This window comes from Numenius arquata, chromosome 6 (assembly GCF_964106895.1).
Source record: "Numenius arquata chromosome 6, bNumArq3.hap1.1, whole genome shotgun sequence".
NCBI classification, from domain to species: domain Eukaryota; kingdom Metazoa; phylum Chordata; class Aves; order Charadriiformes; family Scolopacidae; genus Numenius; species Numenius arquata.
In genome coordinates this window covers 24,232,866-24,521,223 of record NC_133581.1, presented here as the reverse complement: position 1 = coordinate 24,521,223, position 288,358 = coordinate 24,232,866, and the positions used below count along the sequence as shown (strand labels likewise).

General features: G+C 37.1%; 1 protein-coding gene across 1 annotated transcript; it reads left to right on the top strand.

Annotated features, from left to right (window-relative positions):
• The first annotated feature begins 72,568 nt into the window (after positions 1–72,568).
• Positions 72,569–260,683, top strand: SPON1 (spondin 1). The gene is made up of 16 exons (XM_074149656.1): positions 72,569–72,791; positions 79,881–79,987; positions 108,467–108,600; positions 130,492–130,565; positions 131,852–131,974; positions 136,666–136,814; positions 231,509–231,573; positions 253,819–254,020; positions 255,114–255,254; positions 255,594–255,669; positions 256,095–256,277; positions 256,617–256,787; positions 256,900–257,067; positions 257,937–258,101; positions 259,397–259,660; positions 260,520–260,683. Exons 1-16 carry the CDS (start codon positions 72,569–72,571, stop codon positions 260,681–260,683), a joined length of 2,409 nt encoding a protein of 802 aa, XP_074005757.1.
• Positions 260,684–288,358: the final 27,675 nt, after the last annotated feature.

The following is a 288,358-nucleotide window of genomic DNA, read 5'->3' as shown; positions in this document are numbered from 1 at the left end:
TGAGTTAAAGCTGATATCTCAGAGCTTAGAAATATGAAATAGCTTACAGAAAGCTTTTCTGAGTTGCTTGATTTTCAGAATAGTAATCTAACCACTAAGCCCTTTTATATTTTTTTTTTTTATTTTATTTTTTTTTTACTCAAGGTTTCTTTGTTCAGAAATGTGTTCCAGAGGCCAATTTTAATATGTTCAGGTAAGAGAACCAATGCATTATCTCTCTCTGCAAAGTGGTGATTACAAAAAAATCCAACCAACCAACCCACCAAAATCCGTGCTGTAATCACATTCCCCAAATCAAAAATATCTAATAGTAATCACATTAATCCAGAATTTGGAAAGATTTTAAGGGAGAAAATAATTGCCTCAAGAACTGCTTATGCTTAGTAGAAAATGAAGAAATATTTATCTAGTCTTTAGGTTTGCTTGCGTGTTACTTTTAATAGACCATTGTGTAAAACCTCTCAGCTTTTTATAAGTCAGTTCCGTTATTCTGGGAACAACTTGGGGAAGAAGTCACATGAGTGTTCCTTTTGCAGCTTTACAAATATATGCCTATCAATAACAACTGCAACACCTCTGGCTCTGGGATCCAGATGTGTATGTGTGTGTGTAAATTAGCTATGAATGACACACAAGTACTCCAGATGAGTAATACATATATGCATTTGGGATGGCAGTAAGCAATGCCAGTTGCAATTCTCCACGTTTGGATGACTGGAGAAGCATGCTTTGTCTTTCGTAAACAGCAGAGTGGGATTACATGGTTTGCTGCTGCTGCTTATCACCTAATGTTAAAGATTGCATGTAAACTCTTACAGCCTGCCTTAGAGTAAGAAGATTCCTGTAGAAGGAAAGTATGATAATATCTTCTGGAAGTGCAAATTTTACTAAGGAGTTTTCTTCAGCTATGAGTAGCCCTGACTGAGAAATTGCTTTTATTTAACCTACATGAACCTAGAATGCCAGGAAGTAACATTTCTTTAAAGTTATTTGGTTAAAGAGATTTTGCCTCTAGGGTACAAACTGAAACAGGAAAGTGCTGTTTGTTTACCATGGTAAGACTTGGAATTAAAATCTTGGTTTAATTTGTGTTATTTCACAGTTGATTGAAAGAATACATTAAGGTAGATTCAAATCAGGAATTGGAGTGCTGTGCTACTTCTACGTTAGCAGAAGTCTAGGTGACTGTATAGGGCAGCATATAAAACTCTTGCCAAACTTAACATGTAACAATTTGAAAACAATTATCAGAGTTGTTCAGCTCATGGTGGTTGTGTATGGATACGCAATCAACGGCTTTGCACCAAAACCAGCTTTGATTGAGGCAATAATTGAATAGAGGTTCCCAGTGTTTTGCTATGAGTAATTTTCCAGTGTAATATGTATTGGTCTATGAACCTCTAAAATGCTATAAACCAAGGAACAGAGTAGTTTGAAATGACAAGTTAGAAGATGTATTCTTCTGCAAGGGATAGCCATTATAAATCAGCTAATATTGTAAAAGCATATAAATGTTGTCTGAACTCTGCTCTATTAAAATTAATGGAAATTCTGTGATCAAATTCAATGAGGAACATGAGTAAGCACTCCTGAAAGCCCAGTCCCTTTAGGCCAGTTCCTTATCTATTTGGTATTGTTTAAATCTGTAGATGCAGTTATGAACTGCCTCAGTAGCTGGGTCTTCCATTTTAATCTAATACACAATTAGACTGAGGCTTTCAAAGCAGTTCATTGATTAAAATTGATGGGAAAAGAGTAGCTAAATTCTCTACATGTTTTGAAAATTTCAGCCTTTAGGTGTTAACTTGCAGTCTTTAATCAGTCCTTAATCAAGTAGAACTCTCACTGGAACTTTTGCTTGAATAAAAGCTACACAGTTTGATCTTTTGGCAAGGAGGTTTTACAGGAAACAGGTTTCTGCAAACAGAAGAAAATTTATGCAAGAAAGGTTCTAAAGTACATGAGAACAAGCTTCTCTTCCCAATTATAAATAGCTAAGGGCTTTTTATTGTTTGAGATGGTAGGTTTTTGGTGAGCAAGTATATACTAACAGGTAATCTGAAATGGAAATAAAATGGAAATAGCTGCTTCAGTTGACATAATGCTTCCACATATTTCTAGTTGACTTTTTTGTATCACAAAAAACTTTTTCTTGTATGTGTCACTATAGTTTTACTTTAATTTTTAGTGACTGTTTCTTATAGAGGAGAGACATTGCTTACAGGGTGAAGAACGTAACTAGTACTGCTCCGGAATTTCAGAGAGATGGATACCCTAATCTGCTGTCTAAGCACCATCACTTACGGTGTATTCTTCAAAATCTAAACTCCAAAATTGTAGATATGTTTCTTATATATATATATTTATGCAAATAAATTTGTGACTTACACTAAAATGCAACTGTACTGTTAAGAAAATCCAGCTTGAAATCAAGTAATATTTTGGCATTTTCTTTTTGGTAGTTGAGATGACCACTTATATATTTTGAGGTGAGGCATAGCTACTATCCAGATTTTTGTTCTTCAGAGCAATGAGCAAATTATATTTTAAAAAAAGCAAGGTGGTCTGCTGAGATTTGAATTCTGCAAGACAAGAATTTCCAAGTTTATTCTTTTTTTCAGAGAAGTAGTGGTGACAAAAGGCAAAATCCCTCTTTTGAAATATGGACAAAGTGTATAGGAACATTGTCTTACATAATACAGTGCTGTACTTAAAATAGGTCTAAAAGTTTTGGCATCTAAAGCACAGGGAAATTGCAATCTATAAATTCCAACATGACAAATTCCAGAGGTGCACTGATTTCCTTACAGCTCTGGTGCACCAGTATTTTGCACTGATATTTCTGTGGTCGGGCTGTATTTCTGCTAATGCTTTGAACTATTGTCAACCTCACTTTTGTTTAGAAAAGTTAGTTCTGAGAAGTAAATTACTTAACACTTTCAAAATGTCCACTGCATTGTAAGAAATGGTAAGAAATTCTTAGGTAAATAGCGTCAATCTAAGTGTGACAGCGTGTTGGCAAACCAACAGATAGTCTGTTCCCACAGGCACAGTAATCGTACGTACAGGCTTGCTGCTTTACTCTTACTGTCCACAGTAACCCAAATCAGGACACTTGAGGTACAAGGTGCATTAGAGTTGGGCTAGATGGGATCTTTTGGTAGCTGGTAATACAAAGCATTATTGTGGAAAAGACATTTTCTAGTAATGCAACAAAAGCTGGTGTGTATTTGGCATGCAGCAGAACAGTAGTGGAGGAGGCATCTCAGTCTCAAAGTGAGCTCATAACAAATGCCTCCCTCTCAGGGACCATATGCTGTTGTGCATTCGGTAACTGGAGAATTTTGGTGTTCTCATATGACAAGCACCACACAATATAAAGTATTACAATCGAACTGGTGTCTTATAATGGATATCTGTCTCTGGATCTACTGAAATGGTGACACCTCTGAAACAAGTGTTCTGGAGGGGCTGTTCAAGCTATCAAAATTTAGATTTTGAAAAGTCCCTTATGTTGCAATACTGGTAGAAAGATAATTTCTGATTTTGTTGTTAGTTTTCTACACAATACATCCTAATAGTTCAACGTGTTGTCTCCAAGTTTCTGTGGTCTCTTCTTTAACCTTAGCCTAAGTTCTAGAAAAATGGGGATCTGTCCAATCTTGGAAAACTGTAAGAGAAGCTGTTCAGCTGATCATACTTGTTTGCCTTTCTTTGCTGTTTTTATCTGCTGTCCTACAGTTATCTCTAAGGCATACTAATTTACCACTCCTTTTTACTAAACCAATAAAGAGATTTTGTGCTATGACTTTGGTTTATTATCTGATGCTCTGAAACACTGGGTCATATAGAACAGTGCTGTATCAACTGGAAATTGAATTGCAGCAGCATTTTTGTGGGGGTGTTGTGGTTTGTTTTTTGTTTTCTGATTTGAGATTTGTCTGATAAATTGAGTGATTGCTCTTTGTGAACTTGTCACATGGCAAAGTGTGTCTGTGGCAGATAGGAGAGAAATTCCACCTTCCTGTGGTTCACTGTATGCCACAGATTTTTGTTTTCTTGTTGTTTTTATTTTTTAACAAAAGAGGTGGTTGTCTGTCATTAAAAAGTCTTAAGATCAAAAATTCATAATGAAAGAAAAAGCTGGTTAAAATGCAGTTGCAAGTACATTTGAATAAGTAGATTGTTAGACTTTGATTAATGTGAGTTACACAGATGGTCCTCTCTAGTGAGAGTTTAAGACTTTAATGAATTTTATTTATGGAATAAATAAGCAGCTAAGGTTTTGTTTCCTTTATCGACCATGTTCCCAAAGTGCATGACTGCTGTTTATATAGTGGTATTCAGGTGTGCCCAGAATATTTCTCAGCCGTGTTTCAAACCTGTGATAGAAAGATTTCTGATCTTAAATCAGTCATTCTGGTTCAGAGTAAAATTCTGAGTAAAAACCTGAAAGACTTTCTGGGACCAGAGAACAGTTGACACCTGATAGCATATAGCTGAGTCCGGTGAATGCTGAATCCCTTTTGATTAAGACCTCAGGCTGCAAAAAGCAGACAGTCCAGCAGAAGTCTTGTTTTTTTTTTTCCTGGCAAAGGACCTCTGAGAAAATAGTGGGAAGGTTTTTAGAAAATACGCTAACAGGAACTAAATCCTGTAATAAGGTAATTAATAAGGTAATAAGGGGCTAAATTCTTGACGTACCTGGTGTTCTATAGGAAAAATTTTTCTGGTTTCTAACAAAGAAGCGTAGAAGTTGTCAGAAATATGAAATAATTCATGAACCATATCACAGAGCAGAGAAAGGGTGTAAAATACTTTCCTGGACACTGTCAAAGGCTACATAAGACATTTATAAGTTGTCTTAGAAATGTCCAAGAAAAGACTATGAGAAGAACTTAAGACTATGAGACTATGTTAGGCAAGCAAACACAAAATCGTGCCTGAAGATCTGTTCTGAGACCACTGGCATTATTGGACTCTCTTTTGTGACATGGTATGGGGGTGTGATTTTCCTGACTTTTCTGTGACATCTGTTTATAGCATTTTGTAATTTTCTGTAGTTTTTCTCATCTGATACAAGGTCTAACTAAATGGAGGGCTGTGAAAAGATAGGTCACTGTAACGGAGTAGTAGTTAACATATGGAGAGCCTACTGATCTACAGAAGGGTGGTAGCATGGGCACTGGAGAGTAGTGGATCCCAAGGGTCTAGAAGCCAACCCTGAGCAGGAAAGACAACTTGTTTCGTTTAAAAAAAAAAACAACAACAAAAAACCCACCTTGTTGTACATGTCACTTGGTTCTTCAAGGAAGAAAAAAAAGAAAGAAAGTGCTTGACAACTGTAAATCCTTATATGTTACACCTATTTCCTATTAAGAAATCATGTTTCAAGTAACCTGCTACTTTTTGCTAGAGTACCTTGTAAAAGCAGAATTATTTCCTGCAGCTGCATTATGGATGTTGAAAAATGTGTGGTTCTGTGACTGCCTGTCCCATTAGAGGTTCTGTAGTGATCAATAATTGGTATGACATACTATGTTTTCATGCTGGAAAACAGATGCTTCATAGGCAATTAAAAAATAAAAAAGCTTTTTAGAAATCAGGAAATATTTATAACAAAAAAAATAATTTTTTTTTTTACATTTTAAGTAAATAATTCAGTTAACTCTGCTACAAACTGAGTTGTAAACTCTTATCTGTGCTCTTTAGTCAATATTCTTGTTTTGCTCTTTCTACCTTTCATGTTGGATTGAAGGACTTCTCTGAACAGTGTCCTGACAGCAAGGCTTTGTATCAGACTTCTATTTCTCTATTAAGGTAATCATTACATGGGACTGATCAAAATGAATTTCAGGAGTCAGTGGACTTCCTTTATGTTATTTTCTGCTTTGAATAAAATAGCGCCTACCAGTATGAAGGGGTTAGATATGGTTCCAGAGAGTTTCAGCCATTCGTTTCAGGAGTTAGGGTGGGATTCCAGTTCTTGCTCCAATGTCTCTCTTGCATTTTATTAAATTCTGGTGTGATACAAACTGCCCACAGTCACTGGAACAAGGAATATAGCTGGGCCTGTCCATTCTCATGTGAGTGGTTTGCTTAGTCCTGTTAAGCCCTTACACTAGAGCCCAGTAAATATTTAGTGATTACATGTATGTCAGAGCTATTTTCAAGGAGATTAGGAGCACCTCTGTGCTTTGAGGGGGGGAAATGTAGGTCTGAATCTTCCACAGAGTTGCCCAAAGAGGCTGTAAGACCTCATTCCTTGAGACACTCAAAATTTAATGGGGCAACACCCTAAGGAAGCTGACTTATCTTTGATATTAGCCCTGCTCTGAGGAGGAGGAGGTTGGGCTAAGCAAAAGCATAAATTATGCTATGATTTTGTAATTTCATAATAATTTGATAAATCTCATAAACACCTATGAGGTGTTTGTTTGCTGCTTTTTGGAAAACTCCTCCATAGGAACTAAAATCCTCACAGCCTTCATGTTTGCAGACTATAAATCTAATTCAAGTCTGGATGCAATTCTGCTATTCCTGGGACCAAGTACCAAAGTTCTTTTGTGCATCCCAAATGCTTGAACATGTGACTTTTAGATGAGAAAACAACACTGATGTCCTTTCCCACTATTTTAGGGGAAAGGCTTGTATGATTAAAAGGATATCCTGTAGCACATGTGCATATTTTCAAAATTAAACAGATTTACAAAAAAAAAGAAGAGTTAGGACATCCAGAAAAAATAAAGCCCTGGGGCAAAGTAATCCATTATGAAATCCTTCAGTAAAAGTATTCCTTTGAAGTTAATTTTTATGGAAAAGTTGGTTAAAGTTGCATGTTCTTCTGTAGAGGTAGGATATGATTTTATGTTAGTTACTAAACAGGTCATTAATATTCAGTGCCAAAGTCATTATTTTTGCAGAAAGTAACATAATTACATGCTGTCCAGAGAGGAAAAGTGAGTATGTAGTGCACATGACGAGAAATAGCATCATAGAAATGTGCGTTTATCAAGATGTCAGGTGTTCCTCAGTGCTGAGAATCTGTCATCCTGAGAATTTTCTTTTCTAGTGCATTTTAATGAGCACTGCTGAAGCTGTGAATGGTCTGTCAGCACTTTTATTAGGCATCTTATTATTAGGGAGTTTATAGCTTGGCTGTAAAACCTTGCTGTAGGCTAAAACTAGTTAAATAATACTTTCAGAGCAATGTTTTGTGCCAAATTTACTTCGGATGGCTTTAGGCATTTTTTCATGTTCGTATCAGAAGGCAATATTCAAGTTCTGATTGAAATCTTTTGAAGTAGGGCAAGGCAAAATACAAATCGCCTAGACCTGCAGCTTCACTCTTAGTAGACAGTAAGGTGGTATAGTACTGTAGAATGTATGTTTCATGTATTAACAATATACAGTAGCTGTAGCGGTGGGACTCAGTGTTTCTGTGTGGAAGATAAAGTCCTTATCGAAACAGAATCCTGTTTTGCCTGAGTAGGCTCTTCAGAACTGGAGTTACCCTGAGGCTGGCTGTGAAAACTGTAAATAACTAACTTTGACAGAACAGATGACATTCTTTAAAATGAAAAGTATTAATTTAAAATGCAGCTGAAAAATCATGTTACTGTTTATGTGTTGTACCCAGTGAATAGCTCAGCTGAGCAGTGAACTTGCAGGGCTCCCTGTTTTACCTTTGTTCATTGAACAAATACTCTTGTTTTGTACCTCAGCAATCACAGTTTGCTACAGCCATTCTACAAAGTCATACTCTTCAGGAGGAGCTGACAAAAAACAGAACCTCTTTATTGTCACTTCGAGACCTTGGACATGGAAGTGTATTACTCTTTAACTTTATGAAGATTGTTGACAGGGAAGTTGCATAAACCTGTAGCTAAAGAATCTAAGCTTTAAAAAAATAATTTAAAAAAAAAAAAGGAATGAAGTATAATAAGTTCTGTGAAAACCTACTGAGTGCCTGGTTTATTTCAGTGCATCATGAAGGGGGCAAATTGCCACAATGGAGTACAGGTTGCTTCAGTAATTCTTACGAAGTCTTTCATCAGCTGCCAGTCACAGGCAAATTCCTGAGGGTAAAAAATTTTGCTGTGTTCTTGTCAGTAGTGCATTGTCTGGAGAAACTTTTCTGAGCTGATTAACAACACCAACCTTAAAAAGCATGCTGAGGAAATCTCTGTTTGTTTGGATAAAAAAGCTTTCTCATGTAGCACCTTCACTCTGACCACAAGTTCCAGACTGTGTAGTCCGTTGGATGTTAACGGACACAGCTGTGTAGCAAGTCGAAGATAAATGTGGACAGATTTTTATGAAGTCAGTGTTTTTTGTTTTCATAAGATTTGGTCCCTTAATGCATGGAATTCAAGGAAGAATGTCAGAGCCAATGGAGTTCCTCCTTTGTAGCTCTCTTTCATTTGCCTTTCTCCTTCATTGCCACAGCTGTGTACCAGCTAAGGCAGCTGATAGGTACCAATTCTAATGCAAACCAGATACATGAGTCACCTTGCAAATAGTTTCAGGCAGCTTCTGTGGGAGTCCAACTTCTGTGGAACACAAATTATATAAAAATCCAACTAATGCAATTTTCTACCAAAAGCTAATTCTTAAGTTTTTACAGGTTTGATAATTGTTTTTTAAATCAGCGGTGAGTGAATATTTATGGTGGAACCCAATCACCTCTGAACTCAGTGAAGAATTTAACTCTGAAAATGTGGATGTGATTAACTGCATCAAGCTATTAATCTTTTAAGTGTTACAGCTGTGCTAAATGTTGGACAATGTAAGAGTATCTTCAATTCTTCCACTCCGTTATAGTGGAGAATACTCCTTGTGGTGGCATTCAGTTTGAGCCACAGGTTATTGCTGTTGTTGAGTTTTCAGCAGACTAGGGGGTAAAGTGGAATAGATAAAGGGTTTTGAAAGATTTAGTCCTCTTTCTTCTCTGCAAAAATCAGAAAGATGATGGCTAGACCTTGAGAATTCCTGGGAAGTAAAACACCTGTCACTTACATTTCAAAATATACCTTTCCCCCTGTCCTGTGAAAGAAACTTGTTTATCAAACATCCAAGGCACCTGCACTTGCCTTCATGTCTGTGCTTCAGGGTACTCATGCACTGAAAATCTAATATGTGGTAGCTGAATTGCATGACTTGCAGGAGTTTCATCTACAAGATGAAGAGTTTTTACACTACATTGGTATGTGGAAACAGGATTTTTTTTTTTTTTGTCCTGCAGATTTTATTTTTTTTTCAGTACATTTTTCATGCAGGGCTATTTCTAAAGAGGAAGCAGTGCTGAAATTTGTTTTGTTGGCTATCTTTGCAGAATTGCCATGCATAAAGTGAGCTGCTTCTTTTTTTCTGTACATATTTATGGTTTCAATTAAATATCTAACAAAACAAATATGAAGATAGTGGAGACAAAGATAGACTCCACAGACTTCAGGGACAGGCAACTAGAGATAAAAGACACTTGTGTCTCAGGATGCAATTTACTCTGCAGTGTTAACCGAGGCTTTTATAAAGTTTAAACCTTGAATAAGCACTGCATTTCTCAATAACTGCTGAAGTTCTAAAATGTTTTGGCCTGGTTTTCTTACTGAAGTGATCTCTGTAGTGTTTATAAGACAAGATTTTGCCTGAGCTGTTCTGCTAAGTGATGCTGATCTAATAAGAGTATCTTTCTAAACTAGAACACTGGGTACCTCTAATTCTTCTAAGAAACCTGCACGCGTGGCAGTGTGTGCTGCAGCTTTGTGGAAGCTGATTGTCTCCCCAGCTACTGATTAAACAGAGTATATAAAGTCAAGGTTTCTCTCAGAAGAGCCACTAATTTATCTCTTTTTCTCTACTTGGAAAACAGTTTTTCAAACTTGAAGAAATACTGTAGGGTTTTTTGTTAACACTTTTCTGTCTTTGAAGGAAACTGGTCAACAGTTTTGAAAGCATAGGGGCTGGAAGAGGGAGGCTGCCATAGGGGGTCATCATATTATCTTTGCTTCCTTAGGCAATCAGCCTAAAAACGGGCAGGCAGATCTATACTAATGCTGAGTTTGATTATATATTTCAAAACCCAACTTTATGTGGAAGTGCTTGATGAATTTTTAAACAGTCTCAAGGAAATTCAGGAAAAGCATGTGTACCATCAGTTTCTTTAAAAAAGTAGTTCTTAATTACTGCCTGGTACTTTTTCTTCAATTAATTGTTTTACTGGTTGTACTGTAAATCAAAATGCTAACTTTTCATACTTACATACTTCCTTGTTTCAGATATGGTGACCAAATATAAGAAAATTAAAGTAGATGTTTAAAGAATATTTATATTCACAGAATAGGTATATATCCATATACATATTCTTAAAAGCTTTAGTCTTGATGTTAAAGTAACTGAGATAAAATAAATTTTGCTGTTGTTTTAAATTAATGAGGCATAGGCTGAATAGCTTATTTATGTCATTGCAGATCCTTACCATGTCTCTCACTTTTATGAATGTGCAGGAACAAATTCTGTGCCTGAGAGAAATTCTTATGGTGGGTTGATATAAGGAGAAAGGTAAAAATTACATTCAGTTCAGTATATACCCCAGTGGCTGCTAGGGACAGTTAGTCAAAGGAAATCTGAAAGAAAATTGATGAGAATACTGAGACAAAAACAAGGTGCCAAAGAGATGTTTTAAGTAAGTGCTGGTTAGACTGTGAGGGTAAAGAAGAGACAGTGGTCGATGACCAAAACACAAGTTTTCCTACTTTCAGATTATGACAGTTCTGCTAGTATCTGTGTTGCCTATTTGAAAGGGTATAGGATTCGTTTGTAGTTCCAAACTTGTGGTATTCTTTATTGTTAGCTTATGTTTAACCTTTAATACTTGTAGTTATACAGGTATACACTTTGATAGTGTTCTGAAATATGTCTGGTTTGCCAAAGTATTGTTAAATAAGCCCTCTAAACAGTGATGATTAGGCTATTCCTCTTTTTATAGTTCAAAAGCAGTTACAGATGCAGATTTCAGTAATCAAGTACATTAAGCCAATTAATCTGGGAGATTGTACAACACACTGAATAGCAGGGATTAAGAGGCATTTACTGTCAGGTATCTACAACAGCCAAAAAAATGGAGCAAGATATGCCTAGGTGATATCAATTGCCTTTTGAAGTATATTTCTGTTACATTCCAGTTTCCCCTTAATCTAGGCTCTTTAATAAAGATGGTACCTAACAGCTGGAACTGTTCTTATATTTTCATTATGAATAAGGATGTCCTGAAAGAATAATTGAATTCTCCAAAGTGAAGAATAGTGATGATTCTTTGAGTCTTTTTACTGGTCTTATGGCTTGGAATCTCTGCTTGTCCCTTCAATCTTTTAATCAAGAATTTTTGAATTTATTTTAAGTAGTTCTGTACCACTTTCTTGTAAATCCCTTCTTCCTTAGGTCTTTAACACAATTGCAACTGGCATTTTATCCTTGGTCTAGTCTTTTACTTGTGTTTACTTTGAGTGAGATGGCGTTATAGTACTTAGCTGCATTCTCTTTGTTTCAAATTCCTCCTATTCTTTCAGTTTCCCGGACAGTGTTCAAAGAATATCCTGTGGTTGGTAAAGGGTTTTCTAAGCTTAGCTGTGAGGTATTGCTCTTAGAGGAAAAAAGAAAACTTTCCAAAAAGTGCTAAATGCTAAAAATGAATGCAAAATATATCTTAAACTTTTCCTAAATGGTTAAGTGGACTCTTGTAGGTGATGCAATAAAACAATGCAGTACTGTGAAGGGAGAGTGCAGTACGTGACCATCCAGTGTAATCACAAGGCAGAAGATCATCAATAGAAAAGAAATTTGGCCTCAAGCTGCAGGTTTACATTCAGGTGTACACTTGACTGAGATTTGGTGACAATAAGGCAGTCCTTGGTTCAATTTTGCTTTTAAGACACAAAATTTCATAAGTTTTTCTTTCTAATGGTCAAATAGAAATAACCACATGCTGATATTTGTTGTTCCTGAGTGGAAGGATTATCTTTGTTTCAGCAGAGGCAAGCATGTTGAGAAAAAACAGCAAACGTCAAATAATTGGATTTATGATAGAGTTAACTTGTCCATTTCTGCTGCTTTGTGAATGCCCATACCTTGAGATGGTCTAATTCACTGGTTACATCAACCTCGCATCTCCCTGAGCTACTCTTTGTTTTAGAGAGAAAGGGGAATGGTGCGATAATACAATCCATCTCTGTGGCATCACAGGCTTCATATTTCAGGAACTATCTATGTAATACAAACAGCGCTAACCTTAATAAATAGGTATTGAGCCATTTCACTGCACAACAACAGACCTTTATTTTGACTTCTTTTTTTTACTGGTTCACAAATAGGATGTTCTCAGGTTCGTACATACTGGATGAAATTTGGGAATGTAAAAGTCTCTTAAACTACATTAGATACATGACTTTAAATAATTTTAATTTTTAAAGACTTTAATTTTAACAGCTGACAAATAGCTTTACAATTTACAAGAAGAAAACATCACACTATGAGGAAACATTAAAGGGTTTAATTTTTATGTTAAAATAAGTCAAATTATCATTCTTTTAAATTGCAGCGAGCACTTTACAGAAAACTAATTTGTCAAAATAGTGAAAAATATGCACGTCAAGGGATGTATTTTAAATATCAGTATAGCAAGTATGTGTGTATACCATCACTGCATCTATTCTCTTTAGCCGTATGTTTTTATGTCCCCATTCTGTCAGTCTGCAGTTTTAAACAAACAGTTCCAAATGTCACTGATATTTTTGCTTAAAAGACAGAATCTGTAACCCTTCAGAGATTATATTAATAGCTGCAGCAGTTTGCTGTACACAGTATTTCAGTGTCTTCCTTATACAGATATTGTAGGAGCACTAAATCTGTTAATCCTTAGCCTTTCCTTCCTTACTAAAAGACATTGTTAAATTAAATGATGCATTATTAATAAGCATTGTTTAAAATGGAATCTAGCAAAGAAAAAGCTATATATAATCAATTGCAAAAACCCCCCCTACGCTTAATTTCTCTGTCAACCTGCTCTAGTACTACAGTTCTTCCCTGTTTATTGTTCACATGATTGATTATTCTAGCTTGATTTTTCACTATCTGTTTGGTTATTCCTTTGTCTCTGTATGCTTATGCAAACACACATCCTGCACTGTTGCAGTAGAAAGGCAGTATAAGGCTTTTAGTTTTATTTCGCATTACTATTCTAAATACCTGACTAGCTAGGTTTCTTAGTTTTCCCCTGGCTTGGGACAAAAAGAAGGGAGCTTTTGCTTTTGCTTCTCTGTTGAAGCACCAACTCATGAAGTATCCAAGGTTGTGTATCAATACCATCCCAGACCAGCATTATGCCTGAGGTCACATTTAACCCAAGGTACATCCACTGTGTCTTATAGCCATTAACATACCCATTTCTTCCCTCTGATTTCAGTAGAGAGGGATTTCAACATATGCATAGAGCAAATTCTTCTACCTCCATGTGAAAATGCTCTGATTCTTACTGATTTTATTAATGTTCCTGAGTGGAGACGGTGGCTATAATGACTGGATGTGTTCCTTAGCTATATTTTTAAGTTAGGCTGTCCCAATTTCTGAGATGAAAAACTTCAACTGTAAGCTAAATGCAGTTTTAAAGCATCAAAGACCAAACAAAAGAGGTCACCATTAACTATTAAAATAAGTAAACACACTGATAACTTTGTGGAGATACAGAGGAAAGGCATTTTAAAAATAATCTTAAAAAGAAAAAAATTAAAACATTGTTTCTAAGGCTTTTGTTCTTTTTTGGAAAGAACACAACATGTGCTCGGACAGCTTTCAGATAGCTGTCCATGTGTGCGGATGCTTTGAAAAGATACCAAAGAAAACGTCACATAGCTAAAATAAGATAAAAAGGATTTTCTTTTTAATATTGAAATTTTCAGTGGAAATCTAAGATGTATTGCTATACTCCTTGGCTCTTTAGTATATAGTTCTGAATCCACTTTATACAGATTATCTTTCAGAAACATTCATAAGTAGATCAGCACTTAGTGATAAAATTGATGATGCAGTGATTCAGCCTTATCTTTAGAGCTGGAGCTAATTGATAATATGAGTGTGTGTGTACAGCGGTGGGCCAACAATGCCAGCATTTAAAGTACAAGATGTAGAGCTGCAGAGGGTCTGTCACTCTGCATTTGCCCTCATGTGCAGTGCTCCACTGCTGGTGCTCCAGGGATGGGTGGGTGCGCGCCTTGTCTGCTGTGCTCCAGTCTGAAAAACGGGAGTAGATTTGCTGGTGAGAGCAGCTCAATATTGTGGGATATTTGAAGGCACTCTGAATCAACTGTTACATCCTGGGCACTGGCTTAGTTGATTGTCTGGTGATGAGTCTTGTTTGAAGTCATTACATTTCAAAATAGGTAACTAAACTCCATTTTGGGGGGGAAGCTGTAAGGAATCTGTCTCTATACTAATGCTTATATTTTAAATTAGCTAACTTACTAGTGTTCAGGATAATACATTTCTGCCTCCTGATTTCTAAAGGAGTCTTCATATGCTTGTGTAATGTCTGGCAATAGTTGCAGATATTACTCATAGGTAAACACAGAGGAGCAGATTACTGTGTTTGTATTAGGCTCTAGTTTGGAAATTTTTCTTCTTTCCATCACATCACAGACTCTGGAGCTGAACAGGAATTTTCTGTTTTGATGGGACAATGTTGATTCATTTCAAAGAACAACAACAAAAAAGTTTGGCATAACTGCAGCCATTCATTCCTGTAAGGCAGAATTTTAGATCAAAATAAGAGAAGGTATCATACTATATTCCCTTTCCCCACAAAACTTACAGTAGGCTAGGGGCTAATATGGTTCACTAAGATTTGGATATTCCAGTACAAGAGCCTACTGCTTCCTATTCTAAGCATGATTTTAAGCTTTTAAACCTCAGTTTTCTGAGTACTCTAAACAAAATTATTTCAGCTTTGAGAATGTGGGTGGTCATTCTCTTAAAAGCTTTTGGCTAAAAACCTTAAAAATATCAACTTGGCTTTAATGTAACATCTCAGATGTTTGCATAAGGCAAGAAAACTATTTCCTTTTCTGTCTCATCCTGAGTGTTTCTGTATTATATCTAGCAGCATTTTGCTTTTATTGTCCAGCTGTGTGAATTTGTTGTTTAAAAGAAGAAACCTTGTATCCAGTAATTTGACATTGAACTTTTAAAAAGTAAACATGATCATTGTAGCTCAAATCTCTTCTATCACTGTCAATCAGTTCCTTTGATTAAATGACAAATTATTTTCTTTTGTACTAAGTAATATCTAGTACTTCTGGTTTTTACTTCCATATTTTCTTTTGGAATCTCTTGATGCAATGATTAAAGACTTATTTTTTCTTGTTGCCTTCTTTGAGTTTTATTCCTGTACTGATTTTTGATCAGGAGTATGCTTTTGAATTTCCGTGTTATCTCCATTTTACTGAGCTTTGGTTCACAATATGAAGCAATCTCAGAGTGCTTGACCTGGATTGCGTTTGGGTGAAACTGACTGGAAAATAGATTCTAGGAGCAATTCTAATGCACTCCAACCAGCTGCTGGGTGTTCAGCTCCTAGGACCAGACGTCAGCTTGTCCAAAGTACAAGTCTCAAAATATGTGTAAAGTGGACATTGGTTCCTCTTTGCTCTACAGTTCTGCTCCAGTTTTATTTTACGATTTACCAGTTAAGCTATAGCTGTAGACAGACACTGGGTATGTTGCATCCTCTTATGTTTTCTTACTTTCTGGAAGCTAATCTGTCCTTTAATGACCTTTTTTGCCTTTTCAGTAGCTGTGCTATGCAGGCAGTAGGTCATTTACAGTACAATCTGTCAATGATTAACACTGGCTAGAATAATAGTGGATTTTATATGCATTTTTCTGTACATAGTATAAAATGCATAAGCAATTAAAAGACATCTTGAGGAGCAACTCAATTTAAAATTCCATAAAACAACCTAGAAAACCACAGATTCCAGCACCGCTTTTTTACTTTAAGATGATGCTGAGACATCAGGTTCATGAGAATGTTCTCCACTTCATTAATTTTCTTGATACTTTCAGTAAATTGTTTCTCTCTCCTAAATTCTGATTTAGGTTTATATTATTTAATTCTTAAAATTCATTATTCCTGATTCATCCCCTCAGGGAAATGTATTATAAACATGCTCTAAAGAATAATGAGTGCCACACACCCAAGCATCATCCAAAGCCCACTGAAGCCAGAGCGGGAATTTACTTTCAAGTTTAAGGAGTATTGGACCATATTGCATTTATTTACCACATTTTAAATTTATTGTTCACAGATATTGCTTGTTACAATCCTCAAGTATCCATGCTTACCACCCAGAAGCCTATGACATATTACATTGCTTTTATTCCATAGAAATGCATTTTATAGTGAGGTGGCTCAGAATTCCCATTTTCAGTCTAAAAACACTGAAATAATTTGTGAAAATGATTTTGCCTTAAATATTCTGTACTCGGATGAGTACTGTTTATTATCTACATCAGCGACATAGACAGTGGGATCAAGTGTACCCTCGGCAAGTTTGCAGATGACACCAAGCTGAGTGGTGCAGCTGACATGCCTGAGGGATGGGATGCCATCCAGAGGGACCTGGACAACCTTGGGTAGTGGGCCCATGTAAACCTCATGAGGTTCAACAAGGTCAAGTGCAGGGTCCTGCATCTGGGTCAGGGCAACCCCCAGTATCAATACAGTCTGGGGGATGAAGGGATTGAGAGCAGTCTTGCTGAGAAGGACTTGGGAGTACTGGAGGATGAAAAACTGGACATGAGCCAGCAGTGCACTTGCAGACCAGAAGGCCAACCATATCCTGGAATGCATCAAACAAAGTGTGGCCAGTAGGTCACAGGAAGTGATTCTGACCCTCTGCTCCGGTGAGATCCCACCAGGAGTACTGCATCCATCTCTGGGGCCCTCAGTACAAGAAAGACATGGACCTTGTGTTTGTTTCATTAATGGAAGCACAGTATTTGTAACAATCAATACAAAAAAGGAAATTCTTAATACATTAAAGCACAAAGTTTTTGTTAGTGGAAAGAAGTAATTTCGAAAGTAATGGAACCAGTCTACTTACAACTAATCCAAGACATCATCATTCATAAAGTTCTGCCCATATGTATGCTTACAAATCTCATGTTCTCATGGCAATGAGCTACATGGCAATATGTCTTCGATGTTTACAGTGCTGCTTCTTAAGCCTTTGTTATGTTTATGGGTGTTTCATATTAAAATCTATTATAAAAATCTATATAAGAAATTACATAGGTTTTGGTTAAATTTCTGGTTCTTTTTCTATGTGAAACTGTCAAATCTTTGAGAATTGAAGGTTTAATATATGAGCAAAAAAAGCCAATGTAACTTAAGTGTTAGTGACCTTTGTTTTCAGGTCAGCCACTGTTTCCTTCTGCCTTTGAATTCAGTGGAACAGAAGTGAGAAACAACCTCAGACTATATTAATTTCTGGCTTCATAGTTCAATCCTAATCCTCTTTGGCCATTCCAGGTAACTGCCACCTTCTGCCATTTTACTTTCAGAAATGGTTCTAGAATGTCTGTAAGAAGCTGCTTAGTTTTTCTTTTTTTAGGATTTAACTGGGACCCTTTCTAAGTTGAATGCACATGCTTGAAAACATAAGATATTTGCTTACTGCTATGCAAATGTTGTGGATGACACTGACAGAAGTTGGCTTATTTATTAGTGTATCAAAACCACTGACCTTTGAACACATAAAATACTGTCCTAGTTCTTTTAACTGTCAGTTTTCAAATTTCAAAAGCCCTATTCAAGTTGGTGTCTGCTTTCACTCTCATTGATTTCACGGAATCATGGAATTGTCAGAGTTGGAAGGGACCTCTAGAGATCATCTAGTCGAACTCCCCTGCTAAAGCAGGATTGCCTAGAGCACATTACTCAGGACTGCATCAAGGCGGGTATTGAAAATCTCCAGAGAAGGGGACTCCACAACCTCCCTGGGCAGCCTGTTCCAGTTAGAATCACTTGTAAACCTAACATTTCTTAAACATTTGTTTTTATCAATAGTTTATCTGCATCTGAGAAGACTCTTTACTGGATCTCCTTCATGTCCATTTGGTTTTATAAGAAATCCTCTCAAGATCTCATAAAATCTCCTGTGATATTTTCTTATTCATTTCCATGTGTCTGTTTTACAGCTAATTCCCTCAAGCTTCCTCATTTCAAAAAAAAAAAAAAAAATCATATGGGTGAGTATACGAAGTACACAGGTGATGCATCAAATCAAAACCCCTAAATTACTTTTATTCTAAGATACAAAAGAAATGGTGATGCTAAAATGTATTTTTTTGATGGGAAAGAAGGACATGTTTTCCTCTGTAGATGACTGAAAAGGCTAGAAGGTTAAGTGGACTTGCTGAAGGAGAATAAAACCCTGTCCATGGGGTGGGTGCTGACTTTTCAACAAGATTTCAGAAACGTTTTTCTGAAAATACAAAACCCTTCTGTTCTCCTTCCTGAAACATTATTTTCAAGTGACATGTTTTCACTTTAGTGTACAGAAAATTATGTACGAAAAGAGAAGAAATGGCTTCTTGCTTACTATGCATTGTATTCAGGTTTGAAGTGTCAGGAAAGCTGTAAAGCTCACTTTTGTCATTATTTTTCTTTTGCTCTAGGGGTAAAGTTCAAGGAGTGTAGCAACTTGACAGCTAAGGCCGTAATACCCAAACCAGTAGAGAGATGAGTTGAGAGAGGATTCTTCAGGAGGAAGAATAATTTTACTGTTTGAAATCCTTGAACTCAGCTCCTAATTGGTTTCAACACATACCATTTTTCAGAAGGATTATATTTGCTCAAGATCTAGTATCCCATTTCTTCATTTAGTATGTAACAACGCACATTTGATAACTCCTAATAAGAGGTGGAACTGAAGCAAAGAAACGATAAAAATCATATGTAAGGACATTGCCTGTACAATGGTACATGGAAACAATCCATGCCTTTCCAGTCTTGTGTTGTTCAGAAGTTGACTAATGTTTTATTTGGACTTGAGCTCAAACTGTGGAATGCTTTGATAAGTGTGTGCTTTTGACATTGATTTCTAGTGACTTTCTAGTGTTTTTCTGCAGTTGAATGTGAATTAGAATAGCAACAGGAAGGAAATTGCCTCTATTTTCCAGTCTTCTCTCAAGTCTTTGTTTGTAATGATTGCTGTAGATTTCAAGAATACGTGGTCAGAACTTTTATTAATCAGCAGTCTTTAAAGGACTTATAGTCAGAGATCAATTACTCAGAAGTAAAGTACAAAAACAATGCAGTGCCCTAATGACTTTTCCTGACTCATGAATAATCTAATTAAATCTTCTATATTGGCTCTTAATGTTACATAAAAAGACCTCATTCAAATGGGTTTTTTGGGGTTTTGGTTGGTTTTTTGTTTCTTAATTTAAAGGAAAACTATACAGCCACATGGCACTCCAACATTTTTTCAAATTACATCCTCTGATATATAGAAGTTGTGGAATAAACAATTAAATCTTAGCAAAAAGTTCTGTAGGATTACAATTGACTAAGGTACATATAGAAAATTTAGAAATGTAGAAATACAGATTTGCTATTGTCTGATATTTCTAGCAGCTTGTCTGGAAATGAGATCTAGCTTTATTGTTTTCAAAAGGTCTGTCAAAATTTCAATTTTATGTAGAAATTTTGTGCTTTTTTCTGGTGTTTTTTGGGAAAAAATTCTTACTGCAAAAGTGTAATTTATTTTAAAATATTCTTTATCATCAAAGCCTTTTTTTGCTGGATACTAAAATGTACCAGGGAAAGCACACATGCATTTTTAGGGAGTAATTAGTCATACAAACAATAACAGGACCTGTCTCACCTTTGTTCTCTTACTCCCTCCCTTCAATAGATATCTGCTCCCTCATCTCCATTTTGGCTGACTGAAAAGCTGTCCTGTTCAACCCTGCCATCAATGAGCTCTCTCTCACTAGACATTATCCTCATATCTTTCATTTTAAACATTTTTCTCTCTTTTTTTTTTTTTTTTTTTCTTTCTTATGTTTCTTCTTGTCTTTTCCTTGGACATTGCTTTTATGAATAAGTGACTTTACTTTTTTACATTTTTTCTTGGTGACTGTTGGAAATTGTTGTCTATCATCAGGTAACATCAGACCTTAAATATTTAAAACACAGAAAACACTTTGGGTGTAATTATTGTGAAATATTAATTAAAAGTAGATCTACAGATTGCCCATATTACCACTCTGTAAAGAATTAAAAAGTTGCTCTTTCCTTATGTGAGGAACAGCAAGACAAACTCAGTATATTACCCACTTCAAAGGCAAATGATAGAAAATAATAATTATTCAGCTCTGCTTAAAATATACCAAAAAATACTGCGAAGCTGTGTACCAGGTTAATCTGTGTCAAGGGATGTCAACTGAAAGACATCATCTTACAGGAGGTCTTGCAGCTCTTCTGTTTGAAATTTATAGATCCTGTGGAGGTATTTTGGAGGTTGGAATGAGGGAAGAAGCAGACATAAAAATAAAACATTTTTAGCAGTTCCCAGTATATTGCTCTAGTCACTATTTGCTTTATTTATGAGCCTATCAGACCCAAATGCATACTCACTCTTACCTGTGACAAACTGGCAAGTGGGACATAAAAATGAAAGATTTTTTCCCTTAGCTGGTGGCTAAGGAATCATTGATCTTCTCTAAACTAACATTAATCTTTGAAAGGCAGTGAGAGGCTTGTAGGTCATTCATGCAGGTTGAAGGCAGTAAATTGGAAAACAAAAAAAGATCCTTTTGTCCATATTCCCTATTGTTGGGAATATTTTAGAATACTGTGGTTGCCCATTGATTATAACTTCTGTTTCATTAAAATTTCATACTTGGAGCGTAACTATACACTCTAAAATAATTAGCTTAGGCAATATTCTGCAACATAATTGATTAGAAAACTAGACTTCTTTTGCTGCCTGTATCATTAATAGAAACACTCTGGTGATGAACTTTTAGAAAATCCTCTGAAATATTCAATACAAAATTCTCTAGTGAGAAATTCCAAAGTAGTGACAGACACTATCTTATTTTCTTAGCAGATCAGGTAATTTAAAAGAGAACAAAAGTGCATGAAGGCAATTCTTTTTTAACTTTCTGGAATCAAATTAGTAGGGGTTGGGAGCATGATATGCAGATATTTTGGGGAGTAGGTTGGATGTTTTGGTTGCCATGTCATCTAAATTCCTTCTTCTGTATTTCCCAGTCCTTAGTTCTGCATGAAAATTTTACATAAACTGAGATGGCTGTTTTGTTGTTGTGAAGAAGGATGAGGATTGGTAAAACTGGATTTGGATTCCAGTTAGGACATAGTCTTTGTACCTGGGCCCTTTGTCTAAAAGAGATATTCAGAAGATGTTAATGTTTTAAAGTTTATAAAATGATTCTGGGCATGGTTGATAATTTCATATAACAGTAAATGCAGAGACCTTGATTTTAACACAAACAAAAAAAAAAAAGTAGAACTTGGCAGTGGCAAATGCAAAATTTTTATAAGCTCTTGCTTCTACAGTAAAAACTAAGCCCCCCCCAGATCCATGTCATGGGCACACACTTGTCAGTGTTGCAGATTACTTTGTCTCTGATTAGTAAGAATTTTAGTGAGAAGTCTCTTGTTCCGGTGTAACTTGAGAACAATCTCTAAACTCTCCTGGTTTTCTCTGATGTAGACCAATGTAACATCTTACTGCTATTTATCTGTCGTTATCTGTCCTCTAATACTTGGGATAGCTCATGCCAGTGCATGTAATAAGTGGCTATATACCATATAGCTGTGCTCTTTCATCATTCTGGAAGAACTCATCAGCCATCTCACAGGCTATCGTCACTGTTACAAAAGGTAGAGTGCTCCTGAGTAAACTCTGGACATGCTAGCTGTGTGTCAAAAAGAGTGGAAAATGGCTAAGAGTGAATAAAATGCCTTTTATTGTTCATCTTTGGTCCTGCTTTTCAGCGATATGTCCATTTGATTGTAAATTTACCTACATTACTAAAGTCTTGCTGATCTTATATAAATGCATACTTCTTTTAGTTTTTGAAGTGTTTGAAACTGTCATTGCTGTGAAATGAAAACTGTCATCAACTGTGAAGACTTGGATATCTTTGTATTTTTGAGTATCGCTTAAGAGTGGGATTTGGTTTCCTTTGTATGGTAGGTCATATGTACAAAATGTACATATTAATAGTTTCCATTGTTTGTACATGAACTAAATATTTTGATGCCAGAGGAATTAAATTCTTTCGTCGTCCTAAGTTGAGGGCAATTTTTGAGAGTTGATAGTATTTTCTTTCAATTATGGGGTGTATATAAAGTTCCAAATTTGAACTGTGATTTCTGTAGAGAAAGGAAAATGTGGAGACCACCCTATATGGCTGAAAATACGCTTGGTATTAAAATTTAATGCATCAAGACATTTATAAAAATGTATTTTCACATCTTCTGTTCATGTACTGTTTTACCAAATTAATCCCATCAGACTGCTATTTTCATTTCCCACATATTTACATACACTTTTTCTAAAATAATGTAAAACTGGGTGGAAAAAAATTGCTAAATTATTTTTGAGAGAAACTGAAAGAGAAAGAAAAGGGTGATAAAAGTTATTTTCTTGTGTAAAGTATCAAATTACAATCAAGGAAACTTAAAGTGTTCCCCTCAGATGGAATCTGTAGTTTACACAGCTGCGTGGTTCAAGACTGTATCAGCGGAGAAAGCCATAGTGGGTCTCCATAGAGAAGAAAAATGTCTAGGTGCGATGCAAACTTACTGCTTATTCCTTTTAAATATATCCACATGGCTTACAGATTAAACATCTATCTTTTCTCTAAACATTGGACAAGCCTCCATTCTGATATTTTTCAACAGTCTTTCAGTTTTGATTGGAAATGTCTTGACAACTCACTTTAACTTCTGTTCTGTACTCTGGGAAATGTCTCTGTGCTCTCTGTGTTCAGCGTATGCATCCTCCCAGTGAAACCAAGGGCCTGATAGATTAAACTCGGTGATTGGTATTTTGTCTTCCCTGGTATTACTGTAAACTATATATTACTTTTTTTTTACTTGGCTGTTCACTTAGACATCATCTGGAGTCCTCTATTTTAGTCATTTACCTTCCACAGACTTTATTTTAGGTGATGGAGGTTATAAACAGCTCTTAGAAACACATTTCCATTTGCAAGTGTTTATCTTTTATCATAGGTGTTTTGATGGCAGCTTATCTTTCTGCCACAACTTAGTATATCACCTTCATGAAAATCCCATATTAGCTTTTTCTACAGTGTGTGAGCTACAGCAGTGCTGGAATCTGTGAAAGTGACTGTTTCCTATTCCTTTCTTCAAAACGGAGCAGTGTCCTGACTCGGACTGGCTGTTGTAATGAGTACTGTTCAGGATGGGTTTTTTGTCTTCATCTTTGGCTCTAAATTCTCCATGTCTTTTTATTTCAAGTCACTTTTCTTATAGCATCTTTGATTCTCGGTTGCATTAAAAATGGAACCTCACTCCATATACCTCATTATAGACACATAGATCCCTGTTTCTCCTATATATTTGAATATTTTGCACTCCTAGGACTATCCATTAATTAATAGGCTGTACAACAAGAGCAAAACAGCACCTCATGAAAATACAGAGGTCAGAGAAAAATAATCAATTACATAGACTGTGATGTGAAAGGCTATTCGTGGCATTCTTTTGAAAGGCTAGAGAGACAAAGTTAATTTACTTGAATAATATGTTGCAAGTGTGAAAGAACAGAACCAATCATTAAAATGGATTGTGTTCGTATAGTCATTTTCAGTGTCTGAGATACAGTGGCAGGCAAAGCTTTACAAACTTATTTGTCACTGTGCAGAGACACAAACATATACGACAAAGAGCAAGCAATATCAGTGAGTGATCTTCGCCTTGAGGCAAAGAAGAGCACCTGCACCTCCATCACTGTGCACTGTTGACTTCTGGTGGGGTAACACAATGCCAGGTGCTCAGAAAGAGCCCTGGGAATGGTTTTCTTCTCAGAAATAAAATGCTCCGTTCAGTTTCATAGCCTGCAGTGAATATCCTAAAAGCACTGCCTGAAGAAGAGGAAGGTGTGCAACTCTGAGATGCTAATTAAGTGTTGGGTCAGGGTTAGTTTGAGGTATATAAATAACTGGTGAAAGAATTAATACATAGGTATTGGAGAGGAACTTCAGCATATTAAATGATAATGCAGTTTAGCAAATTTCTGTACTCAAAAGCAAGTGTGATCTGTGGGAGGGTTTTTTTTACCACCATTTTTATACCCTGGCGAAGGGGGCAGAGATGGGGGGAAATCAATGCTTGTATTAAAATAGATCTACAATCTCCTAATAAAATCCTGGTCCCTTTGGGTCAGTGTTGTGGTTTCGGCCGAATTTACCAAAACCGGACCGACAGATGGCCCTTCCTCCCCCCCAAAAAGAGGAGAGAGGAGGAGAAAGAGATAAGGAGATTCAGAAGTTTAGAATGAACTAAACTACTTTAATGAAGAATTAATATTAAAATAAAAACAAAGAAGAAAATAATGAAATAGATACAATATATACAAAACCGTATCAAGCTCCCAGGATGACAGTCACATCACCGGCGGGCACTGGGGAAGTCCCAGACTGGACTCAGTGACAAATGGGAACTGGATTCCAGCTCTGGAGTCAGGAACACACGGATCGGGATCAAAGGCAGATGAACAGACAGAGTCCTCTCTGGACGTCGGCCATCGCAGGAAGGGGGTTGACCCTTTGATCCCTCAGCCTTTATACTGAGCATGGGGCAGATGGGATGGAATACCCCAGTTGGTCAGGTTTGGGTCACCTGTCCTGTCCACTCCTCCCCACTGATGCGACCCCTCTACGTTTTTTCCGTTTCCGACCCTCTAAGGGGGCAAATAACAAAATTGGCTGACCTTGGTTGTTATGGCAATAAGTATAAGCAAGGGCCTCCCTGCATACCATTCCTTGGTATGGGGCACAAACATTGGTCTTATCATTCTGAGAACGAGCAGTTTTCTCCACAATATGCCGTTAATTTCAGAGAGTTAGAGGAGGCCTAGCTAGGATGTAAAGTTACAGAACAGAAAATTGGTTCGGTTTTACTTCAAACCGGGACAGTCAGATATTCTCTGCACATAATTGACAGCATTTTAATGCCTAAACAGACAGAAAGAGTCTGGAGAAGAGGGGGAACAAATGTCAAATGACCTTAGGTTATGCATTAGGTAGTGACAAAACCAAGAATAATCCCAACATTTCTTAACTACCAACTGAGTGCTCTTGATGTATAGACGTGTGGAAAAAGCTCAGGATGTGTATATCAAACAAACCTGTGTCAGAGGTACTTACCAATGACAGTTGTGAATTGAACATATATAATATGATGATCCTCTCATAAAGTTAGCTTTTGGTTTGAGTACTTCTTGTGCACTGCCTTCTACCTTTTGATGAATAAATAAAAGGTAGAAAATGTTATACTAGAATTAGAGAATGCTTAGTGTTTGGCAGTGTAAATACTCTGATATTGTTCTGTTAGATATATAATTGTGTAAACCACATAACATAATTAGAGTGAATTTTCATGTCACGTCATTTTAATTCTGTCTTTCTGGACTGTAGCTGGAATTCTAGTTAAGTATAGCTGGTTATTTTGAAACATTAATTATTTTGCCTATTATGGAATACTGAAAATCAAGATTTTCAAGAGGGGAAAAAAAAACATATTAATTGATGAGTTGTAAAACTTTTCCAGATCCACTTGTGTGTCTTGGATGTTTCTGAAACAAAGTTGTAACAATGAGAGAAATATTTGAGATTATATATGTTGGAATTTATTGGTTGCATAGCAATGAGATTCAGAGAAGACAGAGCAGACCCCTAAGGTGACTTAGGGTGAGTCTGGAAGATGAAACGGTTTCAGCTGCCTTGCTGTGCAATAGCTCTGTTTTTGTCATAGATGAGTTGCTAAAGCAACCTTCAGCTTATTGATGATTTTTAAAAGGTCCAGGTCATTAGAGCTCAGCCGGTAGTCCCACTGTGTTTTGCATCAGGGGCATTTGGTTGCTTTTTAAAAAGAAAGTGTTTCTAAGGTAGATTTTAAGGTAGCATGTTTTTTAAAATGGTAATTTTCCATGCATGTTAGTCACAAATTGATACAAACATAGATCAGGTTTCAGCCTAAACAAAACATGAAAGATTCTTTTACTAAGACTTTAAAAGAAACATACTCTTTAAAAATCACAGAAAGACATTCCTTTATAGATTGTAGTCATTTAAAAGAAAACGGGAGCTTGTTATTAACTATTTCTTTGTAGCATTCTATGGTACTTCTAATTGCAAAATCTTGTGTCAAATAGTTCCAAGAAATTCATGTAATGAACTTACCCTAGTTTGTCTTGGCTTTCTGCAATATTTGTGTAGGAGATTTAGTCAGTAATCAAATCCAGCTCTTCTCAGTTTCAGAGAAAATAAAGATTTCTCTTCCAAACAAAGCTAATGGTTTTGAGATATTCTTTTGATAGCTGTAATGACATCTAATCATGGGCCAGGCATTGTGTTATGTGCTGTACAGAGAGAACAGTCTTTATTCCTAAAGACAGAGAAACTGAGAACAGGTGGAAGAGAAATCCCAGTAAGTAGGACTAATACCACTGGGTAAGTAGAAGAGGAGAGCATATGAGACATTTTTCTGCATGCTATATAGTGGAAGAAAAAATGTGGGAGAAGGAAGGGGACATAAGCTGAGTGTAAGTGAGGGGAACAATTAATACATTGAGTTAGTTCATGTCTGGAAGAAACATGCAAGATCCTTTGTAGGGTGATAAGTGGGGGGTGCATTTGTAGAGGCAGTTTTGAAAGAGAGCTTGTGGCTGTGGGAGTCAGTTTAAATTCAGAGAAGTATAGCTGCTCAGCCAGAAATACAACAGAAAGAAAGAAAAGAGCAAATGTGTAAAGGGTGAAGCCAGCTGGACAGAAGGAATTGGGTCAAAGATGCTTTGCAATGTAACAGCAAAAGCATCTGTCCTGATTTGAGGTCCAAACCATGACAGCATCGGATATGGGGGAGAGGGACATTCAGTGGCTGACAGTTAAGAGAGTGGGAGCAAAAGGGAAAAAAAAAAGGGGGGGGGCTTGGGGGGATGCACATGAACTATGGAATGACACGTAAACTCATCAGGGGAGCGGAGCAGGTGAAAGGTGGTTAAGAGACACAGTGAACCACTTCTGATGAGCAAAAGTCACGATAGTGACTTTGAGATGTGTGACAGTGAGAGGGGCGGAACTGATAGGTCATGCTGAAATAGCTTAGGAGCTGGTCACAGTAGAAGCTGAAGTCATTCAACGTGAATTCAGAAGAGCGATACAGTAAGAATGTGAGCCTCACGCTCTGGTGGCATGACCATGTTTTGCAGAGCTGGAGATGCCAAACCCTGACGAGTACCGGGGGATGAAAAGCTGGGTTCAGGACTGCTCTGCCCAGGCTCTTTCTGGCTTCCTGCTAGCTTGAAGTACGAGTTTTATGAGCCACCACAGTCTGCACACCCCATTGAAACTCCCATAGAGAGTAAGGATGATAGAGAGAGCTGAGTATGTGGTAGCTGACAGCACTATACAGGAAGACAAAAGAATGAGAGCTATAGAACTTAAAAAAAAACTTAAAAGGGAGAAAAAGAAGTAAATATGAAACTAGCTTGTATGGACAACTACAGGCTGACTCCCAGGCATCTAGCAAGAGAAAATGACAACAAATGATGAATTAAATGATATAATAATGTGTATCAATTAACCTCATAATGGGGTCTGATTTATTTTAGAAATTGTTTTTAAAGGAGGTGATCTGATCTGACATGTAAAGCTTTGTTTAATCAGTTATTTTGAACTGCTATCATCTAGGAAGTACAGGTGTGAATTCCTTTTCTAGCTTTTTTTTTTTCTTTTTAGTTATAAAGCTGATTGCAAAGGCTTTTGAAAACTTGGCTTCCTCAACAAAGTATTTCAAGTTCTCTGTAATCATTCTGAATACAAGATTAATTCTTTTCCTGCAGTAAGACATTATATTGAATATAATTTAATTCTGATCGCTTACTGCATGGCTTACTTGTGAATGTTTACGTGTAAGCAATTTCTCCTTCTAAAAGTTCATACATAATAAAGTAGTTCTGATTTATTTGGGCTTCTAAAGGTGGAAGTCAGCCTGATTGCAGGAATTGGGACACAGATACTTTGCAGCCTAACAGCAAAAGCAGCAGTTACTGTGGGCAAAAGACATACAGTGGCTGAATGGTAGAATTCAGTTGGGCAAAAGAGTATGTATTGCATGGGGTATTTAGGAGAATATTGTTAGAGTATTAACTTCTATCTTGCCATATGCCACCTTCCTAGTTCTATTTGTATATCACATGAACTATGCTGTTAGTAATCTATTCAGTAGGAAAATCAAGCTACTCTTGTAAAGTCTGAGAAATCTGATAGTTTTCACCATCAGAAGGATTTTCTGGAAGCAGCGCTGAGTGCTTCCAAGTGTTGAAACAAATTCCAAACAAGAAAATCAAATCCAAGTGTTTTTAATTAATTCTCCTAAAACATTTAATGCTATATAATATATGCACATGTGTAAGGAGAGATTTTAGTTTCAATTTGAAATTATTAAAAAATCTGAAAGAGGAGACTAGTGCGTAAATCAGTAAATCACTGAAACATGTGCTTAATATAAGTATGCATATTGTCCTTAAGGAGGTGGCATTTGGGAATGCAAATACTTGTTAAAGCTTGCTCCTGTATCTTTCTTTTTATTTTCTCTCTCTCTCTTTTTGTGGTTTTTTTTTTTGGTTTTTTTTTTTTAATCTGGTTCTTATCATCCCAGCCAAGGTTAGGACTCCACTATACATAATTATATCCCTATTTCTCAGATGAGGAGGTGACTGAAAGGGAAATGAAATTACTTTCCCATGTTAACACAGGATGCATATGGACTGTGGTGTGAATTGAACACAGGCTGGATGAAAGCATCTCCCCAGGAAGGTGGCAGTGAAAATAACCACCAAATTCTCTCTTTTTTGTGTTTTGTTTTTCATTCAGTTACATATAAATAAAATCGGGTATAATCTTGGGGTATTCCGCAGAACTGTAACAAAATGTTGTTCAAGTCTCAAATGTCCCAGATGGTTTCATTCAAAATAAAAATTAAAACAGTTGTTAGCCCAGAATTTTCAACTTAGAAAGCTCATCTAAAAAGGAAAGTGAGAAGTGAAAACATGGGAACTCAAGTTCAATTTCTTTCTAGATTTAGCCCAGAAGACTCATTCAGTTTAAGAATAGCTTAGTGACAGCTCCAAATTTATGTCTTAATAGAATACATGCAGATATGAAAAGGACAAAGAAAGGGATTCTTTTTCTTACTGACATGTTGTTTTTATTTTCTAATGGGAACAGGAATAAAGATATATGCATTGTATCTCCAGACAATTTTGTTATCCTTGCACTTACTTGATGCAAATAATGATACTGTAATGGTTAAAGCAGTTTCTAAAATTATCTTAGAAGCTGTCATCTTTAAACAGGATTCTTTTGATTGGCAGTCTAGTTCTGGAATAAATTCTAAGTTTAGATTTATTTTTTTGTGGGGGCGGGGGGAGGAGTGTGTTTATTCAGATGCTTGCCAGGGTTGTTTGGAATATGTCTAAGTTATGGTACTTGCTTTTAGTTTAGCTCCTTGAATGATACTTTAAGTACAAATTAATTTGAAAACATATTTATTACTGCTGAATATATTTTTAGTGTTAGAATGTTGTGGCCATAGTGGTTTAAGGATATCAGGTAAGGTTTGGTGCACAGAGGCAATGTCTTTTGGTAGACCACCATTGGAAGAAGTGGGTAAACTTCCCCACCCAGCAACACAAACTGGCTTACTCGGTTTGTGTTCTGACTTCCTACAGATTTGGTTTATGAAAATATTAATTTGATGTTCCCTACAAGAATTATCTAGATACAAGTGGTTCATTTTGTGATACAACATCATAATCTTCATCTTTCCTCCCTTTGGTCTGGCTTTGTCACAGGTGTGAGTACCCCGGTGGCACTCTGTGAGTTTCAGAGTGACACCAACAGTGGTGTGCTGTGGGGCAGCTCCAGATCAGGCATGCGTAAAAACACGGGAAGGGGGAGGTTGAGGCTAGCTTGGTTCCTTTTGCATTATGTTGCACTGTCTGCCAAAGATATATGCTGTTTACTGTTTTCTTCTGTGGCTTGTGTTGAATGAAGTATTGAGGACTCCTTGCTTCTGAAATTTCATCAGAGATTTAGGTCCTATGATTTCCATGACCATTATATGGCTTATGGATGTGAAGCATACACTGAATTTGACTTGCATTCACAATTAATTCAAAATGAATGGCTGCCACATCTTTAACCTGAAGCATAATGAGGAATTTTTTCAGAATAAATTTTAGAATTCATCGTATTTTGTACAAAGTGTTAAATACTTGATTGCAAGTTGTGTTCAAATGTCTGCAATAGAAATTTTCTCTTTCAGGTGTTGCTCTGTAGAATAAAACCACCTAATGAATTCCGTTTATTTACTAGGGAGTCATCATTCACGTCAAAGAAACCAAACTTGAAATCTGCACTCGATACCATAGATTCTAGAGAGGAGATGAACTGTGTCATCAGGCTCTGAATAACTTTAAGCTTAACAGCTGTGAAATTGCATGAAAACACATTTATTTGCATATTAAAAAATAAAAATCTTTGAATACGAATGAGATACTTCTGTTACCAAAAGAAATTCCTACAAAAAGCATTAAAAAAAAAAAAGACACACTCCAGAGATGTTTATGAAGGCATTGAAAGTGTTATCATACTCATTGGGCTGGATTGTCTCACTTACTGGTTACTTGATTTACCTGGTAAGGATAATTGCTGGATTTTATGTAGGAAAACCATTGAGTTCAATAACAGAGTGTCATTCCACTGGCTTTCAAAACAACATTATGTAAATACACAGTAATGAGTTCACACCAGGAGAGAGAATTCAATGAGGTTTTTTTCCTTGATCTTATGCATTGTCTAAATTTGAACTCCAGATTTGTCGTTGGCTTGACCTGTTTTTGATAAACAAGTATTGGGACTTGATAAGCAAGTATGAAGAGTGTAAATATCACAGGAGAAACAACATAAGAATATCAACATGATTCTAATGGACAGTGAAGTCTTTGCAGCATAAATTTAATGTGTTACACAAAGAATCTCTGTAGGTAGAATGATAATGCTCTTTGATGGCCTAACAGTTTCTCCTCCTCAGGGATACCCACTAAAGGAATCTTTGAAATGTTTTGTATCAACCTTTTTTCATATCCCTTGTCAGTTTTAGATGGTTCTTTTCTGTTTAGTTAAATGAATTTCACTTTTGATATATACTCTAAAGTGTAGTTCTACTCCATAAAAATTACACTATTGGGTCCTATATTTACTTTACTTCAGCAACTAAATGTCAAGTATATTTACTGTTGAAAGCATTACTTGATAAATCCCATATCTGAAAACTCAGACTAAATTGTAAGAACTGCATGGATTTGGTTGTTTTTTTTTTTCCATTTTCACTGATACAGAAAAAGTTCTGCAAGAGAAATTATGCTGCTGGGCTTGGAGAAGTATAGCTGACCAGAACTCATTGAACATCTGTTTTCATGATGCCCAAGAAGGAAAATAAATCCATTTTCTTTCCCTTATCTGGGACAACTATATATGGGGGTTTGTTATTTAATCTGAGATATGGCTGATTGTCTGCAGGGATTGAATCTGTTCTGTAGTTTGTCATAGTCTGTGGTAGAAACCTTGTGGATGTGTGTTCCTTCAGCTGCAGAACTGTGTCCAGCCTTTGGATATTACTTACTACTGAGGCCAATTCACTGTAGAGAGAAATCAACTATATCTCAGACTATGTGCTTGAGGTATCATACTGAGGTGTATGTCTTCTAACTAGTCTTCCTTCCTGGAAGAAACTCTGGACCATCTAGATCATCACTATGTTGCGGATCCTGAAATCCAGGGCACACAGACTTTACAAAACATTTTATAAAGCAGTCACATTTTAATTGTTGTCAAAGCACAAAAGATGCACAGAAAAGAAAGTGAAGAATGATCAACAGGTACATGCTAAACCACCCCTTTATTATTTATGTCATTTGGAGAAGCCTTTGGGTTTTGGCCATTCCATTTGTGGGACTATTCCCTTCTCTCCTTCTTTACCTCCCCAGTCTTGTCTTCAGGCTTTAATCTCTCTAAAAACACCAGCCTGTCAAAAAACGGGAAGGCCCAGTTAGACATGTTAGGTGGCCTTATTGCTTGGCTTCAGATCCACTATGTATGATTTGCTGCTTGCATTGCCAGCCTGCAGTCCAAATTGGGAACATTTGTTCCCAATGGTCCTGGACTGAAGTGAACACGCTGTCTCAGTGGTGATTCTATTTGGATAGATGGCTGCCGGGATTAGTGATTCTGGATCATTGCCATTTCTTTATCAGCCCAGAATATCCCAGTCTAATAGGGAGATCAAAAGGCAGAAGTGACAGTAAAAATTAAAACAAATATTCAGACAGCAAAATGTGGATGTATTTTTAGTCCACTATAAAGGAAGCTTTTAAAGGGAGGTTAAAGCAGCTCAGACTTCTTTTCAGGCTGAATTCTGTGAATTTTGCATATCATTGTACCACACGTGCTGAAGCTGTGTGGCCACAAATTTGCTGCTGTTGGTGCTTGTGCTGCCTTGGTTAAAGAATGAAACTAATCACAATAATTAATTATTCACCTTTGTAGAAATTATATATTCAAAGAAATATTTCTAAGCGTGCAACATCTGCTAATAATTAAAAAAAAAATAGAACGTTTTCCTTAACAGTTATTGTAATGTGTTATAGTAAAAGCAGATGTTTTTTAATGAACATACTGTGTTTTAATGTGTTTGAAAAACAAAGCTGTGCAACATCTATTTGTACTTGCATGTTTTTTTAAAAGGCTATGTACATTGAGATTTTATAGCATACTTCCTACTTGGGTGAGATGTACAGTTTGGGCTTTCCCAAATTTTACTTTATTTCTCAGTAACAAAGCCTGGTTTTTTAAAAATCTGCAGTGAAAACATTCTTGGTCTTTTTTCTTCCTATGTTTTTTTAAAGTGTGTGTCAATATACAGCAACTGCTGCCATGCCAATGTCACTCTGAATAGTACATAACTGCAAATAAAATTAAAAGCACCAGTCATCAAGAAATTAACTTTAGATTGTAACCCATTACAAAGGGTGTGGCATTTGAATGCCTTGGTCTTCATCAGACAGATTCATTTGGTGATTTATAAGACTAAATATTCCTTCAAATTTATTCACTTTATCTGGTAGAGATATCTATCTGTAAAAGTATTGGAAAAAAAAATGGTTCTGACCTAAAATTTAGATTAAAAAGATCAGGTTGCCAGAGGAAAAGGTCACTGTTTTGAGTAAGCATTCCTGAAATGTAACATGAAAAGAACATTTGTGTTTTTATTACCTAGGAGTAGCAAATTTAAAAACAAAAAACAGCAACAAAAACAAAAGAGCCAGACTTGAGTGTTCCAGCATATCCGAAACCTGGAAAGGTTTGTCTGAAAGTATATCTGAAAGCAGGAAAACAAAGCTGCATGATGAAGTTTTAAATTAACATCTTAATCTAAAATGATTCATGCTACTTCTCTGCAAAAACTGTGTTCTGAGGCCACTGACTGTCCCCTGCGACCCCTACTGAGGGGGCTCTGCTCTCCCATTGCTGTGTGCCTCCTGGGGATCATTAGGTTCAGCTGGGACCCTTCTCATCCAGCCTGCCCAGCCTCTGGGGTCTCTTCAGGGTCTCCTCCTCAGGAACCTCATAGACAGCCTGACCTCCCCCCTGTCCCCACCTCTGCCATATCCTATTTCCAGTTTGATGCCTCTATGTTTGCTAGAATACGCCCGGCAACACCTCCTCTTGAGCAAGCCTGGGATTGTGAAACATGGGATGACACACCTGGCTGGGAGGGGAGGCCAGGTGGCACTAATAAGCCTTAATAGCCCTGATGAGCCTCACTGGGTCCTCCCCTGTGGACCTAGGAGCCTGTTTCAGCTCAGCTGTGAGGGGGCTCACAGCCCTTGTCCTTGCTACGCTGAGCTGAGCTGAGCTGAGCTGAGCTGAGCTGAGCTGAGCTGAGCTGGCTCTTGCTGCTCCCTGAGAAAATGGGTTTTAGTGCATGGCTAATAAACACACAGAAGTGGTAAGTGCTGGTTTTATTTTATGTGATAAACTTCGTGATTTCAGTGCTCCTCAAATTAGGCTGGCTGCAGTGGAACTGATCCCGGTGTCTCTAAAGTCCAGAAGTTGGTGGATGTTTTTCTACAGACTCCTGGAAGGTATGCTGGAAGATAGGTTAAGTTTATTGGAAGCTGAACCTTAGAGAGCAAAGTCAGGCTGTTAAGGTGAAAATCCATTTTGACCAAATATCAAGAACTATGGGAAGGTATCTGAGCTTTTTAATTTGCATTGGTTATTTAAGTAAAAAATGACAAATATGCACTGGTCTCTGTGAGATCTCTTGTATAATTGGTTATTCAATATTTTCTATATTTACCCGTGCTTTGGGTGGGGGGAAGGAGTGGAAAGCTTCTTCAACAATTTGTGAAGATCAATATATTGTTTGATCCAATATCCCCTTACCAAATACACTGTGAGAACAATTTGTTGTCTGGCCAAGTAACAAGCTAGTTACAGATTGGTAATATTGCCAGGGGCATATATAATTTATATCTTCATGTTCAGAAAGGCAACAAAACTTGTGTTTTATAGTAAAGAATTTCACTTCTGTTCACCAAAAAACTAGCAAGCAATTCTCTCCTACTATCTATACAGTTCCTCCTTTTTTGCTTGGGTTTTTCTTTTTCCAATGTGAAATTCCTTGCATACTTGTCAAAATTGTATTAAAAACATTGTGTGCTAAATTTGATTACCAATATACTCAGAGAATAATCTCCAGTAAAGCTGGCATGTAATATTCTTGTAGCCTTACTGCTTTGTGAAAGAGGCTGTTTCACCTGGCCTAAGAATTGGCACAGTCTTGTCAGCGGATAAAATGATTGTTTAATATTTTAAACACGGGCGCAATCTGTGGAATTAGGTGGAGGTCTTACATTATTTCCCCCAAACACTTAGGCCTACTGTAGGGCAGCAACTTTGAATATGATCATCTTTGGGTAGATTTTAGCTTCTCAGTGAAGAGTTCACGTATAAATGGTTCTGGATCATTGTGTGTATCTCTTTAAGAATATCTAGAGTGATGTAATACTAGATGCTGTAAAGGAAGACACCTACAGTATTTGGCAGTATATTCTCTAATTTCTGACTCTATGCTCGTTGAAAGGAATCCAAAAATCAGCAGGCTTTTTTGGTGCAGCATGTGGAAAATGACAGGGGCCTTGAAGGGAAGAAGGGGAAAGAAACGCTGCTCAGTGATAGAGGAAATACCTAGAGAGAGCCAGAGAGACACTAAATACTTTATTTCTGTCTTGGAAATGATTTGATTGTTACATACTGTTTATGCAAGCTACAGAAAACAAAGCTTTTTTGTGTTGAAAATTGATACTGTTTGCCACAGAACTGGAGGGATCATCAAGGTCATTGAATGGATGGGAGAGGGCTTTTCAGAACAGACCATTAACTTCAAGATTGAGAGTTCAATCACTTGTCTTCAGCACAACTGCTACCCCATTTTTTTCTGCCAAACAGTCTTGACTGATTGATGTCAGTTGAGCTGAGGAAGATGCTGAAAACATTCAGAAGGAGGCAGCAAAGTTGGACATGGTATCTCATGCACAAAGATGCTGAGCTCTTTCAGCATGGAGATCTGTCCTGAAAAGCCAGCATCTTCCATAATTTATGACCCTGGTCTTGACTTTTCTAGGTACTGTTTTCTCTTCTAGTTTCTGCTGTTAGTTATGAATTAAGAATGATTACACTGCTAAAGGCATGTAATAAAATGTTCAAAAATGCTCTGCAATGTGTCCAGTCAATGTTTTTGCAGAATCTTCTGTGAGATCCTTTGAGATCTTGCAGCTTTACTTCTCAGTCTTCATTAATGTTTTTGCACTTAATTAAAGCAAGAAGAGGTGTAAAAATGGAAATGTAGAGCAAGCTTTGGATTACTGTGATTGCTACCCCCTGCCTTTATCTGTGGATTTATTTCTCCCAGATTCAGTGTTGCTCACAGTAAAAAAGTGGTTTCTCTCCTATGTGAGTTGTAGATTTCCTTCTTCAAAAAAAAAATCTTCTTAAAGATCCTATATGAATAACATCACTTCCTTTAACACTTTAGCATCATTACCTGCTCCCTTATTTGCAAAGTTTTGACTATATTTTGAGTTTGAACTTGACTCTGTAACGTTCAAGTATTCTGATGTATATAGAGGCTTCCCACAATAGTAAAGTTTCCCCTGCATTCGGTACTTGTAAATCTTACAGATTTTTCCTTTAAAACTGAGCTTCCCACATAGATTGTGAATATGACTACAGGAAACTATTCTCTACTTGCTATGGAGTTGTTGCTATACATATCTTGTTGGCTGGAGCCGTTCATAAAGCAGACTCCATGCAACCACCTTAAATGTTAAATGATCACCATGTGCATAGTAAAAATTTGAGTTTCAGATTCTGTGGTTCCTTTTGGATGGTCCATTCGCACAAACCCTTTTCTCAATCTGGTCTATGTAAGCAATCTGTTTTGTCTCTGAATTATTTGGAATATTTTAAAGTATCCCTGGAAAACTTGTTTTTCCCTCATAGTCAATACATATAAACATTAAGGCTTTCTCTATGATTTATGACTGAGGGGATACATGGACACATGGCTTTGTTCCAAAATGAATGTATGTTTCCTTAAATCTAAAAAGGATCAGATTTAGAAGCAAGAGATAGGAAGAATAAGGTTGCTCTATAATTGAAGGATGTGAAAGTAATAAAACTTTCATTATCTTTTTTTCTTTCATGGCATTCTCTACACCTAATTTACTGTCAAGGTTGCTGAAATGCAAATATTATACTATATATCCTATGTAGGAGACCATCTGGCTCTTATAAACTTTTCCAGAAATAATTTTAGCTAAATGTTGGTGTAATGTTTATGTGAAGGTTCCTTTGAAAACTGGAAGTGGCAGCAAACCTCTTTCGCTCTCTAACTCTGGTTCTTAAAACTAAATCAGCAGTAAGAAGAAACCTAACTTTTTTTTTTTTTCAAACAATTTAACTGTGATTTATAGCTAAATTGTAGCTTTTCCAAAGCAACAATATTCATTCATCACTTGGATTGCAGAAGGGTAAAATTTTTGCCAATCAAGGCAATCTCCTCTGAGTGCATATTTCCAGGCATGTTTCTGTAGAGACAAGGCAGGCAAGACACCTTTCTCCCCATTCTCTCTTCTACACTTCTTAAAAGTATGGTTTTTTACATGATTCATTACTGTAAGTAGTAGGAATTGTTAAATTTTAACCTTGGTTATTAGGGTGTCCAGTGCTGCTTCCTAAATGTGCTTCAATTACATGGAATTGTCCTGTTCAGTCCCCATAGTTTGTTCACCCTCAGGTGGCACAAGGAAGTGCAAACGCTTCATGTTTCTTTGTTGTCTATCAAGAATAATAGCATTTGCCACCTTACAGGAGAGAAACATGAGACACGTGCACTAGTCATAAACACATTACAAGATATTTCCACACTGATCACAGGAAGACTGTGCCTCTAGTTGCAATGTTACTTTTTGTACTCTTATAGAATTGCTTATTCAATGTTAAGAAGGCAAATTTTGCTATAATTTTGTAGGTTCTCATGTGAAAATAATTACCATCAGTGTAAAATTTTAATTCCTTCATATTGCAGCTTCTTCCCAGGAAATTTTATATGTGAATTTTGTTATAGTATGGTGTTAAGCTACAGTTTACATGCAGTAAGTGATGCAAAGAACAGGCATTATATCACCCACAGTTTTAATGCCATGTAATGAATGACACATTTCTCATGGGGGTGGGGAGGGGAGAAGCCAGTTGTTTTAAGGCACCAAATCCTCATCTCATTAAAATCACCGAGAGTGATTTTAGCCATAGACTTTGTTCATTCCAAGATCTGGATTGTGAACATTGGTGACTATTCAACTATAGAACAATAGCAAAATCATTTTCAGAATTCAAAACAAAACAAAAAAACCCCCAAAACCCCAAACCAAAAAACTCCAACAAAAGAAATCACCCAGCAAACCACCAAAAAAAAAAAAACAACACCCAAAAGCAAGCAAGCAAACAAATCACTCAAAACCCCCTTTGGTAATATCCTCCCATGTTTATTTCCGTTTCTTAACAACATAAACATTTATCACTCACCCACCCAGAGTCAGAGCTGAAAATATGTTTTCAAAGGCTCTCTTAAAAGATCGATGATCTTATGATTAAAGTTGAGTAGAAAACAGGATTACCTGTCTCATCCTGCAACCAAGGTGTAGATATCTTTATTTATATAGGTAAAATTCTGGTTTATTTCCTAAGTTAAGGAAAAAGTGGTTCTTGTGGTTTAGGCCGGGTTGACCAATGATAAGACAACAGATGCTCTCCCCCATGTCTAGCTCCAAGGAGAGGAGAAGGAGAGATAAAGAGATGTAGGAGTTTAGAAAGAACTAAACTACTGTAATGAAATATTAATAATAGCATAAAAAGAAAATAATGAAATAGATACAATATATACAAAACTGTATCATGCTCCCAGGGTGATGTCACCAGTAGGCACTGGGGAAGTCCCAAACTGGACTCAGCAACGGATGGGAACTGAATCCCAGATCTGGAGTCAGGAACACACGGGTCGGGATCGAAGGCAGATGAACAGGCAGGGTCCTCTTCGGACGTCAGCCATTGAAGAAAGAGGGTTGACCCTTTGAATCTTCAGCTTTTGTGCTGAGCATGGGGCAGATGGGATGGAATAACCTGTTGGTCAGTTTTGGCTCACCTGCCCTGTCCGCTTCTCCCTGCAGGAGGAGGAACCCTATACGCTTTTCTGTTTCTGACCCTCCAATGGGGTAAATAGCAAAATCAGCTGACCTTGGTTGTTACAGCAACAAGTATAAGCAAGAGCCTTGCTGCAAACCAATTCTTGGCATTAACTATAAATACAGGCTTTATCACTCCAAGAAAGAACAGTTTTCTGCACAATATGCTGTTAATTTCAGGGAGTTAGGAGAGGCCTAGCTAAGAAGTAAAATTATTGAGCAGAAAGTTGGTTCTGTTTTACTTCAAAACAGGACGGTGGTATAAAAATTCTCTATGGCCTGTACAGGTGAAGATCAAATACCCTACCTAACAATAGGACTTGAACTTCAAAAAAACCCATGAATTTAAAAAAATGAGCAGTTCCAAATATAAAAAAATCATGAAATACATGCTTATGGTAACAATCATGTTTGCATACATGTTGTAGGGAATTTCTCTTCCCAACTCAAATGCCTCTTGCAAAAATCACTTAATATCTCACTTCTCCCTCTGATTTCATGCCTTTATTATTATTTTTCTCTTACCAATTTGCAGTAGATCTAGCTGAGCTCTGCTACTTTGGCGGTAAAGGTGGATTGGCATCAGTTGAAAGAGCTTCAAAAGCAGTACTGAATTAATCAGATTCTGTATGTCCCCTATACAATCTGGAGAAAACAATTATATTAAAGTATGTAAGAAAGAAAAGAAAACAAAATCCATGAAAGACTTGAAGGTTACTAGAATATTTCTGTTCTTCACTGTGATGAATGATGAAAAACATAGTTCTTTACTTTTTTTTTTTTTAAGGTAGAAATGCCCTGATAGTGACTATAAAATGTTCTTCTAATTCAAGATTGATGTGCAGATATGCAGGATTTAGCATTAGGTTGTGGTATGAGTTTAGCAAACACAAAATATTTTATGTGAGTCAAAATGTTTCATGAAACTCTTTCCCCCCCCCCCCCCGCTATTGTAAAACTGTTAAGCTGAGACACCTCTTTTGACCTTTTCTATGGTTTCCAAGGTTTCCAAAACTCCTCTAGTTCCTTAGGAAATTTAAGTATCGGAGACTTCTAAACTTGAGCTTTCAGATTTTTTTGTCTTTTTAAATTTTCAAAATAATGTGGTTGGTTACTTCAAAGTAAGCTTTCCTTCTGGATTTTTTTTTTTCCCCCGTGTAACTTTCTGCTTTGTTATAACTTTTTTTTCCTCCAGAATTTTAATCTTCTGGAGGACAGAAATGATGACTTCCCAAGCAGCAAAGATACAGTGCCTCTGGTGTAATGTTATGTGTTCTCTAACAATTATAGGGAATTGTAAAAAGTTTTGGAATTTTTATTTTGTTGGGGTTTTTTTTGTTTGTTTGTTTTTTAGATTTTTGCTAAGATTATCAAACTTATTACTTACAGTTACAATATTTTGTGTAGTGTCGTCAGGTGAAGAAGATAGTGACTGTTATTGCCGTATTATTACAAAGGCTTTCTCTGTTAAAACTGAAGATTTCATGAACAGACATACTGGTTTGTGTGTAGTAAAAACTAGATGGACTCATTTGATGAAAAGTAAATTCCAGCCCATTAAAAGAATGAGATTCTATTTATGCAGTTCACAGAGCTTGATGATGAAATTGTTAGAGGAAAAAAACATTAATGTTGAAGCCTGTAGTAATTCATCTGGAATAATTCAGCATAATAAAAGGTATGTTTGCTGTAGAACATGCAGGTGGAATTTTGCTGTAGAATACATGTTAAAATATGACTTGATTAGAGAGGATTTGATTTTCAGAAAGTTTTGGTAAAGTTTATTTTCTAGTATCAAATTATCTTTGCAGTTGGCAGGATGAAAACTGTTTATAGCTTTGTTTACAGGCACAAGTATGCAGTTATTCCACATATGTGGAATACATGTGGAAACACATGATATTTATCCCTTTTAAACAGTATAGTGCTTTTGTTTTACCATAAAATTCAGAAATGCTAATGAGTACTACAATGACTATTTATGTCCTGTAGGATTAGGTAGGATTTAATTTGGGGGTGGTTTCTTTATCATTCTTTTGTTTGGGCCCCTCACTACAGGGGGGATACTGATGTTCTGGAGTGTGTGCAGAGAAGGGCAGCAAAGCTGGTCAGGGTCTAGAGCACAAGTCTTATGAGGACTGGCTGAGGGAACTGGGGTTGTTTGGTCTGGAGAAAAAGAAGCAGAGACTTATATTTATCACTCTCTTAACTACCTGAAAGGAGGTTGTAGCGAGGTGAGGGTTGGACTCTTCTCCCAAGTAACAGATGATAGGACAAGAGGAAATAGCCTCAAGTTGCACCAGGGGAAGTTTAGACTGGATATTAGGGAAAAATTCTTCATTGAAAGGGTTATCAAGCATTGGAACAGGCTGCCCAGGGAAGTGGTTAAGTCACCATCCCTGGAGGTATTTAAAAGATATTTAGACGTAGTGCTGAGGGACATGGTTCACTGGTAACTTGGCAGTGCTAGGTTCATGGTTGGACTAGATGATCTTAAGGTCCCTTCCAACCAAAACAATTCTATGATTCTGTGATTTATTTTTTTAAAATACTTGCTGATTATTCTTTTTGTACAAAGATTAGCTAAATTGGAAACTCCAAATTAAGAGAAATTCAAGAATTTGGGGCATCATATACCTACTGATTTTTAATTATGTGGTTTTTATTTATTAAATAAATTATTTTGGCTAACTAATATAAGTTTTGCTTCATATGAACAGTTGAATAACTGGATCGTTTGATCTCAAATGCTTCAGAAAATTAATGTAAAAGCTAATTGTGATTCAGAAAAATGAAAGTTGTATTTGAATAGGTTTTTTGTGCATATTGGTTTGTTTTCATTCTGGAACAGTCTAACAGTGCATCTAGCTCATCTACTCATCCCTTCTGTAATATGTGTTCCTCGCTTTCTGTTGATTTTTTTGCTTTACTGTTTAACTGCCATCAATTTCCGATTGCCAGCTTCCCTTGTGCAAATTTTCTAAGTATGATTCAGAGGCTCAATTTGTATTTACATTTGGACTAATTTTCCTGTCATAGGTTTTATGCATGAATTTCCGCAAATTGTTCTTTCATAGTTTATTTCCTACAACTTCTTTTCATACTATTAAAAGGATTTTATGTGTTCTTTTATGTATGTTACAATCACTTACTCCATGGTCAGTTCTGTGGCTCTTGTTACAGTTTCTTCATTTAACTAGTTCTTCTACAACATTCGAGACCATGTCAGAACAGCCTTTCCTTTTGTGTACATTTAACCTAGTTGAGCATCACATCATTTAAAATGCAAATAATTTTTGTTTTTAGACACAATGCCTGGATATTGTGCGTTTCCAGTTTATGTCATCACAGTAACCACCACAATATTGAAATAGCCTGTCTGCCTTCACTACTCAAAGTGCAATGGCTTTCTCCTGTTCAGGTCATCAGTAATACCCTGGTTTCTACATTTTCATTCTTATAGCTTTGAGATTTGTAGTTTATGATTTAGAATAGCTTTCTTCCCATTAGCAAGCCATAACAGTAGATGCATATTTAAGAACTGCAATTGTTTCATTTTTTTTTTCCTCAGACTCTGAATTATTTGCATTGCTGAACTACATAATGACAATCAGAACATTAATGTATTTTCTGTATGTGAACACTGCTCTTCATTAAGCTTTATGGAAATTTAATGCACTTATGGACTTTCACATCCAAATTTTCATGTTGACATTTTTCACTTTTGTTTTGCATACTGTACTTCAAGTATCCAGAAAATATAAAAGGCTAGAGATGGATTTAAAAAGAAAACAGAAAAGGCTGGTGTATCTAGAAATGTTCATGTGCCACCAGGAACTCCTTTACAGTCAGCAATATTTATTCCTATTTAGAAAGGTGACATCACTAATTTAGTTGGAGACATGTTTTGGCAATGAGAAAACCAAGCTGTTTAGAAATGTAACAGAATAATAATTTGAAAAGATAGAAAAATACCTACATGTGCATCTCTTGTTGATAGTTGGGGTTTTTTTTTACTACAATGTTTTAACAGTAGTGCATAACATATGTTCATAGCTTTTGTAAAGCCCTCTGAAATCTACAATTGCAGATAGTTTGTCTCCAAGGCTCTCTATTATTTCATCATTATTGCCTGTTATTTTCTCTATTCAAGGTGTAAACCTCTGCTGGATGTTCAGAACTTTCTTTAGCAAAGTCTAATACAATTTGCTACTATTTCTTCACATTTCACATTAATTAAAAAACCCAACCAAACAAAAAAGCTATTAATTTGGTTCCACAGATCTTGCCATACTTCCTTGTACAGTATTAAAATGTGCAAGCTCATGTAGAACAAGACTGTGGTGATTGCTAATTTTTACAGAGCTCAAGATGAGGAAAAACTGAAAGAAAAATCTGAACCAGAACTTGTTTGGAGAATGTAATGCTGGAGTAGTACCAATATATCCATTCCTTCGTGTTCTGCTCTCTGAGGTACCCACTGTTAAATAATGGGATAGGTGGGTCTCTGGCCTCACCCAGTATGACTTTCCCATGTTATATTACTGATTCATCCAACAGCCTTTTCATGTTCATGCTTCTAGAGAGGTAGTGGTAGACCTTCAGCGCTGCCTTGCTACTTCCACTTACTGGTTCTCTGCAGAAATATATATTTTAATCACTTTCTCAAATACCAGTCATAGAATCATAGAATGGTTTGGATAGGAAGGGACCTTCAAAGATCATCTAGTCCACCCCCCCCCCGCCAAGGGCAGGCACATCTTTCACTAGGTCATGTTGCTCGAAGTGCTGTCTTTCAGTTCTGTTAATTATTTTAGGCTTCATTCTCTGTTGCAATCTTTTTTGTCTCACTGAGAAGATACAAGAGAAAATTTGAAAAGGAAAGAACTGTATTCTTTTTGCTCTGTAATATTCTTCTGCATCATCATATTTACCACTAATAGCAACCTCTCCAAAAAGGTAAATGAGACTCCCGTGTGTGGAGCCTATGATTATTCATAAGCAAATGTCAGCAGATCTTATGAACTCTATTAGTTGATCCGACTTCTGAACCATTTCCCAGCCTTTAGAGGCTTTTATCAAGCCACTGTCATGCTCAGCTGAAAATTAGGAAGTCTTTATGCAGGGCTGAGAAGAAGAAAAACTTTTAAGATTAATACAGTTGCACTGAGCTCTGTGCAGTTAAAGCCGAATTCATGGTGTACCTTTGGATGTTAACATATCAGTTCCTAAAAAGAGATTCATAACATAGTTCTCAATGTTATGATATCTTATTGCTTGCTGTATTATTTTGGGCCAGCGTGGGACATACCCTTTGAACACACCTGCAGTGTGAACAGGCAGATAAATAAAATGGTGTGGGACACAGAAAAAGTAATTCAAATCTTTAAACGCAAATTAGTAAGTATGGATTCAGATTTTTTTAGCTGGTGTGGGAAAAAGATGTAAAATCTGAGGGTTTATAGACTGTTTGTCTTCACAGGTATTTTTGATTTTTTGCCTATGAGTATTCAGACTTTGTTTCTTCTGGTGCTTCCTATAGATCGGTACTAATGTTTGAAGACAGCCATGAACTACTAGTGGAGCTGGTGCATACATAGTGATGAAAGGTGGGGGATTAGTCACATGTTAAGAACTGTGCTGTCTTGCTGGAGTATTATGGTAACAAGGATGTATGTGAGCATTTGTAGAACCACCTCAGATAGAAACTTTAAAGGCAAGAGCATTGAAATGCTATCAAAACTGTACAATTACCCTGTACAAACTCCTATCTTTTTCAGTTCTTAACAACTGGAATAGAGTAATAACCAGACACTTCCCCTCAGTTCCCCTCAGTTCAATAGGTGCAAAATACCTTTTTCTGCCCTTTTGTTAAAGAGCTTATTTCTGCATCTTCCACACAAGCAAATGCTGAGAAATGCATTTTTTCTCCTGGAAAACAACTTTTCAAATGGCTCAAGATCACTATTAGGTAAATGCTAACACTGTCCAGTTTTTGCTGGATATTTTTCTTCCAGGCACAGACATTACTTTGTGAAGAATATATTGGTTTATTTTGTTTTTCAGAAAGGAAAACTGTGTTTTTTCACTTATGCTGTTTGATAGGGTGTTCTCAGAATAAAATTCTGTAATTCTATAATCTTTCCTTTGCAACTTGATTTTCTAGGCTGCATAACTTTTTGACCCTTTGTGTTTATACACCAGCCTATTATGTAGAAACTTTCATAAGAGTTGTTTACCCTACTGTCTAGAATTAATGCTTCCTTCTTATGGAATATGTGAAATAAAACAAGTGAGGGGCACTAGCATAATTTGTATGATTACCTTTTAGTGCAAACTAAAGTTATAAGCTTATACTGTTCAACTGCATTTTTTTTTTAATGACCAAATGACTATAATTGGGGTTGGTTTTTTTATTATCTTCATCAATGTAATAAGACTGAGTAAAATTTTGCTCCTTTAAAGTTGATTTTAAAAAAAAAATGTCTGCTGTGTCACAGAGACCATGTATTGCTCAGTAAATTATCTGGATGAACACATGGACAAAATGAGGATCAAATCACTAATTTTCTAACTAATTTTAGAGCTGCTAGACCATTTAGAATTTTTTTCGTTCCTTTTAATTTTTGGTACACTTCTACTTTCAGACTTCAGTTATAACTGTCAGGATCAAACAAAGTCAGAGGCTTACTTTAAGATTTTTCTTTCCCTCTTTCAATCAGAAAGACCAAGAAATCTCCTATTCTTGTTAAGGTGCAAGGCCTTTTGTATAGAAAATTTGAAGTAAGGATCCAAAGTGTTGTATGCTGTTTGTATGACTAGAACACGTGGACTAAATTCACCAATGAATCAAAAAGTCATAAGGAACTTGAAACTGTCTGGTATACCTTGTTTTTCTTCCTGTGTGGCTTGATGCCAGCAGACCGGTCCTATAACACTTAATGGTAAAACTTGCAAGACTTTTCACACCAGATCATTCTTGTGATCTGTTATGTCTGCAGATCAGAAATGTAGTAATATATCAAAAGAAATAAGAGTACGCCAAGATTTTTCAAGGTAATTCATACTACTTCTTTAGCAATGAAACTCTGCTGACAATAAACAAGCTAAGCAAGTAGCATGGACACAGACAGTACATGAGGACATACTCTGATTTGCTAGAATTCATAAAAATCATATAAATGGACTGAGTAACTGACTACTGCTGATATGGGCTTAATTGTGGTACATCCTTATACACATGTTTATATACTTGAACGTTTTTGTTAATCTTGCTTGCACTACCTAAAATTCTCTCTGAAGTCAAAATGTCTTTTGAGGTGAAAACCAGCAATCTCTTAGGAATATATAGCAATGGAAGTAGTGTTGAGGGTAGAAAATGAAAGGCTATATTTGAAAATGGGGTGGAATAGGAGGAGTAGGTAGAAAGCTGCTGACTTGCATTGGATTGGGCCGGTGTTAGCAGCACCTTAGGGCCCCTGGTTTTAACAGTCATGCAAAAGGTAGGGCTTTTAGCATGTTCTTACCCACTGATGGTGCAGTGACTGATTTGGTTCAGGGAGAAAGTAATTTTCTGCAGCATTTTCTCATTCATCTCTATCTGAATGCTAAGTTGATGAAATCCAAGGACTAGCAACAGGAGATTTTGAAGGCTGCAAACCACACCTGTAAAGGGAGGAGTAGCTTTTCTGTCTTTCCCATTAGTGAATTAATTTTTTTCTACGTGTAAAATAGCTTGGGGATTGGAAACACCATGGCGTCAATTAGGTATTTAAATCTTATGTTTCCAGAGGCAGAAAATCAGAGTTCGAGTGTCTCTCCCACTCTCTCTTTTATTCCCTAATAAATAGGCTTTTAAAATAGGTATATACTAGCTGTGCTGATCTAGATAGACAACATGTCTTTTTGTTCCTTGTTTGACGAAGTGGGAAGACACAAGAAATACAGACACTGCCTTTCCCCACATGTATGAAAATGTAAGACTATATACCTACTCATATACTTCTATATTGATGGAAAGGGCTAGAAAGAAGCAGCACCATCTACTGACTAAAACACATCATTACCAATCCACAACAGACCTAGAAATTACAATGCAATCTGTGTGTTCTAACCATGTGAATGTAATTACCAGACCTCCGTGGTTTATTACCTATCTAAATAACAATAATAATAGCTTTGGTTATGGGTTCTTATTACTTAATATATTTTCCTTTTTCTTTTTTTTTTTAGTTACCATCTTTTGGTTTGATACGTATTTAAAAACTGATCTTCTCAGCTCACTGCCAATTCAGTTGATGGTGAGGACTTTTAAATAGCTACTTGTTAATGTTATGTGTAGCTTCTGCCTTAGTGACATTGCTTGAGGGATGTGAAGCTTCTGTAGTATTTTACATAAATAGGTAAGGTGTTACGTGGGGTGACAGGTAGAAACCTGAAGTTTCAGATCCTCAGCAGTATCTATGCATCTAATGCATATATTGGAAATAGGAGTTAGATACCAGATAGGGTACTGGCCTTGCACAGGGGAAGTTGTCTTTGGCTTTAACGGAGGGCTTCATCAATAAGGAGGACAGATTTGGCTAAGTGCTATCCTTCCTAAGCCTATCGTGGTAATAAAGATGAATTGTGCAACGTGTGAGAATAGGTTGTCTCCTGTGGAAAGCTTTACTCTTTTGTGTGTGAACAAACACAAGTTGACTCTTGTTGAAAACTGTCTTAAAGATGTTTCTCTTTAAACTGTTTTACAGTTGCAGAATTTGGTTCTACAGTCTATTGCTATAAGATGTTTACCACAGGACAAAGTCCTGTTGTGATAATTTGGAATTTTCCAGTAGTATGGTCCTAGCTGATTAACCTGGTGACTCTCCAGAGAGGTAGTATTTATCTTTTTTTTTGGCCCATTCTAAATTTGAAAAAAGAAGAATACTAAAAATGAAGTCTGAAATCAGATGAAGATCAGATTAAATGGAGTCAGTTAGGTCAAATAATGGCAGATATAGCTATGAGGATGAGGAAAAAAGTGCTAATAAGTTCATATCTGTGATATGTCTAAATATCTTTGTATTCTGATTGAAATAGGAATATGCAAATATTCTGTTAGAAGCGTGTGCATGCGTGACTTGCTGGTACTTGCTTAAATGTTGTTGTTTTCATATTTCAAAAAGATTTTTCTATCCCAGTTCCTCAATTTGAAATGGCAGTTTTTCAAAGTCAATCTCAAGGAAGCATTACATTTATTCCTGTCCTGAATGTCTGAATCTGAATTGGTGGATTTTCAGTACTCTCAGGAGAAGCTTTAATTATCCCTGAAGAAACCTTAATGATGAAGATCATCTCCCCATCCCAGGGCAGGGGAAAAGAGCTGTTTTGGTGCTTCTTAAATCTCTTAGAAACCATGGGCATTAGCACTAATTGTTCATAAAATACTTCTGTATTCTTTACCTAAAAACACAGATGAAGACTACCTGCTACATCCTACTGCACAGATTATTAGCTAAGATCAAATAACATTAGGCCTCCATATTTTTTGAGGTCTAGTTGCTGAAACTTTCATTTAGTTTGAGTAATTTTTTCATTAAAAGTTGTTTTGGGGGGATTCTAGGGATTTTTTTGTTGTTTTTAAATGCAGTTAGAATTAACATATATCTCTAAAGCTGTAGAATCCTCAGGGAATTAAATTTTCAAGCAATTAGAAATTCTTTGACTGTATGAGATTTTCTGGAAGTTTAAATTGGAGCTTGGCTTTTAATCTCAGAAGTCTAAACAAACTCCAGCATTTGAATGCTTTAGGATCATTTGTGGTCTAGAGCTGTACTAGAATAAGTTATTTGCAAACCCAAATACTGGAAGTTGAAATCCAAACATTTTCCTTGGTTTCTTTCCTCCTTATGCTTGCATTTTAAAGTGCTAAATAGATTCAGACATTTCTCAAGCTGCAGCCTAGGCTTTCCTGAAAGCATTGGGAGATTTAACAAACTTTTCAACAGACCAGCCTCCAGCTTTTAGTATGTAAATAAGCTGCTGCTTAGTTCTTGGGTTTTACCACTTTGATATAACAATTGAGGAAAAGTTACTTAATCACCTCCAAAATAAATGTCCTTGCTTAGGATTTGGGAAAGTCAGAGAAGTTATGTCCTATATCAGTAGGCAATTTATGATAAACTCTGAATCATAAAATCACTGTAGGTGTTTAGGGTCTTCCTTTTTCACTAATTGAAAGAGGAATAGTTAGAAGTTAAATGTAATTAAAGTAGTATTTGTCCCTTGTTACTTCACATATACTTTGACAGTCAAAACCTGATACGATTGATGACATGAAGAAATCTTTAACTCTTTGAGTAACAACTCCCCCAAAAAATTTTCTCTGATAATTTTCTCAAGAAGTGGCATAACACTGAAGTAGTCAATCCAGTGAACTGGAGTTGTTATAACTTTTTTAAATACCTGGCACCTGTATAATTCATTGAAATGTGCGTGGGGAATACTGCAGATCCAGGAGTTGACTACTTTTGTTTAGATGGAACTAAATCACTAGTTCTACTGATTGATGTAACTAGTAGACCGTAGAACACAAATTCCCAATAACTGGAAGTGATTATCAAGTAGAAGCTTTACTACACATAAGAAATTAAATTATTAATATAATAGCATTAATCATTCCCAGATATTACAACAATACTTTAGTGAGTAAAAACTTGTAGAGATGGGTGAATCTTCCAATAGCAGAGTTTCTCATTCTAAAGTGAAACGTGATGTGTTGTTGAAAAAATATATTTTCATTTTAAAATCCCACTAAGTTTATACCTTTATTCCTTTCCTGACAGTTGGTCAAGTTCTATGGTTCAGTCTGGCAAGAGATTTATCTGAACAAAACCTACAGAATTTAGTCTTTTCCCAGTACCAGTGCAGAATCTCATTTCTCCAGCTTAAGCTATGTGGTCTTGGCTTTATGAAGTGAGCTCTGCTTAGGATCTACTTTGCTTAGGATTAATGAAAGTATCCTGTTCTACTATGTCATAAATTGTGGACAACTCTTGGAATGGAGTCAAACTGCATTTATATCTAAGTATTTCAGACAAATGCATGACAAGCAATAAAAGAATTAAAGCAGATAAATGGTGTTTTGAGAGAATATATCTTAGTGAGACAAAGAAATCTGATAAAATGTTGCTTTAGTGTATTTTATAGAATGAAATGACTCAGTTGATCTTTACAGCATAGGTGAATATATATAAAGTTGTTAGCTTTATTTCAAATACACAAGATACTTCAGTTAATCTGTCTTCCACTTTTAAAAGTGGGTTGTGTTTTTTGTGATGCTTAGTTGATATTTTGAGTCCTTGGGTCCATGATCCCAGTTTCTATTTAATGTACCTATGTATAAAGTAGAGACAGTATGTACTGTGAGCAAAAATGGGAAATCAATACAGCCTAGCGTTACTCAACATTATAGCTTGTATTAATCTATTGGTCTGAGCTTTTACTTGAGCTCAGATAGCTGCTTATACCATTATCCATCAGATTTTTAGCAGTGTTTTGTCTCTGGTTTGCAGGAACAGTTTCTTTTAAACATTAATCTCATTTCTAAAAATTGTTGTGAAATATTAGATTTGCATAACTGACACAGAATAGACATTGCCATAACTTTCCTTGTCAATCAAAGCACATAAAAATTTGGAATGAACGCTGTAGAACCGCGCACAATTCCTCGTGCCACTCAGTGTCTCTTTTGCAGTAAGGCAACTTTAGATGGAGAATAAGCAATGACAAAGGTTAAAAAAATTACTAATTTCATTTGTGTCTGTGGAATAACTTTCATTGACTCCAGTAAGAATAAGTCAGCTTTGAAGCTGGAGTGAGCTTGTCTAAAGACTCTGAATAACTGTTGCTTTTTCCTGATTATTTCTGAATTGCTTACCTGCGATTGAAAATACAAATGCTAAAATAGTCTTCTGTAAAAGGAGTTAATCTTGTAGGTATTATGGTCCTGAACAAAAACTAGTATTATTTAAAACCATATTCACAGCAATGGTATGGTTAATTTTACAGACTGCAGGGTCAGATGAGCTAGAGAAGTGTTCTTTATTGCATTTCACTCTCTCCCTTGGCATCCTTCCATAATCTTATCTATCTACTTAATACTTTTTATATTTATATTCATAATGTGAATGAGCCAAGTAATGCTCCTGAAACACCATGTTGCTGCTACCATTTCATTGAACAGATTTCTGTGCTGCATGAATCAATGCAAAGGGATTCCTAGTTCTCCCTTTCATGATAATCAGAATCATACCAAAGTAAAAGTACTATGATGATAGTTTGGCAATTGAGTATTTTTGCCTTTGATTTAAATGTTCATACGTATAGTTAATACTCATTGTTGAAGTGGGTTATGATTGTCAAAGTCCATTTGTAATCAGGAAAAAAAAATTGTTGTTCTCCTAACATCATAAGACTACAAATCCTGACATAGAAAGTAAATGCAATTAAAATTAATAATGAAAAAGGAAAAAAGAATTATTACCACTATAAGGCCTCATTTATTTAAAATTATGCCCACAATCTTCTATAGAAATACTTTCTTTTGTGGCAAATATATAATAAAATTGTCATAATGTATTTCTAAACTACTGTACGTCACTTAGCAACTTAATATGCCATCTTATGTTTGAAACAACTAGAACACAGAAGTCTAAGTGACTTGTCCACGCTTAAAATGATATCCCAGAAAAGATTAATACAGGGTTCTGGGTAGGGGCTTAAAATGTCTTTATATAGTCTAAGCAAGTACACTGGCATTATGGCAGTCACCTGGCAAAATTAATAATTCATGTAATACTGAACAACTTCATGTTTTCGGATTGAAAATTAGATCAAAAGTTAATTCTGGTGCCTTGAACTTCAAGTACTGCCTCAAATAAATCTTTTATTTCTCACACTAAGCACGACCTCTAACGGTGTGAGAGACAATCCCATCAAGATAGCCAATAACCTGACTTACCCAAGGACTCTAAGTTGCAGAACTAAAATTTGATTCTCTGCCCAAAAAGAGAGCATGGACTTAAGCCTGCTGTATCTTATTAGGATACTCTCTGAAATGAGGTGAATTCTGGAGCTGAAACGCAATTTTTAAATGATGGTTTATGAAACCTGTTTTTTCTTGGAGGGTGGGAATGGGGAATGGATTTGATGGTTACTTTTTCTGAAGTGACTAATTGACTGAGGCACTTGGGGGTCCAAAACTCAATGAAGGCCGGGGGAGTTTGCATCAAGATTCTATTACTGCTCTAAACAATGTTGTAGCAGCATTTCTGAAAAGTGAAAGGAGCACAAAGGAAAATGCACAGATTTTTACATAAGTGTTTTTATATGGAGCACATCCTTATAGTAAATACACAAGTATGAATACTTTCTTCCATTTTAAAAACAATTTGTATTATCAGCAAAGCATCTTGGTGGAGACTATTTTTAACCACGTTCATGCTCTTCTGTAAAACCAATGTGTAATAAAGATTCATAGGAGTACAAAAATAACATATTGTGCTGTATTAGTCAACTGATGATGCCTGTGATCCCCCCTCCCCAGACTGCACTGCTTTAACTATGGTAAGTTCCTATATATGCACCATCCAGTTAGGAGGCTGTTGCCATATGTGCTTAACAACATTAAACAGAAATATATTTTGATGAAACTGAGATATTCCTAGTATCTAATAATTTTACAAACCCTGGGGCATACATGTTTCATGTTGCTTGAAAGGGAGACAAATGCCAGCCTTTTTGATTCGGAGCTTTCCTGCATTATTTCCTTCTGGAATTGCATTGTTTTAAGAATCTGTTGCGATATTAAGGTTGTTTGTTATTCTGTGTTGTTTCTCATAACAAGACATCTTTAATAATGGAAACTTAAACATCTGATGGGTGGGTGGCATTGACTGAGGACTTGAAGATTCTGTGTATTTTTGGCACCAAAGTTACCTTGTGGATTTAGCACTGGTTTGTATAGGAGTCTAAAGTGACAGAGCCCATAAATAATGTATAAAGTTGTGCATTACAACAGAAGGATAAAAAGTTATGCCTCCAGGTATGCAACATTCTTCTGTTTATCAGATAAGACAATGAGCCATCTAAAAATGTGCAATCATGAAATTAGAGATTGTCTCAAAAATGCATATGCATTATTTCTACTTGGCTATCACCTAATGTACATCTTCCAAAGGATATACTTAGATTTTTTTTTTTTTTTTAAAAAAAGTGTTGATGATAGGAGGTAGACTTTTTTAATGAATAGATAAGACTCCTCTTAATTTAGTGGCAGTAATTATTTCCTTGTGGACTAGACATGTTTGGGTCTAGTTCAGCTTTCTCTGATCAGTTGGGCACTGCTTACTGCTGAAGAACTTGTCAGACCACTTAAGATGGGTCTGCCTTGATGCCTTGATAACTCTCTTTCAGTTGCCAAGATCATCATAACCCTTTAAGCCTTGACTAATGCCTCATAATGCTTTTTATACTCTTCAGCCATCTCTCACAAGAATAACTAGGCTTGAGCAAACCAGTCACTGCTCTATCATTTGTTGACAGACATGGAAACTCCTGCATTCCACTAACGGTGCAATGCAGTGCAGTGGGATAGTTAAATTGCTTGGGTTTTTTTTTTTGTTTGTTTGTTTGGTTTTTTTGGTGTCTATCTGAATATCTATTGTGTTTCAGTCTGCCACAAAGATGAACAGAGACACCTATTATTTTTGCAAACCGGAGAGATGTCTTTGGCTGAAACAATTGACAGCTCTGACCCCACGTGTTAGTTTTCCAGTTTTCCTCAGCTAGGCACGAAATGCTGCTACAGACTTAAAATGCTGAGGAAATCCCTTCTTAGTTTAGTAGAAATAGATTTATTAGTGTCTCTTGCACATACCTTTTGGAACAGAAATGTCTCATCCTTTCCAAAATTCTGTTGACTTACTGTTTCTACAACATTCAGTGTTGGTTTTCACATTCAGTATGCATTAAACATTCAGTGTGCACTTCAAGTTCTCTTTGCAATAAGACTAATCATTTTAAGAACTATTTTATGTATTGTAGCGTTTGCCTACCATTGCAATCCAAAACAAAGCTTCATCCACATTTGGCAGAACATGTGTTTCGTGGGAGGGACAATGGCAAAGACCTAAAGAAAACTAAATACCTAAATGACAAGTAAGACAAAGAAACCCAATTCATTAATAAAAAACCACTTGGGGCACCAGTTAGTCTAATTCCCTTCTGCTTTAGATAGTTGTAATCCCAGAGGAAGCTTTCCCTGGCAGCATTTCAGGGAAAGGCTTGTATGTTCGTTATGAGGAAGTTCTCTTGAAAAATACCTCAGTCAGTCCTGACCTAATTAGGGGTTTTTTTAACATGACTACCAATGTCTTGTTACATTTTTATTATTCTCAATCTGTTTATTGCAATCAGTTACATAAAAATTAGAAGAATGCTGATAATATACAGAGTGATGATTTGGAGACTGGTCTCTTACTCCACCAGCTCTACTGAGTCATAGTTATTTTCTGCCCTTTAGTTTTCATCTTTTCTGAAAGAAATTATTTTCCTTCACTTTGGGAACAGTAAGTAGCATCAGGTATCTTATGTACCTTAAAAATATGCAATTCTGCAACAGTTGAAACATTGACATCTTTTGAAAAGTGAAGATGGAATTTCTACTGGGCTTATTTTGATTCCCAAGACCTATGTCTGCAGACTACTTACTTAAATTCAAGTATAGTTCTGTGTTTGCAAATTTGGATGATTATCATTCTGGAAGAAGACTTAAAACCTTTCACTTGCAAAAAGTAAGGGGTAACCAACAACCACAAATTTTAGCCAGAGCAACAGGATGTCTGCACTTTAAATGGGGAGTTGGTGGTGTCTTATATCTGCTGTGTAAATGCTCTTGCAGATCATTTCTTAGCTACCCCTTCTTCATAAACCCAAGCTCCTAAATACACTTCCTTAAAATGTCCCCCAGTGCATTTTGCTTTATACAGATTCACTGCCTTTGTGGAGATGAGTTAAAATGACAACAGGAATGTTTTACCTTTCTTCCATTGCCAGACAAGCTTCCTGGTCAAACAACTTATGAAAAAACCTTAAAATCAGCCTTTAAGTTACAAGAATGGAATTAGACACCCTATATTCATATGAACCACAGTTTAGCTGTAACCTGAGGAACCACCTCTTGTTGCTGAACTTCCCATCCCTGGGACATGTCCCAGACAGACATCTGGCATTCCTAAAGGCACTTTTTCTCCATACTTTTCAGATTATTCTATGTTTTTATTCTCTTCTTTCTCTGAGGGATGCATCAGCTTTGAGACCACAATGATCTAAAATTTATTACAAAGTAACTCTGACACAAGCACACACTCTTTTCTGAGAGACTTATCTGCATACCTCTAGTCCCCAGAGCTGGATCTTGTATTCCTTTTGTCTCTTTCTGGAGCAAGCTGGGTTTTGATCAGAACAGTCTCTTCCTGTATTTTGTATCTAAATGACCAAAAAGACTATCAGAAACACACAGTTACTGCAAATGAGTCCTGGAACTAAATATTCAGGGCTACTATGTATGTTTATTTTAATCACCTTGTTGTTGGTTCCTCCTCTGTTGAATGTACACTTTGCTTTATTTGGCTTTGGCAAAAACTTAGTTATAAATTTCAATCAAGCTCTTGACCTTTGTGTTACCCGCTTTCTTCAGAAATCACATGAGACTTTAACACAGACTCATAGTAACAAGTTACCACTTAAGGAACATATTTGCCCAACTCCTAAGGGTTTCTATTTTTTTTTCTAGGGTATTTTCTGGTGGTTTTGAATTTTTTAATTGTTAATGTGCAGCTGTTAATTAGCATGTTATGTGTTGGTAAAATCATACAGCAGGTGGCGTTTATTTCTGTTTTTAGGAAAAAATTGAAGTAACAAAACAAAAACATTCAAATTATTTCTAAATGCTAAATTTACCAATTTGTTGGTAATTAAATGAATGCTTAGACACTACTGACCAGCTACTGTTATGTCTTTACTAACGGAATGTGAAATTCTGTTATATATAGAATCATTGAGTGGTTAGAGTTGGAAGGGACCTTGAAGATCATCTAGTCTCGACCCCTTGCCCTGGGCAGGGATGCCTTCCACTAGACCAGGTTGCTCAAAGCCCCATCCAGTGTGGTCTTGAACACTTCCAAGGATGGGGCATCCACAGCTTCTCTGGGCAACCTGTGCCAGTTTCTCACCACCCTCACAGTAAAGAATTTCCTCCTAAAATCTAATCTAAATCTCCCCTCTTTCAGTTTAAAACCATTACCCCTCAACCTATCACTACGCCCCCTGATAAAGAGTCCCTCCCCATCTTTCCTGAAGGCCCCCTGTAGGTACTGAAGGGGCTATAAGGGCTCCCTGGAGCCTCCCTGAACCTGTTGGCCGTGCTTCTTTTGATGCAGCCTGGGATACGGTTGGCCCTCTGGGCTGCAAGTGCATGTTGCTAGCTCATGTTGGGCTTCTCGTCAACCAGCACCCCCAAGTCCTTCTCACGGCTGCTCTCAACAAGTTCTCCACCCAGCCTGTGCTTGGGATTGCCTGACCTATATGCAGGATCTTGCAGTTGGCCTTGTTGAACTTCAGGAGGTTTGCCCACCTCTCAAGACTGTCCGGGTCCCTCAGGATGGGACAAAAGCGTTAAGACTTTGCAAGTGCATACTTTAGCATCTGTGTCAAAATACTGAGAAGTGAGATTAGGAAAAAAAACCCAACCCAACAGCTAGGTTCTTAATGCTTTCAGGAGTTCCTGCTGATGTTTTCAGCACTTTCTTAGTCTTATCTGGTTACCTTTCACAACCGTGCTACTGTAATTGAGCTTTGAAAAGCTGTAACTTTTTTAATGGAATTTTAAAGGTATTTTTGAACCCCAGTTCGCTTATGGCCACAAACTCCAGGTACACATCTGAGAGTCAGTTACTCTTAATTTACAGTTACTTATTTTTGATTGGCTATTCTTCTAGGAGTTGTGAAGTTCTGATTTTCTCTGATTCTGGAAAAATCTACTTGTCTTTGTTTTTTTCTCTGTATGTTTCAATAGTTGTAATTCAGCAGCCTATTTTCTAAGTGTTTTCTATGTGCCGTCATAGGTTGCATAAATTAACTAAATTGCAAGGACTTGTATGTGATCATAAATTTTTGTAATCAGTACAGCAAAGGAATAGTTTAAGAAATTTCCACTCCGGGCTGTAATTTTATGTCTAATTTTCTTGCAGAAAAACATTTCTAACTGACCCATTTTGTCTCCAGCTATCTCCCATGATACACAATACCTAGCTTTACAAAGTGCCTCCTGAACAATAGCTTTGAAAGGAAAATTTTCTAAATGATCCACAATTGTTTTTAAAAACGTCATCCCTCAAAATATTATTCAGATTTTCCCTGTGCACAATATATTTCTGCTTCAATAACGTGTTGTCTTTTTAAAGACAGCTTTCCTGTTACAGTGGGAGAATACATAAGGTGCAGTAGTGTTGTCGTACTTTCAGTTAGGGTAGAACAGATCCAATCAAACAAATCATAGGGTCCTTTTATCAGTCTTTTTGCATTCCAGTATGTATGAAGAAGCTCAAACAAAGGTGCTGAATTTGCACAGTACACATGGCTCTGACCCTTCATCTGAAATTTGAGGCGAGTAGAAATGTGTGTCTGGAAAGCTAAGTCAGAAAGCATTTTGACTCCCAAAAGGCTCTCCCATATGAAAGTCTTTTGCAGGATGTAGGTTAGTTTTTGCTTCCGAGGTTTTTCCAGCTCTCTTTGTTCTTTACTTGGGCATTGGTTATGGATAGACTCCATATATGGTGATGCTTGTCCTTTGATGAAATGTCCAGGTACTAAAAAAAAAAAAAAAAAAAAAAAAAATTAACTCTTCAAGTAAGAAGATGCCTTATTTCATTAGAGGATTATTTTCCCCTTGGTTTCAGTGAGATCATAAAAAATGTGCTGTTTCCATAGTTGCAAGTTTAAATCACGTTTGGTACCATTACCTTTGTGTACACATCTACAAAAATCTCTTGCTATTTTTTTTAGACAGTTTCAAATTTCAAATAATTTCTGAGGACAAGCTAAAAAATATTTTCTTTTTGAAATTCTGTAGAGTTTCCAAAAGCTCTTGCCTGTCTGTCTAGAACTTAAAACCAGACTCTGTGTATTTTTTCCTTATCAAACAGTAGAAGGCAATAATACTAAGGCAATCACTAAGCTGGTTGGGATTTAGTTAGTTACAAACTAACAGAGGGTACCACTGTCCATGTCATTATATACCTTCACACTTTTAAAATACCTGTAGAAAGTTTTATGGCCTACCCAGTGCATTCTTTGCTATAAAATTTCATAGGATTGTTACAGTGATTAAATCACAGTCATAAAGAGCACATTTGTCAATAGTTGTATTGTGACTGATTTTTCATAAATGGGGTCCACTGTGAAACTAAGTGTGTAGTAACATGCTGTATTTCACTAAGTGAAAGAACATAAAGACTTCCTCATTACAAAATACTAAACCTTTACTTTACAGCTTCTAGATTAAAGTCTGAAGTCATTAATAGTGAACGTAAAAGGCAGAGGATGATTGTGAGTTCATAGCGATGGATCTAACAAACTTAAGTGGACAAAATAGGAATAGAGATGCATTTATGTATCTCTATGTACTCTTATAAGATAATGAATTAAACTTTGCAGTGTGAAAATTTGCTTTTTTCACACATTTTACTAATAAAATTAAGAGTAGAGATACATATATAATTTGTATATAATAATATCACAATTTGTTGAACCTTTACGTTTAAAAAGTCAGTTCAGGATTTTCAAGCCCTTAACACATGCCCAAATTACTTGAATTATTTCATGAACTTCATTTTCGTATAAATTTACTTGACTTTGGTTCATATTCCTAACAACTATAAAGACTTTGAAGTGCAGTGTTTACAATAACTGCTTTAGTCCCATTTCCAATGAGTTTGTTCTGACTAAAATTCTAAAATGAGCAAATTGTTCAAAACCTCTATTATTTTTCGTCTTACCGTAGTCATGCTGAAAGCATTCAGGTAGATATATTTCTTGGCACAGTGAAGTCTGTTCTATACTGAAATTTCTAAAAATGTTGCAATACACTTAAAATGCCATACCATTTTTTAATGAGAAAAAAAAAAAAGTCTGTTGTTCTGCAGGTATCTATTAAAATGAATGAGGTATAAATTAATAATTAGTATTTTCCACTGACGATGCTTTTCAAAAGTTACTCCACAGTACTCTTAAACAGAACACTGCTTATAATTACCAAGTAAAGTTTTCAAGAAACAGTAGTGTTGTTCTGGTTTTGATCAACACTGGTCCAAGAATAATTTTTTTATTTAAATGCTTCTGACCTATTCAAATTGCTTTGAAAGTGAAAGTGATAACATTGAATGAATGATAAGTGGTAGATAAGGCTGGATTTTACTCTCATGTTAAACTCACAGGCCTGATATAGAAATAAAGTATATTGGGAGAGTTAAACGCCTCAAAATAAATTTTGAAATAAGATGACAGGAAACAAATAAATACCCTTTAATAAAATGTGAAAATAATCATAGAAGTAGAGAAAAGAGCCCAGGCTTCCCTGCTCTCAGCTATGCTTATTGACCCCAGCATTTAGAGTTCTTTCCTTTCTCACTCATTGAATGTTATTTCCTATACCATAGGACAGTATGGGAAAGGGTCTAGAAGTCGCCATCTATGAGGGCTAGATACAAGAAGGCAGTAATTTTGCCAGCCATCCCAGTGGTCCACTGTTCAGACTTAAATTCATTCTCTCTGTCAATGTTTATTCTGTTGCAGTTTGCATTATTCAGCTATGTTATGACGCTCTTTTATAGAGGTTCAAGCAGTATGATTCATCTCCATGTAGTTCTTACATGTCCAGCTTTCACAATAATATGCAGTACTCTGTTAATTTTTTTTTACTCAAATGTCTTTGGAAGATGTAAATGAAATTTTTGTAAGGATTTTCTTTTTAGTTTATTTTATCTACTTGCTGAATATATTAAACTCTTGAATACAAACTTACTAATTTTGGCCATTGATGTTTAGACATGGGCAATTTTGATTTTTATTGACTATGGGGCTTTCCTTTCTTTCTGGTCATCATAGTTCCACAATTCTTGTAGACTTTGAACGCACTGAATGTGTTCTAAGCGACTAGCTGCAGCAGTGCTAGATGCAGCTATTACAATGAGGTCATATGTTTATTATGTTACTGTAAAGTCAGTTATCTCACAATGTCTCTGTATGATCTTCTATGCTTTCTTTTCTTGTGTTATGGAGACGTAAGATAACCTTGACACAAACATTTCTCAATTTTACATTCCTTTACTGCATTGTGGTTTATTTATAACATTGCGTTCTGTCCCAGTGCAAGATTCTTATTAACTGGAGGTCTTGTGAGCCAACATTACATTCTTCAAGAATACGCATTGATTACTTTTACAATAACATCTAAAATGACAGACTTACACTTCTTTGAGATAAGCATAGGAGAGTTTGCAAGCACAGTAGTAGGAAAAAGTAAAACTTGTATTGATTTATGTTATCTAAATAAATTGGAGAAATTATATGAAGTAGATTGGAGCATGTGACAGACGGGAAGAATCAACTTTACAAGTAAGAGATGGGGAACGACTAGCAAGGCAGCAGTACTGTTTGTTGAAGGAGGGTAAGATGGGTACAGCAAACATAAATATGGACATAAGACAAAACTGTAACTATTTCCAAAGTATCAGACACTTTCCTGCATAAAAGGATATGAATTGTTCAATAGTTCTGAAGATGATGATCCTGCTTTGGTATACTTCAAAGACTCTTTCAGTCCTGTTCTCTATGCTTTCCAATGTTTTATTTAAAAAACCTCACAAAGTGATATAAGCTGTTCTTTGTACTACAAATGCACTTTCATGAAGTACCCATTGCCTGACTGCAACATATCAGGAAACCAAACCGACTTCTTTTCCTTCTTACCCCATATGCCTTGCTTATTTGTGCTACAATGATTCAAATGGCACGTTCATCTTAAGCTTCTCAAATTTATTACGTTTGTCTCTGTGTTACGAATTAAATTTATGAAAAAATTTTCATCAGGAAGAAATATGCTCCAGGTCAGTTCAACAGGAACTGCAGGGTACTCTAGTTTTAAAGTTTCTCTCAAAATATTGGAGAGTGTTTTTGGCTTCTGATGTTTGTCTAAGTCATGTAATAGAATTTTTTGAGCTATTTGGGACTAAAAGCCTCTATTGCCTCTTCACCTAAAATTAGAGGGGAATGAACTTAATGATCAAGTAATTCTCTCTAGTTATATGTCCTTCTCCCGGCACAGCTCATCAAGTTTATGGCTTTGCATTATTCACAGTCTGTGGCATTAATTATTTTTTGTCAAAGAAATGAAGACTGATTTCCTCAAGTACTCATGAAGTTCTTGAGTGCATAGCCAATTTAAAAACATAATCAGTCATGTTTTGAGTTTTCTTGGGGACTGGAACTTTCCCAAGGGTATGCTACTGTCTCTAGATACCTTTGTGTTTCTATGCTTTTTTGAGCTTATGCATTTCGGTCATCAGGGTTTTGTCTCATGTACTTTTTCTGTACAGGAGGCTTTAAAAATCCCAGCCAAGCAAGGGTATCTAGGAAGGCAATTGTGACTGTGGAAATCTAAGCTTCCCAGAAGTCCTATTTTGGACAGCTAAGATTTTTCACTGAATCTAGATTGTTACGAACATGCCTGTATTACTGATTTCATTATGATTACAAGAAACTCCCAGCCTCTTAGAGTCATGTTTAGGAATCAAAGAAAAAAAGTAAAAAGTATCATGAACTTAAAGTTTATAGTGATAATTTATAGTTCCATAATAGTATTTCTATAAAAGCTATTCCTAAGACAGTGTTAACAAAAAAAGTATTTAGTTTTGAACATAGTTCCTACAGTAGCATAGCAGGGTCAATTAGCTGTCTGAATATATATATTTATTTTATTTAGGTGAAAAAAGAAAACTTGAGAGTTACTGACAAATTAATATTTACATTGTTATTACATACCAAGTACCAGTACCTCTAACCGATAGTGGTTGAATTACATGACACCCCATTAAATTAAAGAAAAAATAAAAATCCCCTGTACATTGTTGTCTTCCTGTCACACTAAAATATTGGCATACGTATTTTTCATGGATTCTTACAAATGCTCTAACTATTATATACAGTTATTCTGGACTGAAAGAAATATACTCACATTAGGTGGGTGAAAGACAGATTTAGCTCTATGCGTTATGGGGATAGAAGCAATATAAGTTGAAAAAATAATTATTTTCTCAATGTTTGTCCCCAAAGAAACAAATCCAAAACCACAAAGGCTATATACAGTGTCAGTTTTTTGTATTATGATTGACATATATGTATCTATGTATATAATTGAATTTCTTTATTTACACGTGTGTTAGCACAAGAGCGCCTAATATGGTACTTCATCAGTTGTCTAAGAATTAATGAATGTAAATAATTACCGTAATTATCTAAACTCCAGTCACTTAATTTATTTACTTTTTCTGTACCTTGGTACAACTTGGACTGTGCTATATATCAGAATAGATGATTTAATCAGCTAAAAACCACTAGTACTCTCTCCCTTTTGTTGCAGTTGTCTCAAGAATTTTGGTGCTTTTCCCTGTGTGACTGTGGAAACACTACACAATCTAAAGGCCTTTGTTAACCTGCAGTCAATATTGCAAGTAATTTTTAGTAATACTGAATAATGTAGGTTTAAAAAAGAAATATGTTTTACTAACAGCAGAAATTTTTTGTGGTATACATAGGGGAAAAAAAGGTATTGGTATAAAATCAAAATGTTTGGAGCCTTGTGATCTACACTTGATTTTCATATTTGGCAGTGCAAAGAAATGATGAAAAAATCATAATGACTTAAGGTAGTTGATCAAATATGGCATTACATGACATTTTGTTTTGGACAGGAGGAGGTGGGACACTTGGTAATTCAAGAAATCCATTCCACTTTGCTGGTCCTGTGATTTAATTAAAAAAAAAAAAAGACAGACATATATTTCATAAATATACTGGATTCTAGGCTTTTTGAGAGTGGGATTAGAGTAGTGTACATGTTTCAGTGTCTGGAATTTCTCTTCATAATTCTGATTCACCTAGAAATATTCCAGTGAATCTCTGTCAGTTTACAGAACTGAAGTCTGGAGGCCGTCAGACTTCATTGTCTGCTCAGGCAAAAGATATGACCTGTGAAACTGATACTAAAAAAAAATACTGATTTTTTTTTGGCAAATATCCAGCATCATTGTGCTTGTAATTACCAATGGATTGTATCTCAAAGACAGTGACATTATCTCCCAGTACACCAGGTGAACCCTCTTTGGAGAGATCTATAATATCTCTGTTCTTATCATCAAGGTAAACTTGCATAATAATTTCCAAAGTTGAGCCTGCAAATGAAAACATAGCACAATATGGGACACCAAAACCCAGGGGCTCAGTAGAGACATTGCTGTATGGCACACTCTGGTACTCCTCTCCCACACTAACTGCTGTTTTTTCTGTAGGCTATAAAATAACTCTTTTTCACCTACTTATCACCTTCCTCCTCTCTTTCTGACACCTCCCTCCTTCCCTCCCTTTAACATTCTCTTTACTTCATAAGTACCAATTACCTTTCTTCACAGAGATAGTCTAATGAATGTGTAGCTAACTAAACTGAGAAATTGTTGTGAACATGCATTTAGCTTTGTAAAATAGCTCTTTTTCAGACCTGCAGAAGGGCTGGTGTGTTTGAAAGCTTGTCCATTTTTTCAGCTATACCAGCTGCTCTGGAAAAAGATATTTCCTTCTCCCACAAGTCCTGTTTTGCATTACTAGCTTGCAATTTTAACCTCATATGCTGATGACAATTAAAGTAAGATGATGTGGCCACAGAACTTGCAATGAAGTACATCGTTAGCATAGTACCTTTGCCTAGTTGATCTTCCATCTGTTTACCAATGAAGAAATACTAACTTTTTAACATGCGATTTTTTTCCATGTGCATGAATATACATATTTGGAAGTTTTTCACATATATATTTTTTTACTCGTTAGCTGTCATAGTTTAGATTCCTTTCTGAATTGCAGCCATGAAACTTCCTTTCATATGAAAAAGAAATAGGCCTGTAATCTTTGAAAGATTTCCCAAAGCTCCTTTAATATTTGAACTGGAAATCTGAGATTTAAGAAACTTTGTTGGAGAACTATTGTGTTGGTTTTATTCCTGATATCCCCAACTGCAGAGATTCTGTGGATAGTGACTATCTGTTCCTCATCTGTGCTCCTAGTGAACCAGATGAATATCTAGCAGTACTTGGTATAACTGTGAATTGCACGAGTGCACTGAAAGAAAACTTTCTAAAAATCTTTCAGTGCCCAAAACCTGCTGTGAAACCATGTTCTAGTACTTATAGAGCTTTAACACGCATGCAGTAATAATACATAGGTATTAGCTATTCTTAAGTTATGTTTTTTATCTGTAGATCTCGGTGCTTTACCAAGATATTCTGCTATCCTCTCTGATAGGGAACTGAGCTACAGAGAGACATGGTGAGCTCAGATCCAGCTCAGGTGTTCAGTGGCATGAATGAATTCTGCAATGCAAGTTGCTTCTTAGCCCTGCGCTCTCAACTTGGCCATGCTCTCTCCTTGGTAGTATGTTGCTGATGTCAGATGAACACACACCCCCTTATAATTCATTGTAGTTCCAAATATTTAATTTGCATTGGATTGAAGATATAAGTAGCTGATTTAGATTCCCAGGGACAGTAAATCTTTAAGTCTTGTATGGAACTGTCAACAGTCTGTAAACTACAGAAGTGCAGCGACTGGCAGTCTGAGGTTCAAATAAACTTGCCATCTAATCACATAGGGAAAAAAAAAAGATACATGAGTCCAACATGTTACAGTAAATATTTTCTTTAAAAGGAAGAACAGGAACATAGACAAAACAAATTCATAATATGTAGCAGGAGGTTGTTGTAAAAAGCTTGCTTTGGGAGATGATTCTATTTTGGAAACATCAGCACGCTTGAATTATAGCCCCAGTTTGCAAATGTGTCAGTGATTTCACTGATGGCATCACTATGTATTTATGTTTTCTTCTGTTTTTTTTTCAGTCTTGATTTCATGGTCAGTGTCAGAAATCCCAAAGAATTTTTCATCTTCCCCCTATCTGTTTGGTTGGGGTTTGTTGTTGGTTTTGGGGTTTTTTTTTTTTGGTTTGGGTTTTTCTTTTTTGTATTTGAAGATGATGTAATTATTGGTTTGGGGTCTCTTGTGTTTATAGGATGTGTTACTTCACAAGGAGCATTTTCTTTCCACATTTAAGATATAATTACTACTGTAATGTGGGCAAGTATTTATGTAATTAAGTCCTATTCTTATCAGAGTTGACTGAAGCTTTAATTACTTGCTATTTCACTATAAAAATACTGTTTTAAATGGAGGATGGATTGATTGAATAAATATTAGGCATATACAAAGCTTGGTGAATGTTTTTATAAATGATTTGTCCAGTTATAAACCAATCATTTTCTTTGATTGCATAAGTTGTCTTTTATGTTCTTCCTGGAAAAATATCCAGCTTAGGAATTGCTAAAAAAAGGAGTTCTGTATGCAAAATTGAATTTGTAATAATGTTTGCCCTGAATTTTTATCCTGGCCATTTCTGAAAGCTCCTTACAACTTTCAGAGTTCAGCTACTGAAAAAAACCCAGGAGCTTTATCATTTATCAAATGTCTTAGAGGAATAAAAATGCAGTGTGAGCAAGTCAAAGCAATAGCCAATCTACAGGTGTTGAGCAATTCAAAAACTAAGATATGGTGATAAGAAAACACTGAATAGCTAACTCTAAATAGCAAAGATGATAAAAAACTGAATTCAGTTTGTTTATTGTTCATTAGTGTTTTAGCCAGATTTGGTCAAGTTAGAGGAACTGAGGTCAAGGCTGATGCAAGAGAACCAGCAAACATGTAAAATCAGTGAGAGGTGATTGAATAAATTATTAAGATGCTGAATTTTGGGTTGGGATTAAGGTATAAAATTAACACAAACCCTTGCAGGTTTATTGTTGTGTTGTTTAGTTTGAAAGGAGCATAGGTGAACTTATTGAGGTGGGGTATTTTTTTTTGTTTGTGGGGTGTAGTTTGGTTTTTTTGTTTTGGTGGTTTTTTGTTTTTTTTTTTTTTTTTTGCTTGCTTGTTTGTTTGATTGTTTTCTCAGAGCTGAACTTTTACTCTGTGGTAGAAGGTCCTGGCCAAGGTGACCATGGACACAGTGGTTGTGGGACTGCAGCAAAGCATCTGGGTGAGATGCAGCAGGGTGGTACTGGCAGAAGCACTCGAGGCAGCGCTAGGGAACATGTCCCCTCTTCCCCTGCCATGGAAATTGAGAAGTTCTTAAAGGCAGAGACTGGTGAGGGAGACAGTCAGGTGTAATTGGTAATGTGACCTAGAAATTGCTGGTGTTCCAGATTTGTGGCAATGAATTTCCTTAGCAGTAAATAAAGCCTCATGCTGGGCTTGCAGAAACTGGTTGTGTTTAATCTACTCTTGGGAGTTCTCAGGGATTCCCAAGATAGCTCTTGAGTCGTTGTGTGGGATAAAGGGAGAGATTTTTTAAGAACATATTTACTTTCCAGTATTGGAAGGAATCCTGAGTTTAAATATTCAAAAAAATCTGGGTCTTTCCTTAGTAAACCTCCTCCCCAAAATAGACTGAGTGTGGAAGATGAGTTTCTGTCAACATTTGATCTTCAACGATCCATTCAAGAGAAGCCTTAGTTTAAATCCCATTCTGCCTGTGTTATCCAGGGACTGGCAAGACTATTCTAGATCTTTTGCAGCCTCTGTGCTGTTTCAAACACGTCTTGTTCCACGGTTTTCCAGTTTTGTTCAGTTTTTCCTCCAGTTAAGCCCAAAGGGAACCTTAACAGAGCTTCTCTTTGTCCCCCTTTCTCTCAGCATTGCAGTGTTTCTCTAGTAGTATGTATGGCGTTATTCTCATCATGTCAGGAACCAAATATTTCTATAAAATGTATTAGAAATGAAAACTCTCTGTATTGTCAGTGTAAAAATATGCTGAAGACATGCATGACTGAACAGGCAAATGTAATTGAGCTACTGGGAAGTTCAATATTGGAGATGCATAGTATTGACTGACAGTAGTATAAATGGTGAACAGGCCTCTGCAAACATTTACTGTAATTACTTTTCACCTCTTAGATTCCTAAGAAAAAGGAAGTTGAGAACAGTGCTACAGAGCCATAAGAAATCATCTTAAGTGTCTTCCAAGCCCTTTACTTTGTCTAATAGGATAAGAGATATCTCCATATCTTTTTCTAAACAGGCTTCAAAAGCAGCATGGACCAATCAGTATTAGAAAAGCCCTATTGTAACTGTAGATAGAGGGGAACTTTAGTAGCAATGGGATTATTATTCTATCTAAATCAATAGAGGAAGTTTCTATCTTGTTTAAGAAAAACTGGCTGTGACTGCTGGGCAGGTGGGAAAGGAGATAGAGTTGCAAATTAGACTAATAGCTAGATGTATAGTAAGGCATAAAGGTCTAAAAATGGGATAGGCATACTTGAAAGTGCAATTCTCAAATTCCCTGCTTACCCTCCCAAGCACCAAAGGTTTTATTGCAGGTCACCTTGCAGTATTATTTGCCAATCATCCGATGTCTCTTCCTTTCGCCTGAACAGCAGTGTCCTCTGTCTTGGCAGTGATGAGCAACTAAACATTTAGCTGATGAGGAAAACATCTTTTGGGGAATTTCCTCAACCTATGTCTCTTAAGCTGGCAGCAGTATTCAGAATACACTACTACAAACTTCCAATGTTAGGTGATCACTTGAACGCTGAATAGCTATTGATCCCAGTACAATTAATGTATTCTGAGAGAGAAAAGGCAGCCTAGATCTCAGTCTCCAGAAAATGCATCCTAATTGATAGAGCACCCTCACTTTCTCTCTGGCTCTTCATTTGAGCTTTGGCTCAATGTTAGAAGTCTAACATTTCCATGAGGGACTGGGGCTGCTTCCAGAAGACTTAGAGCTTCATAGTTAGAAGCTTCCTGAGAAGTGAGACATGAGGATTTGAGCACCTGCAAACCAAACAAGGAATTGAAACCCATATCTCTCTGGCATGCTAAATGAATACTTTAATCACCAGCTCTTGTGTAAAAGAGTAGGCATCACTCTTGCTGGTCATGTTTTGAAAGGGATGTACTCCCTTGTTATTGTTACTATATTTATTTATATAATATATTAAAGCTGAGCTTAAGCTTCTAGCTCCTGGGTTTGGGAAGGTGAGTCCTACAGCCCATTAAAGCTATCAAGCACCTGATGGTCATGAGATTTAGGACACCTGTCACCTTGATGTTTCTTATCGGCTGGTTTTGTTGGCCTCTGCCCTGGGAACTGACTCTTCTAAGGGGTCTAATAATTTTATAATCAGTTGAGGCATTTACCTGAGGCACTGGTTTTCTTTGAGGGCTAGGGGCCTTACGGACTGAGAGAGCTGGGGTTGTTCAGCCTGGAGAAAAGAAGGCTCCAGGGAGACCTTATAGCAGCTTTCCAATATCTGAAGGGAGCGTACAGGAGAGCCGGAGAGGGACCCTTTGTCAGGAAATGTAGTGACAGGACAAGGGGTAATGGTTTTAAATTGGAAGAGGGGAGATTTAGATTAGATATTAGGAGGAAATTCTTTACTGTGAGGGTGGTAAAGCACTGGAACAGGTTGCCCAGGGAAGTTGTGGATGCCCCATTCCTGAAGGTGTCCAAGGCCAGGCTGGATGGGGCTTTGAGCAACCTGGTCTAGTGGGAGGTGTCCCTGCCCATGGCAGGGGGGTTGGAACTCGATGGTCTTTAAGGTCCCTTCCAACTCTAACCATTCTATGATTCTAAAATCAGGTGTTGCATAGCCAAGCTTTGCATTGTACATGTCGCCTTGTAGAGAATTCCCAAGACTTCAAATAGCTATTTGAAATCATAGAAGCAGAAGGAAAGAAAATTTTTAGACCACCACCTATGATATCTTCCAGTCAAGGCAGGGATATTTTTGTTTTAATGAAGTCTTCTAAAATGCTATTTAAAAATGAGCTCCTTATCAGAAAAGTAAAAAGTAAGAAAGACTGCAGATCTTGTGAAATGCTTTTGTTTTTTTATGAAAACCCACTTTGTGGGGGCGAGGGGGAGGGTAGAGAGCTTCTTCCAAGCATTACAACTCCATCAAATGCAATATTACCCCAGTAATGATTGTTATGCCTAATAGTCATGGACAGCAACTTTATTCATCCCAGAAAGTACACAAAGAAAAGCAGCGCTGCAGTCTCTAAGATACGAAGCTTTCTCTGTTAAATTTGCCATGGATGGTTGGATTCATCAGTTTGCATGCGTTTTTGACTGATACATCATGCTGGATGCTTTAGGCAAACACACACTAATTAGTAGAACAAATAGAAAACCCTGAGGATGCCCATGCTTAATGACATTGCCCATATTCTAAACTGTCTCTACGACAAATTACTCATTTCATGGCTGTAGGCAGTGCAAGTTAATTTATCTGTATCAGTTGCTAAGTTGAAGCATTCACTTTTAACAAGGCACACTGTATTATACCTCTCTAGGAAACTTTCCAACACTTTAACTTTTAAACAAAAAAGAAACTAGGAGTAATAGGCCAGGCCAATTCAGGGATAAAAAGTAAGAGATATAGGATCTATTGGGAGTTTAAAGAGTCAATAGGTGCTGATGAATTAGTTAACTTCTAATTAGTTTGTTACCATATAAAAACCAAAAAATTGTGAAGAGGGCTTGAAATTATATCCTTGGAGGAGCGTTGAGTTATAACCCAGAACTTTGGCTCAGAACAAAGGCAGACTGTGCAGAAGCGTGTGCGGTTCCTGCCGTGAATGCTTCAGTCAGGTAACTGCTTTTCAGTCAATCTCAGCAAAAGAAATGAGAAGTCGAGTATGGAGAATGAAGCAAATTAACAGGCATCTTATACCAGAACGGTTATAGTCATCTTGTCATTTTCAGTTGCTTTTCTTCACTGATACATTTGACTGAAGAACTTGGATAAAGTGAACCTTGTTCTCATAAGATGAATGAGTGGAACATAGCGGTCAAATGATATCCAAGAGTCTATGGCATTGCTGAACTGTAGTCACTTAATTACCTAAATGAACATGGATCTTTGGAAGCATGCCACTAGATATCCTGAACAACCAAGCAGATTGAATATTGTTGTCCTAAAGACAAGTTGCCTTCATACTGGCAGGTTGGATGGGAGGGGAACAGTGAAGGGAGAGGATTGAGTGGAGGCAGATGACCTGGCAGAGTACACTGGAAAGTCAGGATTGCTCTTTCAACAGAATGGGAGGAATAGAAAAAGCAACTTCTGCATTTGTTCTCTCATAGTTGACCACTTCTCTCAGTTGTGGAAGTATCTAGTCAGCCAGTCTCACAGAAGCACTGTAGATGGTATTGTGGCCACTTTTTCAGGTATCTAAGCGTAAAACTTTGGATACTACCATTCAGTGCAGTTACAAAAGCTTTGACTGCAACCTCTTCAGAAGCATGTGGACGTACATTGTCAATAACCCTATATTTACAACAAAAGCTAAAATCTCATCCAACTGTTAACTATCTTTACTGAACATATATTTTGAGGCTGTGCTGGTTTATGTTCTTTATAAACATATAACATAAAGACTAAAATATAGACAAGATTACAGCACCAAAGCTCTTGGCAAGCAACTTTCCAGAAACTAGAATGTTCAGTATCCTCATAGAGACCTTGAAGAAGGAACACCTTTATTTGGCACACAACACTACGTTGTTGCTAAACAACTTCCAAAGGTCAGTTTGGAACTTAAAAATTTACAAATCTGATACTAGCAAATGCCTTAATAGGTACCAGGAGGCTTTCAAGCTGCTGGCTATCTCCCATACTTCCTTGGAAGTTGTGTTTAAATGCAGCTGTATTCATCAATCTGCTACAGTCTTGCCCCAGAGAAAGTGCTTAGAAATGTTTCTTTGCCCTTGTGTACATCTGGCATCCTAAAAGTATTCAGGGTCCCGATTGAGGACATACCTTTCTGACTTTCCCCTCTGCTTACAAAGCAGTGGAGAGAGGGAAGAGCAGCATTTGGGGATCAAACCGCCAGAGTTAATGACTCTAGGGATCTAGGTTCACTTTTTTTCCACTGCTGTAAACTTCTTTTGTGGATTTAGATAAATGTCATTGTGCCTCAATGCGTGTTACGTAAAGGCAAAATAAGGAGACCTAGTCTCTCCTTGCTTTTTCTTGTTTTCATCTGTTTGGATTTTTCCAAGTGTCAGAGCAGACCTCCCATGTACACTCAGGTGGACTGTGTTCCCAGCTGCTGTGTGTGCGTGCTGGATGTACACTTACATAGCCTGCAACTCCGATATGCACAGTTGCAGGTTGATGTAGGAATGAATCCCATGTTTCTGGCACATCCAGCTCTTTGCATCTCTCTCCTCTGTGGTACTCGAGACGCTTACACCCGAGAAGCTGCAGCCGATGCTCCTTGCTTGTCAAGTGTGCAGAGAGCAAGCGGCTGTCTCGGTCCATCTGTGCTGATTTAGTTAATAATGTTCACCATGTCTGCTGGTTTGGAGAAAGATGGGGGCTCGGGGGGTGTCGGGAAATTCTTTGAGCTTGTTATCCCTACAGTAACTATAGACTTTGGCAGGAATGCGGCTGATTAATTTGAGGTCTGTGGGCTTAGCCCAAGCGGCAGCAGGTCTCCCCGCCGCTGCGCTGGATGTCTAGGAGACAGCAGCGTCCCCCGTGCTCGGCTCTTTCACCAAACCCTGTGAATTCAGCTCGCCTAAATAAACATTACCGAGCTGCTAATCACACGCTCTGAAACAAAACAGCACTTCACTTCGGGATCTGGGCAAGATCAGACTTCCCTCCCTCCCTCCCTCCCTCTCTCCTCCCCTCCCCTCCCCTCCTTCTCTGCCCCCTCCCTGCTTTTCCCCTCCCTCTCCCCGGCAGCCGCTGAGCCGGTCCCTCCGACCTGGCAGCCTCATGCTGGGGGCCGCTGCCGGCCGGGGCTGACCGAGGCCGCCCTGCCCGCGCTGCCCTGCCCGCCCCCCCGGCCCGGCCACCCTTCGCCGCCGGGCTCCCAGGCACCGCCGCCGCCCCGACGATAAAAAGTTGTGCGGAGCGCCGAGGATGGGAGCGCATCTGCAGCCTCTAGCCCTGCGGCTTCTGGCGTTGACTTTCCCCTTGGTGGCGAAGGGTTTTTCTGACGAAACCTTGGAGAAAGCCGCGAAATCCGAGGGATATTGCAGTCGGATCCTGCGAGCCCAAGGCACCCGGAGGGAAGGGTATAATGAATTTAGTCTCAGGGTGGAGGGCGATCCAGAATTTTACAAGCCTGGAAACAGTTACCGGGGTAAGTTGGTCATCCTCTACTTCCTATACGAACGATAATGGTCAGGACAAGTGTCTCTGAAACTATAACGTATCTCTGTATCCCTTTTGGTGTGTGTGTCACTGTGTGGGTTAAGACAGGGTAATATACTCCCACGCATTACTTTATTGGGGATGCTTTCATGACAAGTGAGAGGGAGTTGGATTTCACAGTATCGCTTTACTCCCAAACATTAACTCAATATTAAGAGGAATTTCCTTTCTTTTATGAATCCTCTCTGCCAGCTCAGTGCTAGCACAAGATCAGAAGTTGATGTGATACAAAGCACACACTCTTTCCCCATTTACCTACTTCTATAGGATTTCTTCCTATCCCTTTAAATATAACACAGTGAATAGGAGCAGCTCTACCATTCAGCAGGAAGGAGAGGAAACTCGGAGCTAATTGTTCTTGCCCTGAAATATGAATGCTAATATAATGAGTTAGCATATGGGCAAACAGTGATGCAGCACACTGCCAACTTCCCACATTTTCCACTTATGTTTATCCCACCCCCCCTTTTTTTTTTCTGGGGAAATGAACAGATGGTTCCAACGGGAAAGAGGCAGTGCTAATGACCACTGTAAATAAGAGATGGAGGCATTCGTTCTCCACTGAGCATTTCACATACAATCTGAAATTAACTTCCAAAGCACATCTCAGCGTATTTTTCTAATTAATAGGCAAAGGCAGTTTTGGGTCACTTTTTCTGCCTCACCTTATAATGCCTTTGGAAACAAACCTTGGAGTATACTGTGAACTTTGTATTTTAAAAGTACTTTGAAAAGGCTTTGGACATTTTTAGGTACCATAACTAAAGTAGTTTATAAGCATCACTTTGGAAAACAAATTTGAGAGTTTCATCTCTGTGTTTCTCCTGATCTTCCTTAGATACAGTGTAGAGAGCAATGTTTTCCAATTGCATGAATGTGGGAATCTTGGTAGAGATAGGGAGAAAAAAGTGTGCACATAGCATAATTATCATGTTCTCTTAAAGGGTAAAAAATAAATCTGCAGCAGTGATTAACTAGTTTTGAGCACCAGCCTGTAAATTTGCATGATTCTTGATTATTTGTGTGTTGTTTTTTTTCCTCAAGAATTGATTAATTTTAATGTGGTGTGAGGAAATGTGTGTTTCCCACGAATTGATTAACTATTCCAGACATTAGGATTGGTACCTTGAGTCTGAAAGATTTCATGTTGCACGTCAGTTTGATACATCTACTAAGCAGGATAAAGATAAGTGTCCAGTTCTTTGATGGTGACAAAAGTGAATGTTCTTAAAAAGTTTTGAAATTTACTTCTGTGAAAGGATTACTGGATATTTTCAGTCATCTGCCAAAGAAGTTTCTATTCCATGGAAATGTACGGGAAAGAAACTCCCAGATGAATTAGCAAAACTAATTTTGTGGAAATACTAGGTCTTGGCATTAGGAACTCAATTAATAAAAATCACATCAGTATGTTGTAGGTTCTTGGAAGAGAGAAAACTACAGCTAATAGTAAAAAGTTAAAATGCAGACCAAAATATGTGCCTAAATTTTTGGTATTTAAGATTGAATTATTCAGGTGGCATATAAGTTTATCTAGATAGTCCTTTAAGGACACTTTCTGAATGGCTGGAAGAACTTAAGTAAATGTTACCGTGACACATACATTATTTATGGCAATAGTTAAAACTAACAGCATTACAGAAAGTGTCAAGAGCTCATTTTCAAAGGAAATTCTGCAGTACATCTGGAGTTTTATTACTGTTTTATACAAAGTTTAGAAAATCCAACTAATGGTAAAAAAATGCAGGATTATGGCAGGTCTGTGGGGTTTTTTATATGTAAATTACTGAATGTACAACTGCAGAAGATTTGCACAACCTCCGTTGCGTTGGAGCCAAATGTGCCTGTTTCCATGGCCCCTGTTTGATTTAATGCAGTCTGGATCCTTGGCACATTCCCTAGCGGTCTCCTAGAATAAACTAGTATTTGTGCAAGGTGGCTAACACAGGAATTAACTGTACATACAAGTGCCATATTCCACCAAATTGACAGTATAGATGTATCCATTTATGTTTGAAACTCTCTTGATCATTGGTTCGCATGAGACCCATGTAAGACCCTCAAGCTGCAATGACTGGAGGGAACATCACAGCAGTCTTGAGGGTGGGAATCAGAAGACTGTGGTTCACAGCTGCCATTTGTCTTTGGGAAAATTTTCATGGCTTTCCTGCAGTTATCTTTAGATCAACCAGGATCTGCGTGTCCTGAGGGGAAATGCTGGGTGGAACTGAAGCCTTGGTTTTCCACCTTTCTGGAGCTGTGATAGAGAAAAATGGCCCTGAGCACTGAATAGCCTCTTTGAATGACCTCTTTGAATAACCTCTATGCATCTCCTCTGGTCTGCAAACACTGGCAACAGTAAATAAAGACACTTTCTTCTGTCTCAGGCAATTAAAAATGAGATAGTAGCAGAACCATCCTTCTTTCCTCTCTAATGTCTAACAAAGCAAAAACAGCTATGGGCTTCGTGGTGTTCCTCATGGGAGGCGACATGACCGATTCCTAACATCTTATTTGGGACTCTTGATGCCGTAGCCTGCAAGTGGCTTTCATCTGCCTGGTGTTTCAGGCTGCGATGTTTTGCCTTTCCCCTTGTGAAGCAGGCAGCCAAATGCATGTAGTGGTCAGGTCTTCCTGTAGTAGCAGGTCTGTGGCACACCATCCTGGGGTTGAGGTCCTCTCCTACCTGCTGGTTAACTCGGACCCTGATGTAGCTGCTCTTGCTTCCACTGAAGGTCAAAGTTCCTATTGCATTCAAAGGGCACAAATGAGCCTTAAGTTTAGATGATGTTACGGGCTAATGATCCTTGAAAGTACTCAGTCCTAGCTTTATTGACCTGTAGAGTTAGATTAATGATTGTGTGAGATTCCCATGAAAAATTTGGGTGTTTCATTCTATTAAAACTAAAAATGAAATTGCTTCTAAAACAAAAAGGCAGTAGTATGTCCATTTCACGAGCTAACATGCAATGTACATAGTTTCCTCCATGATTTTCTGAGATTGTTATTCTGATGAAGAAAATTAGGATTTAACTAGTATAGTCCTTAGATGTCTGTTCACCTTCTCGGTTTTCAAGGACAAGCTCAGGTAACATTACACACTCCATTGCATTAGTTTGAAGAATTCTGAGGAATGTTGAATCTTTCTTGCCATTTATTTCATCCCTCCAACATGCACACACTTTTTTAATACTTTATAAATAAACCCTCACTCTAAATATTTTAGTGAGGGTTTTTTAATACTTTTTAAATACTTTATAAATAAACCTTCACGCTAAATACTTTAGCAATTCTTATGTTTCACAAATTACGGATAAAACAAGATATTTAAAGTGTATTTGTTGCTACTTGTGCAACGTACAACACAGGATGTGCTATAGCGTAGGATGTGGAAAGTCAGATTTCCTGCCTGAAACCAAAGGAGCAATTGCTTTGATCACCCCACCTTTAGCTGGGAACACTGGGGAAAGAGGAGTGTGTTGAAGGTGTGTGCCAAAGTGCAACTTGTAAGGCAATTAGAGATTTGCCAGAGGGGATGGAAACAGACAAAAGTAACTGCTGATATGTAATCTTCCTTTTAAAATAAAATCCTTAACTTTGAACATGCACTGAGATCTAACTGATTTTTGCAGGAAGTTCATATTGTTCAGTGAATGTTAATTAATGGGAACGCAGCGTGAGCAATACTCAGCTGTTCTTTAAAATGGCAGAGTTTATCCCAAGAAGGAAAACTCTCAACTCTTATGCAATGAGGAGCTGCTATCTCTTGTGAAAACCAGATGTAGCCTGACAGCTTCCCACTGCTGCCTGTGCACTGCAAACCGCTGCCTTCTGTGCTGAAACAGTCCGTCCTCAGACAGTGACTACAGACCCATCACCAGAACAGGGCTCTGTTTTCAGGAGTGTGTCACATAAAGCCTTGCATTGCCATGTTATCTGAGCTCGCTGGGTAGTTCAGAGAACTGGCGGAAATTTTTTCAGCTAAGGTGTTAGCATTTCTTCTGGCCTAGCTCAGTCAGGGGTGACCAACGCACGTTTTTCATCTTGGTATTCTTGAGCTGTGGTTGCATGGACATGAAAATCCCACTCTGCTCCTATGGATCACCACTCTCCCAGCCCCTCACTTGTGTCCGGGTGTCCCCACCACTAGCAGAAGAGCTCCCGGGGCAGCACAGAACAGCCACTCGGGGACTGGACCCAGCTGAACTCTTGGGTTGGAGTATTTTGGTTTGTTTGACTGTTCGGCTGGATGTGTTCCCTGGTTCAGCTGGCAGCACAGCTGCCTGGATGTGGCTGCTGTACGAGCAGTGCAGGGTGGGGGAGGGCAGGATCTCTCATGTTGGAGGAAGCACGGATTTATTCTGGGTTAAAATGACTGTGCAACCACAGCATGAGCATTGCTAACCCCAGGCATTCAAAAAGTATGAGTCAGGCTTTGGAATTACCTTCCTTTTTTTTTTTTTTCTTTTTTTTTCCTGATGGCTTTTGTAGCATTTCAGATGTCCTCAATTTTATAGGTAGGTGTTTTGTTTAGAATTTTGAAAACTGTTTGGTTTGCTGTGTAAATTTGTGAGGAAAATTATGGAAACTGTTGAGTCAATTCACAGCTGGATTCTGTGTCTGCTTGCATAAGTATTTAAGCGTTTCTGGTGTAACCTTTTTACTCATAGTGATTCAGACTTTTGAGTTACGTATAATATATGGAAAGATTTGTTGCATGCAAAAGACCTTTATGGCAATTAGTTTCCAAGAACGAGTCTTCATGCCAGTGTAATGCATTCGTCCTTGTTGAGTTCAGCAGTGTACTGCTCTCAGTTACTGCACTGAGAGGCTGGCTGTGGATTTTCATATAGATAGAGCTGCAGAAGTTTGCAGAATTGGGCTAATAATACTAATTATTGGGCAGATAATGGATTAATGAATTGGAGCAATACTTAGAAATGTAATCAGAAATTAATGCTATTATGCTGCTACTCAGGTCCTGCATATAAAATGTGAAGGTTTTTTTCTCCCCCAAAATGGTGAGATTTAATAAGGTTCTATGGAATGAAAATTGTGCTGAAAATCTCAAGAGTTGAGGGACTTGCTATTATGCCCTTCACTGCTCTATATTTGCACAGGTGTTTACAGGTGTACAGGTCTAAACACAGCACTTCCATTTCAATTTTTAACCTTTTGTGTATCTCTCCAATCTACCTTTTTGCACATAAAAAATGATGTATTTGTACAAATACCATGGGTTTCAGACTGTATACAGCTGTATACTAGAAATCTCCAAATATCCTATTTTATATTTTTCTATTATTGAATTTCTAGATCAAAGAGCTCTCCATGTGTTCCAAATGAACTCTGGATGTTTTTTGAAATCCATATTTTGAAGGGCAATCTGTCATTTTTTAGCAAAGTGTTTCAGTCCCTCACGGTCTATTTGTGTGAGAAGGAGTCTCCTGTGAATACCCTTCTATGATGCAGCATTGGTAGTTGCAGTTTGCTCACAGAAACTCTGGGTGGTCTTCAGTTCCTATTGTGCCAGTCAGGGTTTGAGAGTGTGACAATAGTGTACTACAAGCAATGCTGTCTGCATTATGCTTAAAGTAAAAGCTCCTTAAATTATTAGTATTCCAGTTTTCTGTCTCTTCCTTTAAGTCAAAAAGAATTTTTCCCTAAAATTTACCTCTGTTTCAGAAAAAGATTCCTATAAGTTGTTGAAAAGGGTTCAGTAATTTTAAAACTCCCCTAAAAGTCCTGCCTCAAAGCTCTGCCTCATTCCATCTTTCTGATAGTGTTCAAAAGAGCCACAGTTGACGTAACTCAGGTGTTGGCTGATGCTTAGGTACTGATGGTGGTAAACAGAAAAATCATGCAAAGCTATCTTGCACTAGCAGAAAATGAGGGATATAGTTCTGATGCTGAGCATGGTAAAATGAGATTAGTCAGAATTATGTTATTTGTTCTCTGCTGTTGGATCCAATGACTCCTTCCTGGTCAGGACTGGTGTGTCAAGAAGGGTGTTTTGCTGATGTGTTGGGTGCTTTGGTAATCAGAGTTGGCAGCATGATCTCTGGAGGTCATAGAATCATAGAATTGTCTAGGTTGAAAGTGACCTTTAAGATCATTGAATCCAACCATTAACCTAACACTGCCAAAACCACCAGTAAAATCATATTGCGAAGCACCATGTCTACCTGTCTTTTAAATATCTGCAGAAATGGTGACTTACCCACTTCCCTGGGCAGCAAGTTCCAATGTTTGATAACCCTTTCCGTGAAGAAATTTTTCCTAATACTCAATCTAAACCTCCCCTGGCACAACTTGAGGCTGTTTCCTCTTGTCCTATCATGTGTTACTTGGGAGAAGAGACTGACCCCCAGCCCTAAGTCAGCTTCAGTCATGAGTTTAACTTTGTCTACTGTTCTACTCTGAGGTTAAGGGAGAGGAAGGATAGTTGTAGAGTGACCATCTACATCAGCTGGGGTTCTGTGTTGTCTGCTCCAGCTCAGCTATGCTCAATGTGGTCATCTTGTTTTACAGTTAAATAAACTTTCTGTGTACTGAAATGCATAGATCCTTATCTGTGCTCAGAGCGGGACAAAAGCTGAAGCCAAATATTCAGGAGATGTTTCCTTACATTTTAAAAAAAAACAAAACAGCAAAACAATACAAAAAAACCCCAAACGTGTGTGTCCCTGCCCCCAACCAACAACAAGAAAATAACCCTTCTGTAGATCTAAGCAGATTAGCAATCTACTTTTAAAACAAATAAAGGGTCTGTGCATGTGGGGGAAAAAAAAATAGTGGAGGTATTTCATATCATGACAGTGTTTTTCAGTTTACGTGGAAAGTTGAACTGAACATTTTTGCATTCATGCTGGCTCTGCTCCATGTTGTTAGTGCTTTAGTTTTTGTTAATACCGATTTAAAAACACATCTTTCAAGTTGAACTGTGCAATGATATGAAAGTGGCTGATTCCACAATTAATATTATGCTTTCATTATTTCTCTTTTTATTATATCTCAGTGACACTTTCTGCTGCAACTCCTGCTTACTTTCGAGGATTCACATTGATCGCTCTCAAGGAAGGAAAAGAAGGTGACAAAGAAGAAGACCATGCAGGAACTTTTCAGGTGAGAGAACTTTCCCTGACCTGTACCTCTAGGAGTCTTCCTTAGTGTATGCTTGGCTCAAAGAGAGATGCACAGCAGAATGCAGACTGTGCTTAAGTAAGCATAAATATTTGTGGTTGCTGACATGAGAACACCATAGCATATTTTATATTCCATGCAACCTCTTCAAGGCTTTTGTACCCTGACTCCTTCTTGCCATCCCGCACTCTTAAACACCACGGTCAGTTATTAGAACTGGAGCCCAAGACACCTGAATTTCTTATCCAAAGTGAATATGAAAATTGTTTCATTCACATTTTGCTTTTTGTATTTCTTTACCTAGATATTTTTGTCCATTCAGATGTAGATTATGCCTCTGAGAAGTGTGTTTGCCACAGCTGTAATGACTGTTTTATCAGTCATAAATTAGATTCTGCAGTTTTATTGATGCTCAGTAGTGCTTCACTTAATGAACACATTCAGTGGTATGAAATGTTGTTTATCATTATTAAAAGGATCAGATGATGATTCACAAAACAGTATTTCCAGCTATTTCAAGATCACATTGCATGAAAGGAGTTCTGGAAATCGAGAATAAATTTCATATTTATAAAAATAGGTAGAAATTATGTAGGTCTGTTGTTTGTTGTACTCTCAGGTGAGGTATTGTTTGACTTTCCAAAATTAGAAATTGTTGAATGATTATACTTTACAGGATGGGTAATAATATTGATACTAATTTAAGTAACAATTTATAGATAGAAGATTTCACTTGCCTCAAAGAAGCATTTCTGTATTTTCAAAGGAAATACTCAAAAGTTCTAATTTTGATAAACTACAAAACTACAAGGAGACAGGAATCAACTTAATCGTAGCATCTCTTCCTGAAGCATCTTCTGGTTTTTGTATATAGCAAATATGATGTGCAAACTCAGTACTATTTTCATATTGAGTTTGCCTAGAGGCCTGTTTCTGGTTTTCATACATTTTGTAAGAAAATCTAGAATAAGTGAGAACTTATTTGATACTGGAGTAACTCCATCTTCCGTAAAATTAAACCATTTCCTAATATTATTCAGGAGAAGTCTGTTTACTAGGGACAGTTTGGGGTTTTTTTAAGAATAAGCTAGCATTATTTTAAGAATAAGCATCAGGTACTGTTAAGAATTAGAAATGGCAGTGCTTCATCTATTAAAAAAAAAAAATGTCACCATTCATTTCTCTATTTTAGTTGTTAATGTCTCTGTAGCTGTGGCTAATGGGAAAGACTTGGCCTGAGTTTTGCCTTTATGGCCAAATGTATGTCTAACTTATAGTGAGAAACTCACTAAGCTTTGCTGAAGTACAGAGGAATTTTGACGTAAGTGGAGAGTGGGATGCAAATGGAAATTCCATATAGATCCAAAAAGCCCAATGGGTCTCAGTGGAGGGAAGATTGCAATCCATACAATAAAGCTAATAATTAAACAATCTGAAATCAGTATTCTAATTGGTAGGTGAGAGTTTCAAATTTTATGCAGAAGTGAATTTGTATTTCTGTGGCACAAAAAGAATCCACTGTGCTCATCCTACATTAGCACAGTAACTGAAGTTCATTCAGATAGTTCCTGCCAGTTCTGCTTGCGTTGAGACAGATTTAAGATTCTTATTTAGTATCCAACAAATGCTTACTGCAATAAATACTGGTGTCTCTTGTATCATGGCTAGGTGGTAGCAGCTAGAGGAGGAAAAAAGATATTTAGTTCCAGAGTTTGCACTGTGTTTGTTATAATGTGAAGATCCTAATGGTGTCTAAAGAGCTGTGCAGAGTAAGAAAAAACTGTGTGTATAGTAACTGGCATGCCACTCGCAGTTACGTGTTTCCTGTGCTCAGGTGGAGAGTATGTTATTCAATGAACTACCTAGTGGAACAGAACTCAGTGAAAATTCCTTAATAGTGGCAAGAGACTAAATGCTACTTCTGGACTACTGGCATAAGCCTCTGCCTCCATGAGAAGACATATTTACTGTTCAAAAAACAGTCAAAATGAAGCACATGTATGCCCTGCGTGAAGCAAAGTGCTTCATTTGTATTAGCAAGACTTTGCAGTATAGCCAGTATAGAAAGAAATGAAAGCTGACCAAATAAGACATATGCTTTCCCCGTGGGCCTCAGAGACTGTAAAACACCATATTTTCAAGCCTGTGAGTGCCACTTTCAAATCATGAAGTATGGCTTGTACTGTTTTTCATGGGGAAAACCTGAATCCAGACTCTGTACTCAGGTCAGGAATCCACTGGGGCTGCGGTTTCTGTTTTGTACGGCCATTGAGCGTTGAACTGATCAACAGGTGTAATGCCTGAAAGTAACGTGGAGGGACTTGTGCTAGACCAGCAAGGTGGTAAATAAGGACTAACATTTCAGTGACAGACATGTTACACTCAGGCTGGAAAAACTTGGTTTTCAGTAGTCGCGGTCACGCTGCTGCAGCAGGTTGGGTGCTGCAGCCCATCGCAAAGGATGAATGTGCAGTAAGTGGCTGCCATGAGTTCACCCTGCAGGGACTTTGCTGTGCCTTTTACAATCTCCTCATGGCTCATTTACTCTTGTCTGACTCTGCAAGTCAATAGGTGTGGTCAAACTTCATCAATTATTAAGCTGCGGGGTCTTGATCCTATAAATAGCACAGCCGTTAAAATTCTTGGTGGAGCAGGTTTTTGGTTGTTTTTTCTTTTCCTTTTTTTTTTTTTTGGGGGGGGTGGGGGTGGGGTGGGCAGTTAGATACCTTTAAAGACGTGTATTTTGGACTCCACCATTCTAAACCTGTTTTCCTCCGAGAAAACCGAGACTTTAAAATCTGAATTTTACCGTCATTTGTTTATTTAATGCAGCCAAACCTCTTTCTCTTTGTCCTTGTAGCACACCCAGGGTGCAATTTGGCTTTCAAATAAACAAATCCCATTGTGTCCCACAAATGCGCAAACATATGTTAAAAGCTAAATTAAATACGGTTGGGGAATTAAAGATGCCAAATTCAGTCATAGAAGTTTGGGGATATAATAGTACAGCTCTTACTTATGCCAGTGGTAATTGTACAACTTAGGGGCACAGTGTGGCGCTTTGGATATTATGTCCTATTGGTCTCTTTACACAAGGCATTCCCAACTGTTGTCGTGCTGATCTTTCTCTTTGGTAATGTTTAGCAACAGTCGGCAAATTATACTCGAGGGCAAAAATCAAGCACTGATTGACTATAGAACAGTATCTATACAGGCCATTTTAATCAACATATGTATGCAGTGTAGTAGATTTAGTCTGGTAAATAATGTAGAATAATAGAAATTTGGTGCTGAACATCATCTCATCTATCTTCCTTGTTCTCCGAGGAAGAATAATTATTCCAAGAAAATTCTTGGTAGATGTTTTCTGAATCTGTTCTGAAGAAGTATCCAACAACAACAAAAAATTCACCTCTCCAAGTGGCCTGTTCAAACACTTCAATATATTTTATAGAAAATTTAAGGAAGACTCTAGAGTTTTTACTATTGTCTAAACTGAGTCTTCACTAATGGTGGTTAAATTCCTGTCTTATCAGATTATGAAGAATTTTCTTGATATGTTACGAGACAGTTATTCTGGACCTTCCCTTATTCTCTCTCCAACCCCACACTCTCTCTCCCTGTTTCTTACTAAAATTTTCATTGTAGGGCATTTTTTTTCCAGTTTTGCCATTTCTGCAATCAGGTTGAGAGTCCAGTCTTATTTATATTACCCAGAATTGTGTGCAATAGTCAATCTGGACCCTCAGCATAAAACAATATAGAATTCAGATACAACATTCCTTTGGAGTATCATAATTGCTTCCCTTGCCTTCATGCAGAATCCTTGAACTGTATGCAACTTGCCTTTATCGCAGGAATGTCTAAGTATTGTACAGGAGGTCCATGGTAAAGTCCTAAATGCTTTTCTGCACGTACTGCTGCCTACGTTGTGATTCCTCATCTTCTGTTTATTCCTTCAAAGTGGAGAGTTTGTATTTGTCTTACTGAATTTCATCTTGAATGTATCTTCAATTTAACAAGAAAGTTCTGAACTACGATCTTATCCTTCAAAGTGCTCACCATTCCTCCAAAAGCTGGTGCTATTTGTGGACTTTATAAATACATACTGGATAATTTAACAGTCAATATAAAATATTGTGTGCAAAAGTGACCTGCTTTTCTCATGTATCATCAGTTGTTAGATTCTTACGTCTGCTGTTTTTGTGATAGTTTAGGGTTAAATGCATTCACCATGGCAGTGTTCCTGGAGGTATCCTTTTGACTTTCATTGCTCTAGAGTGAACCAAGAAATTCTTAGTTTGGGTCACTGAATTCGGTGAACCACCAGTGCAAAGAAAATGTAAGAACATAAGCAGGCACGGTGGTAGCAAGAGTGGTTTCATTGAAAGTATGGCATTTATAAAAGCTAGATACGTGTGCAGAAGAAAACATTTAAAGAAAATTTGGAGAAGTAGTGAGATAAGTAAGGTAAGTGCTCTTTTATTCTAAGTTCTCCTTCTCTAGGTTTACCCTGAAACAATAGATGCAAACATTACCTTTGTTTTTGAAGACATGCTGACTGGTGACCGTTTCTTTTGATGCTGTTTAGCTGGCTGATGTGCCCACCAAAGCTTTAAGATTAAAAGGTATTTTACAAGCTTGTAGAAAAGCAGTTCCTCAATTGCTGTATTCCAGGATTTTATAGGAATCTTGCATCTTTTTAAACACTTGATATACTGCATTTTGAAAGAAGCAGTCTTAAAAGGCTTTTAGCCATGTCTCATGATTTATTAGTTCTTGTATTTATAAGCAAAGTTTGTTTATGTTTTTTTTTAAAAAATAATTACTGCAATTATTAAGCTTTTTCTATTAAAAATTAAGCTATACTTATGTAATCTTGATTTATTAGTTCTTGTATTTATAAGCAAAGTTTGTTTATGTTTTTTAAAAAATAATTACTGCAATTATTAAGCTTTTTCTATTAAAAATTAAGCTATACTTATGTAATCTTGCTGTTGCACTCAACTAATATTTTTTTTAAGCTTGAATCCCAATATAAACACAACAGAATACTTAGTAAATGGCTTATTCCGAGATGTATGAAATGACGTAGCTTTGTTTAACAAGTGTTCAGAACTTGCAAGTATTTTGCTGATTTTTGTATTCTCTACATTCCCTTTACCAGCATCTTATCCCTGAAAAAGAGTCTTTCATCTTACTGCTTATAAGCATGTGGAAATAGGCATGTGCATTTTTACTGTTTTGATGTGAAATGTTTGATCACCAGTGGTTTGCAAATCAGGGGGGATAAATTTCCAGTTCATAGTGAAAAAATGTAGTTTAGGTTTCTTAGCAAAGCTTTGTCATACTAGCGAATGACCTAATTAAAATTTCAAATTTTAAAAATTCTTTATGGTTTTCATGAAGGAAACTGAGTCATTACAAGCAGGAAACATAATCTTCAAGTGATATACGATGGGAGGGGAAAGGATGGACACTATTTACTTGTGGTTTTAAACCTATTAATTATGCAGCCATCACATTATATACCTATTCTATATTTATCAAACAAAAAATAATACAAAGCTGCCTATGTTGGTTTCAAAGAGAAACAGATGTTATACCCCGAAAAGGGTGGTGGTGGTGGGGGGAATGCAGTTGCATCCAAACCCCTAAATGAAAGTTCTCTTTCTGAAATGTTGATCAGCAGTTCTAATATCAGCAGAAGACAAATCAATGTGAAATAGCTGTACACAGTCATTAATGATCCAATGCTAAAATTACAGGAGTATGTTAAATATGAAAGGATCAGAATATGTCTGGTATATGACTTGGAGGATGAGAAGGTAGAGATGAGTTCTGAGTCTATAAAATTTAAGTCTCAGGGTCTTTTGTATTTGCAAGATTATTCCTGAATTTCTTTTTATAAGAATCATTGCATGTATTATTCTAGACAGAAAAAAATAATAAATTTTATAATGGTAAAACAAGCTCAAGTTCACCTTTCTTGTAGGGTGGAATTGATTGCCTTTGAAAACTTTCACACATTTTCCTAGAACTCTCTGACTTCCATATGATGATACTCGGGGATTAAATGTTACCTTTTTTTTTTTTTAATTTTAAGATATCTGCCACAGTCAGTTCTAGCATTGATTGGAAAATGTGAACGCTTTGAATGAGATTAAATACAAAAATCTCCGGTACCCTGGAGAAACCTTAACTTGAACTACTTATTGGCAAGGATTTGGTTAAAAATTGTCTCAGGAGATAGTTATGTCTTGCTTCAGACAGGAAAAGGTAATAATTTAAAATAAGAGTGATGAGCACCAGGAACCTGCAGAAGAGTAACAGCTTTGTGATAGTGATTATTTCCTATTGATGAGGCTGTAGAGAAAATAAACTAGATTCCGACCTTGTCAGGGATTTTTGTACCCTTCCTTTACATTTATTTTGTCTTTTTTTCTCGATTGGGCTTGTGTTATGAACGAGGCAAATGTTTTTATATTCTAACATTTCCCACTTTTTTGCATATGCTAAATGTTGGCTTGTTATACCTTGGGAACTCCCTCAGCTCATTGTACACAGAGTTGCCATGTCTTTTAGAATTAATTATTGCAACCGTAAAATTCCACAGCCAAAAGCAGAAAATATAAGAAATTTCTGAGTACTGTTTTGTTTTGTATTTTATTATAGTGGATCTTTGAAGTACTAGCTAACATGCATTTACGAAGACGAAATAAATATGAAATTGTACTTGCTTGCAGTGTACCATACTTCACTACTGAACAAAAATGGGTTTCGGTTTCTTAGCCTTTACTTCTGTTGACAACTTGCTTATCTCAACTCTCTGAGTTTTCGTGTAGCTTCCTGGTTTATCGTGTAATAGGGATAAAGCTAAGAGGCTTTCTGTAAAAGCCCCCTGGGATTTATGTAGCCCAGACTCTTCCACCATGGGTGCTGGGAGGATGAGTCAATAGGTAAAAGCTGAAACAAGGTAGGATAAGACCAGATGAAAGGAAGAACTTTCTCTACGAGGACAGTCAGGCAGTGGCAGAGATTGCCCAAAGAAGACTGTGCAGTCTCCAGTCTTGGAGGTTTTGAAGACTTGCCTGGATTTGTATTTCTAGTAATGTATTTTGATAATTGGAGTTATGAACAGATGCCAACACATACAATGCTACCCACTCTCGAGTACATACATGGTCCAGTACAATTACACTCAGCCTGTAGCGTGACGTGTACAAACTTTTTTACATGGGCGTTTGAATCAATCTGAACAACTTCATAACCATTGATTTCATATCGAAAATCTTGCCTATATGTGCCTTTGTGACCCCTTCCCCCCAGCTGCTTTTTGCTAGGGCATGCTCATGCTGATGGGAAACTGACTGTGTAAGCCTGACTTCCTCTCGGCCAGTTTAATTTTAAATATGCCGGAGTACCTTTTGTTAGAGTTTTCTTGGTATGTCACTACCATCACTTTTAAAACTTTGAATTCTTTTTTATTTTATGTGGCTTTAGTTTCTCTCCTGCTTTTTTTTTTTTTTTTTTAAATTTTATTTACTTATTTGCCCTTTTTCCTGTGTCTCTGCTTCACTGTAGAACAGATCGTCTAGCTTCTGGCCATGTCGTTTTTAGTCCTCTTTATTTGTTTTAATCTAATCTTATTTATTCTCTTTATATCTAGTTTTTTCTTTTTGCCTGCTGGGGAAGTGCTCTTTCTTGAGAATGACTTGAAATGATGATTGTGTCACAGTAAGAGCTTATGTTTTTTGGAAGGGGTTATACCTAAACAAATATTCAAGTTCTACTTTAAAAAAAAACACACAACAAACCCCCCAAAACAAAAAAAGCAACCAAACAAAAGAACCAAAAAGCTAAACCTCAAACCAAAAAAAATGACCCCAAACCCAGGAAGCATGCCTCTTGAGATATGTTAGCTAAAACTCCAGACTCCTTTACAGATTCAAGGCTTATCAGAGTCAGGTTATCTCAAGTCTAATGTCTGCCCTGCCTTGCAGTCTGCCAGTGCATCCAGCCTACCTTTGCAGTACCAGACCACATCATGGTAAAATACTAGAATTGCCTAATTAAATGTCCGTTAAAAAAGAAATCTACTGGTTTATTCCTTGGATTAGCATGAAACTGAAAGACTTTCTGGTTCTAAGAGGCTCCTGAAGAGGACTATTAGAGAACTGTTTCCTAGAATTTGGCACTGACACTTAACAAATCAGCTCCACTACATGGGAAGAAGTAAAGAGAGGAAGTGACACTGTAAGCACTGTCCCTTTCTGCCTTGGAGACTCTGGTGACTCTTCAGACACATCAGCACTGGGAGTCCTCTTGCGACCCTTTTGGGACTTGGGACTATTTGATGCCTTCTGAGAATTCTCTGTTCACGTCTTGCTTCCAGATTCAAGGCCAGTTTTGCATTTGCAATTATTTCATTCAGAGCCAAAGTCTGGTTCTGGGAGTGCAGATCCCACTAACTCTCTTTTGTTGATCAACAGAAGCTGTATGTTCTTCCCCTGGGCAGTGTTTAAGAGGACATATCCACCTTAGTGACTCTAAAGGAACGTATTTCAAATACACCTTTTCTCCAGCTCAGTTAATCTACCTAACTCATTGTTATTCCAGTGTTATATAGTCTTTCTTCAGATGGCAACTCACCTTTGCCAGAAATTTTAGGAAAGACACTTAACCTTCTGGCAACAGCCAGATGCTTTACGGTTACCATAGGGTAACTATCATGGGCTATAACTAGATGTATGTAGGCTCTGCGTTCATTGAAACACCTATTCAGCATCTCTCTCTTCATTCATAATATTGCCATCAGGCTTTCCTTCCTAGGTTTCACTTTCTGTCTCCTCGTTACTTACCAGCTTCATCTAAGGCACTCATCAATTACCGTAGATTCTTTGCTTCTCTGCTGAGAAAGATCGGCACTTCTATCTCATTAGCTCATATTATCCTTCTTTAATGCCTCAAGAATTACCTCTGATGTGGTTACTTGCCATTCTGCAGCATCAGAAAACCTTCAGTGTGTCAGTTACAATCAGTGGGACCTTAGAGCAAGTGTCTGTTCTTTGCACTTCCACTTTATATCAGGTTACAAAGCTTTTATCAGGTATTCCCTACTGACACGGACCTCTTCAGCTATCACTGCCTGTAATCCTAACTATGATAGCTGTGGATCTGGACAACCATGCTACCCCCATAATGACACAGGGCTTTTAAACTTCTCTCCAAATGAGCACTGCCAGCTACCAGACTACAATGGATAGACTACAGAAGCACAGAATTATGTCTGTACTTGAAAATCTTTTCTCATGATGTGCTTTCTTTTCCCTTGAAGTTATTTGGAGTGGGGGGAAGGAAAGGGGAAGGTGTGGGGGAAGGTGATGTTAAAGGCTGAGAAACTTGACAGTTTCTCTGGGCTATATGGACATTTCTACTACTTTAAGAAAATTCTGCCCTCGGTCTTCTGGACTTTTGATGAAGGTACACATATGCCAGTAGGAAGTCTCCCAATTAAATTTAAATGGTCATCTTTCATTCTTTTTTTTTTTTTTTTTTCCTCCCTCCAATGTCTTCAGAGAGGTCTTCAGAATGGCTCTTCTAAATTCAGGAATTTACCTGCCTGACTCATTCATGAATGACTGTTGTAGGGAAAATCCTTCCTTCAGGCTTTATAGTCAAGCGAGGGAAGTCAGTTCTCATCACAGCTCATTGCTGAATAAATTGCTACCAGACTAAAAGTACTGCTTGCTATGCCAGTTGTCTTGAGAAGACAATTTTGCATTACCAAAGTGACAATATATTTAGCTTTCATTATTCTAGACTGCATGTGCACCCTTCTCAGACTTAGATGCAGTCCGCCGTGACAGTCGTCCTCCTTTACAACTGTTCTCTTTCTAATGATGACAGGGACCTCTCAGTGTTTGCAAAGGGATAATGTTTCAACTTCCATTGCTGTCCTCAACAGTTGTAATTGATTATTCTCTTTGCCGTGATAGCTCTTTCTCATGACCTAACAACCCAGGATCATTAGTCATCTGATCACAGTGTATTTATTCTACATCAGAATGATGCAAGACCTGTTCAGGGAAATGACCACATCTTTTGATTCTGGTGCCTTTTGGTGCTTTATCCTAATATACCTTCATAGATTTTAGTCATTTCACTTCATGCAGTGAAAATAATGGAAATCCATAATGACGTCCTCAGAATGATATGCAAGGACTCATACAACTGAAAAATACACTTCTCATCCTGAACAGATCAGATGTTTCGCTTCAATGCTAGTCTTTTCTCAACTTTGCAGACAGGTTTCTGATTAGGATGCTTGAATTTTCTTTGGTCTATTTTCTCTGAAAACTGCAAGGTTCGGCTAGGATGTAGCTTTAAGAAGTCTTCTTTCCCCCTACCCTGTTGAGACTATTTGGAGTCCCATACCAAAAGGCCATATAATGTTGCTTTTCCTCATACCTGCTCTTACAGAACTCCAGGAACTTGTCTCATCCAGCATGATGCTGGATCTCTTCAATATAAAGTGGTTTTGTTCATCCGTGTTCTGTGAAGTCTGGGATTATAAGGATATCACAAACTGAAAATACTTATATGGAAGGATCTCTTCAGGCATAGGGACCAAGTTCAGTCATCGGAATTTCTCCTGGTCTGTCACCTCACATCTTGATTTTCTCCAACTGGTTGCTATCCACCTCAGCCTCTGCTTAATGATCACCTGAATGCTGTCTGCTTCCATTAATGTAAAGTCCTATCAGAGAGGGTTCTCAGTGCTCATCCACTATATAACTATACTTTTTCAAAGGCTTCCTGAGGCACTGTCCCAGTGAGAAGTCCCACCAGTAAGACTTCTATTCAGTCTTGTCTGTTCTCCTCTGCCTGTTCTGTTAACCATGCACACTGACCCCAGCCTGCCCCCTACATCTTGGTCTATGTGGATTTCCTGACTGTGGTCATCATTGCTGTAAGAGTCATGCTTTTATGGATGATCTTTTGTCTGCTAAATTTTTCTCTGACAGAATTGCCCCGGTACCTGTGCAGGACTGTCATATTAATCAGGAGACAAAGCTAGGAGATCTGGCTTTCACTTTAAGCATGAGATAAGATTATCTCTGCCTCCCTCCTTCCCTTATTTACTCCTTTAGTTCTGAGACCTTCCTTAATATGAGAGCTCTTGCCTTCTATGTTGGCTGAGCCCAGGACCTTTCCTCAGCCTCTCATTTTTGTGTGTCTCTAGCAGGGAGACACCAGAGAACAGCCGTAAGTAGATATGGTCTCACCATGGACCATGTCTGAGTCAGGTTATTTCTCAAGCCACGGTATGGATGTTTCCATCCTAGATAGCATGAGGACTGCTACTTACTTATAGGACTGACTTACAGGAGCATGACTTACTAATCAAGCACTACAAATTCAAGGATATATTTCGAAATTGCTAGGATAGTTATGCAGTTTTGTTTTCTGAAATTATTCTTGACTCCTATTCCAAGTACTTGGGCTTGTGGAAGGACCTATTACTGGGAATCACCCACAGTGGGAATCTATGTACCAACAATCATTGAAAGGGGACAGAAAAGTGAATAATTACATTTCTCAGAGGTGGGTGGCATTTTGTTTTGACTTTATCTCCAACCATCTTCCCTTCTGCTTTGTTTTGTGCCCCTTTTCAGCTGAGAAAAACTGAAAATCATGTGTTCCACTATATTTTTCTTATGGCTATATAAGGGGTACGATATGAATGTACCCTACATATGCTGCAAAAGCAGAATTTTCTGGTTTAGGTGATTTTGATTTCAGTTCATGTAGACAAGTGAGTATATAATGAATGCCTATATAGGCAAGACATTTCAAGAAGCCATTATTACTGGTAACCTGTTGAACTTTCTATAATTTTCTTTTTTATTTTACCAAATAAATTCCCAAGCAATATTTGCTGGACAATATTTTGTGGGGTTTTTTTATAGTTACTTTTGATTATTAAACCAGAAGCATATTAAAATTAATTTTCACATGAAATTAAATTGAGACTAGCAAAGAAAATCCTGATCCATTTGAACAAAAGCTAGTGTTTGGCTCTTGAAATTGCTTTTCATAGTACTCAGTAATTAGAAAGGGAAATTCCCTGCTGGTTTGGAGCTACCATTTTGTTCTCCATTCCCTGCATTGTCACTGTGGGTAGGGCTATTATGCAATCTCTGGCAAGCTCATCCTACCAGACTGCTTACTAATTTGTAGGCTGTAGGTGTAAATTGAAAAGCCTTCATCCTGCTTCTGTTTACTTCACAGATTGAACTGGGCTCCAATTATTCTCATCTCTGTGAATTGAGGCACTGTTATTGCTCTTGCCTTTTTTTTTTTTTTTTTTTCCTCGTGGGTGGGCATAACTCATTTGGACCTGCATTTCTTTTCAAAAGAAACATTTAAAAGAATGAGTATGTAAGAAGTACTTTTAGTACTTACTGTTCTGTAGCTTTAATGATTATATATCTTGATACAGTGAGTAGTGTAGTAGAGGTTCCTTAGATCTTTGCCAGTGTTTATTCATGGCATGGCATTTATTTGTCAGACACACATCAGGGTTTTGTTCTCTTGGAACTCATTTAATTTTATTTTTTTTTTAAATTCCAATTGTATGAGTAAAGCTGACTCTGCTTGTATGGGAGGCTTAATTATACCTGATATTGCTCGGTTTAGCCTGTTTGTCACAAACTTATTGTAGCTAATTTACCGCTTTTTTAAAGAGGAGGAAAACACAGAGGGGACATAAAGTAGCAAACAAATGCTGAAAATGGAGAAATATTTTATACTGCAACCTGTCTTGAGCAATAGGTCACTTTCACAGGAAAATTAGCTACCTATTTTATACCATTAATAGAAGAATGCTTTCTGGGTGCTTCAGGGAGGTATTTTCAGTGGTTGCTAAGGCGGCAGTCTGCTTCTTGTTGGTGGTCCTTTTCCTCTGGCCTCTCTGTACATGATATTGTGGGAATCCCAGATGTAGGAATAAAAGAAGAACCTGCAGTTAGTGAAATTATCCCCCACACTAATCTTACCTGTTAAGAAAATCTGCCCATACATTATGATAAATCCCAGTAGCATTAAGATAATCATAAATGTTTTCTGTATTTTCTGCATGCATAGGACCAGTGGGTTTTTTTGGCTATGCAGTTTCTTGGCTTTGAGATTCTTTCAGTAAACTAGTTTTATTATCCATAAAGGTTATTCAAAGTAGTTATATGAATTAGAATTGGGTTATGATATATTTAGACAGCGGGATTATGTAATAGCCTTAGCTTCAAATACAATACGTTCTAAACAGTAATTTGGAACTTTTGCTTAGAGGTTGTGTAATATTTCTATAAAGGATGAAAAAGACCTGTATGCTACCTACTCAAAATTCTCTGTAGATTCATCTATTTTTTTTTCTTTTAGTTCATCTGATGCTCATCAGCTCATCTGATTACATTAGTTGCAAAATGTATTAAACCCACATAATAAACAACCAGCTTTGTATGTAGTGCAGATGTTACGCAACTGGTAGCTACCACAGAAAGAACATAGCTTGCATCACAATGTGTTCTTGGGTTTCTAAACCTATTTGCCTCTAACTGCTGACTGTGAAAGAGATTCGGTATTTCCTTTTGGGAATAATAAATCTGATACAACCTATGTGAAAGCTGGCCTTGAAGTATGACCATTTCTGTTTGTACATTTACATGTACAAAGAAAGTTCATTTATGCCTGAGCCAAATAAGCCAGAATGGCATAAATATTGGAAGAAACATTGCAAGATTAAAAACATGGTAACCATATAAAGGCAGGGTAAAACACTGAACTCACTGCTGTGAAGATATTTGACTCTTGATATGTCTCCTGTATGAATTTAGAGAAATCATGACTAATTTTTTTTTCCAATTAAATTTACTGAATCATCCTAATGATTTTGTTGTCAGTGCTACCAGATTTGCATTTACATTTATGAATATAACACAACTTTCAAATGTGCTTTTATATTCCCTTTCTGCTGAAGATTTCAAAGGTTTTTGCATAAATTGATTTCCACAAGAAAATTTGGTAGAATGTGAATTTATCATATCCACTTTACAGAAGAGTGAATGTTGAAGCAACTTACTCAAGGTTGCATATCACACTTCAGCCATGACTAAACTTCAGGAGTTCTGCTCTGTGCATATGATGTTTGCCTCCCAAGTCAGGAATGTTTAAACAGTCATTTGTCGTCTTGCATGTAAATACTGTCCATGCATAAAATAACAAATGTTTGTAAAATGTATAACATTCAAACCATGAGTGTATAATTTAACATGGGGATTTTAAAATATGGGAACACGGTCTAATTCTTTCTATATGGTGGAGTCCCTAAAAACAATCCCAGTAATTGTAGCTGTTGTGCTGGTAGGTATAAGAAAGATACGTCATGCTGAAGTACACAAGATGAGCACAAAAGCACTGTGGTTCGCATGTGTCTGTGCCTGTCTCTTTCCAGTTCCTGTGTGCTGCCATAAAACTCTCTGTAGAGTTACTATTCTTCTGTCTCCATTTCCATGGAAGTATGTGAATCTTTATCTCTTTGAAAAGCATGAATGAGAGCACATATAGGTGAAGTTCAGCTGCTTAGGACCTCAGTTTTTGTCAGTCTTTTCAGATGGCTCTTAGAAGTGCAGTAGGAGGACGTCAACTCTTCTGTTGCGTGAAAAACTGATCGTTTGCCCAAAGGAAAGTGAACACTTTACTCTTTGTGCATAACACCTTTGCTACCTTTTGCCTCATATTTGTCTCTTCATATTTGACTGACCAGAATAATGTGGGCACTGAATGCAATGAATAAGGTTTCAAGATTTCTCAGAATCATGTGTAATATCAATCTACAGATAAATAGGTGTATCTCTTATGACTCTCTGACTGTCAGTAGCACATGAACTGTGAGTGTATTAAAGACAGTTTCGATCAGCAGTAGAAAATGTAGTAAATTTTGCCTGCTTTGTGATTAATGTTACTGTTTTCTTCTATTGCTACTGTATGAAAACCACACCCAAACAATACAGGACTTTATTTTCCCCAATTAGGGCTAGCAGTAAAAAAGGGTACACAGAGCTGTCTTTGAACGACATAAAAAAAATGAAACTGGTTGAAATGAGAAATTTTCCCTGTCAAAATGTGCTACAGTGCTAACTAGTTAAACAGGTAAATCACTTGGAAATTTCCAATAGAAAGGTCATCAGCACTTTATATGCAGATAAAACTGAAGTATACTATTCTTTTTATTACATTATTTATGATAAATATTAAATAAAATATCGAAGCCGCAATACTTGAGATGATGAAAAATCAAATAATTTACATTTCAAAATAGATTGTTTTGAATGCATTTACATTTTCCCAATTATTTTAAATGATATTTCAATAAAATGGTGAATTTATTTTGAAAAAAAAAAAAAATGTTTTGCAACTGGAAATCTTGTAAAATAACGTTTTTCCTACTACTTATAGTTAGGGGTGGTAGGAGTTCTAAAGCCTAAATTTCAGTGTAGCAAGAAATACTACCAAGTCAACTAGAAAGTTAATTTATTTTAAAATGTACCTTTGAAATAGTGGAATGTGTGCCTTTTGTAAAAGAAAAATCTCTTGTATTTGAAGTGGGCTTGCTAAGAGCACAAAATAAAGCATTGGAAATAGAGCCAGCATAAATACAGGGTTTTTTTATTGTTTAATTCACATTATAATTTATTCCATTCTTCACGTTCTTGACTCCATACACATTTGTCTGTTTCACAATGGAATATTACTAAAAAGGTGGTTGATGCTAGAGATCTGCAATTTTAAATTTTCCTTATGTGTCAAATTGATTTGGAAATGAATTTTCTAGTATTTTAATGAATATAATAAAAAACTGGGTTTTTTCTCAAAGAAAATGTACTTACCTCCCTCTTGGTCTACAACTGCATATATTGAATTTCTACTTGTCCTAATGAAATTTCAAATGAAACAGCTTTATAGTCTTGAAATACATATTCATCAGAATTAAATCCCTTTGAGACTGAGATAAACTTGTGTTTTTTCTAAAGGTATTGTGTTGTCATCTGCATGTATGGTAAGATGGGAATACAGTTTTTTTTAATTGGAAAGTCTATTTACAGCCATAAATTTGACATGCATAAAGAAAGCTTATACTTCAAAATAAACCATGCCAAACCATCAGGAGATGAAAACTTAGTCATATGTATATATATTGGGTTGCTCTGAATTCTGCTCGTAGCTTTAGCTCTTCTGTGACAGCACAGTAAACCTTGGATTTTTATTTTGCATGTGGCTTGGCAGTGTCAAGGAGGGGGATGTAGGCAGGTCGTGTCCCACTTTTTTCCTCAGACTTATTGCTCCTCCTGCTCTTTTTGCATCGGACCAGGGCAGAGCTGCCAGCCTTGGGCAGTGGCGGTGGCAGCAGCTGCGGTGGTCGTGGCACAGGATGCAAGAGTCTGGGCTCCTGTCTGGCACCCTCTCGGCAGGATCAGGTTTCACACATGCCCTCCTCACCTCAGTCCTGTCCTTCAGAAATTTGCTGTCCCCTATGCATTTCCATTTTTCTTGGAAATGCACTTAGAATGTCCAAATAGTTTCTGAAGCAGATTTATCAAAGTCACTGTCTTTAATAATTTGGTTCAAAAAAACCTTGTGTGCCAAGTACTTTACAAAATTCATGGTCCATGTGTTAATGCGGAAGTACAACTATGTGAATGCTTTATTCAATATATCACTTGAAGCAAATGGAATCAGTGTATCCATTGTACTGATGTGAGGGGGGAATACTGTTTTGGGCCCTAATGTAACAGCAGAGTTCTACAAATGTTTTGTAGCTTTTTTGAAATTAAATACAGTGATGTCTGCATGAGAAGATGCCACTTATTTTGTTGGCTTCTTGCCTAGGAGGAAGCCTCTTCTTTGAGGCGTGCTTCTGACTGTTGTGCCAGGTTTAGTGAGTGAAAGCTGCAGTGAACAAACCACATCTTTATCATTGTACCTTGCTTGGAATTAATATGAAAGCAAGATACCACTATATATTTATATCTATTTTTTTAACCTGGGAAAGTTTGTTAGTCCTTATAGTGTTAATATATGTACAAGTACAATTTCATACAGTTCCATTTCAGTTTTTAGCTCATTTAGTAGAGTGCTTCAATTTACAGAGCTATGAAGAATTTTATTATAAGCTTTTACAAAAATTTTTTGTTATTCTATGTTTTCAGAACCTTTTGCTGCATGCTTATTTCCTTTAAGAAGTTTGTACAGCTCTCCAGCAGATGTCTTATACTATGATGAAATATACTGCTATGTTCAAAAAAATATAGAACTTTTTTTGGAGAAAGAAAACCACAAACCCAAACCAAATGCATACAAACCTTGAAGCTTTAAATTACTTTTTTTTCCTGATAGTCATGTCATTGTTTTGTTCCCATAATGAACATCTTGTACAAGATAGTGTTCAGGAAAAAGTGTCCAAACCATGTTTTAATATAGATTTGGTTTTAATATTTGGTGTTGTGAGATTTTGTTTAGTCACAGCACTTAATCCGCTTGGACTTCAGTCAGCATTTGAAGAGATCCTACCAAACTCTTGAAAAGAAATCTGAAGTCTGCCCACAAGACTCTCCGTTTTGCCAGACTATGTCTTCACTGTTGACTGACTCAAGTGTGTCTTTCTGAAGCAAAATCTGCTCATATTGGAAGGGAGAAAGGACAACCTTTTGATTTCCTTGAAACTCTCAGCAAACATGTTTAATTTACCTGAAGGGTACTTTAAGTAATGTGAAATTTGGTTTAGTAGAAAACCTTGGACACAGAGGCAGGCAGGGGAATTGTTCATGAATAGACTGTGTAATCTGTGATGCCCTTGAAATAAGGAAAGAATTTGAGAATCTGTGCATCGGTAGTTCATCAGCATATCAAAAGTAAGAGGAGCCATCACCTGGATTATTATCTCTTACCTAATGTGCAGGCACACACTAGTTCAAACACAAAGAACTTGGTGGTTTTAATAGTTGTTCACAACTACTGTCAGTGCTGCCACACACCCTTCCTGACTTTCTGCAGCTCTTCAGTATGAACAGTATTCCGGATCTGACGGCTGACGCAAATTGTTAAGCAAAAGATTTGAGAGCTCTTTAAGGAGGTAAATGCCTTCTTAAATTTATCTGCATAAAGCCTGTAGTTACAGATCACCGGTATTTTTGCTATAAATGTGGTTTTAGCAGTGGATTAAGTCTCTCTGGAATAGATTATGTTCTGTACAGTCATCTGAACGCTATGGGAATTTGTGTGGAATCTGCTTGAACTAGGTTGGGATGTATATTTTGGCATTGAGACATTCATGAGGAACATGAATAGTACACGTGCCAGAGCTGCTGATGCTTCAAAGTTCCAACACCAACAGGACAATAATGCTATTAAAAATATGTATTTTCGCTAATCCTTAAATCCCTTCTTAACTTAAATGAGGAGCTCCAAGTGAGGTAGCTATTCTTGGCAGTATATTCGTAATGCTGAGTAGCGTAATATTTTTGAAAAGGAAGGACAAATGAAATGCTTGAACAAACTAAGCAACTGAGAAATGGTGATCCAGTAAAACGTGCAGACCCACATTTTACTATGTCTTTCAAATAACTTTCATCATTTCTGGTCTACCTAATAGCAGAACAGACGTTTCCTTTGTACTTTACTATCAAATCTTATACTGTATCATAGAAAAGTGTCATCTCTATAATAATAATATTATTGATTATATTAGTAAGGAAGCCCCATCTAGGTTTAAGCCCATGTTGCGCCTTGTACTCCATGAAGTCATAGTTAGAAAAGGTTCCTTTGGCTGACAATTAACACTCTGACAAATGCAAGAGAGAGAAAGGTTGAGGATGAAGGCAGGCTGTGTTATCATCACCCTGCAGGGAGAACCTGAGACATAGAAAGGTGGCTTCAGTAGAAGAGCTATATATGTCGTTTGACCAGCCGCTATAAAATTTCTTCCTTATCTGATGTTTTATATGTCTCCTCAAATTTAACATTCCTTTTCCTTTGATCAACTGGTCTTGCAACTGTATTCTTATCTGGAATGTTGTCCCTGAAATAAAAATGGCAGTTCCTGAGTTTTAAATTGAATTGACAATGAACCTGGAGTTCCTTGCCACAGAAATATAAATGAGAAGTGCCTGTGTGAGCAGAAGATAAGGTCCATGTCTTCTGTCTGAGTCCACAGCAAATATTTCTCTGGCACTCACATTAATTGTGCATTGCTCATTATGGTGCTAAAAATATTGACAATATGCAATTGTGGCAACAGTACATGAGGAATGATAATCTTGTCAAAAGAAAATCATGTAATTAATTTCAAAAGAGAGAGTTACACATCAGCAGTAACATTTAACACCAACTTTACCAAACTACTGAAATGTAGTAATTAGTAGATAATGACTTTCACCCAGTCCATATGTTTTGTTCTGATATAAAGGTCAGATTTATTGACTGCTCATAGTTAAGCTTTTTAGAAATAATGGCAAGAATGGTGTTTTTAGGACTAGATCATGTATGTTTTCTATCTCAAGTATTGTTTCATTATGAACATGAGAATGTCAGGTTTTTGTTTATTTATAGTTCTTATCTGTTTAAGAGCTTAAAGCTTATTTTTATGGTGAACAGAAGTTCTGGACCACTGAATTTAAAATATGTTATTGACTGGACTTGAATGGTGTCTAGAAGTCCTTACTAGTGAAATGTCTTTTAGTCGCAGTGAAGACACATCCTTTCAAGCATTTATAAATGGGATTTTTGTGCAAAGAATTATGTGCATTGACAGAAGCAAAGACACGTGAGCTCAGGCTGGTAAAGAAGGTTGCTGCAGAAATTGGGAGAAATCCTAGTGCTTCTGTGAAAAGTTTCATGTAGTTTTAACAAATTATTAAGAACACGCTGACAAGATTTTCATTTTTGTATAGCAAAAATTTGAATGCTAATTTTCAGCTAAGTTTACAAATATAGCAGAAAAATGTGCTCACAGCGATCAGATGGTCCCTTCAGGGGACCACTCCAACTTTATGGCTTCCCTGGAATTCCCATACTTGAATTCCTAGTTGATTCTCTAAGCCACTTTTCTATCTAACTTGAGCTATTGGCATGTCACAGAGCAGGCTGAAGATCTGGCATCTCATATTTAATCTCCTCCCAAAGAACTCCTGTTTCTCCTGAAGACTGAAGACTCCTGAAGTCTGAGGCCAATTTGAGGTATAACAAACTGTTTAAGATAATAATAAGTATACTTTTTATAGACCATTTCATGTATTGTTTTGAAAAAGGAGCTCAATGTCTACATCACCACCTCACAATTAGGAAATGGACTATACTGAAGTGATTTGAGAAAGGTTGCTCACCAATAAAATTCACATCTCTCTTCCAGTCAAGTGCTTTTCCACATTGCCTTATTTTATATTACTTTCATTTATGAGGCTGTGATAACATTTATTTCTTTGTACAACCTTCCAAAGCCTTTTATTCATCTAGGAAATCAGATTAAAATGGGCTTTTAAATATGAGGTAGCTAATTGTATTATATATACGTAGGTAAAATGGCAGTGAATGTATTTAGGAGAGATGGGAACAGTTGTTTTTTTTTCTCTTTCCAAAGAAATGTGTGTATTATAAGCTTAAATGAAAGGTCCTACCTGTAGTGACTACACAAAAAAAGACAGAATATCCTTAAGCTTATACTGCTTTCAAGTGATTGTTTTCTAAAAATGCCTGATTGTGAGGTTGATTTTTTATATAACGCTCCTTCAGCAAGAAACATTTCTCCCAGGCTAAAACCACTTGAGACACCACCTATCAAAATTTATTTTTTCCCTGTGAAAATTTCTTATCAGATTGAAATAGTGGTTATTTTTTGCCAAATAAATACTGTTCATACTGAAATAGTTTGACAATAACATTGAGTATTGCATTCTTCTCTGCAAATGTATTACACAATAAATCCTGCATCTATTTTTGTTGAATTTTATTGTGGTTATAGTCTTATAGGAAATGAGTATCTTAGTTTTGTAATCTTGGAAGAACTGTCTGCACTCTGATCTTCCAATTAGGAGGAGGAGAGAAACTAGAAATCCATGAGAGCCAGTGAGAAGCATGTAAGTGGTTGTGCTCCACTTTTTTTTTTTTTAGTATTGGATTTGATTCTCTATAGCTGCTATTTTGGGTTGGCCTTGGCTCAGGTGAAGGGGACTGCAGCTAGAGGATTGCTCTAATTAATACTGACTCTGTTCCCGAGGGGCCAGCAAAGATCTCCACAGCATAGCCTTGCTCAGTGTCCCCATCATCCGCGCTGGTTATTATTCTGTTTTAGGGCTGCAATAGGGAAGTTCTGCTTCTTAATTCTTGGAACAGAGTTTTGAAAGTAATATTTCTTCATTTCCATTTGACTAAGTGTTCATAAAATGTACCCTTTTTTCATCTCCTTGTCTCATGTTTACAAAAGTAAACTATATTTAGACCATAAACAAACCCTGATTTCATTGAAAAGCAAATTCAGTCTTCTAGCTACTGCCTGAATGTAATGAAGAAAACCCCAACCCACAAGTTAATGTGTTTGAATTGTTCTCATAGAGCCGGACCTCAGTAAATTTACTCTAGATTTAGGTCTAACTTGTTTAAATTATACATCAAGGTGAGGCATAAGTCCTATTTCTTTGAAAGTAAAATTTTCTATCTTGCCCAGACTCCTAATACATCATTTCAAATGTTGTAAAAGGAGCTGTGTAGACTGAGCACAAAGCATGAAGAATAAAGTTAAGCCGTTTGTCATGCAAGGCACAGAGCGACTCATTGCTTTTGCGCAAAACATCACGAGAAGTTCCTTTACACAATTTACTCGTGCTGATGTCCCTAATTCTGTGACTAATTTGTATGCTCTGATGCTTATGCCAGGGCACTCTCTTGGGCAAGAGTCAGATGGTGCACTTTGAATCTTTATGTGCCAAGGTGAAAAAAGCAAGTTCGGTCTTCAGAATAATTTCCTATTTCTGATGAGGATTGGTGGATAGTATTGGCTGCATTAAGAAACTAGAATATTTGAAGATATTTCATAAGGTGATACTATTTAAAAAGATTTTGCTCTTTCCATGGTGGAACTTGGTATTTACTAACAGCCTTTCAAACATGAAATGAGAGGATTTTTCTCAGACAAAATAGCTACTTTTTAAAGAAATAGATGGAACCCAATGAAATTTATAGCTATGAGAATAATGACAGCTTTCCATGCCTAATATAGTTTCTCTGTTAGAGATTATAAAAGTAATATGTTATCTGGGAAAAGCTGGATTATCTGTCAAATATACTCGTAATATAGTCTGAGAAAGTAGCTTGAATAAATTTACCCAACTGTTTTCATAGAAATGTTAATGTTACAGTCAAGGAGAAAAATTCATGGGAAACAAAGATTAAACTTTGGACCTTAAGTCCACTTTTAGTGAGTACTTAGATGAAAAGAAAACTGTCTCAATTCACAACCATGAATGAACAGTCTATGTTCATTCATCTCTTGATTTTCATGGATAGCTTTTACTTAATTGACCATTTTCAATTCACAAGCATAAGCCTTCAGCATAAGCCTTATAATTCAACATGTTACAACACTGATGAAGTTAACTGAGAGTGGTTCAAACTCAAAAAAAAAATATACAACATAATATTTTACACTTACTAAATGCTATCAAGTTATTGTTATCTGTGTCTGCCAATATACATCTTCTCTTTTGATATATATTGAATAAAGAAGAAATAGCTGCTTTGTTGAGCTTTCCTTAGACAGTCTGTCAGGCAGAAAAGGCTGTTTAGTGTAAAAGCTGACAGTGTAGTGCTTTGTCTTTAATGCACTTCAGGTTGTCGTCACATTGAACTGCTTTCTTCCTCCTTTTGTTTGAATTGCACCTTAGAATAGACTCTACTGCCTGCTCTGCAATAGGTGTAATACAGCTCTCAGGTTTATTTAGACTGATGAGCAACACGCAGTACAGTATAAGATTCTTGATAGCAAAAATTTTTGGGACACTTGAATGCATAAGATTCTCATACAGGATTCTTGTTTTTCATTTTGATCATCCAACACAGCCTTTTTTCAATGAACACACTATTCAAATTGTTTTTTTTAAAGATGAGAAGGATAGTTGGACAGAATTTAAATACTTCTTCTTAAAACATCTTACACACAAATATTTGGCGGTTTTGCGGGGTTGCTTTTTGGGGTTTTGTTTTGTTTGTTTTCTTTTTCATTTCTTGGAAGATGATTTAGAAATCCTATATTTCTTCCTCTCCTTTTGCTAATATACAAAGAAGACTTGATCTGTCTGTCTGTCATCATACTATGTAGAACTGGAAGGGTCCTTTTTCCCCCACCCCACGATTCCAACTACCTTGTGCCTGGGATAAAAAATGAGCAGGTAGGATACACACAGGCAGGTAGGAGGAGAGCCATATGACTTGTACTGTGCTCAGGTAATGATTACAGAACTGGATTTGATTTCCAGTTACAACATTGTGGCATATCTATGTAAAGTTTGAGCTAGAAGTCACCAGAACATAGTGATAATCTACTAGTGTATTTTAGCAATGCCTTTCTTCAACAGATTTGCACACTTTGCTCCAGTGCTCCAAGATGTGGCTACTTGTTGGGTAACTCCAGTCTTCTGGTGTAGTGCTAAAGATGGCAAATCTTACTGAGAGCCCAGCAGTGCTTGGTGGTGCTATACAGCTTTGAATCATAGTCTGCATCAAGGTTGATTACTGACATTTCATAAAAAGCCCTAGTTCTGATTCTTATTCTAAACACAGACTCTGCAGGAAATACTGTGTCCTTTAGTCATAGAAATTGGTCATGTGAAGCGTATCTTTGAGGTGTGTTTTTTTTTAAACTGACTTTGTACATCATTAGTTTTCCATTCCACATAATAAGCTCTGTTCTAGATTAATCCCTAAAGGACAAATATTATTACTATTATGTAGATCCAATGTTTGTTTTATGACGGGAAAGTTTCCTCAAGAAGATAGTTTTGCAACATTCTGGAAGTTAGACTCCATATTAGCTCTTCCAAAGAAGAAAGCTGCTCACAAAAATACTCATCTTGTGAACTTTTTCTGTGGGTTGTTTTTGTTTGTTTGTTTTGTTTTTTTAAACTCAGTTGTTCCAGTAGAACACAGCTGTTTCAGTGGGTGGAAAATGATGATGTGTCCACAGAACAAGAAATGGGGCTGAAGATCCTAGCCAGTGGTTTAAACTAAGGAAGTGGACACAAGCCATTAAAGGATTTATATAGCTTCATCTCCTTTTGTACTTGATACTAATTCCTTTCTTTGTGGCATATAGCATTTTGACTTTTTTTTTTTAAACACTGCATAAATTTAACAACAGACAAACAACTGCCCAGTTTCATTTATTTGACTAACAGTTTATGGAAATCAGAAACAGATAGCAAGCTCCATCACTCAGCATGAAACGTTTCAATTCTGAGAAAAGAAAACCACTCATTCATCTTTTTAACAACTAAATAGTCATCCAGTCCTGCTTTTCAGGAACACCCAAAACTTGTCCTCAACTTTGTCAATGTTTGGAATATGCAAAGAATGCAAGACTGACCCTGGAGCTGGTAAATTCTCCCTTTTAATATGCTTACTTCCATGTTTGTAGATTTACCCAAGTTCAGCCAAATTCTACTTTCTGTGACAGTCATTAAAATCTAGCTTAACTTCAAGAGTCTTGTTCAGGATTTGCACTAGTTTCCCCGAAGGAATAAATTGGTCCAATAATATTACAGTCATAATGGAAAAAAGAACCAAAAAACCACACCAAAACCTAAATAGAACATTGAGACTTAATGACATTGTGTTTCTGGATTCAAAAGAATTAGTCACATAGAGAACGACCCTCTGAGACCTCGGATTCTTTGGCCAAGTGTTTATTTTAGATCTTAGGAATTTTGTCCAACATGTAGTTAATTTTCTGGCCCATTCCAGAAAATGTAAGGCTTCCCATTACAGATAACCTGGGGTTTAGAAGCTGTAATTTTGCAAATGCTACATTTTAATCTGCGTGCCTTTTTCCTGCCAATTATTTCCTTTATGCCTGACTTGATTCCAGAAGAAAAATCAGGGTTGTATGGTTTTGAGAGATTACATATCTTTTTTTTTTTTTTTTTTTCTCCTGGCCCTGAAGTTGGCCAGGATACTTCTCCTGTGTTATGTGTGAGTGCAATAATATCATCCACCACCCTAAAATATTGTGTCATTTGGAATCCTTGCAGAAGTAGTGAACCCTTTCTGTATTACCCCTCAGAACTTTATAAAGAATCAAACCTCTGTGGATATGGCAAAAACCCCATCTGTTTAACAGATATATTTGAGAAGGGTTTATATTTACCTGAAGTCCTGGAATCTGTATAATTCTTCTGAGTTTTATAAAATATCTAAAAAGAACATTTTCCTTCGTCCTCTCAGATCAACTGGCATTTGAGCTTTTCCAACTAGTTTAGGAGTTCTTTACTGTATTCTGTCAACATTAGGAGTGTTTATTATGAAAGCTTATGTCTAATGTTTCTTCAAAGGAACTCTTTTTGGAGGACCTTATTCTTTTATTGTCAGGTTTTCTCAGTAGACACATACTGCATGTTGTCTTGCTTTGATGGTTAGCAATGCAGGAAATGGTGATGTAGCCTTGAGGTTCAACCACTTCCTGTTCTTCAAGGATTATGTTCTAAAATGCAACCAGAACTTTTAAGTTGTTTCATTATAGCCATCTGTATTCCTTGAGAAAATTCATAACTTGCTAGGTTGCAGTAATTGAGTAGGCTATAGAAGTGCAAAATATGCCTGCAGTTCTGTGTTCATCTGTTTTTATTGGAAAAGGGCATGGATGTGTTCCAACCTAGTGACTATCTAGAATTCAAACAAATATTTCAGGTTCTGGTTTTGCAGGAGCTGGGAATTTGACTTGTAATAACTACGCACAGTTGCTCACAAGTCCTTCCTTAAGTATTAGTTGTTGGATTTTGGTTTAGTCTTCCTTGTGATTCCGTTTATTGTTGGGGGAAAAAGCAGGATTGACTCACCTGGAGATAAGAATTTACTTAAGATGCAAATGCATCGCAGATGGGTCTACAATGATGGCTGGTGGACGAATGATATTTAGGGATATGAAAGCAGCTAAGTTCTTGTTAACTGAAAATAGAAACTTTATACTTCGAGAACACAGGTTCATTTCAGTTTTGCTTCTCAAGAGACATTAATTGATGAAGTGTGTGTCAGAGAAGCTAAAATAGATTTGGAAAAATCAACATATGTGAAAGGTTCGCCGATCATTGTTGAATAGTTTTTACCTGGTCAGTCGTAAAGTATTTACACTTACCTGTAGTTACTTAATCTTTCTTGACCTGAATTGAACATATTTTTAAAGCTTTTATCCAAGAACGTGAGTTATGATACTACAGCAGCAGTTTGCATCTGACAAGAGAATGTGGAACTAGTGTAACTTGAACAGTAATTTTCAATATTTCTGTTTTTTCTAGAAAAGCTGTCCTTTTTAAGAACTTTCAGAACCTCTTAAGACCCCTTTCAATGGGAATTATTCTGCTCTTATATAATGTACAATAGTATTTTATTTTGTATAAGATGGTATAAAATCACCCATTCTTCACTCAGTTTCCACCAAAATTGGGTTTTGATTGAGAGTGAATTACTGTAAGATGTGGATAAAAGGTCGATTGATATGGTCTTGAATAATTGAGACAACCTTTTTGAGAGGTAAGTAAACAGTTTTATTCTTTATTTTACTGTTGCAGGAGTAAGGCAAACAGAATAAATACAGTTGATGGCCAAGACAGAATTGTACATTAGGGATTTCTTGATGCTGGAGTTAAATGTGTTAAATTGTATCAAGTGGAAATAGAAACCATGCAGTGCCAGTTTAAGCCTACGCTATATCCCATGCTTCCCAATGCTTCACATTAATTACAATCTAGCAAAGTAGTAACTGTACACATTGTGTTCAGTTACACAGATTCTCCGAAGTGTTAAAAAATTGAATAATATTAATGGCTAATTAACCATTACCCTGTTGACCAGCTAAATAGAGTTTCTCAGCACTCCTCTGGGCCAGTGCCCCTCTATTCTGCCATGGAAACTCAGAAATGTTTGTTAAATTAGCTGAAAATGTTTGGTAATGCTGGCAGTATCATTGGGTGAGACAACGTGGATGCTTGCTTAATAAAGCATATCTGGTCAAACAATAGATATTGCCATTTTTTCAGAATATAAAATAATATTTTTTGTCAAAATACTTGTTTAAAGCTATGTTTACTGCCAGAAGATTTTTTTTTTTTATTGTAATCTGATGAAAGAGTGTGTGTTATTAGAACCAGAATTCTGGAAAAGTGCCTTCAGAGTTGAGTCTTGTTATAAATCCGTAAATGCAGCTTCTTTCTCAAAATGGTAAGGTTTTTAATTCATTGCCTGAATCTTGATTTAATGTAGTGTGAGTTGGGGCTTCATCGAATGAAAGTGGACCACTGAGTAATTTTGCAGAGAAATTTTGCAGCAGCAAAAGCATTGCAACAGCATTGCCTGTCTCCAAATAAAACTTGGCAGCTTCTGATGAATTTTCTTTGAGATCTGATGAACAGAAGGCTTTAAGTACAATCCATAAAGTACATATGTAGTGAGAAAGCTATTTTGTCACAGACACCTTTCAGTAAAATCCTTAGAACAACACCAGTTCCAAATCAGCCTCTCTGGTTTTGTGTTGACCTATACCACTTAAACCTTTCTGTTAAACACCAATCAATCAAAAAAGCAAAAATGTGTGCAGATTGGACTAAATAATTAGTCTCTGAATTATAGATGATTATGATTCACATATTGCCTCCTTTGACCTGGAGATTCTTTTGATACCTTAAAAATAATACTGTTTAAACAAAGGCTAGTTTAAAAAGCAAACAAAAAATAAACAAACTCAAACCCTTCTTCTCTAGCATGTTCCACCTGTCCTAACCAGTTGCCATAATATTAAAAAAAAAATGAAATTATGCATCTTTTATTATTTTCAGTTTATTAACATTTGCAGGAAGCTCCACTAATCAGGATCTAACAAACCATTTATTTTGCAGCCATCCTCAGAAAGGACTAACTTCGCTTCACCTGCAACTGAATTGTTCTCCTCTCTTTATTTTGTCGGCTTTTTGTTTTCATTTCAGTGAGTGATCTGCATGTTATAAATAAATTTACCAAAGTAGTGCTAAGCTAAGCAGAGAGTGTTATAAATAATCCCACTGAAGGAAAACATGAACTGACAAAACATATTTGAGAGACATTGGCTATGTGTCCTTATCTTTTCACATTCTTCTCTTTATATTTCCTTAGATCATAGATGAAGAGGAAACACAGTTCATGAGTAATTGTCCTGTTGCTGTTACTGAGAGCACACCTAGAAGGAGGACACGCATTCAAGTATTTTGGACGGCTCCTCCTACCGGTACAGGCTGTGTAATCCTGAAGTAAGTACTTTAAGGCATATCAAACTAACCATTAAAGTAAAATTTGAGTTAAGAACACTAATATTTATTAGGTTAAAAATTACTGGAGTTCTTAGATGCTTTTTTTCCCTTTGATAAACTTGACCAAGGATAGTTCTACTTACACAGTTAAATGTTAGCAACTTAAAGCCCAAGTATTCAAAAATTACTCCAGGCCTTACGTAACTATTGAATTGGTAACCCTAATTGAACTTCGTAGGCTCTCAGCCATTTATTTCACCTAAAGAATACTGAATCTTTAAGATCAAAATTATATCCATCTGGTTGAGATTTGGGTAAAAAACGTGATCTTAGTTGAAATGAACAATAGGAATGTTCTGTAGAATCAGGATTTTCTAAATGGACCTTTATCGGTAAAAACAGATCTGTTTGTTTAGAGGTGAATGCTTTCATTTTAGAGCTGGTGATCATTTACTGATGTTTTCTATCATTTCTACAGTCTATTTCTAAAGCATGTGTATTCATGCTTTTTAAGCAATAGACAAAGGTAGCATTATGCAGGTGCATTTTGCTTTAGGGCCACCCATTTGTCTGTAGAAACCTTAAGTCACTTCTTACTATGAAGAGTATCAGAGGAAACTGCCAGAGAGACATTGCCCTACCTCTTAAGATTTTGCTTGTCATATTTAATAGGACAGATTGGTCAACTATGCATGGTCAATTGGGATTTCTTTGCTTGCTTTGAATCTATGTCTGGGATAAGCCTTTGGAATTGCTAAAATGTGCCCTGCAGCAGACTAAAGAATTTCAAGGAGCCTTATCAGTACTGGGGATGCCTTTAGAGACACAAAACACCTCTAGACTTTTAAGGAGATGCTAGCACAAAGGTGGTGAAGATAGTTAGGCCAGTTCAGGAGAATATGTTATTAAAATTGCAACTGATTTCTGAATAGGCTGCAAAATTTCCCCCAGCAAAAGGCCCATGCTCTTCTCTCACCCTGTGCTTCATTTCCTTCTCCTTTTCCTGATTGGCACAAGAGATAAACACCCCCGTCTTCCACATCTGTGAAGGTGATCTAGCTCCAACCCTGACACCGGCTGTGGAACGGTCTTAAATCTTTGGCAGTCTGCTTCTACCTGCTGCCTCTTGATATCAGTAAAATAATTTTGTTTAATATCATCTGTTTTCATGTGCATTGAAGCAGTTCAACAATACACTTTTCAGTCTTTTCTTAAGCTTAAGTGTACACTGGACTGCAGCAGAACTGTGAAGCCTGCTGGATGGCAGGCAGGTTGTGTGTTAAAGTTTATGTAAGGAATTTTTCAAGAAGTAATCAAGAAGATTCTTTCAGTGTTTCTGAGCTGTTTATCAGTAAAGCTATTTGCTTTTCCCTTCAGGACTGCCTCCCTCTTAGTTGCATAACATATATTGCTTGAGACACTATTTACTAGTTCAGTAGTGTAATAATATCGTGGTGATGTTTTATACATCCTTTTAAAGAGACAAGATTTAAACTTTAATCCAATAATTATATGCAGCAACACAAGCTGATGGCTTTTTTTTTTCCATTACTGTCCTAAGTAGAATTGCCATTAAGGAAAAAAAATGAACCAAAACCTATACTTTTCTCACTAAAACTTAATCATCTGTGACTGACATTGGTTCAGGGGTCCGCCTGCCTCTTGGCAGCAGAGGAATGTAGTAAGTATCAACAACTGCAGGAACCTTGATATATGTTTCTTCTCTGTCATCTCTCCTGGGCAAGTCATGCTGGATGTTCAACACTCTCTGATTTTTGCACTGTGAAGTACTCACATTATTGCAGAGAGGAGGTGTTTCAAAAAAGTAACACAGTCAGGACTCCATTTCTGATGTTACACACACGAAAGAATGAAATTGTCGCTGCCTTAAACACTGTACAGAGTAACTCAGGGGCATACAACCTTCTCAGACTGCTGGGTGTATATCAGTAGAGCCAACGAAAAAATAAAGTGCTAATACAGAGTTAAATTAGCTGACTGGTACCAGCTCCTGTTTGGACAACTAAAAGAACATCTTAGAAATTGAAGTTCACAGGGAAAGGAAAAATTTTTGGTGTTATGACCACCTATTTACAGTGTGTTGTGGATATCTTAGGTGTGTATGTGCTGATGAAAGTGAAAGGAAGTTGTTAGATACTTTCCAGTAAAAATTATGTGAAAAATACAAGCTTGCTCCCAATGGTTGCTTTATTGACCTCAGAGGGTAAGTGCGTGCTCCATTCCTGAGATAGTTCAAAGAAAGAATGAAAGTCACCATTATTACCAGTTGCTGATGCCAGAAATTAACATCATAATGTGGCATTTGTGCTGCTCTGCAGACTTCCATGACACCATGTATAGCAGTCACTGATGTGGTTTTGGCATTAACAACATTTACATTATTTTCTTTTTGTATGTAAAGCTTTGACCACATCTGGATTAGAGTTTACAGTCAGCATTCTTTATAAAGCTTCTTTATAGGCAGCTTCCATAGAATAGCATGGAAATGTCGGATGCAATTTTCAAAATTATTCTGTCACTTGTGAGATCTTTACTGATATAATAAAAACAAAATTCTAAAAGCAGTTATTATTATAAATAGTTAAGTCCAAACTCATAATGGAAAAAATCTGAAGCACTGAACTTTAGAGGAAACAAAAGCCCTCTGTATTTTTCTTTTTTCTGTGTGAGATGGAGTGCAAGTATTTTTTTAATATTAATACATATCTGTGTCAGTCCTTGGAGACTATCTGATCATTTTCTTTCATAATTTCCAAAACAGAATGGCAGTATTTTGGAGCCTATTCTGAATAAAAAGGATATACTTCTTCCTTTTCACTATGTCTGGTTTACTGACTTCAATATATAGAAAAGTTAAATGTAGTCACACGTTAGACATACCCGATCCATAAAAACTCATTTGGCTAGTAGTCTTCTTGGTGTTTTCTAGGCATGGTGCATGGGATCAATTTGGTTGCGACAAGCATAAAGTGACACAGACGATGGTAATCTGTAGTTCTAGGGGTCAGTAAGGGATGATAAATGTTTTAGCACGTTAGCTTTCTGTGTAACTGCAAAATACAAAGTTTAGGAAAATGAACATATATTTGAATTTGACTTATCACTGCTTTCTAAAACATCTCTGTGTGAAAACTTAGAATTGGGAGGGGGAAGAGGGGATCAATTAACATATGATCTTGCACTGTAATTGTTTAGTGGAGAACAATTCATCCATTCTCTTCATTCCCACTAAGTGATGACAGTGAAATAGCCTAAAGGATCGAATCCTTCTAGACTCTTCGTTAAAACTGCCAGTGTACTGAATGTACTTCTAGGATACAAACAATAGCTGAGGCTCTATTTGTCCAAATGCTTAAGCCTGTGCTTGAGCCTCACTGAAGACAGAAGACTTTACTTGGATGTTACACACCGCTTGGAAGACTCTCAAGCTTTAAGCTCTCTTTCCACTTGCCTGATGTATGCTAGGAACACTTTGCAGCTAAATCCAATCATAGGAAGGTACATAGACTTCAGCATACGAGATCTTAAAATGGTTTCTGCAGATGGATGAAATGGGGAAACAGCATATCACTTTGGGGATGGCCCCAGACACTGCAAGACAATTTTAAGCACTTTGATTTTTAGGGTGAACTAATGGAAATGGAATGCATTGCCGGCTGTCAAATTGTGTAGTCAACCTCATCACAGCGCTGGGTACTTGAACAGAAAGTTTTGCCTTGTGGAACAAAGTTATTATAAAAAGATAAATCAACAGAATACATTCACATCTTAGCAATAAGGGTTCCTTTGGCTGCTCTAGCGTCTCTGCTGGCTTCAGAAGCTACCCGAATGTATTTTTTGAGGAAAAGTATGAAACCTATTGTTTTTCTGCATATGTAATTACCTTCATGATTTTAATTACATTGTTTTTTGTTTATATGTAGTCAAAAGAGAGTAGAGGAGTTTTAAAGAATTGAAGTCTTCCAAATAAAAGCTATGATATATTTAGTATATCAAGTATGTATTGAAAAAATCTTTTAGATAGTTTGCTATTGCAGCAAAGCTATCATACCCACAAGCACAATTTCAATACTAGCCCATGGGTCTACGACTTGGATATAATACTCAGTTTCCAACCTCCACGTGGATTCTGACAGCCCTCTTGCTCTCGAGCCTTCAAAGCTCTGAGAGCAAATTAACTCCAGCTAGAGCTTCTTGAACGTGTACTTTTTGATTTCTTGTAACTTCAAACATTATATTCATTCAGGTCACTTGGCACCTCACCCTGGGTAAACACTACCCTGAAATGTGATGTTGGAAAGACTAAAAGAAGAACCAAATGCAAAGGAATCAAATGTCACAAACCCCCCATGAGTTCATAACTACATATACGTACTGAAACTGTCTTGAGATGCAGCCAAATCTCTTCTGTACACTCAAAACTCACGATGAGATCCAACCAGGGAGTCCTTGGGCCAGAAACAGAGCACAAGGCATCTGGATAACAAAACCCACAAAACACAACAGCATCCCTGTGGTGTGTGAATTAATATACGAGCAACTCAGTAACACTGCATTAAGAAAATCAAAATGGTCAGAATGAAATGCATTTCATAATTAATCTCTCTTACTAAAAGTGTTGATATTATGATTATCACCAAAAAAAAGTTACACAGATCTTCTCCTACCAGAAAGAAGTTTCAGTTGTCAATGAGCTAGAGAATGGGTCTGCATCAGTCAGACTCCTTTAAATAGGTGGAAGCTACAGTGCTGCTTCTGAAATTATAGCTAGTCATATAACAGGAACATCTGATAGATCATCAGAGTAAGAAACAGTAAAGAAAAAAGAATTATGTACAATTACATCTGACAAATTTGTGTGTTACTTTTCAGGCTTGTCCCAAATTCCTCATCAGTACCTATGAGGTGGCAGAGGGAAGAGAAGTGGGGCAAGGTTTTAAGCTATTCAGGTTACTAGACTAAGGTGATTAAGCAGTATAAGTAGATTCTTTGCTCCCCTCTGATGTTCTCACCACTAAAACATTTTATTTTCTTTGCCAGGCTGCACTTACCCCAATATGTGCAATTTTCCTTGATTTTTCAGGATGCTTACCTGATTAATATATAGCTCAAGTCTTTTTTCATATGCTTAATTGGGTGTTTCTTTAAATACATCCTATTTCTTATAAAATATGTGAAATATGATGATTTTACATGTTCTTTTAGGATTCCTGAATACTTGCGAGTTGTATTTCTTGAACAAGAGATTTGTGGATTTGAAAAATCATGGTGTTTATTTTGTAGCAGATGAGCTACTAATATATAGTTGAAGAGCTATGAGTTCATGCCTCTAAATATCCAGTGTAAAACAAACAACAAAAAAACCCTGCTTATTTCAATTGGATATTAAGCTTGTTATTCAGTCTTTTCCATTTATTCTTTCAGTATTCCCGTGCCATTGTCCAGATAGTTACATGTCCACAATTTTACCTGATTGTTTATTAGAATACTAATACTGGAGCAATTGAGCACAGTTATAAAGCATTTACTGAAAGCTTTCCATTTTTACTAAATATAATGGCCAAGGAAAAATAGAGAACAATCTGCCTTCCTTGCCTAGAAAGAGCTTTCAGTAACAATTATATGCCGTTTATGGAAAAAATAGAAGATAACAGTTTTCATATTATAAATAACTATATTGATTTTTCCCAGTAGAATTAATGACTCTTCTGCACACAGAGAAATGATCAAAATTCCTGTATTAAGTTTAAAAAAAATATAAATCTGTATCTTCCAGTTGACTACTGCACGATAATAGGGGTAGCTTCTGAACTTTGTTTTTGACAGATAATAGCAGTATAGTTTCATATTTCTTTGTGTATAGCTTAAATAATGTATTTTATGTAGACACTTTATGTATTTCTACACAATTAAGATATCAGTCTAAGATATCTCTGTACATCCTAACAGGTCTTAGAACCAATGCAACCTTTGATGTATAGAAAATGTACTAATTTTTTTGACCTGCTTTCATTTTTCCCTATTCTTCACTTTTAGGAGTTGATGTAAGAGAAATGTGCACAGCTTTAACTGGCTAGGGACATAGACTGGAAGTGAGTAGATTTGGGTCCATTCCTGCCTTTCACACTGGGTTATCATATACAGCTAAACTCATTTTTCAATGTCTCTGTTTTCTCAAAAACAACTAGAGGTCAATGTCTTTATAAAACACTGCAAGATGGAAAAGATACTAACATGTACTGCAGTATTCTAATTCCTTAAAAATAATTTAAATATTTTCTTCATCCAGGTAATTATTATCTTTTGTCCAAAACAAATAGGACTTAGCAGTGTAACTAACTTACAACCCTATATTGCATTTTTAGGCTAACCACCTACAGAGGGTTTACTTGTATTAGGAAGGAAGAATAACCTTCTGCATTTCTATACAGCTTCTATATTTATAGCAGCTCTAATATTAGACTGTAAAAATGCATATTTGCATTTTAATATATACAGTAGCAGCTCCCTGGATCTACAGACTAAACACATCTACATTTAAAACAAAAATCTGTTTCATTTTCATTTTCTCACAGATTTAGTATTTCTTTGACTTCACAATGGGACCACGTGAATTTGGAAAGTGTTGTAAATGGATTTCTTGTAATCTTGTGTTCTTCTAAATAATCTTTTTTTACAGCACAATTAATATAGTAACCCTATAAAATCTAGCTAGATTCATTCATATGCTGTTTTGTTTGCAAAGGCATAGTGTTGCAAAGCAGCGTAATGATTTTGCTACTGAAAGATGGGTTTATTCCTTCAGGAGTACAAAGCCATAGAGCAACAATGTGGGGAGAAAAAAAAGTATAAGGAGAGGATGATAGTCTTTCCTCTAGTGGTAGGGGGAATATAGTTATGGCTTTATTATAAAAGGTAATATTTTTAACTGTTTCACACTGTACCTTGAAAATGCCTCCTATAATTTCATATTAAAAAAAAAAAATCAGTGTTATGGCACATTTCTTTAATTGGTCCATATAGTTACTATTTTGCAAAAATAGTTGTATTTTTGTAAAACAACCTGTTTTACAAAAAATAAAAAATTGTGTCCTTTGAAGTGCAGTGGGGTAGGAATGCAGACATTAGAGAAATACAAGATACTTTATGATAAGACACTAATATCAGTTCTCTTTTTAATCATTACTCTGTCTTCTCCAGACTTTCTGGGGAAATTCTGCAATTAAGATTAATCATTAAGATGAATAGTTGACATAAACACAGAACTGATCAGAAGTCAACTGTGTTGTCATTTGGTAATCAGCAAATATATAGGGGGTATTTAAAACTTTCTTTTTTATTTCTTAACAATTATACATGCCAAATTTCTTGGTACTTCTAGATGCTCAACACTGTTCTAAGGATACTTGCTATGTGTTTAAAGTGTGCACTTGGAAAAATCATATGAAGTAGCAAATCGGGTATAATGCTTTCTAGTAATTCTACTTTCTCATCCCAAACTTGAAGATAAATAGGGAAGCCGTAGCAAATGATGTTAGAAGGGACTTTGGTGAAATACCAACTTTTACTTTCTGACAACAGCATGACAATAGGATGAACTAAGATTGAGTTGCCCCTGTCCACCTCTTCTTAAAGGTGGAGCCTTGGCAAGTCCCCATAAGGAAGTGGTGCCAATACTTATTTGTCATTGCTACTGTTTTGCTAAAATGATTCTTCTGATGCCCCTTATTCTCAGGTGCTGTAACCCTCTTTTCAACCCATGCCTTCCTTCAGTCTTCTTTTCTCTAGGCTACTCAACACCAGCTCCTTCAGTCTTTTCCCCTTCTAGCTATCTGTTCTCATTAGTCTTGTCTGAACTTAATGATCCATATTCTTCAATTGTGGTACCCCAAACTAGGCATTTTAATCCTACTTATGCCTTGCATTACTATACATGGTCTCAGAGAAAGTGCTTCCACCGTAGTGTTTGTTATTTTTCATAAGAGAATAACATTTACTTGTGTTCAACTTCTGATCCCCTGGACTTCCTTCATCCTGCTAACAAATACTTCTCTCATTGGCTTTTTCCTTTCTGTCTTTGTACAAATAATTACTGTTATCTAAAACTAGGACTTTGTGTTTAACATTATTTTTCAGAATTCCTCAGATTTATGAACTATTTTGCATTTTAAGCAACTGCAGCTTGATACTGTCTGCGGTCAGCAACTTGTTCTCTATTCCATCATTCAAGTTATTAATGAAAATATTGATGTATGCATAACTGCACTGAACTTGAAACTCTTCATTGAGCTCCAGCTTTCTAAACATATGAAAATTCAGATTCATTTGTTTTAAACAGGTGGACATTGCTGCCTAGCATCTAATTCAGATGTGATTACTATGTAAACATTTTAAATAAAATTTTGAAAAAATCTGCTTGTTTGAGGTAGCTGTGTATTTACACATCTAAAAAGATGTATCAAAAAATCAAGAAAATATTTTTATTCAATAGTATATTTTATTGATAAAATTTGTGTTGGAGAAGGATAAATCCTCAAAGAATTATTAAACCTATTTACATATCCTAGAGACAAACCTGTAAGGAGGGAAGTTCTCTGTAGTATCTTGCACTGAAATCTGATTTTGTCTGAATTTTGGTCCCAGTTAGTGGGGAAATAAAACAGTAAACTCTGATTTCTTTCTGGCTAAGTCTCTAGTAGAGTCTGTCTTTTCATAAATTTCAAGTAGTGGGATAAAAAAAAAAAGACTCCATAATTTTCTTGTTGTTTGCTGTTTGTAAATGAAAATCATTGTTAATTTAGGAGTCTGACAGCTGTAGAACATTTGCCATTCAGCAGCAGCTGTCAGTAGCACTCCAGTTTATTCTATAAACAGATGTTTAATTTGACTTCAATGCCATTGTCAATTTTTGAGGGGAAACAAAGAGAGGAAAGGAATAGAAATAATCATAATAGTAATAATTTGATTTCCTTTCAAAACATAAAGCAGAGTCACTACTGATGACATCAAAAGTGTTTTCAGTTTTTATTACTGAATATTTTAAATCAGAGGGTTTTTTTTGTAACAGCATGAACTGAAATTAAGCTTTCTTAATGCATGGTAACTGATGTTAAGGAAGTGTTTTGTCTTATGTCAGGAACTAAAGGCATTATATTAAAGTAGTATGCCACATATTTAAAATATGTATTTTATTTATGAATCAAAATGTCATACTATTTCTACAGTTTACAGATAAGGAGATTTTTGTCTCTATATTAAAACCAGGGCACCAGTGGACCCACTGTCATACAAACTGTAGTATAATAGTATTCTCATTTCACATCAACAAAAGTGAAGGGCAAATTGGGTCCAGTAATTATGCAATGAGATAATGGACAATCCAAGTGACATAATGTGGTTAATTTTTCATTTTAGTAACCAATGATTTTATCCAGTATGTGCCCAGTGACTAGGAGGCTTTATAAAATATGCTGTTAGAATATCTTGGCAAGATCCTGTTATTCAAAATGTCTATAGACCCAAACAAGAGAGTTCAAATTCACAGTGTATGGTCTTGATCCTACAACACTTTGGCAATTCTTAGATGTTACAAAGTCTAATTTAAATTAGTCATAAAGATGGCACATCCTACTGGTCATTTGCTCCTCCGTGATACAGTCTGTTCAGATATTTCAAGACTATGTGTTTCTGAGGGTATATAAGTAAATCTGCAGTTAAATTTAAGAAGCCGTATTGGGTGTGCCCTTTTTTTTATGAAATTTTCTATATTAGCAAAATTTTTCTTGCAGGCTGAGTTCAATATTTGCTGAACTGTCTGCATGCCTACAAAAATCTAGAACAGCTCTGCATAGCCCATTTTACAGTTAAAATTTAAAGCACAGCTATATTTCACTATGAAAGGCAAATGACTGAATTAACAAAGTGTCAGATTCTGCCATCCTTACTTATATTGAATAGTATTTAAATTCTCATGTGGATTTAAATATATTAACCAGAGACTCTCTAAGAGTGATGTATTAAATAAATAAGGGTCTCAGAACCTGAACACGGTATTTATCTTGATTCTTTTTTTCATATGCAGTACCACAAAAATCGATTCTGATTTGTTTCCTTACAGGAGCAGCTAAGTGTATTATTGCAATTCTTTAGAAATTATGAAAGGGTAAAAAAACACCTAGAAAAGGAATTGTTCTTTATATAAACTGACCGTTGAATTGATTCTTTATGTCTTTTCTACTTATGTGGTTTGACAATTTTTTGAAGGGATTTGCGAGAGGATTGATGTAATAAATTCAATCAATAATTGGATGGGCCATTCCTTTATTTTCCTTGCAGTAATTAGGTACCCACTTTTTCTATCTTTTCTTCTTCATTAGATATGCATTAAGTATCTTTGCTATCTGAACAGCACCAGTCTGCATGCTTTCTGCACTGTTTTGCTGAAGAAATGGATTCGTTGCTCAGTCAGTTCACTGCTTCAGCAAAATGTATTTTAAAGCCTTGCAATGCACCAGAAAGCACACCTGATTTTTTTTTTTTAATGGTTTCTGGGTTTTCATTTGCTGCAGAAAGGCTTACAGACATAGGGGCCTCTGTCTAGAGAAGGAATCGGCTCTGTTCATTAGTAGGGTAATGAACTTGACACTCGCTCACAGCACAGTGTATGTAGCCTGTTGATACTCTTAATATGTACCAACAACTCATTTAGTTTCTAATGATTACCTATCATAATGTTTCTTCCCATAGATTTGTCTGAAAATGGAATATACACTTGTTCTGTACATAGAAAAAAAGGTGTGCTCTCATACTGCAGTTGCCTTGCAGTTGTTGGCTGAAGTAAATATATGATGAAACAAGGAACTCGTATGCAAAATAGAAAAATGTCCCACACTGCAGAGATGATACCAGGTACTGAGATACCACCATTTCATGACAGTTCATAAAGAAATTGTCATCTTCATCAGAGTTAATGTCGATAACAGATAAATAATGAACAGGCATTCATCTAATTCATCTGAATAAATCATGGACAAAACATCGTCTTTATAGTGAAGAAACACAAATAGCTCTTCATTCTGGCCAGTTTTGTAGTAGTAGTCTGTATTTCTGCCACACACAGTTCTCACAAAGTACTAAATATGCTCAGGCAAGTAAATAAAATAAAACTAAACTCATGAAGAGGAGACAAATTTCACAGATACTCAGATATGTGTTTTCTGCACTATCTTTATCAGTAAGCCACTTGGCTTAGCAAGAATAAAGTTTTAACTGCTGTCCTTGTAATTTTCTGGCTTTTTCCAGTGTCTTCTTTCCAGAAGAAATTCAGGCTGTGATTCTCTTCTGATTAAGTGAAACTGAAGTCGGTAATTGATTTCAGTAGAAGGTCGGTCAGCTCTCACTAGAGTGTCATCTCACAATCAACAGCAGCATAAGATTGCAGGGCACATCTAGGTTTTCAAAACCCCCTCAACATCAGTGTATCTGATAATTGTATGTTTTTAATTTTCAAAGCATGTATTTTTTCTGTCTCTGTGTAAATGTTTGGTGGGATCAAATGATTACCCACTATAAAAACAGTCAGATAGTCAAAAACATACCTTATGTTTTTGTCTTGTTTGTTTTCCTTCTTGCCTCAGTTTTGAAATCTAAACCAACTGTTGGAAAAGTTTAAATTGCACTGCTTGGGTGTCAATCTTAAAAACGTAATCGATTCATATCCACTGCTTGACTCTACAATGTCTGATCCTTTACTCTATTTCCTCCTGTATCTCTAATCACGCTTGGTGTATCTCAATTATCCACATTAAAACATCTCCCTCTCAGAGTTTCTAATGAAGTTAAGAATCTAATTAACTGCACTTTTGTTCCAAATAAAATTTGGTAGGGCTGGATTCCAGTTCCTAGTCTGTGCCTGGTTCTCAAAGCTGCTAATATGAAGGGTAATTTATCATCTTAATCCTTCCCATTACTACTTACTACTGTTCATGATGCTTTAATAGTTCTATTCATGTGCTCTCTTTGTCCTGATGATTGAGGGAGATACAGACTGTGTAGCTTTTGTGTAATCCCCGATCCTTTAAGCATAGTTGTAATCGCTTCCTCCATGAAATGATGACCTTTATCTGGGTCAACAAGGCTTCACGAGCCCCACAGAGACAAAAAGCTTCTTGATACTGTTGCGTATTCCTAAAGGTTTTCCCCTTTCTCCCTGCTTCTATATGTTGTTTTACAGAAAAAACTTCAAACCGCCTCGAGAGAAGGAGTCAGTCACTTCCAAGGAGCTTCATTACCCCAGCCTGTTTTGAGGAGCTAATGTATATTATCTATATGTAATCACATCCACAGTCTGACCACCCACTGCTGCAGCAAGGAGATATGACTAGACTTTTTTCTTGCCCTTCCTATGCATATCTCAGACAATTTTTGATCCATTTCCTAACACCTGTTTCTGTACCATTCAACATTGCTAGTTCCTTAACCCTAAGAGTATTTTTCTGATTTTCCTATAGTGTGTTTAGCAATTCTTCTTTATCCATTTACTTTCTTGGTCCTTTTGTTTCTGCTGTGCTCTAGTAACAGCCATTAGTGTTTACTTCATGTGTCCCAGATAGTCTGCTGCTTTAGGTGCTGATGCTACCTTGTCATCCCATTCAGCTTCCTGATTCTTCTTCCTTTGGGCCTTTAGCTGCCTAATTCACAACTGATTCCCATGGCAATTCTCATGCTTATAAATCTCTTCTGCACCAATCCTTATTCAAAAATAGTTGTCACCCAGTGTTTACCTTCTCCTAACCTAGCCAAACATCCGATATTGTGTTCTCTTCGCACAATAATCTGAATCAGGTAAAATCACAACAGACCCAGCCTTTTGTTGTCTTTGAACTGCAAGGATTACTGTAGTCTGTTTGCTGGTCTGACTTGCTTAGAGCCTTCCTTGTCTGCTGTCCCATTCAGGTTCAAGGCATGCATGCCCTGGGCACCATTTCCATCAATATACTTTGAAATTCCACCAGTGAACCAAAGGTGATTTGTGCTGTAACTTTGTGGTGAAATCCTTCAAAATCTTCCTCAATCCCACGTGTAGGTGTTGTTTGTAAATGGTCGGGTATTGACCTTCTGTTCCCATATTGATTAAGCACAATAAAAGAGATCAGTTTACTGAAAATTTCTGAGGCTAATCTGTGGTTCATTAATATTAATGTCCACAGAGGAATAGAAGTATTGGAAGCTCTGTGCTTCCTGTCAATGATCCTGGCAGAGTATATTTTAAAGGACACATCTTATTTGCATCATGATAGGGGCAGTACATGTGAATATTTAATTTTTTCATTGTCCAAGCAGCTGTTAAGCATTCCCAAACACAGACTGAAGAGCACAGCTCTGGTATTGATATTTTTATGTATTCATCAGTTACTGGGCCCAGGGTGGTTTTTTGGATCTGTTGTAGCAAAACTGCCACCAGTGCTACTGGTGTGGCAGCTAGTCAGACACAAGAAGGTTGTATTGAATTTAACATTTTTAGGGCAGAAGCAGGAAAAGCAAAAACACTATGTATAAGTTCCCTGCCATTGCATTCTCCAAAAATCTGCATACCAAAGTTTTGCAACAATATTTGCTACAAATCCTTACTGCAACTAATTTTTGCAACCAGAACAATTGAATGAACTAGAGACACTACCCTAATGCTCTCCTCAAGCCACAAACTTGTTCCAGCAGTTGCTGAACAAAAAGTAAGAGGAGAAGCTTGGTGAAAACCTCCGTAATGATGCAGAATAATTTCATGGATTGATTTGATCGTTCTTTGAAAGTTATATATTGCATGAAAAGGATGGTCTTTCCAGATAATTCTGAAATACAATTTGAATGTGCCTTCTTCCCATATACTGTCCCTTCAGAATGAGAAAAGCGGAAAAGTTACAGATTTCAGCCCTTTTATCTTTACTGGTCCTTTCTTTTTTTTCATTTCTCTGCACTCATATCTTTCAGCTTAAAAAAACAGTATCTTCTGGCATTAGCTGTCTGTTCAGTAGTCTGCAGTCTCAGCTGTCAGTGAAAGCTCTTAGAAAAGACGAGGTAAAAGAGATGCAGTTGTTACAGGTGTTAGTTCTTAAAAGCTGAAACGTGTCTTAGCTGCACTAAGGAAATGGCAAGTCTCTTCAGATGGTTCCAGTGGATTTGTGGTGTCAGACTTAAGTACTAAAGGTACTGCATCAAAATTAAACTTCCCAAGGCACATACGTTCATAACATTAAGGTCTCTTTTAAGAAGTGGTATTAAGCATTTTAATATCCAATCAACTTAGCTTAGTTTCAGGGAGTGTTATTTTTTTCTGTTAATTGTACACTTAACCTTCAGGCTCCTGTCACCTGAAATGAGGTGAAGATTTTTCTGAATTTGAAAATATCAAATACTTTATTCCAATTTGGATTCCTGCTACTGAATACCCAGTAATCAGTATTTTACAAGTGGATGGAGCTGGTTAGGATGTTGCTCTTGACATAAAATTTTTGTCTGTATAAGCAAATAATTTAATCTTTAAAATATAACTTCAGTGTATTACTAGTTGACACCTGTTTCAAAACAATAGTTGAAGAATGACAGCTCTGATATTTTTGCTTTTATCTACAAATTCTTCCTTCCTGAATCCCCTAAGAATAATAAAGATTTAGAACAATTTTTCTAAAGGTTTGGGGATTTTTTTTTCAAGCTTCATTGACTGAGCATGCATGCTGATATTTAACTTTTACTTATTTTGCTTTTTGAATACAATATTAAAAGAATGGGTTTTTTCATCCCCCCAGCCTGGAGTGGGAGAAGGTGGCTCAAGAAGGGGAGGGGAATATATGTAGAGTATAAAGATTAAAATAAATATTGTAAAAGGGCAAATATGCTTTTTACTGTGTCACAGCTGTCCACACTTGCTGTGCAATAATGGCAAAATCAACAGAGGTCAAGTAGTGACAGCACAGAAACAGAGGACTGGTAAAGAGTTGCGCATGTGGGAGGGTTTGAAATGTGATCTTTGGCTGTGTGGTTTGTTCTCTGCCACGTCCCAGCATAGCAGGTAAAGCAGACTACAGACTGCAAAAGGGGTCATGGTTACCTCTTTCTTTTCTTGCTTCTCTTGAACAGCCAGAGGAATCAAGTCTTAGAATTCCCTGTGCCAGTGGGTGAGTGTCATACAGGTTGCATAGACCTTTTAAAAAGAAATAAAATAATGCTTGATAAGTTTTTTCTTTTGTTTCATTTTTCACTTTGATTTTAGGATTTATTAGTTAATACATAAGTGCTTTGTATCAGTTCTTATCACAAGTTAGCTCAATTAATATAGCTGTCAAGTAACATGACTTTGGTATCACTAGCTTGGTAAAAATTATATTCCCACCTTTGATAGATTGTTTCCATCTACTATGCAAAACTAGTACTTAGAATAACAAAATAAATATATCCTCCAACCGTCCAGTCCTATCCAATCTTTTCTGACTTTTTTTACAGCATAATTTATAATGGTTAGTTTTGAAATTCATGGAAATGGTACTTGCTACCAAAACACGGTGGCTAGCAAAATACCTGGTGAGGATATAGCCCACGAATAGCAAAGGGATTTAAGCAATGTGAAATGTTCTCAAGAGCCCAAGACAAACTCGTTCTTTCATCTTTTTTGCCTTTGGTGGGGTTTTTTTTGGTCTTTTTTTTTCAAGTAATAGGTGTAACGTAGATGTCAGAAATGTTTTTTGTCAGTATGAGTTTTTATCCTGAAGATTTTAGATTTAATATTTATGTCTTGTGGCCATTCAAGCAAAGAACAGAGAGATTTTCTGAGGACAAATACAAGATAGCAGCATATATAATTATGTTTTCCCTTAGAGCTTTTTGTTGTATTATATATGATGGCCAAGTCAGTCCTGAAGTCAGTGAGCTCCCATGTATACGTGTGATAGTAGACCTGGGTATGATATGAAGGACAACCAAAAGGATTTTGAAGCTAGAACACATCTGTAAGACAAGTTTAGAGTACTTTGCTCTTGCTGTGGGGTTTCTCTCCATTATATTTTCTGACAGTATGGGTGAAATGTTGAAAAATAAAACTGAAGAAGGATATTCTGACGCATATGTATGCAATGAATTTTTAAAAAGTGAGCAGCTTTTATTTTTTCTTAGCTGACTAATCTATTAGAGAAAAGGCACTCATCCTGTGCAGAGATGTAAATGTTGAATTATGGCAACATTGATAAAGTTTACAGTAATATTACTGTTTTATCCAACATCAAATATTGTCTGGTTGGTTTGCTCAAACTGTATTAAAAACATACTTAAAAATAAACAAGTGAACAAACCCAACAAAATAACAACAAAAATTGCACTGTGTTAGCTTCTAAGTTAGGAATCAAGACAGAAATAATTTCATGCAAGTTCTTAATAGTACTGACCCTTGTCAGTGGTGGCTGATGACACAATTAGGTTCTGGTGTAGATGGAGCTTTCTTGTTTTTTGGTGAGACTGAGCACAGTTTCCTAGTTTAAAATTATTTTGAAGAGTGTAGTTGTCAAATATCCTACCAATGTAAAAATTGCTGGGCATGTAATGGCTAAAGGGTTGTATGTGCTTTCAGAGGAATTTTGTTTTATTTTTAATAAGAGTCTCCTAATTACTAGAAAGAGAAGTAAATGTTGTTCGTAAACTTGGAGTTTCCTGACCTTGTAAGTACTTGACAGGAATGTAGGGTGTTTTTTTTTTTTTTCTAAGACAACACAGTGGGAAAGAAAATGAGAATGTCCTAAATAATGCATTAGAATTACAAAATCCACTAGCACCAACAAAATGACAGTAGATGTAAATACGTGGTTTTCACCTCGCTTTCTATCACTAAGGTAAATGGTACCTTTAGAAATTCTTTCTCTCCAAAAGACAACAAAACTAAAAGCAGATGAACTTAACATCATATTAAGTATAATTATTCTTGGTAGCTTTCTGGGGTGGGAAACAACTTACAATAATGTAATTAAACCAGTAAGGCATGAAATAAATAAAGAAAATAATTTTGGTGGCTGGAAGGGCAAGACAAGCTTAACTCGTAGTAATATAGACCATAAAAACTTCTTATCTGCAATCCAGTAGTTTAAGAGTATTTCTGCTGATGCTAGGATTTGACAAAAAGAGTAAGGAAAATGGTCTAAAGCTGTTTCTGTGCAGGAAAGGAAAAAAAAAAAAACCAAACCCTGAACCAGCTCTGTTTCTGGTATGACTTGGAGCATTCCCAAGGCTGCTCTGAATTTTTATAGTTTATGACATTTCCTGTTTGTTAATATCCCAGAGCAATTTATGTGTCTTTGGTAGAACTTTTCACAGCAGGATGGTACGATCATTGTGGAACTGTGCTGGGTCCTTCTTATTCAGGGAAATTTTTCAGGGTAGGTCTTTCTCCCCTCATGCTCGGATGAGGTCTGACGAAACTGAGACAGGACAGAGACTGACATACTTGTATCCAACCTACAACATTCTAAAGTAGTATTACCAAAACAAACATTATAGAAGCTACTAAATATTCCTTGATTTTGCTGAGAGAACTACAAAACAGAAATAATAAGTAACACTTTTAGGAGTTGATTTTTTTTTTTAAATAAAAACAAGTGCTGCTAGGTATATATATGCCTGTAACATACAGTTTGGCTCCTTAGTTTAGTGATGGAAAAGCTTTAACACAAATCCAGAAGCATCACTTTGAAGAAAATGGAAAAAAAAAACAAACAGATTTTTTGAGTCATATTTGTTTACTTTTTCTTTTTTATTCCACGGTATGCTGACAGTCAAAGAGAGAAACAAGTCAATTAAAGATCCACCTAACTTAATATGTAGGGCAAAGCCATTGGCTCTTCCCCTTCCCATAAAGTTCAGACAGCACTGGATGTTGGAAGTGGTGGGAAGAATTTATGGAGACTGAGCAGATGTGTACCTTGTGTAAATTCTTAAAAGCTTTCTTACCTCTCTGTAAAATTAACCATTCCATTTTTAAGCTGTTTTTGTAAGCTTCAAAACCAAAGAAAATAATCTGTAGTCCAAATCAGAATTTTTACAGAGGAATAAAAATTATGTAAAAAAAATAATAAGTGACTAAAAGGTAGTGATAACAACTAGGCAAATACACTGATCATATCCTTTGGTCTGTCTTCAATCTAGAAGCTGATTATTAAAACAATATTTTAAAATTAATTTGTTTCTGTCTGAGTATTTGTCAAGTTGCCTGCCTGCTTTTGGTATTTATGCAGCCATCTAATATACCGTTCCTGTTCCACTTGGAATCAGTAACAGAACTTCCATTTAGATTATTAGCTCCATATATAATTTCAAACACAGATGAAGAGACAGTGACTCAGAAAGCTGTGAAGCTTTTGTTGTCAGAAGGGGAACTGTTCCCTTGACATTTCACAGTGATGAGCTAACTGCAGCAAAAAGAATAATGTAGGTACACTTCAGGCTTCAAACAATCTTTCTACATTTTATTACTAAAATAACTGTTGATCAAATTAAATACTCGTAATATCTTTGTTATTTGCAGATTTTGGAGCTTCTTTATCAAGCAGATGATTTTTTGTTTTGATTTTTCAAGTGGTAGAGTTTTTTTGAGTAAGCTTTGGAAAACCTGTTCTTTAAAATGATATTTAAAGCACAGGGTCATAGAACTATTTAGGTTGGAAGGGACCTCTGGAAGTCATTTAGTCTACCTGCCTGCTTGAAGTAGTCGTTGTTACATCAGGTAGGTTGAGTAAGTTGCTGAGGCATGGATCTAAACAAGTTTCAATATCTCTGGGGTGGAGATTGTACAAACTACCTAGGCAGCCTGTTCTGGTGTTTGATCACTTTGACCATCATGGTGAGAAAGACTTTCCTTGTCTCTGCATGACATTTCTTCTGTACCCACTTGTCTGTTGCCTTGCATCCTTCCACTATGCACTTCAGAGAAGCATTTGGCTCTACCTCTTCTGTATATTTCCAATAGGTCATTGAAGACAACAATGAGGAAGATTCTTCTTCATTTGCATTTTCTTCTTTAGATGGAATGAACCCAGTTCTCTCAGCTTCCACTCAGACATCATGGGCTCCATCCCTGTAATCATCTTGATGGTTCTTCACTGGACTTTCTCTAGTAATGCAATGTCTTTCTCTAACTGGACAACCCAAAACTGGATGTAATACTCCAGATGTGGTCTCACAAGTACTAAAAGGAGGGAAAGAAATCCAAATCCTGGTCAAATCCTTGACCAGGTTGCTACGTTTTGCTGAAACCACCCAGGAGGCTGGTGGCTGCCTCGGCAGCAATGACATGCTACTTGTTCATGGTCAGCTTATCCACCAAGACTCCCAAGGCCTTTTCTGCAAAGAGCTGCTCTCTGGCTAGCAGGTGCCCTGTACTGTACCATTGTAACTCCATCCTATGTGCAAGACTTTGTCTTTGATTTTTCATGGGGTTCATGCCAACCCATTTTTCAAGTCTGTCAGGAATCTGCCTGTCTAAATAGAAACCTTACTCTCCATCGTGTCAGCTGCTCTCCCAGTTTAGTAGGATCTGCAAACCTGTTGAGGTTGCAGCACACCCCCTCATCTAGGACATAGATGAAGATGCTTTGGCCTTGGTATCAATCCTGCAAGATGGCCGCTGGTAACTGGCCAGTGTATAAGAAATTAAAGCATCTTGACAATGTGTGAGTTGTGATGATGCATATACATTTCAGCTTAGGTTGCTATTACTTTGCATTTTATTAATCATCCTACATAACTGGTTTCCAGTTTTATGGTACAGCGTTTGAAAAAGCGTGATTGATGGTGTATCAAAAATTGTATGTGTTCCATTGAGTCTGTGTGAAAGTATTGGTATTGGTTCCTAATTGCAGCATAGCATTCAAAAAGTCTTTAAAGTTGTATTTGGTTTTCAACATGAAGGCTGGAGAAAGTAAGGTAGCATGCCACTGTCACAAGCTGGCCTTTGGGCTCTTATTGTTGCTAGTAGTTGTTTTGGTGATTTTGTTCATTTTATTTTTTCCCTTTGTTTCTTGTTAGAAACCCTGAAAAGATTTCTCAGAAAGCTTTCATTCTGCTTCTTACATACTTGGTCATTTTCTTCTGGCACCATTTAAATTGTCCCGTGGCAGTTTTCATATTAATAAAAGACAGATTCAACTAACTCTAGGTTTAATTCACTTTCTATTATTTGCTACAGGCTCTTATTTATCCCTAGTGTAAACACACCCTTATAAAGATGAGCCCTAGGAGTTCCCCTTCACCAAATACAGGCAGGTCATGCTCTTGCTTTTTGTAACAGTCAGTCTTGCTCTTCTCCATTTCATGCTGTTTTTTCACAGCTTTGGTCGGTTGCCTGTATTGTCCTTTACCACATCTTCATTTAGAAGATGCCAGCCCTATTAAGAGCAAGCTGTAGCTTCTGCACCCTTTCCAGTTTCATCTAGCTTTAAGAGGTTTACAAAACCCGGTTATGCTCCTGGGTGCTATAAAATGTGAAAATAAAGATTTCTTCCTATCCTACTCTGACCGTGTATCTTGACAAAGCAAGCACAGTAAAAGTCGTAATTTTATGGGGTGGGATATTGTCAAAGAAAGGCTTACGTGACTACAACACTTTGAAGCATATACAGTCTTATTTTTCTTCTTACTTCAACTGGTATGAGTAAGGAATACTCTAGAAAGATCAAGATCGTTATTTGTAAAGTTGAGGTAAGACAAGAATCTGGCCCTTGCTATTTAGAGTTTTAAATATGACTGTTGGTACAAAGTGTTGCTAGAAGAATGCGCTTCCTTACTAGTAAACAAAGAGTGCAAGCTCCTAAAGCATCTTCTCCTCAGAAAACTCTGTCCAAAGAATGTCTTTGAATTTAACCAAATTATGTTTTCTTATAGAAAAAAGATAAAGTTTACCTGTGAATTAAATTTTTATAGTTAAAGACTGGTCAAAGAAGATACATAAGTTTTTTTTAGGACTGAAAGAGGTGATCTGAGCCATTGGAACATATATTCCAGTTGATTATTGATTTTGACATTTACCATGTGGTGGTTATGATACCAATCTGCTTGGTGCATTGCTGGCTTGAAGATCTTTGATGAAAAATTCAATTTATGGTCTCTCTGATGGGAGGCTAAAAATCAGCTAAATTTCAGCTCTACAGTTTCAGCTGTAAAAAATAAAATTGCACAGTAACTCTGTTTTTTCCTTTATCATTTTCAGATTCAGCCTTCCTCACTCCCCCAAACTGAGGCTTATAAACTTACATGTCGTTTGCACTATAAGTCTTAATAAAATATTCTAAATTTAATTAATTTTAAAGTGGCTCATCTTTTGGAACCTTTGAATTGCTTTTAAAGACTTTAGCTTATGCTAGCTCTTTTTCTAACTTCTATTTTACCTGATATTTGCACTGAATTGCTGTCATACATCAGAAGTATTTATCTCTTCAGATTGCCATTTAATTTCCTACAAACAGCTGCTTGCTTTAGCTGTGCTATTTTTCTGAAATTGAATATAATTTCAGTATTTTAATATAAGATTCGGTTGAAATATTGAATATTCGGTTGACCATCATGCATTTCAAGAGCACAGATCTTCACCATATGACTATGATCACTTCTCTAAAGGTAATAACATTCCAAGTTTCTGTAAAACATGATGAAATTTAAATGCAAGTTAAAATTAAAATATCCCATCTGTAGTCCTGTGTCATGTATATGTATTGCTAGAAGAGGGAAATATGCCTCCAGTTCTGCAGTCCAGTTCTGTCCTTTTGCTACTTTATGATGCATTTTCTTCTTCCTTTAAGGAATAGATATATTTAAAACCTTTCTTTTTTTTTTTTTTCTTTATAGAGCCAGTATTGTGCAGAAGCGCATAATTTATTTTCAAAATGAGGGTTCTCTCACCAAAAAAATTTGTGAACAAGGTAAGGTAAACTGAGGTATCTTTCTGACCTCCTTGACATGTTCTACATATTTCTCTTAGCAAATTATATCAAAGTAAAATTTTGAGGCCTTGAACAGTTTCATCCAAGTTCAAAGGTACAAATCCTAGGCTGCATCAAAAAAGTGTGGCCAGCAGGTTGAGGGAGGTGGTTCTGCCCCTCTACTCCATTCTCTTGAGACCCTACCTGGAGTAGTGCACCCAGCTCTGGGGCCCCCAACATAAGAAGGACATGGACTTGTTGGACTGAGGCCAGAGGAGGCCACAAAGGTGATCAGAGGGCTGGAACATCTCTCCTGTGAAGACAGGCTGAGAGAGTTGGGTTGTTCAGCCTGGAGAAGAGAAGGCTCCAGGGACACCTTATAGCCCCTTCCAGTACCTAAAGGGGGCCTACAGGAAAGATGGGGAGGGACTCTTTATCAGGGAGTGTAGTGGTAGGATGAGGGGTAATGGTTTTAAACTGAAAGAGGGGAGATTTAGATTAGATACTAGGAAGGAATTCTTTACTGTGAGGGTGGTGAGGCACTGGAACAGGTTGCCCAGGGAAGTTGTGGATGCCCCATTCCTGGAGGTGTCCAAGGCCAGGCTGGATGGGGCTTTGAGCAACCTGGTCTGGTGGAAGGTGTCCCTGCCCATGGCAGTGGAGTTGGAACTATATGATCTTTAAGGTCCCTTCCAACCCAAACCATTCTATGATTCTATGAAATTTGGAATCTTCAGTTATGTTCTACCTTATCACATATACTGTTCCTTATACAATTTTCCTTGCCTTCCCCTAAATGTGATACTTGCAGCTTTTTACCTGGTCTTAGTGTGGAACCCATTTGTGTCCAAGGCACTTAGTTTATTGAATCCTGGGCTATTTTATTCTTTCCTAAATGTAAGCATTGAAGTGGGTTATTGCATCCCACTGGAGAATTTAGATGCTTTGGCTGTCGAGAAGTTCCAGGCCAGATGTGTTTTTAGATCAGGTGAGGTTTTGTCCATATCAGATGAGAACCGAAACAAACTGGTTTTGAATCTGAAGACGACTGAAATAGCAGTGCCTTCTTATTTAAAAATGTAGATTTAAGTCATTATATTTGCTTATAAATATGATGTAGGTATTTCAGGGTTCTAGTTTAGTCTAGCGTAGCCCCACTTAAAAATAAATGAAAAAATATGTTTAGTTCAAATTTATTTACTGGAGTATTTATTATGGCAACTTTGCTGTCATCTGTTGATTCTGAGTTGTAACCATTTTCATTGGGTACTTTGCTGCTTTTTCAGACTCAGCCTCAGAAGGTGTGACTGACAAACCCATTTTAGACTGTTGTGCCTGTGGAACTGCCAAATACAGGCTAACTTTTTATGGAAACTGGTCAGAAAAAACACATCCCAAAGATTTTCCACGTGAGTATCATTCTTTTACTATTGTTGTACCATATAGGGACCATGAAAGGGATTGGAGCTTGTTGTATGACACAACATTACTTATTTACAGCTCAGCAGTGTAAATTACGACATATATGGAATACTGCTAATGTTCAGTATTGAAAACTTGTAGATCTTTCTGCGAATGCTATACATTACAAAAAAATTCTGTTGATTTGCCTGACATTTTGAACTGAGGTGCGTATAAGATCACATCTTTAAGATTTCTTTGTGGTGAGAAAGGTTACTTTTTTTTAATTTTATTTTTTTAAGTGAAAGCTTTACTGCCTTATAATGTACAGCTAGGAAATGAGATTTTAAGAAAAAGGCCACAAAGGATGGGCAACACACTAATATTTTGATTTTACAACCATGCCATTCTAGCCAACATGTTTTCCTTCAGAATCTTTTGAAAGATTCCAATTAGTTTTCATAAGCCCTGAATCTTGCTGCCTAAGGACATTAATTAGATATAGACACCTTAGAATATTCTGTCTTTTTTGTCTTTGTTGGTTGAGTAGACAGATAACATACATGTTCTGAGATTTGCCTGTCTGTTTCTGTTTTTAAAGTTTCTGAACTGCAGAATCAGTATTCTTGTTGCAATAACCCAACTAACCTAACAAGCCAAAGTTACAAAAATGTGTATTATGCATTTGTTCTTTCATTACTGAATGCTCAGTCTGTGGCAATAAAGGCTACAAAATGATTTGAGAACGTGGGTCACATTTACTGGTCTTGAAACTTTGTTATGTTTTCTGTGGCTGATGTTTGTTATATAGACTCTATATTTCAATTTTTATTATTATTATTGTCACATTGTCAGAGTATCATCATATAATTCGAATATGGTTTGTGTGTCAATAAGCTCGTAGTATTAACAGCCTGAGCAATATTGCTTGTGTTGAGTCTCTCGTACATTTTAAGCTGAATGTAGTATTGTTCAGATATTATTTGTCAGCGTAATACACGGGAAATAAAATGAGCCAAACCCAATAATTGCAGGAATGCTCTTATAGGCTATTGGATGAATTATATATCTGCTGAGAGTGACACTTTATATGCATTATTTGTATGGATTCAGCTGGTGGTTAGAAATAGGGCATGAGAAAATGATTGAAAACTATGAAATTACTGTGATTAAATGATGTAATATTGGGGATAAATGGCCTTTTCTTTTAAATCCAAGTCAGTGAACACATGAGGAGTATGGGTGCATGACTGTGAAAGTACGCAAGTTGCAATAGTTTGCCATAATAGTGGACTCTGTAGACTGCTATCTCTTCCCAGTTACAAAGTGGTGAATTATATTAACATTTCACTTAAAAAAAATGGATAAGTGAAAAGATAACCCTACAATACTAGCATGATTAAGCCCAGTAATAACAGCTGATAAGATTTTACATTGAAATTTCTGAAAGCTGAGGAAAAGAGCTCATCTAGATGTGTTGATGTTAAAAATGAAAGCTAGTCATCAACATTATTCCTTAAAATGTTGCACTTGTGCAGTAATTACATTAAAATAAAATGCTATTTATTATGGATTGTGGTAAATCACTAATTATTTGCCAAGACATCACAGAAAAAAATCCTTATACCATTAGAATGGCTGAAATAGAAAGCAGACCATAAAAATTACATTTTGTGTCTATTCTTTAACTTATCTTCTGATTTGCTTTAAAAATCCCTAAGTAATATGTACTCTGTTGCTTAGCTTTCTCCAAGAAACTGCTTTTGCCAAATAAAGTATTTTCTTTTGCTATTAAACAGGAATTTTCCTGGAAGTTGCAGTGCAAAACTTTTAATTCTGGGAAATTATTTTGAGGCTTTCACAGATTCCATGGATTATGAATAATTTTACATTTATTATACCAGTGCACTTAAAATACCCCTGTTCCTTTAAATTTAAAAGTGTATTGTCTGTTTAGGAGTTATCAGATGCACCTACTCTATAAAGCATTGCTTTGAATGAGACCACTGCAACACAGTCCTGTTCTGAGTTTATCAACCATAGATTGAATGGAGAGAGGTGTACCACAGCTATAGAAAGTGTTCAAAAACTAATTCTTAAAACAATGTTGCTGTCATGGATCTCAGACAGACTCAAAAAAACAAAAACAAAAAACAAACAAAAACCCAACTGATTTGCAAACTAAGGCTTAAAAAAAGTGAGGATGCTTTTCAGGTAATTCTTGCAAGTTATCATGACTCCTGATACTAGGACTAGTGGAAGCTGAGTATTTAATTTTTTATTAAATCTTACTCAGGGGGAACTATTAAATTTCTTATCACACTTTGCCAGTCAGAAAGATTTGTATTTGCATATGCCCTGTGGCTTAAAAGCATTTATTGTCTCTGGGTATCACCCATATATGATAACAGAAATATATAGGCCCTCCGTCATGATTTGATATGGCACATCTATGAAATATGTCAGAGGATGCATTCTCACGTTGTGGTGCCACCTCGATCTTTATGCAAAAATACACATATAAGTGTGTAAATTGAGAAACTACTCATACAAAAAGGAAGTGAAATAAGACAGTTGGAAAGCTGTCAGTATTCTGTTTGCTGTTTTAAGAATTGGATAGTGACATTGGACTGGTGATGCAAAATAGCTCTGGCCTTGTACTGCTCAAATTATTTCACGTAGACAAGTTTCTTTGACTTTTAGAGGAAAAGGCTTAAGAAACTATATTGAGTTGTCTCTTTGTTCTCATTAAAATGGGAGGTTCAAGGTGAGGAGTGAAACATTTGCAAGTGTTGCACAGATTTTGTAAAAGGTTTATGGTAGATGCAGTATACTTCCAACAGCTCATTTGGGCAAGTAGGTGGGCCAGTTGCTTTCTCTGCAGAGCCAATATCTTTAGGGAGAGGTGTTTAGTGGAAGAAGCTGGGCTCTGGTTGCAAAGACATCAGAGGTTCTTGGTCTGTTTAGGATAGAGAGTGTGAAAAGCTTTGGAGCACATGGAACAATTCATTGTCCATTTTACTAAAGATTAAAACACACTCTGGTTCCTCTCTGTAGTGATACATTTTCCTTTTGTAGGGACTATATGGAACCTTCTCTTTCAGTAAGTTTCGTTAAGTGTCACTTACTGTGTTTCAGGGAAAGATGCTGTCTATGATTTGTGAGATAGACCTGTGTGCTAGGAAGAAAGAATGGGCAAAACTGGTGGTCCCATCACTGGAACTGAATTGACAGTATCTCTCTGTGGTTTGACAAGGTGCCAGTGTATATTTAAGGAACAATAAATAGATCTTAGATCAAGAAATCATCTTCTGACACTGTAGTCTCTTCAGGGTGGGGATGAGTTTTAGTTTTGTTTTTCTTCCATTTGGGCTCAATTACTGATTAGCTTTAATGGACTCTGAAAACATCAAGTCTACTATAATTCAGAGCCCAGTAGGTATATTTTGGTCTAAGTTTAGCACTAGGGAAACTATGGAGGCTTTGTTTGCTGTGTTGCTAGGCCATCTCCCTCATCTGTCTATTCTACTTGCTACACTTTTCTAGCTTTTTACCCCTACTGTTGGAGTTCATTTTTTATTTCTAATCTATTTTCCGTTCTCCTGTGATTAGGTTTCTGCATCTGACTTTATCTATTCAATTCTCTACACTGTCTTTTTCAATTTTGTTGTCCCACCTTTCATATCTTAAATTTGCATTCCTGTTGTTTACATTATTTTTCATTCATTTATTCACTTTCAACTGTTTTCACTGCTACTCTCTACCTTTTGCATTGCAAAGAAAAATGTTGAGTATTGTCTTATTCCATCATTCTGTCTCCCTCATATCCTACAGTCTTTGCACTGTTACCAGACTGTCTCCTTATGTGAGCGGTTAATTTTCTCATCCTTTTCCTTTAAGCCCATATCTTTGCAGAGTGTTATTTGACGCTTAAGTGAATTCATTTTTGTTTCCGGTACTGTGGGACTTCTGTGACTCCTTATTTCTGCTAGATTCTCTTTTCAATTCCATCAGACTTCTCTAACATTTTCTCTTTAAACTTTTACATTGTTTTTCCTTTTTCTGTTCTCAAGATGAGAAACAGGAACGGGAATCTTTTTACAACTCTGCTAGGGGCGGTTTCTGGCTGTGAGCCATTTATAGCTCTGTTCCTGATAATGCTTGGGCACAAAGCTATAAACAAAAATCTATAGCATTTAATGATAGTGTAGTCATGCTTATATCTGCCTTTTGCTGGTAATCTGCTGTCACCACTCAAATACAAATCTAGTGGACTGTTAGAATCCAGTATCTCTCAGTAAGAAAATGAATTGCTGTTAAATCTTTGAGTGACCACTGAAGTCTTCCCTTGCAGCACCCTTAAAAATATTTTACAACCTAAAATAAAAGTATTCTTAAACTTCCTGAAGATGTGAAGCCTTTGGTAAAGAAAAAATATACTAAACCTATCTGGAGGGGCTGCTTGATCAGCTGAAAAACAATCTCACTGTTTCTGCCGGTTGTTATATCCAATAATTACTCTTAAGATATGGTGTATTGATGTAATGAGAACTGTCAGCATGCAACACATGCAAAAGCTTGGTGCTGGTTGAGACCGGGCACTAAAACCTTTCACTTTAATAAAAAATTAGGAATTACATTATATTGAGGCTGTCTTGATTGTTGATGTTTTTGTTTGGTTTCTCTTGCCCCCTGAAAGGACGCACCAACCACTGGTCTGCGATCATCGGTAGTTCTCACTCAAAGAACTACATCCTTTGGGAGTATGGAGGATATGCTAGTGAAGGTGTCAAACAAGTCGCAGAGTTGGGGTCCCCAGTAAAGATGGAAGAAGAAATTCGACAGCAAGTAGGTGTAATTTAGTGCATACTTTGAAAAATGCATCCTACCTTGGCCTGTGAGTGATTTGTCATTGACAATGTCTGTGAATGTCATTTTGCTGGCTAATTTTCAATTAAGCAGATTAGGAGATCTGCCTGTCTTTCTAGACTCATTCTTACTCTGGCAAAAGGTTTTGGTCTGTGGAAGGACAAGTAAGTGGCAGTATTCTGAACTTAGAAAATCTATGTGTCATGCAAGGCATAAATCAGAGGTAGAAAAGTAAAATTCATGTTTCCGGGCTTAATCATGAAGAAAATTAGGGTTTGTTAAAGGAATGCCGTGAAGACTGCAAGCAGTATGCCTTATTCCATTTTGAAGTGATGATTTTTAGTTTATAGTATACAGTAGTTTGTGTTTGTTTTTTTCTGGTAAGCACCATATTTGCAATTTTCTGCAGATTCATTCAAGTTAGAAATGCTCTTACAGGAGAGTGAGGTGATTTTTGTTGCTGAGCAGGAAAGCTTTACACAACTGCACTAATAAAATTTCATGAATCATGATTATTGTTTAAGGGCAAAAGAGCCTTTACAGTGTATCATCTTATAGGGGATAGATGCAGCTGAACAGAAATCAATCTTTCAAATAGTTTATAGATGATTTTCATTTTGTTACGTTAGGTAACAAGCAACCAAATAAAATACACCAGGACATGATGATTATTATTAGGACATCTACTTCCATGAAATTTAAGGACTCACTGGAAACTGAACTCAGTTATAAGACAGAAAGGAAGTAAATATTATAACACATTATAGAGCTATACATACAATTCAGTAAGAAAGGTTAAAGGCAGGAAAGTTAACGACAGATCTGGTTTACAGGAGTCTCTGTCTCATTCCGCTTTCCAGACTTTCTCCCCAAATTGATAAAGTGATACAGATGAGGAGGAGACCTAGTCCGAGGCAGCATAGTCAGGTGGGATGGCAGCATAGTCAGGTGGGATGGCAGGGACACACTGCAGGAGTCAGCAGAATGGGAGCCAAAGGGCATGTTTTGGCATTTCATGTGCTTGCTTTGCTATGCCAGCCTTCAGCATGCCGTGAGAGGTGTGACTTAATATTTAATTGATAAACAATATTTTTAAAGCTGCCAAATGTACTGAGAATTAAATATTTCAAAACCGCTGGAATTTTATAGAAACATTTGTGTTTCAATCATTCAATGCCCAATCCTTTCATAAGGTATAAATTTTAACAAAAAAAAATCAAAATAAATGTCGTGAGAATGAAAAATAGTACTTTACACTTCAGTAATGAACAAAGTTGTCTTTCCCTGTTAATCATTATTCATGTATCACAAGCATGCTTTCCTTAATTATCTGGCTTTCAGAGAAAATAATCTATTCCTTAATTTTGAACACATGTAAGATCTTTCCTGTATTTGATACTTCTGAATATGAAGTCAGCAAAACTAAAAGCAGTAATTAATATGACATTGTTGATTAGTCATATTCATTTTTGGTAACTGCTGTGTGTTAAAGAGACAGTATTTCGGGGCCTCCTAGATAACACTTAGATTATATACAGAATTATACAGAGAGATACAAAAAAAGATTCATTTATATTTATAGTAATAATGTAGAACAACCTCAAAGACTGTTTTGCCCACAAGAAAACTTACATAGCAAAAGGCTTTACATACTAAATTTCATTTGTGGTTCTGTGATGCTGAAGTGTATATAATTGCAGTACGAGAACAGCTGGTGGGTTTGACAAGAAACTCGCAAACCCAAGAAAAATAGAATAAAAACATCTTATAATTTAATATTATCAATGGATATGTAAGGACTATGAAAGGGAAAAACAAGTTTAATATGGAGGGGAGATGTGATGGTGGGTTTGTTACTCTCTTTAAATAATAAACCTTTGGTGTACCTGGGAATAGAAAGTAGGCCTTGATCCTAGAGAACTTCCCTTTGCATCTTTACTGAGAAGTGGCTAGATTTTACCCTAGTAATATTATATACACCCAGATGGATTAAAATTACAGCAAAGTATTCCATAGACCACATGTAACTTATCATTTTTGCTACTTACTTGGGAAATTAAGATTTTCTCAAGTACGTCCACATGAAATAAAGAAAATCAGCTTAATTAGTATCTTTGTACTAAAAAAGAGAGAATTTCTTTATACAGTCTTCACAAATACTTTATAAATAAGGGTTTGGGCCATTTGAATTGTAACTACACAAAGATTAGGTCTGGTCCAGAAGCAGCAGGAGCATGGGGAGAGTACGGGATGAAGGACCAGTGGAGGTGCAGTTGTGAAAGGTCATCCCAAGCATTGGCGGAAGAGGCAGGGAATTTGAATGGAATATGGAAAAAAATGAAAAACTTGACTCTCTCTGCTTTCCAAATTCTGGGTTCTTTGTCATTACGTGACATGTATTTGCAAAAAGAAGATGTATTTATACTCTGGATTCAAGTAAGAGGTGATTGTGACTTTTGAAGTACATAAAATAGCTAACTGTCTGATTGCATCAAACCTGCAATAATTCCCCTGATTCTCCTGGTTCAGTCTAATCTGAGCAATATATCCAGTTACAACTGGATATTACCTAGAACAGTGCAGCATATCAACAAATGCCATAACATTTTTATTGAGTTTAATTGACTTTTTGTTTCTTTTTAACATGTGTTTAAGATGTGCTCATATTTTTGAGAGATACTAAGATAAAGTTCTACAACAAAGACAGCAGAGCTAGTATCGTCAGGAGCTAATTTGCCGACATTTCATTCAGGCTTTTAGTTCTGTTTTCTTATTGCACTTTCTCCCTTGCAATATCAATTATAATTTGGTAACATTGCTCCTTCCCCACACTTCCCAGTCTACCTCAGGATCCATTTCGCCCTTTTCCATTTCTTATTCTACCTTTATTTCCCCTATCTGTTGCCCTCCCAGCCTGCTGTTGGGTTTGTGGGAGGATGCAATTCATTAAAATGACTCTTCCAAGCGGCTTTTGAGATTTCTGAAAGCACAAGAAAGGCAATTTCTGTGCTTAATTCTGATGTCTGGACCCAGCCCTCTGTGCAGCAGTGCAGGGCTGGTGCCATAGCCCCAGCGGGTAATGCACTTCTTACAAGGCCAGACTTGTGGTTGGAAATCTGCTGTGTTTCGAGTGGAGTTTCTTAGGTCAATACATAGACACGTATTTATGTAACTGGCATCGGTGCTATTGACATTATCTAAGGTTTTATTAAGAAAGGAAAAAATCTATCTAATAATTTTTATGAATTATTACTAAAAATTTACCATCCGTGTATGAAACAAAGAAAAAAAGGCTTTATTTAAACAGAGTTTTGTTAAGAAGTGTCCTAACAATTATGTGTCATTAACTAAAGATTCTCAAGCGTGAACATTTCTGCTCCCCATTTGACAGACTGCTGAATCATCATCAGCTTTTCTTCTTGACTGAGCACCTTCCAATGCTGTGATTTGTGTTGTTACTGTAAAGAGCCTGTGTGATATTTTTGCATGGATGGTCCTGGGTACTCTAAACTTGCTTTGTAGTTTGTTTATCTGGAAGAACTTAAAGGAACTCATCAGCCTTTTTGTTAAACATTTCCTGTCAGTCTGGAAGGAAAGCCATGGCATGTAAGAGTTTTAGTAAAACAATCTGTCAAGTGGTTGATGTGTACAATAGGATAATTCATGCGTTATACTTCAGGAGTTATAAACGAACAAACAAAGGATGGAAAAGGAATTATGTGAGCAAAAGAATGTTCACTGACCTCATGTATCTCTGAAATATATTCACTCTTTCACTTGTTTTCAGAAAGTCTAATTTGTCCAGAACTTGTTATTTGATAAGCTGTCTGGACAGAAACAAATACAGAATTTGAAAGGGGAATTCTGCATCCATATTGTGATTGCTGTGTTTAAACAAACAAACGATGGTTAAAACATGAATCAAGTGTAATGCTAAATGTCATATCCTAGGCAGATGAAACAAGATTGAAATAAAGACATAGTCATTCCTGTTTGATTTAAATGTCTCACACTTTAAGATAACTCATTTGTTTTTGTCTAATTAGGATAAATACTAAGTCATTTCACCACTGATTTTTTTTTTTTTAAACCAGGATAAGTAATATGGTGTAGCTTGTGGCTATAAACGGGAAATGCAGTCTGTACTCTCTACTTATTCCCTATAGACACGTAGATGACATTCTTACAGGTTTGGTTTAATGCTCTCTGAAATGTCAGTAAGAGGAATGACTTTTTCCATTGCCTTCAGTGGCCTCAGATTAGAGCTGACTATGCCTCCAGACCTTTGAGAAGAGCAAGTTCTGCTTTCCAGTAAGATGCTTGTGAATTTTTTGACACATGATAACTTATGTGACGACAATTTCTTAATTGAAGATGAAACCTGAAATATCTGAAACTTTCTACAGAATAAAATAGGTCATTGTTATGACTCTATCCAAACATTTATTTTTACAAAGTAGTTGTAGTTTGGATTTTTTTAAATATATCCACATAATAAAAAAGAAAAGGAAGTCAAAATTAAAATAATTTCATTGTTGGATAGATCCTGATTGATTTTTTTTTTTTTTTTTTTCTTTTTGAGATATGTAAATTCGGTCACAGGATCAGAATCACAGAATTTTAGGGATCTTTGGAGATCATCTAGTCCAACCTCCCTGCCAAAGCAGTATTTCAGTTGAATAGTTACCATTTCATTATCTGTTTTGTAACACATCGCTGTGTTCTTCCACTGAAAAATGGGGTCGTTAGATTTCTCTGCCTGAAGCTGGTAAATCGTCTGAATTACAAAGAGGAATCTGCAGTGTATTGATTGCTTTTTGTTATAATGTTAGGCGAATTATTATCATGTTTACTGAAAGAAGCTCAAAATTTTGATTTTTGAATTATCTGTTACTTTGTACTTATAGAAGTTAAAATTAACTAACTGACCAAACTGACTAAACTGAGTTGCACTTGTGCTTGATGGAATGGCTAAAAATTCTCCCTGAACACTTCAGCTTTGGAGACCATGACACACCCTAAGAATGTTTGAGAATAAGGCTACTTTGTGCTTCAAGTTTGTGCTTGCTGCAGAAGTAGTTTAGTCTGTGCTTGTTAAAAGTAGCTAAAAAAAATGAGTGAAAACATGATGGCTTGGCTTTCTTTTCAGATAGAGATTAAAACATATATAGGATCTTATATTATTTTACCATGTATTACTATTGATATTTCTGCTACTATTGCTACTCATGGAAACTAGAAGAAATTGGCCAACTGGAATTTCTGCCTTTGCTTAACCAAACCTTCAGTGAATGGTTTCAACATACCCACAGGGCACCCTTCTTCCTCAGTCCCCAGGGAGAATTTGAGTTCCCAGTTGTCAGAGGCACCAGCCTCTCTCTGTTGAAAAGACAGGAATGCTTAGGAAATATTAGTGTGGCCATAAAGTCTAGTATGGAAAGTACAGTTGCTATTCTTATAAATAGTCCAAAAGCTCTTTATGTTTCTGTGCAAAGCCCATAGAAAATTTCAGTAGTTTTTGGACTTGGTCTAACAATGAGGTAGTAAAACACTGTCCAGCATGCTTTCCTCTCTTGTTACAGCCTGACTGCATCTTTTTAATCACAGAATCACAGCCGGACTGCATGTTTTTAATGAGATATTTAATCTTATTCTGGACAGATCAAGCCACTTGATTGCAAATTCGTGTTTAGACTTTTGTTTGCTCGGTTAGACTCCTCTATTGCTCTGTGCATACACCTCTATTGTGAATTATTGTACTTTTTATGCCTTTTGAAAATGTTAAGTGGTAGATTTTCCATCTTTTCCTTTTGGAAGATATGCCTTATATAATAATTTAAAAACTCTGGCATGTGGTAATTTAGAAGTTTTGAGATGCCTGTTTACTATGCGAAATTTCTGCCAAAAAGAAATTATTGTCTATTTATATCATAAAGGGAAGCTTTCTCCACCAGTAAATAACTCATGCAAAAGGTTTCAGAACACCTCTTCTAGGATGGCTTCCATCTTTTAATAAACTTCTGTTGGAAACTATAATTAGGGTGATTCACAGTTTGTGTTGCTTTCTTTAAAAAACAAACAAACAAAACCTGTTCATCACAATTGCATTTTTTTTTTTTTAGTACTTGATAATAATAAAGACATGCTTCTCTAATAAGAAATAAAACTGATGTTGAATGCTGTGCCATTTTGCTCTTTCTGGCCATATGATTAATTGCTGTGAGCAAGATACCAATGTAGGTTAAGTACAGCATTCTTTCCGAAAAGACACATTTAAAATGTGCCTCTTTTTTTCTCACGACTATTGAAATATTAAAAAAAAACAGCTTAAAAATAATATTTAATTTTCTTTTGTATCTTACTAGTGACTTATAAAGCAGAGACTTACAGATCACTTCACTTTAAAAGGGAAGCCAGAAAGAGAAAATGAACTTTTTTCTGGCATAACAATAAATAAATTCTGTTTCTACAAATCCTTATTATTCTGAAGAAAGTGTGGAAAACCCCAAATTTAAATTTCTTTAGTGAGTTTTATTTCTGTAGGCTTATATAAACAACTTAGTCACTTGATGTTCCTGTCATTAAGCTATTATTTGGTTTCAATAGTTACTGTAGTATCTAATTGGAATTACATTGCAGAAGCTTTGATTGCTTGTGCAACTGTTAAGCAGTCATGTTTTGGCTTTAAAAATAACTAAACATGTGGAATGTTCACTTTGAGATACTGAAAAGAAAAGAAACATTTAGCTATGAAGGTAAAAAAAAAAAGTCATATGTCTTTTTTTTTTTTTTTTTAAGTAAAAGCTTTGCTTCCATTTCAGTTAGAAAAAATACTGGTTTGTTGGTGAAAATAGTCCCTGTAAATACTGGAAAATAATTATAATTTTTACTAATTCTGACTAGTACAAAGCACCTTCAGTTACTCTAAAAGCCATTGAAGTTAATCACTCTTTTACAAAATAAAGTTCTGACAAATAAATATTAAATGGTGTACAATTTCCTGGGTCAAAACATGAGATATTCAACATACTTTTAGTAGTTCATGCAGTCAGCCAATAAGAATGAATAGGAAAATTTGTGCTTATTTGAGTACTCTGAAAATATCATTGTGCTATGGATAAGCTCTTCATCATTCCAGCACAGTCCTTATGCTACAGCTACTCCATGTGTGGTTCCCCTATTTGGAGGACTGTGAGAGCTGGCAGATACTGAAAGCATTTTGTGCAAAATGTCCTTTTTATGATACTGGTAATCTTCCTGGTTTAGAACACCAGGCAAAAACATCATTTCGAAATTGTATTTAGCCTTGGGTCAAAACTTTAGCAAGATAGTGGCTTGGTTAACACTCCTTTTTCAAGTTTTGCCAAGTTGAGTAACAAGAACAGGAAGATGCTGTAAAATTACTGGAAACTCACTCTGTTTGTCAGTAGAGCTGTAAATCTTAGTGAAACATTCTGGTTAGCATTGCTTTTTTGGTTTTGTGGTACATTTTTAATCCACTTGTATGAGCTATGTGCAGAGCTAGGCCAGGTCCCTTATTCTCATAGAGGAACAAAGATCCTTTCTGCTGGTAAGGATCTGTGAAAATCAGAGAGAGAATTTTTGCACTCATGATCTAGAAACTGTTAAACCACTGTAGTTTTGTTCTGTGGTGGTTGGTATTTCCCTTGCAAGAAGCAGCCTTTGCAATTTAACATGACTGGTGCAGTCATGCCATAGAGAAGACGACGGGTGTGTGCTGTTGTTGTTTCAAAAATTCGGTCTCAATATACTGGGGTGTATGTTGCATTGCAGGACATTTCTTCATCTACTTAAAAATAGAGGATGCATTTGGAAATTGTCAGCACTGAACGGACTCCTGTTAGGATCTTGTTCAGCCCAGAGAAGAGAAGGCTCCAGGGAGACCATATAGCAGCCTTACCGTACCTAAAGGGGGCCTACAGGAAAGAGGAGGGACTCTTTATCAGGGAGTGTAGTAGTTGGATGAGGGGTAATGGTTTTAAACTGAAAGAGGGGAGATTTAGACTAGATACTAGGAAGGAATTCTTTACTGTGAGGGTGGTGAGGCACTGGAACAGGTTGCCCAGGGAAGTTGTGGATGCCCCATTCCTGGAGGTGTTCAAGGCCAGGCTGGATGGGGCTTTGAGCAACCTGGTCTGGTGGAAGGTGTCCCTGCCCATGGCAGTGGAGTTGGAACTATATGATCTTTAAGGTCCCTTCCAACTCTAACCATTCTATCATTCATACAAAATAATCTCATGTTGACTTGTGCACAGTGCATGTAGCAGTCTCATGCAAATGGAGCATCAAAAGCAATCCTTCCTGACTACATTGAGCACCTGGCTTGTGCTCTGCCCACAAACCAATCTCCAGCCTGCTCAGAAATGTGGAATTTCCCTCCAGTGAAAGTGGCCTCCAGTCCAAGATTTCCATTCTAAAAGACAAATCATTTTAAGGAGTGTTATTCTGTCAGTGTCAAGGACACTGGTACTCTTCCCAGCGCTCCCAGGAGTCAATGGATTTTATAAGTTCAAATGGACTTCTCTCCACTTGCTGCTGGGAGAAGCTGCAGGAGGCTGTTGGCTAAGGCTGTCTTTCTTAACCTCTTATCTCAGAAGTTACTGACAATCTCCACTCTTCCCTCATTCCTTGTCACCTGAGGATTTCTGGTAATAGACAAGTAGAGAAGATGTTTGAAAAAAAAAACAAACCAAAAAAAAATCTTTATAAACTTTTTTTTTTTTTTTTAATTTTCTGTGCTTTTAGCAACAGTTACTATTTGATAATACATAAGACAGCTTGATTTTTAAAACTCCGGGTTGCAAGCTCTCATGTTTCTTAATGAATTCCAGAGGTTTCCCACCTCTAAACTTGTATGGCAGTCTTTGAAGTTTTGCCCTCTGAATAACTACTCAGTTATTGATACAAAACAATTTGCATAACCAAACGATGAGTTAAGGTTTTAACAGTTAGCTCAACAGCTAGTTTCCCTTTCATTTACCTTAATTTGCCTTGCTGCTTATTTTCTTCTAATTATCAGACTCTCAATTTCTAATATAAAATGGGAAGAAATACAACTTTTCAGTAAAATCCAGTAATCAGGTTCTCTTTGAATAAAAAACCTTCAAACAAGGTAGAATTCTTTTTGCAGAAGACAAGACCCTTCAAGAAAAAAAAAACCACGTTTAACTCAAAGACTAATCTTTTCTCAGTGAATTCTGATACTAAATCTTGCAGAAATGGGACCAGCAGAAATTCCTACAGTTTTTTTAATGCCTATAATAGCTGGCATGCCCATTAAAGATTATAAAGGTTGTCTCTGCCTCTTTGATAACTTCCTGGATTGCAGTAAAGCTATGCTAGAGGAGGGAAACAGTGGCTTCTGGTGGATTCATTCATTTGGACAATATGCAATAATTTTAGCTTTCCACTACACAGACATAAAAGTCACTAGGAAGTGTTGTTTGTTCAAGACAATATGACTGGATTGCTAGACATTATTTGCTAATTTTAAAGTCTTTTAAAATATCTTGCCTGTTCATTTCCTGCAGTTAGATTTTATCATACTCTTCTGCTGTCACAAAATTATTACTATCCTGTAGCAGATTCATCCAGTGGAAAGATGCGAAGAAATGACTTTCAAATTATTTTCTTTCAGTCTACCACTGTAGTATTTTTAGAACATGAACATTTCAGATGCAATGATTCTTCTAGTGCTGCTAACTCTGAGGGACAAACTCCATCTGATAGCAGAAGTTCAGCACTCCTACCACCAGACTTTGGTCCGAGAAATCAGTCTTATTACTTGCAACTACTCTGTTTTCGAATGGCAGCTCTAAATCCTAACAAGACACAACAGATGCATTTGAGGAGCAACTCTAAGGCACTCAGGAACTGTCTTACAGCAAGACAAGCAGAATGTTAAGTAACATAGATTGTAGAAGAGCTAACACCAATAATGTCAAATTGTTTGATGGGCATGTAAAGCAGGTTCTTAGGCTCCCCCTCCCCTGGAGACACAGCCTAAACTCCTGTTGACTTTTGCAAAGTTTGTTTTTTAAGGGTCAGAGTACTACTAAAAATTAAATTAGGGAAAAGTTGACTTCTCTCTGAATACTTTCATCTGCAGTGGCTTAACCTGTGATTAAAATTCGGTGGCTGCATAGCCAGTGGCATTCAGCTGCCTATTAAGGAGGTGCTGCAAATGCTAAAGAAGTGCCTGAACTCTCATTAGCAGCATTTGTCAGGAACCACAGGATCTTTCCCTGTTTTCTCTCTTGTTGCATTGTAAATATTGTTCAAAGGAACAGCATGATATAACAGCTGAAGCTGAAGAGTCCTACTAGCTCGTTTGACTTGCAAATGCTTAATTATTCAGATGAATTTTTAACTTAAAAACTAAGAAAAAGCCCCACAATTCCAAGTCCATCATTCTTGCATTAGCTTTTTAGGTTGGTTTGTTTGTTTGTTTGTTTGTTTATGAAATTCAGTTCAGAACTCTGTTACTGTGATGATATTAAATGCTTATTTCCACCTAAATTCCAGCAGAACACTCAGAAAAATACCATGTACAAATATCATACATATTTCTATAAACAAATATGCATGCAAATATAAGAATGTTACTTGGCCCGTGTCATTTTCTAAGAGAAATCCTCTCAGATATATATCTAGATCACAGATTCTGATTTCTTATCTATTTATTGCACACAGAATCTATTTATTGCATTTAATGTACAATGAATAGGCATATGCAGGTATTATGTTACATATGTATTAATATGTAATGAATCAACTGGCCGAAGACACTGAATAGGGAGGATATTCATCAGTCTATTTTAACTTTTAACTTCGTTTTATTAGATTGCTTTTCCAGTCTGAATCTGAAAGGACTCTAATGTGTTGTAGTTGATGTCAGTCAAAAACAGAAGCAAGGGTACTTATTTTTAGCAGGGGGAAGGTTAATGCTCTTGACTAGTCTTTAGCTCAGGAAAGAATGACATACTTGCAGATTGTATGTTTCTTTGAAGTTCAACAGTCAAACATTGACATAAAACATATGAAAGAATTTAGAAACTGTATGCTGTGACCTGAAACAGATTCAAGAGTTAACACAGGGCTCAAATGAAAATGTCTGTTATTGTCATTAATTGCAGGTTGCAAGCTCTCTGGATTCCTTTTAAAAAGATATTATTGGATTCTCTGCAATCAGGTCTCTCCTTTCAACATGGCTCAACTCATTAATTATATTCTTTCTTCAATCAGTGATATAAAGTAATAAATAATGAATAAAATGTGAATAAAAATGTTTCATTTGAGTTATATAGGCAAAGAAATACCCACAGTAGACACCTATTCATAAGATATAAAAGCTGTCAGTAAATTATCTGTCAACTGCCACTTTGGATATTTCCTGTTTCGTGGGGTTTTGTTGCTTTTTTTTACCATAAAAGATTGGGCAGAATTGGGCCAGATTGGGCACATGTGCAAATCTGCTGTGCTTTTTCTCCCCCTCTCTATTTTGCTCTGTCCTTTTCATATATGTTCATAGACGAGGAGGGAAGAGAGACTCAGGAAAGAACAGAAAACCTTTCATCACTTTTACTACAGAAGTGTTAAATGCTGGAATATCATCTATCAGTATTTATTTAAGAATCTTTAATTGACTTAATTTACATAACTTGCAATGTAGAAGACTGTTTCACTGCATCAATGTCTAGCACCCGTTTGGCAGTCTGTTGTCATTCTCAGCCCTGTATTCCCACCTGGTTTTCAGGCAGCTCTGTCACAAACAGAGCTTCAGCGCTTTTGCTGCTGGTAGCAATGGTGTTGCCCCAAAGCTGTCTATGATATTCAGAATGCTTTTTTTTCAGACACAAGCAACCCAATGAGTTCAGAAAACCCATGACCCAAGTTTCTGTAGGTGTCCTTTTGTAGTGGACGTTTTTATAGATTGCTACTTATATTTTGTATATGTGCACATGAGTGTCTGCAGGTGAATATACTCGGTTCATTCTGAATTTTACATCAGGTCAGCAATGTTAAGAATGTGAAAGACAGGTTACTTCTTGATTATTCAAATAATATCAATGATATTCATGTTTCTTAATTCAGTCAGAAGTCTGCCTATGGGAAACTCAGTGCATCTTTGCTCACATGGGACTCATCTGCCTGGGGCAACTTTTAGATGTAAGGAATGGTTTGAGTTTAACAGACAATATTTATGCTGCATTAACTCCCCAGGTTAAAGCTCCCCAGGTGCTTCCTTGCATTTTAGCTTAATAGTGTTCCAACACACTGAAAGACAGCAAACAATAGAAGAAAACTGCACAAAAGAATCCTAGGGCAGAGTAACAGTCCTCATAGGTGATGTGTCCTACAGTAGCTCATTGGGGTTTTTGTAGGCAAATTCAAAGTTACAGGGACATATCTATGAGAAGGTAAGAGTCCAGAGCGCCCTGTCCTGAGAGCTACTGCATAGGGACATCTTTCCTTGAAATTACTGCATATAGTATCAACACTCATTAGATTCAATTGAAAAGCTCCTCATTACTTTAACGGGACTAGAATCAGTCCTTCACATCTTCTCAGCCAGGGAACTTACTGGTTGTAGAACCAGTGATTTCAGTAGGAAATTCTGTAAGCTTTCTTCGTGGAGTTAATGTGTGGGTTTGGGGCATACAGATCTTTTGGGGTGTGTGATCTTATATCACCTCACAGGACAAAGGTCTAAATCAAAATAAAAATTATTTAAAAAGAAAAAAAACAACTTCCCACCTAAAATTCAGATCTGCATTTCAGAGTGAAATTCCCAGGGAAATGAGTGCCCGCTTTTATATGGGATAGACAGTGTGTTTGTAGTTAAGAAGGAGCAGAGTTTACTTATATGTCTTTCTTTACTTGTTCCTTTGACCAAAAATTCGTGTCTATTTTGTTTGTGAAATTGTGTTTATACTTTTGCAATACCTTCAGAAGAAATGCCACAGCATCAGGACTTCTGCAACAGTGTTAAGGAAAATGGATGGAAAAATTCATTTTCACTGAACAAAATAAGGAGAAAGCCTGCTGTGTTCCATAGATACACAGTTGTTTTAAATGCTTCCCTTTTCAAAAGTTAATTACGTGATTGCTGCATTACTTAAGAGCTGAGAAGAACATATCTATAATGAGCAGAATCTGAATAGATTTTTAATGCATCTTTTTTAGCTCTCCCTGTGGCTAGGAGTGCTTATTGAGATCTTCATTTACAATAGATTACTGCTACTTTTTTTAAAGGACTTTCCCACTCTCCATAATTGATGTATTAGTATATCCCCTAAGCATATTTTCTTGTTCGTCTTTACTCCATTAAGATTAAACAGAATGGTCATTAGATCATAAAGAAATAAAGTATTCACTTCACTACTTACTGCAAAAAAAGCTACTATTATCTGTCAAATATAAAGATTAACTTTGCCTTCAGGTATATTTTTAATGGCCTTTTAAATATAGCCCTGAACGACTGTAACACACAGTAATAGATGAAGAACTTTCTTCATCAGGGGGAAGTATATCTTAATTAGGTGTCAGCCCCAGAATTTTTTGCTCAGCTCGTGCTCTTAGCTGTGAAAGATTTTTATCCATGGTTATCTGAATTCATGACACAGTTGCAATGCAGGTTAAAATCGGGGAGACTTTATTACTTTCTATAGATGTTTTAATAGGTCTTAATTAAAATGTCAAAGATCATATTCTATATATATTTCTTGTGTAGCAGTGTAGGACATGAGTTTTTAAAGATAGGAAATAATCCAATAAGTTACATTTGCAAAGAGGTCCAATCATGAAACAAACCCAAATTTTTATAATTAGGAATTTAGGTTTGCAGAATGGTGTGTGTTTCCCTGATTCACTGTAGTCCCTCATTGCTTTTCTCCACTGCTCTTTTCTTCTAAGGGAGAAAAAAGAAAATGTTTCAGATGGTGAAAGTAATTTTCAAAGGACTTCAGGAAACACAGAGGACACTTTTGTTTTATGATTGAGTACTAACAGATTTAAAATACATAAAATATATGCAGCAGCATAACTGCAAAGCTGTTCTTGACAGTAATGGTCATGTTTACTATCCAACAAACTCGATAAACTTTGCAAAAGAAATATGGTATTAATGACTGGTTAATTTTATCAGGAGCTATTGCAGTCAGATTTAATTTGTTGATTAGTTCATTATTAATGCTGTTATGGCTCCAAAGTCACAGTGTTCACAGAAAACCAGAGAAGTATCAATATTCAGTAGTTTTGATTGTTACTGATAGTGAGATCTCTCCATCAGTGCTTGGTTCTGGGTCATTTTTATGACTGCCCTGATATCACTGAAGTCATTTAAGATTTGGCTGTCATTCAAAATTGTAATGAAAAGCTTTGGGATAGTCTGTCTTATGTTTATTTTATTAGTTTTTTAATGATGTTGTTAATTTCTGTAACACTTGGACTTGCAAGGGAAAATCCCTTTTCCCAAGAAGTCTGGTGTGCTATAATGGCATGCTATGATTTTATTTACAGGAATTAGCAAAATTACCTGATATTTCATCCATTTTAAAAGAATTAGTTTTTAGTAAAGAGTTCAGAGAAATATTAGAGAAAATGGTTGTTTTGATTTTATAAACTGAAATGATAGTCAGTAGATGTTGTAAGATACCTTATTTTAATACCAAGTTTGTGTTTGGTTAGTTAGATTAAGGCTTTCAGAAACTTAGCCTTTAATGTAACAATTCTTTGGCATCAAAGCCACCGCTTTCTTTCAGTAGTGCTTTAGTTTCGTTAGCTGCAGATACCTTCCTGAGTGCCCCCAGATTTCCAGAGCTGGGTCAGCTGCCCAGACGAGCAGTTGGGTTCAATTCAGTTGCTGATCTTGATCTCAGCCCTGCTGCCTTCTCCCAGTCTGGGAAGGAGGTGCTCTTTTCTACTTGACTCAGTGTTTTGACAAGTCTCTCTGAAGTTTGGTGTGCCTGCCTTGTCATTTGACTGGGAACACAGACCCTGTGATGCTTATAGGAAATGTTATTTCTTCTTTCTATCCTTTTTCTTTGGCTGAAAACATTCTTACTGACACGTCCCTCACTTATTATGTAAAGCAGGTAATTAGCTGATTACTTGTGCTCTACTTAGCAGCATGATTGGATATGTGTCACTCTTGGCAATGTTGCAGAATAATCTTTAGAAGAGGGCAGTTTAGTCAGAATATGCTCCTCCAGTGTCACCTTCAGTATTCTGGAAGCCCTTGTTCTCGCTCCGTGCTGGACTCCTTGAGTCCCGCTATCAGCGACTGTCTCTTCTTTTGATGGCATTGGGCAATTACATCTATGTGACCTAAGCCTGTCACTGTGTCCCTGCCTCCCCTCCTAACCAAAGGCTCTGACTGAGCTACAGTAAGTACCCTTGATCGCCTCATTGGAACTCCACTGGAGACAAGGACTGGAATTAAATTAACAATATATAATCAGGATGATTTGATCCTTTGACACTTATCTGTAAATGTTTTCTGCCAGCCTATAAGCTGTGCAATAGCACTGCCATTTCTTATTTATTTATTGTGCAAAGTAAAGGAAATTAGTTCTTACATGTTCAGTCTTGCCTTTACTTTTCATCTCATCTTTCCTTCTAATCTTCCTGTAATTGCACCAAAAAGCATTTTAATAAATGTATATCAACTTTTTCTGAAATTATTTTTCAGGCTTTGCTGAAAGAGCACCTATGTTTCAGCCTCTCCTAGATTGTATGCCATTATTTGGTCCATTCCTCTGTACTTAATTTTAGGACTTTAGAATTTATAGGATATATATTCTTTTCTTTAAATAGCTATTCAAATTAAGTGAAGAAATTCAGTTGCAGGCCATTTATTCATCCATAATGTTATATGAGAAAAATTTTCACCCTCTTTATTTTTCTGTGGAAGGTATAATAAACAAGCATGTAAGTCTCTTGTCAGTTTTTGTTTCTGCCTTCATGTCTTTTTAACATCTGTTTCAGGAAGACCAGACTTTGTTTCAATTCCAGTATTGTTTTGGCCAGTGTATACTGAAAAAAATTACTGTAAAGCATTGTTAAATTTACAAGTAACTTATACAAATTCCTATATACTCTTAATATGTTTTGGCTGTCCAGATATTAACTAAAACCCCTAACTTTTTCCATGTGCTGGTGATTTTAAAGAGAAACAAAAATGGCATTATCAAAACCCCCAACAAATAACAGTTAAATGAATTGCTTTTTGTATCTATATGTCATAGGTCTGTTGTCTGTTTGATAAAGCAGGAAAAATATCTTGCTCTTTACAGAAAACATTAGAGCTTTGGTATCCTGTAAAATTTATTTTTCAGTAGAAGAAGATCGGGCCACTGATTGGACCTGGTCCACCTAATACAGTGCTGCCTTTGTGCTTGAAGAACCCGCAGTCAGACTTCAACCTAAGAGAAAAATATCTGGAATAAGGATGATTGAGAGGAGCAATGGCCTTGTCATCTGAATGTTTACAGCCAAAGATATTTTTGTTTTTCTAACCTTCTGTTGCTGGCATGTACTAACGTAAATTCTTGTGAATATATGAGCTAGGCAGTAGGCCTGATTGCTAACTGTTGTTTTCCTCTTAGATGTGCTTGCTAGTTTTCCATTAGACCTAGTGGAGACTCAAGGTGTTTTAAAGGATTTAGAAGAAAGAGCTAAAAATACAGGAAGTTAAAGGGAAAAGAAGGTAATGGGTAGTCTGGGATAAAGCAGTAGCCTTGCACCTGAGTGAGTCACCACTGTGCTTAGCATTGCTTTTTCCTTGGGATAGTTACTTATATTCCCTGAATCTTTAGATGCCTTTTGGAAAAAAACAGGTTATTGGTACTCTCTTTTTTTATTATGGTGTTAGGAGAATAAATTAAATTAGTACATGTTGATGACATATGAAAATGCAAGAGGAGGGACTGGCTTACATTTTTTTTGTACCTTTTGCTTAACTGGTGACGTAATTTCTCAATGGCATCATTAAGATAAGTAGTCTTTTCCCACAATGATGTCCGAGAATATTTTCTATTCACAGAAGGTTCATCTAATGTCTTCATAGCATTTAAAAAATACTTAACGTAAGAAACTTCCTAATGCTCAGACAAGTTGGATAGAGAGTTTTTATGAGTGTAGAGAGGTTAAGTGCCTTGCGTGTGTTACAAATCAGTGACTAAACCGGGAGTTTAACTTTTGGACCAATTTAAGGACAAATATATTTGTAAAGCTCTTCCTGTTGCTATGTACAAATTCTTCATAATCTCCATCAAAACCTATTTTTATGTTACTGTCCCTCTGTTGCATGTTATCTCTAGACTGAATTGTGAAAGAGGAAGATTGTCATCCAGTTAAAAAAAAAGCTAGGTCAAAGGGATTTTTCTTTGGTCAGTGCCTTTGAATAGTGATTTTGACAGTACATGACTTTCAGGGTTGCTTCTAACTAAACCCTTTAGTTATGAGGTGATGCTGAAAGAGCTATATTCAAAACTTAATTTGTACGGGAACTTGATGCTTAAGAATTAGTGAGAATATTAACTAGTAAAATAGATGGGTAATGCAGAATATATTTTGTTACTTTTTTTTTTTATTATTATTACGTCACAGAAAAGTGGCAGAACAACTGTCTGAGGCAGAAAACTAACAGTCAGGATTCCTTAGCTCTGGTAGTGCTATTGCATCCTGCAATACCGGGCACTTCAGTCTGTCTTTTGATACCTGGACAGAAAATAGTCTGTGAATTGACTGTAACATTAGGCAGAACAGGTATATGTTGTGACAGTTAATACTGTATGTGCTTTTGTAAAGCACTTGTAAAATATTGTAAAGTGCTTTCAATTTTCAAGAAAGGGAACATTTATGGTGTTACTCTTAATACTGCAACACCACGCAGGAGGAGGCTGACAGTGAAGGAGAGGTAGCAAGAACCGGACCATTTCAGTGTTTCTAAGATAAAAGACAAATCATTTGATCATCATTTGAGGAGAAATTTGAGATTCTATAGGAATTAATTAGAATCCTTTTAACAATTTTGCCCTTCTGCAAGTGTGGATGAAAGGAATTTGACCTGTTCTTTATATGATAGCTAAGACTTGATGATACTGCCTTCATTTCTCTCAGTTTGTGAGGCACGAGAAAATAAGATGGGTTCCAAGCAGTGGGATAATTCTATTTTCTTCACAGTGCATGAGAAGAGAAGGGCTGCCATGTGTTGATGAGCTCATCGCTTTAATAGCAGCCATTTATCTCAGAATGCTCTCTGGAGGTAAACACAACGATCACTTTTAAAGTTAAAAGCATAATTCAGCCTGGCTAGTCTCTTAATCCTGTTCTTATTGAGGCGGCTTGGTTCAGCTGATCTGTTTAAATGGTGAAGAATGCAGCAGACAATTTTTTCAAGAATGCCCTTTATACTTGTTTTAGTTTGATTTAGGATTCAATAGCAAATGCAAATGCAAAAAAATATATCTCTCTTTAAGCAAAAAGGCTGATCAGGTCTGGTGGAAAAACACAGGAAAAAAGCATTCCTTATGTTTCACTTGAGAAACGCAAAGCTGGCAAAAATTTATTTTGCAAATGACAAAAGGAATTGTAAGTTCTTATCAGGAACGACAGATCACTGCAATCAGTTTTGATGCTAGAAATAGTGCTGCTTTATACATGGAGTAAACCGGTTGCTAAGGAATAGGTAGGTTGAGCCTTTTCACATTAAAGCATAGACTAATACCTGTGGGAGATTCTTATTGGAAGCTGTTTAGAGATGAATTAAAATTATTTTAGAGATAAAATTATTAGAAAACAGCAATATCTGAAAGCTGAACGCAGTGGTCTTACAAGAACTCAATCCAACAGTCTGTCTGATTGAAGCATTGATAAATTTTTCTACTGCTGTTTTGGTTCTGGTTGCTGGTAGAAGGGAACCTCATTCTTTTGCTTCCATACATTCAGTTTTCTACTTGTGAGGGTGGATGCTTAATACCCCAGGTTTTGTTTCTCTTTCCAAGGATATTTTATAATTTCTCCTAGTGCAGTAGCAAGGAGCCTATCTTATTTCATTCTCTTCCAAGTTAAGAACAGAGCTGCTGTTCCATTTCTTTTCCCTTTTCTGGAGACTCAGTTTATGCAGAGCAAAATCTTAGAATGAGAATCATGGTGCGTTGCTGTGAGCTTTGTGGATATGGATATTTGGGTGTTGACTCATAAGTATGCTTTCACTGAGTCCACAAAACCAAAAAAGAGTATGCTAGTCCTCTCAGTAAATTAAAAAGTTGCTGCCTTCAGGTGTAGTTATCCAAAAATAACTCTTTTAAGAGACATTTTCCCATAAACACTTTCCTACTCACGTAGGATTATAATTGTTTGTCCAAAATTCAGAGGAAGTTTCTAATACGTCCATCAAAACATTCATCTGGTAGCAGTTCAGGTCGTCTTATATACAGTTTCACAAATTGTATCTGTAAATTTTCAAACAAGACAAAGTATTTCTCAGAAAACTTTCAAGGAATTAGTCATCCATTTTAGATTATTTCCATAATTATTTATTCCCTAATATCCTTCTGCTTAATGTATAGCTCTAGAAGTTGCAGCTATTAAAGTTTTCTTCTCTGAAAGAAAAACATTATTTAAACTAAGAAAAAAGCAAAACCCTTGTACATAATTGGCTACTTACAGGTATTTCCTTTAAGTTTTCACATTTACTTGAATTGAATTACTGAGTTTAATAATGGTTAATAAGCAAGTATAGACAAGAAAAAAAATGAATAGTTAACATTGAGGAGAAATTTATCGATTTAATTGAATTTCTGTCACGTGCCCTAGAAAGAAATGTCAAATTAAAGCCCATTATATTGGTTAGATATTTCAGATCTGACACAAATGAAGTCTTTATTAATTCCTTGATACCTAATTGTTTTATTTGCATCACAGCACACCGTAGCTCTTTTATATGGTTCTGCTCTTGTTCCCATTGTAATTACTTGGGACTTGGGCACAGGAGAGAGGAATTCAAGCCTGTTTCCTTAATTGCTTAATTTCTTCTAATACCTATATATTACCTGCAGGATTTATTTGATGACTGCTGCTACTGCTGTCATCTGAAGATGACACAGCTCACAATCTCTTATATCTTATGGCACATCTTGAAGGCTAGGACATGCTCTTATCCCCAGTGTATATATGAAGAATTGGGCACAGATAAACTGGTTTGTCCAAAGGACACATGGGAAATCTTTGGTAGAACAGAAAATTACTCTATTGCTTGCTATCTAAGGCTACCTCTGGGAATTTGAATGTGCAGAGTAAAAGCGCAGACTCCTTGGCTGGAGGCCTTAGTTCCTGACCTGTGCAGTTGTTATTCCATCTCTGCCTTATTTGTCTCTTCCTCCTTCTTGACTCCCTTCAAAGGAGTCAATTTTCCTTTGGGTTGTTTTGTTGTTTGTTTTTTTCTAATATATCTCATTGATTTTTTTTTTCTTTTTGACTTTATTTTTCCTTGTTTTTATTTTCCCAGCTTCCTTGTACACTTGTGTCAATGACTTTGCTCCTTCCTTCTTTTAGAATATTCTTTTCTGGAGAGAAAAAAATTAAAATAGAGTTGAATTGAGCTAATCCTACCCTGCTGGAGTTATGCAAATATGGTGCTATATAATTTGAATAAATTAGAAATGTGCACATCCTGCAGTATTGTTTTTTCATTTCTTGAGAAAGCCACTATTGTTTTATAACTTCTCTCCAGTACTTTCTGTGGAGAGTTGCAGTGCAAAGTGAGCACTTTTGTTAAAAGAAAAAAAAATATCTGTGCTTTTCAATGAATTTGAGCAAAATCTTAAAATTCTGCCTTTTTATGTGCAGAAAAGTTCTTAAACTAATTTGTCCTAGGTTATTGAGAAGATTTCACTTTGGCAAATTAGGTTGCTTTTTTGTGTGTGTGTTTTTTTATGATTTTGCTGCTATGTTGTACATTATATGGTTATCAAAGGTGCATCTGAAAATGTAGTATCACTACCGTGTTTTGAAGTAATATACATAATCAGTGATTTCAAACAAACAAAAAACCCCACTTCAAATTAAGAACATAAAAGTTTTATTTTAGAAAATTGAAACCCGATGATTCAAAACGGTTCTTATTTTCTTCCTAAAATAATTTTTGGATAAAGTGACATTTTTATTGTGATAGAACTAGAAAATCTATTTCTTACTTTGAAGTGACCAACAGAAAGAATATGAATGAAAAATGTCATGCTCACCCTGTATCATTAACATTGGGAAACCAAACAGTTAATATGAGATAGAAGAGGAACCAAAACAATTTAGCTACTAGAACAAAATCTCTATTTAGGAAGATGAACTCTCTCTGACAGATGAGGGAAGACAGTTAAGGACAAGTCTATTTCTGCTGAAGAAGCATACTACTAGAATTATGCCACATTAATGAAAAAAAAAAATTATACTGGCAAAGAGTGTATTTCCCGTCTTTGCAGAGGGAACTCATTTTGAGTCTTGATAGGCAGGATTCCCCCAAGCAAATATCTTGAATTACAGAAGATCAGCCTTTGCTAACAGTGTTGATGCTCCCAAATCAAAGCTAACAGAAGATCATTTTTCTCTTACCTTGGAAGCCATTCTTCCCTTCTTTTCGCAGTGCACGCATTCTTTCCAAATCACAGTTTGAAACCCAGGAGAAAACAGAGTGAAAAAAAACTTGGTTAGTCAAATGTTTTTCTTTTGTTTCAGAAAAGAAAACTTCTCCAGTGCCAGCCACAATTTTAGATTAAGATCTTTGAAAGTGTCAGTAGATTTTTGTTTGAATCTCCCATGAGAGTGTTTCAATCCCGATGATCCCTGCTGGTTTTTAGCCAATAAAATTTAAAAAAAATATTCCAACATTTATATAACTTAGACTTATTTTATTTTTTTTTTATTTCCTGGGTTGAAAGATTGTTACTGTGCTTAGCTGGAATTGTTGCACTGTGAAATTTTCTGTATGTGTTTTCTCCGCCATCACTGTTTTTTTTAGCTTTTGTGTTGACCTTGTAGCTGTGCCACTTGCTGCCCATTATCAACCAAGTCAGTGAGGCCAGTGCTGAGCCCTGCTTTTCTCGGCATCAGAGGAAAATGCATATGGTAGTTATGCAGATATAGCCTTGGTTGACTGCTGCCTCACAGCATGTACAGCTCTGATCACTACAGGCATCTAAGCGTATGGAGCTGTAAGCACAACATGTCAGCCTGTTTTCAGACCTGTTTCATCTCACATTGCAGCCAGAAGAGTGTTTTATTTTCCATGGAAGAGTATTAGTGCATATATGCCTCCATGCTAGCACTGATTTTGAGCCTCATGACCTGTGGCTTCCTGTGAAATTCAACTTTTGTTTAAATGTTAATAACATTTGATTTAATTCCGTTGGTACCTGCTTTCAAATGCAAAATTATGTCAATAAAGTGGAATTAAATTTAATAGGCTTAATGACACCTTTAGAGTTAAAGTAGCTTGGCTGCAACCTTCTGAATCATTAAGGTGTTTGCTGACAATGCGGACTAACAGCAGTGACTTTACTACTACTGTGTGAGGAATTACTTGATTTTAAAAGGCTCCAGCAAATTTTCGTTCCTTTATCCATCCCCATTCTGTCTAGCTGCTAGAACCTGTCTGTGCTCCAAATACCTTATCTTCCTCCTTGACAGGAATTTTCTAAACATACATAAATCTGTGGACCTAATTGTTTTTTCAATATTTTTCCAAATGTGTTTCCTTGGAAAAAGTGTGAACCATAAAAATGCCCTAACTGTGAAGTTAAGGTATTTATATTGTCTACACCTCTACCCTTTCATTTAGATTTTGCTTTAGCCACCTTCTTTTTGAAACTATTATTATTATTTTGAATGTAAAAGTAATGATCGATTAGACTGAAGTTTAATAACCCATTTGCTCTGAGTCAAATCCTGCATTATCAAAAATTAAAGTGTGCCTTGATGCAGCAATAGAGGTACATTGTTTATACTGAAATGCAGTATTTTGCATTATTAATATCCAGCATAACTTTTGTTCCATGGCTAAATATAGTAAATAAGAAATTATAATAGTGTGTTTATTTTGTCTGGCAAGGCTTTGGTAGCAGGAGGACTACAGGGGTGGCTTCTGTGAGAAACTGCTGGAAGCTTCCTCAATGTCCGATAGAGCCAATGCCAGCTGGCTCCAGGACGGACCCACCGCTGGCCAAGGCCATCAGCAATGGTGGCATCACCTCTATGATAGCATATTTAAGAAGGGGGGAAAAAACCTGCTGTAAAGCAGCAGCCGGCAGAGTGTGTGAGAATATGTGAGAGAAACAACTCTGCAAACACCAATGTCAGTGAAGAAGGATGGGGAGGAGGTGCTTCAGGTGCTGGATCAGAGATTTTCCCTGCAGTCGCTGGTGAAGAACATGGTGAGACAGGCTATTCCACTGCAGCCCATGATGTCTCCCTGTCCTTTTCTCAACCCATGAGCCTTTCATTATATTTTCTCTCTTCTATCTGGCTGAGGAGGCGGAATGATAGAGTGGCTTGGTGGGCACCTGGCATCCATCACAAATAGGCAGGTCTTGTAGAGCTTTAGGTGTATCAGGATCATGTATGGATGAATTTGAAATGTATGATGGTGACTTAAGGCATTTCCGTATGTAAGGGTCACACTGTTTTTTCCAGGTGGACCTGTTGGTGTATGTCAGCTTTTGTGCTGATTTCATGTTTGAATGGTGGGAAATGAAGTAAATGGAATAATTTGCTAGAGACGATTGTGAAACTGACAAGTCACACTTCTCTCTGTATTAACAGGTGATAGTAGTTGTAGCGAGATCGAAATAATGTCTTAGGTAAACCTTAATAAATATTAATTTTATGAAAATGTGCAAAAAAAGGGGGCAATTGCTAGAAAAACCTAGCACAGTAATATAAACCTCTCAGTTATAAGTAGTTCTTCCTGAATTATCAAAATCCATTTAAAATTCATTAATGTAGTAAAAAAAAAAGGTAGCTATAGGAAATAATATTTTATACAGGAATTTGCTGCTTGATAGTACTTTAAATTCATGTATTGTACCTTGAACAGGAGTATTATCAGCACTGTTCAGGGAAATGCCTGTTGCTTTATGTATTCCTCAAGAGCTACATCTTATATTTCAGAAGTAGTTCTGTTTTTTTTTTTAAAAACCATTTTATACTGTTACAGCTAAAATTCATGTTGTTATTTGTTTTTCTGTTAATGACTGTATTTCAGCAAATCACAACCTTGCTGTTAATATTGACTACGAGCTGAAACATGAGTGCTCAACATTGGAGTATATCTCATAAGAAAAAAATTACTTTTATTTTACAAGTGTTTTTTTACGGACAAGTGTAAAATAATGGTATATTGTGAAAAGTAAATGTAAAAAATATCTATTTCAACCAAACAATTTATAATCAGATGTTTGTTATATCTAAGTTGATTTTCTAATGGGAGTATAAAACTCATACTCAGATATTCAGCAGGCAAGCCTTAGGATTTCATGTAAAACAAAAATGTTTGAGTACAGGTGAGATAGCTGTGGAAATTGTTGACCACCTAATGTGCATATATAGATAGTGTGCAGACCAGTCATGGAATTTCAGTGCACCATGCAAAATATAATAAATATAGTAAATATTATATTTAATATATTAAATATTACCAAAACCTGTCTTAATAAATATGAAGACAGGCTGAGAGAGCTGGGGTTGTTTAGACTGGAGAAGAGAGGGCTCCAGGGAGACCTTATAACAGCCTTCCAATATCTGAAGGGAGCCTACAGGAGAGCTTCCTCTTTGTCAGGAAGTGTAGTGACAGGACAAGGGGTTTTAAATTGGAAGAGAGGAGATTTAGATTAGATATTAGGAGGAAATTCTTTACTGTGAGGGTGGTGAGGCACTGACACAGGTTGCCCAGGGAAGTTGTGGATGCCCCATCCCTGGAGGTGTCCAAGGCCAGGCTGGATGGGGCTTTGAGCAACCTGGTCTAGTGGGAGGTGTCCCTGCCCATGGCAGGGGGGTTGGAACTCCATGATCTTTAAGGTCCCTTCCAACTCTAACCATTCTATGATTCTATGATTCTGTGAAATAGAATAAATATAATAGAACAGATATAATACAATAAATATAATATAATAATGTCTTCATGCACTGTGGCCCCTTCTTTATATTTATCAAATGTTATATTCTCTGCAGCATGTATACCACTGTGTTTGGCATATATAAGTTATAGAAGCTAGGGCATGTGAACATAAATGAGATCTCAGCTTCTCAAAGGGCTTAAAAGCTTGCTTTTCTTTTAGCCACATTTATTTATCCTTCTTTAACACGGATCTTGAACTGTAACTTTGTGGTTAAAATATATGAAAAGCATGCATATTCATTTTTCGGTTGGTTTCCTAAGAAACTGAAGATTTTGTGATTGTGCTGTTCATCTGTCAGCTATAGATCTGAAAACTACTGAGCAAACCTGAACAAGGGGTAGAAACTGAAACTGAATATCATTGTGTTAGAAGAAGATAATTAGGCAAAATTGTCAGGAGGTTAGAGGGGAAAGATGCAGCTGAATACCTTCCTCTGAGAGAAGGGCAAGCAGGCACAACACAGACGCTCCCTTTCAGGCTCTCTGTGCTTAGTGCAGAGCAACTAAGCAAACTTCAAACTTGCCTTCTTGCTGTAGTCATGTTCAGACACTTACTATGTTTATATTTCCTATCAGAACAATGTAAAAAATCTTCCCTGAAGTGCCAATGAAAGATTTCTGCTTTTTCACCTCACATTTCTAGACTGAATTTGAGCAATGTGAGCATCTTGCACTGCTCTCACTTTTCCGTACAAATGAAGGTAGAATCTCCTTTTGATCTTTGCTGAAATACAGAAATGGCATTACCGCCATCCTTCCTGCACAGCTTCCTTCGCCCCCAGCTGTGAACATTGCGAGAATACCGCTGTCTAAGAGCACCTTACTGTGAGTCTGTCTCTGACTGTAGCTTTCACCAGCGTAGCAGATGCAACACGTCCTTGGTGGTGTACTCTGCGTTGGAGAGCAGTCAGAGGTCTGTCAGCTCAGGATGAACACCCATCAAAGAATCCGTGTTTTTGCTAAGTGTGACTGAGCTAAAGTAAACTCATCTCCCAACTTAACTGAAGGGGTCTCAGTATCCAGATAATAGCACTTTCATATCTTTACAGAAAATACTTAAAATTTGTTGAAGGGCAGACCTGCTTCAGATATTACTATCTCACTAAATGGGTATTGTCAGGTTTATGGCAGCCTGTTAGATTGACATGCAGATTTCTCAACTGCCTCAAAACCAATAAGGCAGATTAGTGCACATCTGATCTCATTAGTTGTCCACACGTCATTTTGGACACCAACAAATGTTTTCCTATTTTCCTTGTACCTTCTGAAGAATTACAGAATATTGTTATTTATCTCCAACAATGCAGAATGGCAAAATTATGGACACTGAACTTTAATGTCATAGCGCAGCATTTCAGTATGTTTCATTGAATTTTTTAGAGTTGGAAGGGACCATAAAGATCATCTAGTCCAACTCAACCTACAGTCTTCTGATTTCTTCTAAGAGCTTTCAATTTCTTTAGTCAGCATGCTCAGGTCATGTTATAATTCTCAGATGTATCAGAATTATTTGTCAAGATTTAAGTTTCTCCAGTGGCTATATTGTGCTGTCCTCTAGATGGTTGAGTTTAGCATCATATTTTCAGTCAGTGCAAAAATGTAACTCCAGTGAGTTTCTGAAGGTAATGCTGATTTAAACCAGCCCAGGATTTGCTTTGGTGGTTAAATTTCAAATCTTGATGGTAATTAAAATTAGACTTTTTAATGTCTGTATGATAATCTCATTAGTTCAGCCTTCTTAATTTACCTTTCTCTGTCATTAAAGTTAATGTCGATCCTTAGGTTCACTACTGTCTTCTGTATGCTAAGTATGCCTAAAGTTATGTCACTCTGGTATTGGGTCTTTTCCTCTTCATTTATGATCAAACAAAAACCCAAAAATATTATCCTCCTATCCTTGTTGTTATCATTTGAATCAGGGATTTTTTGAGAATGTGTATTAGACATTCTCTTTTCCTAGAATCATCACCTTGTACGGGCTTCAAAACTTTGTTTTAAAATAGTCATTTCATGCCTAGTCATGCCTTAGAGAGTCCATGACACATTCAAACACCGGGTTTCTTAGTGCATCATTTAATATCCATAAGGTCTGTATCATTCCTATTTACTTTCACATTCTGTCCTTTAATAAATATTTTCTTCTTCATTCTTTTACCTATCCCAATGTTAATAGGAATATTAACTGTCTTGTTCCTGCTTTTATCTTTTGCGTTTTATATTAATTGTTCCAATTTGTTCTATATCACACCAAATCTTTAATTCTTTATGAAATAATTGACAAAAGCTCTATTGTGTAGTATTCTTCATAGTTCTTCTTTTGGCATACATCCCATGATATATATAGATATGTATACACACATATATATGGCAATAATACCATGCTTAATTTTATCTAAGACTATAAATACATGCTGTTTTATCTAGCAGAATAAAGTGGGGTTTTTCCTATGAATGGTTTGCTGAAGGTAGGAGTCATCATGGTTCTCTAGAAGAGAGAGCACAGCCTTCAAGTAATAAGATTATCACCTACCTTTAAATGCTTGCAGCTTATATGGGTATATATACCTTTCCAGAATGCTTATTTAGTATTGGTACTCTTTGTATTGCAGTCTATTTTTAAAAATAATTTATTATTTGAATAACCCTAGTAGGATTAATCTGAGTGCCAAAAATTACTTATCTTTTTGTTGAGTTCTGTGGACTACAAGACTGATATTCAGTGCATTCAGCATACTACACGCTTTTATCCAGGTTTTCTGCAAAATCTTTTAGGCTACAAATATTTATTTCCCTTTCTTTCTGTCTTTCTCAGTTTCTTTCAAACAGGTCTGAACAGTAGATCTAAAAAGTCAAGGAGAATCTGACACACTGGAGGTGTGGAAGAGTACACATGGAAGCAGTACTAAGTTAGAAACACAAGTTTACTTTCTCTACTTTATACTGTGGCCAAATAATTTAGTTCCCTGTTTTTATTTCCCTTCTGTAAGGAGATGACCATAAAAATCATGCAGATTAATTCATTGAAGATCTTCATGCAGTCATATATGGTATTATTGCAGCCATAAGTTCTTACTTTCATGGCAAGAAATAGTCAAACCAATGTACAAGTCACAGTGTCAAGTTAGGCATAGTAGGAGTCCTTATAGGATTTCTTCTGTCTTTTGCAAATGTAGCATGAAAAAAATGTCACTTCTGCCTGGCTTCTTGCTGCACATAACCTCATGTTTCTTCATTTGTCATTAATCAATTTATTCAATTAAATAATTGTGAAAAAAATTAAACTCTGTTAAGACTTAACCAAATTATGCTTCTAAAAACATCAGTTTATAGAATTCACCAACTGAATAACGTATAAAGATTTAATTGCAATGAGCTGGGAGGAAAGAACTGCTAATGATTTTGGTTTTGGAATACTTATTACAGGCTAAAGAATCCAGTGACCAGAAAAAATACTGTGTGTCAGATATCCTTAAACAAATATTAGGAAAATGATATAGTTACTGATAGATCAGACTTTCTGATAAAAGAATTCATATATTTAGGTGGAAAACTTGAAGATGTCAAATATTTGGTGTGGTAATCCATAAGAATTTAAAACCATTGGATTAACTCGAATTAATTACATTTTTACAATGCAGTGACTTAACTGTGCTGTTATTATCAAATAATAAACAGGGAATCAATGAAATTTTATAGCATCTGTCAGGGGGTATATACTAGGCAACCTAGAAATTGATTTCTTCAAATATTATAAAGAAGGAAATCCTGATAAAATTTTACAAGCACAAGATGAACCCTGTGTCTAATACAATGAGCAACTGAATTTCTAATAGCAAAGCTGCTTAGTTCTGTGTGTGCAATATGTTGTAAAGATGGTGTTTTATCATGTTAGTATTAGTGACAAATTATTTTAGGGCTGAAGCAAAAATAACTGATTAACACATTGTCAGTATTCGTCAAATTGAATGTAATATTTTTAAATATCATGCAGAGTTTAACGAAAAGGGAAAATGAAAATCATACAATTGAGAGAGGAGAATATTGCAGTGGTAGATCTGAAATTCTAGTCAACTTCATCTTGCTATGCTATTGCAGTTTTTAAATAATTAAGAACACATCAAAGCAAATTTACACATTTACTATAATGTATCAAAAAGGCATGCTTATAAGAAGGACAAAACCTTTTAATTTTACTATTTTATTCAAAGAATTACTAGTCTTTCAATTTTAATAAAGGGATACTTTCCTATTTTTAAAAATAAAACCCAGCCCATTGACCAAATAGGTCTGTTGATAACTAGGTGAAAAGTACATTTTCGGATCATATGAGGGAGAGTTTTATGAATTGTTCAACAATGTCTGATTCTTCAACAGCTTCCTTTCAGTGAACGAATAGCTCTAATCCTTGAGGTAAAGAAGATTTTTCTTCAGCCTGAGTGCAGGAAGCTTATTTGAAGAGGTTTATTGCATCAGAGGTATCTTAACCAAACAGTTATTTTTCTGCTGTATCCTATTGTTGTGTATTATCACCAAGGAAGCTTCTCTGAATTTCCATGAAGAAAAATGGCAGCAGTGGCATAGAGCAGCTTAAATGTGCCTAACACATTTTGACAGAACAAAGAAATTTTAAACCCTGCATAATAATGAAAATATGGTATCCCTGTATGGCATTTTAGAGGCTTTTGCACCGCCTAGAGTCTGATAGCTCATTCTGTGAGATTCCTATACCTCTTTCCTAGTCCATTCTCATCTCAGTCAATTCAGCATCCCAAAATCTTGGCAATTAATTTTCGTTCCCAATAATCCTCCTATCTATGCCTGAGCACACCACCTCTTCCTACAGCAGCTCATCAAGGAGATCGCTAATGCTCCAGTTCAGGTTAGGAGAGAGGCAGATTCAGCACAAGTGCCTAATGAGGATTACCTTAGAGGGAGCATAAGGAAAGAGGAAAAATGGGACCAAAATGGTATAAAATAGCAATTGCTTGGGTAGATGCAACCCACTGGCCCCCAGTTTACACCTACCAGGAGTAGTGGAATATCAGTAGAGTTGAATAGAGAAGTTAATTTGCCGTTTACAAAAGGAGAAGGTTGATTCACAAAGACTCTGAGCAGAGGTATGAGTGCTGGGTCATCATGCCCACATGTGGTTTGACCTGCCCTGCAGCTTCATGTGACCTAAAGTTACTGTCCCCTCTTCTACACCTTTTCTTCAACAAGTAATTTTTCCTGGTGGTTGGTCTCTAAAATCAGCTCTCATAGGGAGGATCCACATTTCCTTCTCCCGACCTTGATTTATTTTGGAGATTTTAGGAGAGGTCTGTTTGCTGCATGCAGCAGCTCACACAAGGAATGCAGAAGAATGTGGATGAGTGAGTAGGTGGGGTTTAATCTGTACCTAGAGAAATTGAAAACCATGGAGGAGAATGGGTGGATATACAGCAAAACGTGCCACCTTGAAATCCTGTGTAGAGTGGATCTAGGGAACATTGCCTATTGCTGCCTGTGTTCCGTTACTTATATTGCATTAAAAATATAAAAGTATAAAGGAAAATCTTATACTTTATCTTTGTGGGTGGAAAAAATCTTGTGGGTTTATTCAGTCATGATGAGTTTCTGCTCAAGCCCAAACCTTGAGGGCATAAATTAACCAGGAATCCCAATAAGGAAAGAAAATCTGATGTTTCTGTGTGACAGGTTCTTTCAGGTCGGCTCATTTCAGAAGGCAGGGCTAATTTGAGGTACCCCATGCCAGGTTGCTGATGGCACTGAAGAGACTTCAGCGAGCCGTACTGCAAAGCTCACTCTTCTCAGAGGCCCATTGGGCTTTCTTCTGTGTGTGGTTTTCTGTGTAGATCTATCCACACGAAACTCTTACTTGGTAGCTGTAGTTAGAGATAACCAATTGACACTTCCATCTTCAAATGAGCTTTGAAAGTATCTGTTTGCTCATTCCTTTTAAATATGGCAATCTATGTGGAACAGCCCTGCATGACTTTGTACGAGCAAACCACGTAGTTCAAAACATTCAAATAGAACAGCACAGCTTCACAAGGAAACAAAGTTTCGCAATGACATCTAGTCCACTAGGTATAATCACTGAGCACAAATACTCACATCTGAAACTCTTTGAAAGTGCTACATTCTACTACAGTTCTGTCCAAATCTTTTTTTTTTTTTTTTTTTGCATTAACTTGAGGGTTTTACTCCAGCTACAGAAGCAGTGTGTTTTACAGTCACAGAAGTTAATGCAGATTTTCTTGATGATCCTTTACGATTTGTTGCATTTTCTTGTGCCATTCTCAAGAAGGTAGCACATCTTCATTCCTGTGTCCTGTGACAGCCAGCAGTTTTACAGAGCAAGTGCCAGCTGAATGGGAATAGAGCTCGTGCTTATCTGGTGATACCTCGGGGGGAATAGAGCATTTGTGAAATCCTTCTTGCCTGTCACAGGAGTCGAGGCATTTTCCTCCCTTTTCAATTCACTTTTCAATCTCAATAGCTTATTGGAATGGCAGGGTATCAAAACGTCTGGAAAGCTAATACCATACATCAAGCACCTGTGTATTGCAGAGGTCTGACAGTGCTAACAGAATAGATGGATTTTATATAATCTCTGTCTCCTGAAAAGAATAAAAGAAAAATATTATAGACTTGACCTGTGATCTCATAGAAATAGTCTGAGTTTTGTCTGGGTGGCTTGGCAGAATTGGATGTACTGAATACTGTTCCACTCAGTGTTTAATGAGCAGATGAGTATGTAGAAGAGTAGTTGTGGTCATTCTGTTAAACATAGAAGAAATCCTCAGAGCATTGGTCCCATTTCTTAGAGCTGGTGTTTATTCCAGTTGCTCATCTTGTTTCAGGAATTTGAATTTCATCACCACACTACTTCAGACATGTTGATAAGCTGGGCATCCGAAAGTATCAAGATAACTTGCCTCACCTCCCAGTTTTCCCTGACTCAGAAGAGTTTCCCTTGTTTCCTATTTTCTTTTTTCAACTTAAGAAAATTATCTACTCTGTCTTTATCTCCATTCACCAACTCAAAACCTCCAATCAACATGACAAAGTGTAATATATATGCTGCCAGCCGAATGCTGGGATGCTGCCCAGAAATCCTCTCTCCAGGCAGCTCTCAGAGAGGAAAAGGAGCAGCCTTGCAGTGTGTCCAGTGGAGAGCAGTTTTCTAGAGGAGCTGGTGGCTGCAACAGGGACAGAGAGACACCAGGGTGCTGAGTGGGGAAAAGATCAGGAGTGTAAAAACTAGAAGGAGAGATGATGTTGAGAGCTGGAATTGACACTGATGCCTTTCAGAGGGAGTCATAGAATATTTTCCCTTCTTGTTCCCTCACTACATGCATTATTTGGGAGGGATCACAGTGGGAAAAATGGGTCCCAGCAGCCATGGACTCAAAGGAGCTTGGTGCCTCTCCGCCACTACTTCTCTGCACTAACCAGTTTCTTCCAGGTGCACCATTGGTAATGCCAGACTGAATTTTGAGCTTTCCCTCTAAGGTGAGAGATGAGGGTGCACTTTTAGGAGAATCAAGTTGTTCAAGCAGATCCGTCTTTCATATAACACAGCTTCTAGTACTGGGGAAACACCAGCTTTGTGTAAAGATTGTTTCAATATTGATTCAATGTAAAGGTAGCTGGGAATTCAGAACTGCAAGTGGTAAGAACAGATCACACAAATACCAACATCGTAAGAAAAGTGAGTGCTGAAAATATCTAAAAGATCTGTGTGTATGTGTGAGTTTGCAGGATTAACACACTTGTCTATCAAAGATCCTCGTGGTGTTGAATTGAAGCAGAAACATATGTAATGTGGCTGTGAACAAGGGAATTTGGGGAGCTGTTGAATTATGCATTTTCTGGTTAAATTGCTACTTAGTGCTAGAGCTTGGCTTATGAAAGATGCAAATGTGTAGATATCTATGTAAACTTTACTATGGAGGAAGCATAGTGTAATGTGCAGTGCATGTGTTGGAAATGAGTATTTGCTCATGCAATGTAAAAATTAAACTGATGCACAACACTCAGTTAATCAAAACAGATTTTCTGCTTACTGCGAAGAAAGCTTGTTGCTAACTTGATTGTAGAGCCATGTTTAGGAAATAGGACCATGAGAGATTTGAGGGAATTTATGTTGTTAGGAGTTAACTATGCAGTCACAAAGAGATGAAAAAAGCTATTTGTAAAAAACATTTCTTAATTACTTCAGCACAGAGAATAAAAGCATTATTTTTGAAGGAAGAAGCCAGGGAGAATTTTTCTGTCTGATCTTTTGCCCTCCAGACGTTTTGTGCAGCCTGGCTCTATTTCATATCTGACTGCTGTTCATCACCTACTCTGGCTGGTACAGCACTCAGTTCCGGTAAGTTAGCTTTAGTAGTTATGTTTTTCTCAAGGCTGAACCATTACCAGCATTGCTGTTGAAATAATATTTGGAAAGGCATGAACAAATTAAGGGTGTAGCAAAAACAAAAGCAGTGTTTTCTCCTCACAGACAGTTAAAGCATCATAAATAATCATGTGAGGATTTACTTAGGGTGAAAAACATTGGCACCTCTTAGTAATCTGTTCCTTTGTTGCATTTACAAGTATTCAAGGACTGGCATTAATTAAAGTACTTCTAAATGGGATATTACTACTGAGTACAGTACTAATACGTTTATATTTCTTCATTGCTGTTCCATTTATACTATATATGCTTTGCCTTTTACAAGGTAATTTGATATATATTACTCCTTTAATATATATAACTCCTTAAATGATTTGCAGAACACTGTAAACAATTTGTGTGTGAAGTTTGCATTGCCTAAAGTATTGTAGATAAACTTATTAGGAAGATGGAAATGCAGTATCTTTTATAGGAATGTATCAAGTTATAATGGGATTCCTTGAGACCTCAGAATTCACTTTGCAAGGTCGTTTACATTTATTGCTTTTAAAAAAAAAAAAAGTTTTCTCCAGAAGGTGCCAGGCTGATAAATGCAGCTTTCCCTTATGTGCCACCAAATTTCGTGAGGGATCTGTCCTGTGCTTGAGACTTCCCCAAGCTCTCGGTTAACTAAGGCCTTTCCTAATACTAAACAAATGCTGTGATTGAGTTTGCTTCATTCCTCTGAAAGAACAATAAAAAATGAGGAAGGGAAGGAGAGAGAATTTAGATATTTTCCCTTGTCAGGGCCACATGCCAGATTGCTAATATTTCAAATAGTTACTCGCCTAGCTAGCTATTATTTTCAAGTACATCTCATTCTTGCTGTGCACTTGTAATTATTTAGTTTTTGTTTTTATCTTTGAGGGGGGCTGGGAGGAGGTTCTACACGTAGAGCCTGGAGCTATTTCAATAAATGAATTTAACAATGGCAATATAAAATGAGCTTACTGTAACCAGACAGTCCTCTCAGCCAGAGAAGAATTTCTGTGGTCTCTAAATAAAGACTGTTACAACAAACAGACCATCATAGCTCCCCCATGGAAGCAGATTTCAGTGTGCTGCAGGATTTTCTTGCGGCACAGTAGAAACATATCTGTGTCTAGATGAACATACACATACATATATGAGAAGAAATAACCTCTCATTTGTTTGGAATTTATGGGTTTCTAATTACAAATGTGGAGATACTGTGATTTACTACTTTCTTACTTCATAGCACATTAAGTTGTATTTATATAAAGTTTGGATGGAGAACTCTTAGCTCTTAGCAACAAGTTTGATGGCACAGCTGAAATAGTTTATACTGTAAAGAATTAAAAACATAGTGCTTTACTAATAGTTTTTTCCATACTGGAAAGATTTAAACAAGCAGGAGAAAATTTTTAATAATCTTTTATTTCTTTTTAATTCAGAACTATCCTCCTTTAAATTATGCTTTTCCTACAGCCATGTTTTTAGGGTTAGAGAAAATAGGTTCTGATCTTATAAAATGCTATAAAAACATTTTTTAAACAAATGATGTTATTTAGGTGATAAGTGTCTCTATCCCAACCATCTTTAAGGGGAAAAAGAAAATAATACAGCATTTACTAAGAAATTATGTTTGTAAACTGAAAATTGGAACCTACTTGTGGACCAGTTTTATTGATTTAAGAAACAGTATCTCATATGTCTGGCAGACTTTCTGATTTACATTTTCAGTGCAACATGTTGCAATTGATAGAGGAAACATCAGTCTCTAGTGAGAAAACTAATAGTAATTTAGTAAAGTTTTGAAAGTATTTTGGAATAAAACAAGAACTTCCTGTGGTAGACAAAAGACTGAGTTAAAAGAATACTAAATCTTTAAGTCCTATACAACCAGATTTAGAGGAAAAGTGTGTGGGTTGGTTTTTTTTTCCAATGGTCTATGTTTTTGACTATCATTTTGGATGCAGAATTATTTTTCAGAGATTTATGGAATGCAATAGAGAGACACACTATAGAAAAATATTATCAAAACAGAATTCTGAAATTTATTCTTTACCTTTGAAAAATTAAACACTTGGTAATGAAACTGGGTGAAAAAACTAACCAGGTTGTAAAGCAGGCACAATTCTTTTATTGGCAAATACACTCATACCCACCATGTACACAGTTTTCTAAACTTCTAACTTTGAAAACTCAACCCAAGCCCAAAAAATCAATTGAGGCTTATTCAGACTGTTAGTATCATCACTTAGTGTCATCATGTGCAAAACATCAGCAAAGTGAACTTTACTAAGAATTGCATTGATGATATGTGAGATAAAGTAAAATCTATCTCATTTTCTAAAATAGCTTTGCAGTATTAATAACAAGGAGAAGCAATAAAAAGTAGTTTATTGCACAAATGCCTCTCCAAACACACCAGTGTTGCAGTAGAACTGCAAATGAAAAATGGACGACTTTTATATATATAAAAATTCTCATCATAACTACACATAAAAAAGTTATATTGGCTCATGTAGCCCTTAGTGTTTCCTAGTAAAGCCTTAACTTTTTGATCATCCTAGATTCAATAAGTACTCTTTCAACCGCTCTTCTATTTCTTGACGTAAACGCTTCGAAAGAGGAAAATCAACTGCAGTAATCCTTTTTTTTTAATTCTTCTGCTTGTTTAAATCTTTCCAGTATTGTTTGGCCCTACTGTATTGATTCACTTTTAGTGACAAAGAATCAAGTTAAGAAAATACTATTTGAATGTCCAGTATCTTCACAAAGTTAGAGGTGTTCCCTTTGAGATTTATGAAGATTTGCATAATCTTACATTATTTTGAACCTGCGTTACAAGTTGTTTTCTAAAAATAAACAATGAAATAATTGGTCTATATACCTATAGACCTCAACTAAATACCTAAATCTATTTTTATTCCCGAGCCTAAAAATACACTTATGCTGTTAAGTTTAAAATGCTGGGTTTAGCTTTCAATTTGCATAAAATTGGTTTCAGAATTGGCATAGTTTGCTTCTGCTATATATCTTTCTTGTACTTTCTGTTTTATACGCCTACTGAGATCCTGTACTGCAATTACTGCCATATGGGAAAGCAAGTTTAATTTTACAGTGGAAATCCAACAGTAGGTAATCACATTGCCTGTCTAGAAACAGATACGCATTAAGAGTAAAAATCATCCTATTAGATCTATCAAGCAAATCTCAGATAAGTAGCAGAGACTATGATTTATCTGAAATTATCTGCAGAAATATTAATGTTATCCTCTAGATTCTTTCATGCTACATATGTCTTTTTGAATTTACCATCCTTTATGGCATGGGACCAAGGAATTAAAAGGAAAAGGGGAGCGGGGGGATAGGGAAGGCATTTTAGACATTTTTCTTGCATCTATCCAGCTTTTCCATTCTGTAACTGGATGAAGCTAGGGTCTGGTGCAAATGGGAGGTGGATGGTTTTAAGCCCAGCTTTTGGTTTAGGTAGCGAATAAAGCCTGTGCCACCCACACTGGAGGGCCAGCTGCTGTGGCCTGGGAGAGCACAAACTGCTGTATATCCAAGTGCTGCAGTGAGCAGCAGCTGCTTCTCCCCAGATGGAGTTGGGCCTGGCTCTGCTGGGAGGTGGATGGACAGCAGTCTGTTAATGTGATCTGACACGCTGTGCACATGTCCTCAGTACTGTGGCAATCACACAATAAGCACGAGCGCTGCAGGAAATCCAGTGAATGCTCCCTGCAGAATTCAGTTGATATCTTTTCAAAATTGACATGGCAACTTGTGACAGGTACAGTCTAACAGCCATATGTCTCTTGCCTAATTACAGGAAAAGTTGCCCACAAGCCTAAAATTAGTCAGAGAAATAAACTCTCAACATGGGGATGCTCAGCAGCACAGAAGTGAAGTACCGGCGAACCAGAGAGAGCGGTCCTTTAATTAGCGTTGCATGAAATGGGTGAATGCCTGCAGTACCTGTCAATGAGGCAAGACTACAAACCGCTCTTTTGCAGAACTAAGGAGCTTATCCACATGAATTAATGTCCTGCAGCTCTGCTTGAGTGGAATTTTTCCTTGCCCAGGTGTCTTCACGCTTAAATGTGTGTACTGTTCCTATGTACCTGGAGCAGGAGTTGGTTTACACATCTGAAAGCAGAGTGAGCATCTCTGGCAATGCACCAGCCCCTGATGCTCACCCAAAAACATGTGCAACTGTTCTAAGGAGATAAGCTATCGATCAAATACTGACAACTTAAAGTAATTCTTCATAAGGAATCTTCTACCTAGTGGTGGCAGTCATCCAGAGAATCTTTAAAATACTACTTTTTCTTTTTGTTTTTCTCTTCTACATACAACTGCAAGTAGTATTGTGTATCGTAGTATTGTGTATCTTCCCTTTTTCTGAAATTGTATACATTCAAGCAAGCAGCCTGCATATAAGCATATAAGTATGCTCATGAGGGAATAACTTCAGAGATATTTTTTTTAAAGTGTTTTAATTAATTGACTTAAATTGATCTCCTTCTATGACAAAGCGACCCTCTTGGTGGATGAGGAAAAGGTTGTGGATATTGCTTACCTGGACTTTAGTAAGGGCTTTGATATGGTTTCCGACAGCATTATCCTGGAGAAACTGGCTGCCCATGGGTTGGATGGGAGTACTCTTCACTGGATAAAAAAACTGGCTGGAGGGCAGGGCCCAGAGAGTGGTGGTGAATGGAATTAAATCCAGTTGGAGGCCAGTCATGAGTGGTGCCCCCCAGGGCTCGGTATTTGGGCCGGTTCTCTTTAATGTCTTTATCAATGATCTGGATAAGGGGATCAAGTGCACCCTCAGTAAGTTCACAGACGACACCAAGTTGGGTGGGACTGTTGACCTGCTTGAGGGTAGAAAGGCTTTGCAGAGGGATCTGGACAGGCTGGATGGATGGGCCGAGGCCTATGGGATGAGGTTCAACAAGACCAAGTGCTGGGTCCAGCACTTGGATCACAAAAACCCCACACAGTGCTACAGGCTTGGGGAAGAGTGGTTGGAGAGCTGCCTGGCAGAAAAGGACCTGGGGGTGTTGGTCAACAGCTGGCTGAATGAGCCAGCAGTGTGCCCAGGTGGCCAAGAAGGCCAATAGCATCCTGGCCTGTATCAGGAACAGTGTGCTGAGTAGGACTAAGGAAGTGATCATGCCCCTGTACACAACACTGGTGAGGCTGCACCTTGAGTACTGTGTCCAGTTTTGGGCCCCTCACTGCAAAAAAGACATTGAGGTGCTGGAGCAGGTCCAGAGAAGGACAACGAAGCTGCTGAGGGCTCTGGAGCACAAGTCTTATGAGGAGCGCCTGAGGGAGTTGGGATTGTTTAGTCTGGAGAAAAGGAGACTGAGGGGAGACCTCATTGCTCTCTACAACTACCTGAAAGGAGGTTGTAAGAGGTGGGGGTTGGTCTCTTCTGCCAAGTAACAGGCGATAGGACAAGAGAAAACAGCCTCAAGTTGCGCTAGGGGATGTTTAGACTGGATGTTAGGAAAAATTTTTACACTGAAAGGGCTATCAAGCATTGGAACAGGCTGTCCAGGAAGTGGTTGAGTCACCCATCCCTGGCGGTATTTAAAAGACAGGTAGACAAAGTGCTTACAGATATGGTTTAGTGATGGTTTTTGTCAGTGTTAGGTTGATGTTTGGACTAGTTGATCTGAAAGGTCCCTTCCAACCTAGGCAATTCTATGATTCTATCAAATTTTGACAGTATACAAGAATTCAAAAGAAGCCTAAAGGTCCTCTGCGGACATATGCCTTGCTTTACTACAGTCAAAACTGGAAAACCAAGTATCATTACATGAGAAAACCTCTAACTGTGGTAGCTATTTGTGCAGTGAAGTATTTAATTGAACTTTTCCCTCCAAAGCCACAACCCAAAAACCTCATTCAAACCAGAAGTGGTCTTATCCTTGAGGAGTTTTCAGAACAGCTGCCTTTTGACCAGATTGGCATCCTCTATTTAGGGCTGATACTGCAAACAACTTCAGTGTGGAGCTATCTTGCATAGCGCATAGCTGTATTACGCTAATTTAGCATTAACCTCTGGTTTTAAGAACATTCATTTAATAGGTGGTTTGGAAAAAGGAAATGTATGGTAGACTTTATGCTGCGAGAAGGAAGACTTTTCACATAACTTGAAAACTAAATGCTCTTAGTGCAGCTCAGAAGAGTGGCTTTGTAATCACATCTGTGTTTAATGCATTTCTTCAGACTGTAGAGGGGAAATGTTAAGGGTGAGAAGGGTTTTTTTAAGGCTCTCAGACTTCTGAAGGAGATAATCAAAGCTAGATAATGTTTTCTGCATTACTGAAGAACAGAGATAAATTTCTTCTAATTGGGTCCATATTCTTTCTGCCTAATTTTAAGCACATCGTTAAGATACCTAAGTTTGGAGAGACGTTTCTGATGCCCTGTACAATACCATTAGATAACAGGTGTCTCCACAGGATTAATTCATATTTTATAGGGGAAATGACAGATTGAGGAAATTTACGGTTAGAATGTTTTTCTTTCTTTATAAGAAAGTACAAGACAGATCATGAAAAATGGAAGGTTATGGCTTTTCTGTGAGGAAAGCTCTTAAGGTATTATATTATCTTGTGTCATCTGAGAAGAAAAATGTTGTGACTTGTTTCTTAGTGCTTTTAATGTAGCTTTTAAACTTTTCTTCATAGTGGAGGTGTATCGCTGCCTAACACACAAGCAGACACCTATATAAACATCTAATGCTGCAGTTTGGATGTATTTTATTACATAACAGGACAGACGCAAAAAAAAAAAAAAAGCCCACCAATTAGCTTTTACTTGGTTTTAAAACAATTCTGCAATTTCCAATAGCCAAAAGTGGCACAGTAAAGGCTTTTATTGCCTAAAAATAATAGAACAATCTAGGATCTCCGATTGTTCTGCAAACATATTTTTTTTTAATAAATTATCTTACTAGCCAGATCCAAGTTACCTGCCAGCTGTTAATGTCCACACAAAAGAAAATAAATTCTCTTCATTCCTTTCCTCTGTCACCTGTTTATGATTTAAATTTGGGGATCAATGTTAACACATACTGCCCCAGTTCTTTTGGAAATCATTAAAAACTATTAAAAATCTGTAAATATATTGCATTGTAGACATAGGAAGTTGAGTGGGAGAACTGCAAAGTACTTGCCAAGTAAAGACAATATTTCAGAAACATTGACACTGAAAATCAGAGAATTTTCTGTCATTTTTGATTAAGATGCTTCCTGTTTCTAAATTATTCTTGTTTTAGTTTTTTTCCAATTTAAAATTTCCTGGATTTTTTGTTTGGGGATTTTTGTCATAAGTTTACATACAAAGAGGATTTGAGGTAGCAAGAGAAGGGCAGAAAAAGGCTAAATGGCACAGAGGCTATCAGGGTCTTGGGTTTGGGACAAGGTGCCACAGTTTGGACCCCCTTCTGCATTGAGCTGAAGAGGTTCTTCCTGACCTGTTGTGGAGAAGGTTTCCTTGATACACTGCAGAAATGCCCAGCTGAAGTCTGCTTGATGCATGGACTGGACTGACAGCGTTTCAGTCAAAAGTGTAAGTTTGAGAGTCGAGCTGGATGACACTTGTAATGTTGAAGGGCTATTCTCTTACAAACCCAAGTATATTTGATTCTTCTACATTTAGAATTATAAAATATTGGAAATTAAAAACTTTGGCATCAAAATGCCAGGCACTATCATATTGCCAGGCACTATAAATTTTAAAAATACTTATATTCCTATAGTACTCAAGTTTTCCTTGTTGCTTATTTTGAAAGCATCTGGGTTTTACTCATATTGAAGGCAGCATGTTAGGTACTGCTCTGTGTGAATAATGGGTAAAATGTTATCTTTAAAGTTTTAGGACTCATTTTCCAGCACTGTTTTTCCTCTCTATTACATTTTAGCTGTAGAAACATGCTATAGACTAAAAAGCCCCACAGGAGACTGAATCATGCATGAACTTTTATATAAATTTCTGTTTGAACCTGATGGTTTTTTTCACCTTTCTCATCAGAATGGTCAATGTTTTACTGAAATGTTGGCAGATGGGAAGCAGGAAGGGTGCCAACTGATGCTAATGTTTCAACAACAAGGCTGGGGGGTGGGGGGAAACAACAACAACAACAACAAAAAAACCCAAAAGAAAAGAAAGAAAGAATAGCTGGAGAACATACTGTTTTTCTGGAATAATAGCCTTTCTCAAAGCACTCAGTTCTCCTTGAGCTGTGGCTGCTTCCAGTCATTTCTTAATGTGTAAGCACAGCCAGGCTTGAAACTGTTTTAGGCTTTAGCTTCCAACTGTTCCATTTATCTCCAGCTTGACAAGGTAGCATGGTAACCATTATATTAAGCCACAAAAGGAAAAGTCATGAGATAAATTGTGGCTTTTCCCTCTGTTCTTTATTCTTGTTTCTCTGTAACCATGTAGAGCAGACATTGTACAAAGTTTGATGGAGTTAGTAAGTCTCAGCATATAAAGATGAAGAAGTGATGACAGTTACAGTTTGTTGTAACAAATCTTTTATATTAGCGCAGTTTTATCATTTGTCCCTGCAGCTCATAAAAAGCAATAATACAAATATTAAGATAATGTTAATGACTTGCACTAAGCAGTCTAATGGTTCAGCCCGTGCAGCACTATGTAGAGGCTGAGAACTTTACTAGTGATGCTGCTTCTCTTACCAGACCTATTTTAAGATTATAGTCCCTGCATGCCTTCCCCCTTAATAAAAACTCACTACATTTGTTTCCTTTACTTGTCATGAAGTCTATTACCTTGTGAGCACATTCAGAGCTACATATTTTGAATTAAGATCTATTGAAACAAACCCAGCCTGTTTAAAGGAAGAAAATGTAAGTTCATGGTATATGACAAAGATAATTAATTATTACAACAAGATATCTTTATAAATGATCCTGAGTCATAACACAGAATTTCTCAGTCATTGAATTTCTGGTCTGCAGATAGATGAAGTTATCATTTTTGGTTTGGGCTTTTTTTTTTGGTGGAATTCTATGCTATTCAAAGTAAATCTGACCCATTCATATTTAACTGTTGCAGACTAAAGCCTGAGTTTGATATGGTTATTGGGCTGAGTATTATGATGAGCTTTTTTTTTTTTTCAAGATTGAGTAGTGTGTAATGATGTGTGAATGTGTGCATAAGCATTACAGTTAGGAAATCGGGATATAAACAATGCCTGATTCTAAATAAGGTTTAACAGAGTTTTCTTCCTGTTATGCATAAATTTGTTCAAATGTTCTGCTCTCTGTTGCTCTAGTGGGGATATCTTTAATTTGTTCTTGGTTTATTTTGCTCCTTTCAAAATTCAAAAAGTTAAAAGTCCATCAATCTAGATTTTGCAATCTACATCTAGGAGACTTCTATCAGCAGTGTAATTAGAAACTAACCAGGTACTTATGTAGTGAGCAACTAGCATCTGTTAAATACATATATACCTTTTTCTAAAAAAAAAAAACAAAAAAAAAGGGTACAGTATGCTTTATTCCTTATTGGCTTACTCCAAGGGAAGTGTCTTTAAAAATTTGACTGTTTATAGGAAGTTTCAGGAAATGTACATCTTCTGTAGCAGCTGTGTACTAACGAGGACAATATTATCAAATCTAACATGAGCAAACTTCCTGTTACATGGCAACTTTGAGTGTTAAACATAGAATGAGAATGGGTCCACCTAGAAAGAGCTGACTAATAAAAAGGGGGAAATGCTGGTCTATATTCCATAACAGATTCATGGTAGAGTTGAGTCTTGTGGAATCAATAGATCTTTCTACTATATAAGTCACTAAATTCACCCACTTTTACACTGAGATCAGTATCTTCTGCTTGACTAAAATATAGATTCTCTTTGACTACATCTGATCTCCTGGAAAGAAGTGCAGGCTTAACTTGGAGACAAGGCATGGGGAACCCATTGTGTTTCTTGGTAGGTTACTCTAGTGATTAATCATTGATAGACTTTTAAAAATGTGAGTAGGTTTCTCCAAGTCTCCTGAAAGAACTACGTCTAAAAAGACTGCAGTGCTTGACAGTATTAGTAAAGCAGACCTGACAAGTCATCAACATGCTCAGTTATCATTTCAAGATCAGGCATAAATGATACTTTAACTAACAGTGGCAGATTTTATTTAAAACTATTTAGAATTCTTCACTAAATTCCAGCTAATGTTTCAACAGATTAAATTTGGAAAATTTGGTTGTAACACCTATTTTTTTTCATACTCTATCTAAAATGTTTTCTTCCAAAGTTATTTGAAAACATATGTTTTAACTCTAATGTTTTCTTTCTACAAGAACCAAATTTACCCCTGGCAGAAAGGAAAAGAAAGGCCAGGAAGACAAATTTGGCTAAATAACAACATATGCAGTTCTTAAAGAGTTTAAGTGAACCAAAATGAAATCTTTAAAAAAGGAAGAGAAAAGAGAATGGCTGTCCATGGAAACATTAACTGAAGAAAATGAAATGTGTAACAAATTAGAGGGACTAAAAAGGGAATTTTACAAACAAGTAAACCATGTTGGAAAAAAAAAAAGTAAATGTATGTTTCTGTAAAATGAATCTCTGAATATTACTAGGCAGTTAAACAGAGAAGGAACCAGATTTCTGCATTGATTTTCACTACAGGCAGATGAAGATAGCTGACTTGTATTCTGTGCAGGTATTTTAAGTGAAGACATAAATACTAAGTATTATGTCCTGGAGAGATTAGACTGCATCGATATACCTAAATTACAATAAGTCATCATGCCTGAGTATAGTCATTTATAACTGAAGGTTACAAATGAAGTCACAAGGATGCTAACAAAATGGTATGAGCTGTCATTGAAATCAGGTATCTTTCTGGAAGATAAACACTGAAATAGTCACATTCATACATAATGTAACACCTTTTTTTCTGTTGTTAATTTGACTAGTTAGTCTTTTAATGAGTAATATGTGAGAAAGCCCCCAAGTAATGTTAAGAATAAGTCACAGGGCTTACGCACTGTATTTTTGTAGTGAAAACCCATCTCAGAAGATTGCAACATGGAAGCATCAGTGTTATGAGAGATCCAGACAGACAGACCACAGTTGGAGGTGTTCCGTTTGAGGCAAAGTTTCATAATACATATGGTATAAAAATCTGAGAGGTAACAGTAAGAAAAGAAATTTTAACTACTGATGAACATTTTACGGCTTCAAATTCATAGGAAACACATAAGAAAATACTTTACTTGTGTACAGCTCCATGAAATCACAAATAGTCAAAAGAGCAGGCTAAGATATTAAGATACATTCTACTATTTTTTAGGGTGGATAATAATACAATATCAAAATGCCATATAAAACAAAACTCACTTTGTTAATTTGGGTGTTTGTTCAAAAAATGTTTAAGGCAGTTACACATCCACATAGTGTGGAAAAAAAGATCAGTGAAGTACAATTTTTCCAAGTCTTTCAGGAGTGAATGAGTTTGCTTTCTGTACAAGCTGTAGGGAACAAGTAAAACATCTTGGTACTTTTGTCTGAATAAGGTCAAAAAAATCAGTCAACTTTACTATATTACACCTTGATGTGGCTAAAAGGAAAAACAGAACTCTGGCAAAACTTCAGTTTCTTTTAAATTTAACTGTAGCACTGAGCACTGAAGGTCCTAATTATTTTTTTTTTTTTTTTTACAATCTATTTTGGCAGCAATTAGTTTTTTACAGTCCTTTTTTATCCTTCAGCTACTGTTAGGGTCTCTTGGCCTTAACTGCCTCTTAAATGCTTTTTCTGTGGGGAGTATAAAATAAAGAATAGTATATAAATGTTATTCAAGAGTTCCTACTTACTTTTTTTTTTCTCAGAATGTATGACTAACGGATTAAATGAAAAGGTTTAAAATACAAAACAGTTAAGAAGTAACGTTTAATCAGTGTAGTTTCGGCTGTGGAATTCACTGTCATGACCCTCTCTAAGTCCTATTCTAAACCGTTATTTCAAAAGCTGTGTTTAATATTTATTTTTATATACATATTTGGCACAACTAAACTGTGTAGAATAAAATAAAGACACAGATTTGAACCCTAATTGCCTGCATTTATGAAGAAAAATTGGCTCATAAAGACTGCATAATTGTCCTTTCTGGATTTGTTATGTATTTTTGCGAAGGAACAGGTTCTCAGCACACAGATCTGGATACATTAAAACCTATATTTCAGTGATCTTGGCAGTAATTACTTAGAGACCCTGAAAGACTCAATAGTTTCATAAACTAAGGGACCATTTTGGCATTAGCACTGGTGGTAATTGGTGAAATTTGCATTTGTTTTTTTGTGATCAGCATAAAGCTTCTGAAACGTAGGCAGTTTTTGTCTTTTTCTGATTTCATATCGAACACATAAGAGCTGCTTATCTGTGCACACTTGCTATCTTTTTCCTTTTGCTACAATTCAGTTTCGTGGCTTATGTCCGTCTTTTCCATAAGAGTGACAATTTTCAGCTTCATTTTGAATATCTGCATTCAAATGCAGATTTTGTCTTTGTAGCTGGGACCGAGTTGAAGGTATCTTTGAAGAAATGCTAATAAGAATGCTGTGATAAGGCACTGCTCCTTAGACATACCTTCCTTCTTAAGAACATTTCTTTGAAATCTAAACTGAAAAAACAAACCATTTTACTCTTATCAACATTGCTTTAATGTGCTCAGAATAGAACATCTATATAAAAACAGAAAAATTGATGGGTGATAGTGAACTATTCATTTGCTGTGCTGAATGTGGGAGGGTCTGCTTTATTCCAACCCATAAAGGGATTTTGAAAGAAACAGCTATTTATGTTCCTTTTCTTCTTTATGATTTAGCTGATTACCATCCTGCATTTACTGAAATGACACACCAGCCCTGGGCACATGATAATCACTGCTGAAACCTGGTTTATAGTCTGCAACATAGAGATGCAGAATACTGCAGCAAAGAAATTACTTTGATGGGAAATGCTATCAGGGTAGCTTGAAATCTAAAGTATAGAATTTTCTTAACAAAAAAAAAAAAAGTTAAAAGAAAGCAAAGCCTGTAAATGACAGTCTTATGTGAAATTTGAGAGAACCTGAAAAAATGCAGATCCTGAAAGATTCTGTCTCTGTAAGACAGAGAGAAAACTTTCTTTACAGAGAAAATACCACTGAAGAGAAAAATGTCACGCAAAAGTCTACTCACAAGATACTGTGTGATTTGCTGTATTTATCAAGTTACAAGATCATACTCAACAATTGCAAGATAACTTTAAGGTTAAAGAAAATTCCTAATAACTTTATCGTTCTCTCTTAAAAGCAGGTAAAATCCTTTTAACTGCATTCGGTATCATTTTTCATATGGACCTATTAGAGTTAAATTAATGTATTTGTAGAGATAGCTCAGTCATCCCAAATTACTTTTCTGTCTGATGTTCAATCCTTTGATAGTGTACTTTGTGTTTGAATTGAATTTTGGAGAGATACTAAGGATGTTAATGAGATTCTCTTTGTGCTCTAAGAGGGTGGAAAAGCAGAAGGGATAGTTTTTAACATTTCAGTTGAGTAGTGTTTGCAGTGCACATATCTCTCTCCTACAATATTACATGCAATTAGAAGCAGACATTTCTAGCATTGACATGTTCACTATTAATCTGAATTTCCTAAAAGTATATGTGGCCTTTGACAATATGCATCTAGTATAGAGTAATATTTTAGAATTAAATTTTTAAAAATATTATCCCAGTTGTCTCATTTAAATGTTAATATATTCTGTTACAACAGCCCTGTTCTATTATAACACTGAAAATGGACCAATACTTGACTGGAACAAAAGTACAGCACACATTAGCTAAACAGCGAAAATATTTCTGTTAGCTGATTCTTTGCACGACCATGACACTTTTCTTTTTTAGTCTTTTTTTACAAATTGAGCAACAGTGTTAAGGGTCTCAGCAATGACAAGGAGAGGAGGCAAAGTCTGCTTTACTCAGTCACTGGAGCGTGCTGGTAGGGCCAGGTGCCAGGAGGCGTCGTGGCCTGTTAGCATCCACCAGAGCTTACGTTGGCACTCCTGTGATTTAGAGCAGCACTAGGTGCATTAGTAAAAGCACCAGAGGAGATGAGGACAAACACTTTCCTCTACAAACATGTTCCTGTGGCCTAGTAAAGCAGTAAAGATTCCTCCCCGCCCCCATCTCCTTGTTCATGCTTCTAATTCTGCTGCCAGGAGGGGTTTGGATGTGGAGTCTGATACAGGCATTGCCTGGAGCATCCCTGTCCCTGGTGCCTCAGGGCCAGCTAAGCAGTCAGTGAGAGCAGCCAGCCCAGGTCCAGATCCAGAGCCCACCCTGTAAGAAACAGCTGTTTAATGCTCCCCATTTAATCTGATGTGGTGACTCTCAGATTGAGTTCTCCAAAGAAGATGGTGGCAGGAAGCTAAGGGATAGCAAAGATGTTAACCGTGCACACACCAAAAAAAAAAAAAAAAGTCTGAAAGGGAGAAAAGGAAAATGTAGCAAAAGAGACAATGGAGTAATGAAAATAATGAAATCAGTAACTATACCAGTGAATGAAGATGTTACACAAGAAGGAAGAAATGAGGTGGGAAACCCCAAATTTAATAATTGCTAATCTAAAGAAAATCGAAATGCAGCCCATAAGTGTACAAAAGTGGCATTTATTGTCATGCTTATAAAGGCCAACAAGTTTAATTCACCATTGTTGGGGAAAGTTTTAAGGTATTAGAAAAATACAAAAGAATTGCAGGGAGAAAAGTTAGAGCCTTTGTCACTTTCCCACACTGGCAGTGTTTAGAAGTAGGGAGTTGTGTGAAGGAGGTGGAGCTGCTGAGCAGGGGCTTCCTGGAGACTTGCCTTCTCCTAGTAGGCAGCACACCAGGGGAGGGAGTACAGGCATTGACCACCAACAGAAAGATTATGGATCTGCTAGAAAACAGGGATCTGACAGCTGTGAAAAGATCTGGCAGTAGGGAGACATAGAAAAATGAAGTCCCAGATGAGACGGAATTGAGGTCAAAACAGGAACAGATGTGCACTAAAAATAGAAGGAAAAGAAAAAGATAGATGCAAAGGTCCTTGCAAGTCGACAGATACCAGGGAGGAGGGAGAGACATCTTATTAAAGGAGTGATGGAAAAGCAATGATAACACAAAAGGAAGAAAGAAATTACAGTGCAAATTAAGAAGCCTCTTCCCTCTCTTTTAATTCAAGTCATTCTTATGTAGCTCTAGCTAAATCACCCTTTGAATCCTCAGCCTGTGTTATTACTTGGAAAAGAAATGAACTTTATGTAAAGGGCACCAGGGTAGATGTTACTGAATACCTCTGCAAACTTGAGATAATGACAGTAAGGGAATTAGTAGAGTTAAAGTACAGTCTACATTTAGTTCTAATTAGACAAAAGATAGCAGCCAAATTACATAAAATTTAGATGGAGAATTCAAACACATTACAGAAATTGTGGAATATATAACTTCTGGATCTAGTATGATTCCCGACTTCTTCCTAATATATCTGCTCCATTCTGCCGTTTATTTCAAATATTTTCATATGGTCTGGGGAACCAGACCCTTTCTTGGTGGTAGGCCAGAGCCTCACCTCAGTCATACCTGCATCTGAGCCTCCAGCAAGTTCCTGGCTGACAGTATTCATGTGACAGACCTGGTAGTAGGAGGTTGTTTCTGGCAGTGGGACAGGGAATAAGAGTTAAATTCACTTCCAATAGCAACAGAAAGAAAGAACTATAACCAACCCTGTCAAACTTCTTTAGCCTTTCTCTCCCACAAACCTGAAAGTGCGCTGGAGGAAAAGTATCAATTTAGCAACTTATCCGTTTGCTTTTTCCCATTTTCTGCAACATGTCTAAAGAAAATACTCCTGAGCTGTAGTGACTCTTTAGGCCTGTCTTTGAAAGAGAAGAAGCAGGATGAGAAAAAAAAAAAATGGATTCAGAAATCTTATTTGCCTGAGAATGGATCCTGGGAGATCACAAAACTGGCAAAATGGGTTGAGAATCTGGACATTTCTCTTTTGTTTTGTGAAGTGGAGCAACTGTACTCAACAATCTGGTTGGTTAACTTCCAAGTATTGGTATGCAGTAACTAGTGAATATCACAAAATGTTTATCTTGGCATTTCCAATTAATTTCTCAAAAATAATCTTGTGGTTCCCAAATATCTAATTTTCTTGTTTCATTCAGGTTGGTATTTAAAACAGGCCAACTTGCCTCTGAGTTACAACCCCAAGAGCTTTTCTACAGCGCTGAGACATAATGGCAACAAACTGACCATGAGAATAGATTTTGGTTGCTTGTTAAAGTACAGCAATTTGAAATGATGCTTTGCATATGCATAGATAAGGTTTCTGTAATAGCAGGAAGAAAAATGCTTTTTTCTCTGTCTTAATCAAAGATCATAAAGGGTTTGGTTTTTTTTTTGTTCCTGTTGCTACCATTACTAGCTTTATGCCATGCATGATTTTCAAAGAACCGGGTGAAAGTAGATTTACATGATTTCTTATGCTATCCTTCCATTATATTCTCATGTTTACAGCAGTTCTTCCCTCTAGCAATTTTGTTATTATTCTGCTTTTAAATTCCGTCAAGTGACTTTCAGTAAGCTGTATGTGTAGTCTTTCATCAGGTAGAAATAGGATAGTTGGCAGATTCTCTACATGTAAAAACAGCATTTTGTTTTTATGGCAGTGCTATAAAAGAATTGGTACATTGGTACCAATCAACAAAATTACATTGGTAATTGGCTCACACAAATGGTTGGTCTACATAGATGTTCTTCATTTTACATGGAAAGGTTTTCCTTATCAGTTTCTCTAGATTTGTTGCAATCCATTAACAGCCAATCTGTAAGCAGTCTTATCCATTTCATGGACTGGTTTATGACTTATCTCTGCTCTTCTGCCTGAATTTATAAACCCCTTTCCTCTTGTCTCTGAGGCCACATGTCGTTTCCCCTATATTTATGATTGCATAGCTTCTTTTAGCAGCTACAGTGTTGTTTCTATGGAAAAATATGTGTGGGCATAATTATAGGCAGCCCTCAAAAATGGCTACTGTGAAAATTTGGGATTTTTTTTTCCAGCTTCTTTACTTCCTATAAGAGGCTTCACCTGTCTGTAAGCAATGCACTGATTATAGAGAGGGAAAGCAGGAGATAACACTTCGACTTTGAGACTATGATAGAGGGAGGATAAAGACCATTCTCTGCCTGATATGTGCACAGTACAGCCTTGGTGCTTCCCATTTCTACTTTGTAAGGCAGCTTAATAGATGACAAACAAATATAAGCTGTCTTTTGTGGCAGAGGAGGATGTAATGGAGCTAGTAAGGAGAGTCAGAGGGAAGGGCCCAGCTTCCCTCCAGCAGGTTGCACATACAGGAAGGGTAAAAATAGTACCAAGGAGGAGGAAAAATGAAACCTTGACAGTTCTCCTCTCCAAGTTTTTAGTAGCAACAGAACAGATGCCTTTGCTAAGGAGTGGTCCAAAAGGAAATAAAAAGGGGTGAGAGAAATTCAAAACCAAGAAACACTGGTAGAGCACTTGTGTGCAGTGGAGGGAGGAGACCAAAACCCTATTCGTAGGTGTCAAAAGGATGCTGTTGTGCTTAGGGCCATTACAGTGTAGCTATATTTGGTACGTAAACTAAAAATGCCTATATTTGCACCTTGATCAAATATGCATGGGTAGCAAGATAAAAACATACACCAATGTAACGTCCCTAAGTTGAGGACTGCATTATGGTCCCATTACTAATTCCCAGAATTTACTGTTCATTTGCAAATGTTCCATTAGGGCCTTTCAACAAAACTTTCCATAACCATATTTGTGGCTTATTAATCTGGGACTTGTTATTTCTTGGCAAACTTGTATAAGAACTACTAGTACCTGCCTCACTGCTGAGTTTTGGATGAGGACTCAAATGACCCTTCCTTGAAGACAGGAGCAAAAGCTTCTGATTAGGAAGAAATGACTGCCGAATTGGCTTAACTCCCCCTCCCTCCACCACCTCAGATTATTAGGTCCTAAACTATGTGATATAAATGACTTAATACTGGGGTAATTTCAATGAACAGCCAAAACTGACTAAGGGAAGGATTGTATCTAGTATTATTTATATTCATTTTTAGACGCTTGTGCTATAATGAATATTTTCACTATACCTAGTCAGTGGAGTTCCTTACCTGAAGAGTGCTTATGCTAACCTATTCCTTAAAGAAGCTCTTTCAGCCTTTGGAGGAAGGTTTGCTGCTGAAGATTTCCATTTTCCTTGTGTAAGTCTTAATACTGTCCCTTGGTAGTGAATTCATTCTGCATGTATTCTGAAAGCAGGCTTTGTAAAACCCTATATACTTCATTTGCAGAGTACATTGTGAGAAAATGTTCCTGGATTTTAGTGGAAAATTTCAACAGAAATATTTCAACAGAAATGTTTCAGAAACAGTCTAAAGTGTGAGGAAAGGGAGTTTAGAAACAGCATGCCATACTTGGGAACCATAGCTTCTATGGGAGCCGTAAGTGTAGGAAATATATCTAGATAAGAAAACTTGTCTTAAAAGATAGTTAAGGTCAAGGGAAGCATCAGAAATTCATAGTTCAAATAATATATGCCTATAGCAAGTAGTTTTCACAGATATTGGTAGTTTTCAGTCTTTTGAGTTTGCCACCCATCCACTATGGAAGGTTTTATAAAACAAATTTCCTTTAAAATGCAGTCATGTTCTGAAATGTGGGCTTGTGGAGTTCTGGGCTCATTCTCATTCAGTGATTTCTGTATTTAGTATGTGTTAACTGTAAGCAAAAGGTCTTTTTCCCACTTGCTCTACCTGCAATTTGCATGCAGTCTTTAACACCTATATTCTCCTGTACTAAATAAGACTATCCCTGACACTGAACAATCTGATTTTTTCTAAATTATGGCCCTGTTTTCATTCATCTAAACCCCTTGTTGATTTGGCTGCACTCATTATCTAACAAGAAATTTGTGAACGTTCCTGTTAATAAGACACAGATATATACAATTCTCCTCAGATCACTTTAACTGAAATAACAGAAATTATGAGCAAAATATATTCTTAACTCTTCAATCAGAAAATTGGACTATATGTACTCCAGGGAACCAGACCCACTGAGTGACGCTGTCGAAAGTTTACAGTGTAGTTTTTGAGAGCAGAGGCATATATAATTGAAATTATGTTTCAGGGGGACCTGTCATAGTATTTCTGGCATACAGAATAACATTCACTTAGTGAACATTTTGAAACCACTGTCTTTTTCATCCCATTAAACAACCAGATGTTCTACATGTTTGTGTTCTTATTTGCGAAGTAGAGAAACGCCATTGCCATTGCAGAATAAAGTTTAGAAATGGAAACGAGGTAGATATGTGCTGCCTGTATGCCAAGTATTTGCTGCCTATTTGTGATGAGATGGCAATGCAAATATTTGCAAGCTATCAGGTAGGGAGGTTTACTTTCTATAAAATGTTTAGATCTGTCTGTATTAGATTATCATAATGATATGTTTTGCCATAAAGTTTCATTTCCATATAGAATGTACAAATTATGTGTGTAAAGTGTACAGAAGTTACACAAAATACTACAACATGTGACCTCTAATTAGATGACAAAACTGTTACTAGGGTGGTGGATATCTTGGGAGACTGGAATAAAACAGAAAATGCCACCGATAGGCATAGTTCCAGCTGGAATTCAGCCAAGACATCACTGCTGGGAAAAGGTGCATCATTAAGTGGGAGATGATGGCTATTTGAGAAACAAATTTTGTATCCTCAAATTTCTAAGTTATCTCCCCAGCTTTACAACTAACGCATCAGCATCTCAGAGAAGATGCTAATGTTTGTAAAGATGCTGGTGATACATTATTCTCCTTTGTAAAAAGTGATCCTGTTTAAAAGTTGTTAAGATGGAAAAGCTGGATTGCATCCGAGAAACATAAAATCCCCAGCTCAGCTGGCCATCCTCTGAGAATTAATTTAGTGGGAGAGGAACAATGAAAGTCAAATTTTAGGACTTTTGCATCTTTCACATGCAAAAAACTAACATATAATACAATATCATATATCATATCACAGAATCATAGAATTGCCTAGATTGGAAGGGACCTTTAAGATCATCTAGTCCAACCATCAACCTAACTATAATAATTAATATAATATAATATAATATGTAGCTGGTGAATGTGTTTTATATTTAGGTATAGAAATGTCAATAAATTAGATCTGTATGGTGAACAGTTTCTGGAGTCAAAATTCTGCCTCTGTTTTTTCCAAAGCTCAGTAGAGCAAAAAGCTTAGAGCTTTTTGGCACATGGATGACAACAGAAGGTTTGATGCAAGGGAGTTCTGAATACATGGAATAAATACAGCTGAAATAATCTACCAGTGGAGTAGGAGGCTCTAGTTCCACATCTGTTGTTCTTATCTCACTAGAAGAAACCCTTAACAGCACAGTTTCTACCATATCAAATAACTAAATAATGCAACATGAATAATACAAAACTATTTTCCAGTTTGATATCTGTCTGTACAGCCCATAGAATTTTACCAAACCCTCAATTTAAGTATACATTTTTGAACTATATGTAATCACAGTCTAAATATTTCAAGTCCCAACAAAATTGCCAGATTAGAGATAAGTAATTCTCATTTATAGCCTCTCATAATAGCCTTCCTGGTAGAAATTTGTGTCTTAATTCAGAGTTGGATTACTCCCACCTCATTTTTCAGACATGGGGTATTCTTAGGGCTTTATTTGCCACATTGGATAAGCAACATTTTGGGGCTTTCTTGGAGGTTCACAAACCCACTATCTCTACTATTCAGAAACATTAAACCAATCACTTCCACTTCTGAGGAAACTGTTCCATTTGTCAAGATGTATGAAGTACTGGAGGAGATCTCCATAAATGTCCTGCTGCAATACAGTTCCTTTCATTGAATCAGGCGAGAGCTTGAAAATGACTCCAGAGGCTTTCTGCCTAGGCATCTGCTGGGGATGGGCATACCGGTGCTTTCATAAAGACAGGAATCAGCTCTGGCAGAAAGATGGGATTTGTTTCTTGGCACAGAGGCAAATGAGCCCAAACACACTTCTTACATAAAGAAGAGGGCTCCTGCCCATCCTGTCTCTGTTGTTGGTAAGGGCTTATAGTTTCCAGTTCCTCCTCAGATATAATTTTTCAAATATCTTGCTTGTCAAAGAGGTAATGTGACTTGATGGGGCCAGGGGTATCATGGCCTACATCATGTAAGTGAATGACTCTTTCTGGAGGGCAGTGACTTGTTCAGGGCTTGGCAGAAAACCCTGCCAGAGAGGAAAGCAAGTCTTTGCTGTTGCTAGATCTCAGCCATTCCTGAGATGCTCCAGGAGGGCCAAGGGAGGAGCTGGGATGTCATGTTGGACATTTGGCTCGTGAAAACAGCTGAGTGGGACCCTCTGCTCTTCCTTCTCATTTTCTGGCCAAAACTATTTAGCAGGCTTGTATGTGATCTGAATTTCTTGGAGGATTAGGACAAGCAAACTATTTTATCTGCTGTTATCTAGTTCAGAAGATGATTTTTAGTTCAAAAAATAAATAAATTAGTTTTCTGTGGAAAGTTACCTTTCTCAAAGAAAAAGCTCAATTTGAATCCCTGTAGACCTCTTGTATTTAGAAAGAAGAATGCTAATGCGTAAATAATATTTTCTACTCGGTACTACTGAGCAGGTGTACTATAGAATTCTGACTAATATTTTAGTTTGTATTAGTTGTATAATACCAAGCATTAAGACAAAAGTGTACATTGTAGTGCCTACTAATGGAATCTCTTCAGTTAGAAGTGCCCAATGCATTCAGGCAGGGGGCTGGAACAAGATGAACTTTAAGGTCCCTTCCAACCCAAACCATTTTATGATTCTATGATTCCTGCTGCCTGATAAATAGGGGTGATATATAACTATCAGAACTGAGTTTCAGAGTTATTTCAACTTAGGGCAATCTAGGAAGGAAAAGTATTTTGGGTGCTTCTTTTCTTTCTTGCCAGTGATTAAATAGGGCAGCGGTCTTTATTTAAGCTTTGAATTACCTAAGTGAAAGTGCAGGATTTTTAGAAAAATATATACAGGACTTGTGTGTATCTAGAAAACATAAAATCATTTAAGAAATAGATTTCTCAGATGTACTGCTGGGAATATTTAAGGTATGTTAGAAGTAGCACCAAAAAAAGATACCGATTTTGCTCACTTCCTCATGCTAGAATAATCTTTACCAAGTTTCTGCAGAAGTGTTTTACTTTAGCATCAGTTATGCCAGAAATTCTAACTTATTGGAACTCAGCTATTTCATGCTTAAGTGATTCCTGGAACAGCAGGGAGATTTTCATAAATACATGATGGGGCAGATGTTGTGCTGATATCTGCTCAGTGAAAACGGATTCCCAGTTTGGCTCCCCATCTCTGCCTGTTTGAGATAATCACAGTGAAAGTGAGTGGTAGTGACATGCCATTAAGACTGGTACTGCCACACACTGGGGATCTTTATCTCCTGCTACATTTTTTAATGCTATAAACTCAGAATATAATCAGGCGTACACCGTCTGCAACAGTTTGAAAACAGTCTATATTTCTCACTTATTACCATGTTTCATAAAGGAACATGGCAGTGGTCCATGGCAAATCCTGTTATCGGAATAATGATGTGATACAGTCCATTTGGTTGTGCTTAAGTACTGATAAATAAACATATACTTTTTATTCCCTCTATGTTCCCACCTCTGCTATGAGGCTCAGTATTCAGGGCAATCACATGTCCAGATTTATATTTTATGAGTCTAAACAGTTTTACATAAAGTTAAACTGAAGTGGCTGTAGAAAAACAGCAAAGAAGTAAGCTTATGGGAAACAAAGCCTGAAAATAAGAATGTTACTAGAAAGAAATACTTCTGGAGAAAACATAACAGGATTCATAACTGTTTTGATTTTGTTGAACAAGTTTATCCATGTCACTTAGAGTAAGGCCATGCTTCACTTCTATGCGGTGAAGTCTGGATAGGGAGAAATGTGCTTGTCCCCTGATGTATGAAGACCACTCATGCCTTCAGTGTTACAGTATTTGAAGAGGCAATATCCTCTAGAACAGCATCCTCCCCGCTCCCCAGAGACATGTCTGAGAAGCAGAGGAGACAGGTAAGTCCTGCCACATGTGCACACCTGGAGCCCTGTACTTGGATCGAGCCACTTGGTTATGGATCTCTGAATCTTTGAAGGCAGCAGATGATGTTTTCCTTCCACCTATGTAGGAAGCTAAGGGATTTTTGTTCTCCTTTCTTTGCTTCTGTTCTACAAGGAAGAACCTTAACCAAGTCCTGTGAGTGTGGGTGTTCATTTGGGTCTTAATCTTATATTTTTTTTCTGTTCTTTGGAGACCTAGAAGTTAAGAACACCCATCTCTTTTTGAGATGCTCTTTCTACAAGGGCAACAGCTTTTCTTTCCTCCTCTCCTTCCATTCCATCCTTTGCTCTCTTTTATTCTCTTCCTCTTTTGAAGAGATAGAATAAGCAAAAGCAACTTTAGAGAGTTAGAAATACTTGGGGTGATAAAACAGTGTTTGGAAGGAAAATTTGGAGCAGATAATTCTTCACTCTCAGCTTTTTAATAACTGGAAAAAGCAAAGAACTCATGTTCCAAAATCTTATCATGTCACTGTCTCGGCATCTCTCTGTAAAACTCAAATACAGGTCTTTGTGTCAGGCAATATTTTTGAGATTTGAAAGAGTCACTGGAAAGACTGGGACATACTGATTTCGGTCTGCATGTCATCTGCTTGCTTAAAAGTTACTTTCAAGTTTCTTTTTAAAAGTTACTTGTTTTGAAGTTATCTTCAAGCAAATTAATTAATTAAGGTAGTAAAAAAAGGCGTACTTCTGGAGGAGATTTATTATTTGCACACTTTTCCGATAAAATTGAGTCAAATGTCAGCTTCCTAGATAATTTTTTACAACATATAGCCAAAATTTGGGATATTGTTGGCTTAATCAAGAGATAACAGAATGTGCTTTGTTTAGTAACATACGTGGCTCACCTCCTTATCTCCATAGGACAATAAATAGGCATGATGCTGACCTGAGTAAACTCGTGAGACATGTAAACTCCCTTGTTTATTGTTTTTGGTGTACTAATGTGAGCATGATGTTTTACAGTTAAATCTTGCTGTCTTGGTTAAAGGTACTGCTGTCATCAGCAATCTGCCTGACCTCATGCTACAGAAGATAGCATGGCATAAAGGCATCTTTGCACATCCTCACATTCTTACTGTGCAAATAATATTTTTTCTTAAAATGCACCTGAAGTTGGGCTTGTGATAAGGATTCAAACAAAGAGTTGGGGATCTGAGAAGAAGGGATGTATTGCAACCTGCTCGCAGGACACACTCTCTTAAAGCTGAAAAAAACTTTCAGGCCAAACTTAGAGACAAAGAGGAGTCTGAAATTTAGGAATTTGTGTTCTGGTGACTTCGATTTGCATAGTCCAGAATTATTTCTCTGAAGATTTGATTGTATGAGAAACATGGGACTAGGTCACAAGTTGAAAAGTACAGCGATACAGGCAAAAGATTAAATCCTATTTTTGTTGATATCACTGGCAACCAGTGAATGTGTCTGGCCTTTTAAATAGCTTCTTGAATCACAGAAATAATGTTTGATGAGACAAGGGCAGAAATAAAGATCACAAGGTCAATAAGGATTGTATTTTGTTCTTTCAAATAACTAAAATGAAGTAATTTAATTGTTTAATTGACAAAAAAATGCAAACAACAGTTTGTTCATTTAGATAATGAAATTAAATGAAAACTCCTGATGAAAATCTTGAAAACATATTTACTGAACATGATTAATATTTTCGTGGTGCTAGCAGAAATGGCAGGAAGTACCAAATGTTACTTTGAATGTATTTTCTGGTGGGCCTATTTTCCCCAGTTCATGTAGTATTTATTATTAATTCTTCCATGTTTTTTTTTCTTTTATGTAATTCTTTAAATGGTGCATGCACAGATATGCTGAAGAAATTAGTATACCCATCCCCATAGGATCCCAATAGAATAAAAATTATCTTGCTTTTTTGCAAACTTTCAAAATATTTTCCTGAAAGAGGAGTTTTTAATGCCCTTGGCTGTGAACTTAGGACTATCAGAAAATATCTGTTTTTCTTTCCAAATGCATTGAAAAAAGCCAAAGCATTAAAAACCACTTTATGAGCTTTTATCAGGCTTTTGTTATCAGCTCTTATCTGTTTTATAAGCTTTTAGCTGAATACTGACTAGTATTGACCTAAACCTGTTGATTCTCCTCTTATAAACCGCACTGTTCCTAAATAACAAAACTTGATACTACTAAATCTGAGTATCCACTTTTAAAACAATAAAACAAAATACTAGATAGTATCAAGGAGGTTGTAGAGAGGTGGGGGTTGGTCTCTTCTCCCAAGTAACAGGTGATAGGAAATGAGGAATCAGCCTCAAGTTGTGCCATGGGAGATTTAGATTCGAGTTAGGAAATTTAGGATTTAGGAAATTCGATTTAGGAGATTTAGGAAAAATTTCTTCACTGAAAGGGTTATCAAATATTGAAACAGGCTGCCCAGGGAAGCGGTGGAATCTCCATCCCTGGAGGTATTTAAAAGATGTGGTGCTTAGGGACATGGTTTAGTGGTGGACTTGGCAGTGTTAGCTTGATGGTTGGAATTGATGATCTTAAAGGTCCTTTTCAACGTAGATGATTTTATAATTCTATAAGTCTATAAGATTTGTCTTCATTAATAACATTTGTCTTCATTAATAGCTAGTGCTACAGAAATGGTTCCTGGGAAAACAGGAAAGAAGTGGCCAAAATGGGAAATTATGAGGCCGATGAAAAAAAATTTTTCTTCGTATCTTTTTGGGCTAATTTTCAGGCAATTAGGCTGAAGGTACATTCATTTGTTGATGAACATTTTACTTTTAACATTCTAAAATTGATGACTTATTTATTAAAGTAATTCTTTCTATCTGGCAGCATAATTATGCAGGGGATTATTGTCTCTTCATTTATTTTTCTGGAGTGATTAGCTTGTGATGCTATAAAACTCATTTATGAGAATGACTTATATTTATAATATTTTAATTGAAATTGGATTGGGAAGAAAATGGGAAAATTTACATTCAACGTATATGGTTTTGTCAAACACGTTTGATGGCAGTTGTCTTTTTATTAGCTTAGGATAATTAATTGGGGTATTTATGTACTAATATTACCTAATTAACTGAGCAGCGAGGTAATTAATTTAGTTAACAGTTGTCCAAGAAAAAAATCAGTGCAATAGTATAGCCAGCTGCTTTCATTTCACTGTATTCTTATGGTTACACTATTTTTTCAAATAGAAATTGTCTTTTAAAAGGATTCTGATATCAGGAAATGTATCTATTTTATTGTAGAGGGCAATTTTTGCATTTTACTCATGTAAAACCAAGGTATAGTATAAATTGCACAGGGAGAGAGCAGAGCAATTCTTCACATTCAAAGATGCTGTTAGATAAGCTATGTCATCCATCAACAGCAACTGCAGTTATTTCTTTGCTTTTAAATTCAAAACACATATTTCTTTTAAAACATGCCTTGTTGCAACATTACTGATGTCTGATGAGTGTAAGAATCTGGTGTAAAGATTGGACACCAGGCAGCTATATAACTTAAAAAAAAAAAAGGATACAAGTTCTGCTCTCATTCATGTGTATGCAAAACCTTGAGTGGAAGGAAAGTTTCGTTCAGCCTTTCCAAGAGATTGTTTTAGGATGAAGCATGGAGAATTATGTGCAAGATACCTAATTAAAAAGCATTCTGCCTTGCTTTCCACAGTAGAGTTTGAAGACATTTTAATGATGCACAAGGTGTTTGGGAACCTTCTGTGTTCATATTTTTGTCCATATATTGCCTGTGCCGTAATGCGTGTACTAAAGCTGCCCCTGCAAAACCCGCACCCTATTTACTTGCAAAATATGCATGTTTCATCGCATCATTTCTACTGAAAAGATTGAGTTTAGCAATGCTTGGTGAAGGACCGTTCATGGAGTCTCAGCATCCAGAAGAATCACTGGATTACAAAATAGAGGAAAAGCCTAGTTGAGAGTGGTGACTGACAGACCACAGCCCTCAGGGTCAGAGCCCATCAAGACAGCTACACTGTGTGAGACCAAGTGTCCACCTGTGGCAGTGGCCCCACTGTCCCCTCTCCAGCAATAGGCTTGGGCTACATGGCCAGGAACAGTCACAAATAGCCCCCAGTGCCACAGGAGGACTGGGCATGGCTGTGATTCTTCCTTCTAATAGTCTCCCAGCCTCCAAGTATTTTCAGCTCAACAACTTCCCAAGCTAAATATGGTTTCTCATTAGTTAGTTTTCCCCCATTAATTCTGTTTCCATAAACATGTCCTGTCTCCTCTTGAATAACTTAACGGGTCCTGTGATGTCCTGTGATACTAGCCATGTGCTTAATGTTCATCAGATGACACATTACTTCTTTCTGTCACTTTTGAACCTGAACACCATGAGCTTTGGTTTCATGCCCCTTAATTCTTAGGGAAGATGATTTCCATCCACTGACCAGAGTTAAAGGGCTTAGCATATGATTGCTGCGCTAATCTGCTCCCACAAAACTTTATGTCCATCTTTCCCGCAAGCCTTTCAGGGTGGCAGTTTGGAGTGGGACTCTCCCAGTTTAGTTGCTTCTTTTTAAAGAGTATGAGTTTATTTTCCTCTGCTAATGAAGATGCCTAAATTCATATCAGATCAGTTCTGTGCTTTAAGCTTTGCTCACATTAGTCATGTGAGTAGACACAGTATGATGTAAAAGTGGAGCGGTGTGGGAAAGAGGCATGCTCAAATACCTAAAGTGCTTAAAAAAGCAAATGGTATTGAACTCTGAATAGTGGTTTTGTGAAAAGGATACTGGCATCTCTGACATCTGGTCAGTTTTGGCAGGGGGAGAAACATCCAGTCAAATGGTTTATTGCCTTTGCAGACTAAAAGATCAGAAATCTGCAGACTGCTCACTGAGAGCTAAGTAGCTCCTTACAGATCCCTGCAGAAGCTTTAAAAGACTATTTTTCTGTCCTTTCTACCTTCTGACAGTCAGTTCCTGTACATGGGTGTTTCATTGCTCCTGTTCCTGAAAATTTTGCTTTACCTTTGAGTATATTATCAATCCCCTTGACTGAATGAGCCTGCTTTTTTGCCAGACAGCAGTGTCAGCTTTGGTAGCCATTTCTTTGGAAAAGTTACTGCATTAAAGTAGCTCTCACCTCCATAATTTTAAACATTTACATGACTCCTCTCATACCTTTTCTTACAGATTTTTTTTTTTTTATTTACTCTGCTGAATGATACACAGCAGAGATCATCTTGCTCTTTGCAGCTGTTTTAAATATCATCCTGAAAGCAAACCATGTGCTAATATTTATCTTTCATAGTTTATCACTATCAAAAAATGTTCTATCCTGTTTTTTGATTTGTAGCTAGCTAGTCCCAAACGAGATATACGTCATACTAATTCATGCACCATCATGTCGTAGTGGCTAATTAAAAAATTGATGACTTAAATTCATCAATGTTTCTGGCATTCCCTGAAATATCCTCTTAATTTTTGTCATAATTTAACTGAGAAGTTCCTTGGTTGATTCATAAGGCTACTCCTAATCTAGAGGAGCACAAGTGAGAAAGTTTTATTTCTAATTTATTTACAAAGGATAGAGGTGGAGAGGTTGTTTCAGAATGGCAAGGATAGTGCTTGGGGTTTCTAACCAACCATTTGGATCTTGCTTTTTTTTTGCATATCAGATTTAAGAACTAGCTACTATCTGAAGTAGTTTCACAGTTAAGGTGTAAAAACCAGCAATCACGTAATTCCTTAACATTTCTGTAAAGAAGTTAAATAAATCAAATTCCCTAAGTCTCTTCTTTAAAGTCTGGTTTTCCGTATCTGGATATTTTTTGCATTTTTAAAACACCTTTTCTCCCACTCTCATTTGCTTTTTTTTGTTGTTGTTTTGATTTATTTTTTTTTTCTGTGTGGAAGCCAGTGCTAGTATTGGTAGATATAATGTGGTGACAAATACTGTAATTTCCCTTATCCTACTTGTTATTTACCTGATTATACACAAAAGCCTGAATTAATAGTCTTCACGGTTCATCTTACTTGATTAGCCACAGTTTCCTAAGCCTAATTTCCTTAACTTTGTGTGTTTTATTTAAATGTATTTATAAAACTATGCAGTGAATGAATCTAATTTACCAAGTGATCTGTGCATTACTGTTGATCAGTTAACTTTCTGCAACATGTTGCCAGATTTTGCATCATATGAAATTTTTTAGGAAGTGTTCCATATGTTTTTTTTCCAAATTACTGCTAGGGTTGTACACAACTGTGTCCCGAGGACACATTCTTATGGTACTGCCTAAATACAACTCCATGGTTGACGATTTCCTGTTATGTTTTGACATTTCTCTGAGAAGGAGGAAATCTGCAGAACAGACCATGCTATCTGAGTCAGCAAATCTACATTCTTTTGTAGTATTGGGTTTGAGAATACATAATTTTTATTTACTAATTTTAATAATAATGTGATCAAAGACACTACATGTTGTTTATAATCTTTTAAAATGCTTATCATTATAGTATTCAAGTGTCTCTCCTACCGATTTTTTAATGAACTGCCATAGTCTCTTGTTATTAAGAAGGTACCATTATCCCTGCTTTATTAGCTAGATAAATATTTCAGCAATGACACATAGTACATGTTTTTTACTGCCACTGAAGTAGAGTTTGCAGGATGTGGTCCTCAATAAGTGGTAGCTCCAAGTAGGGTTGGCATCTCAAAACATTTTTTATTTTCCCATACATATTTCAGAAGTATCTTCATCAGTGAGGTCATGGGGTGTTTAGGAAGAATACTATACCTTAGAAATAAATTGTTCAGTATCATAAAGGCTAGAAAATAAGAATGATCTAAAAAATATTTTAGGTATCCACCTACAAAATAATGGATATATTCCTTTAAGTAATGCTCTTCTTCAGTATCCCCATCTCCAGCATGTATCTAATCATGCCAGAGGAGCATCATTCTGCATCTCTTTCACAAAAGAGAACCTGAGCAGTCTCCTTCCTAAACCTGCTTGACAGCCACAGGACAAAGTGCAAATAGAGTAGCATGATTTATGTTTTTTCAAATCATGTTGTGGTTGGAGTGGGCTGGGGGTGGGTAGAGCAGGGGTTGTATTTTTAAATAGCAGTGGTTGACACCTCCTTTAAATGCTTCCAGTAGCACTAGCATATGAACACAGTGACTAACAGTGCCTGACAATTTCAGTTTTACTGCAGTTATTGCTTTGACAGCCCTTGACTTCCTGCCAATTCAGTTGGAAAGAGGCTTTATATCCCTTTTGCCCCACTGGCTTTCTAGATTCTCTCTCTTTTTTCCTAACTACACATTTCTTTCTCTCACAACTCTGATTTATCTGGAGTAATGGCCACAGTTACCCCTTTCCCCCCGCCCCATGGCCACCTGTGCTGTCTCTGCTGTTAAATCATTAAGACACATACAAACATTCTGAGCAAACAGGAGAGAGATAATTACAACATTAATTGATCTTTTGCCTCATTAATTTTTTAATAAAAACGTCTATCTTTGACTTGAACAGGAGCTGCAGCGGTTTGGTACCTCTAAACATTAAGCGTAGAGTCAACCAGTCCATTAACAGCCTCCACCCTGACTGTGACCTGCTGACCTGTCCCATGAATGTAGTATTTCTGTAGTATGTCAGTCTCTTTAGACTACATATGAGCTCCCATTGAACAGCTGGTGATGCTAGGTGATGAGCAGTAGAGGTTTACTCTTTTACCAGTTCCTGGCATGGTGTCGATAAAAAACAGACAAAGCTGTGCGAACTTATATTTGTTGAAAGAAACATACTTTATCAAGAAAATAAAGGGAAAGTCAAGGACCAAGATCAAGGTTTTCACTAGTTCATCGTATCTTCTTCTTTTCAAGTTAAAGCCCCTCACTTTCTATAAAAAATTATAATTGTTAGTTACTGAAAGGATATAAGGCTACTGAAGTTAGTCATCTCCTCAGAATACTTAAGCTCATGGGTCCTAACTTGACACAAGCCAAATGGGCAACTATAGGAATTGTAAATATTCACAGGTTAGGCTAAAATGAGCTGCTGATGTCAACTCATTGTTAGAGTCAAGTATGCACAACACGAAATCTCATTGTCTTTTCTGTTCAACTTTCTGGAACTATAAAGACTAACTTGCCATTGGGGAATGAATTATTTCTTTGCCCTGAATGGTGCTGCCGGGTCCAGGCTGCTGATGTACTGGGTATTAGAAAAATGATGCCACCTTTTCGTGTTCTCCAGCTTGTTGATAGCTTAGAAAAACTCAGTGTCTGCCACCATCAGTCTACAGTGGAGATGGAGTTCACTGCCAAAAGAAAAATCTTTTATATCTCCTTATTGTTGTCTTATAGTCACCTACTGGCAGAACATTCATGAGAAATATATTTTGTTTGCAGGTAAATTGATAGCATGGATATTTTTTTTTTTTAATCCATGTGCATCAATACTTCATTGTTAAGGAGTAGATAAAGATTGAACATAGAACAGTAGGACAAAACAAAGGAACCAACACAAAACCCCCCACAGATTAGACTAATTTCTGAGCTTTCATAGTTTGTTTTAAGTCAACAGAATGAATTCTACTTATGTCAGACGTATAGTTGTCAATATGAATGTTTTCTAGAGGAAGTTTTTAAACTGTGAGCAGAATTCAGAACAGCTGAGTATGAGTGGTCCGTTGTAAAAACTTGTAATTTTCCTTTGTCAACCAAACACCTTCTGTAGAGTTCTCAGGTCTCCTGTAATGAAAGCATGGAGAATACCTGGGTACCTTATCTAAGGAAACATTGCAAAGCCTGGCGAGAAAATGGCTGTGTATTGGGGGAAAAAGAAGCTTTAGAGTAAAAATATGTATTAGCTATTGGTACTCTATAATCATGGCTAACTGGGGAGGTCCCAATGGACTGGAGGGTGGCAAATGTAACACCCATCTACAAGAAAGGCAAAAAGGAGGATCCAGGAAACCATAGACCTGTCAGTCTAACCTCGATACCAGGGAAGGTCATGGAGCAGGTCATCTTGAGTGCCATCAAAACCCACATAATGGGCAACCAGGGGATCAGGCCTAGTCAGCATGGGTTTATAGAAGGCAGGTCCTGCCAGACGAACCTGATCTCCTTCTATGACAAGATAACGAGATTATTGGACGAGGGAAAGGCTGTTGATACTGTATACCTGGACTTTTGAAAAGCATTCGATACTGTCCCCCATACAATTCTTGTGGAAAAACTGGCTTCACATGGCCTGGATGAGGATACAATCCGCTGGGTCAAGCAACGGCTGACTGGAAGGTCCCAAAGAGTGGTGCTCAATGGATTTAAATCCAGCTGGCGGCCGGTCACAAGTGGTGTGCCTCAGGGCTCAGTGCTAGGACCATTTCTGTTTAATGTCTTTATTGATGATCTCGACAAGGACATAGGGTGTATCATCAGCAAGTTCGCAGATGAAACCAAGTTAAGCAGGAGTGTTGATTCCCAGGAGGATAGGGAAGCTCTACAGAGAGACCTAGATAGGTTGGATCATTGGGCCAAAATCAATGGTATGAGTTTCAACAAGGGCAAGTGCCAGGTTCTGCACTTGGGCCACAATAACCCCAAGCAGCGCTACAGGCTTGGGGAAGTGTGGCTGGAAAGCTGCCTGGAAGAAAGAGACCTGGGGGTTCTAATTGACAAGTGGCTGAATATTAGCCGGCAGTGTGCCCAGGTGGCCAAGAAAGCCAACGGCATCCTGGCTTGTATTAGAAATAGCATGACCAGCAGAAGTAGGGAGGTGATTGTGCCCCTGTACTCGGCACTGGTGAGGCCACACCTCGAGTATTGTGTCCAGTTTTGGGCACCTCAATACAAGAGAGATATCGAGGTGCTGGAGCGAGTGCAGAGGAGGGCAACGAAGCTGATGAAGGGCCTGGAAAACAAATCATATGAAGAGCGGTTGAAGGAGCTGGGACTGTTTAGTATGAGGAAGAGGAGGCTGAGGGGAGACCTCATCACTCTCTTCAACTACTTGAAAGGACACTGTAGAGAGGTTGGTGCTGGTCTCTTCGCACAGGTAACTAATGACAGAACAAGAGGGAATGGCTTCAAGCTCCAACAGGGTAGGTTTAGACTGAACATTAGGAAAGAATTTTTCACAGAAAGAGTGGTCGGGCATTGGAATAGGCTGCCCAGGGAGGTGGTTGAGTCACCATCCCTGGATGTGTTTAAGAGACGTTTAGATGTGGTGTTGGGGGATATGATATAGGGGAGAACTTTGTAGTGTAGGGTAGATGGTTGGACTGGATGATCCCAAGGGTCTTTTCCAACCTGGACGATTCTAGGATTCTATGATTCTATAATCATTAAGTTGTGTAATAACCTAAAAACTACCATCTGGCACTAAGAATAATGAATATAAATGATGTGTTCATACTTAGGAAGTTTATTAGTATCACTCTGGTAAAATGGCTGGAAGTGGCTTCCTATTTGCCTTTTTCTTTTTTTAAATTATATACTTTCTAGTAGCGGTAATAAAAGTACATGAAAATAAACTAATAGGAATTTTAACATGATATTTATCATTTCTCAGAAGAAATCTGCCAGGTGTGCTATGATATTTTGGGTAACATACGTAAAACAACTGTCTAAATTCTCTTTTAGGACTTCCCATCACTGAGGGACAACTACACCATGTCTCTACTCAGTGCCTCAATATTGTCAGTAGTTTTTCATCCACACAGAATTTTTTTGGATGGGCCCAAGTGAGATTCAAATAATATTCCATTATCTGGAGATTCACAATCTGAGCTTTAAGCACATGTTGCCTTGACCATCTCCACTCTATTAACAGACATTTAAATTTACAGGACGTTCTGACAGTGGCCTTTAAACACATCTGGCTACATGAGAACTAAATATGAATTTCACATATATATGCATTTATTTCTGGTATTGCAGCTGTGCTTTCATTTGGAAGTAAAGATGCCTTATTGTAACTGTATTGTAAATAATAATAATCAGGCTACTTGTGCTTTGTGTTAATTCTGCATATCCATGTGGTATGGGAAAAAGAAATCCAGAAACATTAGAGTTAAAAAAACCCAAGGAGAATTATTTTCAGTCCTATATGAGGCAAAATACTATCTTCAGTAGAATGGTGATAGGTTTTTTGGATTAAATGGTTTGCATACTAAATGGAATCCTAGAGAAGGCTGACAGAAACGTATTCTAGTTAACATTTGATAATAACTGTAAATGAAATATTTAATTATGAGCATAAGACAACAACTCTGTCTATAAACTTTTTTCAGCTGAGTCGATATCACTTTTTCCATCTTTGACAAGAAAATTAATTGTGTTGCTGAAGTGTGAATTTTAAGCCTTTGACTGTCTTCTGGTTTTCATCAGCACAAGTTTGTATTAACTTTTGAATACAACTGGATGAGATTTGCTAGACTTCTGAGGAATGTTTTCCATTATTTCTTCATGTGTCAGTATACAGAAACAGGTCACATACAGGATGTGAAGTACAAGCACAGAGAGGGTTCTTCAGGGACAGAATGTGTTTCGGTGTCATGTTGAACTCGAGGATCCTTGAATCAGGACCCTCAGGGCCTTTTCTGCAGAGCAACTTTCCAGCCAGTCAGCCCACAGTCTGTACTGGTGCATGGGGTTGTTTCTCCTCAGGTGCAGGACTTTGCATTTCCCTTTGCTGAGCTACATAAGGACCATTTCTCCAGCCTTGTCAAGGTCCCTTCTGAATGGCAGCACACCCATGGTGGTGTACCACCCAGTCCTGCCATCTGTGTGAGAGCAGGAATGTGCCATTCACTCATATGCTGCTCAGGATTATATTTTCCAAGCATGTAATAGCCATACAGCACTTGCACACAAAAGATTTCTACAAGATAGAAAACAATTATCCTTACTTTTTAGAAACTAGTTGCGGTGGGAGTAAAGCATCTAAATACCTTTATAAATACTGCTATAGTTTGAGTAAGGTTATGTTCTGACACAACACTGAGTTCTGTAGCTCAGTTTCAGAATTAACTCTCAGCTACATCTTCCTTCACTAAAATGTCATCGTTTTGGTCTCGGCTGCCCTATTTTTCATAATGTCTTAGGTTGCTAGTACCTCAGAACTCAAAAGCTGTGGAAGATATGAGTGTTTACACACATGAAAGCAGATATCAGACTGAAAGCATATCAGGTGAGAGACTTTGATTTCCTCGTAGAAGACTTTTGGAGGGATTTTTTGGTTTGTTTTTATTCTTCCACTTTCATCTCACACTCTCCAGAGTATCAGAAAGAGAATATTCTGTTTTATGGCTGATTCCAAGAAGAGAGACATTTGACACAACCATGGTTGCAGTTTATAAAGGAAAATACTCCTTGGTTCCCAGAAAGAGAGAGGGTGGTCATACAAGAGCATAGTTTACAGAGCTATTTGAAACTGACTTTGTGTCCTCCTCTGGTTTAAGGAACCAGGGAGGGCACTTTCAAAAGTATGCTGTAGAGTAGATAGGTATTTTGCTTTTAATGTACATTATAGATATATTCAGTAGCTGATTTGAGAAGAGATCCATTAAAAAGTTCCTCCACCTGCAAATAGCCATGGTGCATACAAAAGCACGTAGAAGCTTTGTGTTCTCCTGGTGTGTTGTCATATGAGATAAAAACAAGCCTTGACCCATCTGCTCCTTGAAAATACTGTTCTCATCTTGAGCTAGAATATACTCTATAGATTAGTACAATTTAAAAAAAAAAAAGCCATCAAAGTCCCCAAGGATAATTATACCATCTATTCAGTGTCTCTGAGGTGGATTAATGGAAGTGTTTGTTATTTACAAAGACCTGGGAGATAAGCAGTAACATCAGGCAAAAACTATCAAACCTGTTCACTTCTTGCAGTTGCCTGAAGAGCTCTGGCATCATTAGAATGGAAAGACCCACGTGGAGGCTTATGACAATATAGGAATCCCTAGATTTTTACAAATAACATGATACCACCTGCAGAACGGAATAAAGGGAAAGCCTCTCACATCAGTCAACTTTTCTGCAAAGGCTACCTAAATTATTGCTATCACTTTGATTTAAATGTTTTTCACAATGTTGTCTGTAAGTGGTATCTCACTCCAGTATAGCTACTTGTTAATGCACAGTACTTTGTCCTTAATCCTTCAGTACTTTGACTGTTGAAAAGGAACCTTAGTTCATCATGGTGTTTTGTAAATGCTGTAACAGTAAGAGACTGTAATATAACAATCCCATATAACATAATGTAACAATATAATAAACACTGTTGCAAACATCATTATGGATAAGTGGCTAATGCACTTAAACCTAGCAATAACTGAATTTTGGGCCACTGACAAGCCTGAAAAAAAAAGGCCCAGAAATTAAGAAAATACTAAATCTAAAAAACCCCATAAAACTTACTTTAGGTTGAATATAATTCAAATCAACCTCAAAACCTTCCTACTCTTTCAGTGTTTTATTTTAGGGCTTGTTCTGAAAGTGCAGGCAAAGCGCATTCAACACAGAAATAAGAATAAATGTAGCAAAGGGGACTTGGGGGGGGGAATATTTGCTCTCTTGCAGTCTTAGATCTGCTAAGGCTCAGGCTGGTGGCCTAAATGCCCCTCCACTGAGGTATGGTCAGATGACTTCTGCAAAGTCACAGAAACTGCCAATGAATCTGATATATTCTAAGTCAGCATATGGCTGATGTTTTATTTTTTCCGCTCCATTGTATTTTTATTATGTTTGTTTTTCTACTTCTTTTTTAATTGCAAGTTTTATTTTGTTTGTATGTACGGCTCATCACTAATGTATTTTAATGTTTACCGCGTCATCTGGGAAAACTAGAATATTAAAAGCTATGTAAATCTGTTTATAAACATGTTACTGAGCATAGCTCTTTGCCAAGGGAAAAGCATCCAAGATGCTTTAATTGACAGTTCGGTTCAAGCACATGCATCTCATTTGTGAATATCTCCACGTATGAACTACACTCACGTTTACCCATTTACAGTCACATCTTCACTGAATCAATTTGAAACATTATAAATTAGTATACACATGGATGATAGGTACAGTAAGCTTAGCAGTGAAAGCATGTTCATAAGCAAAGTGCACAGTAATAATCAATGTTCATTTTCATGAGGGGTGTACAATCTAATAAGTCACAGTGGAGAACAAAGAGGAGGTTGTGTTATGTTACTCAGTGAGCGACCAGCTGTGAAAAATGGAATTTTCAGTGGATTTACAAAAGGTCAAAGTAAGGGAGTATTGAGTTGGAGAGTTCAATTTTTTTTCCTCAGACTGAAAGTGTTGCAAGCTAAGATTATTCTTTCTTCAGACAGCAGAATGATTTTGAGTCAAAAGAGGAAATTAAATATTTTAAAACTGTCAACAAAACACATCTGTAAGCATGTACACATCTGTTAGAATCTATGAATGTAACTAATCTTCTATTCAGCATTCAACCTGGTTTTTATTCTTGAGATACTTTTGCGCCTAAATGTGGCAAACCACAGTGTTTGGGTCAATGGGGTAAAAATGTCTTTTTCTTTCATAGCAGAGCATTTCATAGCATTACAATCTTTTCCAAAATGAATATTGTGAAATACTGTTTTCAGTAAGATTTTTACGCGTAGGAAATCTGTGTTCCCAAGTGCAGCTCACATATCTTTTTATTTAACTACTACATACTCGAAGGGCCAGTTTTTCAAATAGGCTTCCACATGCACATGTGTAAGCTGACCATACAAATAATTTTAATTAGATGTACATAAACTCCCCATTACTGCAAACTTATATTAAGAAAATTAAATATGTGGGTTTAAGTACTGAAAGTATTATTTTACACAAGCAGAAGACAAGAACAATTGAACTTCATTTGACAAGTAGGAGATACTCAAAAACCTCAGTTAGAAATTTGGTTGGCTCAGGTAAGTTGGTGTCACTTAGATATATACACGTGAAGCTTTGCCGGGGGTGGGGTTGTTGGCAGGATGCACTCTTCATGCAGGATAGACCCTTGTGCTTCTCAAAAAGCCCACAGAGGATCCAAGCCAAGACCACTCTCATATGTTCTTCTTGCACCTCTTTCTAACAGTGTCTCTCCATAGGATGGGGTTTAGATGTGCAAGGAGACAGAATTGGAGCTTACTTTTCAGTCACGCGTGATGTAGATAATAATCCAATTTCCCAATCTCTTTTACATCCTGTTTTAAATGAGACTATTGCCTACTTTTTTGTCCCTTTTGAGCCAAAATATGTAGTGGTTTAATAACAGCTGTTGCTCTTTAAAATGTACTTAGAAATCCAGTTTAGGATGCTAATTTTCTTAAGGATGGAACAGAACTACTTTTTCTTCTTGATAAAAGCTCTTTCTGCATGTTAATCTCCTAATCAACAGTAATGGGCTGTGGAAATATAGAGGCATGGTAGTGTTTCTAAGAGGGACATTCCTAAGTACTCATACATGATTTTATAAAAAGTATGAAGCGTTTCCAGCATCTCAAGTATTTCGCTTCATCCAGCCAAAAAGTCCGACTCACTCTGACATCCGTGGGCGATCAAAATAGTGACTGAACTCAAAGAGTGGCCTAAAATAAACGTGCAGCCTAAGACAGCCACATAAGCTGTTCATAGCTGTTCAGTAGCACAGTATTTGCTTTTCCAATGAACTTGGAATATTTTGTCTAGTTCTGTTTGGCTGTTTTGTGTTGGGGGTTTTTTTGTTTGTGTTTGTTTTCCAAAAGTGAGACAGTGCTGGCTGTCTTCAATTCTGAGAAAATTGGCCAGAGTAATGGAAGAGCCTTAAATTCAGGCAAGGCTCCCAGCGTTGCAAGAAGCCTACGATTCCCCAGCTCACTCATCTGGGCAGCTGCCGCGGCCAACAGGCAGCACACATAGCAGGCAGCTTGGAAACCCGGAGCTACAGCAGGGAGAATCAGCTTCATTTCAACTCCATGGCAGGCAGTCAAAAAATCCTGAAAGTCATGGCTTGAGCAAAAAGCTGAGTTCCCTTTAGAAACATATGCAGTGTGCTCCCAGATTTGTGAGACTTTTAAGTACCAGTTATGAGCAAATTAAATGAGATCCCAGGCTCCCAAGCAGCTTGCAAGATGGGAGACCAAGCCTATTTCCAGCAGAAAGCTTCCCAAACTTTGTTTTTACCAAAACAAATATGTATTTCTGCAATATCTTTCTACCTCAGCAAATTAGTATTGCTTCACTGAAAAATTACCATCCATCTGTAATGGTATTAACCCTTGATTTACATAGTGTCTGACACAGTTCAGAACAAGCTTCCGATTCTGCAATGAATACCACTTAAGAGGGTATAATAGGTTGCCCTAACAAAAGCGTAACATATAACATGTTGCCTTAATGTGCTTTAACATATTGCCTTAATCAAAACACAGTCCCTTCTTTCTCTTTCTCCCCCTGTTTCTCTCCATGTTCCTTTTCCTGGGATTAGAACTTGTTCCTTCCTGACAGCAGCGTGTGGTTGTGGCTTTAGATGAGATGGCAAAATCTTGTGGTTTTGTGCAAATGACTCATCCTTTCTGCCAGTCACAGTTTTGGTATTTAGCAGCACAATAGCTACCTTGATCGATCAGGTGGAGTGAAAGCCCTTCTAACCATGTATCGCACCAGTAGCCCTGACCAGTAACTGTAAGGAATGTGTGCAAATAAGGCATATAGAGATGCTTCCTCTGAAAGCGTAGTGGCTTTGGGCACACTGTAGTCAGTGTGCAATGACCTAAGATGACTCCAAACCAACAGGAGTCTAACCAGATAGACAGGGACTAAGTACCCCAAAGATGAGTACTGTGAAGTGAAACTTAGCTGTGTGCGTCTACCCCATGGTTCAGTAATTGTAGCACAGTGCAGAAATACCCAAACTATCTTTAAACTAGCCTAGCTATGGCAACAAAGAGATCTGCACAAACTAATTTATCCTACAGAGAGAAGCCATCGCCTATTCCTCAGTGTAAATCCTCTAGGACAATAACAAAGACAAGGGAAGGAAATTGGGAAGGAACTCTGTTGCCATACCTACAAAGCTATTAATTCCTAAATGGTTTCACGTATAACAACCTTCATTCATTTCCGCTGTACCAAGTATTATTGATTTTTGCTGCTGCAGCAGTGCCTTAAAAACCTGACCAGCACCTCTAGGCATAGATGTGTTATATTTTTATAGGCATGTAAGACAGAGATAATCCATGCCCTAGGCAACTATCAACTCAAAAGACAACAGCATGTTAAAAATATATGGGGAGTAGCAAGATAGTTAAAACAGCATGTGAACCATTAGACAAGAAGAAGTAATACTGAAACAGGAAGATGAAGTTGCACTACTATTTCTCCTGTACTATGTGTGAAAATTAATTAATGTTAATCACTGCAGCATTATAGGATAAAGCAGTGATTTTAGTGCTTATGATGTGAATGCATTCATTAACAAAAGACTTGCTTGTTCCTCCAACAGGGACACAACAGGTCACTATAGACCCACCAAATACCATCTTGTTAGTGAATCAACACTGGTGTTCTTTCATCAAGTTTTGCGATATTTATTAGGTGAGACAAGGCAGCACAGATAACATTTTTAATGCTATTGAAAGTATCTAAAACAAAAACCAAGAAGTCAACATTTTACTCTGCATCGCAGCACATATTCAAAGCTGAAAGGGCTGCTGATATGACTCTCTGAAATGAGGGTCCGCAGATGAAGACAGTGTAATTTAGCGGGGTTAGTTTCAGCAACCAGTTGTTTTGATAACCACTACAGGTCTCACGCTTACACAAGCCACCCAGGTCAAATCCACTTCTGAAAATCCATGTTTCAGTTGTCTTTGATCAGCAATAGTGAGAAATCTGCACCCTGTAAACTTCTGTTCTTACTCTGCCTTAGAGCACTGGAATATTGATTTTAGTCTTTGCCTCTCATTTATTCAATTAGTGTAATTGCATATGAATCTTTCTTCTTTGTCTTCCTTTTTCTTGTAATGTTCTCACAGCTTAGTCAGTAACAGTGGCCTTCACCAAGAGCACTGGGAACGTATCTGAGCCTGAGCATCATGAGCATGCAACCATAGATGGGTCAGGACTATCAGTGGGTTGAATCGCTGGTGGCATCTTCCCACTGAAGTAGGCATTCCCCAGTCTTAGATTGTCATCCCAGAAAAATGCTATTAAGAGTGATAAGAGTCTATTTTTAAGCATCGGTTATCAGTCTTGTGCCTAGTTTTGCACTTCTATTTCATGAACAGATTATCTGTGGATTGAGGATATGTTAGAAACTAGATTAGAACTGGCAGATTTTAAGTGTATATACACAAGCTACATCTTTATAGCTTGTAGTAGCAAATAATTTTGATGTTCACTGAATTAGTGTGTTCATTGAATTAATATCTTTCTTTTATTTCTTTAAAAATCATACCTACCATTCACTGACTAGGTCTTCCAGTTTTCATGCATGCTGTGTCCAAATGTTTATTTTCCATGTTGCCATGGCAAAAGGAGCAATCATTTATTAAAGTTAAATTTGTAACAAAACCTTACTACGTTAAATAAGAAAGGCAAATACTTGGATGAAGAAATTTATGCTACAGTTATGGGGGATACAGTAGAAAAGAAACCAGTCATTTTCTATCCATTATTGCTTAAAATGCTACCATTTATGTGGCAATCAGAGGATTTTAGAATCCTATTTATACAAACAAAATAATAAAATCACTCACATTCTATAATTGTTGTGTGATAAAATTATGTATTTAAACTATATAGTATATTGGCTGAATGCATGTAAGAAATTACAGTGCTTCAATGCAGGTTGAAATGTATTATTGAAAAGCTGATTTTATGTTTTATATATAAAGTAGCAGAATTATAGCAGTAACACTAACTTTTAAATACTATTAATGGCTAGCACTATTATTTCAATAAATAAAGATCTGGTTCTTTCAAAATAATTTCTCAAGCTATGGGCATGATTATTTTCTTTTTAAGGCAATGTATGAGAAGTACTATATATATTAGTCTGCACAAGATTAGCTGTAATTTGAGTCAGTTCTTCATTCATCAGACAATGAGAACTTTATGACAAGAACTTTGCCTATAGATATGTGTGTATAATGAATAAATGAATAACTCTTACCAGATAACAATATTATATTCTTTATTGTGCTGGGACCCTCACTTATAAAACAGCATAGAAATGTCAAACATTTTGATATATAAGCTTTTACTGAATTTTAGTTGTTTCAAATCCTACATACGTTGATGAGAATAAGTCCTTTACCACTATGAGATAAAATATGGATCACTCATCAGGCAGATGTTAAAGAAGAAATGTATGGATAAGAAAAGACTGGAAAAAGTATTAACCAGTTTCACACTAATTGATCAGTTGACAGTGTTGAGAAGAGATTGTTCTACAGACACTCAGACATCAGCTGCCTGCTGATATAGAAAATAGATCAGTATAATGAATGTGGTAAGAGAACTATTTCAGGCATTTTGTTTAAAAGTAAGTCATTGTTACAATGTATTCCAGAAGAAATTATGCTTCAAAGATGAGCAATAGATTATTTTCACTTAAGTTATTTTAAGAAAAGCTACTAAAATGGAAAATCCCATCTTCCAGCACTGCAAGCTAATAATGGTCTTGGAATTTCTTCATTCACACCTGAATAATAACAACAGCTTGTGGTGTTTTTAAGAACTAGATTTTCTAAGGCCAAATTCCTTGTAAAGCATTTCAATTTCACAGCCTGGAATAAAAGCCCAAGTTTTTGGAAAAACACACTAAAGACTAGGGGTGCTACATGCAAAATAGGCCTCTTGCTTCTCAAGAGAGTGCAAATTCGTCCAAGGGGCCTTAGGTTAAAATACAAACAAACATAAATTTCTAAATGGATATAACAGTGTGTTCCAAGTGATTTTTATTAGATGTCTCCCCTGGGAATTTTTTGGTCTTCTGTGAGATCTGTAAGTTATACTAATAGATTTCTCCATCTTTGGTAGAAACTGGCAGCATGTCCCACTACAACTGGCTCTCCAGTTGTGAAGCTGAAGATTATTACACCTTTTTTTCCAGTCTCTTTCTAGAATGGTCCTTTTTGACTCATGGAAACCCTTAGCAGTATGTTTCACAGGTTTCACTTTGAGATAAATGGATCCTCTATTTCCCTTCCTTTAAAATTTTCTGAAACAGACATCAGTAATAACCTTAATACTTCTCTGAATCTAGTTTCCTATTTCTTCTTTTTATCTCCAGATGAATAAAGGTGGAATAGTTTTAGAATCTGTTCAGAACATCTAGAAAGGTCTGTAACATAATAAAAGGGAGAAGAGGATATGATCTTGAAGAATCTGTCATAGTTCTTTTAACCATGATGATTGCATATATAACTAAATTTCACGCATCTAGCCAGGTGATTTTTTGCACTTGGAATATATGAATGACTGTCATCTGGCATCTGACCATCTAAAGACCCCAAAGTTGCAAACATCCTGAGTTGTTGAACACATCCATTTTACTTTACTAGGCTTAGAGCCCAAAATACTCCAGGTACACTCTCCAGCCAGAGACGGCTCCTGTGTTTGACTTTGTGTCATTACTAACAAAAAATACATGATATTTTTGTTTGTGAGTTTGTCTCACTTCATAGAACCAGATATTATGGTGGTCAGTATAAATCCATGTGACTGAAATTCCACATTCACTGAAATCCCCACAAAGCTCTTTATTCACTTTCAATGTGTTGTTCTGGCATAAAAAAATTGCACATGGAGATGAAAACTTGCTGAATGTTCTGTTTTTTCCAGAATGTTAATGAAACAGAAAGTGAAATTGTGATGTTTAAATTTATTTTCTTAATGATTACGCATTCATGAAGCCTTCTGTGGGCTGCAGAATGATGGAGCTCCTAAATATAACTTGCCTTCTTTGCTTAGGTAAGCAAACAGATAAAAAACCAAAACATGCAGAGCTAATGAATACCGTAAGAGCTCCCTGCCCTAATACTAGCAAGAGATCGCAGTAGGAACAAATGCTTAACCGCTTGTTTTCAGTAACATAAGTTAACATTCTATCCTCAGAAGTGCTTGTAAAGCTTCCAAAAGGAAGAGTTTAGACCCAAAATTGAATTGACGAGATGTTTAGCATTTATTTGTGGCTTTTTTTCTACTTTCAGTCCATAGCTGTGTGGAGACATGGACTCTGGAGACATGGTTGTTAAATGGAGACACTCGTTGTTAATGTTCTCTTGGGGTGGTCTCACAGGGCTTACCACTTTGGCTTCTTTCTGCACCTACTTCAGAGTTCAGTGGCATAGGAGGACAAGAGGGTTGCAAGCTGCTCCTTGAAAAATTATCTCAACCAATTGTTCTGTATTTTTCAGCAACCAACTGTATTTCTAGTACTAAATAAACCAGGCCCAGAATCAAAGTAATGTTAAGACCCCCACGGCAACTACTTTGTTGTTATTTGCTCATTAGCCTAAAACATCTGCTCCTTCCCTTTCTCCCCTCCTCTCTGTTCTTTTGAAGATGATTGCTGCAAGGGACAGAAAACGACCTTCAAAAGGATAAAGGTAGCTGGAAAATAATAGGAAAAAATCACACCCCACTATGAAGTTAGCCTTGCACTGCACTGGTGTGGTTTTTTTGGCAATTACATAGAATCAGAAGGAATTGTGGGCCATGGTTATTATTTTGGCTACTTTTCAATTCCACATATCCTATACAAAAATGTTGTTACAAAAATGTACAGTTCACTGTGCTTCATTCAGCCAGATTAATAGTGACTAGTAGTATAGGAATTGAGAGTAATTGTCTTATCTGAAACCAGTGGACATGTTTATAATTTGTGGTCATAATGTTTTGGTGTAATGAAAGTACATTTGATATTTGATAAGATTACGAAAATATTTTCTAATATCTGATGCTTCATGCATGTGTCAAAAAAACAATATATATCCTGCCTTCCCAGGATATTTTTTCAAGAAATATTGGTTAAAATCAACTCAACAGAACGTGGACAAACTCACACCTTCCACATTCACAAATATTTTCTTGCTTAACATTTCCATTGCAGAGAGTACATTTTTGCAATGGATTGTGATGTTTTTGTTTTTACTCATTATAATCTCTCCCTGGAGAAATACCAGCTTACCTATATGCTCAATTTTGCCCCAGATACAGCATAAATGTGTTCCTGCAGACAGCAGAAATTACATACACATATCAGAGGACAAAAATGGATCTTCTACTAAGATCAAATCCCTAGTCTTTAATTTTGGTGAGCATTGGATTCAGAACTTGTCTCTGCAGCTGAAATGGAAAATGGTAAAGCAGTCTCTCAGGCTCTTGGAAGAGAGACAGAAATGATCTTATCTTTGAACTGTCCTTGTGGGTCTTTTTATCAGGAATCTCCCAAGAATGCTCAGCTAGAACGTACTTCAAGTAAATGACCCCCTTAATCATCATGCTAAAATGTAAAAGATTTGGGAACTGTGGCAATATTTTCATCAAGAATGTTATTGTAGGAAATTCTTTTCTGAGGAATTGTGAATTAACTTGTTTCCCTTGCTCAAATGGTGAGGTTTCATTTATTTGAGCACTGCCTTTAAAGCAGCTGTTAAGAAAACAATAGGACCACTCATCTAAAATAAAATAATATAATTAAAAAGTAAATCACTGCTGACACCGAAGTGTATTTAAAAGCAGCTGCAGTCAATAAGATCGTTGGATTTTAGTTCACAAAAATGAAAGGCATGCAGCCACATGGGACCAATAACGCTGGATGATTTATTGTAGAAGAAATATGAAGAAAAAAAAACAGTAGAAATGTGGATGTGAAAGCAGAAAAAAGAAACGGTGAATGTTTTAGGTTTTTCTAAGCTTTTGTGGCGCTGTAGGAAGTAGTGATTAAATGAACAGTCTTTGAGAAAAGCCAATACAATCAGGACTGTATTCCTGATCAGCAAGAGAGGTATTCAGAACAGTTTAGAAGTCTCTGTATCTGGTAAGGTGCAAAGAACTATATGTAAAATAGGTGGAAAGAAAAAAAATAAATCTTAATTACTTCAGTAGTCTATCATATCTTATAGTGTTACATTCAGATTCACCTGACCATGTTTACAGTAAGTAGTACCTTCCTCCAAAAACAGTCATAACTTTTGTATGACTCAGTTATTTGAGAATAAAGTAACATTTTTCATGAATATCTGCACTTGCAAATGTTCTTGCCTGTTGTATAGAGCAACTCTGACTCAAAAAATTAATAATTGGTGAGGTGTAAGCCTATGAGCAATTGGGATCTTTTCAGATCTTTGTGTGAGAAAGAGGTTTGTTTTCACCTGTAAAATGAGCAGAACGTTTTGGAGAAATTGAAGCTGGGTGGTTAAGAGCATTAAACCTGGGCTTATTATTACTGGGTTTTGTTCCCAGAGTTTTCACAAATGCTTGTCTGACAGGAGGAAAGTTTACAGGAAGAGATAATGCTCAAAATTTAAGGTAATGCTAAAGTTTGAATATTGACTATGTTTAATTATACAGCTGGGTGGTGGGGAGGAGATATACGATGTGAGAGAGCAGGAACTGTTCATAAGCAGAGAGGACTGGACCTGAGTTCCCAGTCTTTGAAAATGTTTTGTAGGTTTTGCTGACCATCAGAATATATCTTACTGGAGATTGGATTTCCCTTTTTCTTGACTGTGTGATTTCTTTCTAGGGCATAATATAATTTCTTTTTTATTTCATTTGCAGATCACAGTTCCTGTGAAATGTTATGACTTCTGTTTGGTTCTGGGCACAGCAAGTAGCACTGTACGAAGTCTGTTGGTGTACAGAAAATTTAGTTTTGACATTATAATTGTCAAGAGTGGGTGGAGTGGCAAAAGATCATTTGCTTTCTGACTGAGGTAGAGATGGGTGAGACTGAATTAGTAGTTTGAGAGAATTTTTTTTGAGTGGTGATATACTTTTTTTCAAGCATAGATTATAATTCAGTGATTCCAGAACAGGTTGAGATATAACAAGCTTCCAGCTTTGTAGATGGTACTGGGGGAAAGGAATTGTTAAAAATTCTCATCTGTCTTGCTTAGACAAGTGTCCTTGTTTATAAACCTGTTATAGTCAGGTGCATATTGGAAAGACGCAGATTTGTTCTTCAAAGCCAACTGCATTCCTGCTAAGGGCCTGGTTTTACATGGGGTTTTTATGTGTTTTGTGAAAGATGTGGTTTGAGCCATAGATTATCTGTTTATTAGTTAATACAAAGTCAATATAGTTAATGTATTTCACAGACAACTTGATCATGCTTGCTGGATTAATTAATGTTTTAACCACAAATTCAAACTGACAGTCGGGATTGTAGATGGTGCCATATTTGTATGTAATTACTTAGATTATCAGAAGGTGAATCATCAAGTCATTCAGTACTGTAGAAGAAACTTGCTGCCTCCACCCTTACTTGTGGGTTAGTAGGTGTCCCTTCTTCAGTTACAGATGGTGGTATGACTTTCAGTCTTACTTCTTGCAAGGCATGTTGTTGTATCATCATAGTGCTGAAATTGAGTGAACATGCTTGGAAAAAGCTTTCTGAACTGTAAGTGGTTTATTTGGTCTGCTAACTTTGCCATGGTTTCTGCGTCTGTGTGATGGTGCAAATGATTTACAGGGGAGCTCTAGAACTTAATTCTTGTTTAAAAGCATTTTTAAATTCCTTGAGGCAAGGTGCCATGAAAATACAAAGTGCTATTAATTGGCTCATCAGACTTGAAAGAATGCCACAGTAATTGCATATTTAATAGTCTTTCAGTAGCTATTGTTGTGCAACAACTTGGCATTTCTGTTGTAAGTGAACATTTCCATCAGTTTCTTTCTGTGTACAAATGCAGTGTCAGGAGAAGGCAAGATGGAACAACCCTGTGATTTTTGCATGGTTTTGCATTAGAAACATGAATGTTAAAAACATTCATCCTGATTAGCCAAAGGATGACGTATCTTTAAAGTAACTCCAGTGAATAGAGTCCTAGCACTGGCTGCATAATGAAACGTGGCATTTACCATGCTTTGCTGCTCTGACTATTAACCACTTTGGAAGTTTGCCCTGCAATAACAGAGCAGTTCTAATCTCTTTAGAGATTAGTCAAAAGAAAACAACTTAATTTTATTTTAAGGGATAGTAAATGATTTAGTAAAGTAGTTTAACACCTGGAATTAGGACTTCAGGGAGGACCAGTCTGGCCTGCTACTTTTGTACAACTGAAGAAGGGAGTGATGTTTGTGTTCAGTGTTCTGCTGTAAATCCCCCAGCAGGAGTCCGGTATGAGAGGGGACTCAAGGGAGAGAAAAAAAAAAAAAAAAAGATGAAGGAAAATAAATATCTTTATACAGTATTCCTGATTTAAAAGAATTGACCACAATTCTAATACTGCACAATTCTGATTATGGAGTTACTAGAAATGAAAGAGTTTCTTAGATGCCTAAAGGAATACAAATGAGATGATCACAACAGAAATATGTGCTTTAGTACTGGAATGAGAAGTGTGCTTTTTTTGGCTCTGAACGTGTCATGGAATATTAAAAATGCCTGTTCCATGGCATAATAATGCATTGTGTCATTTCATGATAACATGACTAACAGCTAAACTCTAAAATTTAAACCTAACTTCAGCACGTAAGCTTCAGAGATAAGCCTATAAATAGGTCACTGTTCATATAATTTCAAAACAGCCATGGGAAATAGCAAGGGATGTACACAATAAGCATTTTTAGCATTGCACTTAGGTAAACTGGTGTGAGGTGTGTCCTTACCATTAGTGGTATTTTGCAGATGAAATGAAAATACTTACAATTATCCTGACCTCACTGAAGTGATTGTTTTTCACTGTTTTCTTATTTTTAGAATTAATATTGTGGCAAGAAAGTGCAGTTCAGTATGGTGAATACTTTCCTTTAGAGTGCAAGCCTCTGTTTATGTTCCTTAATTTAGAACTATTCTGATCATAAAATAACTGCATGAACATTACACTCAGCGATTTGATGTCCTAGGGATTTTCCAGAGTACTTTAGAAGACAAACACATTTCTTCGTCTGGCTTATTACAGAGACAACATCACCCATTTATCTTTGATTACTATAGGATGACATACAGCATTGTGGCTACAGGGTTTAAATCTTATTTCTCTGTTCTGTTTTTACTGTCCCAAGTAAGCAACTAGAAACCAAACCAGTACTTTCTACAGTGGAATTAATAGCTCTTCCCTGGTATGTTAATTACATCAATTGCAGATGTCACTCTAATAGCAGCTCCTACTGTTTTTAAAGCTGTATGTCTTATATAATTCCTCTTCTAATATTAATTCTGCTCAATGGCACATGTAAAGTATGGCCATATTAACTGAGCTAAAGATACCTGAAGCTCTTTAAGCAACAAGTAGTGTGGTCACCAGGTAGGGAGATAACCTTCATCTGACCTCCCACACTGTTCTGAGGGAACAGTTAGTGCTAAATAGCTTACAAGAAAGAAATTTAAAAAAATATCATAACAGGATTTCCCAGCCGTCTAACTGCTGGAGAGCCAGAGGGAACCATCAGAGATGGGAGACAATGTTATCTAGCTCAGGCCCCCGAAATTTCTAAGTAGCAAGGAAACTTTTCTGGGTCAGTCCCAGTTTCTGGCTTTGCCTCCGTGTAACACCTACCTAAACAAGACCTTTCTAAATGTATACAAATCCACCATGGGCAACAGGACAGGAGAGTTCCTTGTTTGAGAAAAGCAAAAGCTATCCACTCCCCTACAAGCTAATCCTGCCCTCAGGATGGGTAGTGCAGTCTGTTTCCTTCTCTGTCTGTCTGTCCATCCTAACTCACAGGGGTGCAGAAGCAAAGATGAGGCAAAATTGAAGTAGATAAGCAGAATCGGGGATATCAGACTGGAGCCGCTATCTGTGGAGGACTATGTAGATAGTCCTTGGAGTCACATGGCGTCAACTGAGATGTTTTTCAAAGGGAAGGGAGTTGCAAGGGAAGGAGGTGGTAAAGGCAGCCCCTGATGGGGAAAGTGGCAACATCTCCAGTCCTTGGAGATATCTCTGACGTTCCTCTTAAAACCCTGCTCTCCTAAGTCCTGTCAGAGATTGAGATGACTTTATCCAAAATCTGAGACGTGTGTTTTGGTCATTAAATTCTGAGACAGGTTAATGTCAAAGCATGAACCATGAGACTACACAGTGGAATGGTCCACAAGGGCAGCAATCTGTTTGTCACGCCAATGGCTGAAAGTGTATGGGGGAACAAAGAGATGTGAAATCACTTTCTCTAAAAGAATCTTCCTTTCTAGATTACAGAAAATATAATTAGTGATAGGATCCTTAATTCCTTAATTTGTTTAAAGGCTACATTTTTGGGGTTTGGTGGGTTTTTTTTGTTTTGTTTTGTGTTTTTTTTTTAAGGGATGGTAAAGGGAGGCTTAGGCACAACATCTTTACTGAAGGGAAATTAAGCTGTTGTGATTGCCTCTGTACAGACGTTAAAGCACATTTAGAATATTTATATTGTACATTCTGAATGAAAAAAAAACCAACCTGACATTGATTTGTCAAAATGCTATCAAAGGCCAGGAAAGCTCTCCTCCTGAACTAATTTGCTCATCTTATTTAAAATCACTTTCTATTATCTGAATAATTATTTCTTCTCCATTCAAGCTACTACATTGGTTAATGTCTGAGAGAAGCAGAGGATGAATAATCGTGATACCTGGAGTCTTACTGCCAGCATTTACCACAAGACAGAATTGTTCTCTGTCCCCATTCTCTGGGCTGTTTCTCAGAGCAGACCCAGCCTTCTGGTGAGGTTTCCTGCTGATAGTTAAGCAGTTGAAACTCACTTTATCTGTAGCATGCCCAAGAACCTGTCTCAGTACTTTCATCCCTGACTGTTTTGAAGGAGCCTGAGCAAAAAATGCTGTAGTTACCCGAATATGAATCTGATGAGTGAAGCCAGTGCTTTAAAACACTTTAATCATTATCTCCTGCTGCTTGCAGGTTGCCTTTCAGTTGCATGCATCTGCTTTACTCTACACAGAATGCCTTGGTGTGTTGGATTGGGTTTTGATGATGGTTTTTTTTCCCCCCATTTCTTTTCTGGTGTTCTCACCATTTCCAGAACATTTGTGAGTTTAAAATAACAGTAAGTTTATAGCACTTAGATACAGGTTTAAAAGCTAATTTAGTTTAAAGAAGTGATGAAATTGGGAAAGTTAAGACAGAAGGAGGACAATAGGGTACGTATTGGATAAACCTATTAAGCAGAGGGTGGGAGTTACACCACTTATCAGTGTCAGCTTCAAAATCTAGTTTAATCCCCTACTTTAAGAAGGAGCCTTTCCTAAGCGTAGGTTTCCTTTGCTTTTGTCAAAGTAATTTAGGGTCCCAAAATGTTTTTGTAGTCCTAAAGACAGCAGAGCATTCTGTGTAGAGTGAAGCAAAATCAAGAAGCAGGTTCACAAGGGAGACTCTTTTCCTGCAGAATCTGCTCAGCCACAGAAAATGAGCGCTCAAATACTCAGAGCATACCTAGGGCTCATTAACACACACTGCTAAGCTTTAAACTATGCAAAAATGAATTATTGCTTTATCGGGACACCCTAGATTATGTAAATGGAAATAAAGCATATGATTTTCACTGTTGCCGTTAGCAACAGTTCTGTTATTAATTTCAGCCTACGTTCCCCTCCTGAAACAACCACTTCATTGAAAGAAAACCCTGTGGGACAGGTAATGCAGAAGGCTGTTAGTGCAAAGTGAATCGGTGCTTTTGGCATATATACTAAGAGTAACAATGAACATACTTCTCATCTCATCCTAGTGATTTTTAATAAAATCAGGAATTATAATTCCTATATCCCCTTCTAAAAGCTTTTTATAAATGTGTGTTGTCAGCTAGCATCTGTGCAATCACCATCCTGAAATTGTAGTTTTAACACATATTTCCGTGTTTTCTGAAAAATATGGACAATATCCACAGTTTGGGAAATTTCTCAGCCTGATTATCTAACAGAGAGGTTTTTATTTGAAAAAAAGGGAATATAAAATTGGTAAGTATCCAATTTAGGAAGGCTTTCCTGTACAGCACAGCAGTTAAGCTGGGAATGTCTGAAGCACTGAGTTACTAGCTCTCCTGAAATGGGACCTGTTCAGACAGTGACAATTCAGGATTGCATTTAAACGCTCATCTTTCCTCCCATTTGTCTTCAGTTGCATCCCAACAATTTTTCTTTATCTATCTTGGGCAAAAAATTGTGCTTTTGTAATGGAGTGGATTTTATTGAAAGTCTGGAAATTCCCCCAGACTTTCATATTTGGTGAACTGAAAAACACAGATTTTTATATTCTCTGAAATATCATTGCCTAGTTTTGAAGAAAATAAATAGGAGTTTTTAATTAAACAAATGGCTGTTTGTACAGGGAAATATTGAATTTGCATGCACTTTGATCAAATAATGAATTCCATTCAGGCATATTTATGTATCTTGTAATTTGCGTGGTTTTCTCAGCTGCCACAAAATCACTATCATAAACACAGAGAAGTCAAAATAAAATGGGCAGACACAATCCTGGTATAATTCCACTAACTGAAATGTATTTTTGCTGTTGCTTAAAGTAACCCTAAATCTGTGCAACTGGCTTTAAGTATAATCTGTCTGAATCTAAATCAGTCATAGAATTAAACAGAATTTAGCTGTCATCAAATGGTAGAGATAAGTCTTTAATTTTATCTTTAATTATGCGCTTTTTTTTTCCCCTTCCAAATGAAGTAATTTGTGACTAAAAGCTTAACCTTTTAAAAAATGTTCTTTTTTATGAACTGGAAAGAAACAGCTTCTGCATGTTCTTTCATCAAAAAGTCTCTGCATGTTAAAAAGAACTACGTCTCAGCACTGAGGCTTAGGGCAACTTCAGCAACCTCTTTGGCTGCACTCACAGGAAAATAGATGTATTGCATGATATATTACCAGCTCACGATAGTAGCCATGCAAGTAGGATTTTGTAATGACCATGTTAATAGCTATGGGAAACTTCTGACACGCTCCACATAAACAAGAAATCCTCAGAAACCTGGGCAGACTCGAAGCAGCTGATTGCTTATGGAGTTAATAAAACCTGCCCATCCAGAGTGCGTTACAGGAAATCACAGTCACAGTTCCTATAAAGCAAATGTGCATATTTATGTGAAGATGAACTCCAGAGCAACTAAAGCTGTATGTAGCTCCTTTTATTCCAGAAATAGTTTATTGCCACAGAGCAGACTACTTCCTTTTTCTTTTAAATTTTTTACACATTTCATTAATGTGCCTATATCGGTGTCACCTTTTTATTCAAATACATCTGTAAAACTGAGTTAGGCAAGTTGTCTACAGATTTTATCAACCAGGAGAAAACATGCCATATTTCAACTAATATCCATGGAAGTGCATAATGTGTTCCACATTAATTAACCGGGTATTTTTTGTTAGTTACTACTTTAAAGACAAAATTGGTCTTTATTTTTCTCTAAACCTGGAGAGAAAGTGTGCATTTGTATTGCGGTAAAATAATACATTTCTTTTTTCACTGTGGTCTTGTAATGTATATTCTGGCACATCTATTGCCACAGTTGAATTCTTCATAAATGGATATTATGCAATTCAATTTCTACTGGAGGCTATGCTATTGAATCGTAACAATCCTATGACATCAAAGAAGGTACACCTCACTCATAACTTAATTAGAATCTAAGTATATTTACTTAAAATTGCAGCCACTTCCGCCTTACTTGATAGCATGTTTCTAGCATTAAGTGGCTATTAGATAAAAAATAAAATCATAGTCCTGAGCTCAGAACTCCTCCTTCTCCAGCAAGTAGCCTAGCCATGAGCCTTTCACTCTAGCCCCAAAACTGAAGCCTTTTTTCAGGCTGTCATGGTTTAACCCCTGCTGGCAACTAAGCCCCACGCAGCCGCTTGCTGACCCTACCCTGGTGTATGAGGAAGAGAATCAGAAGAGTAAAAGTGAGAAAACTCGTGGGTTGGGATAAAGACAGTTCAATAGGTAGAGCAAAAGCCATGCACGCAAGCAAAGCAAAACAAGGAATGAATTCACTGCTTCCTATGGGCAGGCAGGTGTTCAGCCATCTCCAGGAAAGCAGAGCTCCATCATGCGTAATGGTTACTTGGGAAGACAAATGCCATCACTCTGAATGTGCTGCCTGCTGCTTTATATACTGAGCTTGATGTCGTATGGTGCAGAATATTCCTTTGGTCAGTAGGGGTCAGCTGTCTCAGCTGTGTCTCCCTCCAGCTTCTCGTGCCCTCCCAACCTGCTCGCTGGTGAGGTGGTGTAAGGAGCAGAAAAAGCCTTGACTCTGTAAGCACTGCTTAGCAATAGCTAAAACATCCCTGTATTAGCAACACTATTTTCAGCACAATTCCAATACAGCCCCATATGAGCTGCTATGAAGAAAATTAACTTTATCCCAGCCAAAAGCAGGACACAGGCTGTGGCAGTTTCATCAGTAGACTAGATAGCAATGCCATCTAGATAGTCTTTCACTCAGCAGCAGGGCCAGTTGCAAGACAGTTGTAAACATAAACCCCTTGGTAGAAGATTGTAGCTATATAAAGGTATAAACACTAGCAGAGCATTATAGCAAACACTGTCACCATTCCCAGTTTAGAAGAAAAGCGTCTGCTTTCAGAAGGGACCTTCATGCTTTAAGTCCCAAGTAAAACATGTCCTTTTAGTAACGAGCGAGGTACCTAAGCCCACAAGAGGAACAGCTATGGCATCCTCTTGTCTCCGATGCTGAGTCTTCAGGTTTCCTTGTAGAATACCTGGCGGCTCACAACATGCAAGCACATGTTTTATCGTCTCTTAAATGTTTCCTCCTAACTCCAGTCTGTAACAAGACACCTAACTATACAGTGTATGTACCAAAAAGGAGCCAAAATCTTGGGTTTTGAAGACTTCTGTTAGTCTGAAACTATTTTCATGAACTGAAGAAGTCAGGGATACCAAACGCACACTTTTCACATCCTAAAGTGATTTCTGTGTGTCTGCATAACGTGGAGGTGCAATAAGGTCAATTTATACTCATCATTGAAAACTGATCAGCTTTTAAGAGCACTCAACTATCCCTCCAAAACACTATATCATTCTTATTTTCATAGTATTTGATTCCCCACAGAAGACATACTGTGCATTATACTTTTTCATTCTCACCTTATCTCTCCTTCAATAAAAAATTATTTTTTGAGGCAAAGTATGATATTAAAACTCAGATATGTAGGTTTATTTCCAGAAGACATTCGATTCCTCATCTGTGAATTGAGGATAATGTTGTTTTTTCTACTTTCTAAGAATCTTGTGAAAATAAGTCCACTGTGGATAGAAAGGCATTCAGATATTATGCAGATGAGTGTTGTGGAAGGAATTAAATATTTTCTGTTCTAAAAGAATCGAATCAATGCCAAGCAGTGGCGGTGTGAAATGATTGAAATCAAGCTCTGGTTCAAAACAGGTGTTTTTCATTCCCACAGTTCATTGAATCTGACTCTGATTTTGATGTCAGATAATAAATACACTGTCATTTGTTTAGCTGAACCGAATCAAATCATTATTATGAAGTGCTAAGTGATCTGCACGGGAACATTTGCTAATGTTATTTGGCACACATAAAATAAAAATAGTGATAAAAATTACTCATAAAAATAACTTCCAGTACAGAAAAGATACTAATCACGTTGGTTACCAAAAAGCAGCAGGAGCACATGAAACAGTTTACGTGGCTTTTCAGATCCTACTAATCTCTCTTTTATTCTAAAGGTATTCAGTTGATACTTTAAACTTTTGCTGAAAGCTTTCATTACATTTTAATGATGTTAGCCTTTAAGCAAGTTGTTTTAAATCCCCTTGGTTAAGAAAGGCTTCAAATCAAATTCAATCTTCAATGCTGCTTTTTTGAGCTATGCCCCACTTTCTGTTCTTGAAGATGAGGAAATGTTTTTAATCTTTTGTAAAGTGCACTGAGGAATGATCTAATTTGGTGGTGGTTTCATACAGAGGGGCTCTATTTGTTGCCATTTAATGACTTTATTCTGTGTGCACCTTCATTTGTACATTGCAGGAACAATTGGATGTAAAGAAAATGATTAATTTTTACCAACCTTAGAGGTTGTCTGTATTAGAATGACTTTATCAACTTTTTAAAATTGTGCCTTTAGGGTTTTTTGGAGGACAGTACTTTCATGGGGAACTGCTATTGAGTCAACCACCCGACCCAAGCTTGAAGCACAAATGTTGAAAGCAGATCTGGAGAAAAGGATAATTGTTCATTATTTTTGCATGTTTTAATTTAGGCCACAATCCAAAAAATATTGAAGTCAATCAGAAACCACTTTGGCTCCGCTGGGCTTTTTCAGCAAGCTTTGCGTGGAGAAGGGATCATTCTATTTCAAATGGAAACTGAAATCATATAATTGAACTAATAACTGAAATTGAAGAAATTGAAATTCAGTAGGCTCTACAAAGATTTTATACCAAGTGTTGTCAGTGACTATGCCTTAACCACTTTTTTTCAGAGGCATGAAGGCTCCTGAGAGTTTATACTAATTTAATTATTAAACCATGACTTCCTACTTACGGGAGTAGCAGAGATGCTGCATCAGTGGTAGCACCTTCTCACGCAAATGGAGGCAGGGACACAGGGGTGCAGGCAAGTCGTGGAGGAGCAGGGCAGGTTGCCCCCACGAGGATCTGCCAGCGCTGTGCTGCACTGCCGTCAGCCCCGGCACAACGCATCCATGCAGGTGTGTTGTGCCGGGGCTGACGGCGGTGCAGCACAGCGCTGGCACCCCTCACTCCCCTCACCCTGAATTTCATACCTGTACTCCATTGTGTGATATCTGAGGGGGGTCGACCTCATTGGCCTCTCCAACTACCTGAAATGAGGTTGCAGAGAGGTGGTGTTGGCCTCTTCTCCCAAGGAAATAATGGCAGGACCAGAGGAAATGGTCTAAAGTTGCGACAAGGGAGGATTAGATTAGATATTAGGAAGAATTACTTTACTGAGAGAGTGGTCAGGCACTGGAACAGCCTGCCCAGGGAGGTAGTGGAGTCGCCATCCCTGGAGGTATTTAAGAAAAGTGTAGACATGGCACTTCAGGGCATGCTCTAGTGCCCCCGAGACTGTTGGTTTGTGTCTGTTTGTGGGTGGGTGTGGTGTGTGGTATTTTGTGGGTTGTGGTGGTTTTTTTTCCTTTTTTTTTTTTTTTGTGGTTGGACTCGGTGATCTCAAAGGTCCCTTCCGACCATGAAGATTCTGTGATTCTGTGATATGCCTAAAAGAAACTGAGCAAAAACTCAATTGCAAACTCCCAAGTATCAGTTCTGTGATTTGTACTCCAGAAGGAAACCCTCTTAAACGTGAAGAGGAAAGAGGGTAGCAACTTTCCTCCTGTGTATGCCTGTAACAACTGCCAGGTAGTCCCACATTTACTCCTTGACAACTTCCACATGTGCAGGGACATAACATAGGCTTGACAGTTTTCTTCCCTTTTATTTTTTCCTTTTGTTGTTGGAAGAGGTGTGGATCAGACCGAAAGGATTTTCATCAGCTCCAGGCAAGAGCATTGGTGCCCTTCCCTCTAACTTGTTACAACATTGTAACACTTTGACACTCCATCATTGTGCAAATTATCTAGCTTTCCTTTTCAAAAATCTAATGGTTTCAATACTTGGGAATCTTTGCTTCCCAGCCAAATACATAAATGATGACAAGACAACTTGCAACATACAACAGTGAAACATCCCGGTTCTTGTTGCCATATTTTGATGTGAATTTGAGAGTTTGTTTACTTTTAAAAAAATGGGTACAAATGTAATACAGCAAACTCTTAAGAAGGTGTTAACTAAAATTCATGAAAATTAAATAAGATGGTGTTTTATGCCTCTACTGTCAAGTCTGTGCGATTTGGTTATTCAAGGTAGTTGGGTTGTATCAACTAGTTGTATATTATTAATTTGTGGGTTTCTCTTCAGGTATTTTATATCCTCTCAATTTCTGCCATCTGCCAATAAATTACAGCTAAAGTGATTGGCCAGCAAATCCAAGCATTGTATCTTTTCTATAGCTTGCTCTCTGTCTATAGATTGTTTACAAGGCTGTGAATTTGTGTGGTGGATAATATCTATTTTCCTGGGCTGTTTATCACGTTACCTTAAAAATGTGGAGATGAGCTGGGAGGCTGGAGCCAGAGGAAGGTGGCTGCTTTTCTGGAGGAGTTCCGCGAGCCTGCTCCCTGCTTAATGCTGTTAATTGTCAAGGAGCTGTAGGTACCAAAAACCTGTATTTTCATTCCAGACCCAACGGAACGCTGGATTCTGCATCTTTTGATTTTGGTTACTGTTCAGGGCCATGAATTCAACTCTTGCATCTGATTTTTCACCTCCCTTAAAAATTGAGGGATGTCTGAATGTACTATGCTCTGTTCCTTATTTCCTTCCCTCTGCACTTACTACTAAGCGATTCATCATAGTTTATCCACTCTTGGTATGCGTTTTTCATTTGAATAGCACATGTTAAAAGATTTTCAAACATGATTGATTTGGATGTTACTGACATAATTGCTGGCTTCTATTAGATGAGCAATGTATTATTTTAATAAACGTAACCCTCTATGCTCATAACAGACTTTCTTTGGGATGTACAATACAGAGTTCATAGTTTTGAATGCAAATGTGTTCTCAAGGCAAGTAAATGAAGATGTACCTGGCTGGAGAGTCTTAGGATGTTGAAACAAGGAAAATTAAAAATTAGGGCAATTTCCTTTAAGGGAGAAAGACAAGTAATGTCTTTTTAACGTCACGCTTTTAACTTCATTCATTTAATCAGTTTTCTTTTAAATCACTTTGAGGCAAAAGCTGCCTCTGCCACTTTTGAAGGCATTGAGGTAAGAAGAAGGTTGCCATAGATGAACCTGGTTGTGATGCATCTTTTCTGCACGGGGCGTATCTCTGCTCGGTGCCACCCAGCCCGGCAGGGAGCCTGGCAGAGGGTTGTGCTGGCAGCTCAGCCTGCTGCTATTCACACAGGGCCTGCCCCGGTGAACCTGCCTGCTGGCATAGTTCCGCTGCATCCTCTTTGATGGCTCCCTTTCATCCTAAAATTCTTTTTATTCCAACTATAGTATGGGAGTTTGATTAAATCTTTTTATACTTACTTGCATTTAGAATCAGACTTTCAGCTCAGGACATTTAATGCAGTATAGGCTTTGGCCAAACATCTGTAATTTTAAAAAGGATTTTCAAGAAATGGCTTATCCATTCACTCAGGTTGAGGGAAAGGTCATGTCACATATGTATTCCTGAGACAGAAAATATTTTGTGTTACAGAGAGGACACATCAGCGCTGTAATTACCTTGCTTTGGTAAAAAGAGGGAGTCAGAAAATATTGAGAGTGGTAGAAACAACCAGTGAATATTGTTTTCTTTAAATGGGGGTGTATATGGACTAGAGCTAGTCTGGGGTATCAGAACTATTGCTATCAAGCAGGAAATTGCACTATTATCACTAAACTGAAAGGTCAGCTCTGTTGGAAGTGTCAATTACTGGTAATGTATGAGGTGGGTTTTCTAGCCTAATTGGGAAATATTTTTAAAAGACAGTAGAAATCATGTAAGTTGTGAACTTTGTCTTCCTCTAGGCAAATTACTGCGGTCAATTCCTAAGGGAGATGGGGAAAATGCTTCTAAAAAAGTGTGATAGATGTCTTTTGGGCATCAGAGCCTTGTTAATGGTCTCCTGCCTTTTTCCTGGGTTTATTGTACCAATATAAAGTTTAGAAATGCTGATGCAGGAATTTCTACAGACTTCAGGAAATAATCTTTGTACAATGCTTTGCCACACTGTGGGCTTCCACAGGTCGGTGCTATATTTCACCCTGTAATTTTTACATGAGTAAATGGAGAGCAAAGAGAAAGTGTTATCAATGGCTTTACTTGGAGAAGATTGCAGTGCATCTACCATGGACTCTTTACATCCTTACCCATATGAGGATAATAAATAATAAATCGTACATGCTCAGGGTGTTAGATTGCCTAGAGCAGCTTCTAGTTTTTCCCTGCCTCTTGACTCATGGATCTGTGATGCATTAAGAGCAATTATTCTGTCTTTGCTTGCTTTAACCTGGTAAGTTCCTCTGGCCACAAGGATTGTCAGAGAGTCACAAAAATCAACAACCCAAGATACACTTTTTGCTAATGAACTACTACACGTGGACTAACAGCCCAAGCTACAGCACAATTGTCTTTCTGTGATAGTGTTACCAGAACAAACTCACCTTGTCCATATTGGTTTGGGGTATTTCCCCAACGCAAAAGTCTTTTCCTCATTTCTACTTGCCACCACGGTGCACCACTCTGAAAGCTTTCTCTTCAGCTCATGATGCAAAAATAGCATGGTCTGTGAAGTGCTGCTAGTATTTTAAGCTCACTTCTGTGAGACTGTGTCCAAGGTCTGACTGCCTTTGCTCGCTGCTTGTGCCTCCTGCATTCGTACAGGCTCCTTGATCAACCCTGTGCAGCTGAGGACACGAGGTGCTCAGATAACAAAAAGGACAAAGTATATTTCTCATGGTCAGAATTTGGAGGCACAGTTTGATTTAGTACTTCTTAATTTTTGCTGTAAATCATATTACTCTCATTGTAAAATTGTTCCAATCACTTTCTTATTTTGTGTCTCTTCACAGAGCGATGAGGTTTTAACAGTCATCAAGGCAAAAGCGCAGTGGCCTGCCTGGCAACCTCTGAATGTGTAAGTAAGTAGGGAATAGTATGTCTCAATAGCCTTGTGTTCAGCGTAGGCTAATGGACTGCTCTAAACTCATTGTCTTATATAATCATTTGCTCTTGTAAAGAAACAATCTAAAAATATTTTGAAAGATGAGTTTTTAATCTTTTTTTTTTTGGTGGTGTTTTTTTTTTTTTTGCCAACAATTGCTTCCCTCATTCTTTCCTCTTTAGCACCTCTTCATTTTTTACGTTCTTTGGTTCACTAACTGTTACAGGAGGATATCCCGTGGAGTTTGTGCCTTCACTGAACAATGATGTTTATTCAATGCTTGCTCAAAAATATATCATACTATTCTACATGTACTATTTTTTAGCATCCTGTGTCACGCACTGTGACAACGCAGTGTCAAAACAGCAATCCACCAACAAAAAACTCCTAAAGGAATAATTCTTTAAAATGCTTAGCTGAAACACTCTATAATAGCATCATGATCCTGATGGTAGTATAACCATGGTTGTTTTACCAAGTGAGACAGCTAAATAGCTTCCCAGGATCCTAATTCAGGGATCTCTGGCACTCAGCAGAAAAGAGGACAAAACTCTTCTTTCAGGACACTCTTGAATGTACTGGTTGTCTTGGTGAGGGGGAGGAAGATGGTTGGGGGGTTAGAGTGGTCATTCCTGTATAACTTGTCTGTGCTTGGCCCAAAGTTCATACTAATTATCCAGGCCCAAATAAATGAGACTTACAAGAAGCAATTAAAGATAAGAAGCCAGTATAAGGGGTCACCCCATTAGCTGAGAGTCAAATTAAGTCCTTGGAGAAGCAGGACAATTAGTCTTCTGCAATATTGTGGGGAGCAGGTAGTCCTGTTTCCTCTGTAAAAAGTATAAGGAAAGCAGTTAGTGGAACACTGTGTCTGGTTTTGTCATCTGTATTTCAGAAAGTATGTGAAAATTTGGAGGTTAGTCAGAAAAAAGCTGCAAAAGAGCTCAGTTTTTAGAAAACATCCCATACCGTAAGAGGCTTAGAAACTCTTAAGCAGCTTAGGACTCAAGCTATTCAGTTTATCCCCTCCCCGCCTGCAAAAAAAAAAAAAAAAGGTTAGAAGGTGAGAACAGCTTAAGTAGTGAAAAGATTTCTGATAGCTGATCCCTTTTTAATCTAGAAAAAAAACACCCCCATGAAATCCCTCGTAGCATGGATGCTAAGGAAATTCATGACAAGGAAATTCTCACTAAAGGTATGGGAAAAGGGTTTAACGGTGTGACTAACCTTCAGAGCAGCTTACCTGAACATGAGATAGATTTTCCCTCACTTGAATATATATTTAAACCTGAGACAGCGTTGTAGGCTCTGTACAGGAATTGTGGGTTAGGCTTTTTTTGGCTGGTGTTATGCAAGTGGTCAGTCAAGGTGACAGTAATGGCAATCTTTATTTTTGGTCTTATTCCCCTGAAATTTTCAGTATTTTGAATTGGTAGTGTTTGCCGTGTAGTTGTGGATAGCATTTTTTTCCTTGCTGCCTTCTTTCTGTTCACTCCAAATTCACACTTTAAAGTGGAAACTTTTGTCCACTTCTCTGTTCTACTACAGTCAGGTCTCTGACTGAAACAAGCCATTTATTTTTTTCCTTTCAATTCCAGTTACTTTCCCAAAACAACATATATGTATGATGTTTCTGTGTCAAAGTGAGCAATACTACCAGGAATCGACTGTTCTGGGTGCTTGGAAGGCTTTGGCATTGACAGGAGAGCAGGTCTGTACTTTGTTCACAGAAAGATGGAGAGAGGATCTCCTGCTCCGGAATCTCAATCCATCATCTTTCAAATACACTGAATATATTACATAACAAAAATCAAAGCTAATTAAAGTATGTTGCCCCTGGTCATAATAGCTAGTTCAACACAGCACCACGAAACTTCACAAAAAGGCTGAGCGTGAACAACTTCAGATACTTTATAGGCATATTCTTTCACAGACATGTCTGCAAATGCCTTTGCAACATCCTCCAGATGTTCTTCTGGTCAATTCTTACTTTTTTAATTTGGTAATTCTCACCTTTCCGTAACATAAAAGGAATAAATCTTGGTATTTATGCTTTCAAATGCTGTGCAAGGATTCTCCTAACAAACGTTCCTTCACTTTACAGGTAGTGTTAGATTTTTGGCTTTTTAAATATTTTATCAGATTTTTCCATGATGTCCTTCTTTTTTGATTTTATTTTAAAATATAATCTATGTTTCAAAAGAAGACAAAATTTTCAATAGCCATTAATGGCTGTTGCCATTTGCTGTTATGGATGGTCCTTCTTGGAGTTTAGATCAGAGTTGTGCAAGTATTGGATAATGACTTCTCAGGATAACCATTTGGTCTATTATTATGCATAACACAGCCATCTTACTAATGAAGAATTGGCTAAAAGTCATCAATAACCTTTTTTTTTTGCATGATCATTAGTTGTATATCTAATATATAATACAGTGGGATAGTGGTGCCAAAGTGGTGTAACAAAGTGTCATAATAAGCACAGCATAAAAAACTTCCTGCTTGTGTTTTACAACAATTATAAAATGCATATTACTAGTAAGCCAATTTATGAAGGCATAAAGTGTCAAAAGTTGGCAAATTCAGCCTGCTCACCCTTTGAAGTTTGCCTCATGATTCCATGTAGTCATTTTTATTGCTATCCCTATCCAAGTTACAGTACCAAGTTAGTTACAGCAATTACACTTAAAATCAGAGGGAGGAGGGGAACAATTGCCTCCAGACCTTGTGAGAGGGCTGTGAGAGTATTTGCATGCTGTTGTGGAGAACACGGGATGAGGCCCTGTGGACACCAGGCTGCTACCCCAGGTGAATGCAGTAGCCGAGAGCAACAACCCACAGTTACTGGGGCTGGAATGCAGGGACATGCACAGAGATGGTGGCAGACTGTCACGGGTGGGAGACTTATGGGCTTGGTATTTGCTCATCGCAGGCAACAGCTCAGTCAGACCCATCCCTTTCAGGAGAAACCCAAGAGAAAAGAAACCAGATGGGAGCAGCACGCACCGAGGCTCAGCACAGCCCTGGGCACCACCCTGCTGCCCACGTTGGGTAATGACCAGCCAGGACAGGCTGTCCACCTGCCCCGGGGCTGCTGGGTCCTCTCCCATCTTTCCAAAACAGCAAAGGAGACAGCAGCACCTCTTCTCCTTAAAGAGGCTGTAGCAAGGCATGCTGCTAATTGTTGCCCTCATCTTGAGCAGCTGGTGAGCCCTTGTATTTTTCACTCTGGTCACCTGTAATAATGTGTGAGAGGATGGTCTTGGCCAGGCATCTCTCACGGATTCATCATTGAGCTGATTCATTCATTATTAAATGGCCTTCCTTCTACTCTGTCAATACCGGTCAATAAGGCTGTGACTCCTGAGGCCAGTCGTACCTCATTAAGTAATGTTTAAAGCCCTGTATGGACTAAGGGCATGAAGCTTCTAAGTCTGTGTCTAAATCTGATGGGATGCCGAAAGCCTTTGGTTCGTGACACCTGAGGTAAGTGAAATATAACTGGGAGCTATTCTTCTGCTTAGGGAGAAGAAAATAGAGACTTCTCAGTGGAGATCCAGTGGGCACAAAGTGCTACACCAGGGAGAGGTCTTTGGCTTCGGGCATGAGTTCAGATGCAAGAAATTACAGAAGGGGCTGGGACAAGTTGCCAGCCCTAAGTAGGGATGGTTATAATGACACGAAGTAATTTTCTCAAATGCTTTCTGTTAAGTACAATTAAGGCTAATACACTTTAACATATTGTCATCTCTGAGTACAGTACAATGCTGTTGAACCTATATCCTGCCATAGACTTCATATTTTACTGTCTTTTATCATTCCTCTCCTCAGTTCCTGTATATGCCTACTCTTTGTCACTGTTTTTCTTTTATCTTCCTATTACTCACCTTCATTATCCTCCATTCAGTTTCTTATTCAGGGCACCAGCATCCAGAAAAACTGTCCTGAGCTGTTGCATGCAGGAGCCAGTTCTGGGTGATCTTTGTGAATTAGTTTTATGGCTGCCCAACCGAGAAAGCAATGTTGGTAGCAGGAGGAGTGCCAGACCAAGTAAAAAAACATTTTGCTGTTGCTTATGTTTGTATTACCAAGTTGTGTGTCTGAAATTCTGACTTTAAAGTACTTGCAGGGAATACATTCTTCCTTGAATGTAATGGTATCAGTATACAGCATGCTGTCAAATGAAAGTAGTTTTTCTTATCTTACTTGTATAAACAAGAGCCCAGCTCATTGCTCCCTTCCTTTCAGCTGTGTTTCAGGCAGAATCAAATTTTACTTTCATATTCAGCTGCAAATCATTGGTCTTTTGCAGTATGGAGGATAAAATACAGCAAATACAGACAGTACAACTGGTATCCAAATCTGCATACCTGGCACCTGTAAAATAATCAAGTCATGACAGAATAATTTGGGGATAAAGCAGTCAAGACTTTTAAAGATAGTATGCATCAAATTCCACAGGAGCTACTACCTTTAAAAGTCCCAGTTTGAATTCCCTTACTCCAAATATATCCTCTATTTTTTTTTCTCCTTTTTTTGGGCTGTATTCATTATGCCTTTATTTCAAATCCAGACATCTCTGTTGTGACAACCCCCTTTATAATTCAGTAAGTACTTTTATCTAAATAAGAGCATCCCAGGATAATCCATCAGAAGAAAATAAGCACAAATCCTGATCAATTAGTCCCACTCTATAATGTGAGTTACAGAGTCAGTTACGAGAAGAAAAATGGGACCCTTTGGGGAGGTGTGGGGAGAGTCAGTTGTCGGGCATGGAAGAAGCTGTCAATCCCACGTCTTGGCGTGAGCTGGATTTTCTTTAAACATGGTGAAATCCAAGCCATGTAGTGGTGTTAGGGCACTTGCTGTTTTTACAGCTGCCTGTTTTTTCACAGTTACTATGTCCTCTGTGATTCCTCACCATCAGGGAAAGGCATTATCATACGTGTATCTTTCCTTTGCATAACAGCATGTTCGTTGTGATGGTTGGCGGGGAGTAGGAGAAAGCAAATTCTTCAGGTGTTTATCTCTGATGTTTCCAAAATGGCAGGACCTCCAAAGCAAGATACTGTGTCAGAACAAGGAATATTGCTTCACCAATATAGTTCTCAGCTCTCTCAAAAAAAGAGAGGAATTGAAAATGGATAGTTGGATAGGTGTCACACGTTAATAGACAGCTCTCTGGGTTTCTGACATTTCAAAAGTCCAGTATAAATATATGTCTCTTTCTTAATATCGGCAAAGGCAGAAGTATTTGAATGGCAAATCTTGTGTCTAATCACTTTTTTGTAGTTCCTGTAAACCAGGAAAACAGTCAGCCCTGTTCAACACTGTGGAATATGGACTTCCATGTACACATACCCTAACACTGATAATGCAAACATGGATCAGATATAGGATGGAAATTATTCTCCAGTATGTCATGCATTCCATTATTAAACACTGAGACCTTATAAATTGTTAAATACCTGTTCAGATAGTGTGTTTTTCCAGGTATTTTTGTGTGTTCATTCTGGCTTTTCCTGATACATAAAAAGGCAATATTGATTTGAAAAAAAAAAAAAAAAAAAATTGAAAAAGTAGCCTTAACTTTCCATTATAAAACCTGTCAGATTCTACAAAACTTGCAAGAAGACCCTGCCTTCCTGCATAAATTAGCTGCCTATTTCCCATTCCTTTCCTGGCGAGTTTCAGTCTGCAGTCCTAGTTAGGAGAAAGATCATGTTTGGATAGGGGTCTTAGCAGTGTGATTGTAATTATTACTAAGCACATCATGTGTATTCAAATTATTATTTTTTTGCTTGTTTAATTATTTTAGGTTTAATAAGTCAACCTATTGACAATGTATTTCCGTGCAAAAATTCAAGACATTTTATCCATGAAAATAGCATAGTGAGAGTACCTGACATTAAAAGATTAGGTTTTCCTGAAATATTCACAAGCATTACTTTTCATACTCCTCTCTCATTTATTTTTCTTTTATGCAAAACCACCACTGCTTTCCAACCTTTTTACCTCCTCAATCCATTCTTAGTTAGAACCAATGCACATCGAAGTGACAGACGTTTTTCTTTATTATAATTCTGAACTATTTGAAGTTTGGAAAATTATCCTCTCCTTCCTTTTGTCTCTTCTGTTTCCATTTCATCTCCCCATGCTGTTTGCGTAAGTACTCATGGTCCTGTGGTTTTCCTCTGCCACTTGACTGTGCACAGAGCTTACTCTTTTTCTCGTGCATTTAAGCAGCTCTTCCCCTTTTATTTAGAGATTACCTGAAAACACTCCAGTAAGCCCTCAACTGTGAAGCTTAGCAGAAAGGGAGGCCTATTCCTTTATACTTCAAATGGATAGAACTATTTATACCAAACAGTTGATAAATTAGTATGGTTACCCCATCATCCCCTACAAATTATCCCATCAGTCCCCTTCCATTTCAAGTTTTACACATCCTTGATATCATTGTCTGACTACAAAGATATTAGGGCTGTTATTCCTGGCTTGCAAGGAGGATATCAGAAAACGCAGCAGGATACTCCTAAGTATCGTTTTCAGCATCAAGACAGATAACGTGACTAAACTGCTCCAGAAATCAAACAAAGCATATTCTATGGAAAGGGGATGGGAAGTGCAAAAATGCTCTGATCCAAAAGTATGTTTGAGTTGATGGATCATACTAGCTGGAGAAAAAAATGCTAACATATTCTTTTGCATTTTCCTTTGTTCTTGAGTGAAAGCTTTTTCAATCTTTGCTTTTTTCCAGAATTATTCTGCCACAATTTGAGCAAAAAATGTTTATTGTATGTTTTGATCCTGCTACGCTCAATGAATCTTCATTACAGCATTTGGGAATCAAAAGCCAAGCCACAGATGAGTAGGGTATTTAATCTGTTTGGGGTTTTAGCATTTGTTTGTTTCTTGGTTTACTCCTTTTTTCTTAAATTTTTTAAACTTTTTGCTTTTTTTACTTTACCATAATCTTCTGCTATCCTTGTGCCCACAAAAATTCTGTTCTTTAAAGTAGAAGAGTCAGAAATGGAACTCTTTACCGTCTTCTAAAATGTAATGAAAGATATCTCTCACCTCGTCTTATGCTTCATTGTTAAAGATCCCATTTGATCATGTCTGATATTCTACTCTTTACAACTCACACAGCCTTAATGTGTTTTTGTCTCACTGATAAATATCCTTGTGTAAAAGTACCCAAGGTTAGGTATAGAGTTGCATACTTGAAAGAAGTCTTCAGCAGTGAAAACAGCTTTAATAATAACAATTTGTGACTACATTAATGTTAACTGTATTATCTGATCAGTTCCATCAGATGGCAGAGAGCTGAAACGTAGACATTATCCATGTAAACATGATGTGCTGCTGAACCTCTCTGTCAGCCTTCTCACATGTTGCAAGTTTTGTGATGTTCAAAGAGAGATACTAATTTACAAAAGAACATTGGAAAGCATTTTGGGAACCATTTGCTGTAAACACCTAATTCTAAAACTTTCAGTTCCTGAAGTGTTTACATACCTAAATAGCTATTAGTAACATTACTAAACACATAAAAATACAACCAACTTTCTGTTTTCCCAAGGCTACCTGCATTTTCACAAGGGTGAGGGGACGTCTGTTAGGCAATAGATCGCCACAAAATCGTATTAACTTCCATTATTTAGTTGTTCCCCTGCCTGTTTTATCACTGACGGCCTGATCTGACAGAAATCTTCGAGTAGACTTTTTAAGTTAGTCACACACCCACATGGTTAGTGAAATAAAGGGTATCCCCCAATATGGAGAAGACTCCCCTGGAACTTGGAAGTTATAGGTTTAATTCTTTCCTCCTGATGAGATTTGAATGGTAACACCTGTCTCTGGATGTAAAATTCAAAACAGCAGCCTATATGGTGAGAACCCTTTATTTACTATCACATATCTTGTTCTCCCAGCTTAAGCCTTGCTATTTTGCATGGAATAATTAAATATTTATTAGACAGAGAAAGAAAGCAATTACTAGGATTTTCCCCTGAAGAAAAGTCAGGAGAGACAGAAGAGTTCTCTGAGGGAGATTAATCGCTAAAATGTTTGGTAAACAGTGAGTTAATCAGCTTTGTAAGATGGGAAAGAGGTATGTGTGGAAAAAGTACAGATCAGTTGCATGTTCTCATTAATTAGGAATCACTCTGTCTTTATTTTGTGCCACTTATGCAATGACGACAGCTTTTTCAGGTCCCCAGCTGCCTTGGAACTGGTGGACTGTTCCTGGCTAACAAAAATATTTTGTCCTATTTCCAGGTTTTTAGCATTTTTTTTTTTAATACCTTTGCATTACTTAAAATAGAATGCATGAATTAGGTAATTTTTGAAAAGAAAACACTGAGATTTGTCTCCTTTTTTGATAGCTATTTACTGAATTCAACTTAAGAAACAGTGCTTCTGTTCACCAAAAAATGCACTTTTAAAGTAAATGCTAATTTGCATAGATCTAGGTAAAATTGATTTTCCATTACTTGTTTAATTTCTCTGTGCTGGAAATAGGGCAAAATTACATACATTTGCATTACATTTATATTAAATGGAGTAGTTTTTTAGAATGAAGATTTCAAGTTGACATTTCGTTGTGTTGTCCTGTAAAATCTTTGTGGGGGTTTATGGAATCTTTTGTTCTCCTCCTTGTTCAAAGTAAACTTTGCTTAGGATCAGATTTTAATTTTATTTGTTTCAGGGACTGAAAAATATTTTAATTCTTTTCCTAATAAAAGAGCATGTTTTCAAGTGTTACAGTGGTGAACATCAAAGGCATTATAGAATCATAGAATGGTTCGGGTTGGAAGGGACCTTAAAGATCACCGAGTTCCAACCCCCTTGCCATGGGCAGGGACACCTCCCACTAGACCAGGTTGCTTGAAGCCCCCTCCAGCCTGGCTTGAACGCCTCCAGGGATGGGGCATCCACAACTTCTCTGGGTAGCCTCTGCCAGTGCCTCACACCCTTATAGTGAAAAATTTCTTCCTAATATCTAATCTAAATCTCCCCTCTTTCAGTTTGAAGCCACTACCCCTCATCCTATCACAACATGCCCTTGTAAAAAGTCCATCTCTAGCTTTTTTGTAGGTCCCCTTCAGATATTAGATGCTATAATTGCACCTTAATTGACCTTCCTACAGAAATGCTTTCACTTTCTGTAGGGAGACATGACTTAAGGAGAGCCAATAGTGTTTAACTGTTTAGGAAATCCACAAAACCGAAATATGGTCCATTTAGCTGTGTCATTAGAAAAATAGCCCACCTGATTGCAGAGACATTATCCAGGGGATGCTCCCTGCCAGCAAGATTGTCTCGTTCCCTTGCTGCCACCAGCTGGTTCAGCATGGACGTGTCTATGCACCACACCTCAACACAAACCCTCACTCGGTCTTTTCCTCTGGAGCCAGATGTTTGCTGTGTGTAACTCAGAATCCCAATGTCAGAACCAAATGCTGCTCTCTACTAAATCTATATTAATCAGCATTGAGAAGGGAAGATTCAAATCAATGCACCTTTCAGCTTTGATAACAGAGAGGCTTTAGATAAAAAATAATGAAATGCCCAGAGCCCTAGAGATCAGAGGCCTGACAACATCTATAAGTTAATTCTGTGAATTAGTCTTCCTGAAGCATCTTAGTAAGAGTTGATAGAATTATTCACAAGTATCACCCTAAACTCCTCACACTAAAGAAAATTAGTAGGAACTTTTCAATGAATTTTAATCAACTTCAGTAGAGAAGTTGGGGTTTTGAATTTTGCAGTCATTCCAGTTCCTATCCATCCACTTAAAATATTTCATATGAAATGAAAGTGTACCTTTAGTTCTTTTAGAATATTATGTAGTCACAAAAGTTTTGTTTTGCGTGATGTCTAGGTGAACAAATTCTGAGATTAGTTGCTCACTTTCAGTTATGTGACTCTCTTCCTGTCCCATTAAGAATGCTGAAATGCTTTCCTGTCCTACAGTGCACTGCCCATCTATTAAAATTTATAAAATTATACACCAGAAATGAATAAATGATTCAGTTGATTAATTAATCAAGTCCTCAGAATACTTACCTGAGAATTTTTAAAAAGACATGTTTGAACATGCATACTTGTATTTGGGGTTAACTAGCATTCCAAATGGCAAAATACAGACCGAACTTCAATTAACCAGCTGTAATGGGCATAGTTTAAATTTTATTTGTTGTTTTCTCCAAAGTGATAAGAAAAGCTCTTATCATAGTCTTTTAATCATCTATCTACTGTATATCATTAACATTTGATTATACAAATTGCTTATAAACACTGTTCCACCTAATGATTTGAAAAATAAATCATGCATGTATAATTTCACCTAGTGTGACTAAGAGTCAGCAGAGGGTTATATAGAAATAAGGAAGCTTATTATTTATTGCTACTTTTTATATTCCTTATAATGCTCATTTTTCTTGCATACTTCTTAGACATTTTCTCCTAATTGGTTGAATGCTGCATTTATCTTTCACTTCCTCTGTACTTTCAAGAAAGTAAGGTTCAAGTATTTTCTTGCTTTATAAGTTTATATATCCTTCCATAGCTGCATTTAACCCATTGAACACCTTATGCTGTGCATGTGGTTGCATTACCTTTAAGTCTCTTTTAATGGAGAACAACGAGTGTGGTTAACTCTTGTTATAAAAGTGTTCTATCAAGTCAAGCAGCTGTTAAATCTTTTGATGAGTAAAGGGTGAAGACAAGTAAAGGGCTGGGATATTATTTTAATTAAAAGAAAATTTTGTAGGTCACATGGGCAACTATTTGTTATACTGTGCGTGTAACCTGGTGACTTCAGAGTGCTTGTGATACACTGGAAGTTTGGTGGCTCTGCGTTTAGTGAGCTGGGGTGTGAAAGGACCACACAGAGGAGTTCACAGTCCTGTTCTAAAAAACAAAAACAAAACAAAACAAACAAAAAAAAAAACCAACAAAACAAAACAAAAAAACCCCATGCTATTTTGGAGACCAGTAACATTTCAATGTTACAATAGATTTTTGAAAGACATTTTCTTTCCTTTAATACAGCAGCAGAATTGTGAATAGTATGGTCCTTGCAGAATATGTTACATATTGGATCATTATATAGAATGCATTATAAAATTAATAGCAGTACTACTGCAGAAGAAGCAAAATAATACTGTAAGGCTCCACAGGGACACGATCTTTACTCAAAAGGTTCAATATTCCTTCAACTTTAGATTATTTTCTTAAAAAAAATCAATTAATATCTATACTACAGGCAAATTCTTCTGTCAATGTGCATGATAATGCCATTAATGTTAGTTGGTTTACTCCAAAGCTAAGGTGTAAATAATTTAATTGGCGTGTAACTATTCATTTAGCATATGGGACAATTTCATACATTTGACTTTCCTCATGTGAGTAGTTATGTAAATATCATTTGTGAGAGTACACTCTCTCTCCACTAGCATGAACAGTTCAAAAAGAATAACAGATTAAAAATGAAACTTAAGTAACTATCCTGCCAGGACTGTCAAATTGTTGCCTGAAGCAAACATTAATGACCATTTTAGGGATTCTTGGGAGAAAAAATAGCTCATGTTGTTAACTGCAGCTAATAGCTTATAATATCAACAGCTCTTTGACCACAGTAGCGTGAACGTTACTTGGCTAACACATGGTTGGGGAGTCAGCCTTAAAAACCAAGCCAGTCATTGCCATTATAACAGCAACATCACTGTACCCATAGTGCACTAAATTCACATCATAATTTTCAACCAGTAACAGCTGAATCCAGGAAAATAAAACTTCCAGCAAAGAAAGAATTAAATTTGTACAATCCTGTCTCATTGATTACAAGTCATCATGAACAACTGAAAATAAAAGGATATAAAATTGCTAGTAGCTAAAGCATGAAAAACTGAAACAAGGAAAAGGCTGATGTTACAAATTTATCTGAGTTACAAATTCATTCTCAGTGATTTGCCATTGTAATGAAGTGGGATGAGTGAAATGTGGTTATATTTGACATCTCCCTAAAAGAAAATGTATGAGTTTTTTGCTGAAGAATTATGATGTGCTTTTCTCTTGACAGATGAGTTGATTTAAATTTTGAGATGCTTGAAAGTATTTTCTAAATACCTAAGTGGCTCTCTCCAAGTACAGATAAGCTTTCATAAGAATAAAAGTTGTAATGTTGTATTGTGTGTGGTCCATATTTTACCTTAAGTAGGTGGTCTGGGAATATTTTCAAAAGATTTTGTGTGAGGTATGTCTTGTCTAAACTTAAAAACCTACTTTGATTCTATGGTGAAAGCATTACAATCTCCATAGTGTATGTATTTATAACCATGAAGACTCTTATAATGAGTAGCTACCTCAGCTATCTACATCCCTGAGAAATACACTGCAAGAGGAGCAGATCCGCAGAGTGAAACAGTGCTGAGGAACTGACACGTTTTGGGGATGGGAGATGGCTTTGGGTGGCCGCCGCACTGGTCACATGGAGCGTGGCTGCCTGCGGGCAGCGGAAGCACAGGATAGAAGCTATTGGTAGATTGATCGGAAAGAAATCAGGTCTGCACTCCGAGATTGCTCTGGGATATGAACCAAAGCACAGTGGGAAATTCACCTCAAAAGTGCACCTCTGATCTCAGCTAAAACACCCATAGTTTGTCTCTCTGTGCTCGTTTGGGATGCTGCGCAGTGTCATTACACACGTTACAATTCAGTGCTGGCACAGAATAGTAGAAAGTGATTTCAGGATTTGCCTGAACAGAGGAAAATAGCATGCTCAATCATTTTCTTGTCTGAGTGAATTTGACCAATGGATTCATTTTTTTAACAAGCACAAAATGTGGGAAACGTAATGTATCAGTTATAGTTCACCTTGTAGGATACTGATTAGAATAACTTGTTTTCCATTGGTTTAATTTCGCTGCATGTTAGCTATTCAGGCTGAAATTTTCATGCCAAGTGAGAGGAAATTAGAACGTTTTACTTATGTTTAAAATGTTATAATAGCTGTTTAACTATGAAGGTCTTGTATTGCCATCTTTTGGAAAAATGACTGGATAATCAATGAGTTGAAAAACTCATCCACGTCTGACCAAGTTTAATGAATGTACAGAGATCTCAGTATTCCTATGATCACTTGTTAACATCTGGTAGCTCGTTATTTCTTCAGAAACTGACCCTATTTGAGATGCCACTTAAAGCATAAACAGATGAACAAAATTTTTCCGAAAGCTGTAATGGAAGCCAGTGAAATGCAGTGAGAACAGAATCAGAATGCAGAGTTCAGCCTGATGGGGGAAACATTTTTGGAGTGAAGCCTTATGGAATGCAAAACCATTTGTAATAGTTGAAAGTGAGATATTTTTGTGAAACTGCAGGATGAAGTGGAGGAAAGCAGTACATATGAACTGGCATTTGCACACTATGTCACGGCCAACAGTATCACTCTTACGAGAAGTAATCAGGACCTAAGTTTAAATTACACATAGCCAGATGTAGATGTGAAACACTTATTCTTTAGTGGTTCCACAATAAGTGATATTTTTCTTTCATTAATTACAAGTGAAAAAAATTATATTGAAGTCCCAAAACTAAGAAATGGTCAAATTCCAACCTATTTTCTTAGAAACTAACTTCTTTAAAGTAAAAGCTTTTATAGGAAATTTAGCAAAGGCAAAAAGAAGGCAGTTCTCAGAGGAAAAATACATTACCTATAGAATAAGTGAAAGCACATCAATTAAAGTAAAGATCTTGTTCAGATTTATGTACTCAATTTTTTGGATGAGATCTCTTGTTCTGTACAGAAGAAATGCTTTCTCACAGAGTATTTGTTGTGTGGTGACGATGAAAATGCTTTGTCTTTAAAATTAAACTAGGGTTTCATGGTCAACTACTCACTAGGGAACAGGATTGTAATTTTAATAATTAATATTTCTGGGTCAACTTTAAAAAAATCTATTTAGTTATAAGCTGCAGTAGTAAGAATAAATTCCTACAGAACTTTCTAGGTAGTCTATGGTGTCTATTACTGCAAAGAGATATAGCCATAAAAAAAAAAGAAAATACCATGTAGCTTTGTGTTTTTCAAGTATAATCTTTTACTAGCATGGATGTACTATTTGAGCCTTATAGTTAAAAGTTATATTAAGTAGTCCGATGACATGTATCCCAGAAATATAACATGATGATAGCCTGCAAAGATTTCTGTTGCTTCCCACTGCCCCCAAATACAGTGTTCTATAAAGTATATATTTTATTCTTGCATGGCAACATTTTATTTTGATAGGGCCATTACAGCATGTGTGTCTATATGTTTTATTTCTGTAAATCCCTGGCGTTTTTTTTCCCCACAAATCCTTATCTCTCTTGTTATCTCCCACTGTCACATTGTGCTGTCTATCCTAAAATGGGCTAAAAGCCAGTATCTGTCAATCCAGATGTAAATGAAGTTTCCTTCCACAAAATGACAGTATCGTACTAGGAAACATTTTCAAAGTTTGCAGATTTTGTGTACAAAATGAGAGGAATGAAAAGGCCTGACAGATTTGCTTGTTTCTATGGCAACATGATGCGTCTAGCTCAGCTATTTTCTCCTTTTATGATTTTATAGATAGCTGGGATTAATCCAGTGAAGTTTAATATTTTCAAAAATAGAAGAATTCTAGCCCCCAGTCTAATCAGAAATAGTAATGCATAAGTGTATCTGATACACAAAAAACATTATATAGGGAAAAAGTCAGTTGTGGCTTTTGATAACATGAAGGCAAATACGTAAATCCCTCTGGAGCTGGAAAACAATTCTGAGTGCTCCAGCTTTGCATTTGTCTAATGGGTAAACTATATTTTAGTTCAGAAAAATTCCTGTGGTATATCCTTCCTTCTTGTGGTGTATGATTCCTCCACACTGTTGATACTCTGACTTAATGGCCACCATTTTCCTTAAAACACAAGGCAATCCCTGCTTGTATGACTTGAAGTACTTTGGAAGTTTCATAGAAGTGTCAACAAACTCCTGACAGCTGTATGCAGGAGTAATTTATGTTGAGTGAGCAGTTTATGCATCAGCAGAGCTAATCAAAACACTTTTGTTAAAAGGCTTTGACATCAAAATGAAAGCTTTTACATGATAATTGGATCTAAATGGTAAATCTATGGTTTCACATTAAAAAGAAAATATTCCTAGTGGTTTAAAAATTTTTTTTAAATATAAATTCTAAATTTTATCCAAAAGCCAGAAATATTTGTTTCACCAAAACCAAAAGAACTACTTGAAGTAAATCTCAGGGAAAAAAAAAAAAATTAAATATCTTTATAAAATAATTGTCATTTTTACTGGTTTTTATAATTCATTTTGAATTATAAATTTGAGGATGTAAATTTGAGGATGAGAGTAATTGAGCTCAAAATACATGTATATATTTGGATAATTAATATAAGATAAAAGCTTTAATCATATGAATTTCCATTTTATTACTATTTTAGGAACTTACCAAGAATGAGTAAACCGAACACCATACGCTGCCCTCGCAACTTGGTTACTCTATTTTAATGGCTCTACAGAGCTCCATGTAAATGCAACAAGAACATAGTCTCCTATTTTTCACAGAAAACAGGATTCAATAATGCTGGGTTGTATACTAGCAGCAAAAGCCTGCAAATTTCTCTCTCTCCTAGCATGAAGTCACTTACTATTATAACATATTGTGTTTACCTGAGTCTTTGCATTTATAGTTATATACGTTTATTGAGTGTTGACTAAAAAAACCTAATCACAAAACTACATCATTCTTATAGAAAGAATTAACGTATTAAGTGTTATGTGTATTATTGAGACTTAGGGAAACTTCATTGTTTGACAGATGGTCTGACACCCACATTAAGAAATTCATAATTCGATCTCAAAAAAGTAAGGAAGAACATATGTGTTTGTTGGAAAAGAAAAAAAAATTGTATCGATCATTTTTTGTCAGAGCAAGCACATATGGCAGTTCCATTTTCTATCACTTACCATTTACTTTCTGTTTAAAATTCAAATGTCACTAGGCAAGGAAAAAAAGTCGAGTATTAAAACATAGAAAAGATTTAACTAAGAACAATCACTGCAAGAACTTTATACTAATTGTTCATGGAAATTAATGGCCATCCAATTAAATCAAACTTACTCATCCCATTTTATTCTTGCTTTTGTTTTCTTTACATGTTCCTCCCATTGGTAGTTACTGTTTTATGATTATTTCCCAACCATCTGTTGTCTTTCCTTGAGCCAAAATAATTTCCCTTTATAATTTCATGAGTAATCGTGTATGCATTATTTTCACGCAATTATATGTCTACTTACTAATCCTAACTCCTCATTCCTGTGCAAATACTGAGTAACTTTAAAAAATTGCCATTTAAATTTCTATTGAACAGAAATCTGTATGCAAAATTTCAAACTTCCAATTGTTATCTCCATTGTTATTAATGTAATGATAATTAAACATTTACTCTAATTCACATCTCCAGACACCAAAAGGCATATGTAGTTTAGACAGATATAGATGCTGAATGAAATGGAATGTCTATTGTATTAAAAAATGTGGTGAGATGTTGGACATCTTCAGAGATTACATTGGGACCAGGGAAATGTAAAATGAAATTCTGAGCTTTTAACACTTGCAAAATAAATGGGTTTGAAATGTATAACAATACTATTTAAAAATATTTGAAAGGAATTTTAAGGAATATCTATATTTTGTAGATATTCCAGTAAATAGCCTCGTAGTAATTTTTGTTAAAAGGCAATATTTGCTGTAATCTAACACTCAGCATAAAACTGATAGCAAACCACCATTCATTGCTAAAACAGTCTCATAAATAATTCTGTGCTGTTTATCTGATACCGTTAATAGGAGAGGAAAGGATCAGAAATCTGGCTGTGATGGCTCTTACGCTGTGTTGAAGAACTGATCTCTCAACACTGTTTCTTGAGACAAACAGGGCATGGTCAGGGCTTGGTAGATTAGCCAGGCGAACTGGAGATATAAAGCAACACCTCTTACAACATCCCATAGGATTTTCATTGTAAATATAGCTGTAATTGCTCTCGGCAGACAATTTGTAGACCCAAAGCTCCTAGGAAGTGAAGAAGAGAGAAGTTTCCTGAAGTTGTACAGTTGGAGCCCTTTGGCTTTGTAGTCAGCCTGGCCTGGATAAAAATGCAGTAATGCCATAAATTGCAAAAGGATTCCTGAAACATATTTTAATTGTAAATGCACAGTAAGTGATCTAAGTGACATGAAGTTATTCTAAACAGGACCGAGTGTTGCCAGCACCATGTGGTATAACCACACCTAACTGGTTTGTGACAACCTGCAAAGAACACCAAAAAAAATCAGCAGTTTTCAGAAACTGCAATCCTAACTTGAGATATCTGAGAATTTTTTTCAGCGAGGAGAGCCTGTTCTCTCCAGAGCCATTCTGAAGGTATTAAATCATATAGTTGGTATACTAATGAATAATATTATCTAAAGTAGCAATCCAGGTATGTTTAGATGACAGTATGAAAACGTCTGAAAGATATGCTGCACAAAGTCACTTCCTTTTGTAATGCTTTTCAAAAGTACTCAGATTAATGATATTTTAGAACAGCATTTGTTCTGATTAGTGGTTGTAATGTCAGTGGTAATGATGTAGCCCCTTAGTTGTGTGTGCAATTACATATCCCTCTCTTTTAGCTGGTTTTCTCATTTTAAAACATACAGCAAAGTAAGAGGTAGTCATGCAGGCCTTTTAGTGTCCAAAAGGTAAATGGATAAAATTTGTTGTGTCTTTCTTTTTTCTTTCATTATGAAACAAAATAGCCAAACTCTGTCACCTCGTCTAATTTGGTGTTCAGAGGCAAAAACAGCTTGGCACTGAAGTGCTTTTCAACTTTTCATATGGATGTCAGGCAAATTTCATTGACTTAGTGTTCATTTTATTGTAGGTGGTGGTTTTTTAACTCTGGCTCTTTTGGGACATGCACTTGTTTAAATTATTCATTACGTTAAATGCTTGCCTGCCCTGAATTTAAGCAGAACTTAAGAAGGATCCTCCCCCTCCTTCTGTGCAACTCTGAAATTCTGTTTTTATGTTCAGGTGTTGATATCTCCTCATAAAACTTTGTTGTCCATGTAACGGTTCTAATTCTTTTGCATCACTTCCTAAATGGTTTTCTTAATAATACATCAGTTAAATATGCATCTAATTTGTTCTATTAGTTGCAGACTTCTAGGAGAGTAGTATTTTCTATTCAGTTTTAGATCTTCATTTTCTTCATTTCTTTTCTTTGATGCTAGTGCACTTTCCAGGATGTTAAGATTTTAAAGTTTATGTACTAAAGCAGATGTTGTGTAGGTGCTGCTGGTAGGCAGGAGGTGCAGAGCTGGAAGTTCAAGGGTGTGAAATATGTTTGCATGCTCATGTTATTTGTATCAATAGTGAAAAGTTCTAAAGATGAATAAGAAGTAGATTGTTCATCCTAGACAGTGTATATGTGATGTAGTGTAAGCCTCAAAAAAAAAGAAGGATGTCCCTTTTGCTGACTAGAGGTATAATAGGCAATTCATTTACTATTTCCCTAAAATATGCAGTTTTCATTATCTATGTAATCTGCTAAATTCTCAGCTTAAAAAAATAGTGTTTTTATATCATCAGCACGACCCAGAACTGATGCTACACAAGGGGCAATGTGGGTCACTACCTACTCAGCTCAACTAGCTCAACTACCTACCTCCTCCAGTAGTCATCAGACTTGGACTGGGGTCTCTTGCGTGTACACTTTTGTCTTCTTATCTGAAAAGGCTACTACATTATCTTCAGCACAAGTGAGATCAGATCCTGGTATACTCAAATGAATCTGGTATCCTGACTCTAGTAGTAGGCTTAGGACAATTACAACTTAATACAGCTCTGTGAAGAAACCTGGAAAGGTATATGCTATTTCTAACTACCATGCGCTCCATGTAGTTATTAAACCCATGGAATCAATCAGATATTTTCCCCCCAGTGTAAAATATATGACTACCTGAATTAGAATTTTATTTCAAACAGCTACTATAATAATTAGTATTTTATGCTCTCCTGTTCTCTCTAATATGCCAACTTAATCACAACATTACTTTTTACCCACAACTGAAGTCAGAACTCTGATAACTATGAAGCACTGCACAAAGTCAATATTTCTGAAGATGTTTCAGGCTATTGGCTTTTCCTCCACTGCTGCATAACAAGCATCTAATGCACTGTTTTAATTTATTTGAAAAAAATTATTTGCATTTGTGCTGCCACAGCTAGAATCACTTCTAGTGGCCAGTCTAGTGAGTTTAGCAGCTAGCAAGAGATTCTCTGCAGTACATGGCACTTTGCAGTGGAAAAACAGGTGCTCTTCATGGTCAAATCTGTCCTTACATAATAGGCTTTTGTGTTGCTGGAAAATGCTTTATGCATGGGTGAAGCAAATTGCTTTCTTATATGAATATAGTACACATGGCATCCAGTAGTAAAATTCACAGTGATTCCAACCATACAGTCTCAACCCTATCAGTTATTTTATTTGTTGAGCTAGTTAGTTAGTATCATAGAGACAAAGAGTCCATGCTCGAGCTGCCTTTTTCTACTTCTTCTCCTTTCATACTGATCAAATATTAAACCAAAAGGTAACCTCAAAGTTTTAGTCTGAAAAATATTATTTTTACTATTTCTATCCAGTAACTCTCCACAACCACCTTACCTATGTGTGCTCTGTTACCTTTTATGGGGATAGCAGTAGAACACAACAGTATTGATTCAACCCTCAAAAATATGTCTTGCAGCAAGTTGAGTTTTCTGTTGGCTTGTCAAAGACTTTCTTAACCCCCCTCCCAACTCTCAGCAGTGATAGCGACTAGATTGTCACTTAGGGAAAAAAACTTGTAAAGCAAAATCATGTTTCTGCTCTTTCAACCTTAAAAAACCCCCCAAACCTCCAAAAAAACCAGAACAAAACAACAGTGGGGAAAAGAGCATTTTCTTATGCTTCCCAGTGTATGGCATCCCTATAGCTAGAGATCCAAATCATGCTGGAAAAAAAGAAAATAGAATGAAAAAGAAAATGGAAAACATTAGGATGCAGGATACTATCTAGTACCTTGCTTCACTCTGTACTACGTGACAGGAATTGTCAGCAGCCGGATTGGGCTCACAGTGGAAAAGTACTGTCTGCTTCAGCCGAAAGCAGGATTCCCCAGCCCTATGGGGCTCTCAAGCTTGTCACCCAGACCTTACCTAATGTTTAGGATTTGCTTTGCAACTTGTATTCACCACTGTTTTTATGCATGCACATGTGTAGTGGAAGGAAAACACATAGTTGTCTCTGACAGGAAATTCACATCAGTTACAAACTTTAGGCTTTTCCTGGGAGCATTACCAAACGTGCTCAACCTGTCACAGAAGAACAATTTCTTAAAGTTTAAAAGCCTTAAAATGGGACTATATACTTGTATTGCAAGCAGAGATAAAGAAGATAATCTACATTCCTATTTTATCAAGCATGTTAAAAATACAGTTATGAAAAAGGTCAGGTTTAGGGTGCACTTGAATACATTTTTACACTAATTTCCTTCAGGAAGATCCATAGGCCAATCTTAGGACACTTAAGCCAGATGTGTTGTTGAAGTATCCGTTGAAGGATTTAGCTTCCTGCCAGCTTCATAAATTCATCATTCATGTGGATACTGGAAACATTTGAAATTTATCATTTTATTAAAAAAAAAATAAAATACCAAAGATCTCTGTTGTATAAGGCCAATCAGTGCTTATCCCTATGCCTAGGTAGTAGTTATTGACTATGCCTTAGATCAGCCCATTTCCTTAATTACAGCAACTCAGGAAGGACTCTGAGTGTTAGTTAGTTACTTAGACATCTTACATTTGAAACAGCATGCTAACTACTCAAAATCATTGGCTTTGGGCTGTTTTGGTTTTTTCCTAATGTGCTGAGAAGTGCAGCACATCAGAAAAAATTTTGAAATGAGAAAAATTTCTGAGAAGTTTTTCTAATGAGCCAGAAATATTACACAAACGAAATACCACAGTTTCACAGGGACACAAGCATTTATAGGAAGAATAAACTCCTTACGACTAGAGAGGAACAGTGTATGTGCATTATATATACGCAGCTACCTAACCCAAAATAGGAAGATGAATAACACTGTAAAAAAAACTTACATTAAAAATAAGCATAATGTTTAGGTGCTCATAAAGCAGTATGTTTTGGCATAAAAATTGAAAAAAACAAACCAACTTGATTCTGTATTGATCCAAGTCCTGTAACTGAAGAAAACTTGGGTTGATATCAGACCAGTACTTGGTAGAGCAGAATTGCCAAAATCATATTTTAAATCACTCATATTTTAAATCACTCATATTTGTTGTTGCTTGTGAGAAGGATACCATGAAGAGGTCCAGCTTTTCATCTGTGAAGAGAAACCTCCAGTTCAGGTTTTTATTTTCCGTTCTGTTTTCCATTTGTATAGGAATGCCATAGTTGTTCACGAGCGTCATAGAGCACTACGTGATTCAGCATGATTTCTTCCTAAGGGAACGGCTGACAAAGGCTGGATGAACAGAGACGTTTTCACAAACTCTGGCAGACACCTGCAAAAGTCTTGGCTGAACTCTCTAGAGCTGGCAGCGGCCATTAATCTCTCACATACATGAGCACTATAACTCTATTAATGAGTGCTTTTTCACACACATACAGTAGCACTTCCAAGCACTTTTGGTATTGGAATTTGTATTATCTTGAGGGGCAGAGGTTGGTGTCAAAAATATCCCAGCAATCAAAATCTCAGGGTATTTCTCTGCTATTTTACTTCAAGTTTTTTTAAGTGTCGTGACAGATTTTTTTTTTATTATTATTATTATACAACTAAAATATTAGCATGCTCTTGCAGCTCTTTATTGCTACATCTCTCTCACCCATTAAACTGTAAGTCTCCTTGAATGATATCAGAGCAGTTTCTCAGATGGTACATGGAGGCAAAAACTATGAAGTGCTGAAGCCTTGTCCTGCATCTCCATCTCCACATACCAGACAGTGTCATGCCAGTGTTCACTATTTCACAATTTGAAGCAGCAGTTACATTGCCTTCTAACAGCAAACTCAAATTCGTTTGTTAATATCTTCCTATGGCCAATTTGCAGGAGAGCTGCTCCCTCTGCTGAGTTCTCTGTCGACCGTCACCGCCACCTGATGTCCTTCCTCACCATGCTCGGCCCCAGCCCGGACTGGAATGTGGGCCTGTCTGCTGAAGACCTCTGTACCAAGGATTGCGGCTGGGTTCAGAAAGTCGTTCAGGATTTAATACCCTGGGATGCTGGCACAGACAGTGGCGTTACCTATGAGGTATGTGGACTATTTGTAATGTATTTAAAATGTAAAGTTCACCTTAAAGCAGTGATGAATGAAAGCTATTGGGTCCATGGTAACACCATATATGCCTTAATGCTACTCCAGTAAAAATTTTGCTTATAATGGATTAAAAGTCATTTGGACAGATGCTAGCTACAGTTACTGTTAGTCATTATGTCTGAATTTCCTGAACATTATTAATAATGGAATAATATTACATTCACCTGGGATATTATTATATTCACCTCTTGAATAAGTGGAGGACTTGGTTTGCTCAAATCTAAGTGTTAAGGTGTCCAAGCCCTTTGATACACATCTGTGTGCCATCAGCAGCCACATCAACTTGAGTTTTCTACTGTTTCAACTCAATGCCAACTATTCTGCTTGGCACAGAAAACTTAACTATTCCTTACAGCAGGGATTGAAACTTTGGACTCCTCATGAATACGAGACTCTAAAATCATCCATTTTCTCTGTCTCCATCACTCCCTCAGTCTAGGAAGAGATTCACATCATCCTCAGGTAAAGTCCTGTTTTTGACCAAATGAGTTATGTCAAATTACTGAATGGGTTAGGTCTCCATAGGTGACAAGTATACCTACACTATGTGTCTATACAGACCATATAGACAGCTGAAATTAGGTAAGACTAGTTACATCCTCAAATACAACATATATTACACATATTCCATGTACCGTGCACATTTTCAGATGACAGAAGTTGGTTGTTTTTTTCATTCAGACCAGTCTCTTTTGAAGCTAAGGAATTTCTCTAGTTATAGTGCAGTTCTGGAGGCATATTGAATTTTTTTTTTATTAATGTAGTTATCTAACCACACAACAAGGCATATATCTTATTGTGAACCCAGCTTCAGGGTTGAATCCTGTAGTGTTAGAGAAGTGCTTCCTTATAAAAAAAAAAACAACCAAGCAACCCCTTACCATTAAGTACGAATGTACCGAGTTCATCCTATATTCTAATTTCCCAATATAGCATTTCTTAGAAGTTTTAATTTTGGCAGATGAATTGTACTATTAACAATAATTATTAGTTTCCTTTTTAACATTTTTTTTCTTTTTGATTGCAGTCTCCTAACAAACCTACAGTGCCTCAAGAGAAGATCAGACCACTGACAAGCTTAGATCATCCTCAAAGTCCATTTTATGATCCAGAAGGAGGATCTATCAAGCTGGTAGCCAGAGTTGTCATTGAGAGAATTGCACGCAAGGTATAATATATATATATATAAAAACATATCTAAAATTCTCAGCAAGCAAAAAACTCCACTTCATAAATCAAAAAAATCCTTCCTCTCCTCCCAAAATCTACCCACAACAAATATAATGGCAGAAAAGAACTAAAACTGTCTTATTATTTCTCCTACTTCTGGTAATTACTGCATCAGGAGATTCAGTAATTGGGGATTTTTTTTTAAGTATACAAAGGAATTAGAAGAGAAAAAAGTGCTGCAGATGCAACAGTGCCTCACAGTATACTGTTTTAGCCCCTCTCACTGCATACACATATGAGTTTCCTGTATCCAATCTCCACAATAATTTCTTTGCAGGGGGAGCAATGCAATATCGTACCCGATAACATAGATGATATTGTGGCAGATCTAGCACCAGAGGAAAAAGAAGAAGGTACATTTTAAATTAGTTTGTGATGTACTAATTTATATTTGTTTCCATTCTCCACTGTCATTTCTAGATAAAGTACAAAACTGACTTAGAAGCAAAAGCAAAAAAGTGATTTAGGTTTTCATCTTTTCTGGTATCTACTATTAGCCTTCCCCTACACAGCAAAGAAATTGCATGCATACCTGGAAGATGACAATAAAAATAAAAAGCAGTAAGAGAAGCCTTTGGGGGGTTCAAATAATTTTATTTTTTTTTTTAAAATTAAAGTTGGCAATTAGTCATTTTTTTTCCTTTGGGTTAAAAATGGAGAAGATAGAGTGCAGGATGAAAGAATTTATCCTATTAGCATCTAAAGTAGTCACCAGCCAAGTAAAGAGAAGCAAATGGAGGACAATCTATTTTTAATGTTCACTGCCTTTTCTTTTTAGATGATACCCCTGAGACATGTATATATTCCAACTGGTCCCCGTGGTCAGCCTGCAGCTCTTCCACCTGTGAAAAGGGCAAGAGGATGAGGCAGAGAATGCTTAAAGCTCAGCTGGACCTCAGTGTGCCCTGCCCAGATACCCAAGATTTTCAGCCATGCATGGGTCCAGGCTGCAGTGATGAAGGTAATCAAGAGGAAAGAGTGGAGGAGAAAAACACCTTGTAGTGTTTATTTTTCCTTTAAAGTTCTTAAAGCTGTTGGTTGCTGTGTGATTTGGGTTACGGCAAACAGAGGAATAATTGCTGAAGAACACAAATGGAAACTCTCTCTGGTCAATTCTGCAGTTCATTTGGGTTGGTGCATGCAGTACGCAGAAGTATAAAGGAAAGGAGTAAGGTAAGCAACAGAGGAGAGGAGAGAATGTTAGAGGCAGCATAAAGTGATACTGCACACAAATAAGCAGCTACAGATTTATCAGCAATTCTGTTGATATTAGCAATTGAAATGGTTCTCTGTATTTTAGATGGTTCCACTTGTATGATGTCTGACTGGATTACATGGTCCCCCTGTAGTGTTTCCTGTGGAATGGGAACGCGATCTAGAGAGAGATATGTAAAACAATTCCCTGAAGATGGCTCTATGTGCAAAGTGCCTACTGAAGAGACCGAGAAATGTATTGTAAATGAGGAATGTTGTAAGTATTTTATTTAGCTTTGTAAAATCCAGCCAATAGCAGAAGCACTGCCCAAACCATTTTTTTATATGAGCTCTACTAGCAAACCATTTTCTCCCTCCATTTTGAATAGCCCCAAGCAGCTGCCTTGTCACGGAATGGGGAGAGTGGGATGAATGCAGTGCCAGCTGTGGCACAGGGATGAAGAGACGGCACAGAATGATCAAGATGACTCCTGCTGATGGATCCATGTGCAAGGCAGAAACTACAGAGGCTGAGAAATGCATGATGCCAGAATGCCGTAAGTGTCCATGAGCTTCTCTCCTCAGCTACAAAGAGCGGCATCATTTCTAACACATTGCTCCATCACACAAAGAATATAGCTACACCAGAAGCACTGTTGCTTTTTCTTCTTCTCCTTAGAATTAGATCCCTTAGGGAACGTGCATTAAATACCACGTTCACCATCAAAAGTATCCGTAAAATTATTCAGTGGTATCCTATTACTATAATACCCACACAGTGATGTGTATGTTAGCAAGCCATACCTAAGCAACTCTAATTTATGGAATATGAGGTATATTTAATTATCAGGCTACAATAAAATAGTGTCCTCTCCTTTTAGCTCATGAACAGTTCAGAAATTGAGGTGCTCCTTTTGTGCAGTCAGCCAGTCTCACCCTTACTGTGACTTAATATTGTTTTTAATTTCTTAAGAAATGTTAAGATTTTCATCAAATAATGAAATAATTAAGTTTAAGAAGATTTTTGGTAGATAAAATGTGGAAGTATCACATTTTAGACTATATTAATTTGACCTCCGGTTCTGTCCACTGCAACGATCGAGGTTTTTTCACAGGAGTTTTGATTGAAGCATACCTTCTTAAACTGTTTATTCCCCTGAAGCACTGGGACTCTGCAGATATGAATAAGATTTAGAAAAAGATAGCAAAGTAAAGGTATTAAAACCAAGCAAACCTTTCAATTTAATATATTGTTTTCAGAGCATCGGCAATATTGTTCAGCTTGTGATTCATTTTGTCCGAAGTGACAACAAAATATAATTGGTTGATGACAGATAAAACATTTTCCACCTGTATTATTTTCAAAATGTATACCTTTGTAATTTATATATAATGAGAATTCATTACTTTTTTATTTTCTTATTAGATACTATCCCCTGCCTACTCTCTCCTTGGTCTGAATGGAGTGATTGCAGTGTAACATGTGGGAAGGGAATGCGAACCCGGCAAAGGATGCTGAAATCTGCTGCTGAGCTTGGAGACTGCAATGAGGAGTTGGAACAAGCAGAAAAATGCATGCTGCCCGAATGCCGTAAGTGTGGGAAACTCTCTGGAAAGAGGAGGTTAATTATGTGTGTCACAGTCTATGGGTCAAAACTCTGTCACCAATTTTTAGCATCGCTTCTTAGATAGGAATATTATCAACTGTGGATTTTTTATTTTATTTTAGTATTATTATCATTATGCAGTTTCAGCTATTGAGAGCTGGAATATGACCATGTCTTAATTTCGGCTTGCCTTACTTAACCCTACGCCGATGACCAATGTTGCTTTGGGTATACAGTTTCTGCATATTTAACACACTACAACTTTGGGCAGCAGTTTGTACACTTCCCAATAGTAAATAAGTCAGAATTAAAAACCCTGTTTTTGACTCAAATGCGGAATGTGTGCTAGGAAGGAAGGAGTGAAGGATTAAAATCACCTGTGTTATTCTTTTAGCTCACAGAAAGAGCACAAAAGAGGATCTCTCCATTTTTGATACATCTCTGAACTGTATCGTAGCTGTTTTACTGATCTATGTCTCTTTGCAATCTGGAATATCATATCAGCCAGTGCATGGTACGGAGACAGCTGCATTGATTTTTTTTTTACCTTACTCCACTAAAATCTCCCACTTCTTGGGTGGTGCAAATTGCAGTCTTTTTGAAGCATGATAGCCTAAGGCACTGCTGAATGAATAAGATATGATAGCTTTTAGTGTCCTGTTGCCAGCTGGTTTATGAGCCTTTATAACTAATTACATTATTTTTCACAGAAAGTATTGGTTAAAAAGGCTTTTACACTGTATTTGCTAATTCAGCTTTTCTTGAATAATGTGAAATACATTTTGATTATTATTCACTGGGGCTATAATTTTTAAGTAGTGCTGAAAAATGGAAACTTTTAAGGAATAATGGTATTACTGAATCTTGCTTATTGCATAACACTACCAGTAAAGCAAGGCTTAGATCTCAGGGGTATCAGATTCTTCGTAAATATAACTCAATTTTTAACAGCTTTTCATTTTAAAACAGACATATGGGTGTACAGAATGGAAAACTGAAGAAGGCACAGAAGAATATTTATATGTTCTTTGTAATTTTAGTGATCTGCCAGCACCACTCTCGAAAAAGAAATTGAGGAAGGTGTCAAATAATAGTTTTGCTAGAAATGGACTCCAAATATTTTGATGTGTAGCCTTACCAAATTTATGGAAAAGACTGAAGGCTTAAGTTGCATTCATGTATTTTGGATGTAAAAATTCATTAGGCACATCTGTGTGTTTCTTACTGACCTTGTGTTTAAATCTCACAGCTTTCGTGTAATATTTCTCATTCTTTGCAGCCATCGACTGTGAACTAACAGAGTGGTCCCAGTGGTCCGAATGCAATACTTCATGTGGAAAGGGCCATATGATCAGGACAAGAATGATTAAAATAGAACCACAGTTTGGAGGAACAGCATGCCCAGAAACTGTCCAACGTACAAAATGTCGAGTAAGGAAGTGCCTGAGAGGCCCAGGTATGGAAAAGAGGCGCTGGAAAGAGGCCCGGGAAAAAAGGAGAAGTGAACAAGCAAAAAAAAATATAGATAGTGAGCAATATACAGGTGAGTGTGAAACCATTATTTAGTACGCTTATGTATATTTGTCTTTTCTGCATGACGGGACCTTGTGAGCAGCTCCAATTCATGCTGCAAGAATTACTTTCAGCATTTCAGTCTACGTAAAGTTTTAGCAATGAAGTAAAGCATAGCCACTTCTGGTGTTTGCCTGTCACCAAAAATGAGTGACTTAAGTTTAGGATATGGACAGATATGAGCCTTTCTCCATTGTGCCCTATCACCGAAAATATTTTAGCTTCTTCACTACAAAGTGTGGAATGTGAAAAAAATTAGATTTTAGACCTGGAAAACGACTGATTGCAATTTCTGCAGACCTGGGTGACAATCTTTGCATCCAATTACCTTTGCACTTTGAAAGTATTTGTTCCTGGAAACAACGCTGAATTTCAAAACTTAATTGATTTCCACCTCAATAATTTGATTCAGACTCAGTCTCCTCCGAGAGATCTGCTCGGACTGCATTTCAATAAGGGACAGTATTATCAAGCACTGATGCCTCAAATAAATAAAACATAATATCTTGTGGTATAGTTTACATTATCTGGATAGGAATTACAGCTAAATTGTGATTCACACTTGTCTGACATTTAAAAGTTTCTTAATTTTATGTGTGTTTTATAATGTAGACAGTGAATTTCTTTTTTAATACATTTTTTTCAGTTTGACAAATGCACCTTAATTATACTTAACTGGAGTTTCCTAACTCCTACTGTAATAAACTAGGCAATAAAATGTCTTAGTTTCAAATGATATATGGGTGCACACATGCATAGTGGTACACATATTGAGATATGTAAGTTAGACTGAAATAGTAAAAACTTAATCAAATGACTTATTTTTGCAGTTTGTAGGCTGAAACCATGGACTGCTTGGACAGAATGTTCTACGCTCTGTGGAGGTGGAATTCAGGAACGCTACATGATGGTAAAGAAGAGGTCCAAAAGTACTCAGTTTACTAGTTGCAGAGACAAAAAGGAGCTAAGAGCATGTAATGTTCATCCTTGTTAACGCAAGGCTTCGAAGTGATGCACTCTGAGCTAAATGGAAAGTCAACCTTGGTTTGGTTTTTAAAACAAAAAAAAATATAAAGTGTATAATAGTTTTCATTTTTGCAGTGTGATTTGCTTTTTAGTCTTGCTGGTGCAAGAAATATATTTTATAAATATTTCCTCACAGATTTATGCTGAGAGTAAATCTTTGGTACTCCAGCCAGCCCTTAATGCATAAAAATAGTAAGTCATTATGAGTCATTTAACTAAAATACAGACATATCTGTGGACATGGAATAGCCATATAGAAATACTACTTGTAAAGACATGGGATGCATGCATATTAACATAACTAAGTTAAAGTGACATGTTTCATCTGTGGGGGGATTTCTCTCTCGATTTGATTTTGAAAATCCAAAGCAGTGCCTACAAGATTACACAACTATGCCAAGGAGTTATTTCAGTAATGCTGGTTCAATAATATTAAAGGTGCATGTTTATCTTTTTACACTACTGGGTTAAGCTGATAGTTATAATAATTATCCTATATACTTTTTCTCACATGGATACTATGGTCCATGCAAAATGGTCTTTGTTTCTTTAAAACTTAAAAAATGAAATAATTTGTGCCGCTCAATAGTGATGTCTGCCCACTACATAGTCAGAGTCAATACAGCACACAAAGAAAACATGTGAATGTCATAATATATTTAGATGCCAAATTCTTACATTGGGTCTATCCATGGCCTCTCGAAATGGATACTAAGAACTTGCAGAAATTGGTCCGAACACAGAGGGACACAACAGCTGTGTCACAGAAAGACTTCCACATAAGCGACACTAAAAAATTAGATTCAGTTTTGTGAGGATGTTAATCACAGGTGAAGAGAGAAAGAGGTTTGTAATATAATAAACGTGGTAGAGAAAAGGTGAGCCAGGTTCTCATGCAGCCCTTATAACAAAGGGAAGGGGGCCTCTGAAATGAAAGAACAACAGCCTCTTAAAAATATTAATTATGGATTGACAAGAATATATTTTTACAGCAGTGTTGTTTCTGGTTTGTTTTTTTTTTTACCCAGAGTATAGGAGGATCTAAAAATTACTAAATTTGTGAGAATTACTCATTTGTAGATATACTAGCCAGGATCAATGTCTTCCCTGACCGCCTGAGCAATCAACAAACTGCCAGAGATTAGGAAATAGCTCCTCACCATGCTAATTGCTGTTGCCATTTTGCACCATCTCCTGCAGAGTTTAGCACTCATCCCTACATGTAACCAGGTGTAGGACCAGCGAGACCTTGGGCTTCACTTGCTATTGGAATATAATGCTGTCCTGTAAGTTTAACAATTTAACATTAAAGATGAGAGATGAAGGCGATGATTTATCTTTTGATCCAGGAAAGGCAGTATACACCTATGTCTCTACATAAGTAATAACAATGCGCTGAAAATAAAGACTGTTGATGATAACTCTTAAAACAAGCTTGAGAGAAATGAATGGAGAAAAATTTATTTTCTAGTCTCTTTAAACCAGCCTTAAGTAATTCACTCACTTCCTTAACACTTGGTCAACAATCCTGAGAACCTGACACCCAGGTTTTAAGTGTCCACATGTGATGTGAACCACAACGCACGGAGGCTGTTCGCCTTCCCCACTGCTACCCTGGGAATCCTCTCATTACCTCCCTGTACCTGAACGGGCTAGACCAGCTGGTTGCATTACACTGTAGGGCTTTTCATCACCATTTCTCCACTGAACACTGCAAGGGCAGCTCAGGACTTCCACAGCTGTTACATCCCACCCCCCTCAAAGTATTTGGCAGCTTTTTTAATACCTGGGATGAGGGGAGAGCCAGGGAGATAATGGAACCACCTGCAGTGTTAAGCCTCTCCTGCCCCTGCTAAATGAAATGGGTGCAAGCACATAGTGAACCAAACCAGGAGAAAAAGGAATCCAACAAGGTTTAATGCTACAACCAAACATTTTACATTTTGCACAGCTTGGCTCATTTAATAATATTAATTCAGATAGTTTGCGTCCTTGTGCCTGTTGAAAAATTCTGCAGCTTATGTCTCTATAGCACTGCCATTACAGTGTAGCAGCAAGACTGTCCCTAAGTAATGTATTCATGACCTTACCTTGCACATTATCCTTTTATGACCAAAAAACCACAAAACAACCCAACAAAAAACAGTGCAATGATACGGATACTGAAGGAGTGACCAGCTGAGCATATTTCAGGTGAAGAAACAGATGGTTGCAGAGAAAGGGTGCAGCGATTAATGCCAGGCACTCAGCCAGGGCAGAGCTACAAATGCAATCAAGACCCACACACCACCTACTCTTTGAGCTGCACTTGCTAAGCCTGATATCCCAGCTGAGGCTAATAATTCAAAAAGTTCACTTTGCCTATGAAATGTGTGACAGAGTGGCCTTGGTAGGCTTGGATCTTTGAGACCTTGGGACAGAGGGAGCAGAAGAAGAAAGTTTCTCTTGAATGGAAAAAAAAATGATATCCATTTATGGACTATATTTTATCACATCAACCCTTACCACTTCTTCAGGCTAATCTTGCAAAACCATGCCTGTTTCTGCAAATAATCAATTAAAACCAATGTTAAGTTATTTTCATGTTTGTTCTAGTTCATCAAGCTGTTTTGTCTTTTAATTACTCCCTTTGCCAAAGGTTACATAGTCCAAATACACCTTTAGATATGTAGGAAATGCACAGCATCTTTCTGAATGTGCCCACAAAATTGTCCATTAAAACAACCTGGCATTCCTTTCACTGTGGTTCTTACTAATTTGATTCACCATATACTTTTTATTTCTCTTAGGAAGCTGTTCAGTGTAATTTCCAGTCATTTCTCTTAGGCTCATTAAAGTTATGAATGTTGGAAATATTTTTTTCCCCCACCTTGTTAATACATGAAATGACAACATAGATTGCACTGGGTCAGAAATGTGTGATCATTCCTTTTTAGGTTCAGCTTTTCACACTGTTTTCTGTTGAAACATTTTACAAGTCACTTGTCTATCTTCTAACTTGATACAAAAGAGATATTTAAGCTTGTTACATTTTGTAAAAAAAAAAAACACAAACAAAAACAAATGAAGAAAAAATAAGGTTGATTTTCTATTCAGAAAAAAAAGCTCTGATATACAATATGTAGAAGTATTGCATTGTTACTGTAAAGTTTCTAGTAGTGTAATAGCCACTGATTATCAGTCAATAAAAATGAGAACTGTTATCCCTCTCATCTCCTGGATAATACTGCTGAACTGAAAGCACAGGTGTCACTCCAGTTTTGTAGACCTCAACTATCAGATTTTAGCATTGTGTGTATGGGGTTTTTTTCTAACATACAAACTGTAGAATCTTTACACATAATATAAAAGAAGTTAGGGGGCTTAACAAATGTACAGTAGGACTCTGTGTGTGCAGCATACAATTTAAACAAAGTCTAGTTTGATTGCATTTTTAGGTTTCCTTCATTGTTTTTGTTTGCTGTGGAATTATGAAAAAGCTACCATGAATATTTCTTACCAAAGTCTTGTGTAGATGTTTTGTAGCTGTCTGGCTAACACATTATTATTATTATTATTATTATTATTTTGGAATAAAGACATCTTTACTATGAAATTAGTACTTGTATGAGATTCTATTAAACTAAGATGATTATGTACAACAAAAAATCCACATACTTATCAATATAAGGAGTCAAGTCACCCCCTTGTTTACATTTTACTCCTGTTCAAGCTAATGGGATGTCTGGAGTGAGCTGGATTTTACTAGAGGCTGTCATTCTTTCCACTTGGAAATTATTTGCATTAAGGTTTTTGTCAGTTTGTTGGTCTTTAGAAATCACAGAGTAACTTAGGGTCGTTACTCAAATTACCCTGTATTACCCTCATGCTGCTTTTGTTGCTGCTGTTGTTTTTTAATAAAAGAGAAACTACGTAAAAAAACCCCACATTGTAAAGCCAGGTGATACAAGAAGGGAAAAACTATTAAAAATAAGCTTTCAAAATCTCTGAGATTTTGTGAAACTTTCAACAGATAGTTTACACCACTAGAGGACTATTTAGGTACCCCACATGCGTGAGAACATCACTGGTAATTACACAGAAAAGTACAGCATTTAGGGAAGCCACTCAGCAAAGCTGATGCTGTAGAAATGTGACAATAGGTAACATCTTGCAGCCAGCTAAAAGTGACCAGTGTGTTCATGAAAAAAAAACAACCCTGTTCTAACACTACGGTGTAACAAGGCTGAGGTGGACCTAGAGGTAGTTGCCTGGAGATGACAAGCAAGGAGTTGCTCACCAATAATTGAAGGCAGAGTCTGGTCCAATAAAACGCCATTGGCATTTAGCTTGTTTGCTCTTACTAGAAAAATGCCCAGTGTTTCCAAGCGGCTGTTTCGAGGCAGGCTTGTCGGAGTGTGCAACAGCAGCACAAGGCACCCAGGGGTGCTGCTCACCTGCAAGGAGCTGCCACTGACTGAGCATCTCTGCTGCAGTGGCGCCGGGCTGCTTGAGAAGGGACAGTGCCTCCTGCCAAGCCCCTCCCTGGGGATGCTCTGCCATCGCATCACTGACTTTTTGTAGCCACTTTTAGAAGCGCAAAGGTAGATTAACTCACCTTTCTGTAATCCCTGCTTTAGTTTGTTGCCAAATACTGGTGTTTCAGCAAAAAAAATGCTAATCCTTTTGTCTTCAAGTAAGACCAACAGCACCAAGCCTGCCCGGCTTGAGCAGAGTAGTCACTGCAATGCCAGTACCCGCTTAGCGGGACAAGTCAGCTGGGCACCTTCACACCAATGGACCGAGACAGGCCTTTCTGAAGAACTGTTTACAGTATCTAAGTGAACTCTTTCTCCACTGACAATGTGAAGCTATGTTAATTTATGGATCAATTTAATGTTCCGGCATACCGAATGGCGAGACATCTGGAACAGCAATCATGACCTTATGGCCCATAAAGCTGTATCAGAACAGCTTTGCCTTGGAAAGCGTCACAGAGCACGTAAGTCAGCACGGCGAACATATGGCCTCTTTAAATGCTAGTCATCCAAGTACCGCTTGAGACCTACTTGACAGGATGCCTGCCCTAACTTAGGATGCTCTTCTTCGCATGGCCAACACACCTAAACTGTAACCAGCATGGCAGAAAGATGATGGGTAAAGCAGGTCCTCAACCATGAGTTGCAAATCAATTAACTCTCCTTCTACAGCTCTCAGAGCCACAGATTTCTGGGGTGGGGAAAAAACTAGCAAAAACCTGAAATTATTCACTGCTCAGCTAAAATCTGAAGCCTATCTTTGCAGACTATGTGACAACTATAATTTCCATTTCTGATACAGTTATAAATGCCACAACATATTGTCACTTCGCTATGCTCTTAACTACAAAGCAAACTACAGTGTGTGTACAAATATACATGTGGTATCCAGTGCATACATACACAATTTTTCCATGATTTTTTTTCTACTTAGGAAGCAGCATACTAACTACTAAGGGAGGAAAAAGATTTTACCAGTAAATTGAAGTGTGCTTAAAAAATAATCTCTTGGTACCAAGTTTCAGGCACTTAGTGTTCTTTGCTCTATATGCAAATCCATTTAAGATCTTTATTGCAACGCTTTCAACTTTGGGACTCAGTCACTTCATGCAGTGTTGTGCAAAACAGAGCAGTTACAGGCCACCTGAATGATACCGAGTTTCCAAAAGACAGAACAGTTTGTGTCATAACTGATGGGCACATTAACTGCTCAGTAGGCAATGACATTTTTCACATGTGGTCTAGATAGCTTAATGCGTCTAAAACGCTAACGCTTGTAGCTCTGCAGTCTTCTCATCTTCTTCATAAAAGTCCTAGGGAACATCATTTACTCTGCCATCAATAATAAACTTGCAAACACTGAGACCGGAAAGTCCTCCCTTTCTGCTTACTTACCACATTTACACCAGTGGAGAAACTGGAGCCTCTTGTGACTCCCAATTTGCTTCCTTTTCATTAGCAAATGGCAGGGTATTTTGAAATAGGTCTTTTAAAATATACATCTGGTTCAAAGAAAGATCAAAGGTTGTTTCCAAACACAGTAAACATTTCTCTCCACCCCTCTCACTGCACCATCTGAACCAGCGCTGGCATTGCAGGCAGAGGCCTAAGCACAGCTCAGGCAGACGTCTCTGAGGGCGTCAGGGCATCAGGAGTGCATGGCGGCATTTGGGAACCTGCCTGCTGCCTTTAGAAGGCCAAAAAACCCAGCACGTCCCCTCTGTTGTGCCAGCTACTGCCTTTGTGCACTTTGTGGGCTCAGCCCAGGGCCATCCTAATCACCACAGTCATGATAGTGCCAACTCAACAGCCTCTCGGAGAAGCTTGGATGTGCCAAGAGACAGTGCTCTACAGGGAAAGGTGAAGGGCCCAGTACAACACCTGCCTTCTAGGGCATATCAGAAGTTCCAGGTTTAGGCACAACAGGCAGGACTGTGAATCCCCAGACGTGGTGAACAATCACACTCTTGGTGCTCACCCATTCACACTGGAAGGAACCAAGACCCTTAAACACTCACCCACCCAAGGCCCAAATGCAGAAAGGACTCCAAAGCAGCATGGTGTGCACCAAACTAGCTTTTACCTAAACTGCCTTTTACCTGAAAAAAGAGAGCAAGTGCGCATGCCTATAAAGAAAGAGACTAAACAGGACACAGGACTAAATCACAGGATCTTTCTAACCAATGCTCTCTCTTCCACCTAAAGACCTGGATGATGCTGCAAAAAGCCATTGCCTCCCTGTGCCTGCAGTAGCTGGGGCTGGGAGAGAGAAGGTGGTATGACTGAGTCTATACAGAAAGCACCAGGACCTCAACCACAGTTCCTTTCCCAGTACTGCCTGTAAGACTAGACTGGGCAGGACTAGTGCCAGGGTTAAGGTTAGCAGAATGAAAACATCCCAGAGCTGACTTTCTTGCAGGACCATCCAGCTTTGGGGAGCACCAGTGGCTCATCGCTGCATCTGAACAGCTTAGCACTCAGGCCAGCAGAACCAGGGGTCCCAACAGCATTACCCAGCTTCTGGGGAGGTACAGTGAGGACAATATATAAAAGTAGCCAGTGGTGCATCCACAAAGACTCCTTAAGCAACCCCCACAGAGAGGACTAATGAGGTTAGCGTTAGGATTTATATTTTTGTAGTATCAATATAAGCACTGAGCCAAGGCATCTGGGTCAACTGCTGAAAAAAATTTAGATGACAGATCCCACACTTTACCCATAAACCTTGAGATATTACATATCATTTTCCCACAATACTTTATTAACGTAAGTCATAAGCAAAAAAAAAAAAAATACAAACAAACAAACAAAAAACCAACAAAGCCCAAATAAAAAAAAAAAAAACCACAAAAAACATAAGGTTTTTAATTACAGAAGCCTTAAGCCCACTTGAGCAGTGAGGGAGCCAAACCAGTGTCTAGAAAAGAACTGAAGGGGTCCAGATGGTAATTTTAAAATGTGAAAGTGGTCTGTATCATGAGTTCAAAATACATAAAATGTTATGAATGAGAGAATACAATTTTTTACACCACTTACATAAAAAGATGGAGAAGATGTGCAAATAAAGAAACAGTATTTTCAAGTGCAAAAAAGCAGCTATACTATTTAGAAACCTTAAAACATTCATGCTTTCTCTCAGAAGTCTCCATTAAAGGAAAAGACAAGCATTTTTCATACAGTCTACTTGCAAACTTATAGTTCTGTTTACTTTTCTATGAAGTGTCTCAACTTCTTGTTTCTATCTGTAGTAAATTTCGGAAATTAGCATAAAAATCTGTAAATGGATCATTTCGGGGGGACTCAGCAGTGTACATAAAGGAATACTACTGTCAATGTGCATAAACGTATAGGCTTGAGATGTCTTTACTGGAACCCCAGCTACTAGAGCAATAAAATCACAGCCCACTAGATGGCACTGGAAGCCAACGCAGAGAGCTGTGTGTTAAAAAAAATCATAACACCGACTAAGCAGTAGAGTCTCTGCGCACAGTGTCACCCATTGCAAGGATCTGCACAGGGTGTAATCAGCATTCTTCTCTCTGTGTCTGCCAGCTCAAGACTGCTGACACCAAGGGCCTTATCACTGCAGACATGCCAAGGTACCTCGCAGGGAGGCATGAATATTACTCCAACCTTCTTTAATTAGCTGTAGAAATGCTGCTGGACACAAATTAAATGAGAAGTGGGTGAGGGGGAGGTAGTGAAATGAGCTAACAATGTCTTTTCCGCACATGAAGCCATAGACCCTTGTGGGCTGCTCTCCCAGTGAGGCATCCATACCTTCCCCTAGAGAAAAAGTTTATTTATAAATCTTCAGAAGCAGCTAGATTGTAGAAATCCTACAGACCAGGCAACAAGCACCTGTTACGGTGGCATTATTCTATTCACTACTATTCTGCAAAGATAAGCACTTTTGGGGTGAAAATGGTTTTGAACTGTCAAGAAATCTGAATGGCTTATTAGAGCTTGTGCACAGGAAAGCAGCCCCAGCCTTCACCTGGTTGATTTGAGCGCAAAGGGCAGCTACACCAGACAGTACACCTACCTATGTAAAATCTCCCCTGTGCGCATATAAAGCCTAGCTTACGGGACTGGAAAGCTTTTCTCTTCTTCAAAAGCATTTAGAAATCATTGTCTTTGCAAAAAGCCATCCAAGAAGAATGACTGTGTCACCTGCAATGATCCACACATCATTAACAAATGGCAAAGTACTTTTTACTATTTAACATAAATAATGCAAAAAAAAAAAATCAGTAACACTTATTTCATACAAGTTTTAAGTCATGTCCAAACCCGTGTCCAGCTTCATGCTGCCAGACATCAGCCCCCCCATCCTCCTGTAAGCATGACCTGTAGCAGTAAAGCTGTATTCTGCATCATCTAAAAGACATGGATAACAGAACACCTTTAAGGTTTTGGGTTCGATGGGTTTCAAGAGCAAGGAGGCTTAGGTTCAAAATGCTTTATGTCTTTCTTGGAAAAGCAAATGAAAACATTAGCTTATGCCACTGGTTGCCTATATTACATAAAGGTAGTTTTTTTACTCAGAATCAGAAAAAGGAAAACAACTCTGAAAAATTAATCTTTCGGGGGTGAAACAGAACTTTGAAAACTTCATACGTAAGTACCAATTTAGGAACATTTTCACTGCAGTTGAAATTAAATATTTTAAATGTATTGTTCAATTTCAAATGAGCTAACTATTGTAAAACAGCTTTTTCTCCTATTTCACATTAAAGTACATTCTAAAATTAAAACAGCCTGACACGTCAAGAAAACAGTTGGCCTTAACAGGACATGTGGGGAATAGGTTTACCTTTTTTTGTTTTGCTAGAAGCTGAAGTGCAGCATTTATTCTAAAGCAGTAAATAAAAACATGTCTAGAGCTTGGTATGTCTGAATTCTGTATGTCCATTTAATATATTTAAATACATTCACAATTAATAGTTTGCCTTCGTGAAATAGCTTGCTCTCAGATGCATTTTTTAGAGCTTTTCATTTCTATGGTGACCAAAACCAGACTAGCTTCTCTAACTGTGGACAGCTTGATTATTTTTGTCCTGCTGCAATGATCTTTTTGTTTTCTATTTATAACTAAAAAGAAAAAACTACAGAAAAAGAAAACAGAGCCAATCATACAGAACACACCTCTAACTGAAACAGAGGGTGTTTATTTTTGTGTTTCATTAATTCCAGGAAAATTAATTTCCATGAATCCCTTTAGTTCCTTCAATTAATTGCTTGAAGCTATTTCCAAAAGAAAGACACTTGCAGAAAGAAAACCCATAACCTCTGCATGCAGACCGGGCTGGAGTCCTCCACCGTGTCTGCAGGCGGCAGCATGAGAGCAGCTTTCAAACGCGGTGGCTTCGCTCTTCCCGAGCCACCCAAGCTCCAGCAAGCGGCTCTGCGCAGAGCTGGGCACGGCGATGAAGACGAGCAAGCAGAGCTTCCTGCAAATCAGCACAGCGCTTTTGACTTCAGGAGACCTACCAAGCTAGAGCTGCTGTGAGCTGCTATCAGGCTCACCCGCACAAATCCAGACCAGCCAAGCACCAACAGGCACCAGCGAGTGGGTCAGACGGTGCCTGTAAAAGACAACGGGCCGCTAAAACCCTGGTGGGGCTCTGGGAAGTCAGGTCAGTTCTTCAGGCACCTACTGAACAGAGCTCCAAGGCAGAACAGAGTCTTTGTGCACTCCAAAAAAAATCACCATCTCTTGAGAGCGAGATTTCTCTTTTAATTAAGAAAGTACTTTGGAGCAAAATCCCTAAGGCATAGATCCAAAAAAGAACTTTAACTGTCAAAACGATCAGCGTTGTAATGCTTAAGCTTTAGCCACAGGGCCCACAGAGCACACCCACAACCACAATGTAGGCATCTGAAATCTCTAGCCGAATGTTTTGGAAGAGCCAGGCCCTTTAGAACAGATTCCATAAACAACAGCAGGGAACTGATTGCTCAACCTCCAGTTTTCAAACTGCTCCTTTAGGTCTATTGTCTTCCCTGCGCAAGTCCTGCTGGCATGAAATGATTGTGTTAAAGTAACTGGATGCTTAGTCATATGACTACAGAAAAGCTAGAACTGTGCAAAATCTTAGCTGAGCAAACTTTGCTTGTGAAACAACAAAACCTGTCCTCTCTTCCCTTCCCTCAAATCCCAAAAGACCAGAATGTTACAAAAGCGATAACTAGGTTGCTATGACTACTATAAATTACATCAACATATTCTCCTTAACAATTTCCTTCTTGAAAAATCTAGCTTTAATCATATAAAATATTTTCAATCTTAATCTAAAGTTTTCTATATCATGTCTCTGATTTAAAGTATTCTAGACTTGTTCAGATATTTCAATAATGCATTTAAGAGAACATGTACTGCTTTACCCACGATTAATTTTTACAACCCACCATGCATTGTAGCAGGAACTTCAGATTAGGCAGGTAGGATGTCCTCTTATTGTTCGCGAGAGGAAGACACTCATCTTTCTGTCTTCACAAAAAAACACATATGGATAAAGAAGACAGCTTTATAATGAACCGCAGCGTACACCAACAGGCTCTAATTGCCCTGATGAACCTCCCCTGAGGCCTCCATGTACCCGAGGGTTCACTGGCCAGGGAGCTGCATGCAAGCTCAGCCCTTGCCCGAGCTTTGCTGTGGCTGTGGCTGCTCTTGCACCGTGCTGGCCTAGGAGCCGCCTTGTGGCAACACACTTGTCTGGTGATCTGGACTCGTGGCTGACCTTTTCTACTGTCACCGGACCTGCTCTGCCCTTCTGGTTTGGGCAGTTCAATTGTAACCCAGAAAACCTCATGCCCCGAACACACAACTACTACAAAGCGGCACAGCTGAGAAGAGAGGCACCTCTGCAGGTGGGCTGGTGTGATACACAGCAGACAGATCGGCAGAGAAGCACAATGCCACCACATAGCTATTGCGTGCACGGCGGTGGCCACAGATTCACTTATACCTCAGACTACAGAGCTTTGATGCCCCGCTCCCCCCACGCTTGCTGGGAAGAGAAGATGGACAAGAAACAGAAGTTGGGCTGCAGAGCCAAAACTGCTTTGTGGGAGCAGCTCTCTATGCCTCCATGCTTCATTGGTAAAGAAGGATGGGTAACAATTTCTCCTCCTACTTTTTTGCCTATTTAGACTGGGGAGCAGGCTGGATCAGGCATTGTTCTATAGAGTGTTAATGGTTGGTGTAATGGCTCTTTACATCTTTCTTATTCACTATGTGTTTCTTCAGTGTAGTAATAATATGTCTAAAAACTTGATATCTGCAGAAACGATTCCTCCCTGTAGAAAGGAGAACTGACAATGTGAATTGATCATACTTTCTTCCCAAAATAGGGTTAAGGTTGTGCATGTTTTGAATCCTATTAGTAAATTACATTACACAAGCCAACATCTCTGTTTGCTACAGTGAAATTGCAAATTAACCCCCTTTAGAAGTAGGTCAGCTCACATCACCTAAAAGATCAGTACTGTGTGATCAATCTTAATATCGTTATCAAGTAATCTGTAGATATCTGTTTGGCAGACAATGCACTTTGACTCCATGCCCAGGGCTTCTGCTTTGTGATTAATGATTATGCTATTCCCCATTTGTCCCCTGATAAGTTACACCTGTCCACCACTTAAGCAGACTTCATCTAAAATTCATGAAGGCGTTAAAAATCACTAAAAGGGAAAGAAGAAAAAAAAGAGCAGAAACGCTCTCGGTATTTAAGGGAAAAGTTCCTGAAGGTTCACATTTCAGACTCCCTCTTTGACAGTCACATACTTTCGGAGTGCTTCTGATTTAATGTTTTCCAGATATATTCAATACTGTTTACATGTATGGCTCTGAACATTTGCTTACCATTAAAGAATTTTCCCGTTATGTTATTATCCAACCCACCAACAGAACAGAATCTATTGTCTACAGGTCAGACTAAATTAGCCTGCGGTCCTCCAAGTACCAGCTGGTAAACCCGTGTAATGTGTGGATAGTGGATATTTGTGCAATGCCATTTACTGAAACTATATATTTTTGTTCCATAGTATTTTCTCTAAAGGTTATTGACTGAATCATTGTTGACTGATTTACTGCGATATGTGAACCATCTCTTTTGGCTGCCGCCAGTGCTGCAGTTCTTCTAAACATAGGAGGCCAGCAGAAGGCTTCCTGCCCTTCAAGTGGGATTTATACATGGGTTGGATTTCATTTTGGATTAAATGCAACTGTGAATATCATTATTAACATAATTATGAGTCAGTTCTCTCAGGTTGTTGTTTCATATCATGAAACACTGGATGGCTAAAAAGGCTTAATGGCCTAAAAAACGTGAAAAGTGCCTTCCTCCACTACTTGTTTTTGACTAACCGCTTGTGCCAGTGCAACTATTTGTAGGATTGAACTGTGCTCTGTCTACAAACCCAGCATAAAATGAAAGCAAGCCCTGAGGGGCTGCGTGCTACTGCGCTGGGACAGAGACAAACTGTGAGCGGTACCAATAGTCTTAAACTGAGATTAAACTTAAACACTGAGTTATGGCTCCAACAGACATGTGGTAGAGAGCACCCAAGATGCAGAATAAGAGTTACATAAATGCCAAATATAGCTTATATATTAACAAACACCCATAGCTGTTTGCCTCATCTACTGCAGCATCTGTAATAACAATAGCATTTGAACAATGCAAGGACAGGAGCAGGGTTTTGATCTCGTATTTAAATTCTGAGGCATTATAACATTATGCACAGCTGCATTTTTGCTTCGTTTGTTTTTCCTGACAGAGAATATTTCCTGATAATTTTTTCCAAACAGCTTACTGGCAAAAGCTGATGCCACGTCTTGGCATTTTATAACTGCGGCTAGCTCAGCCACGCAGTCAGCAGAAGAGCCTCCACCCACCCCGCCCTTAAAAAAAACCTTTTAAAATAAAGAACTGGACTGTTCAGAACTGGAAAAATATTTCCTCCAAAATCTTACCAAGAAAATATTGGGTGGATGCTTTCAAGGTAATTTCGGTGTTTTCTCGGGCAGAACTTGGGAATATGTTCATAAACTAGTTCAGTACATTTCCTGCATGAGTCTATGGCAGTCAAACCGCCCAGTGACTTCAAGATTTCAGTGCGTCAAAGAAAAATAGATCTGAAGAGCATTTCTTCGAGCTTCTTTGCTCTTCCAGAAACTCCTCAGTACCCTCTTGCATTCTTTGTTTTTAATATTTGAAGAAATATTAATCGATCTCTCTGGGAGCCCTGTAAAACTGAATGCATCTCTAGCTGCAATAAAGTCAGCAGAAATTGTATAAAAACATAATATTCACATGGCTGGTACTTAACTCTTCAACAAATACATAATTCTTTATATCTCCAAGTAACACATTTCCTGCAGCCAAGAGATGACTGAAATGATTTGACTGAATTTCACAACTTTGCAGATAATAACTGAGAACAGCAGGCAAAATTGCAGCAAAAAAGCAAACATCTTTCCTCCCCTCCTCAACAGGATTCTCTTTCAGCAGCTTGCTTCATAGAATAAACAATGTTCCCAGTACAAAAAGCAGCATGAATCTTGTGATCTTAAATTAAGGTGTGAAGGTTTTGTTTTGGTTATTTTAAATCCACATCGTAAACCACGATTTTTTTTAATGAAACACAAGTGCCCCATGTAAAGTTCTCCTCGCAGTGTTGAATGGACTTGCCTTGTATGTGCTAGAAAAGATGGTATCTAAATGCAGAGGTACCTTCCTCTGCCAGAGGGCTGAGCCTGCAAGCTTTATTCGCAAGCATCTGATCGTAAATTGTACAGAAATACAATCCCCATCCCTTCCCCTCACCTTAAGAGGTTCTTCTCATCAGAACTGACCAAGTTCTCTTGTAGAAGGGTGGGAAAGACATTGCACATTATACTGGCATAAACGAAAATGCAGCATATGCAAGAGGGCAAAACACAGCCGAGGAGGTTCAGCTTCCCGTTCTGCTCTCCCCAGGATGGAGGGAAAGGGCTGGGACTACATACGGCCAGATGGAGGAAGAAGCTTCCATGGAACAGCTTAGCAAATGCTCCGCCACCTGAGAGCGAGACTTCCTCATCTCAGCCCTCTCGACATGCCTCCCAGCCATGTGCTGAGCCCAGGATTTGAACCATCTGTGCTAGATCTCCACAGTAATAATCTAATGTTTTAGTTGGCCATAAAGTTGGAAAGAAACAATAAAAGAGATAAAATGTAACAAAAGCCAAAGAAATGACAAGAAAAAAAAACGGCTGGAGAAAATAGAACAAATGCATAATAAATATAATTGTTAACATCTCACGTGCCAGTAATTTGACAGGCAAAACCAAGGATGACTCAGATATTTTTCAAGTTTTTAAAAACTGAGCTGTTATTCACAAATCTCACTTGATTTTATTTTTCTAGAGAACCTTTGTTTTGTTATGTTGGGTACACACTTCATACAGTCACAGTTTTATTTTGCACACAAACAGAAAAACAAAAGTGCTAAGACTTGCTGATCTCACAGAGGGCTAACTGTTTTAAAGGCAACAATTCCCATAATCTGCTTCTATACCATGAGTCGTTTTAGTGGCTACAAAAAAGAAATAGGAGGAAAAAATTAGGTCCCATTCAAGTTTTAGTTTAAACACTGCTTCTTAGTTACTGCCAAAATACTATCAATATGTATTTAGCTAGAGTACATGAATGCCAGTAACATTCCATGCAAATACAAGAAGGGTTCGGGTATTCTCCTTACTATCCCAAGGGGTCATTATTATTTTTTCAGGTATGCTACCAATGCTATCTGCCTTTCCTAGGCCCATTATTTTATGTAACAGCTCAAAAACTTAGAGTCTTACAATGCTTAGCACTAACTCTATGCTTCTACAGTAGACAGGAACCCCCTCAGGTCAATAAACATTATAATTGTTCGTATTTGTTGAATCAGGTGCTCTGCTTTTTTCTGTATGAGAGACAGATCCAGCTGCATCTATACAGTATTTTACCATTATAATATCAGTGCCCTCAGAAATTATGAATACCTTGAAATGCTACGCTTAGATGGCTTTCCACCTCAGAAGTGTCTGCTTTTAGGATGTGTTGAATAATGCCTTTTGTATGCATTGAACTTCATCTCCCATGTAGGCCACCAACTTTTAGAAGTCATAGTCATACAAGCCACAAAGAGCCAACCCGTATCTTTCTGTAGCTAGCAATGGTAGAAGCTGCTTTTGTTGACTTATTTGTCAACAAATTTTTTGTTTCAACAGGTTGTTGAAAAACAACCTATTTTTCTGAAAATTGGATTAATGTGTCTCCACTATTATTCATGCAACCAGATCATGCCAAAAACCCCAACCTATTGCTGTTTGCCCCCTTCCACCTGTTTGCCCTTGGAGGTTTCTAGAATCAAACCTGGTCTTAGAAGAGTTGGCAATAAAGTTTAAGAGGTTTGCAATTAAGTCTTTAAACTGATATTCAGATTCTAATCTAGTTAGTGGAATAAACAGCTAGTAGTAAGAAGAGTATTCATAATATACCCTTTAATTTGTAGATAAGGGGGAGCTTTTTTGAGGAAAAGGGGTTATTTCTTTGGATTTTTTCTTCAGAGAGAAGGCAGACCAGAGGAGCATATTGCTGTTCTCTTTTATGTGTATATATTGAATTTTTTTTTTCCCCACCAGACATTTTATTGTCAACATTGCATACTTGATCTTTTTTGTTTGGTAGGGTACAGGCTCCTTGCCTTTAACATCCCAATGAGTTAAAAGAAAGCTTTGGCTTCGATTTATTCATGACATAACTCCGCTGACTCCAGTGGAAAAACAGCAAGTATCCATCTGTTCTACAGTGTTCTTTAAAAAAAGTTGTTAAAATATCATATAGCTTTTTCATGAGATATAAATCAAACTATTGTTCATAAAAAAAACCATGTAGCCAAATTATAAAAGGAGGAATCACATAAAACCTTATGAATCCCAATACAGGCTCTAATTCCTAGGTGGATCAAGTACAGTTTTTTTTTCCTGCAATTTCAGAAATCCTATTTTCATTTGGGTCACTCCAAGGCAACAGAAATACTACTTCTTCTCTGGTTAAACTGTTTATCTTTGTCTCGCTTCCCAGAGCCACAAAGAGCAGGGCAAAACCTGCATCTTCATCATTAAAAAAACCCAGGAAATCTCTGCAACAATATTCTGCTTTTCCCTCAGAATAAAACCAGAAAAGGATCACTTCTTCATGTTAGCTGATACTAAGAATTACATAACTGAGGCACCCCATCCATTTCTGTCTTTTGCCAGTTCTGCTCAGTCTGTATTTCAGTCCTGCATATATTACAATCTCGTTAAACTGTAAGCAAACATGAATATTTTAATATTAAACTACTACAAAATCAATCATTCCAAAAAAATTGTGAAGTGGAAAGAAGAAACTCATCCATCATAGGAAGCACTAGAGAGGCAAGAGTCTGTGGAAGGAGGTGGTGGAGATGTTCTTTTGGGTGATGGAACCACAACCAAAAGGCAGCGTTTCAGGCCTGCCACCCGCTCCTCGAATCGGACCTGGCACGTCTAACATCAGCCTATGCCTACATCAGGCAAAATTTTTAAGCTGTCCCAGGGTGATGTCATGCAATAATCAAACCACTGTAAATATCATAAATGATCGTTAAATGAAACAAAATCAGTCTTTACACAAGACTTTTACCCCATCCAGTGATGTGATCAGAGGGGAAAGGGCTTTAAACGAGGAGAGAATAATCTTGTACTCTTCAAATGCAACACAGGTTTAAGTACAAAGCTTAAGTGTCTTAAAAACAGAACCTCAACTTGTGCTTCTCTAGGAAAAGAGTTGGCAGAAGGAAGAATTGTTTTCACAGAACAGCATCAGCATGGAGACAGTATAATCCTAAAAAAGCGGGGAAGCACTGAAGAAAAAGCTCAGTTCTCTCAAATAAAAGGACATGATCAGGTGTGGTAGGTAAGATATTCTTCCGATGTCTTAAATCCTAGATAAAATCTGGTTCTATATGTATGACTTGCCATATTCAGGCAGAAGTGAATCCATCTACTTTGCTTTCCATTGTCCACAGCAACATTGTCTACTATTGCAAAGAAATCAGATGCTCCAAAGGCAGGGGAAGAGAAAAGAAGGATTATGATAAAAAGAATATATGAACCTACAAAGATTTTATTTTCATATCAATATAAGAGCGTTAATAGATTTCAGAATGTCAAAGCCACAGTACCTATATACAGCCTTTGCCAAAGGACGTACCTTCGCATACACTCCCATATGTTTTGTTCAGTCTGTTATTAAATTAATCAAACATGGCAGCTACTACTAATGGCTTGCTTTAATAATCTGCATCCATCTCCAAGCAGACAGGGTTTGTGTACGCTGCCACAGTTACATATGCTGAGCCCAGCTGTGGGCATGTTCATATTGCCCTCCTATAGAGCTCGCGTTTTTCCTCTGTTGCCACCAGTCGACATCACATATTTATCACCGGTGGGAGCCACAGATGCAGGCAGTGCTAGACTGATGCACTGAGTTGCCAGATTTGGTGCAAAACCAATGGCAGAAATTTCACATTTGCCAAAATCCAAAAAGTGGATTTTGTAGCTTTCAAAAAACACCCAAGTACTTTGTCTTGTTTTCCCAGCTGTTCAAAGGAAGTTGTATTTTCTCTCTAACACTGAAACGGCTCTTCCAGTGCTATAGAAAAGCATGCTTGTAAGATTATTTTCATATTTTCAAGTGCACAGTAATTCTCACATTCTATTAATTTCCCCTCTTTCCAGTGCGATTTGATTTTGGTAGGTGACTCATATATTAGTGGCTTCAGCTTAACCCTTTTGAGCGTGTTCATCATTCTGGTCAAGATCATGAGTTACAGTGCCCTCTAAAAAAACTAAATAACATACTTGAATGAAATATTCATGTTATGTACATATTTTCCACTCAAATATCTTCACCTACTAACTCATGAAAGCCTTTAGTACATGAAAATGACGAGATCAAACATGATGCCTTTCGATACACTTGCTCTCTTCCATCTCAGAAGAACAGTATTAGCTAAAGCCATTCATTTTATCTAAAGGGATCTCTCTAATGCTTCACCTACTAAACAATTTCATTAAATTCTCCATCCCTAGTGGAAATAAGGTGCAATTTCAAACAGCCAGGGATTTCAGCTGCCTTTATCGCTACTGGGATGCAGTAAATCCATATTTATTCACAGTCTAACAAATATCAGATGATCTGTATGTTAAAAGACCTCCCAGGATGTGACTAGCTACTCATGAAGAACAAAATGGCCTTCTCTCACCATTGCTGTTTGTCACAGCATTTGTGAAATATGCTGAGAGATACAGACCAATACAACAATAATTACAGTTGCATAAATGGAAAACAATTTCAAACCAGGCCCCTACCATCACTGGATCCCGAGCCCCAGAACATGCTTTGCAGTTTTTAACAGACCTTGATATCAGAACACTGAAAAAGAGATCAGGCAGCTTTCATCGCACCAAGTAAATTAGGGAATACTTCTCCTGCCAAACTGAGAAAGTGGAGGTGGAAATATCTCTCTGCTGTGGTATGAACATCGATAATTTAGGCATCACCTAAATTTTCAGAGGTTGATTGGCTTTGAAAATGTATGCTGTATTGTCATGTAAGGAAGGTTCAGCAGGTACTAGCTGATGGTTTTGAAGACAAACCATGTTAAATATTATGCCTTCTGTAGAAAACATGAGGCAAAAATAACTCTATCTTCTCTCCAACATTTTAAAATCACGATGTGCTCTGCATTCATCAGAAGTAAAATTTTACTTGACTATGAAGATACTGCATCCTTCAACACATACACCAGTAGGACATAATACGTTCTGGAAAAAAATATTTGTTGGAAATCCAACTGTCCATTTTTCATAAAATGGGTTCAGCAAACATACATATTGGCCTTTGAGTACTACAGGCAAGATTACATATAACAGAGGTATTTTTAGAATCAAGAAAGCCAGTTCACACTCTATGGCCCCTTGTAGCAACAACCACTCATCCAGCCGTTTCATCCAGCTTATTCTCCTGGTGCTTCGCGTGCATGACCTTGGGAGGCAAACTGGGGCTGAAGACTGAGCTCCAGCTTCCAGCAAAGGACATTATCTGACAAGGAGACCTGATGCATACAGAGCAGCTACTCATCAGAGGAGGAAAAAAAGGAATATGCCACCTAGTTGTAATCCCCTGCAGGGTCTAGGGCTGTTAAAATATTCTCATATTATTGCCTCAGGGCCTGTTTGGTTTTTTTTTTTTACTGTTTTGGGGGTTTTTTTCTTTCTTTCTGTAAATCAAACACATGATTTTGTTTCTGCTACCAATCTCATGTATGCAGAAAGTTTTCATGATGCTCACACAAGTGTTTTCATACTGAATATTTAAATGCAGCACAGTATTCGCATCAGTTATTACAGCAAATCATGCCCTCATGAGGATGCACAACACTGTTTACGATCTAGCAAACAAAGTTTCAGTCAAGTGAAGTTCTTTAAAGAATGTAAATACCACCCTCAGAGCAAGTTGTGGTTTTATTCTAATAAGGGCTCTTAGCACTAGGATTTAACTGATTCCTGTATCAGTCAAACTGTCTTCAAGGAAAGCACCCACATCTTCAGCAGCACGCTGAATGAAGCAACCCTTTTTCATCCACCCAAAGACAAAAAAGCTCATTGATTTGAAATGCAATGTGACTGCACACCTGGGCATTAATGACCACTGGAAATCTTTTGAAGGGGCTACAAATAAATGATGTAAAAAAGAGATTAGCAGTGGAAGCTTCTGTACTTTTCCGAGTAGCCAAGTAGAGCTGTAACAATAGAGTAAGGAAATCTTTAGAAAAGCTAGTTAGCTGAAGATACAAAGACTGAAAAATATTTATAATAACTGGGTTCAAGGAAATGAGAACAGCAAGAGAAGTGCTATTCATTTGCGCACACACTTGTTTTTTTGAAACCCTTAATCTGATGGGAAAAATCTGTTTTCAAATAATAGTGTTCACCATGGCTCCTGGGCTGATTTTTAAGATGCTGGTTGGAGGTCAGCATAATACCTGGCACCCTAGCACCCAGAGCTCCAGCCAAAAGACATTCCCACTACACCTTAGAGGAATCAAAGTTTTTATTTTTATGCAGCACATGTGTAATATATCATAATCTAATTTTCTACCTAAAACACTTCTGAAATATTATTTGAAAAATTTCTTCTGTATTTATTATGTCTTGGATCACTCACTCTTTCCTCAAACACATCATCTTGCATAATGAGTTTAAGAATCAAATTCTGACCTCAATATGGGTATATTATTACTCTGCTTAGAACAGAGACCTTTGAGAATAAAAATGACAGGCAAATATAGTGGTTGTACAACTTCTTTCATATCCATGCCTTTCAATCACAAAAATAAAAGAACTTTTCTTTTTCAGATGTTCCTCAGCTGCTGATATCCTGACAAACATGTGAACAGGGCATTTATTGCCTTCAGAACCCATCTTCTGTGAAGGGAATGTGTATCAGAGGTACTACACTGTAAACACACACCTTTGACACAAGGATGACCCCACAATACACATGGTATCTCAAGCCCAATGTATGTATTCCTGATTCTACGTTAGGGAATAACGGCTGCACAAAGCTCTTCTACTCACCAGTATTTTCTCTCTTGCTGCTGAAAGTACAAAGCTTTCAGTCCCACATTCATCCCACCTAGCCCCAGGCACCAAAAATTGCCTACCTCAGCAGTCATAGGCTCTATGAACAGCCAACCAGGAAAGACAGGACCCTCCAGGGCATGATTCAGGTATTCTGATTCATTGCACAAGGCTCTGTAAAAGGCGTCTTAAGTTTGGTTTTCTCAACTGAGTATGTAAAGTTAGCTGGAATAAATCCAGACCTCAGTCTGAGATAACAGGAGACGAACAGACTTGCACCCCACCAGTTAATTCATGTCCTGAAACCCCCAGCTGTAGCTGAAGCTGCCTGGGAAAGAGAAATGATCTGCCAAAGGTCACAGAGCCACCCGAGATGCCCTTTTGTATGAGTCTGTTTGCCTGCCTGCATCCCTCTGCCCAGCTCATCACTCAGTCTCCTCTCTTCTTACATTTAACCTGTTCTTGCCTTTGACTATTTTCTACTTCATTCTATTAGCCATCCCTTTTCATTCCCCATGGTTTCTGTATCAAACTGGATTCAGCTGAAGGCTAAAAGCACCCCAAAAAGATCAGGATCTTGCACTGTAAATCAGGACAACCTTTGTGTTCTTCTGTCTGCCAAGCTGTCTGGTATATTTTCCTGTGCCAGATTTAGTTACATATACAATAATGTATTGTTACATATATTTAATGTAATGCAGTAATAAAACTCCTGTCTCCTACATTAATCTCCCTTTCACTCACTCACTCATTCTTTCTGCTTTGTTTCCTGTTCTTCATTTCAGGAAGGAAACCGTACTTTTTTTAATTCACCTTAGGAAATATAGATTCCACCTGCATAATGTTACCTGCCATGTTTTGACAGATATTTAAGAAGTCTAATTTAGCTTGGTCAAAATTTAATTGTAATTCAAACTTTCACCTGTGCAAGAATACCATATAAACGAAAACTTATCATGGAAATCTTCGGTGCAGTAGGATTCCCACATTTTAAACACTAAATATTTTCTGAGGGGGAAAAAAAAAAGCTTTCTCCTTCATGATGAGAACTCAACAGTAACTGTTAAACCTACACCAGTGAAGCAAAGATCCACTAAACCACTTATGCCTTCTGAGCACTGCTCAAATACCAGTATTTACCTCTGAGGCTGCAACAAAATTGCATGTTTCTGGTCTGGCAGAAAGAGCTTTCCAGAGTCAATATTCATATTGCTGTGGGGAACCACATCTAATCTCTATGTAATCTTTATATATTTTTTTTTATTATTATTATTATTTATAAGACAATATAGTGGGTAAATAACAGCAGCTCCATCTGTGTTCAGTGTTAATGAGAAGCTGATTTCAGAGAGCAGCTATTCATAAATCGGCCTCCTTAAAATGAAAGAATGAAGACAATGGCCTCCCTCCCACCACACCAAGCAGAACAAGATCTACGGAGCCTGTGAAAAGTCCTCTTTGAACGTTTTCCCTAGGTTTAACACACACCTGTGGGCTTAGTGCTACAATTCTCTCCAGTTCATATACATCATTTTTATTGAATAAAATATTATCCCCAAGCAAGATCAGGAGGTTTTTTACTTCTGGCACTGCACAAACACATAGCTGGAAGGAAATGCACTCCTCCAAAAGCTTACTATCTAGACCAACAAGCTAGGAAATGAACTCGAGGGAATAGTGGCACAGTGCAATGTATTTGCACAATGTAAGGATATGAAGTACGTTAATAGCTTTAAATAGGCTTCTTAACTCTTAACAGAAAACAATAATGTTTCTGTAGCCTCAATGACATTAAAATATATTACAGTAATTTTTCCTTAAAGAAAAATTTGAACCTGAACAAATGCACTGACCTAAAATATTTCATGCAGAACATCAAGGTAACAAAGTACCTACAGAAGTATTTATGATACTCTAAAGCCAAGCAGGCTTATCAAAATTTTAAACATTTTCTAGCAATCATTCTAAAAAATCCATAAGCATTTGCATCCATTCCAGCGAGATGAGTCTCATCATTAAAAGTACACACTGACATGGAGATGGCTTTGTCAACCATGCATGTCCTGGACAAAGAAAATAATGCCACTTAAGTTATGTTGGGGGTTTTTGTTTGGTTTGGTTTGGTTTTTTTTTAATGAGATGACCAATCTCTGAGGACTCAGATTGCCTTGTGAACATTAGCAAAACAAATTTCACACCCCAGCTAATGAAGACAAAAGGCAAAGAAGACTTCTCCCACTTTGCTTTTGGGGGACCTGAGAGACAAAAATATTAAGGTCATAACCCCACAAAAATTTAATTCCTGTGCAGTGACCCATAAACTGTCCTTTGACTGTTATCAGAACAGCCTGATGAAAGACGGTGCGCATACGTGTCTGTCTTTATAAGGGTGGCACCTGCAGATGATGTTAGCAAGCATTCATGCGGTTTGTCCAATGGAAAACCTGCTTTTAGTAATGTTCTCAAAAATCCACTAGGTTTTTTTTTACTAAAAACATGATTTCATCTCAGATCTGCCTCCTAGCCCTAATCTGTTGACTAGTCCTGATGGTGATATTAATAATATTCTTTTTCTACAATTGAACATTTTATATTTCAAGAACACTGTAATCATAATTAAAAAAACAAAAACAAAAACAAAAAAACCCACAAGATTGATAGAAAATTAAGACCAGCCTGCTTGGAATGTAAAAAAAGATAAGCATTCATTATTGCAATTTTATATACGGGGAATTATTTATTTGGCAATACAATTGCTCAGTGGTGATGTCATTAATAGTCAAGTGATTATAATAAAACAAATACTCTCATCACAATTGTGGAGATCGACAATAGAACAGCCCTACAGTGAAAAAAAGACGAGCTATAATGTTTGTACTCTCCCCAAATTTCTGTTATAAAATCAGTTTTATAGACTAAATTTTGGTAGCAATTTCTTGTTTTATATGTGTATCGTATGCATCTGTGTTCTCTTTTTATTACTGTTAAAACTAGAAGACAGAGGAGAAATAAAGCTGGCAATTTTGATGCAAATATAAATTCTATATTGAAAGCCAAAATACCTTATCCTCTTTAAAATTATAGCTTCCACATTAAACTAGTGGTGGTCTGTCACCTCTTCGCCTTAGAATAATAAAAATACACGGCAGACACATATCTGCGTAATCATCACAGTTTCCAAAAACATGCACACACTTAAAGACCAGTAAACCGGCAGCAGCATTATTCTCCATACTTAGAGGTACACAAGGGATTTTTTTTCAGGTGTAGGGTCTCAGAGCACAATCCTGCTATCATGAGGCCATTCTTTTGCTTATGCATAAGCACACACTCACACACACGCATACAGACTGTATAGTGCAATGGGCTGAATGTTGTGACTGCAATACCTAGATCCTCCTACTCCTGTACACTCCTCCTCCCACTTTTTAGGTGTTAGCCTATTTGTTTTGGACACTATTTTTTCTTTCTTAGATGTCACAACAAGATAGAAAACCCCACAGCTTCAATACATCTTTCAACTATACCAGATGGTATAATAAAATTAATTACCTATCCCTACAGTCCTCGCTGTTCCTGGATCCTTATACAGATGTAACAGAAATATACTCAGTTCAGATATTCCACAGTTTAATTCTCTACAGATATACTGAAGGAACAGGAATACACTTTTAATTTCCAGTTTACCTCCTAGGCACGATGTTTTTTCTGGAATGATGCTTGCAGAACATAAGACACTTCATTAAAGTTAAAATGAAAGAAATCTGAAACCAACAGCTGTTTTTCTCACAGATACAAGGGATTTCAAAAATACCCAAGCCCAAGAAGTTGAAAGAGCAGGTGGTCTGAGCAAAAGGCAATGACTGGATGTGGAAGATTGATAAAGAAAGATAGAGCTTGCCAGGCTTAGGTACTGTTTCATGCGTCTCTCCTTACCATCTCAGTCACGTTAAATGTTACAGGCACTCTAAGAGTTGTCTGGTGGACAGAGAAATTCATTTTTCAAGCAGTAGACCAGCTGATCTTTATTTAAATTCACTATGTCATTCCACTGCCATATGCCAGGCAACAAAGAACATAGTGTAATAATGAAAATGGAAGCTTCCTATGGAAATTTGAAATATTGTATCATTAGTCTATGGAAACACCAGACCATATGATGGATGTAAAAAATTATTATATAAAAAATTATCTATATTGTTATAAAAATGAAAAGCTTAGCCTAGCTAAGATTTGGAACAAAACTAATTTAGAAAAGCAAATACATTTATGATCATTTAAGATCATTATTGTTTGCTTCTTTTCTTATGGATTAGGGAAACAGTAATCCCATTTTACAAATGGCAAACTTTGAGAAAAAGTATTTCATGACCAAAGAGTAGGACTCCTGAATTCTTGACTCTTAATTAAGCCCATGCCTACTGGGGAAAGGGGAGAAAGAGGCAGTCCCTCTGATAACATGGCAATACTACTGTAAAGTAGCAGGGATATTTTTTGGCTTGATTACTTCTCTTTATGAATAAATATAGCATAATGGTCTTGCAATTTAATAGCTCAGCAGCAATGAAACTTCTGTATGAATAAAAAGGATTTGGATCATGTCTCCAGACTCTTGCTGAATGATAAATGAACCAGCTTCGGCAGGCTGGAACAAGTGGAGGGGAACATATATGCTGAATGATCACCGAGGAAGTGGAAGCTAAAGTCAGATCACTTCAAACAATTTTCTGAAAGGTTTCAGCAAAGGTTATACGGGATTTCAAACACGGAAAGTAAACAGGACAAGAACTAGTATTATTGCTGGCATTTCTAGCGGTTGCTAATTTGGGTGCCTAAATACTGGGAAATGTCTGCATAATTTCACTATTTAAATCCATTGATGGAAGGTGCATTGACATTTCGGGTCAGTCAACTTGCTTTTAGTTCAGAAATAAGTTTTCTTCAAATTCTGCGAAGAGAACTGTGAGAAAAAAAATCAGGAAGAACAGATGATTTGTGATTTTGCCTGCTGTTCAAGCAGGGATTTTTTTCATAATCCATTGAGGAAAAAGAGAAGATAATGGTTGAAGCACACAGCAGTGGCATGGTGCCTAGGTTCTTATCTTTTTCTTCTTCTTTTTTTTTTTTTTTTTGACTTTGAGGAGGTCACCATCTCAGTATATCTCAGATATTCTATCTTCTCATTTGAGGTTTGGGAGGACTTAAGTGGGACATCCAAGCATATGAGAACCCTTGGAATGAGAGCTCCAAAAACCAGAAGAAATCTTACCATTATTTGTAAAGGTGGTAGCTCACAATACAAGAAAACAAAGCTAAACTAAAATCTTCTTAATGATAAGGGGGGAAAAGGGGAATATTATACTAATTTCTTTAAAAAAAAAAAATCAAAACAGTTGCTCATACAGCATAGGGCAAATTTTGCAAAGCTTGGAATTCAACTCTGTCAGTAAGGCGGAGCTTACGCTCTTTCCAGCACATAGTTTAGAAAGGCCATTGATATGATTTTTCTTTGATCAGTGGAGATCGTCAGTCTGTTTATCAAAGCCTGTTAGAAATTTTGCTGATGAGATAATTGTAAAATTAATAGATTCAACAGGAAACTTGATTAAGAACAGCCCACTTGGTTTCAAGAATGGAGACACAATAAACACTTGATTGTCTTGCTGGAACTGGTGCATTTTTGGGGGAGTAATTTGTATAAACAGTGTACACACTGGACCCAGGAAATTCTGTTAGGTTCACACAATGAAATGTCCTTTTAATGAACCCATAAGGGACTGAACTGGGGGAAAAGCACCCAAGAAACAGGGTATTGAGGAAAATAGCATTTGCAGCCTTTTTGCTACCACCCAGATCACTCTGCATATGCATTTACAAAGCTCAACAGATGTGGTTTTTTTTTTTTATTTTGGAAAGGAAAAAAAAAATAAATCTAAAAGTTGAAGTAATCTACAACACTTTCAGTTCTAATTTGTCAGATTATCTTGGTTTAAAGCAGAAAATAAGTCATGGCCCCAAAGTTCTTTTTCATTTAATATCTCTTTTTTGAAGGGTTCTTTCCTTCTGATTAAAGATTTGAATCTTTAAATTGCACTGATTACAAACTGCCAAACAACTTATGGAATCTAACTGAACCATTTTTAAGAACTTCATTAGCGCAGCATGTAGCATGCATACAAACCCTACAGCAGACCAAAAGAGGTGACAAATGCAGTGGGGCAGGGGAGGTTGCCAGTAAAACAGGCGATCTGGCTGCAATGGCACCCGTTTATCCTGCCAATGGCAACACCTTCAGCTAAGAGAGCACTTGTAGCCATGGACTGAGTTCACTTTTAGCTTTAAATCATACAATCTTTTCTTTTATGAGATGAACTCATCCCTATGCCATTGCTCGTGTGGATTGTGCAAGTTGTATTTT

Coding starts and splice junctions, on each gene's coding strand:
- SPON1 (XM_074149656.1), top strand. CDS start 72,569: ATGGGAGCGCATCTGCAGCCTCTAGCCCTGCGGCTTCTGGCGTTGACT. Junction 72,792..79,880: donor GCCTGGAAACAGTTACCGGG/GTAAGTTGGTCA, acceptor ATTATATCTCAG/TGACACTTTCTGCTGCAACT. Junction 256,278..256,616: donor TCCAGGCTGCAGTGATGAAG/GTAATCAAGAGG, acceptor TCTGTATTTTAG/ATGGTTCCACTTGTATGATG.